This window comes from Ammospiza nelsoni, chromosome 2 (genome assembly GCF_027579445.1).
Source record: "Ammospiza nelsoni isolate bAmmNel1 chromosome 2, bAmmNel1.pri, whole genome shotgun sequence".
Taxonomy (NCBI): Eukaryota; Metazoa; Chordata; class Aves; order Passeriformes; family Passerellidae; genus Ammospiza; species Ammospiza nelsoni.
Genome location: NC_080634.1, coordinates 106,098,130 through 106,335,425, shown reverse-complemented (window position 1 = coordinate 106,335,425; position 237,296 = coordinate 106,098,130). Strand labels below are relative to the sequence as shown.

General features: G+C 42.2%; 8 protein-coding genes and 1 long non-coding RNA gene across 26 annotated transcripts; 4 read left to right on the top strand and 5 right to left on the bottom strand.

Annotated features, from left to right (window-relative positions):
- Positions 1 to 21,878: 21,878 nt before the first annotated feature.
- On the bottom strand, positions 21,879 to 33,312 carry LOC132069615 (organic solute transporter subunit alpha-like). Its single transcript, XM_059465948.1, has 8 exons — positions 33,117 to 33,312; positions 31,551 to 31,702; positions 31,359 to 31,432; positions 29,879 to 30,037; positions 27,212 to 27,323; positions 26,140 to 26,286; positions 24,669 to 24,774; positions 21,879 to 24,191 (listed from the first exon to the last, which is right to left on the bottom strand). Exons 1-8 carry the CDS (start codon positions 33,193 to 33,195, stop codon positions 24,004 to 24,006), a joined length of 1,017 nt encoding a protein of 338 aa, XP_059321931.1. The 5' UTR covers positions 33,196 to 33,312; the 3' UTR covers positions 21,879 to 24,003.
- A 21,526-nt stretch (positions 33,313 to 54,838) lies between these two features.
- Positions 54,839 to 78,734, bottom strand: ZFX (zinc finger protein X-linked). 6 transcript variants are annotated; one of them, XM_059467103.1, is made up of 8 exons: positions 78,625 to 78,733; positions 72,763 to 72,851; positions 71,749 to 72,315; positions 62,853 to 63,002; positions 62,519 to 62,662; positions 62,295 to 62,429; positions 59,969 to 60,109; positions 54,839 to 58,652 (listed from the first exon to the last, which is right to left on the bottom strand). In XM_059467103.1, the coding sequence occupies exons 2-8, from the start codon at positions 72,821 to 72,823 to the stop codon at positions 57,466 to 57,468; spliced, it is 2,385 nt and encodes a 794-aa protein (XP_059323086.1). In that variant the 5' UTR covers positions 72,824 to 72,851; positions 78,625 to 78,733; the 3' UTR covers positions 54,839 to 57,465. The 6 variants fall into 6 exon arrangements, with proteins under 6 accessions (XP_059323086.1, XP_059323088.1, XP_059323087.1 ...); XM_059467105.1 differs by lacking the exon at positions 78,625 to 78,733 and adding an exon at positions 78,416 to 78,439; XM_059467104.1 differs by lacking the exon at positions 78,625 to 78,733 and adding an exon at positions 77,970 to 78,125.
- Positions 78,735 to 87,233: 8,499 nt separating this feature from the next.
- LOC132070112 (uncharacterized) lies at positions 87,234 to 91,969 on the top strand. The gene is made up of 2 exons (XR_009417884.1): positions 87,234 to 89,028; positions 91,357 to 91,969. It is a non-coding gene; the product is annotated as an uncharacterized LOC132070112 (long non-coding RNA).
- Positions 91,970 to 93,779: 1,810 nt separating this feature from the next.
- On the bottom strand, positions 93,780 to 108,378 carry EIF2S3 (eukaryotic translation initiation factor 2 subunit gamma). Its single transcript, XM_059466202.1, has 12 exons — positions 108,237 to 108,378; positions 105,986 to 106,049; positions 105,404 to 105,531; positions 105,165 to 105,286; positions 103,755 to 103,849; positions 101,802 to 101,960; positions 100,475 to 100,609; positions 99,489 to 99,583; positions 98,450 to 98,594; positions 97,846 to 98,015; positions 96,700 to 96,872; positions 93,780 to 94,524 (listed from the first exon to the last, which is right to left on the bottom strand). Exons 1-12 carry the CDS (start codon positions 108,303 to 108,305, stop codon positions 94,461 to 94,463), a joined length of 1,419 nt encoding a protein of 472 aa, XP_059322185.1. The 5' UTR covers positions 108,306 to 108,378; the 3' UTR covers positions 93,780 to 94,460.
- Positions 108,379 to 108,599: 221 nt separating this feature from the next.
- On the top strand, positions 108,600 to 137,076 carry KLHL15 (kelch like family member 15). Of its 6 annotated transcripts, XM_059491484.1 has the most exons (6): positions 108,600 to 108,835; positions 109,226 to 109,315; positions 111,346 to 111,442; positions 121,113 to 121,824; positions 130,288 to 131,044; positions 131,279 to 137,076. In XM_059491484.1, the coding sequence occupies exons 4-6, from the start codon at positions 121,120 to 121,122 to the stop codon at positions 131,395 to 131,397; spliced, it is 1,581 nt and encodes a 526-aa protein (XP_059347467.1). In that variant the 5' UTR covers positions 108,600 to 108,835; positions 109,226 to 109,315; positions 111,346 to 111,442; positions 121,113 to 121,119; the 3' UTR covers positions 131,398 to 137,076. The 6 variants fall into 6 exon arrangements, with proteins under 6 accessions (XP_059347467.1, XP_059347475.1, XP_059347445.1 ...); XM_059491492.1 differs by having other exon boundaries at positions 121,113 to 121,464; positions 130,288 to 137,076; XM_059491462.1 differs by having other exon boundaries at positions 130,288 to 137,076.
- A 9,370-nt stretch (positions 137,077 to 146,446) lies between these two features.
- Positions 146,447 to 175,367, top strand: APOO (apolipoprotein O). Of its 2 annotated transcripts, none has more exons than XM_059491503.1 (9): positions 146,447 to 146,502; positions 150,929 to 151,036; positions 153,291 to 153,410; positions 156,019 to 156,073; positions 157,151 to 157,246; positions 159,191 to 159,282; positions 164,229 to 164,336; positions 172,163 to 172,258; positions 175,052 to 175,367. In XM_059491503.1, the coding sequence occupies exons 1-8, from the start codon at positions 146,494 to 146,496 to the stop codon at positions 172,229 to 172,231; spliced, it is 657 nt and encodes a 218-aa protein (XP_059347486.1). In that variant the 5' UTR covers positions 146,447 to 146,493; the 3' UTR covers positions 172,232 to 172,258; positions 175,052 to 175,367. The 2 variants fall into 2 exon arrangements, with proteins under 2 accessions (XP_059347486.1, XP_059347493.1); XM_059491510.1 differs by lacking the exon at positions 146,447 to 146,502 and adding an exon at positions 148,524 to 148,547.
- Positions 175,368 to 193,679: 18,312 nt separating this feature from the next.
- SAT1 (spermidine/spermine N1-acetyltransferase 1) lies at positions 193,680 to 196,392 on the bottom strand. The gene is made up of 6 exons (XM_059465984.1): positions 196,125 to 196,392; positions 195,958 to 196,009; positions 195,790 to 195,873; positions 194,529 to 194,630; positions 194,400 to 194,440; positions 193,680 to 194,195 (listed from the first exon to the last, which is right to left on the bottom strand). Exons 1-6 carry the CDS (start codon positions 196,188 to 196,190, stop codon positions 194,025 to 194,027), a joined length of 516 nt encoding a protein of 171 aa, XP_059321967.1. The 5' UTR covers positions 196,191 to 196,392; the 3' UTR covers positions 193,680 to 194,024.
- Positions 196,393 to 201,709: 5,317 nt separating this feature from the next.
- ACOT9 (acyl-CoA thioesterase 9) lies at positions 201,710 to 225,176 on the top strand. Of its 6 annotated transcripts, XM_059493294.1 has the most exons (16): positions 201,711 to 202,112; positions 203,670 to 203,761; positions 205,309 to 205,335; positions 208,201 to 208,246; positions 211,822 to 211,992; positions 212,085 to 212,122; positions 214,163 to 214,246; positions 214,822 to 214,925; positions 215,712 to 215,785; positions 217,797 to 217,864; positions 218,817 to 218,928; positions 219,964 to 220,054; positions 220,831 to 220,916; positions 221,691 to 221,778; positions 221,966 to 222,116; positions 222,375 to 225,176. In XM_059493294.1, exons 1-16 carry the CDS (start codon positions 202,099 to 202,101, stop codon positions 222,431 to 222,433), a joined length of 1,305 nt encoding a protein of 434 aa, XP_059349277.1. In that variant the 5' UTR covers positions 201,711 to 202,098; the 3' UTR covers positions 222,434 to 225,176. The 6 variants fall into 6 exon arrangements, with proteins under 6 accessions (XP_059349282.1, XP_059349280.1, XP_059349277.1 ...); XM_059493295.1 differs by lacking the exon at positions 205,309 to 205,335; XM_059493299.1 differs by lacking the exons at positions 205,309 to 205,335; positions 208,201 to 208,246 and having other exon boundaries at positions 201,710 to 202,112.
- A 3,631-nt stretch (positions 225,177 to 228,807) lies between these two features.
- On the bottom strand, positions 228,808 to 236,845 carry PRDX4 (peroxiredoxin 4). 2 transcript variants are annotated; one of them, XM_059465828.1, is made up of 8 exons: positions 236,539 to 236,845; positions 234,696 to 234,813; positions 233,623 to 233,739; positions 232,956 to 233,078; positions 232,213 to 232,343; positions 230,467 to 230,501; positions 229,245 to 229,291; positions 228,808 to 228,931 (listed from the first exon to the last, which is right to left on the bottom strand). In XM_059465828.1, exons 1-8 carry the CDS (start codon positions 236,828 to 236,830, stop codon positions 228,928 to 228,930), a joined length of 867 nt encoding a protein of 288 aa, XP_059321811.1. In that variant the 5' UTR covers positions 236,831 to 236,845; the 3' UTR covers positions 228,808 to 228,927. The 2 variants fall into 2 exon arrangements, with proteins under 2 accessions (XP_059321811.1, XP_059321810.1); XM_059465827.1 differs by lacking the exon at positions 229,245 to 229,291.
- Between the last annotated feature and the right edge of the window lie 451 nt (positions 236,846 to 237,296).

The following is a 237,296-nucleotide window of genomic DNA, read 5'->3' as shown; positions in this document are numbered from 1 at the left end:
TTCAAACCCCAGAGCCACCCAGCAGCTCTTCATGGCCTTGTGCTTAAGAAGACTGCAAGACTTGCTTGAGAGAACATAAAATGCACATGGGAAGGGCTGTGGTTTTACCAATGCAAGACAGCAGCAAGCATACACATAAACCTAGTTCTTAAATTATCTACCTGAATAAAGAGATGTTAGTGACATAAACCATGCAAATACAAAATGTCACTGGGATTGATAGGATTAAATGATAAACTGAGTTTTGCTTTTTGGACCAGCTGAATTTCTCATACCTCATACCTGCCTTCTTTATGTATTTCAGAACATATTTGGTGCAGAAAAGATTCCTGAACTCATTCTCTGAGAGCCCCCCTGTATCTTTGTTTAAATGTTAAAAAGCTTCTACAAGCATGCAGGAAAAAAAATATTTACCCCTTAAGAAAATTTGATTTTAACGTTGATAACACCTAACACTGCTGAACTTCTCTGGTGTTTTTATCATCTCTCTTTTACTGAAGGTATTGTTTGCATATTTTCCAGTTAGATTCAACTCTGGAATAACTAGAATTAACCAAGGGGTCAAAGATAACTCACGCTTACATGGCCATTTAGTAGCCAGAACAACTTAGTCCCTTGTTCAGTTAGAATCTCTGAGCATACAGACAACTGGAAGCCTCAGCACCTGTGAGGGCATGAGGGTCTGGGTATGGACACTGGCCAGAACCCTGCTCTGAGGACAAGTGCCTGTGGTGTCCTGGCTTAGGGAGCACCACCCATCCCCACTGCCCCTGCCTTGCTCCCAGGGAGCCCCAGACACAGCATGGAATCTGGTTTTGTTGGGCCATCACTGTGACAAAGGAGATGGATAATTAAATCTGAGTAAACAATCTTGCCTTAATAATTTTTGATGGTTGTCTGCATTGGAGTTGGTATAAAATCAATGATTCTAACTCACAAACCACAGAAATTCTGAGAGGGAAAAGCAGCAGAGGTTTTGCTGCAGAGTGATTCCCTAAAACAGAGGAACTGATGTAGAGAATATTTGCAAAAGCAAAGCTTTTTGGTGTTTCCTACCCTCAGAAATTTCAAGCACTGACTGTTTACCACTGGATTTAGTAGAAATACTTAAAAATTGGCCTCTCCTGTGTTTGTGTTTTAGCTATGATGGGAGGGAGGGACTGGGTACCCTACTGACAGAGTGTACATGGGAGAGCCTTTGCTCTTCCTTGTATGGGACTCGTCTTTATTTGTTAATTCAGTGGAGCCAGGGAGATAAATAAGAGACCCTTCTATGACTAGTAACCAGAAAATTAAGTTACCAGAAAAAAAAAATTCTCCCTACATTTGAGTTTTCTTAGCCCTTAAAGTGCTAAGAGAGAGAGTGCTAAAAACTTAAAATTAGGAATTCACTCCTACAGAAATTTATAGTCAAACTTGGTATGGAGATTTTAAAAGATGCATTTTTGTTCCATTTTCAGATCTTGTTCTTTATGGAGTTTTATATTACATGCACTTGTTTTCAGGGATCAAAGCTTTTGCATGTAGTATTTCACCCAAGTAACATTTATTGACAGTGAAAATTTCAGACCTTTAAAATACCAGAGCCTTAATCTTCTTAACAAAGCTTGTTTTATTTCACTGCAGAATACACAGTAGGTCTATAAACTAGCTGCAGGGGGATTCAGCATAATGAACTTCTTTGTATGGATGTCAGAGGAGGGGAAAAGTAATGCTAAACTGTAAATCAAGAAAACATGGTTATTAGTGTTTTCTAGACACATTGACTTCATGGAATTCATTGGATTTTTTTCTTTTTTTTTTTTTTTACCAAAAAAATAAACCTATATTGAAGTTAATATAACCCCTATTTCTTAAAGTTCAGAAGCACTGATTGAGAATGGGGATAATACAGTTGAAATATAAACAATAATAATAACCAATAACAGTTATTTGGAAGAAATTTACACAGAAAATTATACTCCCAAAGTATCTCTTACAGGATGACAGAAAAATCAGCACAGAACAGGAAAAACTAGAGGATATTTCATACAAATTCCTGCTCTTCACAGTAGTAATATTTGTCAATAACCCCATTGTATTTTCCTACTTGGCATTATATGCTCTTAAGGTTGGATTCAAGTAGTGGGAACACATGGAGTGAGAAAGGGATAAGGTTCTTTACTGAAGCAGCTTTCCTGAACTTCAAAAAGGATCTGGTTTTATTTTTAATAATTTATCACTTCCTAATATTTGTGCACTCCAATGGGTAACTTTGGAAGGACTGTTACCCACAATGTTCAGAAGACTGAGAGTTCTTGCATTTGGGAATGTGCATGTAGTATAGTCTCTTGTTGCTAGCACGGTCTACATTTTCAGCCATTCTTGTCTATTACCCAAGAAAATAAAGGTTTTTTTACCAAGTTTTTTGCCAGCAAAAGCTGGTAGTCACTGCATTTAGTTTCTCATCCTAGTTAGTTGACCAGCAGAGTTCAGCAGTTTTTCTAAAGGAACCATCTGAAACTATCAAAGACTGTACTCAGCAAATCTAAGAGCTGGCAATTTGAAGAAAATCTTGATTTTCTTTGCAACCAAAAATACCATGGCTTGTCAAATGGTTTATCTGGTTTAGAAGTCTTAGGTTTTTTTAGAGTATGCACTCCACAATTTCTTCAATTGCAGAGTTGTCCTCTGTAATTTGCTTTAAATTAAAGCTGGTGCCCCCATGGAGCTGATGTTGGCTCTTTATCAGATGATACCATCTGTGTGTCCAGCTTTAATGGACAGACTCTCCAATAGACAAAAAAACCTTTTCATGTCTAAAGAAAAACGAATAGATTATTTTCTTTTGAAATTGTTAAGGCATGCAGAAAAGAAAATTCTTGCCACTGAGCTAATTGAGAGTAAACGCAGAGCAAAAGAATTTAGTAGTGTCCTTACTGCCATATTTTGTCCTGCCTCTGCCATAAGGGAACCATTGGAACCAGTGAGGCAGAGCTATGGCTGAGTGGCACAGAACCACCCCTTCCCTATAAGACTGTTTTGGTGCTTCCTTTACTATTCAAAAATACATAAAAACCCCCAGCAAGGTCCTAACTTGCATTTGAAATGTGCAAAACTGCAGTCAGTACACTTGTACCAAGGATTTACATTTAATCTTTTTTTCTAGAAAGAGCTTGAAAGAACACCAGCTGAGGAAGAGTCACTGGTACATAAGAAACACAGCTCTGGGGTTTGTACTAGGTCCTTTAAAATGGGATTGACAATATACTTTGAGGAGAAGGACAGAACTAGTATGGCATTTTTCTCCCGTTTTTTTTTTTTTTTTTCCCCTTTACTTCCCCTGCTAGGGAGTCTTGCAGGGGAAAACTCAAAACGTTTTTTAGATTGAATAACCATAATCACACCCTGACATACCTTTATCTTTGGAGAATATAATCTCATCACCTTTTTGGTTGTAAAATTGAAATTTGCAAGGGGAAGAGCTGAAAAGGGGTTGACCTTGCTACATGAAGTTCACCATGCAGCAGGAGAAGTTCTCATATCCTTGGATAAATGGAAGAAAATCTGCCAGGTAAGGGAGCAGGGTTCAGTCATCTTGGCTCTGAAGATTTTCACATGGAGATAGAGATGCACTTTTTGTTCATTTTGCAAAGATTTGTTTTCTATGCACTCAAATCTTCAACAAGAAACTGCTCTTTTTGTTTGAAAAACATATAATGTCATAAGAAGTTGTTCCCATCTCTGCTGGTACTTGGCACCCTGTCTAGCAGGCTGAAAGATTGGATGAGCAGGTTTCCCAGGACTTTCACAGCTCTGCCATAGAGATCTGAAACTGTTTTTTTGTTTCACTGCAACCCACGAGGTGAGAACTAAAGCTTCCAGGAAATACCACAGTTTTTATAGAAGCATCAAACATTCTCTTTTGAGAATCCACCTATTTCATTGGATCCCTTAAATAAAACAGCATAAAAGTTCAGCTCCTGTGACAATTGGGAAGAAGAGCTATCATACTTGTCATTGTGGAGCTTTCTGAATGTTAAAAATCTTTCAGAGTGTAATTCCTGCCCCTGAGCTGCACTTTCCAGAGGAACCTATGTGCCAAGAGACAAGTTAATAAAGAAAAATCTGAGTCCAAATACACATTTTGTAATGAATCATCAGCCATTTTCCTCTCAAAAACCAGCCAACCAAACAATAATAGGGAAGCACAAGTGCATTTTCTGATTGCCTCTTCTTCCAGATTTTGGCAGTAGAAAATGGGTTGAGAAGAGCCCCTGTTCCAATAGAAACTCTGCCCTTGGAGAACAGTGATGCATCACTTTCTTGTTCTGCATTGATCAATCTACTTTTCACCCATTATATTTCCTTGTATCCCATGCATCAAATGCTAGTTTTAAATTCAGTGTCATATCAAGTGCTTTTCTGAAATCAATAAGCATTACATGCACTAGAATACTTTTATATAACACACAGGCAATTGCAGTGAGTTTGTGTACCACATTTCTCTGACCTGATATGTTTTATTAACCTGCAGTTCTTACTGTTCATTGGGCTTTTTCACTCTATAGATTTGCACAGGAATTGGTGGGTATTTTAATCTTTATTTAAGACCATGTAAAGTTTAAACAAATTATTGTAGTTTCTCCAATTTTTCTGTTAAAAACATTTTCCTGCACTTGTCCAAACAATAACCTTTATTATTGCTATTTTCATATACTCCTTTTATTTGGTACTGATTTCAAAATGCACAGTAAGGAAACTGAACTTGTTTACATGGCTCAAGTTAAACATCATATTTTTGCAACATACTGGACTTCAAACCTCTTGCTGACACTGCTTTTTTTGCTGGATTCTGGGGTTTCTCTTCCCTGTAAACAGCAATACATATTTTGCTTGATTTTCTGTAACGGTGTGCACACTGTAGCTTGTAGGCTGCTCTAGATGAGGGCAAACACAGTGTTATGTCTATGTGCACTGACATAGCAAATGAGCCCTAAGCTAAACAGAAAACCTGTCAGGGTTATAATAGCACTTTAGTTTGGGGTTAGAGAGAAGCTTTTCTGGTAGGCAATGTACAGGAGTTCTTGCATCATGACCCTAATTTCCAGTTCCTCTTAACAAGGTGGAGTCTCATCAGTCTGCAATTGGAGTTGCACAAATCCATGCATATAGTGGAGCTCAGTACTGATGCCAAACAAGAGTCTATTTTAATTTGTCTTTAAATACACAGTCCAAAGGAGAATTAAATGCATCATGTTCACGTGGCATATCCATGCAGCTGATCCTGGTAAATGTGGTAGCCTCCATTCAGGCTTCTTCAAGCAGCCTTGAAGGCCTGCTGCCAACAGCTGGAGACTTCTCCAGGAGCACCATTAGGCAAAATATCCTGTGTCTCTATACACAGCCTTCTCAAAGATAATAACTGGAAAAAACCTGTAATTAACAAGATAAACAAATAAATAGCTTTTTCAACTGTTCTACTTACAAAACATAACATGCATCTTATTATGCAAACTATTATGCAGATTGTTTTGATGATCTGTGGAAAAGCATAGCACAACAGCTTCGTGGGTGGGAAGAAAACTTTTGCTCTGGTGTTTGCTTGCAGATGAGTGCTTTGAGATAACAGGAGTAATAAAATGCTCTTCTTAGGTGAAAAATGGATTCCATGCAGAATCCTGACAACCTGGAAGTTTTACTTTCTCCATGTTGCAACATTACTCAGGCCTACAAGTTTGTTGTAGGATGGATTAGCTTTGAAAGATTAGATAAGGATATGGACGTGGATGTGGATAAGAATGGAACTACTGATGATCCAAAGTCATCTTTTCACTTCATTAAACAACTGATTGCTAAACAAGAGAGTGCCACACTTGAATGAGCAACAACATTACCACATTTGTGTAGTTCAGTGCCTTTCTTCTCAGCTGCAGCTTGGAGTGGCATGTGATGGACACACTGAAAAGCAGAATGAAGAGCACAGATCATTCTTATTTTGAAAGTTACTGAATGCTTGCCTTTAGAAGTCATTTCCAGTAGTGTTCAGCAGATGTTTGCCACTTGAAGCTCTTAGCCACTTGATGAGTACTGACTTCTGGTAGTTTCATCTCACACATGCATACTGAATGGGAATTAAATACAAGATAACTTTTCTAAGTGAGAAGAAAGGAAAAAAGTGCAGAGATTTCCCTTGAGGTGCACTCGTGGCTGAACCTGCATCATAGTCAAAGCCAGATATCTGTACCCTGTACCCCAAAGGGACTCTCCTCAAAGGGACAGCTACAGCTGTTACCCATGGTGGAGCACAGCTGTTGAGCCTCACATCTCCAGATCAGATAAATTGTCAAATTTGGGCTGCACTTCTCTGCAGAAACACCTTCACCCCATACACTCTCCTCTTGTTGCTATCATCTTTATTCCCAAATTCTCTGTCCTCCTCCCCAAGGTGCACAGGGTCAGGGAATGGGGGCTGTGGTCAGTTCATCACACCTTGTCTCTGTCACTCCTTCCTCCTCACACTCTTCACCTTCCCCACTTTGGGGTCACTCCCACAGGAAACAATCCTCCATGAATTTCTCCAATGTGAGTCTTTCCCATGGGCTCCAGTTCCTCACCAGCTGCTCCAGTATCCCTTCCACAGGGTGCAGTCCTTCAGGAACAGGCTGCTCCATGTGGATCCCCCCTGGGGTCACAAAATCCCCACCATGCAAACCCAATATACTGGCCATATATATGATATCACAGAGGCTTCTTTTTCTTTTAGTGAAATACAGACATTCCACTCAATCTTTATGACTTGATGTAGGTTCACATAGAGACAAGACAAATGTGAGACATGTCTGTGTGAGGATGTGTGCTTGCAGTGTGTGGGGGAATGGTGCACTTAAAACTTTCAGCTCAATACAGGTCTGTCTTCTGCCTTGCCACACAGAACAAATCAAAGGTAGCTCCTAAGAAAAGCATTCATGATACATGAAAACAGATTAATACATCTCTTGGGAAACTATTTCAAGGAAGCTAAGAAGCTGAGACAGCTCTGAGGAAGATTCTACATCCTGACCTCAGCCAAAAGTCACTCAGCTGTCTTGCTAATGCTCAGGCTTAAAAATCAAAAGGCACTCAGCAGTTAATGGCTCTGGATAGGCCAGACCTGAGCTGTCCTGTGTGCTGTCTGCAATGGCTGGACTTTGCAATGCCAGCTAATTTTGACTTCAGGTCCAGCAAGTGGAAAGTACAGCTGATGTCTGTATCAGGCTCACACCTTGCCACAAGCACTTCAGCTGCTGCCCAACCTCCCCCATCCCTTTCCCAGGTAAGGTTCCTTGCCCAGCTGAGGGCACAAACCCAGCCTCAGGCTGTGCCACCTTAGGGAGCTGATCTGCAGAAACAGAGAAGTGTTCCGACTTCCTGCTCATTATCAAAGCAGTGGAGAGAAGTTACAGATCCTCTCTAGAGCTGCAAAGGACCCAGAGGGGTTGTAGAGCCACTCCTTTCAGCACCTTGTTCAGCCGTGTTATAGGATTTCACCTACTGTAAGTACAGCAGAAGCTCTCTGATTCTCCATTACAGACATTGAGTTCATTGAAATCAGCAGACAGTAAAGCTGATTAAGCAATGTGACACCAGTTACTATCAAAGGACAGTCAGGATGACTAACTGAAAAATGGCATGGTCTTTTCCACCGGCTACCACCTGAATTGCCTTCTCTTGAGAAGATTACAGGTGTCTTATGATAAATCCTTTTGGGAGACACTACATCTCAATACAAGGCAGCACCAACACCAGCCCTGTATGAATCAAGGTTTTCACTGAACTGCTTAGGAAACCTTTATTGCCCAGTAGAGCAGTAAGACAAGTATACATCCATTTTAAAAACAAACAAAAATAAACAACCTTTGTAAACGTATGACTGTAAACAACTTGTTTTGTTGAGTGACTTACCTTCCCCCTGTGGAGCAAAGCAGCTATTGCATCGAAGGGTAGTGATTTAATCAGAAGGGCAAACACTGGCATTGCCAGCAGAAAGAAGAGTCTTACAGCCTTTAGAGCAGCCTGATATAACTGCACCTCTGCTGCCTTTCCAACTGGCAGTGCAGCACCAGGGGATGTTAGCCACCACTCTCTGATATTGCAGTAGGCACATCCAGTTGCTACAGAGCTCAGACTACTGTTACTTCATAAGACAGCCATTACCCCCAAAAATAAGAGAATTAAACCAAAGCATCTCCATGTTATTGTCAAATACAATGTTATGTTAAAAATAATGTGAATATAATTGCAAATAAAAGCAGGCTGGGAGAGGCAGGGAACATCTTGCCAAGTGATATTTGCAGGACTTGGCTTGAGAGCAGCCCAGAGTGGTCCAGCTCTGGTGTCATTACTTACTGCAAGCTCCCTTCTTTGCTAACAGAGGCACTTAGAACCAGCTGCAAAGGTTTTGCTTTAATCATTAATCAGAGACAAGTAAAATGCAATGAAGGAAGGCAAATGTGCACTCCATCACACAAACACAAGCAGGTATTTGAAAAGCAGGCTGTGTTACAATGGCTAATTTGGGGGAATGGAGGTGGGGAAGAGGAAGGAGGGGATCTTGGAAGGCAAAAATTTGCTTTCATTGGGTAGCTTCAATCACAGCAGAGATTCCTGAGTTTCTACTTCACATGAGCAAAAAATGTTAGAGTCTGCTGAAGGTGGCTTGACTTATTGCAGTTTGGGATTAGGCTGTTTGAGCTGTGAGATTTTAGTAACTCAGGTGCTGGAAACATTCCTGAAATTACCTCCCCAAGTCTCTTCTCTTTAGCAGCACTAATTCTCCTGTGTCACTGCAGCCTAGCTTTGTCAGCAATATATTGCTGCAAGCCCATCTTATTTGCAAGGAGTAAATCAGCACTGAAGGCAAACCTCTCTGGCAAGGCAGACAGTGCAGTCCTCAGGAAAAAAAAAGGATTTGATGAGGAAGGAGAGAGTCCAGGCCAGTTTGCCATTCACATTCTTACTTTGGAAGTGTTTTCATAACCACCAGCCCTGAAAACTGAAAGGGAGATCCAAAAGAAGAATTAGGAAGGGGGAGAGAAAACAGGTTGTTTCATTGATTGCAAGATTTGTAGATTATGGCTATTAGTAAAAATGACAGCACCTCTAGTCTATGGGGTAAGGCTCAAAGCCTACTAATGCACTACAAGTAACATGATTTGGGGCTCTGAGAAGGGAAAAATCACAGTGTGAGATTTAAATCCTACTTTGTACTTTGAAAGCCTCCATTTCAAGAGGGAGAAGTCCAATATGCCCCATTCACATGCTAATTCACTTGTTTCAACAAACTGGTATTCTCTTTCACCTCTTCACATTAGCATAAAATGAGAAGCTTGAATCTGCATTTTTCAAAAGACAACCAGGTTTCAAAATTTCCAAAATGCAACTATTCAATGATGGTTCATACATGCTAAATGCCAGAGTATTGTAAATGCAATACTCATTTGCCTCCTACATCCAGAATGTAATTTCCATTTTTATTTTAATCACTAGTGATCTATTGTTCCAAGTTTCTTTAAATAAATGTCCCCCACTGCTGCCCGTAGCTTCTGCAGAAACAATTTTGAATATTTTGCAGGCAAAAATAGCAGATGTGTTGAAATTTATGCCATTCCTCTCTAAAGTAGATGGCTGATGAAATGCATAAATCCAGGCCTGTGGAAATATGAGTCAGAAATAAATAGTAAATGAGATTATCCTTAAATTGATTTCTCTGCAGTACATTCTGATTAACAAGCAAATCAAAGATTTTTTTTTCCAGTTGCTCCACACAGATCACACTCTTCAATCTCTGCATGTGTACCTTCTGGTATGTCAGTGATTCTCTCAGTTATCAGATATGTGAGGGTTTTTCTGCTCTGCTATCCAAAAAGCTTGGTCTTCTTCCTTTCTGTCTGAACTTTCAAAAGGTAGATTCTAATATTCTCTTTGTTCTCCTCAAAAGACTCCACCACAAAACTTGTTGTTCAGATCTGTTACAGCCTGTTTCAAACCCAGCAGTCCTGCTGAAAGCATTCTGGTGCACTTGGTCCTTCTTAAAGGCATTAACACAACCCCAGGACAATATGTCTGAGCCAGTGGGACATTTTATATCACTAGATTTTTTCAGCAATCAAAACCAGTGTGTATATCTGATAGACCACCTGTGATACAGTGAGTGGTTACTTCAAGGACTCTGCTGCTGGTGTCATGATGAGCTGTCCAGCCTGAACTTCATAATGGTACCAAAATATCCAGAGCCAATGTTCTAATCTGCCCTAATGATAATTTGCCCCTGCCCCTGAATGTTAATGATCAGTATAACATCAGTCTGGGTGCCACAACAAAGAGCAATATTATTTAATAACCAAGCCTTTACCTTGGTTCTGCTGCAGACATGCAGCTAACTTTCAGATGCTAAACACCAGCCCAGATGTTCAGCTGCCTGTGACCCAAGGCTGGCTCTTGCTGTGGCACAGCTGCAGTGCCTTGGCTGAGTCTTGCTTAGAACATTCTTGTTCAGCTGCAAGAAGGAGTGTAGGCTAACACCACATGAAAGTAAGCTCACAGGCAGAAGTGAAATTGTAAAGGCAGTAAAAGTTAGCTGGGAAATACTGAGGAGGAGCAAAAGTTGCCACACTCCAGAAAGAAGAGAGACTCAGCAAACAGCAGCCTGGCCAGATGAGGGATCGTGATCCTCTCCAAAGAGTCATGGAAATGAAAACTCCCCTCCAACCAACAGCTGCCTACGTGCTTGGTAATACTTGTAATAATTAGCTGAAGTTGCCTGTATTTAAGAACTTAAGTCATAGTTGATACTTGAGTACTACTTAGCTGAGTAGCCTCCTAGTTGTACCTGTGTAATGTATGTCTTAGTTGATACAAATACTTGCTGTGTTTCTAAACCTTGCAATCCTTTAGAATAGGAGAAGGTGCCCAAAGGAAAGTGACCCACTGAGGAAGTGTTGCAGGTGTGAGCTCTAGTCCTGGCTCTCTCCCTCCTCCCACTCTGCCCTCTTCCACTTCTTGCCACACAGTCACACTGCAAGGCCTGAAATTACCAGATACCACCAGCTAAAACAGAGCTGGATAACAGGCATCTCTAGCTAGAGTTGCTGTCTAACAGAAGGGATTGCTGTGAAGATCTTTTTTCCACGACTAAGTGGTATCAACAGGCCTTCTCTGACCATATTTAAAGAGAGATTAAACCAGGGCATTAAATTCTGACAGGACTTCTTTAGTCAGAAGGAAGGAATCAGCTCTCACTAGAGGGCACATTGAGCTTGGATTTTATACATCCTGTTTCAAATGAGAATGATAAGGTGAAAGGTGAAAACCAGCAAGGTTGAAAACAGCTGCCCTGTGTGACTGAATTCTCCTAAAGCCAGCTTGCAGCATGCCTTTAAAATGCTTCATCCCCTTGACATCACAGACTATGGGGTAGGGCAGGGGGTTGTGTTACTTCTCTGTAACACAACCTCCTGTATGAAATAGAATTTCATAGAGGGGGTTGTGTTACAGAGAAGTATGAAATAGAATTCTCTGTATGAAATAGAATTTTTCTGGTGCCTGGTACTATGTCTACCAGCACTGCAGAAGAACAGGAGCCTGGGACAGTCCTGACTGGCACCTCATAGGGACCCAAGGAGAAAGAAGGGAGGAAAAGTATCCCACAGCAGGCATGTTCTTACTGATTGATGGGAAAATTCTCCACAAGCTTTAATTTAAAGGAAACAACATACAGTATAGAGGTCACTGACAGAAATTCAAGAACTGCTCCTACATGAAGACTGGGAGAAATTTCTCATTAACCATCAGGAACAGTATCTCCACATGCATTTGACCACTTGAGTTGCACCAGGGCTATGTCTGTACAGTGCAGGGGTTTGTTTTGAGGACAGGTATTTCCAATTGTTCACATTTTGGGCTAGCTCTAGGCTAGTCCCGGCGGCACAGGCAGCCTGCTGGCAGCTGGGGGGAGCTCCAGGTGTTCTCCTGGACCGCATCTCCCCCTGTAGTTTCCCGCAGTCGGCATCCTGCTGGAGTGCTCGGGAGGTCAGCCCCCCCCGGGCAGCTCAAGGCATCATTAGAAACGCGATTAGGAGATTTGCTTCACGCCCAGTAATCCAATTTAAACCGTTACTGTAGACACAATCAGAGCGACAAGCTGTAAAAATGCATCCCTGAGGAGCTGTTTGCTTTGTGCCAGGCGGGGAGTGGACTTCAACACAAGCTGGAGAACCAGCCCAAGGTCCCAGCACGGTGTCTCCGCGTGGAGGGCAGGGCTCAAGATCTGCATGTAAATATAGCCTCACATGCCATTAACTTACTTGTGTTGACAAGGACGAAATTCAAAGCAAAAGGTACAATAGAGTAATTTCACTGAAATTGTGATTTTTGCAACACACACAGGAGCACTGTGTGCTGAGATGGGAGTGTCCACACTAATAGAGTAGGATCTGAGCAAGGACTGAGAATGGCACCCATCACCTGGTTTGATTACGTTTTTTGTCTACAGGGATGGTTTAGAGGCAAACAAGCCTTGATTCTTACTGTTTATAATATTGGTAATAGCAATCTTATATCCTATTGGGGACTGCAAGTGAAAGGATGGAAGTGGCAAAAATATTCTGTAAAAATTGTTCAGTCAAATCAGTACCCAGGAGGGGCTGCACCGTGCATTATTCCCCCCCAGATAAATCACAGATCCCCTGAACCTTCCAGCTGTGTGACTGCTGCTGGAGTCAGCAGGGTCCTATCACCGCTTGCAGATATTCCTTAAGGCAGCTGAAACAATACATCCTCCAAAATCAAAGACGGATATATATATATATATATATATATGTTAATTTATTTATATATTTATGTATATATTTATTTATATTTATGTATTTATACGTTATATTATATATTCATTATATTATATATAATATTTTATATATTATATTATATTATATTATATTATATTATATTATATTATATTATATTATATTATATTATATCATATCATATCATATTATATTATCATAATTTTATATTTCTATCTTTTAATATAATATGTTACTTAAGGCAGAGAAATTTGTGCGCTAATAATAAATCGCAAGCCTGGCAGTGAAGGCAGGAAGCAGCAGTGAAAGCGCCATCCGAGCAGAGCCAGCCGCTGTCGGGAGATTGGCGAGTGCCGCGGGGCTGGCTGGGTGCGGAGCGCAGGGCGCGTTCTCAGTGTGCCACCTAGTGCCCGCGGGCACCGAGCCGAGCCTCTGCCATTGCACATCTGGGCCTGCCAGATGTTGGGCCAGTGCCTCAGCCTGCGGTGCTGGCAATCTGGTCATTGGAGAAGGTAAGGGGGAGTGGGCTCAGCCTGTAGGGACCACTTGTCCTTAGGTGGAGTGCCTGAGCATTGCACAGGGAGAGTCACTCTGTAATCTGTGACATATCTCACCCTGTGGCTGCTGCAGTGAATTCCTCATCTGGGAAGAAATGGGGAAACCAAGGAGAGAGTGTGTGTGTGTGTGTGTGTGTGTGTGTGAGTGTAACAATTATTTTATCGTATCCCTTTTTTTTTCTCTTCTAACAGGGGTAGGGAATTATCTCAAATACAGTGATTTTGACTTCATTAGCAGAACTAAGTTCCTTCTCATGGTATGGTACTGAAACCCCTGGAGAGACCATGGAATAAAAATAAATTAAATGGGGATGAACTGCTTTTTCCATCATGGCACAAACAAAATTCAGCGTCTTTTGCTATCCTGGTGACAGTGTGCTGGAACCTCGGAGGCTGATGATACTAATCATCTCTCACTGCAATTTAATTCATGCAACATGGTTGCAGGGGTTTCTTCATACAGCTTCAAGTGGCAGAAGAGTACAGAAAGAACATAAGAAAACTTCAAAGTAATTAATCACATGGTTTTAAAGAAAAAACAAACAGCCAGCTGACAGAGTCACACTTGTCTCACCGCTCTTTAGGAGAGAGTTTCAACAGGATTGCTTACTCAGGTGGAGGAAGAGCACGGATAGCAAGTCTTATCTCAGCCACAACTGTTTACAGAGAGGATTTGCCGTAGTGCCAGGGAAATCTGTTTAATCTGTTGGTGGAAATCCTGCTTGAGGATGGGATAAGATCAGTAATAGTAGCCAAATTCTATTAAACTAATAAAAGACAGATCACCTCCTCAAAAAGGGGCCATTCAAAGAGAGGGTTTAAGTCTAGAAAATTAAGAATGATAAACCCAAATTAAATCCTTTTAATCTCTCTCCATTTATCAGCATTCTTTTCCTTCAGGGAGAGACAGGCTAAAATTGATGATGCGTTGCTGGCAAAAGACTAGCATTGTCTCTTTTTTAATGTTACAAAAGCAATTCAAAATCCCACTAAAATAATTACAAGAACAATTTTAATTCATTCCTTTGCAAAGGATACATGAATGCAGCTTTGCTGCAGAAGCTGTAGCCCAGGGCTCACCTCAGAGCTGGCTCCTTGTGGCATCTGGCTGCTGCTGGTTGCTACCTTGCAACATGAGGAGCCACTTTGGCCGTTCAGGATCTGAGCAAAACACACACACCTCCCTGTGGCCTTCCAAGGGATGCTGTCTGCTGGGACAGCCCCAAACAACAGGGCAATTTATATTAAAAGCAGAGAGTCGCTTGAGACTGCTACCAGCTTCCAGAAGCCACCTGCTTTTCTGACACAATTACACTGACAGCAAAGACCATCTTAGACTCACAGTTACTTACCTGGGGCTCAGAGCTGTCTTGGGCTCCCTACAGGCAGCCAATCAAGGAAGCATCTCAGAAGGGGACTGGCAGATATCTTCCATTTCAGTAAAGGCCATTTTCCCCAGGTGGTCTGGGGCAGAAGACTGCCATCTTTGGGCCTCCAATAAGAGAATTTCAAAGGGAGGAAGGAGCATGAGAGAAGAGGTGGCCTGGTAGAAAGCATCATGTAACCAAAAGGATAAGAGACAAAGAAAACTATTGGTTAATCTTCATCTCCTTAACATCATTTCCCTGGCTTCATCTGCCAGATGACCTAAAGGCTTTGATCTTTCTTTGCTTACACAGTGTGGGTTCTTCAGCAACTCCCAAGGCAGCTGGCACTGCAGGAAAAAATGATCCCCAAGTGCTGGAACCCCAGATGCTGAGAATTTTAAACTTTCTGTGCACAGACCCACAAGACAACACTGCATTTAACCTGGGGCTGTGGAGAAGGCTTCCAAAAGTTATTGATGGCACTGGAATTATGGGTGTGTAGTTTAAATAGGAGTGTGTAATATCACAGGGTGGAAAACTTAGAGTTTAAGGTTTTAGAATATAGCAGTGTATATAAAGCAAGATGGAGGTTTTAGGGGGGTGGCTGCATGTTTTTCTTTGCCACCTTCTTCATAGGTTTGGGTGGTATTTTGTAATTGGACAGAAAAGTCGGCATTGTGGGACATGAGTGGTTAGTTATTGGGTTAAAAGTGAAAATAATTTAGGTACTATTTCTTAATTGGATAGTTTAGCCCTAAAAGGCTTTGTAGAGAAGCATAACATGCCATTTTGTAGCTTGTTAGTAGAATGCTGTAGAACTCACCACTTGTAAGACTGTAATATAGACAGGAAATAACAAATATTTGAGCCCAAACATGAAATACCATCTCTAGCTCTTCAATCCTGACCTTGGCAGAGGCAGAAAGGAAGCCAAAAGCCACCAGCCAAGTTGCCAGGTGAGTCTTTTGCAACACAGTAGCTGCTCAGTAAGAATCAGAGTGAAATGGGCAGCATTACTTCACCATAACTTGACTGTGATCTTTTTTAAAAGTAGAAGCTAAGGTACATAGGGCAAACAAACAGCTTCAGGAAAATAAGCAATCATCTCCAATCTAAATCATGAGTGTTAATGTATCACCCCCTCTCACTCACTTGACCATGCTCTCTTTACCACATTAAATACAAGCAGTGTGGGGCAATGCTTGACACAAGAGGGGGGAAAGAAGGTGCTCTCACAGCTCTGGGTGTTTGACTTAGGAGATATTGCCCATAACCAAAGCAACCACATCAGAGGTGAACAATTTCTTTTGAAGCACAGAAGCCACAGATACAGAGCAATAGAGAAAGGGATCAGTCTTGCAGCTCAGAATTTCACAAGCAACAGCAGTTCAATAGCAATGAGTTATAAAAAGCAAAACTGACAAAGAAAGGGAGTAATCTGCTTGCCTGAAAATGCAAATCCCAACCACCTCTGTGCAGCAGTTCTGGCAGTGTGAATGGGCATGGACACCCATCACAAATGCTTCCTCTGTGAAAGAAGACAAGCAAACCCTATTTACACTCATCAAAAAGTGCATTGAGAAGAGAAAGCTCTAAACCATTATGGTACTGGAAATGTTCAAAACACATTACCTAAATGCCAGAGATACTGGTCCAGTTATGGAATTCCCGAGAGCTGACTCACAACTACCTGGAACACAATTCCTATCTCAGGGCAAACAGTTCCATAGATATCTGTGGACCAGCAAGAGGACAGAGCTGCCCAGAAAGAACCACATTTCTGTCCCAGGGCTTCCTGAGGCAACCTTCTGGCTAAAGAATGCTGCTTGACAAAGCTTTGGGAGATGAGATGTCTTTTAAATCTTCCCTGCCTTTGATGGCATTCATTTTTGTGGGAGGCTCTGCTTGGAGGGCTTAGGAGTTTAAAGGCAATGCTGTGACAAAAAGCAAAGCAAAGCCCCACGTGCCAGTCATGGACAAGCAGAGCTTCAGCACCACACTCTGTGCCACTGCATCCCTGGCTGGAACTGGACCTCTGCTAGGCTGCCTGCTCACTTGGAGAGGGCTCTTCTCCTTGTCAGGACCTGTCAAGTCACACCCTGCTTGTCAAACACCACAACACACACCAGGACTAACACTTGGGTGGAGTTGGCTACCAGAGATTAAAGTCTCTCCTTTTTGAGCCCTGTGGTGACAGGTCCCTGATGCACTGAGCTGTGCTGGTGCCATGCTCTAGGCTACAAGGGTAGCAATGATTACCAGAAAAACTACCTGGATTATACCAGCTACTGTCATCCATTAATACAGAATCACAGAGTATATTGAGTTGAAAGGGACCCACAAAGATCAAGTCCAACTCTCACATGGATGGCCCATACAGGGATCAAAGCCACAACCCTGGCATTATCAGCACCATGCTCTGACCAGCTGAGCTGTGTCAGGATGTTGGAATTCAGGGCTGCTGAAACTAAGATAGAACATTTGTTTGTGTTTTCCAATTACATTTGTTTCACTCATGTGCACATCTGCTTTCCTAATTAATTGTCCTGCCTGGATATCCTTTCTTTTTAAGTACTATAGGGTATTCACATTTCTAGGAATGGTCTGAAGCATCAGAATATAGCTGTCCTGAGAAGGTGCATTGGAAACTTGCAGAACTCAGGCTAAAGCCCTAATCAGTTTGTTGTCTCCCTTTAGGGAAAATAGAAATTAGTAAATCTAGGAAAGTCCGCTTTAACAGGAGGAAGAAGAAAGAAATACAGCACATTTCAAATAAAAAAAAATATCTGCAATCCTGGAAGACAATAGTTTAGTTTTATAAAATTATCATTCAAAAGTATAGCTCTGTAGAGAAACAGTCTAAATAAATACAAGAACACCTTACACAGCAGATACCAATACTGAAAGAAGAGTAACAGAACTCTGGGGAAACCAGGTACAACACTTTCATGCCAAGGAAATTAGCCCCTCTACCATTAGCCTTTACATAGGTTTTGATGTTATACCATGTGTTAATTATTTCCAAATCACAAGTGCAAACACTCACCCTGATTGGAAAATTAGCAGATATCAAACTCAGGTAATTTCACCCTAATGAGGAACTTGTTGAACTGAATTTAACAATTAGCTCACACCCTTTGCTGGCTGGATATGAAAGGCTACAGGGAGACACTGAAACTCAAAAGTCACGTTTTTCAGCAATTGGCAATGAAGGATTAATATCAATTCAAAAATTGTTGCCATGCTGCTTTTGGTTCCTGCTTTAGCTCTTAAACCAGGGATTTGCTAAGGGTGATAGATGAGGAGGTGCTGCCTATACTGAACAGCTCTCCCTTTTGTTAGGCACCAAGCCTCAGCAAATGGATTTCACAGCTTAAAAGGTTAAACTTCTGATTTATTGGTCAATATGCACAAGCCGTGGGCAGAGCTGACAAGCAAAGGTGCTTGCCACCCTTGATAAGCACTGGATCAGCCAAGAGGGGGAGGTTTGGCTTCTGTGCCTGCTTGGAGAGGGCTGAGCCTTGACACTGCTTGGCTGCTGTTATTGGGCTACTTGGTGTTGCTTCTATGGACTTTTGAATGCTTTTTTTGTGTTGTTTTTTTTTCTCATTGGGAACCCTTGAGCTGCTAATTGTCTCCGAGTCAATACTCTGTCCCTTGGCAGCAACCTTCCCTTTCTCCCTGCAGCTCTGCTCTGCAGAATGTCTGGCAGCACTTTCTCAGAGCTTAGCAGTTCTCCAAAATGTCTGCACCATTTCAGCTTGTGTGGAAACTGTTCCTTAGTTCCCAGATGGCATCTGTGATCTGATGCCTGAATCTCTAGAGGGGAGACTGACACTTTTCAGCTGCTAAATTGCATTAAAGAAACAAAAGTGACTTTATCCTACCACTAGTTCTCTACATATGCTGTGATCCTACCTGCATCAGGGATGTTGGGCAGTTCAGTCCTAGAGAATGGGGCCTAGGTGTGGTTGTGAAGGGAAAAGACACCTGCAAATGGAAATTGCCTTAGAACAATTCTCTCCCCTTAGAACTGACCAAAACTGTCAAAAATATTGCCAAAATTTGTCTGATTTCTCCCACAAAACCATAAAGGCTATTGAATAAAATCTTCCTGTTTTTCAGTGCACTTTCCACACCAGGGATTTCTTTTTCTTGTTTGAAGAACAGTAAAGGCTATTCTGAGACTTCAGCAGAACACCAACTGCTCAATTATTTCTCAGGAAGAAGCATCAGTATAGGTGTAACAAGCTTCTTTTGCATGCAAAGAAATGGCAACAAATAGAGAAATGGGAGGGAAAGAAAGAAAAACATATTCTGCAAAAATAGGTTTTGAGCTCTTTCAATCTACTGTTGTGATTATCTTCATATTGTCAACCAGCACAATGCAGAGACAGATCCCTAGATTTCCCTGCTTTTGCTGAAACAAAGATGCTCATGCTGATTCAGACAAATGTTAGAATCACCTAGCTAACATTTTGAAGGTATCTAAAGCAGTTAGGAGATCAGTATGTTATCTAACCCTCTTCCTCCAAAAAACTATGTCTTAAAAATAGTCTTCCATTTTACCTGGGAGCTAAGGAGGTGCAAGCAGATTCATGAGCTGAGCTGAAGAGACACGTGAATGAATGGCTGTCAGCAAAAGCAGCACTCAGATTGCTTCTGAAAGGGTAAGGAAGCCAAATGTCTCAAATTATTCAAATGATTGAATAGGTGGAGTTGTTGCAACAGACCCATTCTAGCATTTGCATTAGGTGTGTGGCAAATGACTGTTGTGTTCTCTGTTATCCCTGAGTCTTCAGGGCTTCTCTACTGCTTGCACTAAATCCACCTATGCCCTAACTTGTCTAATTTACCACTGAAATTTCCAACAGAATCACAGAATGTGCTGAGCTCAAGGGACCCATCAGGATCATCAAGTCCAGATCCTGGCCCTGGACAGGACATCCCCAGGAATCACACCCTGTGCCTGAGGGCTTTGTCCAAACAATGTCCAGACTTCTTCAAGTCTGTCAGACTTGGAGCTGTGATCACTTCCCCGGGGAGCCTGTTCCAGTGCCCAACCACCTTCTGGATGCAGAACTTCTTTCTGATATCCAACCTAAACCTCCCCTGACTCAGCTTCAGGCCATTCCCTTGGGTCCTGTCACTGGTCACAGCAAAGAAGAAATCAGTGTCTACCCTTCCTCTCCCTCTCACAAGGAATTGTAACTGCAGTGAGGTCTCCCCTCAGTTTCCTCCAGGCTGAACAGACCAAGCGCTTCAGCTGCTCCTCACATGGCTTCCCCTCAGGGCCCTTCACCATCCTCCTGGCCTTCTTTGGTTTAACAATGTTACCCAAATCCTTCCCCTGCTCCAGTTCTGGGAACCATGGGATCACAGTGATTGCTGTGGGTGTTTTCTCTTGGCTTTTCTTTGGAAGCAGACAGTGCAGAGAAGGTAGGCTCAAGCTGTCCTGGGTGTGCAGGCGTGAGCCCACACCCTTGCACATCCTCCCTGATGGGAACCCAAATGATTTTTCTAAAGCAAGGGAGAGCAAGGGAGAGGCAAATATGAGGGTGAAGGAGCAGACAGGACAATTGGAGGGTGGGATGTAGGGATAAGAAGATCTATAGCCAGCAGAGCACCCTGAATCCTGAAACACATCCTTTGGGTATTAAGCCATGAGGCCTTTGGTGAGAGGCCATGAGAAACACAAAGGCTGGGCAAAGCTTGCCTTTCAAGGAGGTCTGCTGAGGGAACCTCTTCAAGGTTCCAGCACCTGGCCATGCTGCAGCCAACAGGAGCCCACACCACAGTGTTCAGAAACAGGAGGGATTCAACTGGTGTGGCTTTAAAATTAATAGCTTGAAGGACAAGTGGAAAAGAGGAGCACAGAGCAGCTCCTGTTTACCACCCCACTCCTGCAGCACCACAAGGTGTTAGAGATTTCCCCCTTGTGTGTGGGAATGCATTCCCCTGCATGACACTCCAGGAGATTTCATGGCCAGTGCTCACCCTCCTGCCTGTATCTTTAGCACATGGACACCCAAAGCACATTACTCATCTTCTCCCATGTTCTAACGAATTCCTTCCACGTGCCTGAGGCCTCTTAAGCCTCAATCACACACCTCTGTGTATGCTTATCTCTGTTTAATGTTGTTAATCACAGAAAACATCGATAATATTACCTTTACCCTTCCTCACACAATAATCCCAGGCAAACACAGCATAAAGGGTGTGCACTTACCCTTACAATCATTACTTTACTACAGCTGTATAAAACCAATTGTGAAATTTATCTTGTAGCTCTTGTCAACTGTTTTCAAATACTTCAATCACAAACACGTAGTGGAAAGTGATGTGAAAGGGATGGTTATCAGAAGTGAGACTGAAGGAATGTCTGGCTCTCTGTTTTGTTTTTCCATCCCCAGACTGATTAAGGTCCACCTTGGAGGTGGTGGCTTGCAATGTTTTCATTTCAGGAATACCTGAATGCAGGCTCTGCAATGGAGTCCAGCTCTTTCCAGGCTCCTCCATTAGGCAGGACACAGCTATTGGGCTGAGCCAGAGGCGGGCAAGAGAGTCTTAGTTAAAAAAAAGGAAAACAAAATTTGTAACAATAAGGCCCCCACATTCTGCTACAGTCACATAAACTGTAACTCAGGAAAGCTCTTGGGCATGTATTTAAGAAAATATATGTCTAATTTTGCTCTGAAAAGGCTTCTGTGTAAGTAAGTGATGTTTGGAATGAGATCTCCATGCCTGTACACAGTAAACAGATTTGCTGCCAAATCCAAAGTCTGCCTGACAGCCACCACAGTACATCTTATTGCTGAAATATGTCAGATGAAGGTCACAAGTGTTAAATACCTATCCAAAAGCATAATAGCTAGCAATACCTGTGGCTAAATCAGGCCCACACTGATATTGACAAGATACATTTAACAGACATGGCAGACAACAGCCCAACAGCAATGGGTGAAGACTTTTGCTGTGCCCCAGCAGCCTCCTCTGGACCTACAGACACACTTCTTACACACCCCATCTGTTTTCAAATGCACTCTCCAGCTACAGCACATGGATCTGCTTTTCCATGCCACAGATCCCACCCATCAAAGCATTCCCTTGAACCACTACAGAAAACACAAAGATGCTTTACCAACTCAAAATATTTTATTTTCCAATTTTGAAGCTGATTGTACTTGCAGCCAATGATCCCCAATGCTGTTATGAAATTCAGTATTGCTCTTCAAGCCTGTGTATGGACCCATGGCCTAGATTGCACTGATATGAAGCAACATTAGGAATATGCTAATAGTCATAATGTTCAAATACATTAAGAAGATTTCTCGTGTTAAGAATAAGTTAGCTGATCCCAGCTAACTTATTCTAATGCACTCACTCTAATGCAGAGTAAAAATTTTCACATTAATTATTTTTCAAGGGAAAAGTGCAGATTCTCTCAAATTAATGCAGCCCCAGAGTCTATATTAATTTCCCAGACTGCCTACTTAGAAAGAAAGATTAAATATAAAAATTGCATCAACCATTTCAAACCAAAAATAATTCAAGTTTTCTACTATAATGGAATCCTTCAGTTGTTAAAGAAAATATTGTTTCTGACCTCAATCAGAAAGAAAAAAACATTTTAAGCCAGCCCCAATTTCTACTTCAGGTGGTTCACTACATGTTTTCAGTATGTTTCATTTCCTACCAATTCCCAAATGGAATGCAATGTTTTAATTCAATGTGAGCCATAAATTAAGCCCTGCTGTGTGCTGGAGTGGGTCCAGAGAAGGGCCACAGAAATGATGGGAGGGCTGGAACACTTCAGCCTATGAGGACAGGCTGAGGGAGATGGGACTGCTCAGCCTGGAGAGCAGAAGGCTCTGGGAAGAGGCCACCTTATTGTGGCCTTCCAGTACCCAAAGGGGACTATAGGAAACATGGGGACACCCTTTTTGTTCTATTGCAGGGCCTGTTGCAATAGGACAAGGGATAAAGGTTAAAACTACAAGAACATAGATTTAGACTAGATATAAGGAAGACTTTTTTACAGTGAGAGGTGTAAAATGATGGAATGGGTGGCCCAGAGAGGTGGCAGGTGCTCTGTCCCTGGAAACATTCAAGGTCAGATTGGATGGGGCTCTGAGCAGCCTGATCCAGGTGAAAATGTCCTGCTCACTGCAGGTGCTTGGACTGGATGTCCTTTACAGGTCTCTTCCAACCCAAAGTGTCCTGTGACTCCAATCTGCCTGGCTTTGTTCTCTTGCCCTTCCCTGGACACACTCCAGCACCTCAATGTCCTCTTCGTCATCAGGGGCTCAAACCTGAACAAAAGATTTGAGCTGTGGCCTCACCAGGGGGACAGCCCTGCCCTGGGCCTGCTGGCCACACTCTTGATCCAGGCCAGGTGCCACTGGCCCTCCTGGCTGCCTGGGGACACGCTGGCTCCTGTCCAGCTGGCTGGTGACCAGCACCCCAACAGCCCTTCCAATGACTCCCATCCTCACTGTTAGTGCAGGGACCCTGAGTGTCATTATCCCCATCCACCAAGCAGAGAACCAAAGCACCACATGGCATCACAGACCAGAGATATCCCAGACTCTCCTACCTTCCTTTTCCAGGCCAGTGACAGAGAACCTGCTGTCCACAGGAAGAACACCTGATATATTCACAAACAGTAACTGTATTACCAATTTAGGAGGTGAATTGACTAGGAATGTAAAAAGTCTTGCCCTAGAGACATCATTGTTTCTGTAGGTGAAGAGCCCACATGTGTTTGGGGATTTCAGAACAAAGATGAGATTGTATTTACTGATCAGAATTGGCTATGGTGAGCTCGTGGTGTAGAGCGAGAGATGATCTGTTGTTATGGAGGAAGCATGGAAAAATGCTGTGTTGGACATATGACAGCAATCCAGGGTGAAATAAGCTTTTTTAAAAGTCAAAAAAGATGAAAAATAATTACTCTGGAATTAATGCTAAATCATAGCCATGCTAATAGCTAAAAAATAAAATTGTATTGTAAGACAGGTTGGCACCATCAAGTGCTCAGTAACAGTATAAAATGGTATAAAATCTTAGTAAATTACATGGTGTGAAAGCCCTCACACCATGCCCACATGGCTGGAGAATCAGCAGGATTATGTTTACTGGTCTTTCAGCACTGCAGCTCACAGGCACTCATGCCATGCTCTGACATGGACAGGGGCTATTTTTGGTGCAAGAAGTTCCTGAAGCTGAGCTTACAGCTCCTGCATAACAGGAGCACTTCTAAACCTTTGGCAATGCATCTTGCACAGCTGCACCATTCAGGATAACCTCAGGACTCTGCTTCTTGTCCCCAGGTTCTTCAGCCACGCACTCCGGAGGCTCCAGGTCGTGGTATTTCCTCCGATAGACCACCCTGGAGATTACAGTTATCAGAAACATTTCCATGATGAGCAGCTGCTGGGCAATGTCTGCCAAAAAAAGAAAAAATGATATAAAGAAAAGCCCCCCAAAAGGGGAAATTACTATCAGACAAAAAAAGAATAATTGGCTTATTAATTTTCACCTGTGCAAAAGGAACAAACTCTCTCATCCTGCCCCTGTGTCTCTCACACTCAGCAATGACATCAGTTACAGAATTCCAGTACTGCCCATCAAGAATGCAATAAATTATGCATCCAAAATATAAGAGATTTAACAGTAATTATGCATGTTGATTTCTTTTCCTCTCATTTCTGATTCCAGCTCTTCTCATTATCAAGTTGTTCTCTACAATCATGACAGCTATGAAACTTTTGTTACTGTTTTTAAACTAAAATTGAGATTCTCCAAAAGCTAGTGACACCATGAAATTTGTATTTTGGGAAAACACTGGAGATTGCCATCAGCAACAATGAACTGGTACTTTTATAAGTCAGTGAAGAACATTCTTCCCCCAGAAAACTTACATGATCCTCTGGCTGTAGAGGAGAGTGGTGGAGCACAGGGAATGATTTTTTGTGTAGCGAATATGTTGATAATAGTGGTCTGCAGGTGGTTCAGAATGACAATAAACTGCACCAGAAACAGAAAACAAATGCCTTAGCTACCAGAAAGGGGTTTACAGTTCACATAACAATTCTGCTTTGATAACAGAACCTCCTTTGCCTCATTCCTCCTTGCTTGTCCTCCCTTTCCTCCCACCTGCCAGCAGGGTGCTGTCATTCTGCAGAATTCATCTTATGGTCAGGATGATATTGCTCTGAATAGGAACATTAAATTAATCCTGGACTTGAAAAGCATTTCTTCTCAGGCCTTCATTTGGGAGGTACATTATACACAGACTTCCCAGCAGGGATTTCAAATAATACTGAGTTCTGAATAATAGGCAACAATGTTTAAAAAATTACAATTAATTTGACCTATGAGCTTATGTTCTTCCTTAGTGGAAAAAAGACTCAAAGAACATTTTTCCTGTTGTCTCCTCTTTTTGCCACAGCAGGGAGATATTGTGGTCCCCAAATTATGAGACTGGCTTTGCCAGAAGGTATGAGGGACTCTTCACAGCTTGAGTTCATGAGCCACCACTTGCTCATGCTATTCCATTGAGCCAGACCTTTGCTGCTGCCATGGAGTTGTCCAAGTGCCTCTGTGGCTGCTGGTGGAACTGCCTGAGTCTAAACCCTCACATCAACACAGTTTGCCATCCCAAACATGAATTCACCCTGACACAGCTTTGCAGTTGTGACCATCCTGTTTGCTGCCTTTATTAGTGCTTAATAATTTACCCAACTCAGTGCACCAGCCTTGATGCATGTCCTGTTCAAGAGGGAGACATTTCCAAGGATTCTGCTGGGCTCTCTTCAGAGTGATGTGGAAGAGGGTGGCCTTGTCACTGTGCTTTTTCAATCTAACCTGTGTCCTTCTGTTCCTTACTGTTTAATGATTTGCAGCCAGTATTTTCAGTATTATCTAAATCTAAAGTGCAGAATGGCCAAGAAAAATACTGTTAAAACAGCATAATGTGGAATGCTGGAACAGTTCAAACAACAGCTGCCTGCACAATGCAACATCTCCTCTCTAAGGTACACACCAGCATTTGAATATTGCATTTCAGGATACCACAGCTACAAAGCTTCCTTCAAGCCCCACAGAAAGTGCTGTTGTGATTTCAGTGGTCTAAGACAGACAGATTTTACATGGCTTTCACATCTCCAGCACTCCTGAGACTAGAGGTGAATTGGCTCAAAGTAAAACTGAGCAGCAGCCAAGGAGAGTGCTAGAAAGGGATGCAGCTTTAATCAGGTAAAAATATGGCTTTGCACAGTGCATTTAATGGGAAAAAATACCATAAATTTTCAGGAAAGGAGCAAGAACAAGAAAGGCAGAGTAGTATCAGCAGTTAAGAGAAGTACTTACCAGAAATATTAAAGTTCTCACCTGATAAAGAGCAAACTTTGGGATAATGTTCTTACACTTAAGGAGAATCCTAACTTTTCGAAACATGATTCCTACTGCCCACAGAGCACAAAGGGTGAGGGCACCAATGAAGCAGCTGATCCACAGTGCAGGTCCTTTGGGAGACACCTGAGAAGCAAATCACACAACCTTATACAACCTTACTTCAGTGTTTCCAGGAAGAAGCTGTGAACTGGATGACGTTAAAATGCATTTTTCTATCTGCATGAAAGCTGGTGGCAGCAGCAATTATTGGGTTTTACATGTGGAAGTGCCCAGTACCATCTGGAGCACTGGCACAGGCTCTGTCCTGCAGGCACCAACACAGGGACGTGTCCAGCCTGGGGAGGTGCCAGTGACACAACCCTCAGTGTTGCAATGGCCAGCCATGGAGTGTTTGCCTTTTCAGAGACCCCAGCAGCACCTGGCAATGCTCAACAGCTCATGAGAGCAGGTTCAGCCTGACATCTCAGGTGGGTCCTTCATTTCATACCACGAAACAACAACAAAAATATTGCTTTTAGTCTGAGTTATCCAAGAGGCGCCAAATTATTATCAGATATAGTTTTCTCCATCAGCTTGCAGGTTGCATGGTACAAAGCAGAAGTACAGTACTATCTTTTCATTTTGCACAGATATGAAAATCACCATGTCTTGCTGAAAAACACAGAATTAGGCTTCCTGTTAACATGCCAGTACATACACTTATTTCTTAAGGCTGTACCTTACAAAACACAGGGCAGATACATCCCACAGAGCAACTTGCAGTCCTGCTATTCTAACCATACCAGCTGGGAAATGTACAATCTGATGCCCAACCCCCTCTGATGCTCAATTTCTTTCCAAGAGAGCCAAGGAAGGCAGAAATCAAGGATGTCAGGAAATTACATGCTTCAGGTGTCAAAAGATTACAGTAAGGAAGTGGTCACACTCACTTGGGACCTCACTTGGAAGTGGTCCCAGATGTCACAGTTTAGTTGTAGGCTAAGATAGTTACATCAGCCCTGAAACCTATGGATTTTGAGGACCTTCTCTGAATAAAATGGTTACTTACATTGTAAAGAACGTAATTGCCATTAGTCCAAAGCACTATTGATAAAAATACGAGCACAGGCCGAAAGACAGCAAACTGAAAGGTGCCCAGCTTCAGCCAAAAGAGGGTTTGCCTGGATAAAAAAAAAAGGCAACACAAAATTAGATAGGCCAAGATGTATTAGCAACCTTAATAACATTTTCTGGATTCTGTCAACTGCAGAACTTTTCCACTCCTGTAGCATGTGGCTAAAATCTGGGCAGGAACAGCTTCAAGATTAGAAAATATTTCCAAGAATTTCCCAGTGTTTATTTAATAAAGTCTCTACAAAAATAGTACTTTTCCTGCTCTGCAGCAAGTACATACTAACCAAGGCTGGGCAAAACATGATGTCTTTCTCTGCCCTGAAGCCAGCCAGGGAGACAGGAGCTGCACAACCGGTTCCTGAACAATGATGCCATTTGCTCTTGCCTTGTTGCCTTATTATTGCAGCCCTCCCATGAAATTGGACAAATCAGCCTGCTCAGCCACTTCCTAGTCCTGTGGTAGATCAAGAAAGGGGATCACACAGCCCTAGGTGAAAGGACTGGTTCCTCAGTGCACCTTGAAGAGCACCATGTAAGATCTGGGCTTGCCCCTCTGTGGGCTAACAGAAGGAAGGGACAGCCCCTAACTTGGCAAATTGCACAAGGCTGGCAGGAGAGCTCAGGATTCCTTCACTTCTGTCACTGTAAAGTGGGTCCAGGGCACACCTGTAACCTGGCCAGCCAGATCTGCAGCCCACCAGGAGAGGGGCAGATGAGCTTTCTAACAGAGGGCATGGAAGCTGACTGACCTGAGCTCTCCTTCAGATTTCACAGGGGAAGCTGCAGCTGCTACAGCTGCCTCATGTTTCAGTCTGTCACTGTGCATTATTTCTCATATTTTCAGTGTTGTTTTCACTGGAGTTCTTTGGGCCCTGCCATCAGAGATGTCTCACAGACAGCAGACTGCCATTTATGTGTTAAAGAATACAGCTATGAACCAGGAATTACAGGAATTGCTCAATGAATATAGCTGGTAACCACAGGATTATCAACAGCACAAACACATGTGGAAAGACCTGCAATGGGCCAGTGTGTGCCTTCTCAAAGATTTATTTTTCCCAGAGAGCTTTAAAGAATCATACATATGACAAAGAGTGCAGTCACTGCCATGCCATGAGCTGCTTCCCTTGTTAACACAGGCCCACCTTTACTGATCACCAGATCTCTCCTGCCACATCTCTCCCTGTGCATGGATTGTCACACTGCCTCACCTGTACCTTGTTGTTTTCCCCAGGACTGCAGATGTATATTGTTTTTTTTAAAGAATGAATCCCTCCCTTGGGATAGCTCCCTGTTTCCCCATAGATGCCTATGGAAGGAATGTGAGACTGACTTTTCTCTCTCATAGCTTGCCAATATCTTTTTTTTTTTTTTTTAAAGGTACCCTGCAAGGGAAAAGACTGGAGGTTAGAAGCAGAGAGCAGATGGGTTTCCAGTGGTACAGACACTGGAGAAGGAGGCCTAAGCCCTCTGCAGAGCAAAAAGCCTGGGTTTTTTTATCCCAACAGAGAGCTGTCCTTCCTGCCAGCAGTAGCAGGCACTGTGTAGCCCCTGAAATGAGTCCATATTAGCTGACATCATCCTGCACAAGCTGCCACTGGGCTGAACAACAGCAAGGCAGAGTAGGGGATCCTCTCCCAAGCTCCCAGCTGCTACAACCTATGCTCTATTAAAATAAAATTATGGAAACTAAAGTTTAAATTCTAATACCCAATGAGGCAGTTTAAGGAAAAAATATTGTCGTAAAAAATTAGAATTTTTGAAAATGCATCAGAAACCACTATGCTGTGTTCTGTTTGCTGCTTTTCTTTAAGCAGATTGTACAATCCCCTGGGACACTCGAGTCCACACCCTCACAAAAAGGTTTCTTTTCAGTCCCTCAGGTTTTGCCTATAATGAGAGAAACAGTCTCGTGCTCTATGCAGTAGGAAAGCTGATGGAAACACAGGAGGCTTCCAGGCTGTGGAGAGGTGTGTGAGTAAGGGGGTGACACTGACCAGAGGAGACAGTGCCAAAGGAGGACAGGTTTATGTTACAGCATATTGGCTCCTGGAGCTCTCCATCCTCACCCCCCTTCTCAAAGATGCTTTAATACTAAGTTTAGAAGAAGAAAACACCTGCTTTTGCCTCACCAGACAATGCCATTTCATTGAGAACAAAGCTTTACAAGAATTACATCTACTTTTTGTTCTAAAAATTATTTTAACTTCAAGTAGTTTTAAAGTCAAAATCAGAATGAAACATTTCCATTTTATCAAAGTGAGAGAAATTTTCTATCAAGAGAGCCTCCATTTGACAATTCTGCTTGTGAAAATACCCAATCTTGAGACATTTGTTCCCTTTTGGAATGAAAAAAACCTGAAATGTCAATTATTTTCTAGAGTAGAAATTTCTCCACCCACACACCTCTGCATTATAGAAACTAAATAAATTAGTGGTGGTGTACAGCCCCAGAGTGAGGATGCTGTTTAAAATAAACAGTTTGAGGCATCTTGAGACTGACTTTTGGGAAGCTTTGCTGTGAGCCTGGCCCTGCCGAGCTGGCTGAATTCCAGCAGCCGTTTCCAAGCTCCTTAAAGGGAATCCTGAAGGGGTGGCTCACCTGGTGATGGGCACACGAGGGAGGCAGAGGCAGCAGCAGCAGCAGGGGCCGGTGGTGATGGTGAAGTGACCATTTTCAAAGCGTCTAAGCAGCACCTTCTGCCCTCCACACTCTTTAATCATCATCATCAGGAACTTGTGGATAACTATGGCAAAAAATCTAGGAGAGGGAGAGAATTCCAGCTCAAACTTGTTTGTGTGTCTCATATGCCTGTGCAGGGCAGGGCCACCTCCTGTACAGGGTTTTTACAGCTTGTGCTTCCCAATCAACAAAAGCTCTATCTTTGAAACACCTTCTGCTTTCCATCACCTTGGAGGAGCAGAACTGCCCTGCCCTCACTGCAGGAGGAATGAACTGAGGCACAGAGCAGGTGTGGCATTTCCCAAAGCTGCTCTGGTGAGCAGAGTCGCTGTTAAAGCACAGGCTTTCCTGGCCCCTTCATTCCCCATAAGTTATCTAATTCTCACTAGTCTGGACCTTTTAGAACAAGTCCTCTTGCTCCTCAAACGTGGCTTTCAACCAGCAGACATGGCTGGGTTCACATAAATAGCTACCACTGAATGTGCTGGCCCAGGCAGGGCGTGGTTCCTCTGCAGACAAAGCTCCGACTGCTGCAACCCCACCTCTCCCTCCCTCCCCAGCTGCACAGTCTCAACCCTACCCAGGAACTGCAGATTGTGCCACCAAACATGGAAACCCAATCAATAAAAGAGGTCCTCTGCTGCACTGCCTGCAGCTTGGGGAAGGGAGGAGAGGGAATTTAAACATGCTTGAAGTGCCACAGGACTGGATTGTTGGAAGCTTCTGGCAATCTGCACTACCTGCACACACTGCCACACGCCAGCAGTATTCCCTACTCCTGTGTTGTCCCTCCTCTGTTACTCTGTTACTCATCTCCAGGTGTGGAGTGCTCAGGGCCATGGCACATCCCCACTCAGTCCTGCCCACCAGGGCTGTGCCATCACCCCAGAAAGCAGGGAGCACACTTCTCCCTTCTTCTCTGCGCATGCCAGAGCTGTCATGCTCACACATAAAGTGCTTTCATCAGGACAGCTGTGGAACATTTTTACCTTGATGTGCTCACTGGGGGCTCACTTGGCACCATTAATAACAGGCCTCCATGGCTCATCATTGGTAAAAGTGCAGGGAAGGAGTCACAGGCCAGACTCTCGTTCCACATGGCATGCAGAGAGAGGAAAGACAGACTGCTGCTCCAAGGAGACTGTCAGTGCAAGGAATCAATTACATGTGAGTCACAGATCCTTCACACCGACGTTCCCACACTGGGGGACTGGAGCACTGGGAACTGTTTCAGCATTTTCCACCTCCCAGGAAAGAGCTGCCAAGAGATTTCAACTCAAAGAAAGAAATTACTGAATTGTTAAATTTACAGAATGACTGTGTTACCAAGAGCAGCAGATGTTGAAAGGGAAGAAATTCAGGATTTGGAGCAACACCTAGACACAAGCAGAACACTCACATTCCTGCTGTGAAATCTGTGAACATTGTTGAGCGAGGAACCCACATGCCAATGCATGAAGTAGTGGAGATCACCTACAAAGAAAAGGGAGGAAGGTTGTATGAAGGGCAGAGAACTCATGTGGCCCCTGTGGATTTTCAGGGAAGCCTAATTTTCAACATTGAATTTTATCTCATTTCCATGTTAGCTTACAGGCGCTGCAGCATTAATCCAAATTATGATTGATCTTTTGGAGGAGGGGATTTTCCTGTAGATGTAGACTGCTTCCTCTATAAACACCAGAATGGCAATGAGCGTCATCAGAGTCAAGGTTGCAAAGAGAAATCTCCCTGGAAGGTCAAGGCCTGCAGAGAGAGAAAAGCAAACAGTTCTGATTTATTTCATGAACTTCTCAAATATTAATGTAACAACACCATCTCTGAGGGGCTTCTTTGCCATATTCGTGCAGATACTTGCACTCATCCCTAGTTACACAGGCAGACACTGACTCCACAGAACCATTCAAATACTGAAGTTCATGACTAAATCTTTCCAGGATCTACAGACAGCAGGCAGGAAGAATACGCCTTCACCTTCTGAAAGCATTATGCAATAGTGCCTTTCAGAAAGGGGGAGTTCCAGGACAAATATCCTTAGATGAATGTAAATATGTAGCAGAAATAAATACATAGTCTGGGAACTTTTCCAGGCAGGCTACAAGCAAACATGTATTCACTCAGTATTAGTTCTCTGCTTCCATCGTATGCTCATAGGCATGTTACAAGTAACTTCCTTAGGCAGGCAAATTTACTAGAAGCTCGGTGGAATTTTGTAGGGCACACCAGCAATGTAAGGAAAAGTCCCTGATATCCCAAGCCCGAGATAAAACTTGGTGTCTTCACCAAAATCTTTATTGCTTCTCCCTTGAACATTTCAACATTTACCCATAGATTGTAGGTTTTATCATTGACAGTGGGTATGGGTATGAACTTTGACCCACAGCTGACAGCTGAAGGGCATTTTCTCCCAAGGGATTTGTTTCCAGAGGCAGAAAAAGGCACCGCATGCTTAATTCAGGAGAAGTTCATGCTTATCATCAGTACTAACTCCTGCCGGACCCGCAGCCTATTGGAAGGCAAAGCAGAGCCTCTGCCGCAGCCTCTTTAACATAAACTGCTTCAAAAAACCCCGGCACTTCCAGACTTGGCTGCAGGCGGGGCAGTTCACGTCTCAGCGACACCTCCACTCCTTGAATCTCACCGGAGGGAGCCCGAGACCCGGCGCGGCTCCCGGGGCCGGTTCAGCGCTCGGTTCCCGCCGCAGCCCCGTTCTGAGCCAGCCCAGCCGAGCCCGGGCTGGGGCCGTGCCGGGCTCCCGCCCTGCCCCGGAGCCTGCTCGGGCCCCAGACAGGCGGAGGATCGGCCGGGACAGGCGGGTGCCGGCCTCGGAAAGGGGATTTCCTCGCCGGGGAAGAACGGCGAAGGGGCACAGGCAGGAACAGGGATAGGAACAGGGTACAGGGGATGGACAGGGACAGGGGCACAGGCAGGGACAGGGGTTGAGGGACGGACAGGGAGAGGGGCAGAGGCAGGGGCAGAGGGACGGACAGGGGCAGAGGCAGCAGCAGGGACAGGGACACAGGCAGGGACAACAGCAGGGACAGGGACAGGGACAGGGACAGGGTCAGGGCCAGCCCCCGCCATCCCGCCGCAGTGGGTGCCGAGGGCGCTGTCCCGGCTGTCCGGCGGGCAGCCCCCACTCCTCCCGCCCCGCACTTACTCCGGAGAAGCTCCTCCGAGTAGGGCGGCTCGCTGGAGCCGCAGGCCGGGTGCAGGGTCCCGTTGGCCTCGCCCTCCATGGCTGCGGGGAGCCCCGGCCGTGCCGGGCTGGGGACGGTGCGTGCCCGGCCGCCGGTCCCGGCCGAGTGCGGGCGAAGCGCGGCGGGTGCCGGCGGCCGGGCCCGGTTAATGATTACCCCGGGCCGGGGCGGGCACGGACCGAGCCCGCGCTGCCTCCTGGCGCCCGGCACGGCGGCACGGGCAGCGCCGAGCCCGGGACAGCGCCGAGCCCGGGGCCGTGCATAGCTCGGGACAGCGCCGAGCCCGGGCAGTGCCGAGCCCGGACAGTGCACAGCCCGGACAGTGCATAGCCCGGGGCAGTGCCGAGCCCGGGACAGCGCCGAGCCCGGGACAGCGCCGAGCCCGGGCAGTGCACAGCCCGGGAGAGTGCATAGCCCGGACAGTGCATAGCCCGGACAGTGCATAGCCCGGGCAGTGCATAACCCGGACAGTGCATAGCCCGGACAGTGCATAACCCGGACAATGCATAGCCCGGACAATGCATAGCCCGGGCAGTGCATAGCCCGGGCAGTGCATAGCCCGGACAATGCATAGCCCGGACAGTGCATAGCCCGGACAGTGCATAACCCGGACAATGCATAGCCCGGACAATGCATAGCCCGGGACAGTGCATAGCCCGGGCAGTGCATAGCCCGGGCAGTGCATAGCCCGGACAGTGCATAGCCCGGACAGTGCATAGCCCGGGACAGTGCATAGCCCGGACAGTGCATAGCCCGGACAGTGCATAGCCCGGGCAGTGCATAGCCCGGGCAGTGCATAGCCCGGGACAGTGCATAGCCCGGACAGTGCATAACCCGGGACAGTGCATAGCCCGGGACAGTGCATAGCCCGGGACAGTGCATAGCCCGGGACAGCGCCGAGCCCTGGCAGCGCGGCCACCCCGCGGCCTCCCCGCCTGGCACGGGCCCGGCTGCTCCCGGTGGTCCCCGTGTCTCTGCCCGGCCCTTGTGCAGCTGCTTGCGGCACCCAGCCGGTCCTGCCCGGGCCCACATTCACATCCCCAGCGTGTCGGGGCACCTGGATCCGGGTCTCGGCAGCCGAGGGCCGCTGGAGCAGCCCGGGGGGACGGCAGGGATGTCCAGGGCTGTGTCCGCCCTCGCTCCAGCCCCAGGGCACGGGCAGAAGATGCTCTGTGAGTGGGACAGGTGTTTGAGGGACTCTTCATGGAGCCTTTCAGCAAAGGCTCCCCGATCCACTTGGCTGCACCGAGGTGAGAAGCTGATGGGAGCGCAGGGAGGGCAGGAATTTACCGAGAGATTCTCCGCTTTCCCTCTGCTGGAAGGATTCTTTCTGCAGCCCGAGCGCTTTCAGGCTGTTTCCAGGAAATGGGAATGAGTACTGCCATGATGGGATTTGGTGACCCACCAGGTTGTTCAGGATACTCGGGCTGAAAGCTGGCCAACCCTAATGGTGACTGCCTGGGTGACAAAACGACAGGGACACGCTGTAACAATGAGCACAGAGGGTGTCCGGGGGAAGGAGGACAGTCCTTATCACCTATGCAGTGATAAACGATTGCCACTCATGAAAAAGATCCTGGGGCCACAGCGGACAGTCTTCAAAAATGACAGCATGAATCAGCATAGGACAAAATGCACAGGACTGAAAGAAATTTGTGGATAGAAAAAGGAAGACACAAATTAGCTAAAATACATATGGAGGCCTCCCTACATCATGGTGGTGTTCTAGAATGTTGAACAAATTGAAGTGGGCAGGTGAGGAATTTAGGGACATTTTTAAGCACCAAGGGCCCTTGTGGTAAGGGCTGTCATCTTACAGTTTTCACAGGATTTCCAAGAGTTTTACAGGAAGGACAGGCCAGACACTGAAACACTGCCAGCAGGAACACGAGGATGCAGGGGAGAACGGGACTGCTTACTGTCTAACACAGGTACCCAACTGAGAGAAGGCAGGCTCCTTCCACAGTGGCAGGATTTGGGAGCAAGACAGATGAGGCTACTGACAGCCTGGTCTGCTACTGTCAGGAGAGCTTGGTTACCGATCAAAGTAATTTATTTTGAGTCTTCTTTGGCATTACTGATGTTGTTTTCACTGCATTGAGAGGTGAGGATGAAAGCCTTTCACCAGAAGGGATGTGATAGTAAGTGGCTGTTGGAATGTGGTGTCTGCCCAATTCTCACATCTGCCCAGAGCATTCTCCACCCAGCTGCAGAAACATACAGGCAAAATCCATGAAACACTGTTCCAGCTTATTTTCTATTTGAAAGTCTGTTTTCTCATCCTGAAGAAACAGTTGCTGGTAGAGAGGGAAATTACCTCAAAAGACCATTCATTTTCTACACTGTTTGCTTGATTTTTTTTTAACCAACTATTTTCAGGTGATCACATATTCCAAAATGTGACCAAAAACTCATTAGGATTGCTGAGATTTAAAGACAGCCCAAGGCCTTTGAATGTTCTTCCTGAGCAGACACAACAGGATTTCCATCTGTTCCTCTTTAGGCTGCCAGCCCCTGAAAGCTAAAAATAGAACCCCCTTACCTGTGAATTCCTTTTTCTGAATGAGGCAGATTTGGCTATGATTGTGTTGAAGACATTCATACACTAAGTGTAAGAGATTCAAGAATTCCTTGCACTCAATAACAGTTTTGGATTTGACAGTATTATTTATGCCATTCAGAAATACCAGTCTGGAACAAATACTGCAGCAGACACTGAACATGGCATTAGAGAGTTTCCTGTCTCAAACCTATAGAAAATTAACATGTTCAAGTTTAAAAGTTAAAGATTAATTCCTACCTGCTGCTGTAGGGGTCCAACTCTCCAGCTCTCTTCTTCTACTGGAGCATCTCATGCAAAATAGAGTCTAAAAAGAGAACCTCAGACCTACTGTGATTCCATTTGCCATTTTTGGGTCAAACATTGGACCCACTTCCTTAAAAGCTAACATAGGTCCTGGGGGGAGTGTGCATCACCTCTTCCTCACATTCTGGGCTGTGTCTTGGCAACAATATTTGCCTGACAGTGTTTAAATGTGATAAAGCAAACTGAAGAATGTGCCATGATCCCTCAGTTACCACACCAGAGGTCTGCTGCTCTGTGCTCACTTTCTTAGACCAGGCTCTTCAGCTCTGCCCTCTCTGCTCTGCCCTCTAAGCACCAACAATGAATCCTTTAAATTCCCATAACCCTGAGTATGTTTTCCTCCCAGCTTCACTATTCCAATTTTTGGTTTAACCTTTTAGTTCAATCTATTGTATTTTCTGTGAAAAACCAACGAACTAACCAAACCCCAAAGCCACCTTCAGCACTGGATGAGTATTTATAAATGGATCACCTATCCATTTGGATGCATCAAGGGATTGTCACAGGTCCTCAGACTAAAAACCACCTCTGAACTCAGTTCCCTTCCTCTGTTGACCAGGGGCTGTCAAGTTGCTTGTGGTTCAGCCTCCTTCCAGACACTGCCCAGCTCAGACTTGTTTCTTCTCAAGAAACCTTTGCTTCTGCTTTGACCCTTTGCTTCTACTTGTGTTCATCTTTTAAAGAGCACTGCAGGTGCTTATCTTTCCTCCATTTTTGTGTTGACTTTCATTTTCACCCACCTCACTGCAGGGATTACTGGGTCCTCTCAGCTCTGTGGAACAGAAACAGGGTGCCTGTTGTGGTCATTGTCCCATGGTGTGTGGTCCAGAGGAGCTGATGCCATTGGTGGAGCAATAGTGGCCTTCAGAAGGTGACACAGCCCCTCTACCCCATGCTGGAGGGCCAAGCCTGCAGATAAAATCCTGATGTCAGCCGTGGCTCAGAAACTGAACAGCAGAACATCCTGCAGGTGATCTCACAGGACAAACTCAAAGCTCCATTGCACAGGATACATAGGATAGGCTATTCCTATAACCAAAATGCCTTTTGGTTGTAGGAAGGGCAGCAGACATCAGCATCATCAGTGCCCATGGGAAAGATGGGAAATGCAGCCCCTTTCACAGAATCCTTCGGTCTGGGAAAGACCTTTAAGATGACTGAGTCCAACCACAAACCTTACACTGCAGTTCTGAGGCAAGGTTAACTCAGCTCCTGGAGGGGTACACAGACTTCAAAACCCTTACATTCCTTTAGTGAGTGAAAATGTACATCACCTGGAGAAGGTTCAGCTGATTCTGAAAGGGCCTCAACAACTATGAACTTCAGGGACAGATACCCATATGTGGAGCAGCTGCCTTTGCTAAGTCAGGTTAAAAAACAAGGCAGACATTTCAGGTTCAGTTGTACAAAGCAAAGGATTTGAGTTGTAGATGAACAAACTCCAGAGGTGCCAGAAGGAAAGGTTACCATGTCTGCCTGATTCTCCTCTGCTGACAGCTCTGGTCATGTGTCGCTATAGGACACAAAATAACATGATGTGGACACACAGTTCTTTCAAGAGTACTTTTAATTTTTGATTCTAACATTTATAGATTTCTAAAAGTGACAGTGGATTGGAGGATGACAGTGCCACTCCTCCAATGACACTGGATAAACCAACAGTTTATAAAATTTCACTTCTTCTATAAAAGAATGCAAAACAGTAAGTTATTTACATAAAGTGTGTGAGAAAGTTTGTTACAATAATGTAAATATCAGAAGGCTTAGAAAAACTTAAAAAAACAGGGTGATAGTCATGGACCTCCAATCACATAGATAAATCAGTGAGTTTGACAGAGACAAATTATTTGAGCTGTTTAACCTCCTCCCACTGCCTTTGCTTAAGACAATTTGGAGGCTAACTGATGCAGGGTGGTAAACTGAATCATCCCAGAAAGAGCCTAACACTCATCAATGGGAGAGGCAATTATCCTTGTAAGTGCTGTTGCTGGATTTGAAATGCTGCATTTGTACATCCATTTCATGGAAAAAGAGGTAGAGCTTCAACAGTCCCTCTGCTAGAGTGTGGGCACAGGAAGCACCATAGAAGTACTTGCAAAACTATGTTTATATGAAAGGATGTGATCTATACTGATGCAAGAAACTCACAATGTCAGTAAAAACTTGTGATAGAAAAAGGAATCTTTAAACTTGGTTTAATGTTTCAATACAATGAAAGCAACTGGTCCTTCATTTTTCATTACGATGGACAGAAAGCAAAAAGAAATAACTATAAAGAAAAGGAACATTCACACAAAGGAAGGAAAAAATTAAATATGAGAGGAAAAATAATATTAACTGATCATTTAAAATAATGCCAAAACCTAGACTTAATTCATTCACTCTCAGGAAGAGAGGTATCTCCAGTTCCCTGTAGAAGAAATTTAGATTTCCTCTGTGTGCTCTGCCTAAACAAAGCTATGCTTCAGTCAAAGATGGAGCACTAGATGAAAATTCAGAGGAACTGGGTGAAATTACAGGGAAGAAAAACCAACTATTTGAGTTTTTGAACTGTTCAGCAGAGTTCAAGCTAACAGGACAAATTTGTGTTAGAAAAATAAGTCATAAATTTTCAGTGCTATAGGCAACTGTACACCACATTTCTCACAAGTTTGGATACTCAGATAAGAACCAGAAGAATCAGCTAAAATTGTTCAGATTTCAAAGGAATGTACATGTTTAATAATGAAATTAAAACCTGTTTTTCAGCTATAGCATAATACACAGTTGGATATACATGCAAGTCAGCCTTTTCCACTATAAATCTGTGGATTTTTCACCAACCACCAGTAATAAATTACTCATTTCAGGAAAGGGGGGTCATTATTGTAAGAAAAGGAACATCTGTATCACTGTAAAAGAAATTAATAAGGGGATTTGATTGTTCTCTGGATTATGACAGCAACTATAAAAAGAAATAAATACAGTCACGACAATGAAATAAAGATAACAAAACTGAATTGTAATTTTAGTGCTTATTCAGGTGGACAAATTTCTACATAAAAAAGAATATCAGGTGTGCCAGAATCTTTCATGCTCTTAAGAGGAAAGCTTAGACAAAGACTCTTATCAGTACAGAAGCAATAAAAGAGAAAAGAGAGAGGTTTTCATTAAATCTGAAGCTAACAAGTGTGATTTTATCTTACCTCCAAAGCACCAGATCAGTTTCTGGCAGCCAATAAAGGGCAGAAATACAGAGACAGAATCAAACTATTAATTTTTTAATGTATTGTTACACTTTCCTCCAGTTACAAGTAATCATTTGCCCTGTCTTACTCTTTGAAAGTAACTTAGGAGCAATTGCCTGTGTCAGTAGAATAACAGAAAGGAAATTCACGGTACTTCATAGTAGAACAAAGAGCTGAAAGAACCTTATAAAATTAAGATCCCAAACTGGTGGAAAGGGGGGTAGCCAACAATCAGCATCCTGAGGGAGAGTGGAGGCAGGGAGTGCATTTTCCCTGCTCTGATAAAGTACACATATTTGATTGCAGAGCTTCTCAGCAATGGGAGAAGTTTTTTCCCCAAAGAAGTGTTGATGAGCAGTGAGACAAATATGCCTCAAGGACCAGGTAAATGCCACTCTGAGAGCATCTCACAGGCATCCAAGGGCACTGACAAACCTCACAGATCTAGGGCATCAAAAGGAATAGATAAGGATTAAGGAGTTCTGTCTCTAGGGTGAATTTCTGTGGATTTTTCCTTTCCAGTCCTGATTTATAACCCCCAACTTCTAGTGCAGGGCTGTCAAGAATTTTGACATTTTGTGTCAAAAATGCCAGTTCAGCTGAAGGGAGGCTTCTGATAAGAGGGGTGATTTTTAAAAGATTTATTGTCAGGAAGCTATTTTTTAACTTCGGTTTATGTAAAAACATTTCAGCTTGACATTTCCTACAGGAATTGTTTTGCATCTGCTGTTCAAATCAAATTTTGAAATATGAAACATTTTGCAAATCATTAAAATAAAAAAGTAATGTAAATAAAAACATAATGCTTCAAAGTGAGGGAAGTACACACAAATTCATTGGGGTTTTTTGTTGTTTTGTTTGGTTTGGTTTGGTTTGGTTTGGTTTTTTGTTTCTGTTTTTGTTTTGTTTTGTTTTTAATAGAAGTTTCTTCTTTTCAGCTTGATTCAGGACACTAGACCTTAGGAAAAGCTGAGGACCTCCTTATAGAACAGGGTTTCCAGAGCCAAAACCATTGTGGAGATTATGGATACAGCAGTGCCCTGGAGGGGAGAGCAGGGGTCCCTTCAGAAGTTGCTGCAGTTCATCTGCCTGGGGCATCTCAGGCACTCTGCCCTCAGTGACTCAGACTGCTCCTTTCACATCAGCCAGTGCTGGGCAGGACTCATCATGCATTTCTCCCAACAGGTCACAACATGACAGAAATGTTTTCTGCTCTCTCTGTACTGCTATTACTGGGAAGGGAAAAAAAAAAACAAACTCAAAACCAGAACATGCACACACAACTGCAAAACTTTAATATAATATTATAATTAAAATATTGTAATGTAATTTAAAACCCAAAACACAACATGCTCCAAGACTAGGGATATGCTGTTTTGTGGAGCAAGCAGAAAAGAGCACACATGTATGAATGCAAAATGTCAGCATGGGCTTTAGGCACTGTGGCACTGAGACTGCCTGTGCCAGCAGCCTGGGCAGGGGTGAAATCCTGCACTGCCCACCTACAAAATCAGGGGCACAGCCTGAAACAGTACTTTTTACCTTTATATAAATACAGCCTGTGAAAAAGCTGAAGCTCCTGTTGGTTTTTTCCCCCTCTAAATAATTAATAGAAATTTTATCTTGAAAGTTACAGTCAGGAAAAAAGATGTTTTCAGTTTCTTGCTGTTTGAAAGCTACCTCAATGCTATAGCTCTTGCTACGTGCATGGGAAATTAGTGGTTCAGAAAACACTGAAAAGCCACAGGCACTGTCTGAGTTTGTAGTGAGCTGTGAAGGTGAAAGAAGAGCACAAACATCCACATTCAATTTCGAATTTTTGTCCTGTAGTCCATGCACAAACAGAGCCAAATGGAGAGGTGAAAAGGTTTGGTACAGAAGCAAGAGCATCTGGAGCAGAGTTTGGCTGTAAAGAAAACACAAAATTATGCTTCAAATAAACATTAGGTACACATTTGTAATAGCTCAAAGATGCACTGTCTGCAGATGAAAACTGGAAGCTGGGCTTCAGCCAAACACCTGAAGTGTGCAGGGATAGCTGCATGGTCTGGAATGTTATGGAATAATGCACAGTCACAGTAAACCAGAAAATTCTGAGATTTGTTAGCAAGAGCAAGGCTGCATGGCCTCTCTGGTGCATCTCCCTGTCTTTGGGCAATGCTGTCTGTGCCTCTGATCCCTGTGCTGAGGAATTGTGTCCCAGACACAAAACTGCAAATCCAGGGACAGCTCTTGTCACGAGGCTGGGGGTGCCCCTGATCAATTGTTTGTGCTTTGAATTACAAACCCTGCTGCATTGTTTGTGGTTCTGCAGAAAAGGAAAAAAACATCCTGAAACAATAACTTGCAAAAGACCCCGTAGCCTTCTTCTGCACACCCCTGGATGTTTTCACAACCTCTGACAACCTGTGGTGACCCATGAGGAGTTTTCCCTTTGGAACTGGTGTGTCTGGGGTACTTGCACTGTCACCCCAGGGGTTCCAGTGACTCTGCCCCAGCTCACAGAGACAGGCAGGGGCAGCTCAGGCTGCCAGAGGCAAACAAGGCATTGAAGAGAACAACTGGGTACTTCCAATGGCCATTTTTTGTGATTTCCAGTATAAAACAGCAAAGCACTCACATTGTGTTGATATTGCCTTGATAATTAATAACCTGCATCCCTCTGGGAGTTTATGATACTGTTCTCTTAAAATGTTTTGTTTCCTTTGCATGCTCATTTGGACAGAAACAGGGGTCTTGTGAATACAGTGAAGCAGATTGACAATAGCTGTGGTATCTGTTTAGTTTTGGCAAGAACTATTTTGGAAGTCAAGCAGCCTGAGTCTGAGCTTTTTCATCTGTGCAATGGCAGAAGTGCACCTGTGTGGAGGAAAAGGTCCCTCCAGAGATGGATGCAGGAGGACAAGAAACATTAATGTTTCTTAATCATCACACAAATAGACAAAAGAATTCTTCTGATGATTGTCCTATTTGAAATTGTATAATTTTTCAATAATACTTTAAGAAGTGGCAACCAAATTCAAATGTTTGTCTTTGCTGGGCAGAACTGTTGTGATTTATTCCAAAGTGTAAGGTTAAAAGCCTTGTGTGCAGAGGGAGTCTGGATAGCTCTATTATCTGACATTTGTGTTAGCCAAAAGACTGGTTCAGATCAGCTTATTCCTTGAGCACTATGAGCCATAAATTACTAAAAATAATCACATCCTATCAGCATTTGTCACATCATCTTAGCAGCCGTCAGGGGGTACAGCTAGAAATTTGTGACTGTCCAAAGAGCAGAAATGGAGTCTGGAGTAATACAAAAAGTCACCACCAAATAATTGTAAGAATAAGTACACATCAGCCTTAAAAAATAAACAAAGGGCATTATACAGTGAACATATATTTATACTTAGAAGTTTCATTTTCTCTGCACTTCTGCCCCCTCAAAACTTTGAATGGAATCTGATAGCCATTCTTCATTTCTTATACTTCAAGCAATTATGCTGAAAAAATGCCACCTTCTCCTAATGCAGCTCTTCCTAAGCCGCACTGACATTCTCCTGACAGCAATAATTCTCATGATCCATTGATATGGAAGATTACAAATTAAGCAAATTTGCAAAGACATGAAAAGCAATTTGAAGTGGAATAGGGTTCTAATGAGTATTGTCGTCTACTGTGTACATACCTTGATTTTATCTGAGTGCAGTTTTCTTCTACTCCTGGCACACATTCATCCTGAGTACTTCAAAGTGTTAATTTGTCATCCTCTTCCACCTGGAGCAAAGAGGTGGGCACACACCACAGCCATCCTGAGTGGGGCACAGGCTCCTGGGTGGCTGTGGATTTGGGATCCAGTTTGCAGAAGTCTGCAGAGCAGGACTTTCAGGGCATCCCACCTGGCATAGCTCAGGAGGGGTTTGTTTGGCAAAGGCTCCGTGCCCATTTCATTAGGTGAAACTCAGAGCCTGTGTTCCCATAAGGAAGCACAAGCAGTCTCTTTCAGTAAACAGGTTGGAAGGTCCTAATTGTGTCTGTTGAGCTGAAATAGAAATTGCAGCTCCAGATGTCAGATTTTTGGCACTCCTGCATTTCCAGAAGGTCCACACCGACCTGATGGAAGACTGGGGCAACAAAGATCCATTGAGGTGACTCACCTTAGGCTTGGGCACACCTTGCACATCCCACTTCTGCTCCCTCTGTAGGGAAGGCTGGGGCTGGGCAAGGAGAGATCTGTGGGATGTTTCTATGAGGACTGGGACCCTGAGTATGCAGGACTTGCTTTGGGCTCTCACCCACAGCCAGCAGCTGACATTCAGTAGGAGACCAGCCCCATCTCTATGGGCTGCTCTGAAGGCAGCAAGCTGATTTCTGGAATTCTGTGGCATTTCTGCAGGAATGAGGACAGCTGCAGCAACAGATCACAGATCCCACCCTGTCTGAGTACCAGCAATGCCTCTTTTCACCCCTGCCTCAGGACACTGCTCTCCCAATGCAATGCACATACTGGATCAAGGTGAATTCCATCAGCATCTGTTTCAGGAAGGAAGGAGCTGATTTAGAGCCACCAGGAACTGCACTCCTGGGCACTTTCTTCTTATTTCTTGAACCATTTTCAAAACAGCTGTTACATATTCCTCTAACATTTCATCATCTCAGGACATGGAATAGATATATTCCAGAGTTCCTGAGGGGACAAAAATCATTATACAGAGATTGTTAAAAAAAAAAAAGGAAAGAGAAAGAGAAACAGATGTTTTGCATGCTAGTGAGGCAAAGTTGTAGCAAGTGATAATTTTATTAGCCTGACTTGAGAAAACTGGGAAAAACCAGGAAAGCTTTCAGATGTAAGAACCATCAGAGGCAGTGGTGTCAGTGACATGGCTCACACTGTAACCTTCGGCAGCAATTAAGCTCAAAAGGCAGGAGCAATTTTAACATACTATGAGCTAGACTATAGGGAGACCTTTTCAACACATCTTTCTCTTGTCTTGACAAATTCATTAAATATTCCCAGATACTTCTTGCATTCCTGATAGACCGTTTCTCTCCTCCTCCCATCATTTTGTTATTTCCTTAGAATATATTTTTGTTTCACAGGATACATTGTTCATGTTAATGTGTAAGTTGCAGGGTGTGTGGTCTGTCTGAGACCCAAGCCAGCTTTTCTGCTCTTGCTTGACACTTCCCTTGGGAGCATCTGTTATCCCTCCCTTAGTCTAACATCTCTCTGATTTATCTCTCCTTGCCTCTTCTATTATCTCCTCTTGCCACCAATTTCCTCTTTTCTAGCATCTGACAGGTTGACTAGCACCTTCATATAGGAACTATCACAGCTCCCCCAGCATCCTCCAGCCCTTGCTGACAGCTGAATAATGTGGTACCTGTCCTGGTTCAGAACTGTCATTCCTACATAATAATTTTCAGAGAAATTTTTCTCTGATGCCCTTTGTTTCTGTTCCCTCTCTCTCTCTCTCAATTCTACCTAGTCAGTTTACACTTTCTCTGATATTTACTCCCCACCAATTCATTCTGACTTTGTAAGTGGAAGCAAGAATTTGGATAAGTTCCACCCAAATGCTGAGCTGTGTATTTGGGGGTAAGGGGGAAGTGTTCGAGTGTCACAACAGAAAATTATTACCTTGTCTGACTGACAGGTAATACTTAGGGGCCAATTTCTGCAGTGCAAACATATGCATGTCCAGAAAGTAATTTGTATAAACATTTGTCAACAATTGCTTGGAGTTTATTATGACTGCAAACATTCATTTACAAGAGTAAATTCAGTGAAAAACAGCTAATTCAGTGAAATGCTTGTAAAAAGCTACACCGTTATCTCTGTAGAAAAAACAGAAGCCTCAAAATACTTGGTATTTAAGTATTAAATTATGTTAATAATTCAAATTTTTCTTCAAGTCTTATTTTCTGCAAAAATCTCAGATTTGACTCAAAAGTCCAATTTTAAAAGATGTTTTTGCCCCAAAAATATTGAAAATGCGATCTATATCCTAAAGAAAAAACAAACATGCACAACCAAAAAAATTAACAGAGTGCTATAGATATACATGCACGTATATGTGTATGTATTTAAATCTCACAGTTGTCTGAAGTAGGCTTTTATCAGCTTAGTCCAATAAATTAGAATAGTGTAGAAAATGTATTAAAACCAAAAGCATATTTTTAATAATTCTTGGCTATTTTTGCAACACTTGACAAACCTGTTTCCTTTTAAAAAGTGAGGTGTAATGCCTCATGTTTACAAACAGACACAGAGCACAGCATGGTCCCATACTCAGCATGGCTCCCAAATGCACACATGTACTCCTGGCCCTTGCCTTCACTCACCTTTCCCTGCAGTTCCCACTGCCATGGTGCCCTTTGTGGAAGCTGTTTCTATCCCACTGGAAGTCTATTGCCGTGTGTAAAACTATGAGGAGCCGAGTGTCCCCTGAGAAAACAGAATCAGCAGCCACTTCAGGAGGTCAGGGCCAAGGCTGTGCCCAGGAAAGTCACAGCTCTCATGTTCTCCTGCCCCTATCACCCTTGTCATGCTGCATTTCACAGAATTACAGACTGGCTGGGGACTTCTGAGCACAGACAGCACCCTCAGAGAGAATCTGCTCTGCTGCCCTGCTCAGGACAGGGGCACTGAGAGCAGCTGCTCCAGGTGTGTCCAGCAAGGCTGAAGACAGAAAAAGCAGAAGATAAATGTTAGAGAAAGGCAGGGCTCAGGCATTGCAAAGAACGTGAGCTCCTCTGAAACTGGAAGATGGGGTTGTTCTCATGAAAAGTTTTCATTTAAACAAATATGTGGGATTTATGATGACAAGATCATTAAGTAAAAAGTTCTAACAGCATGTACTCTCAACAGAATACCAGTATATTTTTCTTCTTGTTCTCCTTTTCTTAAAAAAAAAAAAGAACCAAACAAAACAACAGAATAACATTGATAATTTCATAAAGAAATTTACTTTTGATCCTATTCTCTTGCATATTATTTTTGTTCAGGGCCAACCATAAATCAACCTGCCATTTCATTTTTTCTTTTCAGTGAAGTGGTAAAAAGTGGATTTTCTGTGGCTAGAAATGTAATTGTGTAGACATAAATATTTTTTATTTGTAAAAATTATCCTTAGCCATCCTAGGAATACTCAGCTCAAGATGTGTCTCTGTGTCCTTCAGAGCAATAACTGTAGCAGTGAGAATGGGATGGGAGAGTTTAAATGTGATGAGCAATCACTCATTTATTCCCAGCACATGCAATGCACATCAGAAAAAAACACAGGAGTCATAACACAGGGGACAGTGTTGTGTACTGGAGAGCCTTTAAAGGCATTAAAATGAAAATACAAACCATTAAAGCTGTTCAGGTATATTTTAACTTCCTGTTTGAGGGACAGACACTGAGGATGGCAGTTGTGTTTTTCTGTCTGATGTCCAGCAAAGGGGCTGTGCTTTCAGGCTGCCTCTTCTTAGGGATAAGGAAACATAAGCTGATTTTAGGAAAATCAACACAAGCTGAGCAGGCATCTTTCTGTGATGCTGTGACTTATTCATGGTAAGTAATTTGATCAGGATGTTAAACACCTGCTACACATTAAATAGTCTCAGTCTCCTTCTTGCAGCAAAAGGATTTTTACTTGGTAGTGATGCCTTGTGAAGGCTGACCTAGAACAGAGGCTAGATGGAGCTAAAGAATAAAGCAGGTTTTTATTAAGAGGCCTCAATGGATGCACCTTGGGCAGCACAAGAGCCCAGCCAGGGCTACACCCAAGATGAGCCAAAATGGTCACAAAATGCACGACTGGTCACGAGGTCTCTCACTTTTATGAGTTCTGGTCCATTGGCATATTGGAGTTAATTGTCCAATTATAGCTTCAGCCCATGAAGTCCCATCCTTCTTGTTTTTCTCTCTTCATTCCACCATTGTTTGTGCTCTTGGGCCTGAGATTTGGATCATTTGTCCTTGGTCTCCAGCTAAAGAAGGAATTGTTTTGTCTGCCTGCTCTGTGAAGAGAGCTTACCATCCCCTAATATGAAGCTCAGAAGTACACACCAAAGCAGTACAGAATCTGAAAAATATAAAAGCCAAAACCTGAGGCATCAATACCAAAAAAGGAAGCAGCTTAACATGTGGGGTAGAGTTGAAGATCCAAGGCGCTTGGAAAAGGAGGACCAGGCTGTGCCCTGTGCAGGAGGAAAGGGCCAGACCCAGAGAGGAGGCAGAGCTGAGGCAGAGCAGGAGCAAAGGAGGAGCTGGCTGGCCAGCCTGGCACTGGCACTGCAGCTGCCACACAGAGCTTGCAAATAAAGAACTTTTGTTTTGCAGCCAGTTGAGGAACTGGATGTGATTTTTACAGGTGAGCTTTAAAAATCCTATACACAGGAGTGTGTTTTCCCACAGAACAATGTGGTTCATAAATGACTCCAGGGCCACAGGTAAAAAGAACGTGAGACATGCAAGGTGCACCATACACAGTATGTTTCTGACAGATAAGCACTAAATCTGGAGACAAAGGACCACATGGATGCCCAGTAAAGTGATTTGTTCATACAAACTGTCTGGAGGAAATCAAGATTGTAAATCAGAGGCCTTTTGGATCAATATGTTTTCATGTGTATCTGCTGAGAAATGATGGCTTTTGCTTATGCAGCACTGCCCAAGTTTATCATGAAGACAAGAGTTTACAAATGCTGCTGAACTCCTTTGGCACATCACTTCTTTAAGTCTCACGCTCACAATAAAAACTGTCACACAGCATGGAAAAAACTCCCTGCATCAGGTATTATTCTTCACAAGAAAGCTATACTGTAGTTTAAATTAGCTAGGTGCTTCTGACCCCCTATTTAAAATATGTTTGCACTGACATCCCAAGAAAAGAGTTTTGTTATTTAATTGCACTGTCAGTGCCAATGCTTTCAGCTAAACCCATTTGGAGTTAGACCTTTTAATAGAAAGTGACAATTTAAATTGCCACGATAGCAGCATAAATGGTGCTTAAAGTCATTATTAACCTGATGCTGCAGTTGGCTCCAGACCAGTTTATTAAAGCAAAATCAAGGTGCAGGGAGGAGGGGAAGAGGAAATTAAGCGATGAATCATTAATTCCTTTGCTATTCGCTGTAACAACAGCAGCTGTGGTGAGAGAATTTGCAAGGTGAGGGAGACAATGGATAATCCCGTCCCCGCTTTGCCTGAAGCAGCATCCCTCGGGGAGGAACTCGGGTTTGGGCGAGGAGAGCTGTCCTGCTCTCCTCGCCCACTGCCAGGGTGGGCATTTTGGGGTTTTGTCCGGCCGCGGGGGTTTGGCAGGACACCAGTGACACTGAGTCTGAGCACTGGGTTCGGGGCAGGCCCCGGTGCCCCGGCTGCCAGGGCAGATCTCTGGGTTTAACTCCCTGTTTAGGGCAACTGATGCCGGGAGGGGCCCATTGGCGGCGGGGCTCTCTCTGGGGCTCTCCGAGGTGCCCGCGGCCCCGGCAGCCCTGGCCAGCGGCTTCTGGCCGGGTCCCGCAGCTCCGGGGCTGAGGGGGCCCGGCCCTCCCCGCCTCGGGCCCCCGCGGCCCTCACCGCCCCGGGCCCTCCCTGCTCCAGCCCCCGGCCCCTCCGAGCTGCCCTCGCCCCCGGGGCCTCTCCGGCCCTCCCCGCCCCGGGCCCCCTCAGCCCCCGGGCCCGGCCTTATCCGGCACCGCCACCTGCCGACCGCGGCCCGGGCCCGCCGGGGGCGAGGGGGGTGCCGGGGACAGGAGGGTTCTGCCGTGGAGCAGCTCGGGGCTGCCGCAGAGGGGCTGGCACGGTGGCTCTGGGGGAGCCGCACAGCCCGGCTTCCCTGCTCCGCCGGAGCCCTGCCCTCCTGCCGGCCTTCTGCCTCTTGCTGGCCTCAAAATGACGCCTTCGCCTCTAATCAAATAACTTTGTCCCACACAGAATCAGAGGCCAAGTCAGCTGCCTAGTCACAGCTTAGAGCCAAGCAGCATCCACTTAACTTTACAGCGGGTTGCTGCTATCATAATGGGCAACCAACCTAGTTGCTCAAAGTGTGGACTTCAGCTACTGATTCAACCCCTATGCAAAGGCAACACTTCTCCCTTAGGTACATCCGATTCCCCTGTTTTTGGGACTGTCGGTGCCTTGCAAAAGGAAATGGTACAAGACACATTTCTCAGTACTACCAACCTCTCTATAAGAGAATTCAAGGAAAAGAAGCAAAAGTAACATCTGCTAACTTAAATTTTGGATTTTCAGCATAAACCTATAACTCCCTTTACTCTGTCTTGAATTACCATCTTTCCACAAGCCTCCTGAAACTGGCCACCACAGGTCAGGAGCACCACAGGTCAGGAGCACCGCAAGCTTTCTAAGCAGGCATCAGCTGGGAAAGCTGCCCAGCATTCCTCTTGTTTGGAGACATCCCTCACTGCCTCTCCCCAAAGCTCTCCAAGTGTCGCTTTGGTGCTCAAACCCTCTCTCTGCAGCATCACAGGCTCATGGAGGCTCCTCCATGGTGACAGAGGGGGAACAGCCATGCACTCCTGAACCAGCCATCATTTGGTCTGTCAGCAGACCAAATTAACTTGGTCTTGGCTACACCAACCAAAAACCAAAAGGAAACCCTGTGAATTCTGCCCCTTGGACTTGGCAGCCCCAAGTGGGAACAAGACTCCTAATATTGGTTCCTAATATTGATCCCACTAATAGGATCAGTGATTTAAGACTCACAAGCCTCTTAGTACTAATGAGCTAAGCAGTGGCAGGTCTGATAAGGCTTTGGACACAGGAATTGACTCCCTCGTGCAATGGGGAATAAAAGCCCACCTGCAGGGAAGCAGCAGGGTGTGCTGGCACAGGGCTCAGTGGTTGAGATGGCATCCCCAGCACTGCTGGGGTGATCTTGCACCACAGGAGGACCCTGGGCATCCAAACATACAAAAGCACCACATCCTTCCTTTAGGGCAACTAAAGGATGGATATGGCCCCCTCAGCATTGATTCTCTCCTTTAGAGGTGCTCTTCTGGTGTCCAGCCTCCTGATTACTATAGGCACAGCTGTCAGCACTAGCTATCTGCCATTTGCATAACATCTCATTGCATGCTCTTCCAAAAATTATAAATAAATAAATAAGAAGGGGAACAAATGCTATTTTTAGACACTTGGAGCTCAACTAACTTTAAGAGTCTGCTTTGTAATCTGGAATCACTTTCAAGTCAAGAACATGTTAATTTTGTTTTCTTTTATGTAAGAGCTGTGTCATACTGAAGAGACATCACTTGCCAAATGTTTTTGTCTTTCAAGCACCGGTGCATCTCACCGATGGATGTGTGTTCTGGGGGACATCACTTATTTGAACACAGATGGTAAATCAAGTCCTTCTCCTCCCTGAGGAGCCAGGGATGGTCTTGCATGTACAGGGCTTTCTCTTTGCTTTAATGGTCTTCCACATCAGGAAATGCAAGGCAGCTGGTGCTTAGCTGCTGGCGCACCTTTCCCAGCCTCCTTGTCTCCCTGATGCAAGAGGGAAATCTCTTTTTATGCAGTCCTTTCTGCCACTGACCTCCTGCAAGTGGCCAGGCTGGTACTTTGGTTTTATTTCATTGTCTTCAGCTCATTTCCAAAGCTCTCAATGAAGAAAAGGAATATCTAGTCAGAAAAGGAGTTGCTGCTCAGGCACTCTTGGCAGCCCAGCAGCCATTCCTCCTTCAACCAGAGCCAGGGGAGGAGAGGGGGCTGGTTCCATCTCTCTGTGCAATTGTCAGGAGGCCCCCTTGACCCAGCACACATTGGGACTCCTGGGAAAGTGTCCAAACCAGGATCCTGCCTACCAGCCTTGGGAGAGCAGGCACTGAATATCCAAGTTGTGGGGAAAGTTTTGCTCTGCACTTGCAGGTAAAGCTACCTGGCCTCAGTGGCAAGGATCCATCATCCCCAGCCTCACACAGGAGCCAATCCTGCACTCCTGCTGGCATTCTCTTCAGGGTCACGCAGAAATCCTGGCACAGGACACTTGCAGCACAGGCTGTTTGTCTTTCTGCAGCAGTCAGCTCTTCTGATCCTTCCCAGGCCCTGTGCCTGCACATGTGAAGTATCTGGGTTTGTGGGGAGAGCCCAGAGCCCCAAGCTGCCCTAACAAGAGGAGGGTCAGGGCTCCTGTTGCTCTGCAGTGACTATGAGATGGTATCACTGTCCTGGCTTGCTGGGGTCTCTTTGCAAGGTGTTTGTTGTACTACAGAAGATCTTTTCCATGGTAATATGGGGCTGTGGGGTGTTTTCTCCTGCATCCATGTTAGGTTTATTGTGATACTGGTCAGCTGTCCAGTGTGGTGACAGCTTTGGGTACTATTGCAAAGGAGCTCAGCGAGTCTGGACAAGTGCTGGCATTGCTCTGACTACCCACAGAGAATTCACATTGTGCCAGAAACTTTTCAGCACAACTTCTGCATAAAAAGCCTAAGAAGTAAGGAAATGAAAGTCCTCTCTTAGTAAGGCCATGATAGATAGGTAAAATGGTATTAATGATACCATAATGACATTTAAAAATAGAGTAAATATATAGAGTATATATTAATTCTCCTGGTTTCAAGCACTTATTTATTCTTAGCATTCTCTGCCTCTGCCAGTCATTTGACTGGCTGTAACATCCCAGCTTCTGTACCTGTGAGTGCTTGTTAATTATGATTCATGCTTTCAAATGGATACAATCCTGGCATTTGTTTTTCTGGGCTGTGTCAAACAAAATATGTCCTAGTTTTCTTAGAGCTAACTTTACAGTATCAGATTAACAAAAAAAATTTCTCATGCCAGAGCAAGAGAAAAATCAAGTCTATGTTATGTCCTTCTTTTGTCTGTCATGAAGTGTCTTTTTACCTGTACTTGTTTCTGGGCACACCCTCATGTGTAGATACCCCTCAGGACCTGTGTAGCACCTGGGAGTCCCAAGAAAATCAGTCACAGGTGGCTTTTGTGCCTGGATGGGAGCAACTGTACTGAGACCAAGAAATCTAAATAGGACAAGGCAGGACTTTCAGACCCTGTCTGACACTACTTCTATGTTGTTCTTTGAGCTTCTAGCCAACTTGCTAGATTTTAGTTTAAAAATCTCAAAATGTGGCTTTCTGCTTCCTAGAGCAGGAACATCTCTGTGATTCCTGTTGGAAACACTCTCATCAAGGCTGGTGCTTTGTATTGGGCTTTGATTTTCCATCAAAACCTTGATTTCAAGCCCTTGGCTCCTCAAAAGAGACTGACTCAGCCTCCTCAGCCCCTGAGCAGCACAGGAGCATTGGCCGTCTCTGACAGACATCCCCCAGGAGAACAAGCACCACCCACAATGGGAGTCACTCATCTGGGGCTGTTAACACCGCACCCTTGGCTCCTCTGGAGCTGGTTACAGGGAACCTCCAACACTGGTTAAACCACAGCACACAATCGGGCGAGAGGCAGAGCAGGGGTAAGCAGAGGTGGTAGCTGGGGCTTGGCTCTGCAGAGTTGTGCAGGGACAGCCCAGCACATGACCCTGCACCACCACAGCACCGGAGGGATCTGTTCAAAGCTAGGGCACACGTGCTGTAACTGTAATATGTTTAAATTTTTTTATCTTTCCTTCTTTACTTGGTGCCAGCAGCTGTAATTCTTTATCCTGATCTTGCCTGGGCTTGTGCTGAGATCATTCTCTAATTTTTATCTTCAATGGAACAGTAACTTTTTTCCCCCAGATTTGCAGATTTCCAGTATTACAAAAGTCTGGTACATGGCCTCTGAACCACCTGTGCTTGTACTATTTAAATGCTCTTGGCCTATAACATTGATTGTCACAGGTCTGGAAAAAACCATCCCCAGCCTTATTTGATACTTATGTTACTTCTATGAAATAAAAACTATCAAAACGCTTGCCTTTTCTACATCAGCACTTACAGGAAACGCTTGCCTTTTCTGCATCAGCACTTACAGGAAACCAAATCAACTCGTCCCCTCTTCAAACATCGCAAAAACCAAAGGAAAGGTTTTTATTTGTGTGTATCAACAGCCACTTCTTTTCCCCTGGCCTCTCTACTCCCTTTTTGGTTCACTCCTTGGTCAATTTTCTACCTGTCCTAATTGTTAATGTATTCATTGTATTTCCTATTAACTATATATTATTTAATTTTAATTACTACTTTAACAAGCCAGAGAACAGCAGTGAAAAGCTATCCAGCTTTCCTAACTAGTGACACAGACTTTGGCTTGCAAATAAGGCAGTCAAAGAACTCTCAGGTTGGCATCCAGGTTCTGGGTGCCTTGGCTGTGTTCCAGTGAGGGGGAAATCACCCACATGGGCTGCAGGCACCTGGGCAAGTGGAGCATCCCTCAGCAGAGCAGTGAGGCTCCCACAGCTACAGAAATCCAAGAGGAAGAGGGGGAGATCCTAGAGGATGGGGGGGCTTGCTACTGTGCAGGAGCCTGGAGCTGGTAACTGCTCCTGGCCCTTCCTCACAGATGAATGATGCAGCCAGAATTGGGGGCATTTCTGCTCCAGGGCCCTGAATGTCTCTGGTACTCAATGTACAATTTCCTGATGAGTGGTTGAGGAACATCAGGTAGATGGAGAAAACAAAAACCAAACCAAATCAAAGGGAGATTGCTGGCTCTGCAGTGTGGCAGATGATTGCTGTGAAGAGTTGCCCAATGCCCCAGTTCAGTGGGGCTGAATCACTGAGATGAGGAGCAAGTAAGTATTTCCTAAAGGCACCAGTGAGAGTGAACTAACAGGTATAGATGTCCTGAAGGTACCTGGGCCTCCTCCCAGGGCAGGCAGGTGCAGAGAGAGGGCACTGACATCCAGCAGCACCTCTGCCAGCCGTGGCACCACTGGGCTGGCACTGGGTGACGTGCTGTCAGCACAGGATGTGCCAGACAGACCATTGCCAGAGGAGCTCCCAGTGCCCAGACAGACCATTGCCAGAGGAGCTCCCAGTGCCCAGACAGACCATTGCCAGAGGAGCTCCCAGTGCCCAGCTGGATTTAGCGGGGCTGAAGCATTCCGAGAGCAGTGGGAAAGCAGCCCCACGCCCTCTGCACCCCCAGCCGGCCACTGCCGGCCCTGCACGGGGAGCGGCGGCTGGAGAAGCCGGGCAGGGCAGTGAGCTCAGGCACCTCCCCGCAGAGCTCACCCGGCTCAGCCATCCCAGCGGGAAGGGGCAGCTGGGCCCTGCTGAGGCTCACATGGCTAAAGAGGCACCAGCAAACATTTATTCAGTCCCAACAGCAGCAGGGCCCCCATTTGTTTCAAGGTCTGGTGGGGCGTTTTGGGACATGTAGTAGCACTTAGCAGGTAACCACCTTGCAGAAAAACACGAAGGCATTATCAGAAGTTGATCAGATGTGAATTCTTTAATATAAAACCAGGCATTAAAATGGATTTCGAAGACCTGCCATCCCTTTCACTTCTGCAGACTTCCAGGTAAAGGAACATTTCGTCCACAGCTGGACTGAATCACTCCTGCCCCAGTACTGCACAAAATGAGCCGAGGACAGGGAGCAGAAGGAAGGTAAAGTGCAGGAGAGCTGCAGGTGACCGCGTCCCTCAGAGCAAGGCTCCAGCTCAGAACTGGCATCAAACAGACTAAACGTGCATTAAAAGGAAAATATTTTGAATTTTATTTTTTCACGTTATTATCAAGTACACAATTACAATAATGTCACACATCCCTATATGGTTCTATGTATTTTGTTTTTTTCTTTTGTCTTTTTTACAAAGTGTACAGAGGGAAGGACATATACAATATTTAACAGGGTATTTTCTACAGAACAATAATTTATATTATGTCCTTGTAAAAATCTGTACCTTTTTTAAACATTAAACTGAAACATCCATTTTATAGCATTTGCTAAGCAAATTATTTAAGAATTAAAACTAACCTGTAACTAATGTCAGTACATTAACAATAACTATAATTTCATTTTCTCTTTATACAGACAAATACATTTTACAAAATCCACTTGACCAAACCCTTTAATTATTAAAAAAAATGTTTCAACATTGTGCTTTAAAAAAAAAAAAAAAGTGGGTATGATTCCAGGCTACGTAAGAGAAAGAAAATGCGTAAAATTGTGTTCTTTGTCTTTCAGCTTATTTAAAAAAATAAAGTTCAAAATGGCTAAAATCCTCAGCACTACTATGGGATTTTCTGCAGATTTTGTACACTTTCCAGGTTTCCAGTTAGAAAATGCTTGAACATAAGAGAGGAAAAAAAAGTAGTCACAGGCAAGTATTTTGCAAGAAGCAAGTGGGAATCTCTGCTGGGTTTTACTGCATCTGGTTTGGCATCAGCAGGCAATGGACACTACGGCCATGAGGAAATCCACTGGCTTCAGCGGGGATTTCAGGGAAGGCACAATGCAGCACAGCCAGGAATTACACACTTCAGGGTCATGGAGTAGCAATATTACACAAGAGCACCCAGCAAGTCTGGGGGCACTGCAAGCAGGCAAAGAAAGAAAAACCATCCTACAGCACAGGCAGTGACATGGCATTGGACTCTCCTGAACTGCACACTATGGACAAGAATTTCAGCTTACAGTGAGACAGGAGGGAGGAGCAGTAGGGGCAGGGCTTGGTAACAAGACAAATTACAAAAGGCCTAGAAGATGCACATCCAGAAAGGAAACCTTTGTCCCTCTATCACCCCAGACTTGAAACTATCACTAAAATTCCTGTTTGAGTTCAATTGCAAGTTCACCTGCCTAGAAAGAGGAATTAACACTGGCTCAGCCTCTGAAGCCTTTCCATTAGGGAATTGTTGGTTACAAATCTAACCTAATCTGGCAGGCAGCTGGGACTGAATTCTGCAATCCATCATCAGTGGCTGGGATGAGAATTTGAGCAAGGGGAGCAGGGCCATGTCCTAAAATCTGGCCTGTAATTAAAATGGTTTGGGGTTTTTGCTCCAAGGTTGTTGTTAAAGACTTTGTGCTTGGTACATTTACACTGCAATTAGCAAATGATATGGAGCTGCTTTATAATAGCCTTCAGGTGGCAAAATTGCATCTAATAATTGTAATATTCTCCCAGCTGTTTATAAACAGATTGAAAGAACTGGGTTAATTCTGGATACAGTACTAATTATTAAACAGCCACTGAACACAGCTACTAATGGCTCAGGAAAAACATTTAATTTAGTAACAGAACTGCATCTATCATAAGTTACTTTTCTTATTAAGGATATCTACGTTACGTCTCTACTCCTTATGAACTCATCTGCTCCACTCCATTCCCTTCTTAAGCTTTCATTGTAAATATCTGGTTTCCAAAATTGAGGCACCTCTTGGTCGTAAATTCTATTCTAAAACAACTAACAATAAAAATGTGACTTGAACCACAAACTGCTCTTTCAAAGAAATACTAACATACATAAAAGCATAAAGTTTGAGGTACGTTTACCAGCACATACAGACAGTTGTGATCTATTGTTAACTCTGCAAATGGAACAAGAGTATTTTACGTTTCCAACATTTAAGACAGGAATAAAGTGGAAAAAACCCAACTCTTGTAACACACAAAATCTTTCAAAGACAAAGAAGCACAGAACAATAAATGTAGTATTTGCGCATATTTTGAATTTGCCCAGGAAAGATAAAAACCGCCCCAAACCATTTTTTAAAGTATTTTTCTCTCTGAAACCAGAATGAAAACACAAAGTGAGACTTGTAACTCCTCAACCGGAAAATAGTTAACCTGCCACGAAGTCTGTATAGTTAAAACAGAACAATCAGGTGGGCCCTAGTGACTTTACTGTCAACATGACAATTCCCCATTCCATACACACCTCTGACAATTTTATCTAGAGAATTTTCCTATTTTTAAAATTCACGACAAAACTGCATTAACATGGACACTGTGAGTATCAACGAGATCAGTAAGATAAATATACTTAAATAAACTATTACGGTTGAAAAATTCAGTAAGAGACAGGGTTTACTTTATTAAATGCAACTTTATTGTTGCCATCTTTCTTCATTTATTAAACAAACTGAATAGAATTCAGAACACGCTATTGAACAAAAGGTATAAAAGTCAACTACAAGCAATAATCCTATTTTTATACAGCAACAAATCAAATGCACAGTATTTTTTTGTTTTTGTTTTTTTGTGGGTTTTTTTTTGTGTGTGTGTGATCGCAGGTGATTGGCTTTAAAATAAGCTAACTGCCTGAAAGGCAAATTTCCTTTATAATTCCAGCCATAAGTCTGTGAAAGAGACTTTAAGGCAGCCCAACATCTTTATGATGTCGCATAATGTGCTGGTTCTTCTCTGAAGGCCTTCGGAAACCTTTCTTGCAATACTCACACCGGTGAGGGTAGTCTTTTGTGTGAATGGAAATCACGTGCCGTTTGAAGCCTGAGGCGTCTGTAGTGCTATACTCACAGTACTCACACTGATAAACTTTCCTGCCACTGTGTGTTTTCATGTGTTTTTTCAGCTCGTTTTGTTGCCTAAAGCCCTTTCTACATCTCTTGCACCTGAATGGAAGATCCTTTGTGTGAACTGAGAGTATGTGGCGACTCAAAATGAACGGATCTGCAATTTTAAAGTCACAATGTCTGCATTGGTGCAATTTTTTACCTTTGTGAGCCGCCACGTGTTTTTTCAGTTCCGAAGGCCTGTGAAAGCCTTTATCACACATATCACACTTATGAGGATAGTCTTTTGTGTGGACTGAAATAATGTGTCGTTTCAGATCACTCGAGTTTGAGCTCTTATGGTCACAATGCAAACACTGATGCGTTTTACTTTCTTGATGCATAAGCGTATGCTGCTGCAGCTCTTTGGTATCTGAAAAAGTCTGGAAACAAATGTCGCACTTGAGCGGCGTTTCCTTACTGTGTTTAGTCTTTACGTGGGTTTTCAAGTTGGAAGAGTCGGCCGATCGGTACTCGCAGTATTGGCACTGGTAGGGCTTCTCGCCAGTGTGGATCCGCATGTGCTTCTTCAGCTCCGATGGGTGGCGGAACCCTTTGCCGCACTCCACGCAAATGTGAGGAAAGTTCTTGCTGTGGACAGCCAAAAGGTGGTGACTCAGTAACCCCTGCTCTGCTGTCTCATAATCGCAGAATTTGCACTTGTGCATTTTATTAACTCCTTTGTCCCTGTGCACCATCTTGTGAGTGAATAGAGTTCCTGCGTGAGAGAAGGTTTTCCCACACTCATCACACTCAGTAAGCTTCTCTGTTTTGTTGGTCAGCTTATGACTCTCCAAGTGGTTATGTAAACTTATTTTTTTATTCGTAGTGTAATCACAGTCTGTGCATCTGTATTTCTTCTTGGTAAGAAGGTGCTCCGGGTGGTTTTTCATGTGCCGTTTCAAGAAACCTCTGGATTTAAATTTCTTTCCACAAATCATGCAGGGATAGACTGTCAATGGATGACCATCGGGGCCAATGATAATTGCTGAAAAAAAACAAAAAAGCCCTTTATCAATCAATATTATACAATAATACTACACTTCCATAAATGTCATATGTTAACAGTAAGATGAACTGTGGAGAAAGATGGGATATGTACATTTTACAATACAGATGTTCCTCACCTCAAATAATTCTATTTTGAAGAATTCTGACTGAGTTCACACATTAAATACATGCAGAAACCAGTGGCTGGTGCAAAGAACAGCAGCCAACTTGTTAAACTGAGTATCATCTAGTAAGCAAAGTACACAATCTTCTCTTTACTCTCCACAAATCGGTAGAAAAAGTTTAATGTTGAAGTTTAATCACCTACCACTGAGTACAATTCAGATGCCCTGAAACTAACACCTCCTTCTTACGCCATCTGTCACAGCTACAATCTGAAGAGGTACCAAGCAAGAATCAATAAGAACATGTTTCACATACAGAAACCTCAAAGCTTTGGAAATTATTTGCACTCATCTATTACCCTGATTTGTTTACCCTGAATTTGCCTAGACAAGTTAAAAAAGCGGTCTTGTCCAAAAATGTCTCCATCTCAGGAGAACTGACTAGCTGGAAATAGAAAAGGCTAACTTCAATTTGCACAGTTTACTAACTTAAGCTAAACAAAACAGAACTCCTGCAGTTAAGTCACAATTTGGAAAGAAACTTTTAGAATTATTTAAGGCAAGGCTACTGAAAAAAAGTTGTGTTTTTTTCAACTTTATCAAACCAAATAAATATTCTGACTGTAACACAATAACAGCAGAGAACAAATTATGCCATAAAACACTTCTGTTCTCACAGATGAAAAGAAAAAAATAGGCACAAACATCAAGGCAATTTTATTTCACCATTAAAACAGGAAAGGGTATAGAAGTTACACTACTGAAAATTAATATACAATGTTCAGACTTTCCAGTTACCTACCGAGCTGATATAATGAAATGCATTGTTCTACATATTTTCAATAAAGACAAAAAAAAGAGGTTTTAAAAGGCATGATTACAGAATACCATTTATCTAACATTGCCCTTTAAAGTTACATTAAACATTAAAATGGGTGTGGCAAGTTAAGTATATAGCTTTTTAACCTTTTGCAATAGTACTTTTTCCTATGTCAGAGGTGGCTTCCTTTGCCATAATCCAAATCACCCATGTATTTAAAATTCGTAAAATAAAATATGCACTCATTTATAAAGCAGAAGTGTTGTCAACCAAGTAACTCTCCAAACCCCTCCTTTTACAAGACACTCTGCATGGATCTGTCTATGGGCAAGTGCCTGAATGAATGAGAGCCAGGCACCACATACTCACCTGTCTGATACTGTCTGGACTCAGGTCTCCTCTTCTTCTTTGGTTTTTGCTTGGCCAGCCTCCCAAGTCCAGATGACTCATCTATGTGCAAAAGAGCACTTGCAGTGCCATTCCGACTTTCGATGCCATCGTTGTTATTACCTACCAAGGTAAGGTCAGAAGTTACCTACCAACACTGCAGGTAATCCAAACACAAATTCTACAATGGTAGTAACAGAAACAATAAACTATTATCTGGACATTTAATCAAACTGTAATCATTGACAGCCTAAGCTGCAAAATGTCTCACCATGTAACTTAGGAATTATGTTTGGTATCATGAGCATTTGTTAACCTAATTTTGCAGGAGTACATAATGTACAGGAATTAATGGCTTTTCATTACACAGAGAATTCTCCTTCAAACGCAGCATTTTTTGAATCTCTTTGGTTGCTAATTATGCCCAAAATGTTTAACATTAGTAAATAATAGCATGTCACAGTATCTGCTGTGCCCAGTTTTCTTCTCAGTCCTGAAATACATTTGTGTGTGAGCTCTCATTCACTTCTGTCTGTCTGAATTCACCTGACTGAAGTTTGTCACACATCAAGTTTCTGAACAGGAGCTGTGATCAAAGAATCTTTCTGAACAGCCCATAAAGTGGCAAACAAAGTACACTACCTACTATTTAGACACCTGATGCTTTAGCACTTACAAATTCTTTCTACTGGGAACAAAGAGCATGCTCAGTATTGTGTAACAGAAAGAAGTAAAGAGTCTCTGCCTCACAGAGCTTTGTGCTTAATACACAAATGGCATCACTGTATGTAAAACAAACATGAAAATCACAAATACATTAATACATTCAAGAAGGTAGTTACTGGCAATCAGTTTAACATTGGTGATTTAAGAGTAAAAGTGAACCTTCAACAATAAATGTTGTGGTCAAGTATTTACTTGAATCAATAAAAGCCAACATTTCCTAGTGAAAGCAAAGAACACAAGACAGGAAGACTCAAGAAAGTGGAATATGCTCAACAGCTGTTCCTTTCAGAGGGTGCTGAGCATTGATATTCATGATTAATGTAAGGAGACTCAGAGCCAGGCACATGTGCAGAGCCTGAAGATTCTCACCTGGATGCTAGCTCCAGTGTTCCTCTGCCATTTTCAGGCCTTCATGTTTAACTCCTCCCTGTCCCCACCATCTCTCACCCTGCATGCTAGGCTGCTTACTGCTGACAATGCAACCACTCCACTGTTTCCCACATTCTTCAATTCTCCTTTCAATTCCATCTCACTCTTTTTAACACATTCTGCTCAATTTTCTCTCCCTCCTCCAAAACCACTGAATGTTTAGTACCCAACTTGTTTCAAGTTCACTTAATTTCATTTTTAATGCCCACTCAGAGTGGCTTATGTAATTTCCTTCTCACTCAAGCTGGGCTCACCAGTATATGGCCTAAGATAAGGCTCTGGGTGCACGACCATCCATTCCCCAAGTAACTTTTAAACATACACTGCTCCCTGAAATATTGCCCTTCCTGACTTATGTCCAAGATTCCACCCCCACTATATTCCCAGCACAATTCTCTGCTGGCACCATCACCACAATCTACATCATGCAGACAATGTACGTTTTGTCCTCTACTCCACTATTTCTTTTGTTTTGTTTAGAAGGAGAAAGGGGCAAAGATGAAATTCTGGTCTTAAGCTTACAAAAGTTTGGGAAACCAGTCTGTGCACCAGCTGGTGTTCACATATCAATAAAAATAGTTCTGCGTGCTGGAAATACTCTCAAGGTTCTGCTACAACTTTATTATCTCCCTCCAACTTCTTTTTATTAATCAATTAATTATTTGCATTAGTGAAATCATGTGTTTATATGATCCTTCTAGAAAGGACTTAAATCAAGCTAGACCTCAGTGTTGAGTGTTGCTTTTCACTGCTACACTGAATCTTACATATTACCATTTGCTTTCTTCTTTTTGCCCCCCACCCCAAAATAAAAATATTCACTTCTAGTCCCAAGCCAGCTCTCACTGTGTCCTAAAACTCTGAGGAACAGAGGTACTTGAGATTCAATTTTTAGCTGGAAGCTCATGTATTTCCCCTTTCACACCATGAAAATATGAAGGAAAATGTCAGTTAAATAGGAGCAAGAAGAAGCCTGCCTTACAACTTCCCTCTTCCTTTCTTTTTAAGGCTCATTATACTAAGAAACCATTCTTAAACTAAAACTCTAGAAACAAACACAAAAGCACAAATACTCTAGACTACTCTCCAAAAACCAATCCCTGGTACTTTGCTGCAGTGTCACTCAAGGACAATTCTTTCAAGCATTACTTACCATAAGCTGCTGCCCAAGCTATGGGCATGAAAGTTTTAATCTCGGTGTCATCGATTTGCTGTTCGTGGGCGGCTGCAGCATCCTCCTCCCCTACAATCACCTCCATATAAACCTCATCAGCTATTTCTGCAACATCTAAGATAAAAAGAAGTTTAAAAAAAAATAGGAATGCTGCACTGCTGAAAGTGAAAATCCCTGCTCCCAAAGGAAAGCCACCTACTTACTTAAGTCTTCGTCTTCATGCTGAGAATCATTGACAGTCATGTAAACCATTTTCTCCCTTGGGATACGAATACTGCTGTTCTGATCGAGCAATCCCACTGCGTGCTCATTCTCTGGCTCGCTCTCCACAATGTCTACTGTGCCCCCTAATCAGGAAGACCAGAGCAAAATATTTTAAATACACTTCACCAAAATCTATGCTAAACCACAAAAATTCAAAGTTTGTCAAATCTTTACTATCAGACTCACAGGTTTTTACATACCACTTGAGAAACAACAGTCTCATGCAAAATTTCAAGTGTCAGGTTGGAGTATTCTCAAACATGTGTATTTTACCTAAATCGTCTTCTCCAGGATCTGCTTTGAATATATAGACCTTGATGACTTCTGGACAAATGCCATCCACTTTACAAGAGCCACTTTCTGACTCTGCTTCCATGGTAATTTCAGCAGAACCTTCGTGTTCTATCTTACCAGCATCATCCACTACAAAAACAAGTTATTACAATTACCCAGTCATATGCAGACAGACATATATGAAAGACATATTTATTAATTTATGACTCAAATTTGGAAGCAGTTTAAAATTAAAAAGTTGTGACAAAGAACCTACCCATTATTATTTTTTCATATCCTTGAAAATAGTGACAATAAACACAAAAATAAATTCAAGCTGTTATCCTGTAGTTAAGGTGGAAGTGCAAGAATGCTGCAATGACAGAACTAGAGGCACGAACACCGCACCAGGCAATGCTAATAAGGAAACTGTGATCTGCATCAAGATGATGGTAGGAAGAAAGTACACATGAATACTTCACTCTGTGGCATAATTTCACTAATAAGCTATTAACTGTTCTTTGCAAAAGCATTATCTGTTGCTCAACCCTGTCTCTGAGGCAAGTGGTGGCTGTCAGACCTGGTTCCCTGCAAAGCGCTGGTACTGAAGCTTTTCCCGCTGCCAGGAGAGGAAACCTGAGCTCCGGGAAGAAACTCCTCCCCTTTCCTCATGCCCTCCACAGCTGGGAAGGAGCACAGCGGTGAGCACTGCCCTCCCACTGCAGGACTCCTTCCTGCAGGAGCCTGCCCTGCATCCCTGAGCACTGGTGTCCTTCCTGCAGGAGCCTGCCCTGCATCCCTGCTGCAGCCCTGAGCACTGGTGTCATTCCTGCAGGAGCCTGCATTGCTGCTGCAGCCCTGAGCACTCGTGTCCTTCCTGCAGGAGCCTGCATTGCTGCTGCAGCCCTGAGCACTCCCAAACTTGGCTCTCCTGCCTCCAGAAGGGCACCCACACCACACTCCAGCCTGAGCTGCTGAAACTTGCCCAGAATCCCACATTATCCATGGCTGACAGCCAGCTTTACAAGAACACACTTGGATTTTTGAGGTATACTGTTCATGGGCACCTCCCCCCATCTTACTTTACCACGAACAGGTTTTCAAGAAAAAAATAGTAAGTATGCATTCACAAAAATCAAATCCAGCTCTCAAGACCTTTTAAGAATCCTCCAATTTTCACAAGCCCCAGATGTTTCTTCAGTACTGAAATTATTTAAGAATTCTTAACATGACAAAATACTTTGGTAATTTGTGACTTTACTGTCACTCCCTCAGAGTCTTGCATGACTTCATTTCAGAAAGACATGGAATTTATACTAATAGAAGTCTAAGAACTGTCCTATAAATGGTGAATAATTTTTAACTACCATGCCTAGGACATACCAAATACTTCACAAAGTATGCTTACTTTACTAGCACTCATTGAACTACCCTCATAAATAAATCATAGCTTTACTACTCAGTAACTGTATTGTTAAATTTATTTTAATACATACTTTAAAAAAAGCTCAGAATGTTATTACTATTATTTTCCTGCCATGAAGCCAATAAATTAGCCTTTGAATTAGATAAACTATCACATGTTCTGTCTCATGTATCAAACATAACTGTATTTAAGTACAATTTCTCAATCAGGCATCATTACTCACAAAAAAAGAAAAAAGAATAACATTAAATTATAAAGCACTAACATAAATTAGTCTGTTTCTCTCCTCACCAAAAGAACAGCATAAAAAACTCAATACTCAATGCCAAGATCCTGTTCAGTGGCCATGGTACAGACTGTTTCAAGCAGTAGGATGTTTAAAAAATTACTTTGTGTCACAGGACAGCATAACATCTTGTAGCTGTACCCCAAAGGATTTAAAAGTAGAACCCTTAAGATGTTCTTTTGAATCACATTAACAATGTAGCTCCACAGTGTGTATATTCAGTTACTTCCACGACTTCTTTGTCATATCCGTGATACACCAAATGTCACTGGAACCCTGACAAAAAAGAGAACTTGCTTTTGTTCCTGCACTACATTTATGTAGCTGTTCTCCCTTAACTTGGCTGTTTCCAGTGTCAGGCACACTTCCTTGGAAGGCTTTCAATCAGTGCAGACTGACTTTACACCTCTGAAGCCAAAAGGGAAGTCTGCCACCAAGATCAACTGATGCTGGAACATACCCACGAGGAAGGAAAACCATGGCTGAGTCAACCAGAGAGAACACAAACCTATGTGCATGGTGTGAAACAGGCCCATTGCTTTTAACCAATCCAGAGTTTTTTACCTCCATTTATACACAGAAATATCCATTAGTAACTTTCACACAACAGAAGAATTCTAGGTCTTAAAAACATGCTCTATTCATGCTTTGAAATAACTTCTCCAAGATTCTAAGTATATTAGAATATAGTATATTCTAAGTATATTAGTGTTATCCAACATAATAAAAAATTGTTATACAATTTAGAGATTGTTTATCCCTGAATTCCCTTTATATTCAGCATTGTTTTAAAAATATAACAACTAGTTTAAATATTTTTTAACAAGAGACATTAAAATGTAAGGAAATTGATGTGTAGGAGGTACGAGGCCAACTTTTCTCATCCAAAAGGAAAAAAATTTACTCTTGACAGGTGGTAATACTTTAAAAACTGAAGTCCCTGATGGGCTTGAAAAGCAGTAATATTTGCAGTATAGTAACATGTAACAGAATGAAAAATAGTGTGGAAAAAAGAAGGTAAAAATCAAAGGAAGCGACAAACAAAGTGAAAGAAAATGGGTGTTATTACAGAAAGTACCATTTCCATGGTATTTTATCCTATGGCTACACAAGCATTTATTTATACTCATTCACTGGCAGTGTTTTATGAAATTTGCTTTCTATTTAACACTTGTCCAAAGCTTCTGCATTCTCTGTGTATCTCAGTCTCACAATGAGAAAATTATATTCAGAAATACTAGACTGATCAATGCTTCATGTTGGAACTCTGATGATATTAAGCTTTCATTTGAATTCACAGCCCATCAAGGGGTCCCACAAATTACCATCCATGGCTGATCTTCTTTCATATTGCTCCTCTTGGACATTAATAAAAAACCAAAAACAAACAAACAAACAAACATCCTGTAAAACCCTAATAACTGCAACAACCCCCCCCCAAAAAAACCCAACCAAACAAAAGAAAGTACTTAAAAGAATTAGTTAAACTTCTAAGAGACCACTTCCTTTTAAGTGGAGCCACTGAGCATTACTGAACTAATCACAAGTCACATGCTAGAAGAAAGTTCAGGCTAGCACTACTCCAGTGCTGTCATACCTTGTGCCTCCATTTTATCAGAGATGAACTGGACACTAAAAACTTTAAATGTCTGATTTTTTTCCTCCCTATGGCTGGTAGCTTTCATTCAGTAAACAAGTGCATACAGACTAAATATCAAGAGTTAAAAAAACCCCCAAACCAAACAAAACCCAGAAAAATTACCAGACACAGTATGAATCTACATGAATTGCAAGAATGCAGTCTATGGTTAGTTTGCCAAAATTCTTCACAGACTTCAGTGATTAGAGCAGCCTGCTCTTTGCATACTATGAACTGCAAGAAACAAATAAGTATGTGCTTCTCCAATGTTGCCATAATTGCTTCCATATAAAGATAATGCTAGAATTGTGATTAAGAGCACAAACAGATGAGAAAGGGGTCACATAACATGAAAGTCACAGCATATTTAAAACCTGTCTAGTTAGCACTTACAAGGAAATCAACAATAAGAGACCAACAGGTAAAAAAAGGAGTAAGGAATAAAGAATAAAGTGAAGAAATAAAATGGCAATGGCAACAACAACAGATTCTGTGTGATCTATCACAATGACAGCATTGGTTTCCTAGAAAGTACTACACTGAATTTTAAAAATCATACAATAAACTAGTAACAGCCAAAGAACAATTTTCTCCAGTATCTCTGCCCCTCTATTAAAACATGCTCAATGGCATTTTTGGGACAGAAACAAGCTCCTAAGCATTGATAATAAACTCCATGCTTAAAGCCCTTTGAGGCCAGTTTACCCACACAGAAGCATAAATATCAGGCCAAGATCCTGGTTTGCTTCAATAGAACACCTTTTGTTTTACCATGATACATATACTTTCCCCTAGAAGTTGCTTTTAGGGTTTTCTTCTATCAGATATTTGAGGGACAGGCAGATAAAGACTTTGTACCCTTACAGTGGTTTATTTCTAATTAAGAAATGCAAATATAACTGCATTTATTTTTAATAGATTCCATAAATTTCTAAACTTTTTCTTTCCTACCATTTATCCTCTGTGTGGGATTAATGAGGAAAATAAAAGGATTGTAAAAACTAAAATTCACCTAAGCACAGACACCTTCCAGCTTTTTCAAATACCCACTGTTTACTGCTAAAAAGCACACCAAAACAAACAACCAAAGGAAAAATCTATCTACACCACATAAACAGGTCTTCAAATGTGTCAATGGAGTAACTAAACAAAAATCATCTATTTTATCAGCCTTTGCTCCCAAATGGTTCTCTAAGCTGCTAAAAAAATGTGTATCATGGGACACTTGTCTGCTTATAAAATAAACAACCCTATTTAAGCATCCTTAATGAAAAAAGCCATTTTCTCTAAAACAGATTAAAAGCATTGTTTTCCCCTGACTTTGTTCAGTTATTTGTGGCAGTAACATCTACTTCACAACAGCAGACAATTCCTAGTCACTGAAGAAGCTATTTTTACCATACATTATTTCTTGAATGGCAAAGCAGGTTTCCTAACCTTTGAGAAAAGAGCAATCTGCTCTATTTTCATTTTAATTCACTGCTTTTACATGTGAGGACATCCTGTGCACCTAAAGGTCCCTCCAGGGTAGTAATCCAGCAGAGGTGTAATCCCTGAGCTCCCAGCTGGGATCCAACACTTGTCCTTCTTGGGCTCTGCCCCAGCACACAGACCAGCCTGAGCTCTGACATCCCTCAGCCCAAGGTAACTCAATTTCCATCACCTCTCAGGGCAACCTCCTGAGCAGCCTGAGCTGCTGATGCCACTCCAGTGGTCAGACAGAGGCATGGCAAGTTCTAGTTCTGAGAAAAAAATGTGATTTCCTCCATCTTTAGCAACCTCCAGGGGAAAAGAAGGAGATATTTATGCTAAAAAAGCAATTTAAAACATTTGCTTTCTTGACTTGAAGGCTACTGGATAGCCCTAAGGAAAAACATGAACCCTATGGCTTGGTACATGAGATCCATTGCTTTCAACCTAAACATCCAACAAGGATGAAAAAAGATTGATTTTCAGAGGCCTGGCTTCAGACAAAACAAACAAGAGACATGTCTAAGTCAGAGAAAAGCAAAGGGATGGATGGATGGATGGATGGATGGATGGATGGATGGATGGATGGATGGATATAACACAGCTCCCATTTCTGCAAATATTTATATTCTTAAAGCTGCAGTTTAAGCCTTGTGAGGCTGCCCTTCACTCTTTCCAGACTCCTCTTGTCAAAATTTTGTCCCTCACTATTTTTACTGCAGTAAGAGTATATCAGGATATAATTTTTCATCTTACAGAAGCAGTTAATGCCAGATGATGTGTCTACCATTGCCAAACAGAATTAAATCAGACCAAAAAAATTAATTTCCATTTCCATCCTATTGCCAGGCACAGGGCACTGCTTTCCTGGGTTAGTAAATGTAGGATGTTTGTTTTGTTTTGACAAACACCAGTTCATCTCACCACTACTGTTTCACTCAGGGAGAAATGGTTTTCCAATCTAACAAATAATTAGTACCATGTGAGTCACAGCACAATTTCTACTTTCCTGACCCAACTCATGAACTGGCTTCTTATGGAACATGCAAAAAAAAAAATTATCAAACCTCCTTTCATCTTCTTCAAGCCACTAACTGGTAGGTTTGCATTGTCAGTTGAATGAATATCTGATTCTGCTCTGCTCTAAGTGCCCCCAGTCTACCATGGAATAAAAATGAATCTTGAGGGCAAAGACAAAGTATCCAAGAAATAAAATAACTACATCAAAAAGTAACTGGTGCCAAGCAGTGCCAAGAAGCATTGCCTTGAAAATGAAGACAGCAAAGTCATATTAATGCCAAAGCTAAATTAAATCTAACTGGGAAAAGAAGTATTAAAATACTGAGCTCATTGAAGCAAAGTCACAGAATGAAACCCATGGGAACTGCACCCTTTGAAAATACAAATCAGTCTGAAACTAACAAAGAAGGTATAAAGACAACTTAAAAAAATGTACACAGATTAGTCAGTCCAGATCACATGTATTCAGGATAAAGCTAAGAAAATGACCTTAAGAAAATATATCTATACTCAGCTCATTAGGAACAAAAATGGAAGTGCTTATAGAGAGCCACAAAACAGGAAAAAGCAAAAAGATTGTGCCAATAGCTTCCACTGAAGAAAACACATGGAGAAACCTACAACAGGAAGAACAGGAAGTGTCATCCCCTGCTTTCCAAGCGCCTATCTAAAAGAAGACAGGCAAAGGCATTCTGGAGAACAGTCTAGCTCACAGATCTGGGAAGCAGAAACATTTGACTACTGCAATGGCAGACAAGATTACATTCCAACATCTGCCCCTGCAGTTCAGGGAGTTTTGCCAGAATTAAACACAAATTTACAAGTTAGGATGAAAAACCCAAAATGGGATTGGCTGATGTTACTATCTTTCGAAAACTCAGTTTAACTGAAGAACTGAGACAGGCATCAGATCAATGAACACACACAATGCTGATGCAAACAAAAAATAATAAAAAATTAATTCAAATCATATTTTTCATACAACAAAGAGACTGTTTGGCAAGACAGCCTTTACTTGATGGAAAAGCACTAGACTGCCTTCACAACCAGAAGAACTTGTTAAGCAGGCTTTAAACACAGTAGGTGGTAGTAGGGACTTCCCTTTAAAATGAACTGTACAACATTAAACACAAGTAGAATGCATATTTTGTAGCATAACCATTATTTTAAATGCTGGCTTATTTAAGGTTCTGAATCTCAACAAAGTACATTGCAAGAGACATTTAATAATAAATAAAGTGTGAAACTGCAGAAATACGTGACTGAAGATGGAGAATACCCCAGCACAAGTGAACAACTGAATTTCTGTGCCTCCTGCCAGTCACCCCCAGTTGATAACTGGTACATCTAAGAAGCTTTCCCAGCTAGGCAGGGACGACCCAAAGTGGCCTCTAGCAGGACATTCTGTGCTTGTTCAGCCACTGCCAGCCCTGAACAGGACACACATGCACCCATCCCTCTGTGCACCTACACAGGCACGGTTTGCCACGGGCTCCATGGCAGCAGCCCCACAGGCCCTGCTCCGCTGCAGGAGCAAAACCTGCACAGGAGGGGGGAGCAGAGACCCCCTCAAGAGCTGCAGCCAAGGACATGGAAGAGGGAAGGATCACCACCAGAATCAGGCCTCAATTATCCATTGGCAGATTATCCAGTCTGCTGTCTACTGTGCAGCAGGTTCAGAAGCATTTGAGCTGTTTTCATCAGATTTAACTTGGGTCCAGAATCAGAAAGTTTTATCTGTACCACACCGGACAAGAGTGCATTTATCAGTCTGGATCAATACAATTTCAGAACAGATCCCCTGACCTGTTTCACCTCAGTACAATCCTGCAGTTTAATTTACAATATTTTGTTTGATCCATATTTTGCATTATCCCATTTCATTGTTTTCCCAGATAATAGAGAATTAACTGTACCTCATATAAACTCAAAACATGGCTGCAACAAGGTTACTCAAGGAACTCAAGAGATGATAAATTAAGAAATGCAGTGATCCTAGGTAAGGAGAAGCAACATTAAAATTTGTAAGTACAGAATATAAAATTAAAACAAGTTATTATACATTTCAGAAATATGTCCAAAAGTAAAGAAGGGGAAAAAAAAAAAAAGAAAAAAGGTAACTGAAGCAAAGCACGAAGTACACCTCAAAAACGAAATCATTTAACACCACACAAAACTGAAGTGCCTGAAAGGGCAATTAAACAAACCAACCTAACAAGGCTTTTCTATTTCTACAATAAATAAATAAATGTTCAGCATGACACTGTGATGTTCCCAGGTGCTGCACTGAGTAATCACTATAATAAGTAACATACTTAGAGTAAACTCTAGTTGACACAAATGGATATCCTCAGTAGAAAAAGGATTGATGATATGCTCTATTTTTCTCCACCCTCTATTTAGGGCTTTTGAAATACAATTCAAAGGGATTGTGCCACTGCTCCTAAGAGAGATTAAGATATTCACTTGCCAGCTATGAGCAGCAATAGCTACTCTTTTTGTTACCTGCACACCTCTGTCCTTTGTTTAATCAAGAGAAGAAATCACATCCTAACAGCAAAGAAAACCATATTGCTGTCTGTATCCACAATAAATGGAATGCAAGAGGTGAGGGCTCAGCAAAAAAACAAGACAAGTATTGGATTTTCAGAAACCACGGCTTTTTACTCTTTCTTTTCCATGAAATATTTTTGTTTCCTAATGTCTTGATAGTTATCATAGTAACCTGCACATATAAGCATTTTTAAGCATGGTCACATTAATTTTCTTTCAGTTCTTATTATGTACATGGCATTTAGTTTACTAGAATTCTTTCTATTTTGTTCATATGCTATAAATTGCTACAGAAAAAACTTGTATTTGCCAGTATTTCTCTCCATTAGCTTCACCAGAACTTTCAGCTGGTACATGCTCCTAAAAATCCCTCCATGTGAGTACACTTGTGAGATCTACATAAAAAATATTGAAACTCTGCTTTGGGTATTGTCTTAAGCCCTCCCTCAGATATTTCAAGCCCATATCATAAGAACTTTGATGGCTTTCCCCAAACACTTACAGGAAATCATAAGGTAATCATCACAGTTGCCCTTCTCATCTTGATGTTCCACAGGGATTCCATTGGCATCAATCACTGCCTCTGATGCACAGTCTGCCACCAAGACTTCCTCAGAAACAACATCTGTTCCCAGAGTATCAGTGACAATATCTGCTTCTTCAACATTATCATGAACCACATGTTCCACGTGTCCAACCTCAGGCACATGCATTGACTCAGTTGTCAGCACGTGCTCTGGTATAGACATTGTCTCTGCTGTTATGTCAGAAGCTAAAACGTCATCTGGGACAGTGCAGTGAGCCAAAGAAACCTCTTCAGCCACGTCTGTGTCCAGCACCTGCTCAGGAATGATGACTGTTTCAGACACATCTGGCTCGTCCATGATGTCTGGGCACTGAACATCCTCGATAACAACATCCTCAATGACATCCTGGATCACCACAGAGTCTGGGTCATCAGGAACAAAGTTATGCACAGTTATATCTGAGTCCACCACATCTGAAACAAACACTGTTTCCTGGACTTCCACAACAATCTGATCTCCATCCATATGTGCTGCATCAGCTCCTGAAAAACACAATTAAAATAGCACTTAAATTGTAACACTGTCTCAAATGAGGTGGTAAATAATTGAAATTACTTCTGTTTCACTTCAACTCTCACACTATGCTGCACTTTAGTAAAACAAGCATAACAGCATATGAACTATTAAGACAGATAGATAAAGCAAGTCCTCAGTAGATGTTAACATAATTAAGATGAACAAGATTTTCTCTCCTGAAAAAGATTTGCAATTTTTAGACTCTCCCCCAACACCCAAACAACTATTACTTGGCTGAAAGAACAGTAGCTCATTCATATTGCTGTGAGTGATAAAAACAACCCAAACTCAAAAGCAACTACTCCATACAAAAGCATTGATGCAGCACAGCACTTCTAAGCAAAGGCAGAATAAACAATAGTCAATTGCATCAAATGTGAACACTCTTATCTATGTATTATCTCCTTACAGACCTGTTGGATCAAAAAATGCATTTGGCTCATGTGGCTGCAATTCAAGCCCATCTTCATCCATGGCCTTTAACTCTCATCAGTCACAGTGTCTGTAGAAGATAAAGAAGAAAGGTTATTTCACTGTATATGGTGAAGAAGGTTGCCTCTGTCTATGCATGGAAAAGTTGATGTTTTGGATGCATGGAAGTTAACACACAGCACCTCATGACTTTAAGATGAATTGGACTTTACTCAGGGTCCCTCAGTGTGGGATTCCAGCAATAATACCCTGGGATGACCAAACACCCACGGTTTGAACTACAGAGTGAGGTCCAACACTTTGGGTCCATTTTTCTCAAAACCCTATGACTTCACAAACACAGAAGTAGCTCATAAAGGAATGTGAAAATATTATTTTCTTATAATCTTTAAAAAAAAATTAAGACAAAGCCTAGAGATATTCCTGTGAGAACCTTAATCCAACATATTCCCACTCAAGGAACTCGAGTCCCTATTGGATGGGGAGGAATATAGAGCTTTGAAATCATTAAGGCTCAATATGATAAGTTAAACACAGAGAGCTCATTATCTGAAATGCACACCAGTTCTGATGTCCTCATGTTCATTCTTGGACAGTCAGGAAGACTTCACTCTTATGACACTTCAGGAACTGAAATCATCAATGTAAACTGCTTCCAGAGCATAACATCAAATGTTTTAAAACCTAGATCTGCAAATATTTTCAAAACTTTTGTCATAAGACAAAGTACCGTAAATATCACAAGTTAGTTCTCAAAAATCACCAAATGTCACGTTCTACCAAAACTTTTAAACAGCATGTCAACATTTCAATGCATATTGACTCAGGATTTCAGTCTTCTTAATGAAAGAATGAAACAAGACCACAAAGTTAAAATACTTGCAAAAATGTCAAACTGCAATCTAATTCTGCTGCTTAGATATGTGCATTACAGGACCAGGCAAACCTAGTTAGGTAAAATGCAATCTAACAGAAACTTGTGCTACTCCCTTGCACTGCAGTCCAACTACTTTCCTACATGCAGATCGAGCAAAAGGCAACAGAATGTTGCTCCATGCTTCTGCTTGTGTTTCTGTAGAAGTGGAAATGTTATTTTTCTTCCTCCAAACATTTCTCATAGTCACAAGCAGAAAGCTCCCCATTTCTGTGATACTTTCACAAAAGACAGACAAAACATCAAGATTCTACCCAAGGTTTCCATAAGAACCATAACCTTTCCAAATTACATCAACTAACATTTACATTCATTAAGGCTTTATCAGGGAAACTGCTATACAAAAGAAAAAATTAACTAGTCCAAAACACAAATCTAAACCCATAATCTAGAATAAATATTTTCTAAACTTGCTCCACTTTTTAGCTCAAATTTTCTCAACTCTTCACCTCTGGAACTCTCTTTTGGGGTATTATCCAGCCTCCAGTGCAGTCACTTGGGCCTTCTCTTTTACAGAAGCTGAGGGAGAAATATAGCCAGACATGGAACTGGAAGAAAAATAGTGGAACACTAATAATTTTCCAAGGTCTTCAGTATTTGTGTGATGCTCAGCTGGAAGGGCTCTGCATTCAAAAGACAGCTGTGCTAACAAGTCACTGTGGTATCCAACTGGACATAAATTGTCTCCCAGTTATTCTGTCAAGCACTTCCAACAGAAGTGCCCACCATGAAGAGGAACAGCCCTTCACCCAGTGCTTCTTTTCAGAGCCAAGAGCAGAAGAAAAGTGTTTCAGCCTCAGATGCAAGAAATAGCTTGACTGATGGCAATCAACTTCTGCCATGCCACAGAAACAAGAAGAGTAACAAAATCCCATACAGTAATTCCAGCCAGAATTATTCATACCCAAACTGCTTTCCTCCCATCTATTTGGTATGCACCCATCCAGTCTACTACCAATGTCCTTCCTATTCATCTTGTCATATTTTCTGTGCTGCCTTCACTGTTCACTTTCTTCTCTTCTGTTGCTTCTTTCCCAACTTTTGGGGTGCCTGCACCAATATCGTGTTCATTACCTCACCTGCTCATTTCATCCCTCCATCTTCTAACTGCAGTACCCTCCCATCACTCACACAAACCTCTGCTACTCATCAGCTTGCAGCAAAGATTGTATGGCAAATTAGGAGGGTTTGGGTTTTTTTGGTAGGAGGCAAAGGGGTACTAAGGGTTGGCAGGAATAAAACTGCCTCTCTCCTGAGACTACAGACACATAGGAACATGGAGCTGTCTGTCCTGATCTCTGGGAAAAGTTCAGATGCCCTTTGTGCCTGTGCTTTTGAGGGCTGTATTACCATGCACACCAGCCTGCCATCTGCTGCGACCTGAGCAGCCTGAAGTGTCAGTTCAGCACCTGAAGAACTGGCATTCATTTCCTCTGCTTCCTGCTTTCACCACCTACCTGACCACTGCACCACAAATTCCTACTCCTTATGACTCATGCCTGTGCTTTCTCTATCCTCTCTGCTCCCTAAATTCCTCACATCACTAAGTGAGGCAGTCCTTCACTGTCCTTCTGTCTGTCCTCTTCACCCATGAGATGCAGAGGTCTCCATCACTACTTCCCAGCTTCCTCTAAGTGCCCACTGACACCATCTCTTCCCTGTTTTTCTTGTTTCCTGGATTCCAGGCAACAGATTCTAAACCCAGAATATCCCTGTGGTGTTCAGGAGCTGCAGTTTCACAGCAATGACAGCCTAGCACACCACAAAATTCTGGCCTCTTCTGCACTGGTCAGGTCTTCTTACCTACACAAGCAAAATGTGCTCACAACAAAGGCTCAGGCTCCAACAAACCAAAGACACTTCCTGGCACATGGGCTTTGAAGTCTGAGTCTTAAAAAGGCAACCAACATTTGCTTTGGTGCTTGTTCCAGAGTAGAAAGAAATTTCAATGCTTTCTCCTTTTTTTCTCTTTTTTTTTCCCTCTTACTAAATAATGTTTCTCAAAATGCACTTCAGCATACAGACCCAGCCAACTCCTACCCCTGTGCAGGACCATAAAGAGTTTGGAATAGCTCCACAAGGGCACAGGCCCCACATCCACAGAAATCTGCTGCAAAAAGATGACCAAAAGAGGATGCAGGCACTTAAAACAGGAATTAACAGAACTATCTGAAATAGTAAGTGTCCAAATCAGAATCTGCAATCCAAAAAGGCATTAAGTAACTTGTCTATGGCTGAGGCAAAAATATACAAAAAGATTCCTTGAAACACTTCAGAGTTTGAGCATTCTAACCAGGAGATGAGAAACCACTGTTTCTTCCTGCTTGCTATTCTGAGCAGAGGGTGAGCACAAGATGCAGCCACACAAAGGCAGGAACACCACAGGGCTCTGAACCTGTAGCAGCAGCTCTGTGACACCAGAAATACCAGAGCTGCTTCTTGCAAGCACCACAGAGAACACCTTCAATGCCCTGGCAAGAACCCCAAGCTTTGTGGTACCATAAAGGCTAGGAAACAATTCCAGCTGTTCACTGCTCTGCAAGATTTCAAGAAGGACAGAAACTCCTCTCAGTCCTTCCAAAACATTCTAGATACATTTACCTCAGGACATGGTTCTGGCATCAAAGCCAACAGAATCAATTTTTCCAGTTCCATCTTGGGAACCCAAATTCTCAAAGAAAATCTGGTGCCCAGCCATGTCCCTACACTTGCTCCTTCTCAACTGTGTGACTGTGTGTCTCTTTGTTCAAATCTCAGAAATTCTCATAACACTCTTCTACCACTGGGACAAAAAAATATCAGAGGCATCCAAAATCAGGTTTTATAACCTCTGAAAAGAACTAAACACCTACACCTTTTACTTGGCTTGGGTCCATGCCAGCTTCACATGGATCAAGAACTAATACAACTCTGTAATACACTTAATTCTGTCCATACAGTTAGTTTTTACAAACTGATTTTTACCTATTTACTCAGAGATTTGGCTGGTTTGGGCTTTATGGAAGTCAAGGTAACATTTTCAAGTGGAAGGACAGATGGAAAACTACAGATTAATGGAAGAAATAGTATTACTATATTAGCAATAATCATCCAAAAAAATTAATCATGAGAACAATCAAGTCAAGAAAAGCAATGCAGACAGTGCACTGCCATGTTACAGATCCTTGACTCAACAGACCTACCAAGGTAATCAAGATGAAATAAAACGAAATAGACGAGCTGCCATGTTCTAAAGAAGGAGCAACTTTAAAAATAGAGTAGAGTTCTTTAAAAGAGGTTTAAATATTCTGCAGAAGCCGTTTCTCTGCTCTCACCAAAAAAAAAGAATAAAAAAGAAAGAAAGGGAAAAAAGAAAAAAAGGGAAAAAAGGAAAATAGGGAAAAAGGAAAAGGAGAAAAAAGGAAAACTTCAGAAAAGGCATCCTTGTGAAAAAGAAATACATAGCGTATGTATTTGCCTACTCCTAATTTTCAGTAGGGCCACACACCAAATACCCAAGCAGCAAAACTCTTACAAACCAAGCCATAAAGCAGCAAAATTCCCCACGTGCGAGTGCTGGCCCCTACCCACGCGGGGATGAGTGAGTGCACAGGCACAGCCACGCTCCCGTCGTGCCTCGCTCCATGCCATTAAAAGCTGCGGCACGCCGGGCATGTCCCATTTGGGTCAGAGTCCCGAGCAGCGAGGCTCGGCCGAGCTCCTGAGGCGGCTCCGGGCTCAGTCCCCGCCGCCGCTGCAGTGTCACAGCTCGCCTGACGTGACCCACTTGTGGCAAACGCAGGGCACGCACACACACACACGCGCTGTCCTCAGGAATGGCAAAAAAACCCCCTACACTCCCTACAGGATTTCATTCCTGCCTTGAAAATAACCCCCGTTATCACTAGGTGGAGAAACAGAAGAATAAAAACGACGTTGTAACAATGTGATCATTCAGCTGCTAATTTCTTGACGCATCTCCCTCAGTTTTGGCAGGGGAATCAGTGCTGATGTTCTCACTGCGGTTCCGTAAAAAAAACAAAACACCTCAAGTCATTCCCCTCTTTGTTGTAGTTCAGTTGTGGGGTATCTGCAGAAACCGGTTAAAGAAAAGGGTTTTCTCCAGATTTCACTGGAATGTTGTGCGCCAGACGACAATAATTCCAAAGGAAATAAGCTAATTCTTAACGAAACCTAAATTAGGGAAATAACCGATCCCAGGCGCACCTTTGAACCAACACCAAGGGGGCCCCAAGGGATTAGGGGGCTGCTTACAGGGCGAGTGGGCGAAGGCGGCTGACGGGAGAGCTCCCGGCGCTGCCGAGCCCGCGCCGCCCGAATCCCCGGCAGGAGGAGAGGAAGGAGATGGCGGGGCAGGAGAGGACCCGGTCGGCAGCCCCGGCGCGGCCGCGCAGGGAGCCGCGGCGAGCCGGAACGCGCCTCGCTCCGCTGCGCCTGGCAGTGTGGCAGCGGGAGGCGGGGAGGGTGTGGAGGCTGCGGGCGGTCCCTGCCGGAGCCCCGAGGCTCTCCCGCCCCGCCCGGCCCGCGCGGGGCCCCGGCTGTGCGAGCGATTAATTCAAGATGGCGCCGGCGCCCTCCGCCCCCCCCCCCCGCGCGCCGCCATTTTGTCTCCTCCTCCAGACACCTCCGAGCCCCCCCCGGCCGGGCCCGCGGCCCCTCACCGGCCACACTCGCCTCCCCCGGGGCCCGCAGCCACCCACCTCCGCTCCGCGTTCCTCACGCCACCTCTCCCGCCGCCCTGGGCCGCGCCGGGCGTGCGGGAGCCGCCGGCGCAGAGCCCGCGGCCCGCTCCTGTGGCGGAGCCCTGGCGCGGCCTAGCTGCGGCCTCCTCGCGGCCTGCGCCGCGGCCTGTGCGGGCAGGGGGAGGCCCGGGCCGGGCGGGCGGCAGGGCCCGGCCCGCGGCTCTTACCGTGCGGGTGGCGGGCGGCGGCGCTCGCTCGGCGCGGCCTCTCTCAGCGCGACTGGGCCGAGCGCGGCGGCGGCGGCGGCGGCTGCGGCGGGGCGGGCGGGCGGGCGGGAGGGGAGGGAGGGGCCGAGCTCGGAGCTGAGTGGAAGCGGCCAAGCTCCCCGGGCCGGGCCCGCCGTCAGCACGTCACGTCACTGCCCGAGAGAGCCCAGGAGCAGGCGGAAGGGAGCGCGCCGCCACCGCCGCCTCGGGCCGCCCGCCCGCGGGGGCCGGTGCGGCCGAGCGGGCCGGGGGCCTGTGCGGGGCGGTCGGGGCGGCGGGGCGGGGGCGGCGCGGCGGCGCTCGGTCCCGCGGCTCCTCCTGCCGCCGCCTCCGCCGCGGCTCGGCCGCGCCGCGTCGCCCGGGGCTCGGCGTGCGCCCGCGGAGCGCAGCGGTGCCCCGGGACCCCCTCCCCGCCCGACCCCTCCATACCGAGCGAGTGCCCCCCGCGCGCCGCCAGGCCCGCGGCCCGGCCCGGCCCCGGAGTGCGGGCCGGAGGCTCCGCGGCCCCGCCGCGGGCTTGGACTCGGGGGTGCGCGGCGGGGAGCGGATTTTAGGGTGTGGGGACTCCGCGCTGGGGTGGACGCGGAGCGAGGGCCGCGGGTGGAGCGGCCTCGGGTCACCCCGGCGCGGGGCGCGGCTGCCGGCGGGAATCGTCGGGAACAACAAGGACCGCGGAAAGCAGCGGGGTGCGGTGCCGGGCCCCCGGTCCCCACGGAGAACACGGACGGCGCTCCGCGGGGGCCACTGGCACTCACGTAACAGTAGAATCGGGGCGGTGGGAGGTGGTGGTTCGCATTTTGGGAACTATGGAAAATTGGACGTAATTTGGCCTTGAAACCTAAGGCCTGTCTAGAGTTGTTTTCTCATCTTTGTCGTAATAGTTAATAAGATTTTTTTTTTTTTTAAGGAAACAGTTGCTCCTGGTCCATGAAAGATGCACCCTAAAGTTTTCGAGGCATTAGAAATTAGGTGGGTAACCTCATGGATATGAGGAGATGCCTTCAAATCGTTGCATAATTGTGGGGCCAGGCCTCAAGGAGGTTTCTTCAAGAGGCGTTTTTAACGTTTAAGGAAACTGGAAGGAAATTGGCTGTTGCACTTATCAAATGATGCAAATGTGACTTATCTGGCTGAGAACAGCGAATGTGTTGTGTTTATATTGCCAATCAGCCTCTGGTTCAGCTTTGACTCCACTTTAATTTTATGCCCTAGTCTTTTCTATCTTAACACACAGGCATAAAATATAAATTGGGCGGTGCTTGGAGTTTATTTCAGTACAGTGTTTGATAAACATGCATCCTGCAGACTTTAACAGTGTGGTGTGGGCTGACCCTGGCTGGATGCCAGGCACCCACCAAAGCTGATCTGTCATCTGCCTTCGCAGCTGGACAGGGAAGAGAAAATGTAACAAAGTTAATGAGTTGAGATAAGGACCCAGGGAGGTCACTCAAGAAATACTGAAGGGCAAACAGACTTGAATTGGGGATATTCATTTATTACCAACAAAATCAGAGCCAGGATAATAAGAAGTAAAATAAATCTTAAAACTACATTCCCCCCACCTCTTTCTTCTTCCCAAGCTCTACCTCCTTTTCCCCCAGCAGGGAACGGAAATGGGAATGGGGGTTATGATCAATTCATCACAGAGTTTTCCTCCCACTGCTCAGGATGAGGAATCCTTCCTGCAGGAGACAGTTCTCGATTAACATCTCCTGCATGAGTACATCCCACAGGCAACAGTTCTGCACAAAATGCTGCAAGGTGGGTCACACCAGAGATGGGGTGCAGTCCTTCAGGCACAGCCTGCTTCAGTGTGGGTCCCCCAAAGGGTCACATGTCCTACAGAGCCTGTTCTAGCATGGACTCCTCATGCCATGGGTCTGCAGGTCCCTGCCAGGAGTCTGTTCCAGCAGGGGCCTCCCATGGACTCACAGCCTCCTCTGAGGCATCCACCTGCTCCACCTTGGGTGTCCTCCATGGGCTGCAGGGGAACCTTGGCTTTGGTGCCTGGAGCACCTCCTGCCCCTCCTTCTCCACTGCCCTTGGTGTCAGAGTTGTTCCTCTCACGTGTTCTCACCCTGCTTTTCTCTGCCTGCAGTTACACCTGCACAAAAAACCTTTTTTTTTTCCTTCTCAAATAAGTTCTCACAGAGATGTTCCCATCATTCCTGATGGGCTCAGCCTTGGCCAGCTGTGGGTCCATCCTGGAGCTGGCTTTGGCTCTGCTGGATGTGGAGGAAGCTTCCAGCAGCTTCTCACAGAAGCCACTCCTGTAGCCGCCCTGCTACCATGACCTACCTGCATAAACCCAACACACCGTGATACTGAGAACAGCAGGGGAGCAATAATACCTTGAAACTTTATTTTATTTAATTCCATTAAGGTAATAGTAAAACTTTTGTAGACTCAGCCCAGACCTGGGTTTCAGGAAGGCATCCTAAAATACTGACCTTCACAAGGTTTTCTGAGCTTGACCATACATGTGATGTTAATGTAAAATAGCCTTAAGTAAATATTTTTGCCAGGATGGAAGAGGCTAAGGGAAAAACAGAGAAGGATGATGGTTAGTTCATAATCAATAGCAAGGTAACTCTAGTATAAATAAGTAAAAATGGGAAAATTTGTTTCTTTGCCCTTATGTTTGAATTTAAGACTGAATTGCTTTGAAACAGTGGAACATGTTTCCCAAAGAGATAGTGAAGCCTCTGGATTTGGAGATACTCAAACCCCAACTGGACACAGCCTTAAGCAACGTGTTGTAGGTGGCCCTGCTCTGAGCAGGAGGGTTGGGGAAGACAGTCTGCAGAAATACCTTCCAGCTTGAACAATTCTATGATTTCTAAGCCAGTTTTCCAACAAACATAAAGTGCTTAGCAAATTCCAGTGAACAGCACAATATGCTCCAAGGTCTTTGGTTCCAAGGACGTTTTATTGAATTTTTTGTTCACCTAGGCAATGGAAATCCAGAATTCAGGGCATGTTGCACTCAAAGATTCAGCATAGCCAGTTGTCATGTTATTACAGGGGAAGAGCTTCAGAAAACTAGAATGCCATTAGAGGGCAAATGGCTGGATGTTTTGCAGTCTTCTTTGCAAACTTACTTGCTAACTTCTTGACTGGCTGGCCATTCATCCTGTCTGTATGTAACTGTTTCACATTTACCCCCTTGTTCTTCACCACTCAGGAGCAAGATACCAGCATATTTTGAATGTTTTGTGTAATTTTTGTCTTGATGGAGCCATTACCTCAGTGTTTTCTCAACCACTCTGGTTTCCAATAGGCCACAGGCACCCTGGTGTGATCAGAAACAGGGTAACTCCCATGGGTGCAGCTGCCAGGAAGGAAGCCGTGTTTGCAGCTGATATTCACAGCCCTTTCTGCTCCCACAGCCAGCTGAGGTACCCAAGGGCAGAGCACACTTGGGAACTGCAGGTACCATGGCTGTGCTGGCAGCACTTTGGAACAACATAGGTTAACTTACCTGCAGAAATGTTTTTGTAACATTTTCTGGAATTCAGTAGGCAAAGGCTAAAACTACATTGTAAGTAATAGGATTTCTGACCTTCACTGGTGGTTAGGTTGTGTCACATTTGGTACAGCAGAGAGAGAATACAGCTTGTATATAAAAGTTTATAGCTCAGTTGTTCTCAGTGAACAGAGCTCTTGTAGTCCAACTCTAATTTTACTTGTGATCTACTGTTCCTTTGTATTTTTCCCTAGAGTTTATTTTGGTGTCACTCAGAAGTAGGTACTGTGCTGTATCTTTTTCCTCACAAAGGCAAATGCAGTCAGTGGCTCTTGCTCAGTGTCCTCTTAAAGTCATACTTGAATGTAGCAGTTATGGAGTTAGTTCTGGAGATACCTGCTGCTAATTTCATAATTGGACATTTATTTATCACAATGGCTCTTACAATGTTGTGATCAGGTTCCAGCTTGGTAATCTTAAAGGGAGTTGCTTTCTATGTTGAGTCACGAAAAATGAGTTACAGCTCCAAGTAAGTATGGCTGATGTTTTTATCCATCTGGCTGATAATTTTCTTGTCAATAAATGATAAAAATTCATAATGAGCCATTTTCAGTCACAGTTCCTTCCTTTTTATCTTGTATGTTAATTAGATCCTTTTCTAGGCACTGGCAACATGCATAGCAAACACCATTGTGCTGAGTAACTCTTCCAGATTTCTCAAACTGTAACTCCTCTATTGCCAAGCTCCAGGTTATAAGAGAGTAACTTGAGTTTTGTCAGCTTTCTGGTGACTGATTTGAAGGTCTTAAGTAGACATGTGTTTGCTTCTTCATCTGTGAAATAGATGAAATAGAGTTATTTCACCATCCGGTTACCTGATCAAGTTTCAGTAACCATTTTTTGACCTTGACAAACCCCTCAGTTGGTGATGAGGGCTCATTGAGCTGGCTACGTCACTGTACAGTAAACATGAGCCTGCTGAAGTTATCTTTTCATGTTTTTCCTATGCAACCACAGTGATGGAGGTTGGGTAGGAAAGAAAGTGAAGGGGGATTGTTCTAATTTCTCCCAGAACAGTCCTGTGTTAATATATTCTCATGGAAATTGTGGAATAATTTTTCTGTCCTGTAGCTTCTATTTGAAACTTGTCTATAAAAAGAAAATACTGCAATTTTACCCAAAGATATAATGTTCCATAATATTCTCTTTTGATTGTTAGTAATATTGCAAGTGCACCAATATTTACCTGCAGTCATTGGACTAAAAAGGAAGGAGTAAGGAGGATTGACAAGATTGCTCCTAGCAGTGGTATAAAGGTCTGCTTCATGACTGTACTGCTGACTTTCACACACAGTGTATTCAGGAGAGTTACATTGAAAAGGAATCCTTGTAAAAATATGTCCCAAAATGAAGGAAATATGAGGGATAAGCAGTCTTTCTATTGATAGTCTAATCTGTAGGTCCAGATAACCCTGGAGACTTAAAATTGAGTGCAACAAAGGAGAAGCTGTCAGTGCAAAAGTCTGTAAGACCTCATAAAGTGTTTCTGGTCACTTATCAGTAGGAAATGCCTAGTGAGAAGTAAAAGTTTAGGGAAATGTGGAGTTGTGTGCTTTAAAATGCACTCCTGCCTACCTTTGTCAGCAGAGGAGGTAGCTGGTTCATTTATAACAATAAATCTCAAAAGGCTTGAGCCACTTCAGGAAGGGTGATACCAGCAGTGCCCATTTGTCTGAGTTGGGTAGTAAGCTGGCTGTCATGTTCAAGTCAGTTCTTCTAAAATAATTGAAAAGAAACAGGGGATTTCTTTAATAAGGAACAAAAGGGTAGAAATGTAACTAGTGCCAGTAAGTGTGGCTTAGGGAAAAATGATCTTGACAGACACACCAAACTTCATTACTTGAGTAGGTGAGAAGCTCCAGCACAATATAATTGTGCAGTTGGAGCAGACTTGGGCAAGGTGCTTCAAACTACACACACCTAACGTCTCCCTTACTTTCAGTATCATACATTATGTGGCTTAAAAGCTGATGGACTGAGAGTGGTGAAGAAATACATAACATGGCAGAAATCACCTAACAATTGGATTATTCAGAGGTGGAACCTTAGGTATGGCCCAACACTTCTATCATGGTCTAGAAGTCATCATAGAGTAATTCCTGTTTTTATTTGTGACTGTGACAAAGTTGCTGGAATAAGTACATGGAGATGATGAGGAAAAGACAATGCAGAAACATCACACACTGAATTACTGAATTACTTTGTAAATTGAACCACTTAAGTTATGTCCTAATCTGTCCAAGTGCAAAATTAAGTGTCTAGGTGTCGGTTTCTCGGCTATTTTATGGCCTGGGAAGGCTCGGGGATGGCCTTGGGCAGCCCGCGCTTCAAAGGACGAGAAGAGGCTTCAGGTTTTTTCTCGGTCTTCAGTGTTTATTAGTTATTTATCTAAAAGATTTTCTCTCGGCCCGACAGGTCTGCACAGCAGCCAGCCATGAGCGCACTGCGAGCCCCCGGGGCGGTCACTTATCTTTATACTCAAAACTACCTATACAATATTTACCTATTTCCCCCAATACCTTTTACCCTTATTGACCAGTACACCTTTAGTAATAACCAATCCCAAAGTGCCAACATCACCACAGAAGATGGAGGCCAAGAAGAAGAAGAAGAAGGACAGGACACGCCCCAATTCCTCCATCTTACTTCTTTAGACCCCCCCTGTACAGAAATCTTAAACCCTGTGTCTCACACTCTAATTAACTTATGCCTTCACCATTCACCCAGTGAAATCCTCCCATCCTCATACAGGTGTCGTCTCCTGTGTAGGATCAAAGTCCAGCCACCAGACACTTCTGGCAACATTCCAGGACCTCCGAGCCCCCCAAGGGTGGTCTCGGTCACTCTGCACGTCAGTCCTGAGGTGCTGAGATCCCACATCTAGGATTAATGAATGCAAATCATGTACCTAGAAGATATTTCTGAATCCTGGAAAGTGGAAACTTTAGAAAAGTTTAAAAGAATGCAGTCACAAGTCACCTCAAAAACAGCCTCATCTACATGTGGGACAAAAAGGGCTGGTGCTGTTTGGGGATGCTCAGAGTGGAGTAGTAGTAGAAATAAGGTGAATTTGTATCTGCTGGGTCATGTTTTTTTAAATAGACCAAAAACTGGAGAGGCCACAAAGAATTATAGAAGAATTTGGATGTTTAAAAGTCTTTAGCTGTTTAATACCAAAAAGAACACAAAAAAAAAAGTAGTCATGTATCATATAGTACTTTCCCAGTTATAGGAATTCAGTCTAAAGAGAGACATGGATAGCTGGAGTTTAAACAAGATAGATTTGAGAAAAAAAAAAAAAAATAGACTTGGCTTCCTAAGTGATAAAGGTTGGTGATCAACCACAAGCAAAGCAGTGGACGGGATGGATCTTCCTCCCCTTGATGCCAGATTGGATGGCACTTCCTGGAATTTCTGCCCAAGTCCTTTGGTTCACAAAGGAGTGAGTGAAATTTAATGGCTTATGCCATAAAGAAACTGATGTTAGGCCATCTTTTACAATCCTCCCCTGCCCTTTCACAGGCGGAAGCAGGTAGAAGCATCTAGAAGAATATAGTTTCTTGGAGTCCTGGTTTTTAGTAAATTGATGTTTTCTATCTAAGAATAATTTCAAATAATTTTTTTGCTCTGTCAAGACATGCCCAGGGCTAGTTACTCTTAGGAGACAGTAGATTTTCTTGTCCATTCTGTAGTTTTTGTAGCGCTGTTTAGAATTTCTCAAGAATTGTCCAGACATTAATTTGTGTTTGTAAGTCAAATTACTGTAATTACACAATACAAACCTCTGAGGACAGTGAGTTCTGTAGAGTCCTCTAGTGTACATGCTGAGGTGCCCGCTCTCAGACAGCAATGCGTGTTTGTCCCTCTCTTTTTCATTCTCAGACATTACAGAATTGATATTGCAGATATTGCCAAGCCTTTAATGGCTGACTGACACCCCATTCCTGGTTGGTTTTGCTGCTGGCTTAGGAAAGGGACTTTCTATGGCCACCACAAGCACATATTGCCATCACTGGTCCTTCATTATCTCTTAGCAACCGTTTGGTCTTTCACAAAAATGTCCCAGGCTAGATGGTCTCAAGAGTTTCCATGCAAGACCATTGAAGAATGGGCTGTGACCCACTGAAGGAAATGCAGCAGGAATTATTGAATCACAGCCTCTGTGCCTAAAATGGCTCTGAAAAGAAGGTTCCGTAACTCCTCTCACCTGGGGCAAAATTCACAGTAAGAAAAGAGTTTCTGGAACCTCCCAAAGCAGCTCTGGTTGTTGCTGTCTGCTGTGACAGAGGCATGTGGCCATGCACAAAATCTCAGTGGATGAACCCCTTGAAATTCCCTACAGAAAAAATGAAGACAGGCCAAGTTATCTCCATGGTGTGAAGTGTTGCACCATGTTATGACTAAGGAACCAAAATCATGGAATGAAGCAAAGTCACAGCATAGGAGAGGCACTGTCAGACCAAAAGGATGAGGTGCTCCAAGCTGCAAAGCAATGTTATGAGGAGTCAGGTCTTGGCATTCATGCTGGACAAGGGAATGAGAGGCCCATGTGATTGATCTGTCTGGTGGGAGGGAGATCCCAAGTCTATAAAACTGCCCAGGTCTCAATCAGTGGATGTGATCCATAGGCACCGAGTGGCAAGTGCTTAATAACCTTACATTCCTCTCCCAAGGCACGGTTCACAGAGTCACAGAATGGTTTGGGTTGGAAGAGCTGTTAAAGATCATCTAGATGCAACCACCTGCACCAGGTTGTTTGTCATTATTGGTGGCGAGCTGCTCACAAGTAGAGGCTTCCCTGTTCCCCAGCCTTCTCTGTTATCTGCCTCATTGAAGACACAGAACTCCAGGACAGTCACCTGCCATGTCCCCTGCTGCTGCAGCTGCCAGTCCTGGGTTTGCTGCAGGAACTGCTCCCAGCAGGCAGTGTCCTCACCATGGAGCCAGCCCTGGGTTTGCTGCCAGCAGGCAGTGTCCTCACCATGGAGCCAGCCCGGGGTTTGCTGCCAGCAGGCAGTGTCCTCACCATGGAGCCAGCCCTGGGTTTGCTGCCAGCAGTGTCCTCACCATGGAGCTCGAGCATGAGCCTGCTGCAGCTTGCTGTGCTGCCCATCACCATCCCCTGGAGCCTGTGAAGGGGCTCTGACCCATCCATCTGCACTTCTCCAGTTAGTGCTGGTGCTCAGGGTGCTCCCTGAGACAGCTGAAGACAGAACTGGCTTGGTGTTGGCAGGAAGCTTTGTACAGTTTGTGGGAAGCAAGGCTTGGAGAGGGGCCTGGGCTGTCACAGTGCCTGTGTTTGGGGTAGCATCTGGCCTGATGTCTGCCAGAACAAATGGCTGGCCACTGAGACAGGCACGTTACAGCCAACGCTGCACATGCAGACAAAGCCACCAACTCGCTTCAGCCCAGGGTGCTTGGGGATAAAAGCGCCACATGCACTCGTCTCCAGTTCCAGGGTGAATTTACACAACCAGAGCTGGGATGTGCACTGAACTGCCCGTGCACACAGGCAGCCACAATGCCTGGGAGCCAAAGGCTTGAGGGCAAAGAAAGATGAATGCAGCTGTAAGAAATACTTCCTTTGATGACAAAACTGGTTGCAACGAATGAAGTAATGAAACAAAGATTGACCTTTACAATTGTGTGTCAGTACACAAAATTCTTTTGAAGAAATTTGCATTAAAAATGCTCATATAATAAAGCAAAATATCTTTCAAAGAAGGTTTTTATGGCATTATAAGAATTTTACCACATAGACATTGCTGGGATCTGTGTAACCCTGAAAAATAAGGTATTGGAGGAATATCTGTGAAACAAGTATGGCAATATTCTTTTGGAGAAATTTCTTCATGATAAGGCTGAAATATTGGATAGCAAAGGAGTAGGAAATTCACAAACTGAACAGTGAAATGTGATCAGAGAATCTCATTTGTTGCTTGGGGTCTGAAAACTGTATCTGAACTTAAACTTTCTAATGGTTCCTACTTATAAAAAAAGAGTATTTAAAAAATGTGTTCAGACACACCAGGCTGATGACTGACTGACATGCTTTTTATTCCAATATTAACATGTATCTTAGAGAATCATGTCCAGTGTAAAAAATTCCATGGTGTTGGGACCAGAAGAGGAATGCACAGTTCTTGTGTTTGGTCTGTCTGTGCAGTACTACACAGTTTAGAGAAAGATCAGAAGAGGGTCCAGATACTCAGTCTATGTCTTTTCTTTTTCAGTTGTACAAGGTCAGTAGGTTGGAACTGACCTAATATGTTTAAATCAGTGAAAATGTAAGGCCAGTATCTCTACAGCTGCCTAAATCTCAGATAACCTCTCTACTTAAAAACACCAGCCAAGTGCAGTGTAATGTCACTTACTTTGAAGCTGACATTTTGCATTGTACAGGTTTTCAGTTGCTCGTAAAACTTTGCCAGCTTTCACAAGTCTGAAATTTTCCCTATGGGGTGTTGGCCTCAAACTGAATTTTTTTGTGGAGACTCCAGACACGGTTTTTTCAGCTGCCTCAGATCAAAATGCAGATTATTTGCCCTTGTAGAGAAAAAACAAAGAAGAAGAGAAAAAGAAAAGAAGGAAAGAAAAAGAAGAAAGAGAAAAAAAAGGAAGGATAAGAAAAAAGGAAAGAAAAAGAAAAGAAAAGAGAAAAGAGAAAAGAAAAGGAGAAAAATAAATGAAAGAAAAGATAAAAAGAAAGAAAAGGAAAAAAGAGAAGAGTTTTTTAAATTGAAAAACTATATAAAAAAAACTTGAAAACAGATCTTACATTTAAACAGCAGGGTGGTCCTTGTGTTGGGCAGGAGTCCCTTGCAGCCTGTGGAGAACTGGTAAGTTATTTGTTTACATTAAAATCTCTGACATGCCTTGGTTTACAAATATTCAGTAGGCTTCTTAATCCTTAGTTGTACTTAGTTGTTAAAGGAAAGCTTTGACAGGCAATTTTGTTTCTGGTGCATCCAGATTAAGTGCTGTGTAATCTTAAAGGTATTTTTAATTAGGTAGGACGGTTAATTATTTATTCTGCAATTTCAAATAACAGCTCTTAGTTTGGACTCTCATTGGTTGTGGGGGCAGGGAGTGGGGGCAAACATTAAAAAATCCATTACTTCCTCCATAATTCTGTAAACTCACATTTCATTTACCTTATTTGCCCGTGAATCAAAGATACAGCCTGGAGTTGTTGGTGAGTACATGTAACAAAGGTAAAAGGACTGGTAAATGTTCAACTGACACAGTGTTGATGGATCTTGAAAAAGAAAAGGTAGAAAAGATTTGCAGTGTTAAGAGTTCCTTTCCTCAGCTGGTGGAGCTGTAGATGGCCCTGAGGTTTATCTGCTTTGGTAACTATATGAGCATTGTGTTTTGAAACAGAAACAGCCCCTCCCTGTTTCTCTAGTAAATCCTTTAACAAGAGAGCAGGACATTGCAAACCAAACCATTACACTGAGGGACCAGCCTTCTTTTTGGGGAGAGTTCAGTGAGACAACAGTGAGTTTTAGTGTTTGTCAGTTCAAAGCTGACAAAGTTCAATTAACTGTACTCCCCTTGAGTGGATGGGAGCAGCTTTCACCAGCCCATAGAACAGCCAGGTTGCTCTGGAGTGTACCAAGAGTCGTTTCCTGGGATGTTATGTGTCTAAACAGACACTTTCCCATAAGGCTCAAAATGCTTTCAATGACAAAATGTCTGGTTTTAACTGCAAAAATAAATTCCCAGCATGAACACAGGTTGGTAGAACAGCAACAGTGTGAAGTAGCAATGAATTTAAAGGAGGAATTAAGCTTTTAGAAAAATGGAAGTAATTTAAGATCCCAGTTTCCAAACACTTAAAGCACAAGCTCACCTTCAAGTGCACAAGTGTCCCAGCAGTGTTGACAGGACAATTTGTGTGCCTGAAGCACACAAGTGGATGGTTCACAGGGCTGTACCAATGTTTTTAATACATGCTAACAGAAAACAAGACAGGAGGCAAAGAGCCAAAACCATATGGAGAATATGTGAATGCTTGTGATTGCTGTGGAAGGACTAATTATACCGCCATACCTCTTTCTGGTGTGAAGTATGACTCCATGTTAGATTTTTAAAGGATTAAGTTGTATACAATTACTGCCAACACAATAAATGGGAGACAATTTAAAGAAAAAAAAAAAGAATTGTTGCTAAACTTTGTTATCAACAGCATTTTGGCTGTAGCCAAGAAAAAGTACAAAAGATTATTCTATTTCTGTATGCCCAGTGCTAGTCACCAAGGTTAAAAAAAGCTGCTTTAATGAAAACTTGCAAAAGCTGAGACTTAACTCTGTTGTGTGGTAGTTAGGATGATGTTGCAAATGAAGTATTTTGAGATACATAATAGATTACCTAATCAAATGGATGATTAAGCAAAACCGGGAAGAGAAATTATTTCAGAGAACCCTAAGGTGCTTTTGCAGGAGAAAACACTTTTCAGGTCTTCATTGAACAACAAATAAATATAGAAAAGTTTAATGTTTGGCAGGAGAAGGGGTTTTCTAAATAACATAATGAATCCAGTCTAGTATGTTGGATTTTTTTACAAATGCCCACCCAGAGGCAAAAAGGGAGAGCTGCTGCCCTGATTCATTTGAATCCTTAGGATTGTGTAACATGAGACTTAATTAAGTGAATCTTGATTTTTTTTCCCCCCAACTCTACTGAAATAGTAAAAAAAACTATACTAGGCTTTAGAAAGAAAATGTTTGAACAGAGAAGCTTGTGTTTTATAAATGTATAGCATGCAATTTCTTGATGAAGCCTTCCTCAACACAAGTAAATAACATATATTAACATTATTCAACTAAAATATTTCAACAGTTTTCATCTGTGTTTGAGCACAGTGTTCTAGTGCCTTGTTTTATAAAAGACATTGAAGAATATGTATTTATTTAAATATTTGAGGTAATTCCTTGAACAAGATGTCTGTTCCTTGGTAACAAAATTCTCTTGCTAATTTTGTTCTTTCTTCATTGCATATATAGTGCCCATGTTAGGCATTTTTGTTTGTTTGGTTTTTAATCCTTTCAGGATAAGAAAGGAGAATTTATTTACATACTTGTATCATTTACAAAGTTTTTGACTATTACAGCTTCTATGTTATTCACCATAAACCAAAATTTCTGTAAAATTGGTTATTCTAGCTGGGTTTTTAGTCTGGAAAATATGAAACATGCACTTTTACTACACCATGGGGTGGACTGGAGATGGATGGAACATTGGACGAGCACGTACAGATGGAGCTTTACAGAAACAGAAGCAGCAACACAAAGCCAGAGCACATTAGTAATTTTAGCACCGTGGTAAGGGAACATCAGCCACTAAGGCAGCTGTGCCAGAAGAACGGTGGCAGTGGAAGAGCTGGTGAAGAAGGAGCGGCGCTCTCAGGGCCTGGTGATGTCAGGAAAGGGCAGCCGGACCTCGTGGCTGCCCAGGGCCGTGCCCGGCCAGGAGGGGCGGGAGCTGGGACCGGCACTCGGGGCTTTGCCGTGCTGGGTCAGGGAGGGCGTTTGAAGCTTTATAAATGTTTAGCCCCAGCCTGGCAGCAAGAGGTGACCCAGAACGGCACGGGCGGCGCAGCTGGGACTTTACCCTGGCAGAAACACTGATGGGAAAAGGGGCGGGGACAAGTTTAAACCTTTCCTGCAGGCAGGCTGGAGGCTCATCCACATGACAGCATGGAAAAACAGCAGGAACCCTTTCTGTAGCACTTTTCAAAGTGCTCGAAAACGAATGCAATAAAAATATAATTTAAAATTCTTTCTGTATTTCGTGTATACTAGGACCGAATCAGCAAAGGTGTTAACTGAAAGTTTTTTCTTCACCCTTTCAGAATAAAATCTAGTATTTGGCTGGAAATGGCATTTCCCAAATACAGAGTGAAGTCTCAGAAATAACTGCTGCCACACTTCAACTTTGTACCACTGCACAAGCTATCTATATTTGTGTCCCCAACCCATTATAAGTGCAAATGCACACCTCTGTTCAGGTAGCTGAACAGGGTAAAAGAGGGTAAAAACATAAAATCACATTGAAACAAATCCTTGGTAAAGTGAGAAAGCTCACAAGGCATCTGTCACTATTTTCATCCTGGCCAAGAAAATTAAAATAATTTTCAACTTGCTTAGCTGCACATGATATTGCTTTTTCTTGTCATTCAACATCTCAGCATCCCAGCTCAGTGATGAGGAGGGCGTGGTGCACCCATCAGCACACAATGTATTTGCACTTACACTGTTCACACTTGTTCTCCAATGCTGCAGAGACATGTTCCATGTATTCAGCAGTCTCAAAATCCCATTACTTATCACTCATGTCAGCAGTGAGAGCTAGCATTAAAGGAAATCTAACATTTTGATGGCAGAAGAAGAACTCTATATCCTGGTCTGACAGGATATACAGCAGGGTAGAAAGAGGTGATCCTTGTGATACCCTCACCCCCTCCTGGAAAAGCCACAGGTCAATGCACAACTTCTGCAACATTATGGCACTGGTGTTCTTTAAATTGCAGATCAAGAGAGACACAATCTCCAATATATCTGAATTTCAAAGAATCTCTATGGGTGCTTAAGCAGTTTCTCAGAAGCTTTCTGCATGTGTTTCATTAGAGCCAGAGGTGCAGTGCACTGAGAAAGGACTCTGCACTGAATTTCTCCCTGGAGCTGGTGCCATCCAAGCACTCTGCTGTACCTTACATTCTCTTTCATGCTCACCCTCCTGCCACCAGACTAGGCAAGGCTCAGGTTTATCCAAGTTATAGAATTCAGTTACAGAAAGGAGTTGCCAAAGCATGGAAGATGCAATCCTTGAAACAGACACATTTAAGATTGTAGATTGGTCAAGTACCTGCAGAGTCAGAGAGAACTACAGCTGACTCCTGCTTTTAAAATGGAAAAGCACTACTCAAAAATTAATGTATTTACTCTCAACACCATGTAAGGTAGTACTTTAGAAATGGAAAAACTGAGTACAGGAATGTAGACAGAGTAAGGGAACACAATATAGTGCAAAATCAATAATAAAATGCAAGCTGTTTCATCAAATTCCAGCCTGATGAGTGAAATAATATTTACCTTTAGAAAGCCCTTGAAGATACTGAATAAAACCAAAACCAAGCTTTGAAAACATGCAGTACTTTGTACCAAAATATGTTAAGTAGCATAACTTGCTAAATAGTACATAAAACAGCTAGAACTATGTATATTAGTACAAATAAAGAAGTGAAATCTAAATGGATCAAAGTATTAGCACCCTACAGTAAGTTTATTATGTTATGTTTTATCCTGAGGCATGTGATTCAGAGTAGCTAAACAAAAGTGGGTTTATACCTTTTTTCCTCATCCTATTCACAATTCCACCACCATTACTCTGCCCCCACCCCAAATCATCCCTTTCTACAGCCTCTTCCCAATATTTTGTATTTGCTCAACAAAATTTTAAAGTTGTTTACCCCTACTGTATAAATAACTCCCAGGTCACTCCCACAGAATTTCATGATGACAAAGTTATGTTCCAATTAATCACATTCTTTTCATAAATCCATACTAAAATAGGCCAAAACCAGTACTGCCAGTTCAGATCCAGTTTACTTGTGGTTTTTTTGGGGGGATTTAAGAAAACATGTAGTAATATCAGAAATGACAAATTCAAGTCAGTCAATACTGCCATCCTAATTACAAAGTGTAATACTTTGGAATCCTAAAATCAAGAACCATAAAAACAAAGAAATACAGTTTTTTGTTGGTAACAGTTGTCTAAACAAAACAAACTGTGCAGAAAAGGTACTAAGTCTTCCAAGAAGAGTTTGCTTGCTTTTAATTCTTGTACTTGAACAATCATTGCAGTCTTTTGTTACTCAGAAAAACTGTATGAATTAATGAAAATAAGCAATATTTTATTTCAATACCAGATTTATGGTTTGTGTGTTACACTGGGGCTGGTTTGACTGATATTAAACAGATATGTCTGAAACACAAAGTAACATAAATTAGACATGCCATGAGACATGTAAAATTAATTTCTACTAAAAAGTGGATAATGAAACCCACTTCTATGCCAATTCTTTTACACTTTTAATGGTGATAGTGACTAGTATTTTAGTAAGAGGGTAAAATTCAATAAAAGGTACAAGGACAGCCATACAACTCCAGATAGTGTTTGCACAGCTTCCAATTCCACTGTGAAAATACACCCCCTCCAAAATGGAAATAGGCACTTCATCTTTAAAAATGAAGCACTCTTTTGTTCTTCAGTCATCATCAACAGTTGGCTTGATTGTCACTCCTCTTCTGATCTGACCCCAACCAATTAAACTGAAATAAAAAAAGAAAAGGTTTGTATTGTTTTTACCAGTAGTCAGAAATATCCTGTATAAGTCAACATCCTTCTGTCCTTCTTATGCCTTCAGTTCTTACAGTTTGAATTTTCTACACTTGTCTCCCACCCAAAACATTCTACAAGAACAAACCTGCTTAGTGGAAACACAGAATAGAAAAGGGTGAAGGACAGAGGACATTTGTGACCAGCCAAGTGTGCACTCCTGAACAGAAGCTGAAAATCTGAAAATATTGTAACTTATGTTGTACTGTTGGATGGTAAATCTATGCACAGCTTGATCTCTTTCACCTGTGTCTGAGGTGTTGCATTACTTTCAAAGAGAAATAACAATTCAGTAAGATTACAAACAGCTGTAACTCTCAATGATAGCCTGTGATGGTAACTCAGCTCTCAGATGAGTGCTGCTATTTATATTCAGCAAAATGAAGGCCTTTTTAATAGGCCACTATTGCCTCAGGAAAATATATTTGCAAAAAAAAAATTCAGAATACATCCATTTCCACAGTCAGCAGGCATTTCATATTATTAGTAAAACTGTGTTCAAAACCTTTCCAGTTCCTGGTGAGAAACCACACACGCATCTCAATTTACCTTGCAGTAGAGCCTGTCTTGGACACCAGAAAAGAAACTGAAGTTTTTCAGAGCAGCACTTCCCACTTTTTAGTACCATAACCATAGGTCATAACTTGACCATCTTTGAATTCAGTGATCCTTGGAATCACTGCTGTATCCCATTTGCTGTTTAACCTCTCTCTATTCCTCTGTATATTTCCTTTTTACTTTACATCTCTTTTTAGTCTTGCTTTATGATCTTCCTTCTGTATTTTCAGTACTCCATTGTCTCAGGCTGCAAGTTCCTTTTCACAGTACCAACTGTACATAATCTTTACTGTAATTAGGTTTTACTATGCAGGTTTTCCCAGTTTGCCTTCTTTCCCTTTTCTCAACTTTCAGTTTCCTTATATTGTCTTTATCTTTTTAATACAGCATAGGAATCAGCTTTCAATAACTATCTTTACAGGAGGCTGCCACTCTGTGCCCACCTCATAATCCAGAGACAGGTGGGCTTTTGGGCAAAATTTAGTCAAGTTTTTTTAACTGGGAAAGAATCTACAGAAGCAACAAAAGATACATTATTATTTGCACAGGCTATCAGTCTACAGCTTAAAAAAAGGGAAAAAACCCCATAATTTCTGACATAGTTTCTCCTCTTCCTTCTGCTTTACCTGACTTAATTTGGGTCCTGCCTTTTTTTTTTCCTCCTGTTCAAGACATGTTATCTTTTGCCTTGGGTTTTTTTCAGAGAATAGTCTCTTCCCTAATTTGTCATTTTGCTCTGAGACAGCAAGCACTAAATTCCTGCCTACATTTTCTTGTCATCTGAAAAAGAAACATGCATCCATGGATATTTAAAACTTGGTTCCTTTCCATACAGTACAGACTTCTTGTAAAAATGGCTGTGCTTTCATACTACAAGAGCTGTGCAAAGCCAACAAATCAAAAAAACTCTTATATTCTTATCAATCCAGACATATGAGACCTGTGACAGGTACAGTATGTGTAATCACCTAAACAGAGTCTGGCACTGCAATAAAGCAATTCTGTTCATCATTTTCAGCCTCCAGATGCTTCTGCTTCTTTATATTTGTAATTTGAATAAGTCAATCCAGTTGCTACTTTATTCTTTCCTCTGTGCTTGTAGAATATAAAACATTCAAACATCCCTCCTCTGTTCCCCTGTTGTTATTTCCAGGCTGCACTAGAAATCACATGCAGCTCCATAGCTAGAAACCCACTGAGGTGTGCATAAAGATGGCTATTTGGCTTAACATGGTGAGAATTTCCCAACCCCTCTGCCAAGATTCCCTACTGAGTTCAATTTACAGCTTGGCAGTTTGGGCAACAAGCACAAACCTCAGGTGTTTCCTTGGCTGTTAACTAATAGATGCCCTCCCAATTGTGGTGTTTGTTTAAAAAAGGGCTAGCAATGAAATGAGGCACTCCACAACCATGATGCCAATCTGTCAGGAGAATCCAGAAGAATTTTTAAAACAGACACACACTTACCTATTCTAGTACAAAGCCAGATCCATGTATTTTTTGTTAACAATGTAGCAAGCAGGTACCCTACCAACCTCACACCAACTTACCGCCAATGCTTCTCAACTCTTCGACTCAGAGCAATTTTTTCTCCCACTTCTGTGCACACAGGGTTAGTTAGCACAATCTTCCCCAAATCAGCCTTTACAGCACTGACTCTCCCTCCAGTAGATAAGGATCCAATGTTTACCATTAGAACTTCATTCTTCGATAATTTTTGCACCTGAAGACAGACATACAACACTCTGAAACCTAAGCTTTAGTACTAAAAACAAACAGCACAGACAGTACCAAGTTATCTTCTGTTACCTTCTTGCCACAAAAAAAGATACAGCTGAGAAATACTATAAATACACACACACAAATTAGGGGCAGCAGTGTCAGCAGACAAAAGTTCTCTATGCAAAAGGACAAATACATAAAGATGTTGTACGTGTAGTTCTGAGGTTCTTGGTATGATGTACTTTCTTGGGATCGATCTATATTTTCTATAAACTATGCTGATGATTTCATATAATATATTAAAACCACAAACAGTAAGATATATTGTTACAACCTGTGATGTTATACAGATTATTTACTAGGATAGTGTATTTTCATTTCCATTATGCCTACATAAAAAAACATAAAGAACCCCACAAAATAATTAATTTCACAGGAAAAGAGAGTGCTGAAGCACTTTACTCACTGTTGCATGAAGCAGTTTATAATTTTAAATGCTAACAGGGGAAATTATGATCTTTTAGTTGATTTGTGTAAAACAGATCATGTTACACAAGTTTGTCCTGTGCCTCAAGTTCAGTTTTTTCCAACCAGAGTATTTCAAAAATATTTAAACTTAAAAAAATTCTTCAGTGAAAAAAAATCTAAAAAAAGCATGTCAGTAGGAAGTCGATCAGTACCACTATAAAACTAATTATTGCACAATGAATAGGATGATAGAAAAAGAAAACAACTACCAGCATGCTTAGAAAAACACATAACATGACACAAATACTTTATGCTGCTTTAAACTAGTGAGATGAATTTGTACTCCTCTGAAAACCACTCTATAGTATTAAACAAGCAGATAAGTTTTGTGACAAGTTTATATCAACACTGAGACAAAACACCTCCATATGATCACAGCAATATATTCACTAATGAAAATTAGCACAGGAAGCAAAATCAGTGCAAACAAAGGCAGGGGCACAGACCTTGGCAGCTTTCTTGTCTCCCTCAGTGCGCACGCCCAGGAGCCGCCTCAGCAGGAAGTAGGAGATCTCCAGCTCTGTAAATATTTCTGGCAGGGCCCCAACTGCACCAAGAACCTGGCCCACCATGCGGTCAGCCCGGCACAACGTGGGGTCAATCTTTGTGCCAACACCTACAGACAACAGGAGAGGCAGAAGGAGTAACTGAATTCATCATTTCTAATCATTTCTATGTGCTAAAACATTTGAAGATGCTCTTAAAAAACCCCAGAGAATGTACTGGGAATTCCCTACTGCCTGGGTACACTTTCAGAATGTCAGCAAGACTGTGAGCTCTGTCTAAACAGATGGAGAAATATTCTGCTGTTAAAGCTGGTACAGTTTACAGTGCAAGCTGGTCTGCACTGGCCAGTGACATTCAGGAAAATTATTTCATTCTTAAATACCCATTTTTCACACCAACCCTGTCTCTCTCTACATATATGAATTATCTAAAAATGCTAAAAGTGGTATTGTTGTTAATTACACTGAAATTCATTGCTGAATGAAACCAAGTGTTTTCAATAAGCATGAAGAAATGAATCTTTTCATAAGACAATATTCTTACCTATAAGGCCTCCTGGAGCAGCATACTGTAGATCATTGTGTTCAGCAAAGAGTGACACAATTTTGGAAAAGATTGGCTTGCACATGAGCTTGCCTTCACTGTCCTTGGACACAATACCAGGCCTCACCTCAATTTCCTGGCCCACCTAATGACAAAAGTGAAAAAGGGTTTAACTGGTTATTTCACAGGAACACAAAGCTGACTAGTCACAGATAAGACTTACATATCCCAAGATCTATTTTTTATAAGTCCTTGGTTCTGGGCTACTGCAGAACTTGTAGGATTTCTGTTGTACTGTTTCATGCAAATTGAACAAGACTTACAGCAAATGTAACATCTGATTTTCTTTTCAATACAATTTGTAAAACTGCTTTAGCAACAGATCTTTATCAGCAATAATTCCAACAATTAAATTTCAGTTTAATTTTTAAACACTGTATTTCATTTAGAAATATTTCAGCTTTGAGAAAAATTGAGTTAATTGACTCAATCAGTGTAACTGATTGACATCAGTACACTGCAAACCAGAGAAAGTACAAGCTGTATAAATGTTCAAAGATATAGTTTGCTCGCCAGCCTAACAAAGCAATTGTTTTAAAGTTTCTGTCTATTACTAGCAAGCAAGCAAAATAAAAAAATCAAAATATACAGAACACTTAAATGGGGAAGTGGGACGTGTGAGAGCCCATACACACTTCTAAAGTGCTTTTAAAGTTCTTTTGCTCTCCTCTTCCTGACTATAATTCAGCAAGTGGTAGGACACAAATAGCTCCTTCCATTTTTGTGAGGGACTAAATCTGTTAGCATTATTAGCAAACGTTAAGACTACAAAAATATATTTAAAAAATTAAAACCAGTGCTTCTTGTTCTGGTATTTTAAAGCTGTGAAGTAAAAATGAAGTACACACAGAAAGAATAAGTGCAATGTGACTGAATTAAAGTTTAAAAAAATCAATTACATAGACACATTCTGTAGCAAGTGTGGAAAAACTCTACTCATTGTCATTACAAATTTCAGTCAAGAAAGAGAAAAGTTTACCTTTAAAACACCCTTTAGAATACTGCCACCAGCAACACCTCCCTTAAGGTCATCAACTTCACAGCCAGGCTTGTTGACATCAAAAGATCTAATTACTGAAAAGAAGAGATCATAACCAGGTTTATATTTACTATCAGATTTTTAAACAATGTCTTTCTTCAGCAACTTTGACTGCATTTGTTCTTATGAAAGGATACACATATTTATAAATATTACAAAACCAGATCAATATTTTATTCCCAATTTTTAGACAGACAGTTAATTTTGTTCTCAAAACCATTTTAACTACTCATATATATGTTTCAAAAGACTTTTTCTGCATAGCAGAAAGTAACTTAAAGATCTGAAAAAGAAGGCAATGATCAACCATTTTACAAAACCCCTTTAATATTCACAATGTTAATTGTGAATACCAGAACTTTGTTTTAATGTACTCATAGCTGAACACTGTAACCTTGATGTAATTTTTATGGTCAATTTTTATGCATTTATGCAATGTAGGACTCCCTTGGATTATTGGAAAAAAAAAGGCAAGCAAATGAATTCCTTGTAGGAACTGCATTTCATGCTGGACAAGAACTGAAACTTTGACAATTACAATCAGGAAACAGGAGACTAATACAAAAGATTTAACCAAGCTACCCAAAAATTTTCCATGGAAATAAGTGAATTATCAAATTCATCAGCTTGCCAATATTTTGTTCAATCAAAACTAAATTCATAACAACTAAAGGGATGTTTTTAAGATAGACATATTTCTCACTTTTATTGCATTTTAGTGCTGTCATATGCACAGAATATACACAAAACCAACTAACACTGAACAAACAATACAGCTCTCAGAAGACATGCAAGTTTTAAAAAAGAGCATCCTAAATACTCCTTTTAAACCCACCTGTGTTTGGGCACTCAGCATGTGCTATTCTAAGTGCAGACACATTCAGAAAATGTTTGGCCACCAACACCCAGGCCTGACTCTTACGTACCAATGAGCCTCGGCTCAGATGTGAAGTCTCGCAAAGGGACCGGGATTTTCTTCACTATGTACTCACAAACCACCTCTATGTTGTACTTCAGCTGTGCTGAGATTGGAATTATTGGAGCTCCTTCTGCAACTGTGCCTAAAACAAAGTGAAGTTCAACATTTAACTTTAATATGACCAAGTGTTCTGTCCTTGTTAAAAATACGAATTGATTTCATGGCATGGTCTATGTGTATTTCCCAAAGCAACATCAGAGCATCTATCCCTCCCTTCAACATTTTAGCTCACACAGCCACAGCTACTTTTTGAGGCATTCTGAAAGTGTGGAAGATAATCTTCCATTCTAAGGGAGAATTCACTTCCTACACTGTGATCAGCAATATTTCAAAGATTTCCTAAGAGAGGTCAATATCTCAGTATTGGATACAGCAGCGTTAATTTTAGTCAGGTTTCATTATGACAAACTAAATTTCCTGTTAATTTAATGATTTATGTTTTTCAAATTTTGCAATACAAATACATATTTTAGAAAAATGCTTATTTTACAAAAGAATGCATTTAGTAATCCAGGTTTGTTAGACAATCATTAGTTTTAATTATGTCTATGTTCCTTGTGATAACTCCAGTTTTCAAACTCCAAATTTATATGTCAAGCCACTCTGACAGAGTTATGTACAGCTTCTGAAAGGCAACAATTATGAATTACAGGGAAAAAAAAATAACAAAACAGGAAAAAAGGAAAAGAAAGACCCACTGGCAACCCACTGGCAATCTAGCTCTGCAGCTTGTCACATACCCCACCTACTGCAGATAAACACGGAAAACAATGGAAGCTCCAGGGAAAGATAAAACTCAAATCACTCTAAAGGTGAGCAGACCTTTAGAGAGTAAGATAACACTGCCCAAACTGGATTTGCACAGACAGATGAAAGAGCAATCTTTTGTCATTAGTTAAAAAAATTAATATATTTAAACCTACAATGTGCCCCTAACAAGTACAGCCTCCTTCTCTCCTGCACAGCAGTAAAACCACAGTGAAATCCCTACCAAAGAAGCACTCCAGGAAGAAATCACAAATCCACTGAAAGCTACTATGTAAGAGTGACTGATGTTAGTTTTACATCTCCAGCTCTGACCCAGAGCCATAACACTGCTGTATGCAAGCAGGCTGAAAGAACCACAACCCCCATGGTCTAATTTCCACATTAGCAGACCATGTACACCTGCATTGCCCAAGATAAGCTTTTCTATCAAATACAGAAAACCACTATGTCCATGTCTCAACACTGAATTTCCACCACTCATTGGATTTCTGCTCATGAAAACTTACCTTGTACAAATGCAAGAATCTGTTCATACTGTTCTTTAGCCTGGCTCTCTTTCACCAAGTCAATCTTATTCTGTAGAATCAAAATGTGCTTCAGTTTCATGATTTCTATAGCAGCTAGATGTTCTGAGGTCTGAGGTTGAGGGCATGACTCATTACCAGCTGAAAGAAGAAAAGTGAGTGGAATACGGAAACTATAAAGATAGATAAAACTGCTACAGTTAGGATATCTACTTCCATCTACTATCAATATGTAAAAAAATGTAAAAAAAGAAAAGACAGTTGTCTCTCAGTAATCTACATGTGAATCACCAAGTCAGTAAGCACCTCTTCTCCCCTGTAGCTGCTGGCTGTAGCCTCCACACAATGCAGGATGAGAGGCTGCCACAGAGGTTCCCCCATTCTGCCTGCTCCCACTAGGAACACCCACCCAAAATATCCAAAGATACCCACACCTAACTTGGCTTACTCCATCCTTTAGCTCTTCAGATATCTCAGAGCTGACTGTAGCTTAAAACACAAATTACCTTTCAAGAAGTATCTTAATATTTTCTTATCAGTAAAGTCATAAAAATACCAAGATCCCCAAACTCTGCTATAATTCAATCAAGTATGTGAATAGGGCTGCTATCAGCATGGTTTAGACTTCAGCTAAGAAGCCATCATTGGCTGATGTGTTATTATGGTGGTTAATCTGCCTGAAGTTTGGTCTATCACACTTTCTGGAGATAAACAGGCAGAAGCAATGATAGCTCATCATCTATCTCAGACTTTAAATTACAATATCTGAAGCAGCTGACATATCCTATCAAGGTAAGGTAATTGGTATGTGTTGTGGTGTGCTGTAATGTCCCATTTTGGCCTTCCAGGTCACTTCCCCAGGTGTGCCTATACCTCTCTCCCTTCCCCCTTGCCCCCATGCTGGTGAGTCCTGTCAATCAGGCTTAACATTCCAGCAAGGCCTCGTGTGGTTGGTCAAGTTCAAAGGATGCCCCTCAGGCCTGGGGGTCATTGGCCTGACTGGGTGTCATCTTCCCCCGAGACCCTGCCCCTCTCACCTGGTTGGTGGCTCACCTGTACCTCCCCTCCCCCTGTCCCTGAGCTTAAAAGGTGATCAGACCACGCGGCCGGGATTCTGTTGGAGCAGTTGCTCACATTCAGACCTCTGTAACCATGGAATAAACCTCTGGATTTAAACCCTCCAGCAGAATCCATCTCTTTTTCTCTTCACCACCGCCAGAAGCCGTTCCTCCTGAGGTAAACGGAGTTCCTAACAAGCCTGGACTTGTTCAGTGCCCAGCTGCAATCTCCAGCAAGCCAAGGTATCTCTGGGGTGATACACCGCAGTTGCTGCCTTTGGCCCAGCAGCGAGGGTCAGACTGGCCCAGGCACAATCTAACTGGTAATATTGGGATTCATATTCCAATAGGTATGTATCACTACAGAACACTAGAATGTTCTACAGACAGAAAAATCCATTCTACTCACTTTCTGTTGCTTGCAAATCAGAACAAAAGTTGTCTGGATTATATTAAATCTCCTGTTCTTAAATGTTGCCTATATTTATCTGGGCTACTGTTGGTACTGTTGTTTGTGAACTCTACTGCATGGCAAAGACTACATGCATATTTAAAGGAAACTGAACCTTCAGAGAAACTCAAAATGCAGCTGATCTGTTTCCACAAAGTGATAAAATTTTACAGTACTGTATGACAAGAGGGTTTTACATTACCTATCTCCTATCAATGGGGCCAGCTAACAGACTAGTGGGTATGGATAGCTGTGTTTAAAACAAACCAGCTTGTTACAGTACAGTACCATTGTAGCACCACTTTAACACATCTCAAAAGCATTCACTTGTTTACACTGTTCACCACATCCCAGATTTTAAAGCCCACATAAAGCTGCCTCATGCTACTACAAAACAGAGCTCTGCATTTGGGGAGCAATCATTACCTATCAAGAGCAAAGCTGCATCCATTACTGCTGCACCGTTCAGCATGGTAGCCATCAAAATATCGTGGCCAGGGCAATCCACAAAAGAGACATGCCTGTTGCAGGAGAAGGTGAAAGAGAGATCCTAAAGCCCATTATCAGCAATTCCTCTGACTGATTTATGTCAGTGATTAGCCAGACACAGAAGTTAAAAGTATCCTTAAAATAGTACTTTCAAAAAAGTTCTGAAAGAACACAAATGCTACTGAACAGCTACTGAATACTTTTTCTGAGTTTTCAGATTTAATTCCACATGTCCACATTAAGTACCTCTTTAATATTTCACCAATTTACTCTAAACTAGATTAAATGCACCAGGATAAAAGCCCAAAATCAAACCAACCCACCACCAGTAACCCAAACCTCAACACACCACATGGGATTTCTCTCAACTCTTTTAACAGGCACCTCCCATTCCTCATTTTTAGGAAACTATGCATCTTTAATAATATGGTTATAAGTGCACTTCAAAGATTTGTCTACAGACATGATGTTACATTTCCAACCTTATGGTTTTATTGTGCAGACCAAGACAGTTGATTCACTACATTCTTGTGAACCTATCTAGTGAAGAATCCTTGTTCTTAGTGGCAGGCCACCAAAAAGCAAGGGACTAATTTGGTGTTTTGCTGATGATGTTAGGAATCTCCTACAAGCAAGTAACCAGTAGGATAAAAAATGCAAAGCTTTTAACCAGTTTTTTCACAATGACTGCCTGCCTGTCGCACTCCAACAGAAATTAATCTCAGTACAAGTGCTCTGCTGGGAATCTGAGAAAGGGACACATGGTTACACCACATGTATTGTGTCATAAACACAAACCAAGGATCTGGTACAAGTCTTCATGACTACTCTCATTTGAGCAATTGTTGTGCAGACCCACATCACCACTGCATAAAGACAGTGCTATGCTTTATCAGAAATCAAGTAAATAAAGAACACCTGGCCTCCAGTGAGAGGCCTGATCTCACAATTAAGCATCAGGCTTTCATATATTCATTTAAAAAGCTTTGGAAACTCTGCCCTTAGGAAGGAAAAGTTCAACAAAGATCACCCTTCCAAAAGAGATTTTAAAGATGTGTTTGTGAGGTCCACATTGGTTCTCAATCTGCCTGGTTTAAAATGTACCTCTATTAATAGCAGAAATATTTAACTTCAAAGTCCTGCAAGTAGCTGAGGGCAGCAGACACAGCTGTGCTGCACCATGGAGTGCTCACCACCACCAATGAATTGAGATTAGACAATGCCTTAGCCCAGGGTGCCCCATCTAAGAATGTGCAGTGTGCCAGAACCCGTTCAGCTCACAGCTCAATCCTGTTCTCATACAAAGGCAAGTAAACAGCATTTATTGCAGTAATTTAAAGCAGTTACCTGACTAGTTTAAAGTTCCCTTTGGTGCCAGGAATATCTGTAGGGAACTCATCTGGGGTGCTACTTCCACAGGACCGGTAGCACTCTGGTCGAGAGCAGCTTGGGTCATCCAGCTTGTAAATCTGGGATTTTTTTAAATTGAAAAAAGGTTTAATTCCTCAAGGGTTAGTTACCTGTAATCTTACATCCCCATGAAATATATTAGTAACAGAGATGCTACAATTACAGTGATGACTCACCTTTGCATTAGCATAACCCAGCTTGATTGTGATATTTCTTTCCAGTTCATTTTTAAATCTGACAGTGTGAACTCCAGATATAGCTTTGACTACTGTTGACTTTCCATGGGCTACATGACCAATTGTGCCTGTGTTGTAAAAAGAAATGTTTGTTAATAAACTAGTTTAATTTTGTGGAATGCTCCACTGCAACCAATACACAATTACCCCAAATTCTTCACAGCCAGTAAGTCCATATGGTATACATATGGAATTTGTAATATTTTTTGTTTAAACAAACAAGACCTGAAATTATGCTCCCAATGGACTGATTTTTGCATTTTAATGAAGCCCATTTCAATCCTTTATTTCAAAGGTAAAATAAATTCTGCTTTAGCAACTATTCCCCATGCCATTCAACTGTGCTGAAGTAAAATTGGTGCTTTTCAAGTCAAAAGGGCTGGACAAGTCCCTAAAACTACTATGTAACTGTTTCTGCACAAATTTCTTGAAAGTGTTACCACATAGGCACCATCTGCTACTGCATGAGCATCAATAAGAGTCACCTTAATGCACCCCTCTTTTTTATAAGGTTTTTTTTACCTATATTAATTGTTGCTTGTCTGCTGATGACTTCTGGTGAGAGAGGCGTCAGCTTGGTAACATCCTGTATGAGGGAGATTTTAGAATTTATTCAACTTGTATAGAAATGTTTGCAATATTAAAAATTTAGAAACTTGAAAATTAACTGATAGTTCTATTTAGTAAAATCCAGTTATATTATGTGCATTCCAGTCTTTTAAGTGTGTGAAATATGTGGGTAAAAGTGAACCAAGTCCTGCTTGTGAATCAGTACAGGCTTCAATTCAAAACCCATCAGTCTTGGCTACAAAGTGTTAAAGATGGGAGTAAACAAAACGAGAAATCTCAAAAGAAGCTTTTAACAAAACACCCCAAGCCCCTACCTATCCCTGAACCTAAGTTACACATAACAGACAAATCCATTTTCAACAGTCTACATGACAAACTGCACTAATATTTTATAAACAAAGCTTTGTCAATAAACAGTTGTTTAATTGGTGTAAGGTTCCATTACAGCCAATACTTAATTACAACTAACCTTTGGAGTCACTGGGTCCAGAGATTTCATTAGCACCATGGCTTTTAATTCTTTTTAATGACTGGTTTTTTCCTCAGATACTGTTATTGCTGCTTTAGGCACCAGATAAAAATTCTGCTGTCCTAAACAGTCTGTTGTGGGAACTTATTGGTAGCCACTGGCAACACAAAAACCTCACAAATACATTCTGTATAGATAAAGAAACAACTCTGAAAGAGTTGTTTAGGTTTTTTAAAGCTGTTTGACCAAATAATGGACAAGTGTTGAAATGCACTGAAATGTTCCTCTGTAAAGCTAATATCCATCCCACATTGAATTCATATGGATGAGCCACTCAGTTCAAGCAAAGATTCATGATGCCAGAAGAGTCCTCGGTGCAGGACAAAATTTAAGATACAAATAAAACATTGAATCACATATTGTTTACACTGTCACATGAAGCTCTGTGCAAAATGATCAAACACATCTGTGTAAAAACGTAAGCTCAGTCATTCTGTTCTCAAGTAAAACATGAATAAAATGTCCATCTCCAATACAAAGCAAGTTTTGAACACCTAAGACACACAGATAAATTTATATTTCTCATATATCTAACTTAAAATTACTTCCCAGGGATGGGAATGTGACCTGCAGATGGCACCATGTGGCCGGGTGACCAGAATTTCAGCGTGATGCAATTCCTGCCACCAGGAGAACTCTTCCTGGTGCACAAATCATGCACGCATGGAGGTTTTGCCTCAAGCCTGGTACAACGCTAGTGCTCAGCAAGAAGCTTCACTCAGCCACAAGCACTCAAGGGCCGGCAGAACAGGCCTTAAAGAGAATTCCTGCTGATGTTCCAGCCAGTCTCTATCTGCACCTTTTCCAACTGGGAAATGCCATGGTCAACAATGACAGGAAGAAAAGAAACTATCTGAAATAACTAACATGCTCACAGTAGGGAATTCCTGTGCTCAAGCCCGAAAACCATTGAATATTATTATTGTAAAGACAAATTAGCTGCTCCAGTTTAAACACCGGGCACACAGCAGGATTTTTGACTATGTACATTATAACACACTTGCATGTGAAATATTATAGATACACTTAGAGTAGCGTGTAAGTGTAATAAGTGAGGAAGCCCAGGTGAGATATTTCATAGGCAAGGAGACCACTGCAACTGGCTGCAGTGGTAGCTAGAACTGGTATTTCTCGGTAGTTGTTAATAGTAGAGAAAATTTTCTTGGCAAACCAAGACAGGGCTGGTAGCAAACTCCTCGAGCTTGCTGTAATGAAACACCTCAAGGTTCCGCTTCGGAAAAACAGAAGTCTTCAATACCACAGAACAGGCCAAACTTTACATGAGGAAAACTGCAGCCACCAGTGAGCCACGAAGGCTTCAGCCGCGCCGGCGGGACACGGCGCCGCTGAGCCTCGCACCCACGGGCGGGAGAAGCGCCTCGCCCGGCGCCCCACACCCACCAGGGCCGGCAGGACCTGCTCCCCGTTCCCTGCCCTCGGTCCCCGCTCCCTGCCCGCGTTCCCTGCCCTCGGCCCCGTCCCCCGCCGCCCCGCGTGCTGACCGCGGCTTCCCGAGGCGCCGCCGCCTCCCGCGCCCCTCGGAGCGCATCGGCCACGGTGGGGCCCGGCAAAAGGCTCGGAGCCCCTCGGGCCGCAGCCCGAGCCCACCCGGCCGCCCCCGCCGAGCCCCGGGAGCCCGATGTGGCTCCGGGTCGCCCCGCGGGCGGCGCTCACCAAGGTGCCGAGATCCTGCCGGCTGAGGTGCGGCTGCCCCAGAGTCACTCCCGCCTCGTCCCCCGCCATCTTGGCCCGAGTAGGAAGTGAGGAGTCCCGCGCGGCCGCCTGACCGCCGGCTCCTCTCTGCACCGCCGCTGCCGGCCCGCAGCCTCCGGCCCACAGCGCGGCACCGGCCGGCCCGGGAGCGGACACCGAGCTCAAAGACAAACAGCGATCAGCGCCGGCGAGCCTCCACTGGCTCCGTGGCGGAGCGGCACGAGTCAGGCGAGTCACCGGGCAGCCCTGTAAAGGACCCCCGGGCGCCCTCACGCCGGGTGATGCAACCGGGGCCTGCGGCGGGGCCGCGCGGCGCGCGCGTGCACGGGGCGGGAGCGCGGCCGGCGGGAGCGCGGGCACGGCGCGGGCACGGCGCGGGCACGGCGCGCCTGCGGGAGCGCGCAGCTCGGCCCAGCCGGAGCCCGCCGGGACGGACGGCCCGAACACCCCGCCAGGAGCCGGCACAGGCCGCGCCGGTGAACAGCGCCGTGGCTGCGGGAACGGGACGGGCCCGGTGAAAGGCACACCGACCGCAGGAGGCTCAGGGGGCCGGGCTCAGGGTTTGTGGCTGTGCGGGTTTATTTGGGGTCTCCCGGGGGTGCGGTGCAGAAAGGCACTCGGGGGGAGGACTGAAGCACGGTGCCCGTGTATGTACCGAAAGGAGCGCATCGACCGCGGAGTCTGCTTGAACAGTAACGTGGTATAACCTGTGGTATAGCATGTGTTATACCTGTGTTATAACCTGTGGTATTTCCTGTGGTATAGCATGTGTTTTAACCTGTATTACAGCATGTGTTATACCTGTGTTATAACTTGTATTATAACCTGTGGTATAGCATGTGTTATACCTGTATTATAACCTGTGTTATAACCTGTTATAACCTCTGCTGGCTAGCGGCATGAGGAGATCTTTCTAATTTCGGCCCTTTTTCTTGTTGCTGTCTTTGTAGACTGGGCGACAGATATTATTGTTAGGGAAAGCATGTGGATGTGAGAGCTGCCCCAGCATAAGAACAACCTGAATGTTTTGTATGAAACAGGTAAAAATCCCACCAAACACTTGCTGTTTCCAGACTTGGATATGACAGAAATGCTTTTTAAATTGAATAAAATCCCTAATTCAGTGATGAGAGCCAGTTTAGAGGTTCACCAGGGAGTAAAGGCCAAATTCCCAACCCTTCCCTGTGGGAAATCAAGCTTCTTCATGGGAGCCTCTTACAAGCACAGAAATGTTGTTGATAGTATTTCCTCCGTGGTCAGGGATGCAGGTTTCAATGCAGGTAACCAGTTATCTCAAATTCCTGTGTGTTGTGCCAGCAGCAGCGGCTTTGTCTGTTGGAAAACACGTTTGTTCTCAGACTTAGCCTGGTTTGCAGGTCAAAAAAGCAGGTTTGGGGCAGACAACCACGTGACTGCAATGTGATGATGGAAATCTGTGTGAAACTAGTGTGCCTGGTTTAACAATGTTTGTGACCTCCCACTTTCACCAATGCTACTATTTCCATGCTTTCCTGATCAAAAGCTAGAAGTGAGTTTTGCTTGATATACCTAGAGCAAACACACTGCCACTGTTCTTGATCTGAGGAAATTAACAGAAACACATTGTAAGAAACCTTCCAATATCTATGAAGGTGTTGCCAATGACAAAATGTATTTTGTCTTGCAACCCTATCATGTCATACATTGATTTGGAAAATAAATGTTCATATCCAATCTTCTATCAGGCCACATGTTGTTTTCAATTTTGTATTAAATATCTCACTGCTGGGAAAAACAACTGAGATGCACGAGGTGCAGTGGGAACATGATGCAATACTTGGTTGTAGTTGCCTCCATGTTCACACATGTATAATCCCTCTTTTATGAAAATGAACTGAAAATACTGGACTTAGTTAATTATTGCATAATTTAAACAGCTAAGTAGTTACTTAGCTGTTTAAATTATGCAATAAATGCAGTGCAGTGTGTGTAAAATCATGGAAATAGTTTTTGTCACATTTGAAATAGTCTTTAAAAAGGACTTAATCCTTGCCAAACACCCTGTCAGAAATATGAAAAAATACACAAACTGTTGCTTCTATTTTAATAATGAGTTTGTACATTTTACATATTCTGAAGTACTCTTGCTATTTAGATTCACTTATCTGGAAATGTTTGTAGTATAAAGAAAACCCAGAAAAGTCTAAAGTCTGCAAATGTCCAATTATTGTAGGATCATAGGTTTAAGTTCTAAGGGACATCAAAGACCATTGAGTTCAAATCTTCCTGCCATGGGCAGAAACACCTTTCACTATCCCAGGTTGCTCAGAGCCCCTTCCAGCCTGGCTTTGAACACTTCCAGGGATGTGGCATCCACAGCTTCTCTGGAAACCCGTGCCAGTGCTTCACCACTCTCACAGGAAAGAATTTCTTCCTAGCGCTAATCTAAACCTGCCCTCTTTCAATTTAAAGTTATTCTCCCTTGTTCTGTTACTACATACCCTTATAAAAAGTCCATTTTCAGGCCTTATTTTGAGCCCCCTTTAAGCACCAAAAGCATCTATAAGGTTTCCTCAGAGCCTTCTCTTGTCCAGGCTGAACAACACCAACTAAAATAGGTAAGAACATTTCTAGGAGTTGACATTATGTCATATGTCAATATATATGTATTGGACATTTATATATGAATTAAATCAAGTTTAAACTAGTATAACTAGTGTATTAATATAGCTCAAAAAATATATCCATAATTTTATTCATTGCAATAGTCTCATTTAAGCCAGTGGTAACAGCTTAGCCACTGACTTTGTAGAGATGCCTAAATCAGAGGGGTCAACCCAAATCTCAATTTAAATTCATATTCAGTAAGGTAATCTTGATACCAGTGGTTATTGTCAGAGGCCTAAATGTAATTATTTAATTTTATTCAGGAGACTAGAACTGAGACACTATTAACATATTTTGATTTTTTGATAGAAGCAAATTGTTCCCCTTCTATGTGAAGGGGAAGGGAACGGGAGGGGTTTGTTGTGCTTTGAAATGTTGAGCTGTTTTAAATGTCAAAGCTGTTGTGGTTTTGCTTTGTGGCTAGGTTTGAGGTCCTCTTCTGTGACAGTGTGTAGGAGAGACCTGAAGATCATCTCACACCTCAGCTTGACACAAACTGCAGACAGCAAAATGACAGTCAGGTAAAACATGAAAGTCTTGCTTAGCTTTTTCCACCCTGGCTGACCTGTGAAGGTCAAAAGCCTGAGGGGTGCAGAAGGATGCATGAAGTTTTGCTTGTATCATTTCTGTATCTGATAAACTTGGTTTCTACTCATTTTTCTTTGTTGAAGCATTTGATATGGGTGGGTACATGCTTGCTGCAGCAGGAGATGTCCCTTATGGAAAAGGGAGGGAATGCCTCTCCTTTGAGGCATAGGTGGCAGGAACACCTGGTGCCTTGGAAGGGTCAGTCCATAAAGGCTGGTTTTTTCACCAGAAGTGCACAAATAACAGGTTTTAAAACAGTAGCTGGGGAGATGAGGCAGATTTACTGCACGAGTGAATGAGATGGAACAGTAAGGAGTGGCAAAGGCCTGGCCATTGGGATGAAGGAGAGAATGGGAAGCTGATTGTAGCAGAGGGAGCAGTAGGTGGGCAGGTGAGCAGAGTGGGAATAGCATTGGGAAGTCCTTGTGAGGCACTACATGGAATAGCTGGAATAGCTGGTTCATTGTGTGAAGCCCTGAAAGGTGGGAAAGACATTCAGCTTGGGGGTGGCAGGTATAGAGAAGGTACACTTGTTTTGTAAATCAAGAATGGGAAGGGGGTGGTAACGAGAGTCTGAAAATAGGCTGTGAAAGGGATGTGAACAGCAGTAAATTGGGAGAGGACGGCAGCCTGTGGCCTACTGTTTATAGCAGTGAGTGACATGGAAGGGTAGCAAATGGTTTGCGGGTGGTAGTGGCAAACCAAAGGTCCACGTAGGTTAGTTCATCTCTTACAATAAAATCTGAGCTTGCCAGGCAAAGGCAAAATAGCGAAAGCTAAGGGGTGATGTTTGTGCTAAGGCAGAGCCCTGCTCACCCCGTTCAGGGCAGTGCTCCCTGTGTGCAGTGTGTTCGCTGCTCAGGGGCGGCTCGGATGCCCCGGTGCCCACGCGGGCTGGGATCAGCTGGGATCAGCCCGCAGCACCTGGGCTGCCCGGTGTCCGGGGAGGAGCCCAGCTGGCACCGAGCGGGGATTGCTGCAGCCCGGGGCGGGATGCAGCGCTACACCGGGCAGCTGCCGTGGCAAACCGGGAGCTGCCGTAGCCTCGGAGGAATTGGCCGCAGCCCGGAGGCAGCGAGTGGGAGAGAGCAGCGCAACTCGGACCCTCTGCAAGCGGACCCGTGTGGATGCGCGTCCTCGCGGGCCGGACCCAGATGATGCTTCTCGGTGTCGCTGTCTCCAGCCGCGCTCCTCGGGGCGTGCCCGGGCTCCGGCCTCTGGCTGAGCCCGCACGGGGCGGTGCCGGTGCCGGGATGCCTGTACTGGGTGCCGGTGCCGCTGCTCGGCCCGGGCCCGCCCGCGCGGCTCAGGTGCGGCGGAAGTGACGGCCGGCGCGGTGCTGCCGGGGGAACATGGCGCCCGCGGCCGCGCGGGGCAGCGCGGAAGGTAAACAAGCGTGAGGGCGGCGGGGACCCCGGGGCGAGGCCGGGCCGGGAGCGCCGGTGCCCGGGCGCCGCGGCGGGGGCGGCTCCCGCCTCCCCCCCGAGCGCGGACGGCGGGGAGGAGGGAGCCCAGGATCCCCCCTTCTTCCTCCGCCTCCTTCTCCTCCTCCTCCCGGCTTCGCCTCAGCCATTGCCCCTCTCCGCAGCCCCCCGGCGCCTCCCTCCGCCGCCCCCGGCTGCATGGTACACGGAGCCAGGGCCCCTCTCCGCCGCTCCAGCGGGAGGAGCCGCGTCCTCAGCGCCGCCGCTGCCGAGAGGTGGGTGAAGGATCCCCCGGGCCCTCCCGCCGCCGTCGCCCGCCCCATGGAGGGCGGCCCGGGCGCTCTCCTGGCCCTCAGGGACCCTCCTCCCCGGGCTGGGGCCGGCGGGCCGGCGGCCGGCAGGCGGGGAGCGGGCGGGCTGCGGCGGGGATCGGGCGGGCACAGTGAATGCCTGGCGGCTCCGGGACGGCCGCAGCCCCGCCGGGCCCCTCGGGTTCCTGCGGACGCTCGTGGCGGACCCCGGGCCTGGCAGCCCCGCTTGGGGGGAGCTCGGCCTGCGAGCTCTGCTCCCAGCGGAGCGGGGCTCAGCGTGCCAGCACACAGCTGAACGAAGTAGGTCATCCGAGTTCCTGCCCCGAAAATGGCCATTTTACCTGGCCCCCCTCCCCCCCTCGATCGTAGCTGATCGTGAAAAAAGTATCCGTGATCTGTACGAGTAGAGCTAGGCAGGGTTGGTACTGGAGCTTGGATCCGTTTGGTAAATGCTGGAACATCACTTAAAAATTTAAAGTTCTTGCCTTTTTATTGTTTGGGGTTTGGGGTTTTTTCTTCTCCTTTAGAAGAGGAATTACTGGATAAAAGGACAGAACTACTGCAGTCTGGCGTCCTGTGGACTTGTTATGTAAACTTACCTGTAGAATAACCCAGCTCTTCCACCACCATTGCCCCAGATCACATTCAGACCCCCTGAGCCTACCACCATGCACCAACATACTTCCTGTGTTTTCTATTCAATCACCTAGAAAACCTGTTTAATTTCTACCACATGTCCTATAAACTTTCCCACTGACACTCATCTCCTTTCACTTTCCATAATTATACCCTGTGGCTGCTTTGGATCTGCACATGTGTTGATTTACCTTTCAGCAGGCAGAGCACAGCAGATAACCATTGGGCTCACACTGGAGACATCAGACCTTTTTCATTCATCTAGCTGCCAGCTTGGGGGATATGTGTAGAAATGAAATATGTTTGAGATTTCTGTGTTTCTGACAAGTGAGTTTGACGCTTGCCAGTGAGGTTAAAACCTTGTGTGTCTCGAACAAAGGGCACAATTCATGTCATTTCTCAGAAGATGCTCACAGTACTTACTAAGTTAGCAATAAGACACAGATAAAAAGACAAATGGAGGGGGTAATTTAGCAATTCTCATTTAAATTTAAAATATTTTTACTAATGTAGTTTGAATATTACTTCTTGTTGTTTTCAATCTTATTATACTAAAATATTATAAGTCAGAAAAGATAGGATTTTTTTGTAAGTAACAAATACTTAGCTTGCTACTTTTCTGTATAAACTACACTATAATTTTCTTCATAAAAATCTTTACAGTGAGAGAATCAGGCTTTATTCATACCTTTTTCTTGCATTTGAAAAGATTAATCTTTCTATAAGACACAAATATATATATATATATATATATATATAAAAGAAGCACTGATATCATTCAGGATAGAGCAGTCCTGTCCACTTTGAGAGCAATGGCAAATCTGTAGTTTTCAACACTACTAATTATTTAACTTTTAGATATTAGTAATGTAAGTATTTCCAGTTAAAGATAATTCTCATTTTGGTGGAGATATCAACTGTTTTATACAGGGCACCTGTTCTGGTATCAGTGCAGTCGGAAGAGCATTGAGCTGAGCTTGCTCTGTGTTTGGGAGCAGGTTTTCTGTGCAGGTGTTGTGATGCAGTGACCCTTCAGACAGATGGTTCAAGCTACCTTAGTGTCTGTGAAGTGCAGTTGCAGGTTCTGGCACACAGAGTGAGGAATAACCATGCTGAGCCCAGGCACAATCCAGGCTGAGTTTTAGCAGCTTTGCTTGTAACTGCTTCTGATGCTTCTGCCACAGCAGTGGTGACCACAGTGACACCAAGTGCCGCTGTTGCTGTGTGCTGGTTCAGGTTGCTCCCAGCCAGCAGCACAGGCAGAGATGGCCAGGGGAGCTGTCCTGGCCAGCTCTGTGTCCCTAAGGAATGCAGTGTGGGCAGCTTGCAGTTCTGGCAGTCTGCTTCCTCTGCCTGGCAGGGGTTGGTGAGCTCCTAACTTCTCCATTCTCAGGTAATCCACTGCTTTTGCAATTCTCAAGATGGATTGGATGAAGTGTTAAACATGAGCATACCCAACGTGTTGAAGATAAATTGTTTCCCAGATTTAGTGTACTAATGACGAAGGATTTCAGATAAAACACATGGAAACTGAATGTTTTGCTTTGTTCCCTACATTTGCAATTGTTGTAGCAATGGAAAACTTTGATAGCCACTGGTTATTGATCTATCCCACATGACATCACTCCTTCTGTTGCTGTTAGTGGGGGATTGTGATGAAAAATGGTGGACAAAATTTAATGGTTTTAGTTTTAAACCATGTAAACAAAGGTTTAATTTGGGGGATGAATTACTTATACTGTGTATGTTATAGTTGCATTCCTACTCAACACAGTACTCTGCAGTTGTGAATGTTTGCTAGTGTGTTCAAATACTTGTTGTGTTGTATTTTCATCTGTGTGTATAACATTTGACTATGGAGAAATGTCCTCTTCCTGCAGAAAAGCATGTTAACAAAAATAGGGTCAAAGAATTCTGCTCTAGGCAGCCTTTGCTGTGCACTCCACCAAATAAAGCATGCATAACGGCTTTAAAATTTACATTTAAGTGCTTGCATTTGGTGGATGGAAGAGATTATTATGCATTTTAAGCTCTATTTTAGTACTTTGTGTAACCAAAGCATGGTTCTGTGTGTCTGGTGAAATATCTTTATGGAGTAACTCAAAGATAATAGTGTTTTAGTATGTGAAAATTTGTGATTCAGCCTGTCCACAAAGATGATTTCTTAGAATATCTTCTATGGGATAGGTAAAATGAACAAGTACTCCATAATTAGTAAACAAAACAAATCTTGCTTGTTCTGTCTCAGCATCCCAAATGAGTTACTAAGGAACAGCAGTAAAGGAAAGCTGAAATTTCTCTTTGAGCTGGTGTGCTAGACTTGGTAAAGGACAATAAATTTCTGTCTCTAGAAAATGCATATAAGCTTACATATCATATAAAGTGCGTATTCAAAGGGCCCTTTTTCAGGTAGCCCTGCTTTTGGAGAGGTTTTAAATCCAGGAGGGCATGAGTCAAAAGCAGATATTGTATAGCTTGCTTCTCAATAGCCAGTGCATTTAGAGTCTGTTTCTTCTGCTTGTGACTAAGAGCCTCAGACCCCGAGGTCTGAGGAGGAAAGAAGGTTCTCCTTGTTTAGCAAGAAAAAGCAGTCTAGAGGAGGGCTGTCAGACTTTTATTACAGCTGCAGAATAAAGATGAGGAATCAGTGTTCCAAGTAAGTGCTTTTGCAGTTAGAGCACTGCAGAATCTAATGCATTATGTGCTTAAAGAGGAAAAAATGTAAGGAACAGCTAATAAGGTTAAATGTATTTCTCTTTTGGCTTTTCAGCAGAGTTTTACTTCCTGTGCTGCATTATCCTGATCAGCTCTAATAGGTGCAGAACAATAACAAATGTCAATGTACATTGCCCCCCACCTCCCCTTCATTGTTTATACATTGGAATTTTTTTGTTCCAGTTTTCCTATAGACCACTGCAGGCTCCATGTCTTCCATTGGATTACGTGTGCAGCTGTGATTTGCATGCATGAAGAAAATCTAACTGAATTTTCCATTTTTATTGAAAATATGAAAAAAAAAATGTTATGTATTGTCCTCTGGGAAATAAGTGCAGCATTTGAATAGTGCTCAGAATTACATCAAAGATTGCAAGTGTGTGTGTGGGAGGAATGGCATAGCTATGCTTTAGAAAAATTACTTGGTTTGAGAGTATTTTGTGTTGCTTTTTTAAATGTTTGAACTACCACATTGCTATTTGCTTTTGATGGAGCATGTTTGCTTTAGAAATGAAGATTTTTACCAATTAAGCATAATATGCATTTAATTATCTACTTTCCCAGTTTTTGTACTGTTTTAACCCCTTTGTGTATTTGCACTGGCAATGCATTTTTTTGATTTAAAGAAGAATTTATCTGCTGATAATGTGTATGGCTTTATGCCAAGAAAAGGATATTTACTCCTTTTATTTAATGCAGGGAGACAAGTAGTCCTTTTGCTTTTCACTCCTAGAATTCTGAAGCTTCTTTAGATGGTGTAAGGAGAAGTCTTAATGCTTTTGTGGCTTCCTAAGTAATCCATTAAATGCTCACTGCTGTTTAGGAGGAAAAATATGTTAATGTTGAAATCTGTAGATTTACTAAAAGTAATATCAGCAGGAATGAGAAAAGAAGGATTAAATTATTTAAACACCCACATTTTTAAAACATTCAGAAATAATTGTTTCCAAGTGTTGACCCCTTTGTTACTGTTATGGAGATTTGTGGCTGACTCAGTGTTTTAAATATTTTTAATAGAATATCCACTTGTAGTGAGATGTAAAAATTGCAGCCCTAAAGGGTGTTCCCTAAATACAGGTGGATTTTATTTCTCAGTATTTCAGTGATTGCTGCCTTGTTAGATTTAAAATTCATAGGACAGTAACATATACATGATTTTTTTTGTGTATGTATATTTGTCTTATTTTTATTCAATCAGAATTAAAAAGAAGGTGGCAGAAAAATCCCCACATCGTTGCAGTGTCTGTGCAAAAGCAACAGGATCACAGATTCACAGACTGGCTGAGGTCCTGAGGGACCTCTGGAGGTCATCTGTGCCACCTGCAGGGCCACCTAGAGCCAGTTGTCCAGGACACTCTGGTGCTGGTTTGGTTGGGGGTTTTTTGTTTTCTTTGTTTGTTTGGGGGTTGTTTGTTTTGGAATTGGAGTTTTTCTTTGATTCTGTTGAGTATTATTTCCTTGTTTTGCTCCTTAAAGGCAACACTGGAGGTGCATCTACCATGTCTCTCTGCTTAACTTCACTTCCAACGTTTTTCCTTTTGTTTCTTGAGGGTGCTGAAAGAGGCCTTTCTTTTAGGGCCATCTTGTGTACAAGTTAATTTGTCTCCTTTTTTTTGAGGAGTACCCATAATGTAATTACCTTTGTCAAGGTAAGGGCAAAGATCCTCCTGTGTTTGGAGCTTGCTGCTGTGGGTTTTCAGTGCTGTTCAGGTACACAGATGTGCACATACTCTTTTGAAGAGATCCCTTCAGTGGGATTACCTGTGGGATGGGAGATCCCATCATTTCCAGATGAATATACAGTTGCTTCTGTCACTTGGGGAATGTTGCTTCATTTTTTACTTTTCTCCCCTGATACATTGTTGTGTCATTTTGTTCTCATTGTCACATTTGCAGATTCCAACTGTCCTTTCCCATTTTTAATCCTGATCGTGGAACTGATGCTGAGCCAAGTCTTAGCTGGTCTCCTGAAGCTCTGTAACTTCCACAGTTGTACTGTCTGAGAGTCCTTGTGACCACTGAAGCTCTTGGCTCATTTCAGACAGCAGTGAGAGTTGCTTTAGGTCACTGTATGTTTTATGAAAATAAGTGGCCCATTTAAAGGCAAGTGATCATTAAATCTCTGAACAGGAAGGATGAGCTCAGCTATTATTTAACATCAGAGAGCTGGGCATGGGTGGAGAGGAGTTACAAGTACTCCAATGAAAGAAGGAAGTAAGCTGATACTGGTTCTTACTTTTTTATTTGATATCAGAAATCCAGTTAGAAAGCAAAATCCTGTAGCAAAGTCAGGCTTTATGCCTCCTCTTCAGTTGGGTGCTTCTTTCTGAGGTGGTAAAAATTCATGAAGTGGTTCTTTCCTCATCTGCTTTTGTGTAAGAGTTGGCAACAACAAAGAAATATATCTGATGGTATTTTTTCTTTCTGGTAGGCATTTGATGTTGAGGAATGAGAGACTCACAGTGTGAGGTTGCAGAGCAGTTTGCATGTTTCTCTTTGTCTTCAGTGACACTGAAGGGAAGGTGCTGTCTTGGATACTGGTGAGAAAGTGATTGGGTTGCCATCTTTGTTCTTTGCTCCTGCTCTTACTTCCAGGAATTTGAGTTCTGTGAGAACGCCTTAATTGTAAAGAGCACTCCCAGCATTGGCTTTATCGTGCCCAGAACCCATCATCAGCCTTCAGCAGTGTGGGAGTGCTGCTGAGGTGTGGCTGCAAACACCCATTCACCAGATCAGTTTTGCACAAAGGGTATCTCCAGTTTGGTTTTCCAGGATGTGTGCTGAGGAGTGAAGGAGAGGAGATGATTAACCATTGATGAGTCTAATAAAATGCATTCCTGTTACAATGGCAGCAGCCAGAATGTGGTGCTTGAGGAAGTGGGGGTGAGTGGAAACTGCTCTCTGGGGCTGTGAAACACAGGCCAGCCTGGAGTCACTTCTGGCTCCATAGACTTGTGTGAAGTTTGAGAATCTGCAGGTTTTTCTAATGTATGGTATTATTTAGATTTTCATGTGGGTTACCAGTACCAAAACATTATCAGCTTCATTTGTTATAGAAAATTCAGAATTAAATGCAACAAATATCTGAGGGAAAGTTGAAGTGTAATTTAAGATGGGATGAAGTGGAACAAAAGTAGCTGAACCAATTCTAATAGGAAATGAATGCCAAGTAGGGAAGTTGTTTCTCTTTCTCTCTCTTCCTGCACAAGTATGTGTCCTCCCCTCTGCATCAGGTTGGTTCTTGTGCCAAACCCCACAGTGTCAGGTCAGAAGTCAGCTCACTGGGAAGCAGAAAGATTTCTAGTCTTGAGGGTTTGTGTGTGCTGGGGAGTGGGGTGGTCATGTTTGTGTCATGTGTCTTTTTCACATCTGTCTCTCCCTGCTCTTAGTTTAATTTTTAGCCATGTTTATGAGTTGAATAGACTTTCTGGAGTAGCCCAATGAACCCCAGAAATGGCTCAAAGTAGGCAGCAGTAGCTCAGGTCCTGCAGTGTGACAGAGAAGGAGAATGCAGCTGCTGTTGTCCTTTGGTGAATTGTTAATTGGTTCAAGCTGCATTGGGCAACTTCACTCTACCTAAACCCAAAGAAGTTGAGCAACATTTTGAGAAGTTTCTGAATTTTGAACAGGTTTTTATTTTGATTATGTAATAGACTTTAGCAGGGTAGGATCCTGCACCTCTTAGATTTTTTTGGTTTATTTGCAGTTTAATTTTAGCTTGCATATAAGTAACATTATATCTGCAAATGCTTAATGAGCAATCAAGCTTCACTAAGCCCACTGTACAGAATATTATTTTTTGTGACCTGTTCTTGTCAGTGTTTCTTGTTGCCTTAGTATTTTGCACTTCATAAATTTCATAACTTAGTATCAATCACTATAGTAAGAAATGGGGGGGAACATGATGGGACTGTGTTGTTACAGGAGAAGTGAATCACACAGTCTCAAATAGTATCTGTGAAAATGTTCATTTACCTACAAATAACTTTGGAGTAAATTGTCATAGATTTTAAAGCATAATAAATGTTGGGGTTTTTTTATGATCATACCATGTACAGATCTACTGGAGCTTTTCTGAAGTTAAGGAAGTTTGGCTTCCTTTTTTTGAGACCTTTGATATCCAAGAGTGGGTGTTTTATTGCTCCCCTGAGATAAATTCTTTAGAAAGATTGACGGGGGAGAGGAAAAAAACCATGACAACCTTCTTAGTTCATTATATGACCATGAATTAACTTGGAGTAAGGAATCATTTTGGCAGTATTGCACAGTTATTTTTGTTCATTACCCTGTCTTTAAAATGAGAATATTTGGTTTGGGGAGGAATATTTAAAGTTTGTGTTTTAAGTTATTTCCTAAGTTGATTTTTCAGCTGGAGATAGAACAGAAAGAATGGTGAAAACTTTTAAGTCCTTCAAAGCAATCTCAGTTAGGATTTATCTGGTCAGGAAGAGCTTGTAATATGTTATTAGAAATTATGATTTATTTTTATTTTTATTTATTTTCTTTCTTCCCCCCAGGTGATTCATGGCAGGGGACGTGGAAGGGTTTAGCTCCTCCATCCATGACACCAGTGTCTCTGCAGGATTCAGAGCACTGTATGAGGAGGGATTGCTTCTTGATGTCACACTTGTCATTGAAGACCACCAATTTCAGGCCCATAAAGCACTGCTTGCCACCCAGAGTGATTACTTCAGGATTATGTTCACAGCAGACATGCGAGAACGAGATCAGGACAAAATCCATTTGAAAGGTCTGACAGCTACAGGCTTCAGTCATGTCCTCCAATTCATGTACTATGGAACTATTGAACTGAGTATGAACACTGTTCATGAAATCCTTCAGGCTGCCATGTATGTCCAGCTTATAGAGGTGGTAAAGTTTTGCTGCTCTTTTCTCTTAGCTAAAATCTGCTTAGAAAACTGTGCAGAAATTATGAGACTTCTGGATGATTTTGGTGTAAACATCGAAGGAGTCAGGGAAAAACTGGATTCCTTTCTGCTAGAGAATTTTGTGCCACTCATGTCCAGACCTGACTTTCTTTCATACCTGAGCTTTGAGAAGCTCATGTCTTACTTGGACAATGACCATCTGAGCAGGTTTCCAGAGATAGAGCTGTATGAAGCTGTGCAGGCCTGGCTGCGCCATGATAGAAGACGCTGGAGACATACGGACACCATCATTCAGAACATCAGGTTTTGTTTGATGACACCATCCAGTGTTTTTGAGAAGGTTGGTGCATTTGAAAAGCAGTAGGCAGGATTCTCCATTTAGCTAGGGCAGCATGCCATTAAATAGGTAAGATTCCAGAAGCTATGCAAAGGAACAAAATGATAGCATTTATTTTTCTAATAAAGAAAAGCAGAGAAGGCAAACATCTAGAAGTGTTGCCTTTGGTTATTAGACAATAATACTACAGTGGCTGGAGAACAGGTATGTTTGCAGTTCATGTTTATATGTGACTTAATATGGAAAAGATCTTTTGAAATAAGGTCACTTGTATCTAGTTTGATTTTTAAATGTTCTTAACTGTTTTCCACAAGTTGTTTCTTGCTTTCCAGAGGCTCTAGACCTGCACATAATCTGTAGGGTATATGTTATGATGGTTGTTACCAATACAATCAAAAATAGTGACTGCAGATCTTATGTGGCTTAAGTACAGAGGAGAGTTATTTACAAATGAAAAGTAGCATCTGCTCTTAAATCTGCAGTTTTCTTGTTATATCTTCAGTGCTTGTGCTATTACACAGCAGTTGGAAGTAAGCCTTGATCCTGCAAAATTACTCATACACTTGGTTGTACACAAGACATAATAACAGTCAAAAATTATTGATGGTGTCAAATGTAATGATTTACTTTAAATAAAGGAGGACTCAGAGGACTCTTTGTAACAGGTGATTTATAGTTAACTTCCATTGTATGTAGTAAGAGTTAAATGAGAACTTGCCTTTTCTACTATTGAAGAACAGACAAAAAAAAATTGTTTTTTAGTTTTTCAGATTCTCTGAATATTTATTAATAGTACAGAGATTACAATGCTTTGTAAGCAGTTCTCTTACAGGCCAGTAACAGTGTTCAGGTTAGGAATTACTTGATTTGTGCTGTTTTAACAATGTTAATTTTGTGCTATAAGATACAACTTCAAGTTCTGTATTTTTCACCTCTCAGCAAATTAATAGGAATTCAGAACCCATGTTTTTGTTGTGCTTTTTACAAATTAATCTTCCATATATTTTTACTTTAGTATCTGGTGAATCTACAGACAAGGTTGTATTGGTTTTAAGAGCCACTGGATCATCTAAGCAGTAATTCTTATTTGTATTTCATATTATAAGAGCTATTAATTACTTCAGACTAGTGACTTTTTATATTTTGGATTTCTTTCTCTGTGTGTGAACTGAGTATAGGAAGTAATAATACATAAAATATATTTATTATGCTATATTGGATTATAGACATAAATAAAATAAATACCTAAACATATTTTAGAACACTAATGTAATGTTTCTATTGGGTTAAAATATTTTTAACTAGTAGGAGCTGAACTCTGCAAGATACTGTGTAGTGTCTTGTTTTAAATGGGTACTTCAACCATATTATTACATCATTTAAGCCCTTCAGTAATAAAACTACAGAATTCACAACATATTTTTTGAAGTTAATCTGATAAGGCAGGATTTATGTGAGTCTGCTTCAGCATTATGAATTTTGGGGATGCAAGCTCAAGCATCAGGCTGTCTTCAGTTAAATTTCTGTAAGTGCATGTGAAAGTGTATGTTCAGCATTATATTTGGGTATAACTTCTGGAGTTGGTTTTGGGATCATTGGCATAAATCCTGCATACAGTGCTCCTCATGTTTTATCTTGACAGTGGCCCAATAGGTGCAACTTCAGGAGAGCACTTGGTTTGAGCATGCCAGGTTATGTACCTACATGTAAAAGCTTTATCTGCTAATACCCTCTCTGTTAATTGTGTGTGGGAGCAGAGAAAAGCCAGTGCAGGTTATGGAGTGAGACAGCCCAGCAGAGAGAAGCAGAGCTAATTATGCCACTTGTTACTGCAGCTAGGAATGCATTTATGTTCTACCCTGGCTGCAGAGTATTGAGTTATCCAGCAGGACAACTGCAGTTGGAGCCAACATCAGAATACAGAACACTTCATTTTTTTAATAAAAGAGCATATCTGTTCACTGTTCTGGCAGTAACTCAGGGAAAGCCTCTTTCTTCTCTGTGTGGAATGGGGAAATAGTGGTAAAACTCCCTTTTTTGGAGATCTACAAACAGAATCCTCCCTTTTCCTGAAGCCAGGACATAGTAAATGCATGAATGTACCAAATACAGTCTGAGGTTGAGTCTTCCAGTTCACCAAACTCTGTATTTACTGTACACTGGCTGACTTGTTATGTACTTTTGTGTAACCTTTCTAATACCTATTTCTCAGATGCCTGTCACTGTAGGATATAAATAACTTATATAACTTAACTTTGCAAGTTGTGGTAAGGTTACTTTTGTCCTCTTAAGCCATTCTGTTCCATACATCATTTTTTTTTGAGAGATGTACAATTTAAAAATTAAATCAGTGAGTCTAGATTAATACCTGGAGGCTGAAGTGCATTTAGAGTGCACAAGTGGAGGTACAGCATGTTTGCTTACTACAGAATGTCCTGGAAGAATGACTTCTGAGCTATGAGTAGGTACTCCTTTTGTTCCTCAGCCCTTAAGGTACATGCAGATGTATGGGAAAAAATGGGAATATAAATCAGATAAGGATTTAGGGAATAGTTAGAAAGTAAAGGCAAAGTATTTGGGGAAAAGCACAAGCTTCACTATCCATGTGATATTATCCATGTGCTTTCCTGTTTTTACTAAACCTATCCATGGCTCTGTAAGTCTTGAGGAAGTTTGCAGATAGGAGTTGAAGTGCCTTTCACCTGGATCACTGAGTTAATCTCCATGTTACTGGAGGCAACTATGTCATGATTTCCCTGAAATATATATACTGTTTAAGCTCCATTTAGGTTCTGTGCACTACTCAGATTGAAATGTTGTTTCAAAATCTCTGTCCTTAAAACCCAGAGATTTTTTTTTATGTCCAGTCTGTAAGGTTTATTATGACTAGCTCTTTCTTATTAATTGCTAGTTTAAATCAAAAATTTACTAATCACTAGGTTCATCAGCTTCTGTTGTAGAGGTAGGATAAATAGCACATTATATTTGAATATCTGCTGTCCTGTTCCTAGAAAATAGTAATTTTTTCCTAGAAAATAGTAATTTTTGAGAAGATGTCGTTGTAGTTTTGTTACTGTGACTTTGCCTTTTCATAAATGTGTTGATTTTTTTTTCTCCCATTTACCTCCATTTCTAGTAATACATATGTATCTGCTTACACAACTTTGTTTGCTGAGGTGTAGAATAAGAAGTGTGGATGAATTTAGGGGCCCCTTTTATTGTAAATAGGTGCTGGGCTCAATATTTTTGGGTGTTGGGATCACTGTTGATGTGAATAGATTTGCTAGCAGCATTTATTACATGCAGAGCTTCTTAATTGTGACATATAGATTTTTGATTCCACTCTCATTTCAGAGGTTAGACTGAGTTAGACTCCAGCTTGATTTTGACAATTTCTCTTTCCTTCTAAAAAACTTCTAAAAAGGAACAGCTGAGCAATCAATTTAAGGGCATTGTCCTTGCTGCACAGAGGCTGTGCCTTTCTTTGGTTAGGCTGAAACACTTAAGGGATTTCTGTTCTTGCAGAATAGCCCTTCAAAGCCCTTCACTGGTACTGAGCAGTTCTCATACCAGCTTGTAATTGTGGCTAGAATGTGGCCAGAGATAAACAGATGTGAAAATAATAAGGATCCTTGTTAGTGGAATTGGTGGATCTTTGGTTTTGATTCAGGTTAATCTCTAGTAAAATAAGTTCAGGGTTTTGTTTTGAGTAAGAATTTGGTTATTAGAAATGTGATACAGATGCCATCATTGTTCATTGGAAAGGTGGAGCATTGCTTCTGTACTCCTGATAGCTGAGTTTGAGCTGCATCACACATTCAGAATTGGCAGGCTTAGAAAACATAAGCACAATAAGTTGGAATCTTTAAAACAATTCTCTGTTTAATGATTAGAGATGATAAAGTGACATTATGAGCCATTGGGATTTTTCTGTGCTTTTGTTTATGTTTGCCTTTGTGGTTTTTTTACGAGTTCTACATAAGGAAGCAAGTTAATAGCTACCCCATATAATCACATACTAAAATTTAGTTACCAGGTGCACAAATAATAGCTGTTTAGTTTGAGCACTTCAAAAGAAGCCAGTTTTCTGATTTTTAAAACTTTTTCTTATAAACCTAAGTAACAAGAATACAAACAGAGCAGTAGCTGTAAGTGGTTGTATGAGGAATTTTTTTTTTAAGTCTGTATACTGAAGTCAGATGTGTTAGAGAACACTTACCTGGCATTTCATTGCTCTTCCTGCAGCTTATTAATTAGCATAATTGGTTTTGGGGAGGGGGAAAGCTGATGAACATAATGTGGGACACAGCTGATCTTTTGTGGAGATAAGTTTTCAAATTAGAAAGTAATGGCTTAATTTTTTGTTTTACTTCTTCATATAATATAAATGGAAGATTCTGAGACTTCCATAGCTGCTACAACTAGAAAAGCATGCATTCAGAAAAATAGGCAGTGATTAATCACTGCATTAACTTGGAAAGCCAGCACTTTTTATGGAGTGTTTCACTGGTTTAAAATGAAGAGAGGAAATGCATTAAAGCTCAAATGCATTGGAGGGATGCCCCAGGGGGCAAGTAGAGGGATGGATGTTTCTAATTATTTTTACATCTTTTATTATGGAATAACACATTTGATTTTGTTTATGCTGTTCTGTCTGTGTAGCAGAAAAACTGTGAACCGCTGGTAGTTCATACACTGAGATAGTTCCCATCCTCCATCTCTGGAGATCTTGTGGAAACTCTTACATTAGGTTTTGTCCCAGCATAACCTCTTTAAGGGGATTTTCTCCAGAAAATTAAAGAAAGATTTGGAAAGAATGTAAAGTATGTAAAGAAAATCACATGAGCAAAGCTTTAGACTTGGATTAAATTCCTTTTTTAACAGGTATGACTGGGGTTGATAAGCAAGTCCGACTTAAAATGCCTCTGAGACCTTTCAGCAAGATAACAGAACACTTTAAAGAAAAACTTTAAAATGCTTTGAAGCATTAATATTTTTTCAAAAATTCGGAGTTGATGATGTACTCTTTAGGAATGCACATTTGTTTTACTTCAGGGTTCCTGACAATTGCTGTGCATTTCCACCTGTTCTGCTGAAATCCGTGTGTTCTGTTTGAGTGTTGTTTATTGTGGACACATTCCTTCCAGAGCTTCTCCATTTGAGCCTAACAGGAAAATTGGTCTGTTGATAAGGACTTTGATATTTGCTGATCAGCTCCTTGTTGCTCCTTGCAGGTAGTGGCAGAGCCTGCTTTTGAAGGCTGAGGGCTTTCCTTCTGCATGTTTTGGGTGTCAGATAGAAGTTCCTGCAAAAGGCCATGGGCATTCATCTGCTGACATTCACAACTTAGAGATGTTTTAAATACCAAACCACCTAAATTTTAATGCTTCTCTTTTTTGATAATATACACAAGTAATGAAAATTACTGTAAAATTACTTGAAAGTGTAGGCAGAGGGTTTTTCTTACTAGGGACTGAACAGGGCTTTCAAATATTTCTAGGACATTGCAAATATTTCTAGAACATCCTAGAATATATGACTGAAAATGGGTCAAATGACCTACATTTGCTTTGTTTTCATTTGCATTAAGCAAGTGTGAGCAGTCTGTACTTTCCTATAGGCATATCCTAACATTCATCATTTGAGCCTCAGGAGAGGTGCTGCCCCTGTATGGCAGAGGTTATGCTGGTGAAAGGTGGATGGTTGAAGGTGAGTGGTTAAAAACAGGGATATTTTTCCTTGACAGCCAAGTCTAAGACTGCTCCAGTTAGCTTTTCTTACCAGAAGTGAGCAGTCAATCACTCTTGTTTTGTGGGATTTTTTTTCCTGCATATTGTAAGAATGGCTAGTGCTTGTGTATTTTCATGTTCAGCTCTTCCAAGCTGTGCTTGTCAAAGCTTCCCCGTGAGCTGCAGTCACAGAGGGTGTAAATAACTGGAGTTGCATTTGCTCCATCATGTCTTTGTCATTTAAGGTAAGAGCTTGAGGCTTGGCTTTGACATGAGTGCCTTTGTCAAGATAAGCAATAGTAAACTAAGAGATTGATTTCCTGGTCTTGAGGGTCCCTCTCTGGAATTAGAGATACTCCTTGTTTCCTTTGGCATGGTCTCATGGGGTGAGATTTAGGCTATGTGGAGGTTGAGGTTGTAGGCTTATTTTAATTCCAGTTTCTGGCTGGCATTCCAGTTTCTAGATCTAATAACAGAGTTGTAAATGCTGAGGGAGAAAGAAAAAAAATTCCATTTCTGCCAGGTTCTACTGATATGCTTCACATTGTAAGCATGTTGATCCTGTTGTCTTCCATAATTGTCCAAGAAAACCTGCATATAGGTGGAAAAAAAGAGAATTTATATTTTTATTGAACTCCAAAGAGGATAGCTCTAGTTTGGGAATACATGAAGTAGTCCTGCTGGTTTAGAATTTGAAAGTTCCTTTTAAGGATAAAGTAGCCCAGCCACGATTCTTTGTTATTTTAACTTCTTTATTCATTTTTTTTCACCTGTATATGTCACCATTTTTGTGTGCTGTGGTTCTCCCTGCTAGCATATTTTCTGTAATTTATGTTCAGTCTTTTCAGTCAGGCAAGGTAAATGGTTTATTCTAACAAATATCATATGAGCAAATCTGTTTTTGTATGATATATTATTTATTTGCAACAAGAAAACAGAGCTGTTGTTCCCAGAAGAGTTGGGCTTGCTGTGGGTTTTCTGTGAGTACCATACCTGAGTAGACTTTTTTGCTCCAAAATCACTTCTGGTAAAAACAGTAGAAAGAGGCTGGACATTGCTTCAAGAATAATATATATGATCTGCATGTGACCATCCTCCTTTTTTTCAAATAAAGATAAGTTAAACTTGTCAAGATTTAAGTGGAGGAAAGAAAAAGTTTAAATAAAAACATTAAGTCACTGTAACTCTTGAGCAATACATCACTTTACAATAGTAGGTTAATATTAGGCTTTCTTTTTGAAATTGGGTGTTTCAAACTGTCTCAAAAACTGTGCAAGTTGTGTTCAATAATAGCAGTTCAAAACATTTTTTTTTAAACAATCATTCTTTGACAGCAGAATGCCCTAATTACTACACAAGGAAGATATGATTACCAGATGGCTAACAAAATTTTAATGGTATGTGTTTATGGAACAAGCAGCTACTTTATTCACAAGATATAAAGAACATTAATTTCCAAATTGCTTTCCATATATGTCAAAATTCATACCACCATGCCTGAGGCATTTATTCTTTGGGACAGAGGGTAGGAGGAGGTGGGGTAAAAGATACTTAAAAACAGTAGCTCCTGGTGTTACCTTGTGATCACTTGAAATTTCAGAGTGGCCTCTGATTTTTTTTCAGAGCATTGCTTATTTGGAGCTGGTGGATACAAAAGGCTTTTAGACTGTTTGAAAGCAATCCAATTTTATGTGAAAGAAACTGGCATTTAGGATCAAATCTGATTGAGGGTTTCTGGATTTGGCAACATCTAGCAGGTTTTGATTTGTTTTAGAAGTGTGATTCAGAATGCTGTGTTACACCACACTGTACAGGAAGAGTGAGGCCTCTGAAGAAATTCCCACGGTGAGCTAGATTAATTAAAATGTTCAAGACAGGAATATGTTTTGGAATAGTCTCAGGACCAGCCTCAGGCACTTGAATAGGCTCAGATAGTAGGAAGGGTCCCAGAACGAATTCCTATTTTCCCCTGTGTCTGCAATTCCAAAAAAACTGAACAAAGATGGCTTTTAGGTTGTAACTCTCAACCTGGGAAGTGGAAGTTCAAACCTACCTCTGCAATTTGCCAAAGAAATGCACAACCAAAGGATTATAGGTGGAGATGTTTCCTTCTTGGTTCAAGGCATGTGTTAACCTGGAGACTCACACAGGGGAAACACTAAGGTCGTCATCATGATGAGTAGTTGGCAGTTCTGAACTGCCTTCTGAAGGAAGGCAGTTGGGTACCTTCCCTTCCCACCCCATGGCAATTCATAGCTGTGTGAGCAGAGCCTAGCATTTGGGAGCTCAGGCTTTGTTTGTGAGAATGCAGAAAAAAACCAGACTAGAGTACACCTTGGTAACCACAGAATGGGTGTGTAGAGTGTCTTTGAAACCCAGGAAAATATGGAATTTTTAATTTGGGTACTTTATGGATTAAGCAGAAGATGAACTGAAGTTGTTTTCAGGAGAAGGAATGATTCTTAGACTTGGGGATTTCAGCTGTGCCTAATTCCAGCATAAATTCTGCATGTGATTATTCTGCTGAAAATGTTAGTCACTGCTCTTAATCACTAAATTGCCTTCTGGATTTTGGATAACAATACATCAGTTTAAACCTTCATGCATAAATGCAATTGCTCTCAAGATTGCCTGAATGAAACAAAGTAAAATAATCTTCTAATCACATATAGTGATTTAGGTTTTCTGGATTGTTTCTCGTGGTCAGAATTTTAATATCTTTTAAATGTATTCATAGGTAAAAACATCAGAGTTTTACCGATACTCCCGGCAGCTGCGACATGAGGTTGACCAAGCCATGAATTACTTTCATAGCGTTCACCAGCAGCCTTTGATGGAAATGAAATCGAACAAAATTCGTTCTGCCAAACCCCAGACTGCAGTATTTAGAGGAATGATAGGACACAGTATGGTAAACAGTAAAATCCTTCTCTTGCACAAACCGAGGGTCTGGTGGGAACTAGAGGGTCCTCAAGTACCTTTGCGACCAGACTGCCTTGCCATTGTGAATAACTTCGTGTTCTTATTAGGTGGGGAAGAACTGGGGCCAGATGGCGAGTTCCATGCTTCATCCAAAGTGTTCAGGTACGACCCAAGGCAGAACACTTGGTTACGGATGGCAGACATGTCTGTGCCACGCTCCGAGTTCGCTGTCGGGGTGATTGGCAGGTACGTGTATGCAGTGGCTGGCAGAACCAGGGATGAAACCTTTTACTCCACTGAACGCTATGACATTACTGAAGATAAGTGGGAGTTTGTGGATCCCTACCCAGTCAATAAGTACGGACATGAAGGGACTGTGCTCGGTAACAAGTTGTATATCACTGGTGGAATTACATCCTCTTCAACTTCTAAGCAAGTGTGTGTGTTTGATCCCAGTAAAGAAGGGACGGTAGAGCAGCGAACACGGAGAACTCAAGTGGTCACTAACTGTTGGGAAAACAAATGCAAAATGAATTATGCCAGATGCTTTCACAAAATGATTTCTTATAATGGTAAGCTCTATGTCTTTGGTGGTGTTTGTGTGATCCTGAGAGCTTCCTTTGAATCTCAGGGATGTCCATCTACAGAGGTTTATGACCCCGATACCGATCAGTGGACTATACTGGCTTCTATGCCAATAGGCAGGAGCGGTCATGGTGTGGCTGTTCTGGACAAGCAGATAATGGTTCTTGGAGGCCTTTGTTACAATGGTCATTACAGTGATTCAATTCTCACTTTTGATCCAGAGGAAAACAAGTGGAAAGAAGATGAATATCCAAGGATGCCGTGCAAGCTGGATGGCTTACAGGTCTGCAGCCTGCACTTCCCTGAGTATGTTTTGGAGCATGTCAGACGTTGCAGCTAAAACAGAATGAACAACCCAGTCAAATACAAAAGAGCTATACTAATTTGTTGAAAAAAATTACAAACAGTTGAATTCCTGCAGAGACATTTCCTTGTGTATAAGAACAATGGCCAAATGCTCAAGAGAAACAGGATGTACAGGCAGTGTACTTACCAAGTTTATTAGAAAAGGTGGTAGTTGGTCTGACCTTGTGAAAGCTTTGTTGTTTTTTTTTAAATAAATGTAATTGTAAGTATGAGAAAAAAATATATTTTTGAGTCTGCTTTTTTTTGGTAACATTTTATGTCCACAATGTGTTCTGTTTTTTTTAATGGCCATTATACCACTATGCTTTTGAAGTAAGTTGAGTTTGACAAAAATATTTGTGAAAGGAAGAGAAGGAGGATGTTACTTTCATTTTTTATTGAGCATCAAAATACAGTTCATCACCTGTACTTGGGTACAACCAGGTATAAAGTAACAAGCCAACCATTTCTGTATTTTATGTTGTCTTTTAGATGCTTTTCCTATTAACTGCAAAGTACTCTCAAATCTACTAGGTGTTTTTGTTTTTCCTTATTTACTTTGGAAAAGAATTTTGACCCTTTTGCATGACCCTTTTCCTGGTTTTGTATAGCTGTACCAGTTAGTCTGCCAAAATGCAAATTACACATTTTCTACTAAATTTAAAACAAAGCATTTTTATATTCAAAACTCTATTTCTATGCTGCCTTCTATTGTCTGTGTTGTTTGTTGGTGAGTAAAAAAATGTATACACACATGTGCATACACTGTAAAAACTGTATATAAATGCATCTTTTTATGTGCAGTTACAATATTATATTTTAACTAGTGCACAGATTCAGCCATATCTGTTGCATTTAGGGTATTCTTTCATGAGCTAAATAGTTCAAAGTTCCTAAGTGAAACTGGAAGCCTCATTTGGTATCAAAGTATCTTTAGTATATACTGATTGATCCAGTAACCTTAAACTCTTTATATTGTTGCTACGTAATGAACTGTTGGTTATTTGTTATTTTATAAATTATTTTTTAAAAGTAAAATCATTTTACCTGAGTTTCTTTTTGGTTTCAATGTGCTGCCCAGTTTTCTTTTTTTGTTGAAATTGAAAACATCAATAAGCAAATGCTCAGCACTGCTGTAACCCACAGTTATTTCTGGAACTGGATACTGGATATGCTACAGTTTATTGTCAATACTTTATTATACTCACACTTCAATATGAGTGCTCATATTGAAGTGATAAAATCTTTTATTATTATTTAACTATTAACTGTTAAGAACTACTGTGTTTGGAAAATGTGGAGTTAGGTGATTGGTTTGTTAGTGTAATTTCTGCTTCTTTTATAAAATCCTCCACAACTATGGCTACTGACCTTGGAGTGCCTGAGTAGAGATGGCTGGTCCAAGAGGGCTTTGACTATTCCATTGTGCTAACTTGCAGGTATAAATGACAGTAGATTGACAAGAATTATCTGCCACGACATAAATAATAACAGTATAGTCCAAATAACATTTGGACTATCTTTGTGGATGTAAATTAGCCACTTTTAGAACCCACAGGAGAGATCTGGTGAAGCTGAAGGCTCACATGTAGTTCAGATGCTGAAACATGAGCTGCATATTTTGTAAAATCTTATGCTGCTGTGTTTCATTTTAAACAGTAGACTTTACTTTATATGCAGCAATGCAAAACCACTTTATTCAGCATCTTCCAGTCAGAATTCACTGTAGAAAAGGAATGTACAGTACTCAGGGAGTTCAAAAGAATGCACTTACAAAGGGACCAAAATCACCCTAAATTTTCTATATAAAAATAACATCTGCTTGTGTAAATGAAATTTCAAATAATAGAAGTTAAAACAATGTGTAAAACTTCTCCTGTTGTGTTTCTGTATCTTTGTAGGAATTATGTTTTGGGTTGAAATGTGAGTATTTGGAGCTATATGGCAAGTCAGCAGATTTTTTTAGGGTTTGTTTATTGTTAGAAATTATTTATTAATCGAGTATATTCATATATTTTGAAAGAAGGAGGTAATGTTTGCCATCGTAGCTGTAGTGATAAGTTATTTACAACAGAAGGGACTGGACCAAATATTGATATTCAGCCTTCTGATGCAGACTAGTTTGCAGCTAAATTTGTCCTTTTTAATAAGAATTCAGTTTACTGAATTAGAAATCTAATTTACTTTCTTGATAGACTAACTTAAAAAAAATGTGGCTTACACTAAAACCTCAGTTTCACTGTGAGACGTGTACATCACCCTACATGGGGAGAGATAAACTGACTCTGGTAGGTGCTGCCTGTGTGCTGACTGTACATAGTTCATGGAATATTGGGGCACAAGAGAAAAAAACACAGGTTGAGAGATTTTTGTTTGTTGGGGTTAGGGTTTTACAGTTGGTTTGTTTTAGTGGTTTTGTTTTTTTTTTTTTTTGTCACCAGCTCATTTCTTAATGGGGCAGCAAGCTAATCCTGTGTGAGGCAGCTTCAAGGGCACGTTACATAGAGTAGAGCACTTCACTTTGTGTGGGGCCAGTGCCAGTGTGGGAGCAGCCCTGGCTCTGGATATCTGGTGTTCAGGAGTCAGATGTCCTAGAGACATGGCCAAGACTTTTTTAAAAGTAGTGGTAAGGATAGGGGTGTCTCAAGTTACATTTTTGAGTCTGCATTTAAGCACCTTCTGAAGCTCTGTGTACTCAGCAGCTGCCACTAAAGTCATTGGTGAGTGCTGACACTTGAAAAATGAAGAACCAGATGGGTTTTGGTGCTCTGCTTTTAAGCTCATGTTTATCTTCAGGTGCCCAGTTCTGAAAGCTCTTGTTCAGGATTGTAGTAGTAATTGTTCTGTGAAATTATAATTGAACTGTTGGTTTCAGCTTCCCTGAAGCTGTGTCCCCATTGAGAGGCTGGCTGTAAGCTTTCCAGCATTAGGGATGCTTGGGATTAGAGTGGTGGGGATATGGGAGCATGTTTTGTCAGTTTACATATCTACTGTGCTTTCATTGTTTTGGACCTGAAATATAAAAATTAGCTTCTCCTTTATACTATAATGGAACTTTTGAGACAGTTACTTTGGTTACTTGGAGGGATTTTTTTAATTGAAATTTTTTTTTAACGTTTGCTCTTAGTATTTAGCTCCAGATAACTTAGTACCTTACTAGGAACAAACCTAAGATGGCTGATAAGAATTGCCTGTTACTATCAAATTTTGAGCGTTATGGTCAGATTAAGATGGGGTTTAAAATACATTTAAATGCCTCTCATTTGTGAAGGAATAGCTAAGTTATGATCTTTGGTTATTAGATTTGGGAAGGTTCTCCTATTCCCATCCCATAACGGAATACCAGCAAATCTAATGTCACCCACATATTTAAAATGCAACATATGACTTGCTTTTAAAAGCAAATGTACTTGCCTTTTTTTAGAAAGGTGGACATAATGAGTTACAATCTAGGGTGTTTTTTTTTCACATCTATAGAAAAAATATATCAGCTTCATTTCTTAATTTAGCAACCAACTTCAGGAATAAATTTTCTTTTCAAACAAGACAATGGACAAAAAGCACAGTGTTCCTGTAAAGGGGCTGGATACTGCCAGTTCCAATTTCACATGCTCCTAGGTCTGGTTTTAGGGGACAGATTTTTTTTTTAAGTACTGCATAAGGAAAAAATAGCTCACTTTCTGCCACAAAATGTTTGTTGGTAGTTTCATTGTGGGGAGGCATCAGCTGGCAAAAAGAAACTTTGGGTATTTTTTTCCCATGAACTTAGCTGGAAGAAGGCAGACCTTGGTTTTACAGAGGTCCTGCTGTTTCAGAAAGCACTGCTAGCAAGTGGCAGCATATGAGCTACCTGGCAACCTGCTTTTATGTTACTTTTGAAAAATGTGGATGCCCTACTTCCTGCAGTATGATAGCAGTCCTGTTAGAACTAGCTCTGAGGGTTTGACTGCAACACTTCCCTGGTTCCTGGGCTTTGAAGCTATTGATTCTTGAGGCCCTCCTGCCTCAAGAATTCCAAGTGCTGCATTTCCTCATGCTGAGAATATGGTACCTACTTGTGTCAGGGATGAAGCTTCACTTGACACTCAGGAAACAGATAAAGTTCAGCAGGTGCAAATTCAAACTGATGTAAAAAACCCCATTGCTTAACTCATGATGTCCATTCTTTAGCAAAGGGAGAGTAAGCATTTTGGGAGACACTAACAGTTCTTTAAAATAAACTTGTAGTTTGTGTCAGCCTGCATTTGTCAAAGTCTATTTAGAAGTAGTTGCATTTGTAGAGGTATTTTGCCTTTTTAATATACTTTTTCTTAAAAAAATAAATAGTGAATTGGGCCCCAGATTCTTCAGATGTAGACTTCACATATGTGAATAGTCCAATACAAAGAAACAGAAAACTCTAAGGTACTTAAAGGAAAACATGTAAGCACATGTGTTACTCTGCCTGTGCTTAAGAGTTTATAGGGTTGGGGCCATCAAAGAGAACATCCCTCCTGCTCTCCTGCTAATAAAAATATATATCTAGGTGGTGAAGCTACTTGAATAAGCATCTGTCACACATGGCAGGGTTTGCCGAAGGAGAGTAGGAAAGAACATAACTAGAAGACATCTTAAATCATCTGTTTAAACAGAGCTTGCTGGTGTCCTGTAGCTAACATTCTGAGATTTTCATGTTTGTTAAACACTTAAAAGCTGCTTAAAAGAAATGCTAATGACTACTTTTGCATTTGTATTCTATTTTTGAAAGTTGGTGAGTAACTTGAAAATTTCCATTTTGTGTGGGTAAACGTCATAAAACAGTTGTGTGTGGCATGTGGCAGAAAAACTAATTTGTTTTGAGCACAGCTTTCCTGTGTGTCCCTCTACTAATTTTTTTACACTTCTCTAAGTTCAATTTATGTAATCTTTTAGAAACAGCTTTCAAAAATCAATTTTAAATACTTATTGGATTAATATTATGTTGGTAGCTAGGGGAAAATAATTTCTATGTGCAGATAGTTTTTATTTATGGCTCTGGTAGAAAAATCTTACTGTAAGTCTAGGAAATGAAGTGCTCTATAGGACTGTAAAGCTAGCTATATTTAGGGGGGCTTTTATTACCTCAGAGGGACCCACCTAACTTTTATGTCAGTGTTGGAGCAGGTGAAGGGAAGAGTGAATTATGTTTTTATGTTAAATATTTTTCCCTACATATTGTTATTTTTGTAGATCTTTCTAAAATAAATTATTATATGCTGGAGATTGCAATTCCACTATAATATCCCACAATTCCAGTGTACAATATCAGATTGTTTGTATTGAAAAGAATGTATTTGATAAGTTAACAGGAAAAGTTATTTTCAAACTGTACTGTGCTTGTGTCTAGCCATTGGAAATACTTTTCCTATAGAAAATCAAAATTATTTGTATATGTCCTCATATATACATTTGGATTACCTGTCTAATGATTACCCTAGGACTGCTATAAACTTGTCTAAATAATTTAAGAATTGCCTCTTTTTAACTGTTTTAAGGCATTTTTTCTTGTCTTTTTTTTGGCAGAAAGTAATTTTCCCTTGTCATGGATACAAGTATGCTCAGACTTGCATATGTGCTCTGTTTGGGTTTCAAGCTGAAAAAAATGTATAAAATGTGTATAAAGAAAAGTGTAAATAAAATATTTTTAATCTTTAAACACTCTTGTGTAAACTTTGTAGTACTCAAAAATGTAGTGGACCTGGATTATCTTCTCCAGGACTTCAGAGATGACTCAGTTAAACACTCTTCAAAACTGTCTTGCTGCAATGTCTGTGTAAGATTTTGTTAGAGCTGTCCCATCAAGTTGGATGTGCTTATATGAGCAACTTCAGGCTTTTCTCTTTAGCTGCATTTCACTGTGTCCCCAGTCTAATTGCTGTGGTGTGTTTATCTGTTCACTCTGCATTTCAGGCTTGAATCAATGTTTGGAGTTGACTTGGTTGTCACATTTGTCCCCTGGTGTGGAGCTCTGAATTCAGACTGCCGAGGCTGAACAGGCAGGGCAGCCTTTGGGGCTGGTCAGCAGCCAGGACAGAGGTTCCCTGCTCTGGGCTCCCAGACCAGGTGTGCATCCCCCCTGGAGCTCAGAGTGCCACGGGACCAGGTTGTGCTTCTCAACATTGCCTGTAACAGGAGGGGGAAGCTTCATTTCAGCATTAAAGTGTCAGATCAGCATTCAGTGCCAGGGAGGAGGAGCAGGCTGGGAGGGCAGGTAAAACAGGTTATAATCCTATTTTCTCAAGCAGTCTGATGAAAGCCTTCCTTGTCAGTCCACTGCCACACTTTTACTTTCTCTGTCACTATTTTGTCAAGTCTCTCTCAGATCAAAGCCCCTGGTTTAAAAGTCTGAATATTTGAAGGTTGTCAAGAATATTTGAAAATAACTGTGATGTCTTTATTTTTTTCAATATTGAGTTCTAAAATAGCATTTTAATTTTATTTTAATAATTCAAATTACTTCAAACTTCATTTGCATAAAGTAACTTTTCCCACCCCCTCCTCCTTCCCCTCCTTTTTTAGCAACTTTTCTTCATCCTACACAGTGCACTGTTTAATGAGAGAATGCTGTGGATGAATTAAAGGGAGGAAGGGCCACTTTTAATTGTAATGTGTCCCCATTTTGAGTTCAAGAGGAGACTAAATGCATTAGACTGATACAGTGGAAGAGAAGATTACAATCTTGTCACATTGTAAATATTACTTACATTTCTTTTCATTTGCCTTTTTAATTTCCCTTCTCAGTGAGCCAGGTGGAATTTTTGGCAATACCTTTTTTCCAAGATGTCACAATGCCTGACATTACTTGTTAGCACCTCTGTAGTTCATCAGGCATCTCCAACAAAGTTCCCATTATTTCACTAAGAGCTCTCACATTTTGACTGGTTCGTACCAAATTCTTCATTTTGTTTTGTTTAATATGTGGCCTTAATTTTGACAGTAGTTAGTAATCTGTGTTCATTTGTTCTGTATGGTATGAAATTAATGTTATTTTGGCAAAAAGCTTATTTGGTGAATGCTTTCTGTATTCTTTGCTATAAATTATTCTTGTTGACATGAAATTCCTAATTTCAACAGCTGTTCCCCCTTTGTTATAGGTTAGGGTTTTGGGGTTCTGCTTTTTGTGTTTGGGGTTTTTTGTTTATTTGTTTCTTTTTTTGAATCCATTATATGGATTCATATAATGAGTTCATTCATTGATATAATAATATGGAAAGGCAGAGTGTTGCTTTGGCCATTGCACAGATTCTGTATCAGTTCTGTACCTTTTGAGTCCACAATACTCTTGTAGATACATGATACCCTACTCACCTCTAGCCTGTCAAATCTTGCTGATGGTTCAGTGTCATCCTTTAACTGAGACACCACCTGGACCGAGGCAACTTCCTTGGCATGTGCAAAACCTTCATTCAAGGAAAAGGGCAGAGAATATGTGTAAAGGCAGCTTCAGTTTCTTGTTTTCATGAACACTTTCCACTGCTACATTCAGTTCTATAGTTGTGCTGACAGGTGCTGTGGGCAATGTTTACAGGTAAAAATGAACCTCATCATGATGTCTGGTGAAGCCTGCAGTGACTGGTCAGTCATCTATCCACTGGAATGAATGCATTAACACCATATGCTGAGCACCAAACATTCGAGATTGATGGTATGTGGTCTGTAAAGGAACTCAAAAATACTTTTTGCTTTGTGTCTGATGCCTTCAGATGTCTCCTGGTGGTGTCACCCTTGTTAGCATTTCTCCTGTACATTACAAATAAATGTTGTTCAGTAAGTGGTGCTGAATAAAATATCTGTTTTCTAATGAGGAAGAAGGCTTTTAATGGTTAACCCTTATATTGCACTATTTAATTTTACCAGACAGTTATGTCTGTCTTTGGCTTGAACTGGCAGCCTCCTTTCCCACAGCCTTTTCCATATGTCCTCAGGCATGTTCTAAACATTGTTTGGACTTTGTTTGGATTTTGTCATGTGCTTCACCTCACAAGTTTGAGTTACACCATGCAATTTTTTTCTGTGTGAGAATCTTTTCTTTCCTGTGGTGAATTTTTCATGGTATGGGTCTGTTTATGGGTCTGATTATTTACATCAATAGTACTTTGAGTGCTATTGATGAGACTTTCTGACTTTACCATCCTTTCTTTGTCAAAGGAATTACATCATGCCAACAGAAACCAAGTATTTACTCTGTGTTCAAGTTCTGTCACGTCAGGGTAAGAATTCTAATGTGGCCAGTGGGTTCCTCTTGTGTTTACCTTCCCAGATTGCCCAAGTCATACAAAATGCATGGGATTGTGCTTCTGGTGTCAATGGAAGGCAGGCCTTTAGTGCTTCCCCTATGTTGATGTAGAGATGACCTTTATTTTCACTCCTTCAAGCAAGGAGTTGCTCTGCTATCATTCTCCACCCCTCAGAAAGCCCTCCTGGCAAATTTATGCCCAGGAAGAGTCCAAGTTCCTCAGGTGTCCTTGGTCAGCTGAGGATGTTCCATAGGATTTGCCTTGTGCCACACATGCCCTCACTTCATCCTCTGGCTCTTACAGGCAGTTCTGCAAGGATTTTTTCATCTAACACAGGGGGCAACTTGATACCAAGAACTGAATTTTAACTTACTATAATGAAATCCAAAATACCAGTTTCAGAAGAAGATGTTTTAGAGGGCAAAAACTTTTTTTAAAATCTATATATTTCTTCTCCTGTGGATTTGGAGTTCATTTAATTGCAATCAGGAAGTTACTGTCAAGTAATAACTTTCCTAATCATTCTCCTGACAGATTATCCAAAGCACTGCAAAGCATTATGTAGTCAGAAGAAAAAAAAAGGTGATGATAACTCAACTGTAGCTTTTAGTTGAATGACTTTTCATGGTCTTAAAGTTGGGAACTGATCCAATTAACAACGTTCTTGGAAGTGTTTTAGCTGTTTTCTGAAGGAGGTGGATTTTGGATTAGTGCTGTTCTCTGAAAACAAGGGGAATGAGATTAACCTCTATGTAAATTAAATAAACTAAATACCTTAGCCAAGGAAATCTCAGTACAAAATTGTTAACACACAAATAATAACCAACTGTACTCTGCAGAACATATGCTCCTTAAAAAGTGATCAGAGTTTCTCAATTTTAGTTTTGTCCCAGCTTTGCTGTGCAGAGATTTTTATTTTTCCCATGGTAAAAATCAATTACAAGAATGTATGCTAAACTTGTTAAACCGGAGTAGAAAGCCACAGAGAGATCTGCTCTCAGATCTGCAGCCTTGTTCAAAGCAGGGCAGGACACATTAAAGTGGCTGGATGGGTTAGCAATTTTCCAGTACTTTAACTTTTGATGATTTATGCATCTGCTGTGGATGGAAATAATCCAATATCCTCCAGAGATAATGCCTGGAACCAGACATACAATTTACCTGTTTCATATTCCCTTTTTCTGTAGCAATGGATTGATCCCTCAGGCTTTTCAGTTCATGAAATTGCCACTCTTGATGTTCAGCAAAGCTGCTCCTATTTGTAACACCCAGTTTCTGGGCCTGTGTGGTACCCTGCACTGCTACATGCACAAAGAAGGGAGAACCTATTTGATCACACTTGAGAAATGTGACATTTTTCTCATCTATACCAGAGCCAAAGCAAGCTAAGGCACCATATTGTACTAATTTATGAGTCTGAGGTAGTTTCAAATGCTGTACTGGATAGGAGCAGTTAAAGTAAAGACTGTCAGGCTGTGCCCCACTAGGAGCTGCAGTCATGCAACCATGGCCCTTCTCCAGAGGGAGTGGGGGTAGGCATCAATGGTGTCACATGAGGAGAAGCAGGGGATAAAGTGTGTTAAACAGAAAAGGGATCATTAGGGGAAACCACTGAAATGAGGGCTTTCATTAGTGATTGTGAGAGACCTGTCCTAGAGTTTCCCAAATGCACTTCAGGAATAAGCTTGGGTAAGGTTGGTGTTGCTCCCTTGTGGCAAATGCTGCTAGAAAGGAAGCAATAGTGGCAGCCACGAGATATGATGGGGTTTGATGAATGAGGCAAAGGAATGCAGAGGTGCAAACCCAGCCTGAACAAAGGCCTTGGTACCACAGAGCAAGGAACTGCAGAAGGATTCCCAGACTAAGGAGTGCTCTGAACAGAAATAGATTATGTCCTAAAAAGGGCATTTTGCTTCCAGAAGGAATGTGTACCTTTAATTGAGAATTATTTGGTAGACCTAGAAACTCATTTAGGTAAATAATCGACTGCATTTAATAGGCATGCATATTTATGAATATATGTAAATCAAGACATTTACAGGCAAATGAGGTAAAGCTATTCACATCACCTTGCTAAGAAATTAGGGATTGCTGTGAAAATAATTTTTTAAGGTAAAAAAAATTCATGCACAAAATATATACAGACTGGCAAAAGATGCAGGACCTTTCATCTTCTAGCCTCAGCTGATTTCCAGAATGTATCCTGTTCAACTGAAATCTGAGGTGCATTTGAATTTTGAAAATAGTTGGATTTTGTTGTGATGAGTATTTAAGGGCATCAAAAAGCTGTTTGTATTTTCACTGCTACTGGTAGCCTATTACCTGTGCTTGACTAGGCAATCCACACATCTCTGCTGGTGGTATGAACAACCTGTTGATAGAATGGCAGAAGAATTATTCATTGTGGCTGGAAGGAGTAGCTGGAAAATGAGGAACCAGAGCTCCTGGTGTCTGCAGCAAGAAGCCAAGGATTTGAATCAGGGAAGGAATGTTTGGGTTTTTAACCATGGTATACCAGAAGTGAAAGAGATGCATTTGGGTTATACTGGGGTTTTTGCATTATGTATGTCTCTCTTCTACCTGCCTGTTGTCTTATTTTATAGAATTTTTATTTGGAAAGCACAGAGTGTATTTTGGATGCTGTCAGAATGTGACAAAGCTGGTGAGAAAACAGGTGCTGAAATTCGTCCTGGTTTACCTCAGATGTGAATGCATAAAGCCTTTGCTGCAATTAAAGGTAGGTCAGTGGGAACTCACAAATAGCTCTGCAATGGCATCTGTTCTCAACAGCCAATTTGCTTTCTGAATGTGTGAATTCAGACCTGTAGCTGCCAATAAAGTGCCTTTGACAAACGTCGAAGAACGACTCACCTTAGCTGTGAAAAGAAAAAGCACAGGGTAAGTTTCACTCTAAATAAGATGGTCTCATTAAATACAAAAGCCTGTTCAATTTCTGTTTGTTTTTATTTCGTAAGCAAATGAAGTAGAAAGGATGAAGGGGTATTCCTATGGACATGCAAACTACTAAAGGCATTGTGAAAAGTGTCATCACGCACCCAATAAAAGGCAGTTCAGTCAGCTGCCTGACAAATACGTGCTAAAGTGACAGGAACCTGAGGAATTGATCATGGCTCTGCAGACTGCGTGGCTGTGCCTGCCGTGGCCCTCCGCCTGGGCCTTGTGTGGGCATTTCGAGCCTCACGGCATTGGGTGAAGCTGCTTAACAGCTGGAACTGAATTTACTGAAGCTCTTGTGGTTGTGTATTTCCTATTAACTACATGTTCTCAATGACCTTGAAGAGAGTGCTGCCAAACAGCATACTTTCCACTTATAACACAAAAAGCTCTATGAGGGGGAATAGCAGTTTATTTCATAAAGACATCAAAACCCAGTTCTGAACAGGCTGGCAAAACTGTAGTGACAAGTCATGGTATTTTTAAAAATAATTTGTTTTAATGAGAAAAGGTGCATGGAGAAAAATGGGGGGTGTTGGGGTTGTTTGTTTGGTTTTTTTAATATACAAGAACATTATCTTGAAGGAGAACATCAAAATAAACCATCCATCCAGAATTATAATGTTTTCCAGTAATCAGTGTGAGTAGGTAACTTCATTGGTATTTGATGGACAGATGTTACACACTCATATTTTAACATTAATGTGCAACAAATCAATTTTTCCCCTACAATTGTACATCTATGGCAAAGAACTGTAAGTGTAGTAGTAGTAAAAGACTGATCTTATTTTCCTGACCAAAAAGTAAACTGTAAACAAGCAATCTAATACAACATTATGAAAGCTCAGACCATAATGCCTAAGGCATTGGCTTAGAGATCAAGTTCCTTAAATTGTATTTCTGCCTGTGATTACATAGTTTATGAACTGTGGTGACATTTTCAAGCATCTCTGAGTTTTCTGAGGGAAAATGTGTCTTTCACAAGTGTTTAGAAAAACCAATTTTCTAAAATTACTGGCATGCAAAATCAAACTGAAATTTGCTAGAGGTCCTTACATTAGAAACAGCCAGGAGTCAATCATGCCAAACCTCTTTATTCTGTGGCCTCAGCAGCAGAAACTTGAGCTCCTTTTTAAGCCTGTCTGACAGTGTTTTGGACTGTGCATAATCCATTATGGCATATATTATCCTTGTCCCAGGGGAATTTGGCAGGGACAACCTCCTCCAGTATAAGAGAAGAATACTCCTACATGAAAGCAAATATATTTGTATTGTTCTCTACAAAGGTTTTCCCATTTATTTTAATCAGTCTATCAGTAGTTTTAAAGATTAATATCCGCAATGAAAAAAGTGCACTGAGGATATCTGAGCTAATAAAATTATTTGGATTAAATTTATTTTGAAACAACCATCTGTTCTTCAGATATTTATATATGTTACATAATTGTGTTAATAATTGCTGTATAGCCACTACATATAAATTGATAACAAAAATACATATTTGTAACATTTACACCATTTTATGTCCAGAAAGAATTGGAATTTTCTTTACTATTCATGTACCAAACTTAAAAAGACAGTGTATTTGAAATATTCTTACGTCTGCCCCCTACAAAAATTGAGGAGCAGTTGATCCTACCCATGGCATGGGATTTAGCTTTGGTTGAGAACTAACCAGGTTGGGTGCCATTATTCACCTTGAGTGATTCACATCACTCCTCACCTGTAACTTTGAGCTTTGAACATTTTCTCTAAACTCCTTGAGAATTATTATTAAAAATGCATCAAGAAATGTAAGTGCTTTGCAAACTACACCATCATTCCACATCCTGACAAAACCTTCACAAAATGCTGCAAAATCAGTTTCCATATACATTTGCCTCACTGTGGCTTATATTCTGTAAATGTAACTGATTGTGCAAAGCATGGTGCAATGGAGAAAGAGGGCAATTAGTGTTCCTCACTGACTGGTCATTTAGGTACCCTTTAGGTTTAACTTCTCCATGCTAAAATCTCTATAACCAAGTCCATAATAAAATACCAGTATTGTCTGTGGGTACTGGAGCTCATCTTGTACCATTTGTTAGAGGTATTTCTGCTGTCCCATTAATTTGCCAGTTAAGGAGCATTGCCCAGTTCTGCAATGCAGTGGTTAAATTTCTTCCTGCTATAGCTGCTTCTGTTAGGTCTATAAAGAATCTGCAGTAAAGAAATGTAGGAATTTTAAGAGGGAACAACAAAAATTATCACGACAAAGAAAATCGTGCAAGGGTGTCTACCTTGTCTGTCTTTCCACAGTACTGTTCCTGATGAAGTGTTTGTTACCGTATTCTTCAGGTGATTCACCTTTTGCATTAAAATTCTAACAACGTTTTCTAGGACTAACACAGTGCTATTCATATTCTAAAATCAGTATTAACTTTTTTCAAGAAACTATGTTTCTTGAACATCTCCAGGGATGGTGACTCCACCACCTCCCTGGGCAGCCTGTTCCAAGTAATTTTCTGACAGAAATTCAGCACTCCTCATTTCTGATATTCATCTCCCACTGAGTTACAAGTCAGTCACTGTGGAATGTACAAAAGACCCTCCCTTGCTGCAGATGTGAGCAGAAAAAACTTTCACCTGTCCAACTCACTGAAGTGAGCTGGGAGATGCCCCAAGGGATGCAGAGATGAAAAGTGTAAAAATACTGAGAAAAGAGTGGTGGGTAATTGTTTTTGCTTTTTTTTGTTTTGTTTTATTTGGGGTTTTTTTTTGTTTGTTTTTTAATATGAGATAGGCACAGAACGCTATCCATACACTAGTCCCATTGTGCTGCTTTTGGCTGGGGTACAGTTAATTTTCTTCACAGTGGCTGGTATGGGCCTATGTATTGGATTAGTGCTGAACACAGGGTTGATAATACAGAGATGTTTTTGTTATTGCTGAGCAGGGCTTGCATGGAGCCAAGGCTTTTTCTGCTTTTTATAAGGCCACGCTGGAGAGGGGCCGGGAGTGCATGGGAGGAGACACACCTGGGACAGGTAACCCCAAATGACGAAAGGGATATTCTGTCTTCAACACACGAGTAACAACAACATCTCTGTATTATCAACCCTGTGTTCAGCACTAATCCAGTACATAGGTGCTGTGAAGAGAACGAACTCTACCCCAAGCAGAACCAGCACTGCCATCCACGTTATTCCGGCAGAGGCAGAGGAGCGGTGGAGCTGGCGGAGGGCCTGGGGCAGGGGTGCTGTGAGGGGGAGCCGGGGGTGTCCAGCCGGGTAAAGGGGCTCGGGTGCCTCCATCGCCCTCTCCGGCTCCCGGGCAGGAGGGCGCGGCCGGCTGGGGCTCGGTCTCTCCTGCCAGGCAGCCTGCGACAGGAGGAGAGGACACAGCTGTGCCAGGGAAGGGCTGGGTGGGACATCAGGAAGAATTTCTTCACACAAAGGGTGAGTAGGCATTGGAATGGACTGCAGGTGGAGTCACCGTCCCTGGGGGGGTTAAGGAAAGGCTGGACGTGGCACTCAGTGCTATGGTCTGGCTGACAGGGTGGTGTTCGGTAACAGGTTGGATTCGACACCCTCAGAGGTCTTTTCCAACCTAAATGATTCCGTGATCCTGTGATTGATTCTGTGATCTCTGAACGGCCGAACCATCTTTATAAAGGCCGCAGAGTAACACATGGAGCCATGCCGCGGGGCTGAGGACTAGTGTATAAGCGCTTTCAGCACTCCGGCACCACGTTTGTCCCACACGAGCCCTCAGGCGCCATTCCCCAGGGAGCCCTCGGTCCCCTCCGCTTCCCGGGCGGCGCCTGCAGCGGGGCGGGGCCGTTCGCGTGACGTCACGCCGCGGTGACGCCATCGCCCCGTCGCCGCGCGCCCGGCGCCGCCATGTTCAAGGTGAGGAAGGGTCCCCGCGCGGGCCGGGCCCGCAGCGCTCGTGGCTGCCGCGCCGCTCCGTGCGCTCCGCACCGCTCCGCACCGCTCCGCACCGCTCCGCACGCTGCTGGGACCGCGCTCCTTGCAGCTGCTTCACCGCTCCTCTTAGCGCTTCGGCACCGCGTGCCCTCCATGCTGCATGAACAGAGGCACAGTCCCGACTTAGAGTCGTTTCTGGGTGCAGCGGTGCTGCCGCAGAGTGCGGAGCGGTGCGTGCAGATCGCATTCCCTCTTTGCAGTGTGCTGCCGCAGAGTTTGGGTTCGGGGAGTTGTCGCTTCAAAGTGTCAGCTCGATCTTGAAAAGTCTCCGTTTTAGCGCCTGAAGGTTGTCTGTGGGACCTGCGGAAAGCACGGTCCGGCTCTCGCTGTCTCTGAGGTCTTTGCCTCTGATTAGAGGAGCTCCAGATGCCCAGATCAGGCTAAAAGCGAGCTCTGTGCCAGTCAGATCGCTGTTACGGCTGCTTGCTTAAAAAAAAAAAAAAAATCAAAACCTGGTGATGCTTGGTTCTTGGTGTTCATTTTCTTTGGTACCATTTTCCGTGTGATATGCTGATAATATCTCTAGATACCGATATACTGAGTATATGAAATACTAACATATAATTGAAACTCATAATCTCAACATTAAGAACTTCTTTACGTTGAGGGTGGCAGAGCCCTGGAACAGCTGCCCAGGAGGCATCCAAAGCTCACTCACCTGGACATGTTCCTGTGTCACTGCTCCTTCAGGTGACCCTGCCCTGGCACGGGGCTGCACTGGATGAGCTCCAGAGGTCCCTTCCAGCCCTGACAATTCTGTGAGTCTGTGGTGCTGATGTGCTGAGCCCTTGCTTGCTCTGCTCTTGTCACAAATTCCTTGTTCTTTTTGTGCTTTGATGTTGGAATTCTGTGCTCGGAATCATTGAGAATTCCATAATTGTCATTAGAAGGTTTATCTGTGAACCTGTGCATTTGGGCACTAAGTATGTTAGTACCTTTATGCTGCTAATGAGGGTTTAGGTGCTTCAGGCCAACCTGATGTTGTGCCTCCAAGAGCCAAAGGGAAGGTGGCTTTTTGTCCAGGATATTTGTGCTTCAGGGACAGGAGTGTTCAAGAGTTTGGATTTTGGTTTTATGTTTTTATAGTTTGGGTCGAGAAATAGGAGGGAGAATTGAAAAAGATGAGAGAAATGAAGTGTTTTCATACTTCAGGACCATATCAGCCTTCTCAAAAGTATCCTCCAGCTTTTCCTGTCTGGTGTCTAAAGATAAAGTTGAATTCTTAGCTAGAGAGGAGTAAATGTATCTTTTTTGCTTAAAATAACTGCAGAGCATTGCCAATGGAAAAGAATGTTGGCTCTGGTTTTCTGATACTGAGTGGCTGTAAGACTGGCAGGCTGAAGGCACAGCTCAATCAGTCAAAATATTTTACTAAAGCAATTGGTTTAGTAATATGTGGTTAGTATGGAATTCAAAAATGAGATCCTGAAGGGAGTTTTGGAAACAAAAAGTACAGCAGTTGATCTTTCATACTCCCAAACACTTCTGTGTATGCAAACAGGCAGTATTTCAGCAGCAGTTCTGTCTGTCCCATAAGGCAGTTCATGTAGGAGACCATTGCAGTATGACTTGAACAGCACATTTAAGAAGAGATTTAACTTGCACTTTCAGAGATTAGTTTCATTTTGTTAAAAATTAAAATCAATGGAAAATGTCTGCGCTTCATTATCTTGATAACATAAACAGTTAACATTTCAGTCTGAGTAGTTCTGTGATCACTGATATTGTTTTGTGAAACCCAGGTGCTTCCAGCCTTGTGCTCTGCTGTTTGTGTCTTTATATAAAAATCTGAAATATCTAAAACATTTGGTTTTACAGTTTCTACTGGTGACACTTAGCACCATTTACACTGTTTGAAAACATATTTCTGAAAGAAAATGCATTTAGATTTTTGCCTTTTCAGTGACAGAACAGTTTTGCAATGAAAAAAGGAAAGATTGAGGAAATAAACTCTACAGCTATTAATGGTTAGTAGCATTTGTTTTTGTCCTGGCTAATGGAAGTATGTGAAAAGTGTTTAAGCAAACACTATTAGAGATTATCCTTGTCTTTCCTTGGCTGTGAAACAGCTGATCCAGTCATTGTGGTGTTTCATTTATAGTGATTTAGTAACGAGTCCATAAATTCAGACAAGGAAAAACTTCCATTTTAAGCAAGTTTTTCCACTCCTTTTGACCCATCAGATCCCTTATGTCTTCCAGAAGAGCAATCCTGTAACCTAGTTGTTGTGTGCTGTTTCTCTACACCTAAACCAGCATTTTCAGGAAGTTTGGCAACTGTATAGCCCAATTTTTAGTTTGAGAAGTCTATTGGTTACATTTAATAAACATTCCACCTGCAGGGCAGTGGAAGAAATTTAAGCTGCAAATGCTTGACTGCCTACAGTAAGCTGCTGTGGTGTGGATAATTTTAAGGCTGTTTTCTAACAGTTCTGCAGCAGCCAGACAGAGCAATTGTGCCGTGGCTGGGCCAGTTGCCACCATCACAGCATGGAGGAGGGGTGGTGTGACCACGGCTCCAGTGCCACAAGCAGCTGGGTCAGTGCCACAGACCCTGCTAGTTGTGAAAAGTGTGAAAAACGCCAGTCACTTGATTTTAAAATTTTTAAAGTTTAATAGTAATAAAGTGGTTATAAAAATAGTAACACAATTAGAGTAATAACAGTTTGGACAAATTGAATTAAAACAATATGAGACAATAAAGACAAAGAGTTACGGACGTCCGGGTACCTTTTCTGGGCAGCAGGAGCCTGAAAAAGGACACCCGTTAAGAAAGGATTAACCCTCAAAAGCAATAGCCTGTTGCATATTCATACACCTCATACATTATGTATAAATTCCATTCAAACACAGGATTCTGTCTGGTCAGTGTCAACTTCTTCCTTCTAATCCTAATAGCGCCTCCAAGGCGGGAAGAAGTTCGTTTCTTCTGATAAGAGGGCGATAAATTCCCTTTCTCTGAAAGATTTTGGTGTCCTGTGGCTGCTATCTCGCTGCAAGCCCTTTCTGTTAAACAAAGCATCTTACATAGCATAGTTTCTATTTTAACAATTTTTATAACCTAAAACTATATTTAACACAGTACTTAAGAAAATTAATACAGCATTATTTTCTGACACAACACGTACAATATTCATTTTAATATTTGCGAGAAGCCAATTATAAAATACATGCATTTTTCACAAAAGGAAGAGGCCTTGCTGCCTTCTCCTTTCCCAGCCCTGTCCCACAGCTCCTGTGGTGCTTGCCGGGCTGTTCCATGGAAGGAAGGACTCCATTTGCTGAGCCACACAAAGCTCTCCCTTCTCCTGCAGGATTAATCTTTTTGGCCAGGTGAATTCCCTCACGGTGGGAGCCTCCAGCCACCACAGCTGGGCAGCAGTGCTGGAGAGGAGCCAGGCACCCCCAGTTTGGTGTTAGACCCACTGGGGCTGTAACCTGATCCAGCAAAACACCGGCTGCTGTAACTCTGCACTACAGGAGTATGAGACACTGAAAGCTTTCCCATTTCAACTGATATTTCTGGAGTTATACTTTGCTGCTAACAAAGATGTGCATTTGCTGGAAAAAATGCTCTCTGGGCATCTTGATTTACTTTGGAGCTAAGATTTTTTTTTTCTTCTGTTTTTTTGTTTGTTTGTTTGTTTTTTTTTTTAAGTTGAAGCAGACTTTCCCATTAAGAAATTCAGTTTAGCATAGGTCCTGAATATTGGAAGAACTATATCCATCCACCTTAGTCATGGTGGTTGTGTGGTGTGATTGGATTGAATTTAAAGTGTTCAAAAACAGTCAAGTAATTCATGTTTCTTACAGAAAGTAGGAGACACTCCTAAAATTCTTAGAAAGTATTGATTTTGTTCTGGTATTTATAGCTGCAGGTCTCCTTGTTTTCCTAAGTCTATGTGCAGATATTAAGTAGAAGTAAAACACTGAACTTCTTGGTACTAACTATGGAAAAATGGAGGTATTATGGGCATACACAAAGTTGTTTAAAATGTGAATATAATCTTGCTATTTAAGCTGAGAAAGTTAGTACAAAAATTACTTTAAACTAGAAAAAACAAGATCTTTTTTGTGAGATGAAAACTGATGAGATTAGCATTTATTTCTACTGCCCCCTTTAGCCTTAGGTTTTTCCAATTACCACCTGAGTGATTTAGATGTTACCATGTCAGTGCCTGAGAGCATTAGACTGTACTGCTGACCCTCCTTTCTCCTAATTTCCAGGCATCTGTTGAGATCCCTCTTTACCATCTAGGGGGACACACACCTGTCTGCCTGGCGGTGTTCAGGCACGTTGCAGTTTTGTTTGCACACAATGATGTTCTTGTCCTTGGTGATGTTTCCAGGTAATCCGGCTGGGGGCCACCCCTGTCAGCCTGGGCTTGCTCTCTGTCCAGGTTTATGCTGCTTCCTCAGAGAAGGCTTCCAAGAAGGAGTTGCTGAAAATTGAGGAGGTGAGTGTGGTTAGAGTCTTAGTGCTCTCCTATCTAAAGAATTCTGGAAACATTGTGTTTTGATGTATGAAAGCATTTCGGTACATCCTGTCACCTTTTGTATTCTTGCCTTTAAATTTGCTGCTCGGGTTTCCTCACCAGGGATGTCTGTACAGTTTTGCTTTTACCTGAGCATGGCATTTGATGTTCTTCACTTGATAGGGCCAGGCTTGCTTGTGTATAAAATATTTTTCCTACATTAAAACCTGTTATTATTCATTCAGAAATTACATTTTCATGTTTGTAGATTTACTTATGGTTGTATTTCAAGTCCTCAGGAATATTTTATTTGCTTTTTACCCAGATAATAGCACTTACTTTTTACTGTAAATAGTGTTGGTAAATTCTAATAAAAATTCATTTATGTTCTCCACTAAAACATAAATGTGAATCAGAATGTTTTATTTCTAAAAATATTCTCTTTTTTAAATATCTAAGTTCTTGTCTGGCAACCCTTTGAATCCACCATAGTAGCCTGCAGAATTTTTTCAGTTTTCCTTTCTTCACAGTATTCAGACCTAAGCAACAACAAATACAATACATAGTGGCAATAAATACCTGTTATGCTTTCATTTCTTTAAGATGTAACAAATGTCTTGGTTATAAGTAGAGCCTTAAAATACCCTGTCAAACTGTAGATTCAGCAGCACTGTTACACAGGCTTTTAAAGGTTTCCAGCACTAAAAAATCAAAATAAGTACTTCATAACTAAATCCAGCTTTACAGGCATGAGAGCATGCAGTTGTTTAAAAGTTTTGAGTACTTGAACCCAGCCCAAAGCATTGTGCCATAAGCACTGGAACTGAACCAGGCTGTGTTGTGCACACCCAGGTGCTGGGGCTGGCAGTTCCCTTGAGCAGTGAGAGGAGCTGCAGTTGCAGGGGGTCCTGGGAGCCTCAGCTGGGCCCAGCCTCTGCTGGCCTGAGTCAGCCCTGAGGCAGCAGCGTGGAGCTCATGTCAGTGAGTAATGGGCTTGCCATCAGCTCCAGCTCAGCAGAATGTGCAAGCCTGGACTTCTGGCTGCCTTTCTTGCCATTCACAGGCTCTTAGTTTGGATCTCTATGTGTCAGCTGTCTAGTTTCATAAAATATATGGGAATTTCCTTATTTCTGTCCTCGTGCCAGGCATTGCTGTTAGGTTGTCCAACAGGATCAAAGTTCAGCTTGTGACTGTGATTGCCAGGGATGACCTGGTTTCCTAGGGAAGTGAGGCTGAAAATCCTCATCTTTCAAAGTATTATGGGAAATCCAGCTGCACAAGTTACCAAATTATTGGATAAATTTGTTATAATTTTGTATTATGTTGTGGTTAGCAGCTTTTTAAATTACAACATAGCTGATCTTGAAAAGAGAGCTGGCTACATTTTAATGCAGCAATACTTGTAATCATCAGATTATAATAAACTACTAAATGGAGTATAAATATGGTGTAAAATATAAGCTCTTTATACTGAACATCTGTCTAGTATATAAGCTGCTAGAAATTTTAATAGGTTTTGTTTTGAGCTTTGCTGTTCAACAGTACGAACTTGGATTTTTTAAATGGAATACAGTTTCAAATATGCTTAGATAATTATAGTACATGTTGTGGTGATTGTAAACCCTAAATAGGGTGGTTTGGCCTTTATTATGTGAAGGTGCCCATTGCTCATTACAGTTCCTCTTTGCACAGTGCCCGGGTACATTAATGCTGTCAGTTGCTGATGTGGTTATGACCAAAGGTTGGGATGTTGGACCCTTTTCCTGCTCAGTCACAAACAGACACATGTGTGTTGGATGTTACCTTTGTTAGAAGCTGCTTAGGCTCTTTAATGATGCCTTGTGCATATATAGAAAATGATTGATTGTCATTTCTAGTGCATTCAGTATGTTAACTGGGAACCAGAAGTGCTGATTAAGGTGGGAAACATTTTTCACAATTATGTTGTGTTTTCTTATTAAACTAGTTTAATATTAATTTATAACTTGTGACTTGGATCATATAGCAGCTATGAATGAATTGTATAGCAGTTAGAAGTCATCTTCATCATAATTATGTGCTGTATAATTAAACTTTGCTCATAATGGTTGTCTCAGAGCTGTGTGAATTTTTATTATGCATTGTTTATGTAGTAAGCACAGTGTTAGTTGTTCTCTGCTTAGACTGTTCATGCCCTGAAGACCTACTTACACAATTCCACCTTTGTTTTTAACATCTTGTTTGCTAATATTCACAGCTGTCACTGTACTCCTCCCCAGCTCGTGAGACGAAATATGTGGAGAATCCCAAAACAGAATTGGAGGAGGGGGTTTCCCGTTTGCGACAGGTTTTGGAGCCATACACAGCCTGGTGTCAGGTACAATGGTTTGTATTGCACCCCTGATGCTTCAGGGGTAAAGTTCCAGCTGGGATTGTGGTTTGTTTTTTCTGACTTGGAATTAACAGGTAGCTGCAAAGTAAGAGCTGATAGCTGTTAACAGCATTTTTCAAAAATGTGCCATCACTGAAAGTTTTCTGCATTGCTTAAAATTTTCCACAGTTCAGGTCATAATGTTCACCCCCTTCTCACACAGAACCAGCTGTGTCTTATATACTAATTTGCTGAACTAAACCCTGGGTTTAGGGATTCTCCTTCCAAAAGAATTAAAATTAACTAAAGCATGGAATTGTTTTCTGAAGTGAACTTAAGGCTTAAATATACCTAGACACATCTGGATTTGGCACTGTCAGGAAGATAGGAGAGTGGTATTTGCAGTTTTCATGCTCAAGGAGGCCTTAAATTATCAAGCAATGTGTTTTGGAGCAGCAAAACCAAGTTACCCTTACTGCAACCGTGACAAAACACAACTTAGCAAAAAATAAATCAGTATTAGCTGAACTGGAATGTTGAGGGAAGGAATGCAGCTCTCTGGAAGAGAGAAAATCCCAGGCCACTAAGCACTGGTAAACCTAATCCCCAGCCCTTGCCTAAAAACTTTCTCATATATATATATTTTATTAGGTAGTATGTTTAGAGTAAATAGTCATTAAATACAAAAATAGGCTCTGTAGCAGAGAGGAAAGCCAATATTTTTGTGATCAAGGCCTAAATTGTTGGTGTTAGATTGCAAAGCCCCAGGAGAGCTTTCTTGCTCTTCCCTGCCCAGGAAATGTTGAGGCTTCTTTTGAAGTGGGGGAACCCTTGCCCTGTGGCTGTCTCCTGGCAGCTGTGGGTGATTCTGTGCTTTGCCCTCTGCCTGTTGTGAATCCCCTTGAGCTGCCAGCTCTGTGCCCAGCTCTCCACTGAAAGCTTCTTCAAGCTGTTGAGATGGAGATTGGGGTGTCCTTTCTGCCTGGAAGTTCTGTGTGGTGCTGCCTTTCACAGGACTGAAACAGTTTTTCAGGGTTCCTCAGTCTGGTGTTTCAAGTGTCCCCAGCAGAGCCCTGGCTGCAGCTTGGCAGGGGAAGGAGTTTTCTCAGGATAGTCAGAGCTCTGGCTCCTGAGCACATGGGTTTGCTTGGTTGCCTGTGGTAGCCCTGACTGGCAGTGAAATTGCAGAGGAAGTTGGCCTCTAACCTTGCTTGGTGTCTCGCTGACCTGTTGGCATCCTGTTGGTTTTATTATTTTTGTCTGTCTGGTGATCATTGACATAGGATGTGCTCTTCTGCTCACACACAAGAAGCCATTTCCTGGCAGTGGTTTACTGACTCATTTTATGAAGTGGGCATGTAAACTTTATGGGTTTGGGCAATATTGCTTAACTGTAGTCAGAGGTAGCTTTGGTTTTACACCCCCTGCCCATCCCTGCTATGTTGAAGAAAATAGTAATTAGGTGTGTTTCAGTTGTCTTTAAAATCAAACAGATAACCCAGGATAATCAGAATGAAATTGGTTATGTTTGTATACCCATTTTACTTTTCCAAAATTACTTAACTGTAGTGGAAATGCAGCTCAAACCTCAGATGTAGAAATGAGCCAGTTATATTTCAGTTATGACAGAAGATCAGACTTTGTCTTTGGGATCTTTAGAGCAAGTTCTTCTTACATTGTCTTTTAATAAGACCAGCATCCATTTAAAGTTATGTTGTGTGTCACGTGCTAACACTTTTTCATTTTTATGCTGGGTGGTTTTTTTACATCACTCTTGCTAGTGAGGAGATGAAAGTTCTAAGGATATCCCCATACAATATCCTAAACAAATGCTTTCACTTCTGCACAGGTGCAGCTCAGGTGGAATTGTAAGACTACTCTCTGCTTTAGCTTTGGGCATATATGTTTAAGAATTTGTTCCCTAATTTGTATACAGCCTTACACTGTTCCTCTGAAGCATTATTAGTGTAAATAACAATTAGCAGGGTTATTTTTGAGATTTTTTTTCTATTTGGATAAAAGGCAATGTGCTTTCTTTTATTTCCTGAGTAATCTCAGTCTGAAAAAAAATGTAGAACTGGTCTGTGGGGTTGATGCAGTGTCTTTGATTTGCTTTGGACATCTATGAACATCTAATTTTCCAAGTCACTTCCAAATGCAGTCTTGTTAGTGTAAGACTGTCTCCTGAAAAGTGGAATTTATCACTTTGCAGAATGAGTCACATACCCCTTTGATTGCAGTGTTGTACTTCTTTTCTTTGCATCACCTCAAGTGTTTTTGCAATACCTGAACACACTGAGAAACCCAAGATAATTCTGAGTTTCAGTTGCCTGATCTCAGACTGAGATTGATGTCTGTGTTTTGAAGTACTGTATTTTATCTCTCTCTGAAGAGTCCTTTGAGAAGAATCTGTAAGTTATGCTAAATGTAACATTGAGCAAGCATAGCCCTATAAGTGATGGGTGGAAGTGGGAATAAAAGGTATATTAGGGACCCATCACTTTTTTCTTTCTTGTTGTTTTTATTTCTCCTTTCTTTGTCAGCTCAGTCTATAGTTAATATTTTATTTACTTGGTATCTATTTACCCTTGTTCTCTTTTTTTTTTTTTTTTAGGATCTTTATGCCAAAGCTGTGCCCAAGTTAGAAAAAGCTGTTGAGCATGGTAGAGGTAAATCAGCTTAGTTTTCTTAAGTAGCAATTTAAAATGCAGGACTACTGTATCTTCAGTTTACAGGGAATTCCATTAAGCATCATTGTATGTATAATTTCTAATGCATTTAAGACTAATTTATTTCCACTGTGTACCTGTTTGAATTTTCTTTTGTGGGTCACTTATGACACTACATTTCTAAGCAATTAAAATCTGAGAGCAGCACTTATGTTTATCAATGTCACTAAAAATTAGTTATGCAGGAGAAGAAGGGGAAAACCCCTCACAATTTATTCCCAGCCAGCAGTATTTGTTTGACCCAGCCTCCAGCAGTATTTGCTTGACCCAGCTTAGTAGCTGAAACCTCCTGGAGAGTTTATTATTTGTTGCAAGCATTAGGTCTTTTGTTTGTAGTGTTTAGCCTTTTCATTTTGGTTTGTTTCCATGGATCTCCTAAGAATTTTGAATTAATCCAAAATTAATTTGTTTTTATTTTTGGAATCATCCTTTCACACTTGGGCTTACCAGGACTGAGGATGGATTCTATGTAGAGCTCATTTCAGATACTGCACCTCTTTTCTTTAAACTTAGCAGTTTCAGTCTTCTGAACTCGTTGACATGGAAGATTTTCCATAGTTTTCCATTCCCCCACCAGACTCCCATCTTAGAGTGCACTTTGCTTTTGCTGTGTCTTTGCATTGTTCTCTGGTTTGGTTTTTGTACAGTGTTTTACTGAAACTAGTTATTGTTAAAGTGTAACTGTGAAATTCCATTTTGCAAAGGTTTTTATCACTAATTTGAAAAAGATACGATTGAGATGCAAAGAGCAGAACAAAACAGATGGCCCAGGAGCAAAGGCAAAGCTCCTGTGAAAATTGGTGAATACAATACAATACTCAGTTTCATTCATGTGTCACTAGAGAAAAACTCAAAGGCTTTGAATTTTTTGCCAGCATATCTAAAATGAGCATGATAGTTAAATGTGTTTTGATAACTCTTTGTGTTTTGTAACAATTGCCAGCGTGTATTGATGATTCCTTTTCACAAAAACACTTTCACATTACATTAAAGCACTTTGTTCTGGCTTCTTTTCAGAGGGCTATGAATTTCTCCAGAAGCCTCCTGCTGGATTTTATCCAAGGCTTGGTGTGATAAGTTTTGCTGGAATTATTGGACTGTTTCTTGCTAGAGGTAAGTGGAAACCATTTGGACTGTTCAAGTTACAATTTTGGGTAAGTAATTTTTTGTGGGTTTTAGGGTACTAATTTTTAGTTGTGACAAGGAGATCTGAATTAACTGTTACAAGGATGTTTCTACACTGTTCCTTATAAAGAAACTGCATGGAAAAGGTGTTTAATAACTAACAATTATTGTTTTATCATTGCTGTATTTGTTACTAAAATCTAGTCTTCCATTTTCCCCAGCAGTATTTTAGTATAACAAAAATGGCAAAGGACTGGTTTAGTATCTTTTAGCCTAAAAATATTTTTAATTATTGAAGTTCTTAATCAGTTTCTTCATGTTACTGTAGAAAACAACTGTGGAATAAGTTATGGTAAAATACAGATGTTCCTGAACTATGGTATGTGTCCAATCAGGGGTATATTCGATTTTTTTCAAAGTATTCTGTGTTGACATGCAGGGATGCTGCAGATGGTGATTCAGCAAATAGATTGGTGAACTAATTCTGGGTGCACTGTAAATACCTGCACATTTTGCACTACAGAAAAATGATGCAGTTAATTTCATCACACTTACTGAAAAAATGTTCATGCTTTCATAAATAGAAGCGTTAGTGTAAGAAACGTTAAGTGTGAAGAAGTATTTTGTGCTTACATTAAGATATTCTTAATGCAGTGAAATGTAGGTAACAGAACTTTAAAGCTGTAGAATTTAAATACCAGTGAGGACATGGTTTGAACAAAAATAAACCTTTGTGGGGCCTGAATGTGTTGCACTGGAAGTGTGTGCTTGGCTGTGTAGAAATTAGAAGTGCATCTCCAACTATTTAATTTTCTAGTGAAGCTGGTGGAAACAGTACTTCACTTTTTTTCCTTGTGTATTTTTTCTAATGAAATCAAGATAACTTCCCTGTTTGAAGTTCTTTTTCTTTGTATTCCTGCTTCTCAAGCAGCATGATGAAGAATGAGATCAGCTTCCATCATTTATAACACTTTGTAGCAAAGTGAGGGGAGAGGGGGGAGTGCAGTCTTGGGACTGGAATTGAAAGATTAGAGGATCCTAAGTTTAATGAAAATACCTCATACTAAAAATGTTACATTTGTGAATCTTTTAGGATGGGAGCCATAATTTAAACACTTTTTTTTTTTCTGATAATAGTTTAAAATATGAATTTTATTTCCAGAAAGTATTCAAACCATAAATGGAAGTGCCCCTTTATTTTGATGTTACTGAAAGTCCTCTTTATTTTATTCTTCCTTTCCTTGGTCTTTGTGGAGAAATTGCCCTCTTGGAAGGTACAGATAAAATCCTCCAGGTCGAATCATAACACTTGAATATGCACAGCTGCTCACTAAGTAGAAAATATGGTATTCAAAGTTTAATCATGTGAATATTGTGCAGTCATCCAGCTTGGTTTAAAATGCCATTAGAGATAATTAGTTTTAACTCGTGTTGCAGATGGAGTGATGCACTTCACTTGCAAGAGAGCAGCAGCAATGTGATTATTGATGTAAAGCAGTGGTTTGAAAGGATTTGGTGGTAACTTGATCAGTTTCTGCATAGAGGACAGGGTCAGACAGACCTGTCTGGGGAGGATCCTCCTCTTGAGTCACAGCATTCAGAGACTTTCCTTATAGACTCCTACTCAGAGGAGACTAGATATGTCCAGTCCTAGTCCCAGACTTGGTCAGCAGTTCATGTCCAAAGGAATTTATGTGCACAACCAATCTAAGATATGATCTTAGTGAGGCTTAAAAAGTTTAGCAAACTATTAGGGGAGCCCTTACTGATCAGAGTGATTATGTTTCTTAAGGAACTGGTAGGATGGAAGAGAAAATACACTAAAATGTATTTAAGAAAATTGTTTATAAATAAAATAGGGGCATTCAGCTGACTTGGCTAACATATACTCTATCAATGGTTTGTGGTTTTTGATTTTTTGTTACAAAACAGGTTCAAAAATAAAGAAGTTGGTGTATCCTGCAGCTCTCATGGGTATGGGTACCTCCATGTATTACCCTCAGGAAGCAGTTGCTATTGCAAAGGTCAGTGATGATTCCTTTCTTTGCAGAAGTGTTTATTTGTTGCCTCCTAGCTTCAGATTAACTGGTCATCCATGTTTAAAAGCCATGTCAGTGGCAATTAACAATATTACTGTTAATTTGTCAAAACAGATGCATTCTGGGCTGAAAGATATTCAGACTTGTTCCTTTTAGTGACATTTTTTTTTCTAACCTCTGCAGTAGTGTCTTCAGTTAGAGGAATGTAATTTCCTTTCAAAACCTCTAACCTCATGTAACACTAAATTAACATAAATATGCTGAGTACAGTTTGTGTGCTTACTTACAATACTAAGGAAACATAAAATATCTTGTGAGCAAATGAAAACAGTGCTTGAAAGAACAAAAAGGAGTTTCTATAGACAAGTCGTCATAACATTTTGAGATAAATGTTATTGACATTTTCTGCCTTTTTTTTGTTGGGACTTTAAGAAAGATAGCGTGCACATTCTGGAACAGGGTAAGAATTCTGCTGCAAACTTGCTGGATGCCTTCCCTATTTATGGATTTGTTCTTTCAGGCACACAAGAAACATGTTAACTTGCAGTTGCTGAAATGAGTTCCTGTTAGAGAAAGAACTGAAGAGACCGCAGAATTGCTTACAGCCCTTACTGATGTTAGATCATGTGCCTTGCTGTCCACACTTAGTGCTGGCACATTCCTCAGTTCCCCACCACACTGTGTTTCATATCCAGCCCTTAACCACTCACAGTGCACATACTTGCATCTTTCACAAATTCTATTTCAGCCTTTCGTAAATTTGCCATCTAGTTACTGGCCACTTGTGAATAACCCTGAGATGTCAGAATGGTGTATGATATTCTCAAGAACACATAATATTCTTTAAAAACTGAAAGGTCATTGACTTAGGGAGAGTCAAAACTGCTGAGTTTGAGCTCTGCCAGCATGGTGGTACTCTGATCTTTGGTGGAATCTTTTTTTACTGCTTCCAGGATTCAGACGCTCTAAATACAGATAATTCTCTTGGCTTATTCTCAGACCGTGAAAATTATACAAGTGGCAAGAAAAAGACCCATCAAAATTTAAGAAGCTTAGACATTTCTGTTGGAAACTGTATTAAAATTGTGCTTGCCTTCTGAACAGTGAAGTGGGAAGTGATTGAACCCTGTTCAAACTGATGTTACTGTTTTTAAAGAAGCTCAGTTCGGGCTTAACTGTGGATTTGGTGCTAACAGCTTCACAATACCTAGTTTATTTTATGAGAACTTTGAAGTGCATGGTTGCTCTTTGATTAATTTACAGTTCTTAGTTTGGCTGTAATGAAAAATCTGATAGGAGATTGGAATGGGTTTAGCTTTGTTGACTTGGTCAGGACAGTAGTCCTGAATTTGGAAACTTCTGTGGGGACAGTAATATCCTAGATACTGTTTTGGTTCCTCTAATCTATCTTGTGCTTTCTTTTCTTAAAAAAGCGAAGTTTTAAGCATATCATATCTTACCATCCAGAATTTTTAATCTTTAATCTGAAATTGGAAACACTTTCCTGTCAATTAATTATTTTTAAATGCTTCATAAGCCTTTCAAAAAATGTCTGTAAAGCTAGAAAGGAATGCCTGCAGTACAAAGCTCACTTGCTAAGTTCATGAAACAATGTAGAAAATATTCTGTAACATAAATGTAAATTATTTTTTATATTATATTATTTTTATTTTTCTTCCACACTTAAGTACTTTATCATTGCTTTTTCTTTTACACTTGTATAATTCCCTTCACTGGGTATTGTGTTGTTTTTGTTTTTTTAAGTTGTGGGGGTTTTGTTTCTGTCCCACTTTTATTTCAGACTTTCTAGTGGAGAGTTGGAAATAAACACAGCAAAGGGAATTTGTAATTGAGGCCCAACCCTTAATTCATCTTAGGTAAAAATTTTTCTTTAATTAAGATGTATGACTTCCTTAAGTGAAGTTGTAGCAACAGAGCTCATCATTGGTAACAGGGAGTTTTCAGACACTAATCATCTAATTGAAGATGGAACAAATTCATAGACTATTATTTTTTCCCTGCTTTAGGAAATAATCTAATAAATAATAGATCACATTTTAATAAATCACAAATTTGTAAGGGATTTATTTCCTCACTGCCAGTATTACTATATTTTTAATAACTTTGAACAAAAGGTCAGACTGTATATGTGGTAGGAAACTGAATTTAATACTAAAGCTTATTTTATTCTGGTGGAACCCTACTTAGTATTTTGAAATGTTATTGCTTTCCAGCTAATCATAATATACTCAAAATACGTCGTATTTACTGTGGCTTATATTCCACCTGGAAAGAACTTTCCATTATGCAGTTATTTAAATAACTCTATAATTGGAATTAAATTTTGTCCTTTGTTATTAGAACCTTTCAATTTTACTTAAGTACTGTGTGTTATGCTTTCATTCTTCTAGAAAGAAAGAAAAGCTTCCCAATAGAGCTTTGTTTCTTTGACAGCAAACCACATTATTTCTGTGTCTTTTGAACCTGCACCTTGTCCCTTGCTGGGTTCAGTCTGTGAGGCATAAACAGCTGTGCTGAGAGCAGGACAGGGCTCCAGGAGCTGTGAGCTGGAAAGCAGGACCTGGGGTCCCTTCATCCATGGCGGCTGCTGGAGGCTCCTGAAATGGCATTTTGTAAGTGCAGGAAAACCAGTGCACTCTCAGTTTGTAGTTTCAGTGTACAGATAAAGAATTGCTGATCAAGGCTCTGAATGTGTGATTGTGTGTGACATCCAGTGTGGTCAGTAATGCGTGCTCAGGGTGCTGTGTGCCACCTTAGGCCTTGGAGAGCACTGGTGCCCCCCCAGGAGTGCCCAGAGTGGGTGTTGGTGGCCCATGGCCACCTCAAACTTTCAGAATCCCTGTTGAGAGCCACTCAATCTGACTTTTGAACTTGTTTGTTCAAACTTCAGCATACAGACCCACTCACAGTGCTGCATTCAGCAGCAATGGTATTTTGGCATGTTGGCTTTGCAGCTTGCACTTCCAGTCTGCCTAGAACTGCATTTTCCAGCTGTGGAAGTGTCTGTGGGTCCTGGCTCTTGGGGGTTTGTGCCTTGGTGAAACATTGGTTGGTTTTGGCAGACTGAACTGTCTGGGTTGCTGTACCTTGTGATGGAGCTACTTAATCCAGCAACCTGAATGACCAGTTTCTCATCTAATGCAATTCATAAATCACTTGGTCATGTGACTCCTTATATGACTATAAGAATATTTTTAAGTTTGTACTGTTGGGCATTTAGTGTGGTTTTCAATATTTTAATGGAGTATTTTTAAGCAGAAACAAAAATACAGCTTAAGGACAGTTGTTTTTTCTCATTTTATGTTGGGAGCTGTGTCTTCAGTGATATTGCAGACAAAACCAGCCCTTTGTTTATTGTCAATATTTTTCAAACTTTTTCAGTGGTAGGTTTGTACTATTTGCACAAGAGACCACCATTTTTTCAGATGAGCCAGCTGGTTTGTTGAAGTGCTAGATGCTACAGAATGAACACTTATGATACTGAAAACCAAAATAACTGTCTATACCTAAAATATTTAAATTGGGCAGTTTTGGAAATTTAACAGGATCACTTGATGTGCTTTTTTCTGATGACTCATCACTTTCAGCTATAGAGAAAACTGAGTGCATCCAATGGACTTATTTAAACCAAAATAATTGGTTAGATATGGTGACAAAAAGGACATTTTGTATTTAAGACAGCCTACATTTTGGATGTAGTTGTGACTTGGAAGTGTAGTTGCTGATTTGGGTTTGTTTTCTTTTAATTCTGGTTATTCAATAGGCTCCTTTGTAAGGTAGCCAGCACATGGTGTCTGCCCAGAAGCACATCCTTGTGCCATTGTGCAGGAACTGCTGTAATCAGCCTTGCTGATTGCACATCAGACAAACGAGGGGAAGTGGCTCCTCACACCAGTGTACCCAGCAGCAGAACCACTTGGCACAGGGATGCTGAAAATCTGCACTTCCCCTTGAACTGCAAAAAACGTTCATAGAAGGGAAACTCCTTGGGCCTCTTTACACACATAAAAATCACTTCTGGCTCAGGAAGTCTTTGAACTGTCTCTGAATTGATGGAGACTGGAAGAAACTGAAAAATGTAGTTCAGAAACATCAGAAGATTGTTTCAGAAACATTTACACTTGCGCTGTTCTCAGAGTTTACATTTTATGGCTTTGCCTGCTGTAGGAGATAGGGAAATACCTTCTTAGTTCTTGATTTCATAAGCTTTTTAGTTTAATAGCTGTTTAGTTGGACAAATTGGCCTTTTTGCTGTTCCTCTTACAGAAACAGATAGTGATATGAAAGTCAGTATAGACCTGAGCCTGGCTATAAAAACCTAACACTCTTTAGTTTTGAAGGGTGCTATAAATACTACAATTCCATGTACATAAGGGACAAGGGATACTGTTTTATTAGACTTTGGGCCTTTCCCTGTCATAAAATACTTGCTGGTGTAATGTAGCAAACACAGTCTTTCCTAGCTGTGTACTGTTTTGGGACTTGACAGCTGGTTATTCATAACATTCATCTATCAGCAAATTCTAAAAAAATGAGAATAAAATCTAAAATTGCAAAACAATGACAACCCTTAGAAGAGTCTTTGAAAATGAGTCTGGTCAAATTAAGAAATACTTTGCCTATGTTAATTATGTTGAATGTCAAATACTAAGAAAACAGGGATTGTTTCCACACAGAAGCATTCCACTCCTGTTTGTACAGATATATATTCTTAGGTTTTTAGCACATTATTTTTTCTTATTCCTCATGGGACATTATTTTCCAAGATGTTTATTAATTCTGTACATTGTGAGCTTGAACAGGAAGAGTTAAACGTCTTGTGTTATGAGACTTTTTCTACTTAAATAAGAAGCAAGGCAATATTCCCCAGGTTATTAAGTTCACGCTTTCTAAAAACTTTTGTTTCAAAGGTTGCTGGCACACGGCTGTATGACTGGAGTCTTCAAGGATATATTGCTGTAGAAGCTCTTTGGAAGGATACTCCTAAGAAGAAGAAATCAGGGGAAAAAGGTGATAAGGTAAGAAGTCTGAGGAACTTGATTTCTGAATTTACCACTGTCTTTTCAGAAAAAAAAAATTATGAACAACAGTGGTTTTGTTCCACTGTGACTTGGCCTTTATTTCTGAAGAGAAATTTTTCATTCTCTCTTTCTAAGCTGTGGAAAAACATTAGGCTTACTTCAAGCTAAACTTTCAGAAATCCTGTTTGGAAGCTTCCTTTAGTATAATCAGATACAGATAAGCAAACAGAATTCTAAGAAATGTATTTACCTGGCTTAGTGAAGCATAGTGTGAGAGACTGCTGAACTGAGCAAGTTTATGAAATGTGTGCCAAAGAAAGCCTGTAAGGTTTTAAGGTGGTTTTTTTTAGCTGCTGCTTAAAGAAAGAAAAGTTCATGTGTGTTATGTAAAGCTTCTGTTGTTTTAAATTCACTTCTAAACTCAGATTAGAACTCAGACTGGGAGAGAGGTGTGTTGGAGACAAAATTGCACTTGGATGGACCTTGGGGATGGGACCAAGTTCCCTTGCTGAGGCTGGGTGTAGGACTAGTTCCAGACAAGCTGGGCTGGGGAAGTGTTCGCATGTGCTGGCAGCTGCTGAGTCTCCTGAGAGGGAGGACTTTCATCAGTGGATACTCACCCTGTCCTGGCCCAAGGCACTTCAGTAAATGAACTTGGATAAACAAAGGTTGGTTAATTGTCCTGTAGCTTTCCTGAAAGCTAGGCTGTCAAAAAGAAACTCAAAAAAGAGAGAATATTAAAATATTTCAGAAAGACAAACTGACAGCATTAGTAAAAAATAGCTGAAGTTTTTCTTTTATTGTGTCCCAGGCTTTCAAAAGGGAACACATGGTTGTTATTGAAAGGCAAAAACTTTTGACACTTTCATTTTGCTATAAGGCTTATTCAAGCACTTGCTACCTCAGCAGAAAAACAAACAGCCTGCAGAATTTCAGACCACTAAGTAAACACACTTCCTTCTCTTCCTCCTTGCAGAACCTTTAAATCACACCCCTTAGTTGCCAAAGCACGTTACTTGCACAAAGGAGCAAAATGCTCATGGATGGGTGTTCTGCAAAAGTTCATCTCATTGTTCAGGTGCTGTCAGTGTGAGCTGCTGCTGCTGTGATGGATTAGACAAGGCCCAAACCCCTGTGACTCAAATGAAGAAGCAGTACTTGGTCACTTGATGGAACTGCTTGCATTTCCCATTACCACTGAGGCAAGCAGCCCTGCTGGGGCTGTGTCCTCAGAGTTCCTCAGGAGAGGCTCCTGTCTCCCTGCTGTGCACAGAGGCTGAGCAGCAGCTGTCAGGAGTCACATGCTTTTGTCTAGAAGGGGGAATGAGAAGTGATTCTGATGGAAGAAGTTTGTCCTGAAGCTTCCTTTGGCCAGGGTTGGTGAAACCATACAAAACATGCAGTTGGGAATCTGGGTGGGTAGAGATGGGTTTGGTTTAGGTTTGTTTCATGTGGAAATAATCCTACAGATTATCAGCACCACCAAATCACTATCAATTTTTCAAGCAGAAGAATTTCTGTTTAAGTTCCATTTTTTTTATTGAAGGCTTTTACTCATACAGAAGTGTCATGGAAGAAAATGCTTTTAACTATCATAAACTAAAATTGGCAAAGCATTGTAGGATAGATTCTGTCACTTCTGTCTTAATTTAACAACCTTGTGGAAGAATTTGGTTGCTTTTGTACATGTATTTCTTATTGTCATTCTAGGCAGCTGGATTCCTGAACTAGTGAAGACAGGTCTAAATGTGACTCTTGAGTTGTTGTTGCAGCAGATGTAACCCATTTCATGAAACTATGCCAGAGCAAAAGACATTATTTTTGTTTTTGTGACATTTACTCCAGCATTTTCCTGTTGCTACACAAAGGATTCTTGCAAATAGTCAAGCAGTATTTGGGTGGCTCTTCTTGGCTTCTGTTAATTTGTTACGTTGCTCATAATTTGTTTGATAGTCATAGGTACCACAGCTGTGCATAACTTCATGTTTGTGTAGCAATATGTCATTAAAATAAATGTGGTATGTTAATTTGCTGAAGGTTTTATGAAACAAAATCCTGTGCCAGATTGAGGTCATATCAACTGAATTCTGAGTTCTGCCAAGAAAGATGAATTCTGGGACCTTCTGTGCCTCCATTTCAAAACACTGTGGCTGCAGCCCCTCCACAGAGCAAGTCAGGCAGATAAATGTTTTTAATGTGCTGTTGAAGGATGGAGCTCTTCAGGATGTCAGGATAAAATCTCTCTGCTAGAACTGAAGCACAGAGAAAAATAATTTTCTTCTATTAGTTCTCACTTCATCTTGTCTCCATACCATTCAAAGACTTTTGCTGTATTTTTAACAATTTTGGATTCTCTCTCTTCCAGCAGCACTGAATTGGGCACCCCTTGTTTTTAGTGAAGAGGCCAAATTGTGTAAAAGCAGAACAACACTACAGCTCTAAGTACACCCTTCTTTCAGCCCTTGTTCCTTTCTTCTTGTGTTTGCTCTTTCCCACTTTGGCCCATCTGTTAATGAGATCTCACAGAAAACTAATTTCCCTCTCAGCTTCAGAGACTGAGAAACCTTTATGACATATTATTTGGTTTTCCTTCCTGACTGGTGTGCTGATGGACACCACCAGTGACTTAGCAATACATGATACATACAGTTTTTCAACCCATATGTTTTTATTACACATGTAAACTATATAAATATATTTTATATTTATATATACATATATTTAAAGTGTATCTCTATGGCAATCTCTGGGTATTTTATTAAGTGCTGGCTGGTTACAAAATGTCTCCAGGTGCAAAGAGGGCTCAGCTTTGGCTGATTTCCTGTACTTGCTTAAAACAAGTGTCAAGGAAATTGTGGACCAGAACCTTCCTCACCTGAAAGCTCTGTTGAAAATTGTGGTGTCAGTATTTTGACTGGGGAGCCTCACTGTCAGCATCACAGATTGTGACCATAACAAACCTTAAATTGTCTTTTAAGAGAGTTTTGAAGTCCCATGTATTTTGGTCATCTTTTAAAACACAACATAAGCAGCTGACGAAGCTTATTCTACAGAAAATGCTTGTTAGGCTTGGCTTTGGTGGGTTCTGAATAGGCAGGCAAAAGTTTGGTCATCTCAACTAAAAGATAAACATCTACTTCTGGCAAAAATGCTGTTTCTTGTCACATGCCCTCCTTTTATTGTTTGGTAGTAGGAATAAAAACAATATGAAACTTGTAAGAAATACAAACAGACTTCTTATGGAGTGGATCCTTAGTCTGGGCAGTGGGGAATTTAGATGTGCTAGAAGTGGATGGACAGAAAGAATGTACTCTGCAAAAAGTTGATCTCTCTAAGGGCCGCTTAAAGCAACATTTTTGAAAGTACTTCATATTTTTGTGAAAATTTAAGTTCAAGGTCAAGTTAAGTAAAAGAAGAAGAAGTTACTGATTGACTAGGGGGGGATGAATAAGGTAAGACAGTGATGTTTTCTTTATTCCAAGCAATACATTGCAAACCAAAGAGGAAAGAAGGTAAATTATTAATCTGTGAGCCCAGGTGAGCCTTTGTTTTTGTTTTGCAGCTTGCAGCTGTGTTGGTTTTTGGTTTTTTTTTTCCTAGTGGCCAGACTTTCCCTTTCAAGAGTTTCCATAAACACAAAAGATACACACCTATCTTACATACTTTTGAAGTTGTAATTTCTAAGATTAGTGTAAAAGGGTATGGCCATCTGCAAGACTTCTGAGGTAGCAACAGAAACTTGTGCACGTGGTTCAACTGTAATGCAAGGGAAGGAGGCACCTCACATTTGGGGGTTTGACATTAGCTGGTTTGCTTTGGGGGCTTTTTCTTTGTATGGAAGGAAAATTTTCAGAGTAATCATGGTGGGTTTTTTGTGAAGTTTGTTGTTTAAAGTTTAGGTCTCAGTGTATCTCTGTTAGATGCTGTGTGAGCTAAGTTGGGGTGGTTTTGAATCACTCATGTGCTGAAACTGTACAGTCCCCTTAGTACCAGTGTTATTTTTAGTTTCAAATAATGATTTTTTTTAATTCCAAGGAATCCCTATATATTGAACATTTGATAATAAATGTATTATGGGGATGTCTTATCAGTCACCTTTCACTTGAAACAGTCAGAAACACAAGAATGCAAAATATTTCCTTTTCTGCTGTGAAGTAGAGCTCCAATGTGTGACCTCGTCTGGCTACCCAGATTTGTTATGGAGTGGTTGTGTGGAGCCAGAAAGCAGAAAGACTGTCTTGAATATGTGCCTGCTTCTGATTATGAGAGGGTACCCTGGCACAGAGGAAGTCTGTCTTCTGAGTCATTGATCTAAACACATTTTGTGCTTCTGACCTGGTTTTGAGTGTGCTAGAGGACTTTGGCACTTTTTTCTAAATGATGTGCCTGTGCCACAGAAAGTCCTTTTCTGGCTAACTCACATTACTGCTCGAGCTCACTATTTACACTGTGGGCATATACTTGGTTGGAGTTAAAAACTTCTTAATTGCTAATTCAGCAAATGACTGTGTGAGGAATGACAGTCTATCGGTGGATTGGCTTGAATTAAATAACTCAGGTTAACAGTTATACTGAAGGCAAGCCCTGTGATGAGATCTTCTCAGCTCATACAAACAAAGGAATTTAGCAAGACAACTCTTCCCTTGTGCATGTGTGTGTTGCTTTAGATTGTTTTCCTCTTTCAGGACATTAAAAAAAAAAAAAAAAAACAACCTTACCTAGACAATAATTACTTTTTACAAGTTAAAACAAGAAACTGGAAAAACACAGCCTTCTCTGTGAGGAGCTTATTTTTACTTCATTTGTTCAGGATTGAGTAAACTCTGAGATGAGGCATCGTTAGTCAGATTATTCATTGTAAATTTTAGTAAAATGTCATAGCTTAAAAGTTCCTGTACAGGCAAATTACAGAGTAGATTATTATTTTGAAATGGGTGTGGTTTGTGGATGCGATTTCCCCTACTATGAAATACCTAGAGTAGAAATGGATTTTTCAAAGAAGTAATTACATTTTAAATGTCTTGCTAGGCATTTTTTGAATAAGACATTTAAGAAATATCTTCATAATTGAATCTTGATATATTGAGTCCATGTCTCCAGCACAGCATATGCAGGATTGCACAGACTTGGTGCCTTATCATGTTGAACTGGTAATATATAAATTTGACCCATTCTTTGAAATATTTTCCAGTCTCTTCTAGCTTCCTTTGCTACATTTTCCGTCACATTTAGTATTGCAGAATCACAGAATAGTTTGGGATTGAAGGAATCTTAAAGATAATCTAGTTCCAGCCCCCTGCAGGAGCAGCTTCCACTAGATCAGGTTTCTCAGAGCCCCATCCATCGTGGTCTTCAACACTTCCAGGGATGGGGCATCAGCAGCTTCTCTGGACAACCTGTTCCAAGGCCTCACCACCCTCACAGCAAAGAATTTCTTCCTGATATGGAATCTAAACCTGCCTTCTTCCAGTTTGAAGCCATTCCCCCTTGTCTGTCACTACAGGCCCTTCTGAAAAGTCCCTCTCCAGCTCTCTTGTGGCCCCCTTAAGGCACTGGAGAGCTGCTAGAAGTTTTCCCAAAGCCTGCTCTGTTCCAGGGTGAACAATCCCAACTCTCTCAGCCTGTCTCTGTAGAAGAGGTGCTCCAGCCCTCTGATGATCCCCTGGCCTCCACTGGATTTGCTCCAGCAAATCCCCATCCTTGTGATGTCCCAGGCCCCAGAGCTGGACACAGCACTCCTGGTGTGCTTCCAGGAGCAAAGCAGACCTGCTGCCCACGCTACTTTTGAAGCAGCCCAGGGTGTGGCTGGTTTCTGGGCTGCAAGGGCACATTGCTGGGTCATGTTGAGGTTTTCATCAACCAGCATCCCCAAATCCTTCTCCCCAGGGCTGTTCTCAATCCATTCTCTACCCATTCTCTACCCAATCCATACTCTACTCAATCCATTCTCTTCTGTTTGTGCTTGGGATTGTCCTGACCCAGGTGCAGGACCCTGCACTTGGCCTTGCTGAACTTCATGAGGTTCCCACGGGCCCATGTTTGAAGCCTGTAAATCCCTGTGGATGATGACATCCCTTCCCTGCAGCATCTTGAGCAGCACACAGCTGGGGATTGTTGGCAGACTGCTGAGGGTCCCAGGTCCCTGCTGCTGTCAGAGGTGTCAGTGCCAGTCCCAGCACTGACCCCTGAGGAGCACCACTTGTAGTGGGATAGAATACAGGAAAATAAAGATGGTGTAGAAAGTAATCTTACCCCTAAGGAGCTGCAGCTGGGCCAATTAGCAAAGATTAGGAGCAGGCCTGACCTTACCAGGCCACAGCTGTAACCAAGGAGAAGATGCTATAAAAGAGTGGGGTGGCTGGGCGAGAAGGGAACTGGAGTTAGCTGGCTGCTTTGTGGAGAAGAAAGTCAGTGCTCTGAGGAGCTGCCCATGAGACAGTATCAAGAAGATATGGAACTTTTGCAATAAGGAGACAACAGTATGGAACCTCTGCAATAAGAGGACGCCAGCACTTGTCCCTGGTGTCTCTCAGACATCAGAGTGATGTCTGCAGCTCTGTGTGACCATCCAGCCAATTCCTTATCTGCCAAGTGCTCCATCCATCAAATCAATGTCTCTGCAGTTCAGAGACAAGGCTGTCCTGCAGGACAGTGTCAAGCACTTGGCACAAGTCACAGATGACATCAGTCACTCTTCCTTGTCCACCACTGCTGGAACCCTGTTACAAAAGGCCACCACATTTGTCAGGCACACTTTGCCATTAGTGAAGCTGTTTTGGCTGTCACCAATCATCTTTTTAATTAAGTCATGTTGGTAAAAATAGCCTTCTAGAACAAAGAGGAAATGCCATTTAATTTCCATGTGTAGAATTTAATAACAATTGAGGGTGGGTGCCACCTCTGATTATTTCACCCAAACTCCTGTTCAGAGCAGAGGCAGTTTCAAAATTAGATTTGGTGCTTCAGGCCTTATGTAATCACGTGCTGAATATTTCCTGGGATGGAGATTTAGAAAGTTGGCAGGAAAACCTGCTTCAATGATCAGTGCTGTGATACATTTATAATTTTTTGCCCTTTGAAGTAAGAGAAATCTGCCATGCTCCTCTGTCCTTTTCTCCCTGTCCTTTAGATGTGAACCTCTGAGAAGGACGTGGCTCTTCCAAACATGTAAATGCCCATTAGGAAATTGTGGATTGGAATTAGGTTCCCCCTCTGTGTGGTCCTCACCAGTCTGAACAGATCCTCATCTCAGCTGGTCCTGCTATGTGCTTCAGTCCCCAAGCCATGTGTGTGGCCCTTTAAGTATTTTTAAATGGATATCTATTTAAAGCTGTAATCAAATGCATGTTTGTTATAGCATCTTGGCAGATAGATAGACCAGACCCTGTAACAAGCTTCTCTTCATTCCTTGATTTCTGTCATTAATGTTGGGGAAAGTGTGAGAACACCCTCTAAAAGGGTATGTGCTGAAAGGGATCTATTGTATAAATCCACACAGAATTCAGAGAATGCAAAATAGCAACTACTCTATGGGTATTCATCCTCTGTTATTAATACAGGCAAAATGATTCAATTAAAGCACTTCTGTTGAAAATACTTGTTCTTTTAAACCCTTTAATTGCTTGGCTAGCTACAGGAAGACTAAAGTCTAGAAGGTGTTTGGTAGAAGATCATATTTGAGTGTATTATACTGAATTAGTCTCATGAAGCACTTGATTTTGTGAGATATTTTTGTTTTAGCTTTTGAAGGGGGTTTCTGTTCTGGTAAAAACATTAATCATGCCTCATTTGAAATGCTGTGCATATTTTTTTTCTTCCTCAAGGGTGATGCAGTGGGTGACAAGCCCCTGGAAGTCCATGCTGCTTCAAATAAAGAGCAGATCCAGAAGTAGAATGCTACATCACCTGGCATCAGACAGGTAAAGGATAAAGACTGGTAAGAGTTTGTGGCTAAACAGCAGAGTAACTGGGAAAAGCTGAACACTTTCAAGTTTGACTTGTAGTTTTCTTCATAATGATTAGGAGAGTGCAGACAGATAATTTTATTTGTCCTAAAATTCGTCAAGAATATATGCACTCCCTAACACTGTTCAAGTTAAGAATTCTAAATTTTCATCTTTAGAGCATAACAAGTAAATGCATGTGTGTTTGAAGGGTTCTGAATTAATTGAGGAAAGCCTTGTCTTTGTGGTGTTGGTTGGTTTTGGCCTTTTATTTTCTTTTTTGTCTTCCCATTTCTGCCTTCCCTACCAGAAACCTCTCTGCCTTTTTTGTCATGCTTGCACAAGTATTAGGGTGGGGAAAGAAACCTCTTCCCTGCTGATAAGTTTTCCCTAAAGATTTGTGAGTGCCAGGGTGCAGCACTGCCTTACAGCCTGTAAAAGTCCATGATGTGCCTGACCTTTCACGTTAATGCAGCTCCCAAATGAGTCCTGTTGGGAGCAGAAGATGGAGGAAATGAAGGCAGCATTTTGCAGGCTCTCCAAGGCAGAAACTTGAGTTGAGATACCAGTTCTGACTTGGCCTCAGGGCTGTGTTCTAAACTCAAGCAAGTCCTATGGTTACAGTTTCTAAAAGAGCAAAACAGAAACATCCTCTTGACATTTTGTGGTGGTTTGGTTTCATAGGATAAAAATTGCTCTGTATTTGAGGCTTATTACAAATAATTATAACATAATTGGACATAATTTAGCACAAAATGTCAGATGTCTGCTCTGTTATCAGTTGATAAAGAATGTCTCTTCTGAACATGTTTTCTACTTGCTTCTCTTTGCCCTCTATTATTGTTGCATCATGTTAAGAACTTATTTTTCATCAGAAAGTGATCCTGGCATTGTTGGTACTCCTCATCATTTTTGTGTGCAGTATTGCATTTACCAGAATAATCTTATTTTTTTTCCTTGCTGCCAACCTGTGTAAATAAAGTCCAGATCTGGCAAACTGCATCAGTTTTTTGTCATGCCCCAGCATCAGTCACACATGTTTGCAGATGTGGTGGAATCACCCATCTGCTGAGCAGCAGTGTTCCACTGCCTCATGGGCAGCTTCAAAAGAAAACCTGGTTTTTAATGTTAAAGTGTTTTAATTGTTATTGCTAATTCTCACAACAGCAATGTGAGCTTGTTGACTGGCTGATGTACTGAGTACCTTAGCTTTCCCTTTAGAGCTATGAATACAAAGTCTTTAAAAATACATGTTTTCCAAGTAGTTTGTAAGATAGTAATTTAAAATAAAAACTAAAAAAATAATGGAAGTATTTTTGAATATTTTTTTCTGTAAAGAATCCCAAGAGAACTGAGAGGAAGAAAAGCCTCTCTAAAATTCACTGAAATATTGTTGTGCTTCTTGTCAGCTAGGACAGAGCTACTAAATGATAAAAACCCAAGAAAACTGAACTTCTATTTGTGACACTGCACAAATATCAAGGTTCAAACAGAAATCCATAAATAGGTTTTATTTTCTTTTAGAATTTCTTGCTATGAATAGAATTTTTTTATTCACTTTTTGAAATGTCAGCCTTTTGCTTCAGGCACATTTTCCTTGTTTGAGGAAGGTTTTAAGAGAGTGAAGATAAATTGCCCAGGTGCTTGAAGAACCTGAGTGCTCCTGGTTTTGAAACCTACATGCTTGACCTCCTGTTGTTTCTGGAGGAGGCACATGAAGGGAACTGCTGGGTTTGTGACCTAGGGCAAGCAGATGGTGAAAGTTCAATTCAGTATCGAGTTCAGCTGCACTGCGGGGGTGGCAGTTTGTTACTTGTGCTTGAAATCAAATCCTGTCATTTAACTCCATACCCAAGTCCAGATGTTTTGTTGGATTTGGGTGATCCCAAAGGTTGGAGAACATTGCTGTGATCTTTGAAAAGACACATTTTTTATTTTGGATGAGATCAGTCCTAAAAATCTCACTGCATTTTCAACTGTTGGGAATATTCCTAGTTGAATGTGGTTACTAAAATAAAGACAATGTCATTTCCTCCATGATTTGCCACAGCATGGGTCTCTGAACTGTGAATGGTCAGCCAAGGACAAAATCATATTGGGTTGAAGACAACATATTTCTCTGTTCCAAAAACCAGCAGCACTGCACCTCCTTTATTATAGTTTGTCATCAAAAATTATATGCAAACTTCAGCTCAAACCACATCCCACTGTAGAAGAAAAAAAATTTTAATTTTATCCAGCTGTTGTATTTGGGAGTTGCACAGAAGTGACAGGTTTTTGTGTTTTTCCATGAAGATGGCATATCTCATTTGCACTCTGTTCCAGATCTATATTTATGTAATTCCAGTTCTTTGAGTTAAATTGCCGTAGTCTTGCTCCAGAGTAAAGAAGATTAGGAAAACATGCATTTGGTGGGAATTTAAAAGAATTATTTTTGAGAAAGTTGGTTTATTATACAAGATTCCAGTTGGTGTTTGTTTTGAAGTGTTCTCTTTTGTCTTTCCATTTAGTTCAACTATGGGAATTGAGTCCTCTAGAACAGACATGATGATTAGTGCTCTAATGTCAGTAATATGAAGAGTTAAATATCTCTACTGCAAGCAAATTGGTTTTGAGAATATTCCTCAAACAGATTTTGATCAACTTGCCACATCAAAGAAAAAAGTTTTGATTACACTGTAAAAATGAAAGGGCCTGTGATTAATTTCATTCTGCTTTCTCCCTCCATTCCTCTCCCCCTTAACCTCTGTCCCCTTTCTTTGGTTATAGGTGAATAAAAATATAGATATGAGCAACACTTTCCCAAGAAAAAGATGAAAACCACCTGAATCCATTTTGAATGTGACTAATCTGCCTTCTGCCCCAGGGCAGTCTGGTGATCTGCTGCTCGGGCTGCTGCCATGGCTGCTGTGAAAGGACACCCCTTGTGTTGGGTCAGTCCTGAGACTCTGTCCCCTGTTCTGCACAGGGACTCAAGGCTGCCCATGCTTGTCCCATTGCAGGATCAACATTGCAAGTAGCAAGTCTCAAAATCCCTCAGTCTCTTTATTATTTATATATAAAATAAAATTCCAGTTACAGAAAATGTCTGTTTTTTCCCCTCCTCCTGTCTTCTTTAAACTCATGGATGTGATGTTTGCACAATCTGAGAGGTTCTCTGGGTGCTGTTGACAGTGCCTGTGTTTGTTACCATCGAGGAAAGCTTGACAGTAGTAGGATGTTTTGGCTACCAGGAGCTCACAGAATTGGGAATGGGAACAATTACAATGCCTCTTGTGTTTTGTCTGAGTCCCCCCCCTCCTTTCTCTACACGTCCTCTGCCTCATCAGTGCCAGCAGGAGGTGTGTAATGAAGCATCTGTGAGTTCCTGTCTGCTGGATGGATGGGAATGGAGCTGTTAATGCTTGTTCTTGTTTTTGCTTGAATGAGCAGCACAATGGGAACCAGAACGTTACCGTGGTGGGAACCAGCTATAGAATAACTTGGCTGTTTCCTTATTCCCACCCAGGGGAGGGGAGGAAAAAGTGATGTGGAGGGAAATGCAAAAGGATTTCCAGCATTTTGAAATCTTTGCACAATAAAACTCTTTCATCATTTGCTGTCATTTCCATGAGTCTCTCTTTTGGGGCTTGATGCATTACAAGTTACTGTAATCCAAGTGGCTCACAGCATTTAAAGCTGTGTTGGTGAACCTTAAATGCTCCTTAATTAATCAGTGAATATGAGGAATGGGGCAAGGATAACATGAAATACGTGTTTGTGTGATACATTAACTTTCTAAAAAGAGCAGGGAAGAAAATGCAAAGTAAATCAGATTCAAAATGCTTCTAAACATCTTTGTTATTCCATGGTTAGGTATTCCAGCTGACTGTATTCCACAGACTTCTAGAGAAAAACAAACAGACCTTGTCAGTGTGAATGCCAGTCTGTGTGGGCATTGTAAAACAGGCCAGCTCTTTTTTAGTACAGGCAATAAGGCATGTGGTTGCCTTAGGCAGAAAAACAGTATCTCCCAACATGTTCAGTGCATGTTTTTATGATTGTTTTAGGCTGCTAATGATGTGTGTTGATATAGGGAGCAGAGTTCTTGCATGGGGTTTGGGAGGTGTGTGTGTGTGGTTTTGTTTTTACATGACACTTGCCAAGATAGTTTAAGCAGGCTTGGGAGGATCAAAGTAGTGTTTTTGTCAGTAGTGGGAAGGAAACTTGGGAAATAGAGCAGTAAATGCTCTGTTACACCACTCCTGTGGTACAAGCATAGATTTGTTTCTGCCCTTAAGATAGTTCTTCACTTATGCATTCTCATATCACATAGAGAATATCTACCATAGAATTGGGAATACAGCTTTGGATGCCTGGGTTTTTTTCAGTATAATATTATTTCAATATTTGGCATATGCCACATTAGCATTTAAGGACGTGATTACTTGGTAATTCAGTTCTTTGTTTACATATACACATGTGCATGTTTAATAGCTTGGGTTAAATAAATATCACTTAAATGCTTTTCACTTGATCAGGTCTTAATTCAGCATATTTACACTGCTGCTTAAAAATGTCCCAAGTGATTGACATCAAACAGGAATGCTTTTATCTAGCAGGAAATGACTGCCTTCAGGCACCTGCATACACACATGATAGGGAGATGGTTCCAAAATGTGAGCAAGACAGCCTTAGCTGGAATCCTTTCCTTATGTCTTCTGGGTTTTATAACTACAGGAAATAAAAAAAAAAGTGTCATGCTGGTAAGAGCCCAAGAGTTTGTAAACATTCAACTCTCTTGGCCCAGACGTTCCTAATGAGGAGCAGGAGAGGAGCTGACCACTGCTGGTGTCTATAGACATCTATATGTGTGTGTGTGTGTGCACATGGAACTAAACTGTGCATGCATGTGTTATCTTCTGCCAGACTTTGCCTGTGGGTATTACAGTGTAGGCTAAAAATGGTATATTCCCCACCCAAGTGTCATGTTGGGTCATCCTTCCACTTGAAGCTTTTTGGCTTGGTAACTGGACTGTGCGCAGCTGAATCAGTGTTCTGATCTCAGCATCCTTGGCTGCACTGGCTGCAGCAGAGGTTGGGGCAGTGCTCTCTTAAAACACCGTCTTTAATTGCAGCATGTGAAAGTTGTAGAACTGGAGGTCATCAGGGTCAGAGGATGGCCCTGCATTGGGATGAGGATTCCTGTAGGCAGCATGTCTCGTGTCAAAAGTGACAGTGAAGCCTCTCTGCTAGAAGGAGCATCTCCAGCCTGGAATATTCCAGTTAGCCCAGGTAAATGTGCACAGTCTTGCAGCCTTCAGTAAACACACAGGATTTTGCCACAAATATTCATTGCAAAAGTCTGGTTCAAACTCAGTCCTCTGACTGCAGAAGGCCCCAGACAGACTTCACATCAGTCATAATTAAAATGTTTTGGAGTATTTGTCATTGCATCTGTCACCTTCAAGGAGAGCAGTGAAGACCAAGATTGATGTGGAGGGCATTGCATTTTACCCTGTGAGAAGACAGTGCCCTGGGAGTTGAAGGGACTTGTTACTGCTGTTTATTGGCAGAAAAACCTCAGGGTGAGCACATTTGCTTCTGGACAAATATAAACTGCTGCATTTGGTTCTTTTCCCCTTTTTTGTTTTGTTATGATTATTTCTGTACCTTCCTTTGAATTCTGAGCTACTTCTAAAGCCAGTTTTATCACAATAAACTGCTATTGACAGAGAGCATTTTGGCTTCCCACTGGACCTTCCTGGATGCAGCCTCTCACAGCGGTGTTGATGTTGCACCTGGGTGGCCTGGCAGCTGCCTAGGTTAACCCCCTTCCAGAGGGGTTTTGACAGGTACAAAAGCTTCTTGTTTACAAGGAAGACATTTGATAACAATATCTAAACTACAAAGCAGAAGTTGTTTTAGTAGAAAAAAAAAATGTTCCTAATTGTGCAACAGCCCTCTGTCCTCTTAAGTCTGTACCATTAGCTGATTCTGCTATGTTTTGACCGGATATGGTTCTGAAGTTGACTGGAGCTGGCAGCTTCCTTAGGGTCCCTCTGGAGAAAATGTTGGTGTATTGATGCAATTGGAGTATTATCTCCTATTTCATGACATTGAATACATCACTGGATATCTCTGCCTAAAGATGAATCTCTAAGGTGGACTTGAAGTTCATGGATTCCTCCAGTGCTGCTCTCACAGCCACGTTTTCAAGCTGGTATTCTGGTAGCCATTGCACTGATGTTGAAAGCTGGCAAAATCAAAGGTGGGCTGAGGATGTCTCACAGCTGGTTCCAAGTCTGCTCCCTCTAAAGGATTCCTCCCTCCCTTTGCTCCATTGCAAATGGACCTGCAGTGCCTGCAGTAGACTAAGCTCCTTGACTCCTTACCCTTTTTCTTTGTGTGTTTGTGTTTGTGTGTGTGTGTTTGTGTGTGTGTGTGTGTGTGTGTGTGTGTGTGTGTGTGTGTGTGTGTGTGCGCGTTTAAAGGTCTAAATCTACCAAGCAACCCACAAAGCCAGTCAGTCTCATGTGCTGTGTCCTGCTGTGGCAGGTGAACTGGATGCAGTGCTCCATCCTCAGCCTCGGTTTCTAGGGCATGATCCTGTAGTGGATGAGCTTTGCTGGATCTTCTGCAGGGAGGAGGATCCCAGCTGACTTTGCTTGCAGTGTGTCTGGGACACAGTCATGGCACAGCCTGAGCTGTGCTTGTGATCCCAGAGCCTTTGTGGCCACTGTGAAAGGAGCAGTGGGGATAACTAGACAGCCTGGTCAGGGAACTTCTCTTTTTGTTTATAGTGCAATTGTAAACATTCACAAGACTCAAGAATTTGATCGAGAGTGAAGCTAAAGGGTGCACTTTAGTGAGTGTCCAGCTCTTCCTCAGCAAAGCTAACCTGGAGTTGGTAAGAGAGCCCGTGAAGTGACAGGATGGGTCATTTGCTCCACGCTTTTTGGCTGAGGGGACAGAGGCAGTGGCAGGAAGGCTGTTGGTGCAGTCCTTTACCCAAGGGGGCTGTATAGACAAGTACTGGAGGGCTGTCAGAGAGCACCTCATCTTTTCCCAGGGGCTTGTGCAATGTGCATTGTAAGGCAATAGTGAGTTCAGCCCCTGCGTGCCCGGATAAAAGAATAACCTCACAAGGAGAACTTAATTCTCTCTGCTTCGGCCGCTACAGTGTGAAACCACAGGACCCACCACGTGCCCTACCAAAACCTTCCAAAATCCGCTATTCTGTGTCCCACTGAACCTTGCATGTCTTTATCTGGAGTACCTTCGTTCAACTCCAGGGCGCAGCACCCGCGCCTTTGGGGAAGTTCAGTCGGTTTCTCTGAGCTGAAAGTGAGCCACAGGCTTGGCTGGGAGCGCTGAGGAGCCCCGGAGGAGCCCCGGAGGAGCCCCGGAGCCTGCCCTGCCCCCGCTCCGCGGGCAGAGGAGGGAAGGAGCCCCGAGCAGGGCGATGCTCCCTCCCTGCCAGCTCACATCTTCACCCCAGAGATGGAGGAGAGCTCTCACTGCCCCAGGGAAGGGGGGAATGCTGAAACACGAAGCCAGAAATGTCTCCGTGGCTGTATGCACGTACCAGCCAGCGATCCCAGGCAGCCAGCTGGAGACGGCTCTCACCACCACAGTTTTGGGCCCTTTAATTTTTTTTTTGTTATTGTTAAAAACGGTATACAGAAACATGGGGAGTTTGTGTATCAATCCTCAGTGAAAAGAGATTCTTCCCTTCCCCCCACCCCCTGCCCCAGATTAAGTTCACCAACGTCCTCTTTGTAAATTTAGCAAGCTTCAGACTCACTTCCTTTTGTCAGGAGACCTGAAAGAGCCATTTCCTGATTCGTACAGGGCTCTTGTATGCGCACACTAAGTGCTCATTCATGCCGTGAATCATAAAGGTAACCTCAGTTCAAAGCACTGCTCTGATACTTCGGCGTGGGACCAAAAGAAAAAAAAAAAAGAGAGAGAGGAAAAAAAAGAGTTTTGTAATTCAGCGCAGCGCGCGTTGAAGTCATCTTTGCATTTACTGAGGAGCGGCGCCAGGGGGGTTTTGCTCTTCTGTCTAAAAGGCATCGTTTACAAACTGGCCACACTGAAACGGGCTGGTGAAAGCACCAAAGGCAGCCCAAAGGATTATGTTTACTGTCGTGTGCCAGGCTTGACACATTTTTCATATCCTGCCAGAGACGAGGAATGGCATCAGGAGGTGCCGCTGAGTCAGGCGGGCCCCGGCCGGGCTCAGCGCGGCGCCTCTCCCCGAGCCCGGGGATGGGGATGGGGCAGCTCGGCTCTGCCACGGGCGACTCGCTCTCCTGCCTGAGGTTCATCGGCAGGTCAGCGAGGCACGGTCTGTTGTGTTTATCTCTCCTGTACTCGCCTCCGGGTTCATCTGACAATGGAAGGGATGAGCTGTTACTGGCTCAAAGAAGAAAGAAATGCGCGCTACTCGCCTCTCTCTATCCCTGCCAAGAGGGAGCGCCAGCCAATTCATACATAATATTGGAGTCTTCTGCCATTTAGCAGCTTTTGCACAGCATCCAACTGTACAAGGACACGTCCCTGGGGTCAAACAAACTTTGGCTGTACTTCTGCCTTGATGAAGTAAGATCAGTATGATCTCTCCCTGTTCAAGAGAGCAAAACACACAGATGCTAAAATCAGCAACTGTGTTTTGACCAAGAAGAAAACAGTAAAGGGGAAGGAGGCTTAGCTTGTGGAAAAAAAGAGGTAACATAAATGTGAGTGCATCCTCATTTACTACCACAACCCTTCTTGAACTCTTAAAAAGGCCAGAAATTCACCAGTAGTTTTTTACCATTATTTCTTTTGCAGTATTGTCCCATTTGCAGATGAGGTTAGCCTGCTGAGGAGAGTCCCTTGTTTGAGGAATGTTAGAGGAGCAGTGATGTAAAAGCTCTCTCTGCCCTGGGCTAGCCAGCCCGGGGTGACTCACACCAAAAGTAACAGAACTATGGGAGCAAAAAACCCAAATGATTTTAGGCTCCCAGTGGGTGAGCTAAAGTGACACAGAGATGTGCAGGTAGAACTCTTCATACCATAGGCCACAAGTCTCTGAACTAAGATTGTGATGTGCTGTGATCAAAGCCTGATTTCTGTCCTGGAAGGCTACTACCATGATAAACCCATAGCCACCACTTGTAAGCAAACTGCAATAAATAAAATCACAACCACAAAGGAGGTGTGAGGCGCTAATTTTAATTGGTAGTCCTGTGGTGCTTTCTGTATGTTTGTATTTTCCTTGTGGAGTGAAACGCACAAGAGGAGCAGTTTTATTTGCACAAGAGTTCTCCACTCTGCCTGCAGGAAGGCTGAGGAGCTTTGTGAGACCCACCTGACTGCTCCAGAGGGATGCTCCTGGAGAACAGGAGAGTTCTGCAACATCCTTCCTGACTGGAAAAGTGGGACTCTTTCTGATCCATGCAGGTTCTCAGTGCCAGGGTTCCTGGGCAGAAGATTCTGTAATGTTTTCATACTTGATTGTTGCCTTAATTCTCTGCAATAACTTGTTTTCTCTTGTTTTCTCTCAGCTTTTTTGTCTTGCTGTGTTTGTGATCCCTCTCTCTGGTAGACTTTCCTGGCTTTTCCCAAAGCACCTCCCTGGCCTGGGGATCCTGCTGAGGTCTTCCTTACATTTCGTCTCTCACTTCAGTAATTTTCTTGAGGAATTCTGGCACCTCATCATCCCTGCTTTCAAGGTATACACATACTAAAGTTCCTCATATATGATTATCACTTTCAGCTTTTATCACTTTGAAATTTTGGAACAGTGTTTCCTTAAAACTTGGTCAAGTAATATTTTGAGAGCTGGAAAACAATAGGCTCACTTTTTAAAAACATAATTTATTTTAAACATCAAGGTTGTGAGCCAGGTTAATTTTTAGTGATGATGGCTGTGCTGACTCCATGGCTGCATGTGACCCAGTGCAGGGGACCACAGCTCAGGAGCAGCATGTCTGGAGCACTCCTGGAGCCCTTATTCCTACACATATGGTGTGTGGGGCCATGGGTGATGCCCACATCAGCCAGGGCTGGCACAGGTGCCTGCAGGTTGTCTCCCCACTCTGGCACAGCAGCAGATCTGGGTGGCTGTCCCTAAAATCCTGGAAACAGCAGCTTTGCAGCACTGCTGGTGCCCTGCACCCTGGAAGGGTGTTGTTGTGCCTTGCATAACAGGGACCTAATCAAGGTTAGGAGTGTTTATTTATGAAGAGGTTGGCATGGTGTTTGTTTTTCTAACATTCAGTTTCCTTCTCACGTGAAGGCAGCTACAGGAGACAGCTGTGCTGACTGGGGAACACTGTGGTACCCTTGGCCAGGTGAGCTCCTCAAACCTGACCTTCCCTCCACAGTGACTGCAGCCATGGGGACAAGAAACAAAAGAAAAGAAACATCAAAACAAGAATGAGCAAACATGTTCATTGTGGTTTAAAAAGAGCACAGTGAAAACCTACAGTGGATTTTTTTATACTTGCTCTCCATTGTTGATTTTCTCCCCACACTAGTAAGGATTGGTTTCTTACCAATCCCTTTCTCCTTTTTCCCCTTTCCTACTCCCAGCTCAGCAGTCCAGTTGGAGGGGACCACTCACTTCTCCCCAGGTTAAAGCTTAAGGGACATTTCTGTGGGGAACTTGCAGCTGTGGAAGAGGAAAACCTGTTTCTCCAGGATGCACAAAGCTGGAGGTGGGAAGGCACCCAGGGCACAGCCCTCCAAGCCCTGATTTCACTCAAGGTGCTACAGTAACACCAAAGTCTTGTTATGAGTTTTATTTTGACTGCTATAGGTGATATATTCTTTAAACATTTTATTTTTTAAACATTTAAACTTCAGGAAAAGGAAAATACTTTGAGATTTTAAATAAATTTCATAGAGAACAACTTACTTGTAGCAAGGCAATCAAAAGGGGTCCTTGCTTCTGGGATGGAGATTAAGGCAGTGATTTATTCACTTATCTACTTCATTTGTCCTAAAAAAAGGAAGGAAAGAGACAAGCAAAACTGTGTTTATAAGAAAAAAGTTATCTGGGCCTTTTCAAGCATGCCTGTGCCATTACAGTGCCCTAATTCTCCTTAAGATTAACAAGCCTGAGCCATTGTTATCTTACTGAAAACATAACTAGACACAACAAATATGTCATATGATAATCCCAGTGCAGTGATGGTTTTGGATTGATAAATGTTATTAAACACTTTGCTGGAGAAGTGCACCAAGTGTTTCTCCTGGGGCATTCCCAAAGGATTCCTTTGATCAGGCTCAGCAGAGGTGAGGGTTTCCTGCCAAGTGCCAAGGTCCCTGGGCACTTTTTACCTTCAGATGAGACACTGGGATCAGGGGTTGTCACAGGGCAGGGAAGGACAGACAAAACCCAGTGTTGCAGAGCCTGTGACTAAAAACAAACTGGCAGGTGTTGGGTGCCCGACTGGAATTTTCAGGGCTGGTTTGCAGGAGGTGTTGGCAGCAGTGCTGGTGTGAGCTCACAGGGTCAGGCTGCACCGAGCCTTGGAAATGGATGGCCCAAGGAAGGGCCTCAAGATGATGCTGAGCCCCCCACCCACACATCAAGTGACATGGGCAGCCCAGAGCACCACAGGACCTCCTGCCTTGTTCACAAAATAAAAGGCACAGGAAAAAAAAAGCCCAAATGGCACCCAGCACTGCCCTCCAGGAAAAGAGAGGAGATGGGCTCATTGCACTGGAGCTGTGGCTCAGCCATTAGCCAGCCCCACCACAGGACTCTGTGGGATGTGGGCTCTCCTGCCATGCCAAACCCCCTGTAACACCTCCAGGGAGGCAGGTACCAGCCAGTCCTTGCTGTGGGGACCAGGTCCTCACCCTGCTGGGACACAGTCAGGGACACATTGGGGTTCCTGGTGAGGCATGTCTTTTTTGGCTGGACAAAGGACACAAAACATGGCACTTGACTGCAATGGGCAGCAATTTCCAAAACAGAGGGTGTAATACATACTTCTTATTGGTGATTGTAACTGTCTCCTATTTAATTCTATAGTCATACAGTTGTCTCAAGAATAAGACGTTTACAATAAATTATTTTATATAAAAATGCAGTGTTTAGTGTCTTCAACACACTTTGTGTTGAAACTGTGAAACTGTTCTATTCTGCTCTGTTCCTTGTGATACAACAACACATCCTTGTGATCTAGTCCAACAGCCTGACCACTTCAGGGTGATCAAAAGTCAAAGCAGATTGTAAAGGGCATTGTCCAAACGCCTCTTAACACTGATGGTCTTGGGCCATTGACCACCTCTCCAGGAAGCCACTTCCAGTGTTTGATCACACTCCTGCCAAAGAGGTTCCTAATGTCCAGTCTAAACCGTCCCTGATGATGCAGCTTTGAACCATTCCCACACATCCCATCACTGGATCCCAGGGAGAAGGGATCATCACCCCCCTCTCCAGGAAGCTATAGAGAGCAATGAGATTGCCCCTCAGCCTTCTTTTACCCAGATATTGAACAGAACTGACCCTAGAACTGAGCCCTGAGGAGCACCACTGGTGACCAAACACATGTAGTCCCATTCACTACAACTCTGAGCCCTGCCCTTCAGCCAGATTTCACCCAGCCCACTGTAATCCCACTCATCCCACAGCTGGACACGAGCATTATAAATTCACTGCTACACCTTTAATGGATACTACTCAAAAAATTTACCATGATCAGGTGCAACTCATGTACTGTTTCTGCACATTATCCCCTGGGTACTAACTGTACGTGCTGTGAATGAAGTCAAACTCCACTATGTCTGTGGGAAAATTCTTTTAACTATGGCATTAATGGGGCAGAATAAGGGGAACTCACTCACATGGATGTGAGTCACACATAACTCTGAGACTATGTGATTAAATAATCTATGAAAAAAAGGGGATTTAGTTAATGGTGTCAGCTCTGCTGGATGCCCATGGAGGCTGTTCTCAGGTGTCACAAGGAAGACTGCTTTGAAGTCAGCCCTGGACATCCTGGCTGTACTTGTCTGGCCTGGGGTGGTGGCTGAGTTTGCAGTGTTTTGGTAAAAGAGACTCTCTGGAAAAAATATTGATGTTTCATCCAGCTGCATGGCAGAAAGCTGGTTTTGGGAAGACTTGCTGCTTCCCTGCAGGGTGCTGTATTTCTTCACTTACAAACCCAGTGTATGTTTTAGCCATGTGAGACAGGCAGCCAAGTGTGCTGCTGTCCACAGCACTGTAACACATCCTTGGCCTTCATGCTCCAGTCTGAAAGTCTCTTCAGACAAGACACTTCCCTGTCTGAAGGAGAAGTTTGAGCTTCCTTTCCCTCTGATGCAGAGTATCTGCTGAGGGGACCCAGCAGGGAGCAGAGCCATTGCCAGCCCTGCTCTTCCCTTGGCATGCCCGAAAGCCTGGGGAAGAATAAACCCACCCTTGCCCCCATGTCTGCCTGTGGAGGTTTCTCCTCCATCGTGCTCCCACCATGTGGCCACTGAGGCCACAGCTGTGGCTCTGGCTGTGGTGTCCCAGCAGGCACTGAATCCTGACTGCCCAGCTCAGCCTCACCGCAGAGAAGCAGCCTCAGACAGGGCCAGGCTCTCCTCAAACACTGTTTGCCATGTCATGAGACTGCTGGGGCTCAGCCTTCCTGGAAAAGGGCGCAGTCTCGGCATTGGCTGGCGTGGTGTGTGCCCGTGTGTGTGTGTGTTGGCAGGTGCTGAGCCTGCAGGTGTCCCCCACGCTGCAGCCAGGCAGGTTTTGCTGGCTGCAGTCTCACCAGAAACAACACTAGCAGGATGTGACACTTGGAGCTGTCTGTGGTTGTTTTCCCAGGCATCTCCTGTGGAGTACTCAGTGTGACCTTCAGTGCAGAGCAAGTGCTTGGGCACCAAGGGTTTGGGAACAGCTCAGAGACTCCTCCATGCCCCTCTGTTCTGTGCCAGCTCCCACAGAAACTCCTCTGGAACATCCTGCAGCACCTGTGATGAGCTTGGTGCTACTTAGAGCTGTGTAAGGCCACCAGCTTGGAAAAGATAATGAAAGAGGAGGACCAGCTGCAAGTGCCCCTGTCTCCATGGTGCTGGGGCTTTGCACGTGCAGGGCAGCCCAGCCAGCTGAGGGGCTGTGTCTGCACTCTGGAAAGGGGTGAAGGCTGACTCAGCACAGCCCACAGCATGCTGGTGCTTCTAAACCTTTTATTGCAAGCTGCAAGAGCCTGAGGTGCATTTATATTTGATTTATATTCTTTACTTCTGTAAACAGGAGTACCTGCTGCTTTATAACTTCAAGGAAAAGACCATCACTGCTTGGATCCAAAAGACTCAACAGTTTCCTTAAGAACAAACAGGAGATAATGTCACATCCTCCTCTACACCTCTGCTTGCTTTTAGACCTGTGTGAAAGGACCTTTCAACTTTGCAGTCTTGTGCTTATTGCAGAAAATACCCCAGCTAAGAAGCCAGATGGAAGCCTGTGTAAAGGGAGCCCCAGCTGCCCAAACTGCTGGAGAGGCACATGGCTCTGGGTGCCTAGAAGCAATCCTGGCCCTGCCTGGGAGTGAAGCAGGGATGTCTGAGTATGTTGAGCTGTGGGGGTGAAAAGTAATTTGGCTTTTAACAGCAAAAAATAGTTTGTTGACACCAAGCCCAAATGGCAAGTAAAGGAGCTCTGGGGTTCTGAGTCCCTGCAGGACTCCTGTAATCAAATTTCAAATTGTGATGATGGCAAACCCAGCATGCAAATACAGAATAATTTTATTACTTTGTGCTGAGAAGGTCATCAACTCATGCCTATAAATCCTGAGTATTTGCTTACGTAATTTATTTTTGTTTTCCTTTGGGATTCTTTAGCCTTGTCCTGACTTCACTGTCATTTGGACCAGCTGTACTTTGTAAAGCAGTGGACTTTGGTTTATCACCCTGTTTTACAGTCTGGCAGCTTTACAGCTTTCAGAGAAATGTAGTTACATAAAATGGGTGTGCTTTCTTGCCTAGCTAAAGCATAGCCACCATTCCTCAAAATTTCAGCTAGTTTTGGTTTTGTTTAAAAGTGGATCAATAAGGTGTTATTTCTTTGCTCCTAGCCCTTGTTGCTGCCTCCATCTGCCAGTTCTGCCTGTTGCTCTTCAGCAATAAATAATTCCTGCTTCTACACCACCAAATCCAAAATTAGTACTTGCTAATCCATTAAGTTATGCCTAATGGCATCAATGGGAGGTAAAAGTAATCCAGAAATTATTAATGTATGCCAAGAATATGCCTCTCAGGCTTCTGATTTTCTGAAATAAGTCTTACAGTTTGTTCTGATTACATTATCTGGAAAGAAAAAAGCCTAAACTGTCTCCCTTGATGCTGCTTCCTCTGCTGGGTGTGTGACTTCCTGTGGCAGGCTGTGGTCAGCCCCTGCACCTGGCCTCCTTCTATGTTGCAGGTCTCTTCTCCTGCCTCCTTTTTAATTTACATTTTCTGCCCCAGTGGCAAAGCTACATCTCTGTATGGAGGTTATGACCTCTGCTGAGGGCAGAGTTTGACCCATCTCTCTATGTTAAATCTGAAAAAGGCCCGTGTACCTACAACTGTAGCTGAACACACTGAGGCAGGGGTTGGAAATGTTCTGGTACATTGTGCTAGGCCGTGGCAGGAAGCTGGCTGGGGGAGAAACCCAAATGCTGTCATGTGAACTGATTGCAAAAGGCACGAGACTACAGACCAAAACTACGTGTCTTGTTTCCTCCTGCTCAAGGTGTGTGGTGCTGTTTGTGTGTCGGTGACTCAAGTGGGCCAAATCTGGAAGTTCAGCGAGATCACAGAGAGCCCAGACTGGAGTTTGCTCATCATGAGAGCAATAAAGAAATTCTACTCAAAGGTACCTCCACAGGGGTATCTGGGTGTCCAGTTATAGTAACCAGCTTTCCAAAGTCTCACCCTGAAGTTTTATCAGTGTGTTTAGAAAATAACACTGCAATATCCAGTTACTTGGAAATACTGAGGAACTGGATAAAGCTACCGTGTCTCTCACGTTTTTTTCTGTGTGGAAGAAAGTTTCTAGTATGAATTCCAGGGATTCATGTCTCATCCCTGCACAGTGGGTTCCTGGGAGGTGATTGTGAAGATGTAAACCCACCTCATCATACTGTACAGCAAACCTTCAGGAGAGGATGCGTGCCTGGTTTTGTCTTACCAAAGCATGTTATCTTTAGTCTGTTTTAGTGGCAAAGGGAAATAGTTCAAGAAAACGGAGCTTCCCTTTTCCTTTGAGTAGATGTGACCATCTGACACCTGCTATATCAACAATCAAAATATGCAAAGTTTGGAACAAAATAAACAGAACTATTTACATGAGAGCAGTTTCTGAACAGAGTGTTTGTTTTCCATCCTCACAAGCAAATTATCCCCTGGGGCTTTTTGTTTCTTTCTTTGGCCTGAAGCAAATCTGTGAAATGAAACCGAAACTGCTTTGAAGATGGAATTTCTTCCCCCACACTCACTCTTTTCAATTGAGGTGTGTACCTGTGCTTTATTCTGTTAGCAAACACAGAATGTTTCTGATCACAGAAGTCAGAGCTCAGCAGGCAAGGCCTGAGGGTGGGGAAGAGATGCATTTCCCAGTGCTGCACTGGTGCTGGGCTGTGCTCCTGCCCCAGAGCCACATCCATGTCCTCAGCCTCATGCTCTCTCCTCACAAGCTCCCTGTGGGAAAAGTCTGAGCTCCCGATGGGTTCTGAAGTCCTCCATCAAGGTTGTATTTCCCAAAAAACGTCTGAACAGATAAAAGTTAGCCAGGTCTTGGTGAAAGAAAGATGGCGAAGTTAGAGCCTGCTCTGAGTTTGCAGCAAGATTAAACACTAGCAGCGGGCTCGGTGCTGCTTTGCTGCTTGGTTTCAGACAGCAGCTGAGGCCTTTCTTTAAATTGCAGCCACTTCTCTGACACCTGAGGTTAAAAAAAAAAAAAAAAAAAAAGCAATCAAGCAATCCTGCCCAGGCAAGCAAAACGACCGGGCACAGCCGAGTCTGTTGCGTGGGTGAGTTATTTAAACACGCAGGTTTGGTCCTTTGGCGCTGCCGCCCGCCCATCCGTGTGAGGGCCCGAGCTCAGCTCAGCTTCCGCTCCCCGAGGGCCGCGGAGGGAGAGCCCGGGGAGCGAGCGCTGTGGGGAGGGAGCTTGAGCAAACCGAAGGAAATAAAGCTCCTGGTCAACTCAAAGAAAGGAGGCACCACACACACCCTTGGGCTGGCCTCCAGCCCGAGGCAGCGCTGCCTGGCGGGGAATCAGGCCGAGCTTTCCCGAGTCCCGCTCCGTACGGAGCTGGTGTCTGCCCTGAGCTGACACCTCGGCTCCCCCGGGCCGGGCTCCAGGACGGCGACTCTCCCAAGGCAAAGCACCGAGCAGGAATGCACTAAAGTCGCCATACGCTTTTTCACAGGAAAAGTTTGCATTGGCTTTTTGAATTACATCGACATCGAAGGCTCTTTACAAGAAGAGGAGAGTGGGAAGGGTTGTTTTTCTCACGTATATTTTAACTTGTGTCGATAAAAAAAGCCTCCTTCCACTATGTCGTCGCTATGGCTACGGCTCGGATCATTGTGCGGGAGCCTGTGAACAGGAAAAGGCCAAGCGGAGAGGGGGCGGCGAGCCCGGCGCTCCCCTGCACGGTCCTGACGCATCCTCCGGCCGCCAGTCTGTCCCCAAGGCCACCCTTCTGTCCCCACCCCATGGGAATGAGGAAACTCTGCCATTGCGAAACGTCCCGCTGGCTGGCTCAGCCCGAGGAGAACTTCCCGGGGCACGGGTTAGAGAGGGAGAGCGAGGAGGAGCTTTGAGCCTGGAGATGTTATCGGCGCTGTGACACTCGCTCCCTCACTCTCGCCCGGAGGCAGGCTCGCTGCGGCCGGGCACAGCGCGGCGCCGGCTCACCTGCAGGGCCCCTGTGCCTCTGCTGCCATGGGCTCCCGCTGCGGGACAGCGGCTGGTGTGGCTCAGTCCCCACACCAGGCTGGCTCTCAGCTTGGCCGTGTGATTGTGGTTCTGGAACCGAGGAAAGTCACAGCAGGTGAGGTTTCTCCAGCACCTAAAGCCACAGAAAGCACTCTGATGTACGTCTCAGTCGTAGTTCCAGAGGCACTTTGGTCCTCCCGTAGCTTGAGGAAAAGTTACTGAGGAAATTTAAAATTGGTCTGTTCTTGACCCGTGGCATTACCACATGGCTGTTGGAGACTCTTACCAAAAGTGTGAGAATATTTCTGCTGGTTTTAAAAACCCTGCCTCTGAGTAGGATCTCAGCAAAAGTCATATCTGAAAGGCTGGTCCTTGCATTTCCTTTCACGTGTGAATGTTTAAAATTATCCCCACTGGCTAGAAAAGGTCTCCTCATTTAACACTGCCTCACTTGTTTTCTGTGACTGCCTGAGACTCCATTCCATCAGAATTCATTTAGAAAATGCAATGGTAAGCCACATAGAGAGAAGACGAACAAGATATGATAAACAAATTTAAATTGATTGAAAATTTGACTAAGCTGCTTACTTTTCTAATTATGATGCCTAATTAGTTAGCTTGTTCCATTCAGTCATGAAGCTTTGATAGCTTTATTGTGCTCCAGAAGTCTGGAGCCTGAGATTTAAGCAGGCCTGCCCTAGATATCTAATGAACTGTTAATTTCAAAATAAAACCACTCTTAAACTACTCTACTAGCAATCACCTTCTGGTCTGATAAATGGAGCCAGAAGCACAAGCTTAAAATAACTTCAAAACAGATTGCACTAGGACTGAGATGCAGGAGATGAGATGAGGTTAATGTAGCTCATGGAGTAACTAGTGAAGTTACTACATCTTCACCAAGGAGAAGACACAACATCCTGATGCTCAGTGAGAACTGCTAGAGACCATCTCCTCTTTCCCATTCTGCCTCCATCACCAGCTCTTGGGCTGGTTCCTTGGCTATGCTTGTTCTCACTTCTTTTGGCCTACTGAATTCCAGTAGAGAACAGGGTAGCAGCAAGGGTAGGGAGGTCTGTAGCCTGTCATTTAATCTTCATTCAAGTGAGAAACAGATTTCCACTCCCTTTGGGTAGGAGAAGGATTGAGCGTTAGGCTGCTGTGTGTGGTGTGAAGGCTGCCATAGCTGCTGAGGTGCTGCACAGACTGGGGCAGTCCTGGAATCGTCTTATATATTACAGCAGTTCTATTATCATTATATGTTGCCTTATATATCAAAAATTCTTTTATCATTATGGTGCAAGGGTTCCATGTCCTCAGAGTTTTATACGGCCTCAATGTTTCTCATAGGCAACTCCTCTGAGCACTGACTGTTCTTGGTCCTTGCAGCAGCCATCTGACTCCTCTCACTCCTCTGACTTCTCTGACTCCTCTTTTGTACCACTAGTTCTTATCGGTTACAGGTGTGGCCTGTTATCATCCAGCCTGCTCCTAATCTTTAGTAATAGGGTCCAGATGCAACTCATTGGGGGATAAGATTGCATTCTACATTACCTCCTACACTGAAAAGGGATGTTTCTTATGCAGAACCTGACCTGCTCAGTCAAGGTAATTTTCGTGACAGATTCCATTCTCAGTCCAGCTGGAGTTAGTCCAGATAAGCACTGGAACCATATCACAGAACCATGGAATGGTTTGGGTTGGAAGGGACCTCACAGGCAATCTCCTTCCAAGCTCCTCCATGGTCAGGATGTCACCCACTAGACCACGTTGCTCAAATCCAGCTTGGCCTTGAATGCTTCCAGGGATGAGACATCCACAACTCTGGGCAGCCCATTCCAGTACCTCACCACCCTCACAGTAAAATTCTTCCCACTAGCTAGTCTAAACCTGCCCTCCTACAGCTTAAAGCCCTCTTGCCCTCTCTAGATTTCCCCTTTAGGTACTGCAAAGCTGCTGGGTCTCCCTGGAGCCTTCTCTTCTTCAGACTGAGCAGCTCCAGCTCTTTCAGTCTGTGTTCATGGGAGAGGTGCTCCAGCCCTCTGATCACCTTCATGGCCTCCTCTGGATTCACTCCAGCAGGTCCACATCCTTCTGATGTTGGGGACCCCAGGGCTGGGTGCTGCACTCTGGGTGGGTCTCACCAGAGTGGAGCAGAGGAGCAGAGCTCTCTCCCCTGACCAGCTGCCCACAGGGCTTTGGATGCAGCCCAGGACATGGGCTTTCATTGGTTTTCTGGGCCACAAGTGCACATTGCCAAGACAATGCTGAGCTTCTTGTCCACCAATGCCCCCAAGGAAGAGCTACCTTCTGCTCTCCTCCAAGAGCTCCTGTATTTTTTATTAGTGTTTTCACTCTTGAAGCAACAGCTGACAGCCAAACCTCACACCTGGGCAGAGTTGGCACACTGCTGACTGTGCATCAGCTAAAAACAAAAACAAAACAGAAAATCAGAACAGTTTCATGCACAGCTCTCTGTTGGCCCTGGGCAGAGTGATACCTTTTTCTTAAAATTAGTTCAGCATTTCCCATGGCTGAAGCAGTCAGTGCCCACTGCTCTCTAGGATGAGGAAACATCTTCCATGTGACACATGATTTATGCAGTGATCAACAGGTTTAAAACCTTGTTTTATTTAAACCAATTTATGTTACAAGACAGCTAAGTCTCTTCCCTTCTTTGAAGTGAAAGCAATGCTGGCCAAAAAAGCCTTTTATTGCAGGGTTACCAGAGAGCAAGAGGAGAGCAGCACAAAGTTTGCAAGCATCCACTTTCATCATCAGCTTATGAGATGTGCAAACACAGTACTGCAAAGTTGTTAATAACAATTTGTTTCAAAGACAACAAAAAACTTGCTGAGCAGCATTGCTTTCACTTTCTACTGTACAAAGGCTAAAAAGCAGAGGGCTGGTTTCCTACTGCTTAATACAGCACTTACAGCTCAGCACAGCACTGAGGCTCAGCAGAAATGCTGAACCTGATGTGAAATCATGATCAGAAACACATTCCACCTGAAGCATTTGAGTTTGATGGTTTAGGAATCACATAACTGAGCTGTAAATATACTTTCATTTCACCTGACCAGACAGAACCAATTTTTGGTTACTCAGGTCTTGAAACCACACAAGGATGGATCTTTCCCTTCAAGGCTACGCCCTTCCAGCTGAGGGGCTCTGCAGGTAAGTCCCAAGGAAGGTAGTCCCAAGCTCTGGACTTTCTGAGTCAGATGCCCAGAGAGCAGCAACCCCATTTAGGGACTCTAACTGTACCTAAAAATACAGGTCACAAGGCAGGATGCCCTGCACCACCAGGGGTTGATCTCAAACCCTTTCAAACAGTCAGGTGCTACAGGCACACAGGTGCCCTTTTATCCCACTGGGACCATGGTAAACCATTTAACTTGTGAGAAGGCTGACACCAATCCAGTCTTTTGTTAACCTGCGTGTTTTTTGATGGAAAACTTTATATGAGAATTGAAGTCAAAACTACTGCCATGAAGTGAAAACACTATTTTATTTTTATAAAAGGCAATAATTAAAACAAACCCTACCAGTGTGTACATTGTACACATTTGAATGACACTTACAAGAATGAAGTCTCCATATACAGGGATTACAAGGCCACACTGGTAAAGGATGCACACAAGCAGATACTGAACTTCACAGATGCCTCAGCTCCAGATCACAGTCCCATTGCTCTATAACCACACCTGCACTGTCATTATTAGCATCCACACTACTTTATTCCACTACAAACTGTACATACACAGAAAGCAAGAAGTTTATTTAGAGAGCACATATATTCGCAGAAAACATTTATTTGCTGGAATGAATAATCTCTCACTCTTCTGCTGCCATCTTCAAGAGATACTTCTTGTCAATCTTGAAGAGCCTCCAGCCCTCCTCGGTGGACAGATCCGAGGCGCCCCTTCTCTTGTAGAACCTGATGGAGGGCTCATTCCACTCGGCCACCAGGAAGTGCATGCTGCTGCAGCGGCACTTCACAGCCACCTGCAAACCAATGCCACACTGTCACAGTGCCCAGGGACAACCCGCCACGTTACTCAGCAACTCCACACCACCACAAGTCACTGAGTTCATGCCAGCAACCACTGAAGCATTCCTCACAGTTTACCAGACTCTAGGCAATGTTTTAAGCTGTCTAGAGTCCTGCCACCTCCTTTAATTCTGTTTAGACTTAGCTTTTAGACATACCTGACTCAAGTTCTTCAGAATTTCTGACCCAATACCAAGTCCTAAAAAAAAAACAAAAAACAAGAAGCTTAAGTTTTAAATCTACAGAAGCTCTATGGGTAGTAACTCATCTAATTCTGCAGTAGGTACCTCTGTACTCAGCCATCACATAAAAATCTTCAAGGTACAGCAGTTTTCCAATCCATGGATCATAAGTGAAGTAATACATGGCAAAGCCCACAACGCATGTTTCTGAAACAAAGGGTGTAACTTCAGCCAGACAGAATTTACAAAGTAAAAATACTAAGTTTTACATGCATGTTTAAACATACAGATTCTGAGACATGCAGACATTTGTTACTAGGTTACAATTAAAAATGAAGTTTGCAAAGAAGCACACAATTGTGAACACAAGTTCTGACAAACTGTTATCAGCCTAATAAAAAGATTGCTCTGTTCATACCCTGAAATCCTCAAAAGCACTGTCACAGTAAGTACAAACATGGCCTTTTTGTACAAAATAATGCACACCCTACTGATTCACTTCCAGTCTGGAAGTACTTTACACAGCAGCTCACAATCTAGATGATTGCCCCAGCTCTGCTCCCTTAGGAATAATCTGTCAAACCCTGATCCTTCCATGTATATTCCTCAGTAACTACTGTACCAGAAGGCCTATTTACAGGCCACCTTCACAGCAGAATTCCAAGCACTTCCACTTATGCTTCCACTGAGCATCACGCTGTTTTCTTTGCCTTCAGCACCAGGAAGTCAAGATAAGTAAAGTTGCAGCTTCAATTGTAACCCTGTGGGGCTCAAGAGAGAAGAGAAACCAACTCTTCCAACAAGAGCTCACTTGAACATAAACCCTGAGTATTATAACTAGATTGCCAAAACACTCTGCACATACTCTAAGAGAAGCGTGCAAACAGGTTTCTGCCATCTACTGTGTCTTTGGTAAAGGTTTGGGAGTAGCACTTGTCCCTGTAGGCCTTACCTCATATTATGATCATCTACTTTATTGTGTAACGGATCTTTTAGTTACCTCCCCGCCCATCCATGTACACAGAAGGGCCATGTACATGGCGAAGCTAGAGACTGTAACCTGAAGATTGGGGACAAATTAAAGAAAAAAATGTGATTTAACAGAATTACATAAAGGTAAGTCAGGGTCAAACAAGAAAAGCCATTTAATAATTGGAGTCAAGCACATTATGTTATACCTGATCTCCCATGCTTCCAGGATTAGCAACCACTTCAGCAGAGTATCACTATACATTATTGAATTTTATCAGTTAACCTAGTCCTCCTACCCCAGTCCACTGGTGGAACCTCATCTACAATCATTAATATTAAGCAAATGATGCTTCTGTGTATTTAGCGTCCAAAAATAAGTATCAGGAAGCCTCACCTTCAGACGACCACTGGTCTTTAGGCACTTCTGCAACCAGACAGTGGTAGAAAGGGTGCTCGCCAAAACCATCCTCAAGCAGCTCTAGAAAAGCAGAATACACGCGCACCTGAGCCATAGGCACTGTCACTCGGCCGCCAGCCGGGTGAGCTCCTGCACGCTCCCTACCTTTCTCAGTTAGCACCACCTGGTCCTCCATGTCCTCATATTTCGCCAGTTCCTGGAAGAGAAGGAGGATGTTGAGCGGCTTCTCCCCACCCCCGTCCCTTGCGCAACAGCTTGTTTTGTTTTGCTGTGGCCCCGGGCAGCGCTGCCCCCCCGCATCCCGCCCGCACCTTGATCAGTCGCAGCAGCTCGGGACAGTCCTCGGGACGCGCGGCGCGGATGCTGAACGAGGCCATTTTCGGCGACGCTTCCCCCTGCGGCCCCCTCGGCTGACGAGTCCCCGGTGTGTGAACAGGAGGAGCAGCTGTTTCTTCATTCGTGTCCCGGGCGCGGCGGCCACCTGCGGTCAGTCAGGCTGCGAGCATGTCCCGGCGGCGTTCGGCTGCTGGCGGTCCCGGTTCGCTACCGCTGCTTCCCCGGCTCGGAGAGTGAGAGCCTGAGCTTCAGCCGCCGCATTTAAAGACGTCCTCGCCCCTCCTTCCCCTCCACCGCCAATAGGAGCGCCCGCGGTGCTCGCCCTCAGCCAATGGCCGCGCCCCTCCCCGGAATGCTGCCCGGGAGTGCCAGCAACAGCTGCGGCCGTCTCGTGACTCGCCCTCCCTCCTCCGTCCTCCGCGCGCGGCGCCCCCTGGCGGGGCTGGGCGGCGCTGCAGGGCGAGAGCCCGGCGGCTCTCCCTGGGCGGCGGGACCGGCCCTCGGGGACCCCCGGCACCGCCGGCCCTCAGGGACCCCCGGCACCGCCGACCCTCAGGGACCCCCGGCACCGGCTGCCGCGGGACCCCGAGAACCGAGCCCGACAGTGCCCTCAGCGCGGGGCTCGCCCTGCGCGGGCGCCGTGCAAGGGCCGTGGCGCCGCCCTGGCCGCAGAGCGCGGGGCGGGTTGGGGTCAGTTCGTGCAGCGCTGAGGGCAGAGAGGGAAAAGGGCCTCGGTGCTGGCGGGAGACGCGGAGCAGCGATCCGCATCCAGCCGGGGCGCGGGGGAGCGTGTCTAGCGCCCAGGTACGCCCCCAGGCAGGAGCGGCCTTACGGAGAAAGGTTCAAAGCACTGAAGTTTAACCTTGGGACTGGGACCAAGGCTGGCACCGTGACCCGCCTGACGGGAGGGGAAGGGTTGTGCTGGGAAAAGCACAAAGGAGTGGGTTTAAAGCAGGGGATCTGCCAGGAGTCTGCCGTAAGTGAGGCTCCTACGCCATCCCAATGGAGGTATGGATGTCACTGAGGAGAGAGGTGGGCGTGATGAGGAAAATTCCATCTGATAACATGACTTTGGAGTATGAAAGGATGGAGGAATTCTCCTCAGCCTTGTGCTACCTCTGGATATTACCTAGAGATACTGCTGGATGCTGAGGAATGAGCTGGATCATGATCTCAATGACCGTGGGGTCCACGGACCTCCAGCTGCGCCACCCAGAGAAGTGCAGCTCTTTGCCATATGTGTGGTTTTGTTTTCACCCTCTTCTATTAGCCGTGCCACTGTCATGTACATTCTTAGATATTGTAAAGGAGCTCTTTATCTTTAATTTAGCTTAATTTGACTGGTTTTAAGAGTGGTTTGGGATATGGGAAGACACTGCTGGCTCTCACAACACAGCCCCATTTTTTCATATATCCAACAAGCTACAAGGTTGGCCCTCACTTAGACAGAGGGACCAGCATGGAACATGATACTGCAAGAGGGTTGTATAAAGAAGTGTGTATAAATTGTGTGTTTGGGTGGCTGCTGTTAGCAGAGAGTGGAAAGTGCCTGAAGGCCTGGGAGAGTAATTTAGCATTTATGCAAACACCCTAACTGGCTCACTTTACCCTCTACTGGAGCAAGAACAGAGATGCCCAAAGAACAGAAGTGTTTCCATATCACTAAGCAATCACCAGTGGCTAGTTAAAATTTATTTCATGGGTTAAAAGTTAAAATTTATTTCATGGTTTGTGAGTCTGGAAATCCCTCAAGACAGGGTGTTTAGTAGAGAGACTGAATCTGAATAAACTACCAAAGAACAGACTCAGCCTAACAACATACCTTTAATGAATACAGATATTTTCATTCCCTAGAAATGATTAAACTGGGATCAAAAATGGAAAATTTTTGATCTCTTTGTGAGAGACAACAGCCTTTGTGTTGTCTCAACTCTCTTTGTTTTGCATTTCACAATGAGGAAGTCACACTATCAGGAAACCTACTGCTGTGTAAGAAAACAAAGTGCCTGGTTTCTTTCTTCTCAAGTCAGAAAAGTCACATGATTTAGAAGTTAAAGTCTCAGCAAAAAAAGACCCAAACATTTTCTCTCTTGGCTGTTTTTGAAAGTCCTGCTTTAATTTGCTCAGAAATATGCTGATATTGTGTTGCTCAAGATAATACAGTTAATTTGATTTAGCTTTCAAATCCACAAGGCAGAAGGAAAAAATATTTAAAAAAATTCATGATGTGTCAAAAAGTTTCATTAAACAATAGGAAATGCATAGAATTTAGTGAAAAAAAAAATAAAAATAGCTAATTAAGATATCTAGATCTCAGAGACTATGGTACAATTATTTAGTTATGTATTATTAGGGGAATTTTCCCAGAATAAGTAAGTTTAATAAGAATGGTAAGAATATTTCACAAAAAGGTTCCAAAAATAATAAGTTTGTGAATTAATCAGACTGATTGGGCATGTGTTTTACAGCTTCTTCCTTTTGTCTCTGGTCTGTTTATCTTTGAGCAGGTTTCATGTCATCTTGACATAGCTGAGGCCAATGATGAAATCTTTAATGACCTGCACAGGGCTTGGATTTTATCCTTCAGGGATCACAGCCTGCTATCTGCCCTTCTCTCCAAGGAATAAGTAGTGGCAAGTCTCCTGAAAAGGATCAACATTTTTTAAAAATTGTGCAAATATGTGTGCTGGCAGGTGGCTAGCAAATGTGTTTAAGGTAAACCAATGTTGAAATAATCTGTTAAAATGAAATATGGTCTGAAATCTGGATTAGCTCTTCTGTACCAGGCAGCTGCTTCTTCCATGCAGAACCTGCTGACTGTGAATCCATCTGCATTTCCAAGAGGGTTGGACTTTGGTGTTTGAGATGATAAAATAGTTAGAACTATCTGAAATGTGCATAATTCCTACTATTCTTACTGTATCTTTTCCCTAAATATTACTCATAAGAGAAACAGAAAAACTTGTGCAAAATAGCAAGCAGCACTTTCTTTTTTAGCATGCAACAGGAACTGTTATAAACAGCTGTTTATAATAGTTATAATAATATAACTGTTATAATAAAAGCACATGGAGCATTGTGTGGTGACTGAGGCAAGTTCTCCCACATCCTGCCCAGAGATGGAGGGCTTCTCTAGTCTGAAGATACAGGAAACAGCCAAGCCAGTTCCCCCAGATCCTTTCACAGCAATGCAACTGAACAATTTATTCAGAGAGTTATGGCAGTCCATCTGTATCAAAAGCATCAAAAGCATGTTTTTATTTGCATCTAAATTTTCTAATGTTCTCTTTCCTTGGAGGATGGACAGAAAGGCTCAAAGTGGCACCAGCTTTCTTTCTTTACTGCTCAACTACTCAAACTCTCTTCCCCTGTTTTAATTTTTGATTTCCTCCTTTGCTAGGAAGATTCCTTGCATTCCTGTATGGATGCCTCTCTCATGCCTCAGAGGTTCTCTGTTTGTAATAAATAAGAGGAGAAGGAGAAAAACTCCTTGTTCCACATTAAAATGTAGTGAGTTAATGATTTTTGATTGTGCTAATAAATATTTCCAAGTATTTCAATCCAAGTTGTATGTCCTGTCAAATCTCTGGAGCAACATACAGAAAATGCAATTAATATTCAGTGTTGACCTGTAATTTTTCACAATTTTGGACATTTGGGATTCTCTTATAATTTTCCACTGGTTGTTTTTTTCCTAATCCTTAGACCTTGTGTTGATATTTATGAGTTCACAATTACTTCTGATGTTTTATTCAAGCCAATTGAAGTTTATCAGCACTAAGCTGTACATGGAAAAAATCTGTCAGAATAGTACAAATACTAAATAAATACTGCATGAGCAATGCTCAGAATTCAGGGCAAATGCAAAATTAAAAGTTTCATGTGATAAAGCTACATGAATTTTCATATGCTGGCAATAAAAGAGCCATAATTTTTCTTCATTATCTTTGAAAACATATTTTAGATCATTAGAACCCTATTCCTGTAGGCTAATACATTTTATCTGCCATTTGTAATTATGGAGTTGAATGAATTTGGGATTTAGACATAACTAATTATCTGCCTGAATCCAAAAATCATCTATGTTGTGTACAAATGATTTGGGGTATAAAAAGTTATAGAAATAAATGTTGGGAAAGAATCCAGCCAGGCCTCAGTTTTGGATAGAGTAGAAGTATTGTATCTGGATACAGCAGAAGTCCATTTGGCTCTGATCCTGCAGTGTACTTAAATCAGGGGGTCTCAGGCCTTAAAAAGAAACCTATGAAATCTATTTTTTCTCTAATAACTAAGAGGGGTTTGCACGATGAGGAGGTGTTTTTATTATGTATCACAGTCACAGTTTTATCTTTGGCACAGTATTCTGCACTGCCTAGAGGTGATTCTTCCATGGCACCTTGATTTTTGACCTTTCAGCATGCATACATACCAGGCTTCCACATTTTTTTTTCCCACGACCAGATGAGTGAGAAGCTTTGCAACAGCGCCCTCAGCTTTTTCACGGAATCACAGAATGGTTTCAGTCGGAAGGGACTTTAAAGACCATCTAGTTTTCAGGTGTTACCCTTACATGTAATGAATTAAAGTACTTTGTTAATGTACATTTTTGTACATGTGTTTGCCAGAGCATGTTTTCTCATATCCTCCTCCAATCTTGCTGGTCATTTGCTAAGTCTTCAGCAAGGTGTGCTTAGCAATTTCATTGCTAACTTGCACCTGCTGTAAACACTGTTCTGCTGGCAAGCTGAAATGGCCAGTGAGAGCCACAAATATTGTGGTTGGTGTGGAAGCCACAGGGCTGCAGGGACACGTGTATAGATCCCAGTCCTGGGGAGGTGCAGCCAGGATTGTGGAACTGCTCTGGTCCTTATGGGCTCTGGGGTGTCATGGGCTGCCCCTCTCACACACTCCAGTGCAGGCCCTGTGTCATCACTGCTCTGAGTTTCTCCAGCTCCTAGAAATAAAAAAAAAAAAAAAAAAAAAAAAAAAAAAAAAAAAATCTGATTAATTGAACTTGTTCATTATTTGCCTATGCAAAGCACACAGCTTATTTAACACAGCTCTATTTTCACAAAATCAATTAGGTTGGAAAGGACCTGAGATTATCAAGTGTAACCTGTGACCGCACACGAACCTGTCAACCAGATCAGGGCACTGAGTGCCACACCCAGTTTTTTTCTTAGATATTTCTAGGGACGGTTACTCCAGCAACCTCCCTGGCCAGTCCATTCCAAAGTCTAAACACCCTTTCCGTGAAGAAATTGCTCTGCCTAATGTCCAACCTAAATTTCCCCTGGCGCAGCTGGGAGACTGTAAGTCATAGTCATAGTAAGACTGTGTCCTCTCGTCCTGTCGCTGGTTGCCTGGGAAAAGAGGCTGACCCCCACCTGGCTACTCCCTCCTTTCAGGAATTGTACAGGGTGATAACGTCACTCTTCAAGATTTTAAACCTCTCCCCGTTAGGAAATTCCGAGGTTCTCAGTTACCCTCCCTAGCAGTGCCACCAAGTGACGGGCCGGGGCAGGAGGCCGTGTTCCCCACGGCTGTGTGACGGCTCGGGGCGCGCCTCAGGCTCCGGGCACAGCGCCCAGCTGAGCGCCGCCAGCCCGCCTTCCTCACGGCACAGTGGAAAAACGGAGCATTAAAAAGAAAAAATAACGATGTTTATTAAGAGCGAGTCCCGGCAGGGCCCGCCCGCTCTGCCGGGCCCGCCCGACGACTAACGGCGTCCTGCCCCAACCTCCGCCCCGGGGAGCGGCCGCGCTGCCACGGGGACACGGGGCAGGCCGGGGCCGGGCGGTGCCACCCGGGGATCCCGGCGGAGCGAGGGCTTCCAGCTGCGGGCGGCCCTCAGCCCGTTCCGTGCGCGGCGAGCCGCGAGCGGCCGGTGCGGCAGGACCGTGTGGCTGCGGAAGGCGCGGCCCCGCGGTGACAGCCCCGTGGAGCACCATGCTGCCCACCCGGTAAGGCGCGTCCTGCGGCGCGGGTGGGGAATGGCGGCCGGGAGAGATGGTGCTCCCGGAGGGCCCGGGCCGGGGCCGGGGCCTGGGCAGGGAGGCCGTGCCCGACCCTCGCTCCGCGGCCGGGCCACGCTCCGCCATGAGGGGCTCGGGGCGCGGCCAGGGCGGGGCACCCCGAAACTTGAACAGCGCCGCGGGCAGCGCGGGCTCGGGTACGGCGCCTGGGGCAGCTGGGGCAGCGGCCGTGAGGGGCCCTGCGGGCTGCGGCTGTGCCGGGAGGCGTTTGCTGGCCCTGCCGTGACACACCGAGCCCAAGGGCTGCCGCTGTGCCGGGAGGCGTTTGCTGGCCCTGCCGTGACACACCGAGCCCAAGGGCTGCCGCTGTGCCGGGAGGCGTTTGCTGGCCCTGCCGTGACACACCGAGCCCAGGGGCTGCCGCTGTGCCGGGAGGCGTTTGCTGGCCCGCGTTTGCCGTGACACACCGAGCCCAGGGGCTGCACCACCACAGAGGCGTTTCACATCGCCATCCACGTCATTCCTGTGCATACGGGACTCCGCTGCCTTCAGAGTTTTTTTGTTTTCTTTTCTTTTTTTGGTGTGTGTGTATTTGTGTTCCTGTTTACTCTTTTAAGTCCTCCATGAGTATCTGCAGACAGTGAAGGTTGTGTGTACATGATGCACATGTGTAGATAGTGTAGATATGCATGAAGGGGAGAGAGAGAGAGAGAGAGGTGTGTGTAAATGGCCTTGCTTTTCTGTTGCTGCCTGAGGACCTGTTACTTTTCCTTTTTTGAGGTGGAACCTCAGTCCCAAAGGAAGAAAGTTAAAGGACCAGCAATCCATATTCCTTGTTAGGACGCTGCTGTGAACTATCACAATGGGGTTTGCACACACCCTCTGTGTGTTTTTGTTAGCACAGTTATGCTTGCCTAGAGGAGTAGTGCTGGCTAGTTAGCTTGTAGAACACTTGGTGAATTGTGGGTGGATTACATTCTCTGAAGGGTTTCACGGTTGTTTCTTCTTCCTTAATGGCTAAGAGGTTTATATCCAGCGCTTTAGGCTTTTTTGAGTTGCTGCAGCACTAAGCCATGGAGGAGAAAACCAGGCTTGGCTGAATGGGACGGCTTGTGAGACCTTGTGAAATCCTTTTTGGTATGTTCCTCCTTCCACTGCTATGCACACCAGCCAAGTGCAGGAGAAGTGTATGCTTGGATTGTGGATGATTTCCTAGAGGCACATGGACCTCATCTGCATTAAGATGCTACAGGGTAGAAGCTGGTGTTGAGTCTAAGCTGGTTGTCTTGGGCATCTGAATAGTCAGTGAAGAGAACAATTACTGCCAGGGAAGCATTCTTCTTTCTTGTTTTTAGATAACAAAATATGTCAGTTGGAATTTCAACTGTCTTGGAACTGTTGCACCAATAGTATCTAGTTTTGAAAATCAAGCTGAAAATAAGGACTGCTGCTTCTGAAGTCACCAGAATAATTCCAAAATTAAATCCCAAATTATTTTCATGGGATTATTTTTAATGACACTAAATTCTTCTGCTCTGCCTATAGGCTGTGCATCATGAGGAAGCTTCCTTCTGTTCTGGCTAGGATGCTCACTTCTGGGACCAGTGCCTCCCCAGGGCTTCCTGACATGTCTGAAGGTAAGGCAGATGGCTGTGCTCTGGAAGATTTAATGATGTTACTGAGGAGTTTATTTTTCCAGGTGGTGTTCCTGCATGTGTTAGTATGGTTTGGTTAATGAATGTGCCCTTGTCTGTTAGCTCATGGTAGAGGTGTTCAGGAAGCAGCAGACAGTCACTGGGTGTTTGGAGGTGGATGGCACAAATATCCATAATCATTGAAACTTCAGATTTACAGGCTCCTCTGGTTCTTCAGCCTTGGTAGAGCTTGGTTCTTTTCTGGCAGCATAACTGCAGCTCAGCTTGGGTCTTGTAGAGAGCCTGATAGTGCAGATAGGTACAATAACACTGGAGAGAATGGCCAAAAAATGGGGAATTGAGTGGAAATAATGCCTTACAGAACTTTTAATCTGTCAATGCTGTCAATTTCACAAACTTGTAGAAATCTTTTAATCGGATCAGCAGCATTGCCTCGTGAAATTGCTCTTGTCAATAGAGCTTTGTGTTGAAAGGTTGTTTCAGAGCTCTAATAGTGATAAACCATAATGCTCCCATTTCAGAAGCTTTTAAAAAGGTTTTCTTGCATTCCAATCCCTTGTGCTTTGAAAAGGGCTGGAGGAAAAAGGCTGGAGCCACTTACAAGTAATTCCTTCATGGAGTTCTGCTTCTTTCTGAGATCTTTTTTCCTTTGTTTTCTAAACAGAAGACACCAACAGTTACTGGTTATCCAATAAAAGAGAAAATGAGGGTTATTTGTTGTTAGAGAACTTATTTTCATTGTTGGTAATAAATGGCAATTTAGGGGGTTAAAGGAGTGAAGCAAGGGTACATGATGTTGCATACTTGCAGCTTGTCCTGAGTCTTTATTTGAAGATTTGGAAATGATGCCATCTAGAAGGCCAGTAAAAACAGTGAAACAGTGGTTTTTATCTGGTACTCCAAGGGGTGCTAATATTCTGTGGACTACAATAACTAAACATTTGAGATTCTGTTACAAAATTGTTCAGATTCAAAGTTTTGCTGATCTGTAAGCTATTCTACTGTTATGTAAACTATACCTTCAATTTGGTATCCATGCTTTCACAAAACACCAAATACTTTTTCTTACTAGTTTTTCACATGCTTCCTTTTCATAATTTTGGGTTCCCATTGTGAATGCCCTCACTTCTTCCATGGCTCTCCCAAAGGCTACACAAAGCAAGACTTTGGAATTTTCCTCTGAAAAAAGTCTCATCCCATGTCCTGAAAAATGCTACAGATAGTCTTTCCAAAGTTAACACTGTTTGTCAGCAGTACATGGTAGCCCTGAGTTTGAAGAACTCTTTGGGGTTACACTGCAAGCAGATGTCACACAGAGTCAGTGGACAGGGAACTGCAAGGCTGGCTTGAGAGGAAAGGACAAACTGACTGTAAATCAGGCAAGGATAGATTGCCTGCAGTTACTAAAGTTAAGGAACATCTGCCTAAACAGAACAGAAGCAGGTAGAATAATCAGGTAACTCCTTAGTAGATGTAAATTGCATTGTTTATTTTCATTGATAACCTAACCTGTGTTTTGTGCTCCACAGGACAGTCACCCATTCATGTGAATAATGGTGTGTTGTGGTAATTTGTACAAATTAAACTATTTACTATAACACTAAACTTACTCAGCTACTGTCTTTCCTTACTTTAGCATTGATGAAAAATGAGGTGCTGTTATTTTTCTCTGTTGCCTTGCTTAAAGCCCCTTTGCCTTTGGTGAATGGTCCTGGTCTTAATTGTGGCAGTGTTACACTAAATCTCTGTCAGCACACTCTGTCTGCAGTGCTGGATAAAACATTTCTAAGAGGCTTGTGGGATACAAAATCTCTCACGGCAGCAGCTCCTGCAGTACTTGGCTTCATTTCAGACATTGGAATCTACATCCAGATTGAACCTCAGTGCAGAGCAAGCTCTGTACCAAAGCTGGTGTCCTTCCTGAACCTGGATGCAGCTGGGGAGGCATCAGCACGAGGGGCATGGATCTCACTGCTAGAGATGAATGCAGTGTCTTGTCCAGCTGCCCTCCTCATGTCCTTTTCCACAGCACAGTGCAAATAAACCCAGGCCCTGCTGCTGTGGCATTGGTGATCCAGTGATGCCAGTTTAGGAGGTACTGTGCAATATGCTATGTGAGCATGATGGAGAGGTCCCATGTGCTGTGACTGTTTTACACACTTGAGACATTTGCCAGATAAAAAAAGAAATAGCTTATACATTTTTGTACTTAATTTTTTTACTTAAATTTCTAATATCTGGAAGAGCAGGATAGTCTTCCCAGGAGGGAAAAAAGGAAAAAGTTGAAACCCGTGTACTTATGAACCATAAAATGGACTACATTTGGCTTGACAACATTTAGAAATGCTTTACATTTTATGCTAAGATAAAAATTTTAATGTGTTCTCAGCTTGGAAAATATTTATTTTTATACCTAAACCTGAAATCAGATGTATTAAATGGGACTAACAGCTTATATTAATTTTTGCAGGTTTGGACCCAAAATTTTTTTTCAGAGGTTTTTACCTCTTTAGAGATGAAAAAGAAGATGAATCTAGTTTAAACAAAGAGAAAGTGCTGTTTATTCCCTGTCCATCCCGGCACACTGTTGAAAAATTGAGGTTTTGTGTTCTAGAAGCTGTAGCAGTGTTTCTGCTAACACGGTATTGATCAAATGCATGCTATGGCAGCTTCACAGGTGGAGTATGAGTAACAAGAAAGTAATACCTATTCTGTAAGCAAGCCTGCTGCTGCTTAAGGAAAAAGGAATCAGACCTTCCCTGTTTCCAAAAGAAATCAACTCTCAAGATTTTCAATCAGGTTCTTTCCTTGAAATTTTCTTTTGTTCTTAGAATTAGTAGTAGAAGTCTTCTGATTTCAAAATATGTTTTTAGCCTAATTTTCTAACGAAATGAGGTCTAAGCTATCTATTTTTTTGTCTTTGTCTGCCTATCTTCTTGTCTTCCTCATCTTCCAGAACCTTTTGTTGATGTCAGCCAAAATAGATGAGCCAGCAGTCTCAAAGAGAAACATATTTCCACAAATTTTGTGAAAATTAGCTTTCAAATGAGAGATTTGTTAGGGTGTCAGAGCTGGTGCTGGGGTCAGGCATGGATGCTGGTGTTTGCTGGCTGTTGGTGAGTCACTGCATCCATGTGCTGGCTGCAGGCATTGCCTTGCCTGCCTCTGGCTCAGGCTGGTGCTTCTGTGGCAGGCTGGCAGAGCAGAAACAGGCTGGGAGTGCAGGGCCTGGGGCTGAGGGTGCTGCAGGGAAGGGAGCTTGGGGGTACAGCAGTAGTGGTGGTGTGGGGGGACTTGGGCAGAAGCTGAAGTGACTGAGCAGGAGGGGAGCAGAGCTGAGTGGATCTGGCTGAGAGAGTGGAATGTGATTTAAATTCTAGGAATTCAGCTGGGCTCCTCCAGGGTTTGTAGGCCAGCTGGCTGATCACTGTGAATACTCTGATCAGGCATTTAGTTTGAAAAATGCCAAGCCTGATAAAGAATCAGCTTGTGACTCACCAGCAGCCTCTTTCAATTTCACCATGAAATTCTGGATATTTTTTGGTTGCTCTTCCTTGGTGTGTCCCTAATATTTGAACCTCCTGGTATAAAAGATCTTTGCATATAAGCAAGGGATCTCTTCTATACAATTCTCATCTTCTCTTCTGAGCTTGGGAATTGTTGCTGCTTGTTTCCAGATGTTTTCAAATAGCCAACATTCACCAGCCATGGAGTAGTTTGGTAAATTTGATGGGACCTTAGCACACTTAATCTCATCTGAGAAAGAGTAGAGAAGATGTTTATGTACATTATTCTTGACGTTTAGGAAAAACTTGTGCAGAAGTACTGTTAACTCTGAGAGTGCAAACAGGGCCAGATAAGTTGTACAGGCCTGTCTTCAGTGTTTTAACACTGTGTTCTTTCAGACTGCTAAAAATTTGGGCTATGAAACCTTGCTGGCAAGAACCAGTCTGCTGCTACTGCCTGCCTTCGTGGGTGGGATTATTTAATTGGTATTCTCCTTATTCCATTTCCCAGCTGCACTGTTCCCTTTTATGTTCTTTTATGACTTTCTGATTTGTGTTATCTCCACAGTTTGTGTTTAGGCTTAATATTTTCACATCAAAATTCCCCAATCTAATCTTGATCCATGCTGTCTTTCAGCTGTTAATTAGCACTGGAGGTGACTGATTGCACTAACAAACACTCTTTGTTGCCTATATGCAATAAGCTATGGCATCATGTTACTCAGCCCACTCCTGTGATACGCCTACTAACAGCAGCAGTGAATTTGGCCAAACTTTCATTTCTGGGCTGCTATTTGCATGAATTTGCTTAATTTTCCTCTTCTGGGATGAGGATTGTGCCTTTAACACCAGGCAACCTCATGTTTATCACTTGCAGCACTAAGCTTGATTTGCTTTGATTTCTTTTTTTTCCAGTGCGGAGCAAATTGAGGGATATAGTGGGAGCATCTACCAACTGGAGGTACAGTGTCCATTCCATGTATTTTACTTCATTTGTGGTACCAAGGTGGAGCTCAGGGTTGTAGTAGTGGAAGTTAGCCATAGTTAGCTTGTTGTCAGGGGAAGTAAAATGTAATTGAAACAAAGCTTCTGAATTGATACTTTGTGGATCACAAATTTCTAAGATTTCTCTGGTAGAAACAAAATATCTGATCTTGGTGCTTACAAGATTGTCCTACTAGCTTTGAGTCCAGTGGGAGTTAAGAGCTGTAGAGTCTGGCTGTCAATGCTGTGTTGCTGGTACCTCCTGAGTTATCTCTAGGTGGATTGCCTGCCTGGTGAATTTCTCCTGCACTGGATTCAGAGGTAGCTGAGCTTGTTCACTGTGTACAAGGCTGCATTCTGAATGGCACCTGTGTCTCTTTGGAAAATTGTCAGCTTGGGATCTGGGTCTCTTTAATCAGGAGCATCTTGAGCATTTCCTTTGTCTGCTCTAATTTAATTTTTGATTAATTTTCATATACTTTAAATAATTGCTGGTTTGGCTATATTCAAGTTACTTTTCTCCTCCTCCATTACATTGAAAAAGCCAGAATTGACTGAAACCCTCTGCTGTTACAGTCTGGAAAGGTCAGTTTAGCAGTCTGGAGGAATTACACATTGCAGTTTGGTTGGTCTCATGTGTTATGTTAATTTTGGCTGTGTTTGCTGAGCTCTTTTTTCCCACTTTGTGCAGTGATAGGGAAATGAAGAAAGGTGTGCCTGGGTGAAGTGTCTGATGTGTCCAGGCCTTCTGACTCAGTTTATCTAAACACAGCTTCAGTCATTCTAATAAAAATGCCCGAATCTGGGAACCTGATTTTTGCTTAGTAAAAGTAGTATCTAAGCATGAGGGGGCTTGAACTTTTCATCAAGTCAGCTAGAAAGGACCCTAGAAATTGTTTATGAAAAAGCCTTTCCCACATCCCTGAATGGCTGAGGAGGAATGATGCTATATGGAAATGCCATTTGAAAATCAAGATTTTAGAGGGTTCTGGTCAAGTCTGATCTTCCCTCTGTTTTTTTCCCCCACTGCTCCCATCCTGGAGGGAGAGCAGACTGAGGCCAGGATCACCACAGCAGTGTTTTTTTTAGACAGGTACTTCTCTCATACTGTACAAAATACAGCAGAAATGGTTTGCAGATTAATGAATCCTTTAGCTGCCATGAAGAAGTAAAGCCAGGGAGAGCACAGATGGGAGTGCTTGAGAGTGACATGTTAAATACAGAGAGGTTTGGTGGACATGGATTGTGTAGCCTGAGAGAGCCCACTTTAAAAATAGAGTGACAAAGAGTTGATACATGTGGGGACTGAACAGCTGAGAATTTAACTGAGTTAGGCCACAGAATGACTAAAGGGGACAAGTCTGAGGAACAGCCTGAGAGGGGTTCTGAAAAGGGAGCTGGGGAAGGACTGATGTACACATATCTGGAATGCTGGGAGAGAGGATGTTGAAGGAACATATTTAACCATCGATTTTGCTAAAAGGAGACTTTGGTTTGTGATTTTTCTTGTAAACGCCAGTGGCATTATTAGTTATTATGAAAAAGAAGCATCTTGCTTATGTGTTTATTCTGTTTTTGTACTTGTAGTTAAAACTATTAGTCTGTTCATTGTTAAATGTAGTCTAGATGGAATTGTGGCTATTTCAGAAATATATAAACATTCCTCAGAATGTTTAGGGGAGGTGCTAGTTAATATTTAGATGAATTATTGTTACTGTACGAGTAGTACTGCAGTGTGTAACAGTATTTGTTGAAAAATGTTACTGCTTTGAGCCTAATACTTCTGCATATTGAAGAACACATTCTCAGGTGGAAATCAAGAATTCTGCTGCTGACCTCAGAGGACCCAGGATGGAGCTGGTGAAAACAGAATATAGTTAAATTTTAATTGTTAGGTTTCTTTATGTTTGTAGACAAATTTCTGATTTACTTTCTGATTAATTTTTTAAGCCTTTCACTGAAAGAACTTGGAAAAAGCTTTCTGAAAAAGCATTAAGATGCATCATCTTGGACCTTGCATCTTTCTTTAGTCACCCACTAATATTCCATTTCTGTTTAGTGGCATGACTTTAAACATTAACCCTCTGCAGGAGGCTGTTATCTTTCTGTTTCCTGTAAACTACATGGTAATCATGTTTCCCAGATGAAGTAAACCACATCTCATGTTTAAAACAAACAAACAAATGAAACTAACTGAAGTTTTCTGCTTGACTTTTACTCTCTTTGATCATGGATTATTTGCATTTCCCTGAAGCTTATTAATCAGAAAAGAGGTAATATGAATATGTTGAAGCTTGACTTTCTGAAGTAATACTCAGTCAAGTAAGCCTTCACATTAAGTGGCTAATACCCAGAATTCATCCAAAGTCAAAACATAAGACAAAATTTCTTTTTGGTGAAAAGGTTTTCTGTTGTTTTCTTTATTTCTTCTTCTTGTTTTTTTTTTTTTTTAATTGGTTTTATTAAACACAGTGTCACTGAAATCTCAGCAATGCAGCAAGCACAACTTGAAGGAATGGCACGCATCCAGAAATTTACTATTAAGTTTGGTTGCTTAGTATTTTATGCATTCTCTTGCTCTATGAAATGGATCCATATTTTTGCTTACTGCTTGGCTTTATGCAACCAGAACTGTTGCATGTTTAACCCTTAGGTTTTTAATAGATGGGTATTGATTCTAGGGATGTTGTGAAATACTTGCTTTATTCAATCAGGTTGCACTTTTAAGGGAAGGGAGCTTTGGAACAGGTAAGAGAGCATGTTGGGCAAGACTCTTACATCTTGTGGATACCTGTGCAAGGAATCAGTGTGGTGGAAAGAAGTGACAGTAAGCTGGCCCCTTCTCCACTGGGAGAGTTGCAGCCCCTCTGACTTGGTGGTGCTGGAAAAGCAACTCTGAAGGAATTGTTCACCTTTTCTGTGTTGTTTCTTTCTGTAACTTTCTGTAATTTTAAATATTTGTGTAGCAAGAGAGAAAGAAAAGTACGTTAGTTTTCTTTGTCTTGTAGCTTGCTCTTAGAACTGATGCTGCAAAGGATCAGTTTTTAGAACTGAATTCACCTATGAATGATGGCAAGTCTTAGCCGATTAGTTCACTTGTCATTAGTGCTAGCCAGCACTGTGCATCTACCTTACTTCTTGGGAGAGATTGTAAATTGATGATCAGTCCTTTAAAATTGGCAGTGTGGAAGATGTGGGGTACTGTAGCTCTGGAACACATGAATATTCACAAAACCTCATAGTTTAAATAATATGTGATCTGTTCTTTTCAAGGGGAATGATTTTGGTAGCATTCAGAATTAGATGCATTTTGTTCATCTCATTAGTGTGAAGTGTGCACTTGCCACTTGTACACAAACTATTTAAAAGATTTCTGAGGTAGTCTTGCTTAACATCTCTCATTTTGTGCATTTCACTTTCTTTTCAAGGCACGCTCACTGTGTCTTGCTATATCTACTATTGGGGTTTAACTTTGATCATCATTGTGACATCTTTTAGTTAAGGTTTCAGTTCTCTTGTTGTAATTCAGAGTAAAGGTTTTTTTCTTACCAGGGATCATGTGCAAGCCATGCAAGAAAGAAAAGCTCTCCATACTTTACTGGCAAAACGGCAGGAAGATCTCCCTCCTAGGAGAATGAAGGATAGCTACCTGGAAGTTATTCTGCCTCTAGGAAGTCAGCCTGAAATAAGAGAAAAATACCTGAATGTATACAACAGTGTAAGGTAACAAAGCAACCATGTTACACCTACAGGAAACTGTTAACTTCTGTTTGCCATGTGTGTAATTATTTAATTGTCAACCTCCTGTATTGCAGATTTGGAAGGATACTTGAAGATCTTGACAGTTTAGGAGGTATGTACCTATGCCCTGGAAAAGGCTGCACAAAGTGAGTTTGATTACTGCTGAGCACGTTGGTGTGACACAGTAGGGCCTTGGAGGGAAACCCATAGTTCTACCATCTCAGAAGGAAGGAAAAAAAGAAGACACTGGTACTGAAAGAGAAGGAAGGATGATAAAAAATAGATGGATCCAAAATTGTTTGGCTTCCTGCCTCTGTCAGATTTTTAAAGGACCAGCTACAAAAATAATTTACTGAAAAGTGGTCCTAAATGATGAATTTGCATTTTCAGTGTGAACTCAGAGAAAATCTGCAGAGTGCATATTGAAAATGAAAACTTATGATTTTTTTTTAATTGTAAAAAAATCTCCACCAAAATTGCCACAAACACCAACAATTAATGAGATGCAAATATCTTTATATTCCTTTTTAGAAGAAGAGAGTATAATCTGGAAAGCATGTAATGTATCCATTGAGAACAAATTAAAAAACAATTGGTGTGTGTTCTGGGGTTCTGCAAATTGTTGTTAAGGGCAAAACCAACTCAGTTATTTAATGAGTTAGGAGAAAAAAAAAGAATGCTTTTTATTTATTTGTGGTCTTGAAAAGTTCACCATCTTTTTCTTTTGTGTAGTAAGTGTGGGGTTGTTAATAGAACTGGGAGATACTTTTTCTTAAAACATCACCATGTGACTTCCTCCTTCATCCTAGTTCCATAGCTGTTTGGGAGCTTTTTGATGGAGGTTTTTGACAAATAATTAAGTACTTATTAAGGGGAAGTTTTGAATAGAACATCTTTTTTTCTGTTCCTTCTGAGAGTCCAGATGGACAAAATTGAGGAAGGCAGAGAAAGAAATGAATGAATAAATGCATGTATATTGAAGACAGACAAAATAGATGCATGACTGATATTTCTTTCTGGGAGGAGGTGGAAGATACTGTTTTAATATCTGTCCTGAGTTAGAAAAGGAGAGTTCAAACTGTTGGTTACCTTGCATTGTTAGATGAGATGAGCCTGTTTTTCATTCTGTGCCTTGTTTAATTTCCCCAGAAATCTGTGAAGATCTAATTTTTTCCCTGGGACAGCACAGAGTGTCTTTACTTTGTTTACAGTAATACTGGGCTTCAGTCAGTTCCACTGGGGATGTATTGTTTTGGGTTCATCAAGATTCTGTCCCAATTAAACAGTATTCAGGGTGGTCATATTGATACAATAAGTTGATAGGCTTAATGGGTTTTAGAATTGTGACTTCAGTAAACACAGGGAAAAAAATCTTAGATTACTGGGAAGGATGGAGACCTTCCAGATCACAGATCACAGAATATTCTGGTTGGAAGGGCCCCACAGGGATCATTAAGTCCAACCCTGAAGTGTATGGTCCATATGGGGATTCCTTCTCTCTTATCTCACTAAGTACACAACAGATACTTTTGATAATGAAGATCTGTATTGAGTGAAAATGACATAAACACTAGGAAAAAACCATATTTGCAGCCTTGAATTACTCCAAGGAGTCTGTTTACTTGGATGTGCTCTTATGAGCAAAGCTAATTAGTTTAAATAGTGGTTTGGCTAGTAGTAATTGCAGTGTGATAAATACCTCTGACTATGGTTTTGTGCCTGTAAGGCACAGTTTATTTAATCTCCACCTCTTTGAAGGAATCAGTATTTACAAAGTCCTCAGATAGCATGTATCCTTGGACAGCCTTCATGAAATCAAAATAGAAGCTAAGGGAGTCTGAGACAGGGAGCTGCAGAGGTAGAACAAAGAGATTGTGTGGGATTGGAAGTCAAGTGATGAGCTGGTTTAAAATGCTTAGTTAAATTTATCTTTGTAGTAAGTAAATATGCATAAAACTGAGATAGCTGCTGCTGTTTTCTTTATAGCAATCCCATCTGTTACATATATGAAGATGTGGAAGCTCTGCTCGCCTATAGTAGGATACTTTAGTTTGTGTTTTCCAGGTACCTCTTCTGCTTTGCAAAGATGACTTTGGTCTGCTCCACTTAAGTTTTTGCTAAAGAGCTGGCTCCATTTTTGATCTCTTCACAGTTCTTATCTGCTACACTCACACCAAGCAGGAAATGCAGCAAAGGTCTCCTTTGTCCATAGTTACAGCTCTGGTGGATAAAATCAGTAAGTGGCAATTTAGTAAATACAATAGTTTCATCTGCGTGTCTTACTCTTTCATCAGCTACTGCCTTCTCATGGTTGCTATTGAGAATACCTTTTTCACTCCTGTTTAGTTTACTTCATCTTGTTTTAGCTTTGAAGTTTTCTGGCTTTTGTTGACAAGAGGTGAGAAGAGGCTTCTGTAGATGCTTTTCAGCATTTCATGTCGTTTCCCTTCAAAATGCAACTTACATGGTTCCTGAGGTTTTGTCTTTAGTTTTATTTTGGTGTGCAGATTCTTAGCTTCATTATTGAACGGTGTTTGTTCTGGTGAGCTGGACCTTGCTTGTGTTGCCTGTTCTGCTGAACACTCCCTTGGGTCTGCTGTCCACCTCTGCCTACTCCTATTCTGGCTTCTAAAGTCTGCAGAGCCAGAAACTGCAGACAAGCAGTGTGGACCCTTGCAACAACTGTCTTTTCTGGGCTGTCTTTGTGTGTGTTGCCACTTTCAGATCACATAAAGGTCCTAGGAAATCTGGCCTGTCTAGTATTAATTGTGAGTGATCTGTCTCCAGTAACCCCTAATGTTTGTCTTGTAGATTTGTGCCAGAAGATTATACGTCCAGACTGTGACATCAAATTCACAGGCAATGTTTCTTGGGTTGGGAAGACCTCCATGGAAGTGAGGATGCACATGCTGCAGGTTGGTTCCTGTCACTTCTCTCCATCTTACAATGGGCATGAGGTGCTCCAGGGGGAATTTACAGGAGCATAAAGTGACGGGACAAGGGGGGATGGCTTCAGGCTGAGAGAGTGGGTTTAGATGAGATAGTGGGAAGAAATTATTTACTGTGAGGACAGTGAGGTACTGGAACAGGTTGCCCAGAGAAGTAGAGATGCCCCACACTGGAAGTGTTCAAGGCTGGGTTGCATGGGACTTTGAGCCACCTGATCTTGGAAGGTGTCCCTGCCCATGGCAGGGGGATTGGAACAGGATGTCTTTAAGGTTCCTTCAAACCCAAATAATTCTGTGATTCTATGATAATTCTGGTAAACAGGTACATTTTTAAAATTCAGTTGTTGTCCTTAAGTCTCTGATGTAGAAGCTAATGTTACACCTTTTTGTTCTGAGCTCCTTACAGTGCTGGCATTAGTGGCAATTAGTGGTATATATAAAAAAAAGCTATGGCATTTCTCAGAGTAAAGGTTAAATGGGTCCTTTTACAATGGCTGAGTTGATTTCCTCCCCTCCCTGCTCAAAGTTTTTAATAAGCATTCCCTGGTAAATGTTTACATTGCAGAATTCTTGAAATTCAAGTTTTAATTTTTCCTTTTCTTTGAGCTATTGTGAGAGGTGTTGGAAGGAATGACAGAATGTGAAAGCAAGCAGAATTAACAGTATGATTGAATAGTTTATGTCAACTAAATTGCTTGCTAAGCACATTTCCAATTGTACAGTTCAGTAATGTATTTTCCCTGTCTCTTTTAGCAACATGATGGGGATTACAGCCCTGTGTTAGATGCAACCTTTGTCATGGTGGCCCGGGACCCAGAGAACAAACGGTAACTTGTAGGATGGGAAAACTTTCCTGACTTGTGCTGAAAATGGCAAACATGGCTGCTTGCTCTGTATGTGTAGAAGCCTTATAATGTAGGTGGTAAATAAACCACACAGTTGATGCTTTCTGCTGGCAGGTGTTAACTTTCCTGTGACAAACTTCAGACTTTAGCAGTCATGATACCTGGAATTGCTGGTAGTCTTGGGATCTGACCCTTTTTTTTAAACCAGATTTTTCTGTGTTTAAGTGACTGGTCTGAATGAACACAGGGGTGAATGCTAGAAACCCACCTGCATTCTAGTAGTTGTTTGAATTAATGATTGAGTTTCAGTGGTTAAATAGTCTTTGAGTGATTAATACCATTAATTCCCCAATAGATACTTAATAGGTGACATCAGAACAATTCAGTTTAAAACTTGCTTGTGTAACTAAAATGAAACTGGTAAGTATTCCAACAGAACATTAAAAAACCCCAGACATTTATTTTGGTTTTTTTTTCTGGTTTTACTTTATAATTCCTTAGCTATTAGAATAAAAGGCTTCTCAGTTGCCCTTTAGGTTTATGACTCCAGTATCAGAAAAATTGGCTGTAATTCTTACCTCTTTCTTATATAGCATACCCAAGTAATAAACATTTCTCTTTTTCTAATTAGCTTAAATAATTGCTTGTATTTAACAAAGATGTGTTTAATGAAGGGGTTTTACTTGATATAATTGTGTGGTCCTGATAACATTAGAAGTAGTTTCTAGGGGTTTTTTCTTCAGATTTGAAGAAAAAATATATATAGTGAATATACTATACATTAAGAAAACAAATGATATTGTGGTTCCCATTTTAAAGGCTAATTTTTCAAAATAATGACATCAAACCTGATGTAATTACACAGTAGCAGATTGACTGAGGACAAGCCTACATGGACTTGTGCAGATAGATGCAAAGTTCCTTGGCAGTTGTACAAGCTGGCTGGCCACAGGCCAGCTGTGTTGTGGAAGCATTCTGTCCATATAAGGAGGGTGTTTATGTGAGGTCAAAACCCTTCAGAGAGGTACAGGATATGTCAGTTTGGCTGTAGCCCCAGAGAAACTGTGTTGTGTGGCTTTGGGAAACTTTATCTCAGCAGCTTGGGGCTTGGCCAGGAGAGCTGATGTAGATGTGTGCTGAGCTGAGGGGAAATGAGCTCTGTGATGGAGAAGGAGCTGGTGGATGTCCAAAATCCAGAGGTTTAGCAAACCAGGAAGGATCAGTTTGTTTTAAGAAAAAAGCACCTCTCTGCCTCTTGTTGCCAGCCCAAGTAAAGGCTGGGGGTAGAGGTGAATTGTTCAGCAGGTCTCTGTGTGTGTGTGCATTTGTATAAATGTTGAATGTTAAAATATAACAATTAGAAACTGTGGGGAAGAACAGTTCTTGAAAATAAGTGTTTGTCTCTACTTGTACAAAAAATTAAATGTTATATAATTAGGTTAAAGTGAACTTATTTTTGCAGTAGAATGAACATAGAAATGTTGTGCTCAAGGTATGCCATAACCTTTGATAAGTGGTCCACGTGGTAAACAGCTTTTGGCTGTTGATAAGGCTGTCAAGGGAGCATGTAGATTATAAAAACATTTGCTGGCTACAGCACTGTGCTTCTTCTATTCCGGGAGGAATGGTACCAGTCATTGGTTTAGACTATGCTAAATCATCAGGTTTCATTTGCTGAGTTTCTGAACAGCTTTATTCTTGAACAATTTTCATTATAATTTATGAGTACAATGTTAGCTTCTTAAGAAGCATAGATGTGTCACTTTCTCTTTCCTGATTGCACTAGGTAGTGGTTGGATCATTTAACTGCCTCTTCAGAGTTAAAGCTAATGGCATATTGTGTTGGCAGCCATATTTATTTTTGTCATATAACCTGAAGTATGTAATTACATCTTGTACTGTGTATGTAAGCAGAAATGGAAGACTGTTACAATGTATTTATGGGACAAATTCTTGTAAAATTTGTAACTTAAAAAAAACTTCCTGTCCATAGGCCAGCATTTGTTAATCCACTCATTCCTGAGAGCCCTGAGGAGGAAGAAATCTTCAAGCAAGGGGAATGTATGTCATATTTCCTGGTAGTATGCACATCTGCCTCAGTTTCAACTTAATAGCTGGGAGGAAGCAAAGTTCAGGAGTTCTGCTACTTAGAAATATTCCCAATTTGTTTAAAATCAGATTTTGGTTCTGTCTCATTTTGTCAGTAGAGTAAGAGAGTTGAAAAGCCTGCTACCACATGCTTGGAAACTCTTTGGCTAAACTGACAGACACTCCTGATGTGCTCTGCACACCCTCTTGTACTTCTCCCTTGGCAAGATGCTCCCCCTGCTTTGGATCTGAGTGCAGCACAGGGGCTCCTAATACTCTGGCCAGCTGATTATCCCATGGTGGGACTGCAGGACATCACAGCTCCTCACCTGTCTGAGTCCTCATGTTCCTTTTGGAAAGAAACTCAAGGAAAAAAAAAAGGGAGAGCAGGGGAAGGAGCATGTAGCTCCATCCTCATTTGTTTCAAGGTGGGGTTTTAAGTGGAGAATTAGAAAAACACTGAAGACTGAATAAACTGGACAGAAAATCTTTTAAGCTGAAATTTCAATCACTGCAGCCTATGGTAATGAGTTCTGTCATAAACTTTCATTTTGTACCATTGGCAAAACCTGAAGCTGATTGTTCTGTAGGGTTTCTTGAGAAATATGTTCTGTACTTTGAGGGCAGTACTCAAGTTATCTGTTGGAACAGTGTGTGGGTGTCATAAAATATGTGTAGAAGTTCTTCATCACATTGGTGGGTACTAGTGAACTTCTGCTTTATTTTTATTTCACTGCAGTCAAAATTCTCTTTGGAGCCAAATTTCTCTTTGGATCTATGGCACCATGAAGTTACAGCTTTTAACTTATGGGGGAAAAGGAAAAATAAATGGAAAGATGGTTGATTTCAGGTTAAAATCTTCAGAGCCATTATTTGTTTTTCTCTTTGACCTTTAATACTATGGTTTTTGTTTTTAAATATTCAGTGAACAAGTTGAAGAGGATTGAATTCAGCACTGCTTCCTTACTGAAAATGGCTCCCACTGCAGAAGAAAGAAACATTGTGCATGACATATTCCTTAACACACTGGACACAAGGCAAGAAGGGGAGGGTGAAAGAGAACTGACATCTTGTGAAAGACAAAATTGCCTTTTGAGTGGGCATTCATAACAGAGTAGAGTGGGATAAATGCACATTTAAATTCTGTGGCAGTTTATTTGAAATGCAGGTACAAACTTTAATATGACATCTACAGCTCTAAGACCAGTCTTCTGTTGTTCTAAACAAGCTGTTAGGAATAATTTTGAGGAAAAATGTTAATAATGTTTAAGCAGATAAGAGAATTGAATGGTTTTGCACTCATGATTTGCACAATCTGCCATGATATCTAATTAAAAAAACTGTGAGGGCAGGAACTGGTCACCTTTTAACCAAATAACCTTGTAATGTGTTTTAACAGTGCCTGACAACATTATTTGAGGGAGCTGTTAGCATGCTTTTCTTATACTTGAGATTGGTATGAAGTCATCTCATGCCAACAGTGAGAGAACAATGTTTATTACATTAGTGCAGTGTTGTATTTACAATAATTTATCATTTCTTTAACTTACTAGTCTATAGAATGGTTATTTTAGAGCTGTTTACCAAAGGCAGACCTGCTTTCTCTTAAAATTAGTGGTTGTACTTCTGTCTGGGTTTGAAAACTTCAAAAACTGTGTGTTTGATGTTGAATTATTCCATTAGCTCACTGTGTGCTTTTATTTCCTATTATGACTTAAAAAACAGAGCAAGGCTTTTCTGACAAATAGTGCACTTTGTGGTTGTGATTCATCTTTTCTTTCATGTACCTTTCTCAAGCCTCTTCATTCACATAAACTTGCACAGTAGCAGAAGTTTTTGAAAGATCAGGAGCATAAGTTTGCTGCAGTAACAAATCAAAGGACAGCTTTAGATAAGGCTTCAAGGTCGGCTGGAGCAGTGTTTAGTGATACCATTTCCGTTTTGGGTTTATTTAGGTGTTCTATATTTTTGTGGCTTTTTTTAGTATGTGTCTGCATTTGCTGTTTCTGCTTTTTTGGCATGCTGAATTCTGCTAATTCTGTGGACTGTAAAGTTTATTGTCTCTTCCAAAGGACAGTGAGTTTCCGGAGTCGTAAACTACCACCCAGTTCAGTGTGGATGGAAGATGCAAAGCTAAAAGGCCTGGAGATTTGCCATCCTGAGGTATTTTGGAAAGTATTAATGCATTACAGAAAGTTACTTAAGAAGTAACTTTGAGAGAGAATTTGTACAGGGACACAGTGAAAGAACAAGGAGTAATGGCTTTAAACTGAAAGAGGAGAGGTTCAGAACAGGTATTAGGAAGAAATTTTTACTGTGATTGTGGTAAGGCTCTGGAACAGGTTGCCTGGAGAATTTGTGGATGCCCCACCTCTGGAAACGTTCAGAGCCAGACTGGGTGAGGCTCTGAGCAACCTGGTCTAGTGCAAGGTGTCCCTGCTTATGGCAAGGAGGTTGGAACTAGATGTCTTTAAGGTCCCTTCCAACCCAAACCATTCTACGACTATGAATTTTTGCCTAAAATTAATCAAACCATTATTTTGTTTGGTTTCTGTGGTCCTTGGAATTTAGAGCCTAGTTTCTTTTGCCAGTTTTTTGTTGTTTGTTTGGATTACCACTGCAAAATGGACGATTTTTTAATGACATTGTTTTCTTACCAGACTGTTCATTCTGTGTCAAGAAGTTCCTTTGCAAAGTGTTTGCAAAAAGTTTGGCCTTTGGTTGCTGATACAATTTTGAATTGTTATCCTATGCTGCCACATTAGTCAGATGAGCTCCTAATAAGTAAAGTTTCCTTGGGCATTTTGAATTTTACATACATATTTCAGCAGTGCTTTTTATATATTCAGGTGTTGGGACTTCTGTTAAATACTGTGAACTGAAGTGCAGACCTCAACACAAGGCTTTGAAAAGCATTTGGTCTTTGTTTCTTTGTGCAGGAACGGAACATCTTCAATAGGATCTTTGGGGGTTTTCTCATGAGAAAGGCATTTGAACTGGGATGGGCAACTGCTTGCAGCTATGGGTGAGTTGTGGACCTGCAGTATTTATATAATCCAGAGCATTTTGCTCATACACAGGGGTTGGGAACCCAAGCTAACCAACCTAATGACAGTCTGAGCTGGAAAAACTTAGGTGTCTGGTGGAATTGTGCACTATTAGTGTGCAGTGCTGCTTTACTTGGAGCATCTATCATATTTACAAAGAGATTGGCATCTTTCTTCTTGGAGCTTGGGTTTTAAGCCTTACTTATCAAGATAAAAAATACATCAATTTTCTGTTTTCTTTTATCTTACCAAGCTATTGAGATAGACTTTATAACCATATAACATATTTATTCTATTAAATAAATATTACATCTTTGCATTCAGTAGACAACAGGAGTGGGTTCTAAACTTCTTCTGTTAACTGCTTGAGCTTAGGAAGTGTGACTGAAGTCATCACCCAGCAAAGGTCTATATAAGTTTAATGGGGTATGCAAAGCCTGATATCAATTTAAGTGGTTTGTGTCAGTGCTTGAAAAACTTACGCCTGAGCAATGATGGCTTGAAGATTATCCAGCAAGTGTAAGTCATAAGATACAATAATGGTGCAATAATGTATCTTTAGAAAGTGCGGACTTCATTGGTGTGAGAGATTTCCTCCAGTGATGACATAACTCCTTACACTTCCTGTAACCTCTCCTAAGAAGAGATTTATTCTCCAGTAACCTTCATTAAAATGTTGACAAGTAGATACTTTAAATTTTTGCAAACATGCCTTTTATTTTAGAGAAGAAATCTCTCTTTTGTTTCCTCAGGGGTTCCAGACCCTTTATTGTATCTGTTGATGATATCATGTTTCAGAAGCCAGTAGAAGTTGGATCCTTATTACTGCTTTCTGGACAGGTAGGAGTTTATTTCTTTTTGAAAAGGAGCAGACCTTGTCTTTGCTGTCACCAGTGTTATTCACTGATAATACACAATGTGTTATGAGAGTGTGTGACTTTTCTTGTTAAATGATGTAATGAAATCTGTTACAGTTTTCAGCACTGGTGATAAATTACAATCTCTAACCCTTGTTTTAACTGTGTAGGTCTGTTACACAGAAAAAAACTACATCCAAATTCGAGTACACAGTGAAGTTTACAATGCAAATACCAAGGAGCACCATACTACCAATATTTTCCATTTTACATTTATATCAGAAAATGAGGTCCCACAAGTTGTACCTAAGACATATGGAGGCAAGTATCCCATTAATATATTGTCATCATAATGTTGTGGAAAAGATGACTTTGTTTCTCTTGGAACACTGGTTATTTTAATAGATGAACTAGTGGCATTTAAATAATTCAACAGGATTTCATGGCAAACCACATAGGTTTTATGCTTTGATGACAGTGTGGATTACTTCTTCCTTTTGCCAGTCTGTTTAGTTGTAGTTGCCCAGTATTGATACTAATGTACTAATGTGCTTCTCTCTGTTCTCCCCTTTATTTCAGAGTCCATGTTGTATTTAGATGGGAAGCGCCATTTTACTGCAGTCATGAAAGACATCTGACAGGCACTGGGTGCTGCAGCAGCAGCCTGCTGCCTTGGCAAGAGCTGACACTAGAGGTGCCTAATGGACAGGTGCTTGTAATACTCAAAGAAAAAACCAACAACCACCCAAAACCAAACCAACCAAACCCCAACTCCACACCAAAACCTGCCTTTTCAGTAGTCTTCATGTATTTGCATATATTTGGATTTTTTTATTCTTTACTACTAGAATTTGTTGAAATATGTTACATGCAAATGCTAGGAAAAGAGGCTGAAAAGATGCAGTCTTAGGCTTTGGATAGGCTCTCTTTGTCTACTTTGAGAGATCTCATTGCAATCTTGGCTGTCTTGTCACCATCTGCTACCTTTCCCTTAGTAGCTCTCCTTTGTGTTTCCCTGATTAAGAATAGGAGTTCTGTCAGAAAAAGGTGTGCAATAAGTAGATACATACAGGTGAAGCAATTTGACCTCCATTCTTGTGTAAATTAGGTTAAGGGTCATAATTCCTTTTTGAGCAAGGACACATGCATCTAAGCAGCAACAGAGGGGCAGAAATCAGTAGTGTGTGCACAATGGAAGGCAGGTGTTTCCCATCACTGGGGATTTTACAAGTTATTGCAGCTTCTGTTTGGATGGTTTTCGTGTTCCCTTGGGAGGAAACTGATTTTTGCAATGAAATGAGGTGGCTAGATGGTATTTTTGGCACTCTGTGTTCTTGCCAGCCTCTTCTAATTTTTTGTTTGTTTGTTTGTTCTAATGTCACAGTTAGGCATTATAATGTCTATTATAGACATTATAATGTCTATAATGTCTGGTAAGTTTCTAAGGAACTGTGACTTCCTTAGTGAATTATTTCTCATGGCTTGGAGACTAGAGGTCTGACTGGTGGGACTGGGAAATGGCATTGTAGAACAGAACATTTTTGTTTGTTAAGGACTGGGAACAAAAAGGATAAAATGCTGCCCAAATGGTAATGGTGATGTTTGGTGCTGCAGTTAGGGCTCCTGAGAGCCTGTGTTGAGCAGCTCCCAGGTCAGCTGCTGAATGATGAGATCTTTATCCCACTGAAGGGTGGTACAGCTAGAGGACAGTCTCCTCCTCAGATGGATTATTTATCTGTTCCCTTGGACTGAAGTGCAGTATGAATATTGCACAGCTCTAAAAGTTTTCCAGTTTACCTGTGAAGGACAGAGAACTTCCCCAATACAGAGGGGACACCATGGTGGTCATAACTATGGCAAATACATAACAGGAACAGAGCACTTGGTACTGAAGTGTTTCTGATGTAATGGAGAAAGTTTTAATAACATTTAATAATTTCTGGCAAATAAAGCCCAAGTTCTTGAAATAAGGAAGCTGAGTGGATGGGAGATGTCAGCTTTTAGCAATGAGTATGTCACAAGCATGAAACTGGTTTTCTGTACTTTCTCATCAAGATTGATATCCTAACTGATCAGGACACCCAAAGAGGAGTTGGGCTCAGGGGTTAAACAGAAATGTGATGTCTTACAGTACACAAGAATGGATTCTGGCTTCCCTGTGAGGTTTAAAATCTTTTGAAGAGGATGCAGCAAATAGTAATTATGTCAATCAGCCCACATGCATGAACCACATTGATAAAATTAACTATCATGTTGAGCTTTTCTTTCTGAGTAAGAAAGCCTGAGACAGTCACAATTAGGAGCATTTCCTTTGGTGCTAGGATGGCATGAAGTTCATGACCCCTAGCAGCTCTTTGCTATTCCTGTGAGGAATTGTAATTGAACATTGTAATAATCAGCATGCTACACATCAGCCTTTCCTTCTTAAGATTCATCTGCTGCATTGGGTGAGTTAGATTGTTTTCCAGAGCAGGTACAGGGGTGTGGCCTGATCCAAAACAGATTCCTGCATTGCTCTGATGGTAAACTCTTGCTTCCTTCCATAGAGTTTCTCTCTTCAGCCACACTCCAGTGCTGACTCAGCTCTATGACATTAAAATCTTTCATGGTTATGATGCTGTCAGATAAATTGTATTTGCTGGGTTTTTCCTTTTTAAAACTGACTCTGTTAGACTGACCACATAAATAAAGAACTGAAATTGTATCTCACCTTCTTCCCCCTTGTTGCAGGGATCAATGTCTACTGTTAAAAAATAGATCCTTTCATTTCCTGCCTTCCTATTTATTTCAGAACTATGTTCTACTCCTGAGTACCTGCAGGTTTTTATCACTGACCCAGTGATCCTACCTGGATCACTTTTTTATAACACACATAAGTTAAGGGGATACCAAATTCATCCTCAACTGACTTTTCAGCTGCATTTAAAGATAAATTTATCATAATTTCTAAATTCAGCCTTTGGGAAGGGGTTGGAGAGAAGGAGAGGTAATAGAGTATGGAGGAAGGTGTGACATCAGAACCTCTGGATGCAGTGAAGAAAATGAATGCCACAAATGAAGATCTGTAGAAGAGTTGATGTGTTCTCAAATTTCATGATAACTTAATCACATACCACAATGACAGTAGTTTCAGAATGTATATGAAGCCATGCAGAAAATGTGTGTGTGTGTGTATATGCACATATGTAAAAGATAAATGCTTTCTGTTTATTGCTATATATATGTACTCATGTATTTTTTACCTTGAGATGGTGACTCCAAGCTGTCACCCTCTCTGGTATCTTTGTTCAAGGGTATGCTTGCTGCTTTGTGCCTTCGTGTGTATGGGAGAAATATGTTCTCTGATCTCACGTTTGGAATTAAAATATTTCAACATAGTAATTCATGTTGGGTTTATGTTGCAACTTTTATCCAGCCTGTAGGTGACTAACCATTACCACAGAATCCTAAAGGAATTGCTAGAAAATATTTTTATTTATAGTAAGCTTAACTATATAATTAATTGACTATGGCTCTGTAGCAGGAAGCAAATGTCTGTGCCCATTGTTTCTTGGAATACAGTGAGGAGGAGCAGGATTGCCTCCCCTTACCCTTTCACTTAGTAGTGATATAAAAGGAGATTTCTGTGGGATTGGCTGAACTCAGGGCCCAAAGGAATGCCTTGTTTCAAATGTTTTTATTTTTCTGTGGTTAAAAAAGTACTAAAATCACTCAAACTTCATGTAACAGCTGCTGGTAGCCCTTTTTCAAATAGGGACCATTCCTGTCAGATTTTGTAGCCATTGTACAGCACTCTGGAAAAAGTTTGCAGGAGCTGGTGCAATGTGGGCCACAGAGCAACAGTTTTAGTTCAGAAACCTGCTCTAAACTCACTGCATGCTCAATTAGTTTTACTTCATGTCCAGTCCAGCCTTTGGTGACAGTGGTTTGGTTGCTGATCCTGCTCTGAATACATTCCTAACTAGGCATGGGAGAGATCATTTCCGCACGGGCTAGGCACAAGCCAACAGGAAAGTAAAAGGGCAAATACTCAGCTTTCATGAAGGAGAAACTGGGGATTCCTTTTGTGGAAGATGTAGTTGGATGACCAGAGCTGCTCAGAAAATACACTGGAGCACTTCTCTGCCAGCAGAGATCCTCAGCCCTGCAGGGCTCCTGTCCAGGAGGCTGGAGGCACTGCTGGGCATTGACAGGTTGGAAAATACCTGTAAGATAAACATTGAGTCCCACTGTAACCTAATACCAGTACAGGCTCCCAGCAATGTGGTGGTTATTTTTTGGATATACTTGAGTTTGCAGAGGGAGAGGTTTCTGTGGGCAAGGGATGGGCATAACCCAGGAAAGTTGCAGAGTGCTACATCAGCAAATAACATCAAAAATCTGTAGCATTATTATTATCTGAATTGATGCTTCTTCAATACTTCTGGAATACTTCCAGGTCTCAGCTAGATCCACCCTGCTTGGAGAGGTGGCTTTCATCTGCAGACCTCACCACCATACATAGCTTAACAGCTGAGGGGGCAGTAGAAAGGTGTGGGATGTTTGCCCAAAATAGGCAGAAGAAGTTGAAGACTGTCTCTCATTATTAGTCATTACTTGCCTTGCAGGAGCATTTTTGCTTTTTCTGTAGAAGACAAGCTCACAATGGCATCTGCATTTTATGCACTTCCAAGAGAGGCCCCTGAATATATCCTGGGGTTTGGGAAAGCAGAGATGTATGAAATTTAAGTTTTGCACTATTTGAAACATCACTTGGAGTACTGGAAGTACAAATGACAGAGTGCTCTGTCATTTGTTAATTTCAAATATGTACAGTCATATGGCAACTCAAATCTTTGCTTAAGGACTACTTCCCTAGTTCCCTAATACTTTTTATCCCCAATGAACTGCATTAAAAAAACCAAAAAACAACCCTATGCCATCCCTTACCACATGTTTAAACTGTAAATGTGCATTTATAAAAACCTTGAAAGTTTACTCAGCTACACTGCTGTGACCTAAACTTGCAATGGTCAAAGCATTGCAGATGGCCCCAGTTTTCTTCAGTCACTAAGTGTTCTCAGCACAATTTTCTGTTCTTGACTCAGGCTATGTACAGCTTTTGACATGTGCTGGTGGTGACTGCTACAGAGATACACCCTGTGGCTGTGTTGCTGTAACTCTGCTCACTGGGCTCTGCAAGGAGCCATGAGCTGGGTGGAGCATGTTCAACACGTGGCTGATAACTCATCTCTGTCTTTATCAGTGTCACTGGCTGGCTCAGTGCCAGAGGTTCCTGCAGCTGGGACAGCATTAGGTGTGACTGAGCCACCTGGCTGGAGAGGGGCAAGGCCTCTCAGCACCAGGGCACCAGCTCTAAAGGGGGCACAAGCACTGTGTTCATTTTGTGCCTTGGGCTGCTGCTGAATATTCATGGGATAGCTAGGCCTGCATTCCTCATGCTGCAGTGGCTTGGAGTTATTTGAACATTCTGTATGGTGTTCTTGGTGCTTCAGGGTTGATGTAAACAGAATCCAGAGTAAAATTCAATGTGATTTACATCCTAGTCATGTGAGAAAGCACCTCTCTCTACATGCTGCCCTCTGGTCTTTGCTATCACAGGCTGGAGCAGCACAGCAGGAGCCTTTGGGGTTTGGTATTGATCCTGTTCTGCCTCTGTTACCCTCTGGATGGGATGAGGGACTCCCTTCCCCAGACCTCACAGGAACAGGGAGGCTGAGGCTCAGGAAAGCTCTGCTTGCCCTGCTGTGGTTCCCTCTGCCCATGGCATTGCATGGGTGTTATTTGTATCAGAACTGAAGTGATGGAAGCAGCTGTTCCTGCTCTGTGTCTGCAGTGACCAACTGGGAGAGCTGCTCAGTACTCACCCAAGTCCACAAAATCCTGTAACTTCACAGGGCAAATGCAAACCTGGCCTGGTTCTGCAGAACTGCAGTGAAGAGTCTGTGTATAGGGCAGGGAATTGTATGGTCTGGTGAGGGAAGGGAAGTGAGTTCTCAGGCAGGTGGGATCCAACCAAGAGTAATAAAGTAGTGGTGCAGATTGGAGATGGAAGGTGCCTGTTGACTTTTCAAGGATGACCCTGGTGCAAAGGGTCACACATTTCTGTTGCTGTTTTTCCAGTTGCACAGAATTTAGCATAATGTGTCAAAAACAGGAAGAGGTTTTTGAGGGAGGAGCAAGAGGGAAGGAGCTAGATGACATTCTCAGGAAAGGGTTCTCAAGTGCACACAAGTATGTCTTACATGGATATGTTCTTTTCACTTGAAAGAAGAAATTCTTGTTCATCAGCCACAAGAGTTTCTGATGATCACACATCAGTACTTATCTCAGGGAAGACTACAACTACTCCCTTAAAACTAGGAGCCACAGTTAAGGAGTAGATTGGCACAGGACACTGTCCCCCACATCCTGTTAAAAGTACAGGGACAGGGCCAAAACTCAGAAAATGTGAAACAGAATCAATCTCATCAGCAAATACACTACAAAATTTAAGCATAGAAAAATTTACTGGTTCAGCCCTTGAATCACATGAACTGGTAGAGGTGTGTTTTTTTCAGTGCAGATGTACTGATTTATATAGTGTAGGGTATGTTCTTAGTAGCTGAAAAATGTTTTCAAGCTTTACACAGACTGGAAATTTAATTCAGCAACTGTAACTTATTCCTGGCTTTTAAGTTAGGAGCTATTGCCACTGGACTACAGACTAATGTACCATAACCAAGTGGCTCTTTTCTAGCTGTAGTTTCTAGAATGTGACCAAACACACAAGATTTTTACAGATATTAAATAATCCATTAATAGCAAAAGTAATAAATCTAAGCCCAAGATGCAAAGTGGATTTGGGCAAGACCGAGAATTTAAATAAAACCTAAAGAGAAAACATGTATTTCATAAGAATATTCTCTGATAACTAATGAGATACCTGTGCTTCACACAGGTTAGACTTCTGTTTAAACAATGAGCCCTTTAATGTTTTACTGCTGTTACATATTCATCAAACTCACAAAAGTACCAAAATTAATGAAATTTTATTGGCAAAAATCAAGTTGAATATGACCTATTGAATTCAACAGAAGTGAGCCTCAGTTTAGTTTATCAAAATACTTCAGTTTTCCAGCTGGATCTGGAATTATCTGTGCAAGAAAGAAAATGAAAATGTTAGTCAAAAACCAAAGCCATGAAAACATAGCAAACTGTAAAGCCAGAAAAGCACAGTATTTCACAGTAAGATGCTACTGCCAACTCACTTGCAACACTGAAGAGTAATTTATCAGTTGATTTGGTGCTAGATTACTGTTCATGTCTAACAGCAGTAGCAGAGAGATTCAACCAACTGAGGCATGAGAGAGTGCAGCCTACTAAAGGAAGAATTTTGACAGCTTGCCCCAAAAGCAAGATATTTTGGTAAATTAGTATCTGTAATCTAGAGGCTCAGAATTTACTTACAGTTCTTCCCTTGGCCACCACACTCTCATGGCTTCCTCTGGTTTGATCTAATTAAATCAAACACATTTAGAAGGCATGACTACATCTTTGAGAAAGGCTTTTTCAACTACTCTGCTATTGTCTGCATCTTTTGCATACAGGAGATGGAGAATGCTTCAGCACTGTTTTACATTAATAAATTGGCAGTGTTGGAGCTGTTAGCATCAGCATTGTCAGACTGTTAGAAAATATATCCATGTCATGTTATGTGGGTGATCCTAGTTATAGAGGGTAGAACTTTTCAGTGCCAAAATACAAATGTTGGGCCAGCCCACCCTCTTTCATTTTACAGTCTTAAATATCCAGCTTCCCCCATTATGATACTCCTCTGCTAGCTTGAAAAAATTGACACCCAGCCTCAAGTCATCCTAGGAAACTTTCCTATCCAGCAAAGAAACATGGTTTAACATCAAGTAATCAAGTACAACGCTCACTAACTCTGCTTAGAGGCTGCTGGGATCTGGTTTTTGTTGAGCCAGCTCTTTAACAACAGTGCTCTGTCATCACCAGATGGTTCAGAAGGAAGCCACATGCTCAAGTAAGTGCCAGTGATCTCATCTGAGTGAGGCAGCTCAGACCTCTGATGAAAGTTTCATTATTCTGCTGAGGCTTGCTCTGGGCCAGGGAACACAAACAAGTTCAGTGAGTGTTTATGTGAACTCTGGCTCCTCTGCCTCCAGTCCCATGGAGCCCAGGAGTAGCAAAGAAGGGAGGGGAATTGCACAGCAAAGCACTGCTCCCTGCTGGAGTGCTGACAGTGGCACTGGCTCTGGCACACACCACAGCAGCCTGGGAACTTCTTTTTTTAGGTAGTGTCCAGGATGTGCAGTAAGAACCACCAAGAATTTATATGGACAAATAACTAAGAAGATACAACAAACTCAAGAGTTTTGAACTTTCCCTCATCAGGTGTTAAGAGGAAAAGTTCTTGATCTCAAACTCACTGCTGGTCCAGTGAATTTTGCTCACACACCAGGAGTTTGAAACAACTGGGAGATGTCTAGTGTGAGGGAAACAATCCCCTAATGAAATCAATAGTAATCCAGATGGTGTAAGTTTAATAATGTGACATTACTCATACCTTCTCACTGGAAGTTGCTGAGATTTTGGATTTGGCTCTAGTAGAAATGGTAACTGAGTGCTTGTTAGTACTACATGCATGTTAATATAAACAGTGACTTACTGTTTCACTGCCAGGTTTCCAACCAGCAGGGCAAACTGAAAAAAAAAAGACAAAGTTAGCTCAAGAATTTTTACACACACAGACTTTTGTGTCCTTAATATTCTCTTTCTGACCTTCAAGTAAAACACCATGAAGTGTCACATGTCAATATCTGAAACTATTAAATGTGCAGTTTTCTTTACACATGGGATGGTGACTGAGCAGTTTACACCTGACACCACCCACCACTCAGTTACCTGAAAACTGCAGATCTCTGGATGGATGCCTGTGCCTTAGTTTAATTTTTGTGTCCTTCTACACAAGTACAGGCAATGCAGTATCTGAGAATGAACACCTATTCTAGTAAAACAGAAGTTTTGCAACAAAATTCAGGTGACTACATAGAGACCTACATTTCTTTCTTTAAAATCAAAACTAGGAGCATTTTTTAGCAAAGAGATGAGTTCAAAGATTTCACAAGACACAATTTTATTTGTAACCTTGCTTAGGAACAAAGGGATTGCAGCATGTGCTTACCAGTGTGGCTGGGAGCCCTGGGATCACCTGAACAGCTGCATATTCTGGAGTAAAGCTCTCATCTATTCAGAGCTCTCCCTCTGAGGCTTCAGCCCAAGCAGTTATGTCATATTACACTGCTTTAAGACAGGCTGGCAGACAAAATGCCCCACATGCTAGTAGGAATTGTGGAGAACTGTTATGCTGTGCAAAGAAATCAATGAGGTGTCTACAGAGGCTGTCCTCAACTCCTCAATACATGTAAAAGCTGGGAAAAAAAGTGGTATTTTGGAAACACTGCAAATCAACATTCTGTAAGCTGGCTTTGCACTAAATGTGGGGGAATTTCCTTAGTCAGATCTGCATAGCCTAAGTATCAACATCTATTTTTTCAAGTCTGTACAGCACAGCAGAATAATGACTTGTACTTTCATAAAAAAGTACTTTCAAATGCTTGGAGACATTGAGTTGAACTGGAAGTTAAGTTGCTAAATGTGTATTCATATCTAAACAAATCTTCAAATAAGTTATGTCAAGAAATGTCAAAAAGTTCACCCTGTGCTTGAACTGGAGGAATAAGAATTCTTGATACAAAGTAATCACAGAATCACAGAATTTCTAGGTTGGAAGAGACCTTTAAGATCATCGAGTCCAACCCATGTTCTAACACCTCAACTAGATCATGGCACCAAGTGCCTCATGATGATCTGGAGATAGTAAAATTTCTTTGTTGGGGAAAGATGATCACACAGCACTTACACACAAAGTAATGGTGCTATAATTTCCACAGTATCACCATGTATCTTGACATGAAACACTCTCAATTAGTTATCACATTCTCAATTACTTGTCAATTAGTTATTGGTATCCTCACTGAACGTCACAGGAAAAGGATGGCCTGCATCTCCATTATTTTAGTATGCAAAAATGTACTGAAATATTTGGCCTCATTCTTCACAGCCTCATATTTTGTACAAATTTATGCTTGTGACACATGGTGCATCATGCCAAAATTCAGACTAGAAGAATGCTTTATGCTCTCATTCTCATGGATGTGAAGCAAAATGTAAATTACTATTCTAGAAACAACCTAAGGACTTGGGACCACAGAATCCAGCAGAGCAATCAAACCACTTCAGTGCCTGTATGAGGCCAGTCCTTAATGCTACTGAGCCTCTTTCCTCCAAAAAGCTAATACAGCTTCCAGGCTAAGTAAAGCAATCTTCAATATGGCAGTAGTTAAAAGAGCACCTTCTCCATGTTTGTCTGTGTACTGGAATGCTTGCACTAAACGAAGTGTTTCATCCACTGATCTCCCAACAGGAAGGTCATTCATTGTGATCTGTCGAAGGATTCTCTTATTGTCAATAATGAAAAGGCCTCTGTGGGTAAAAAATTGTGTTAGGAAACAGAATTAATAATAGTGGTGTTTTCATGCATTATTTTATGTCTGCTGGATGGGAAGAATTTGATCTTTGCAAACACCATGTAACACTCACCACCAGTAACTTAATATTCTTTACCTGGGTAAAGAAGGACTTGAGCTGAGCTCCAGTTAAAACAAAAAAACCCCCAAACTTCTTTGCAGAACTGACATAGAACTAAGCTCTGACAGGCCCTGCCAGGGCATGCTGCAGACGCTAGGGCATCTCAAAAAAACTATTCAGTTTTAGGCAAATGTATCTCTTCAGGTAACCTTAGTCTTGACTCCACCTGCACTTGGGAGGTCCCTGAGCAACTGCAGTTCTGAGGAATCCTGCACATTTGCCCTGCCCCAGGTATCTACTGATGCCTGCTTTTAAACAGGATATTAACCTTGATCCCTCTTCTGACTCATTATGACTACATTTTTTGTGTTCTTCAATATTTGCTACTCTCCACGAATCCCCAAGTAAAAGCTGCTCTTAACGAAAAATTTCAAATGCTTCTTTAAATATAAAGCAGGAAGTATTACCCCAGTAAAAACCCAACCAAACTGCAACCCAGTGAAATACCTGAGTGTATGTCCTTGATCTTCCAGATACACTCCATAATCCTTTGAAATCTGGTGTGTCAGGTCAGAAAGAAGGGGAATCTTCATTGGTCCAAGTCCTCCTTGTTTACGAGGAGTATTAATCCTTTGAAGGAAAGGAAATAGAGATGTATTTCTCATATTTATATTCCCTACACAAGTCAGAAATCACAAACTACATCAGTATGGACAGAAGGATTTAGTGCAAGTGACATTTTTTCTGTTCTGCACACAAAGGGGAAGAACAGTATTTGTGGCCTGAACAAAATGCTCAGTAGATCTTTTGCAGTTTTGGCCACATCTGTTAATGATGACCTTTTTCTTATTAGTTGCATTTGCTTTCTGCCAACCTGCTCATGAACTGGGACAAGTGAAGCCTTTACTGACAGTTTCCTTAATACTTTTTTTTGTATTAATAGTATTTTTTTGACTGAGACACAACATATTGCAATACACATTAAACAAGCTTAAAAAATAAAGGTACTTTCACACACTAGGATTAAAATTTACTTTAAATATTTGTGTCAACAGCATCTCACTTTCACACATTATGATTTACCTCCACAGGCTAAAAATCTGAGGAGTACTGTTCTTTTGCTAAGTTGGAACTATGAATAATGTTTAGTGAAAGACAAGAGAAAGATACATACCAGGCTAAGTGAGTGAATTTTGAGTCCACAGAACATGCTACTACTTCAGTATTTATTGCTCTGAATTCTTCAATTCGGTCACTGAAGGCAATTATCTCAGTTGGACAGACAAATGTACTAGAAGATTGAAGACAAGATAAAGTTAGAATTTTATGAGAAAGCCAGTAAATTCTCTGCCTAACTTAAAATTGTGTATTTATCATAAATTATTTCAGCTTTTGCTTACGTTTATTGCTCTTTCAAGTATTTAACCAAATTGCTGCCTGACAAATCCTCTACCCTCAGACTCCAGCTTTGTTACAAATGGATTATTTCTGAAGACTATAAATCTATGGTTGTTTTACAATCTGGATTCAGAGCTTGTACAGTTACTTTCTTTTAGACTTTTATAAATGTGGCTGAATTTAAGCACTATAAGCCAATTTTTTTCAGAGGATCATACTGTAATTTGTTGTTACTGTGCAAATCTACAACTTTTAACCAATTTGTCTTCAATTTTTTCTATTACAGAAGAACTAAAGTAGTAAAGCTAATGATGATATACTATTAAAAGTAGTCATGCATCTCTGTCCTTTTATCTTCATTTTGTGGAAAAGAATGGGATTGTCCTTTAAAAAGCAGAGATGTTTTCACTCAATCAGTGAAGTTACTGCATTCTAAATAAAGGAGGTTAACGCCAAGTGTTCATAGGATGTTATGGGATGAGCTTAAAGGGAAAATGCCACCTCTTGGATATATCATATACACTCTAGAAAGGATGCTCTCTTCTACTTGCAGCACTGATTTACAGCATGAAACAGAACACATAACTGGGTAACTGGGTAACTACAAAGTTGTTTGTTTTATGTGGAGACACAAATTAGTGGACACAATTACTAGGACAAAGACTGTTGCATTTTTACCAATGAAATGAGAAAACAAATGCAAAGACATATCTTCTTCTGTCACTCGTTTCTTCTCTCCTAAATTCTTACCAAACAAAAAATACAAGACCTCAAAAAAAGAGAAGAATGAATGAATTATGAATCTAGTGTAGCTGCACTCAGTGGTATGCTTGCAGTGCTCTTACTTACAAGTCAAGAGGATAGAAGAAGAAGACAAGATATTTTCCTTCATAATCTGTTAGCTTCAGCTCTTTAAACTCTCCATTAATGACTGCTGTTCCCTCCCAGTAAGGTGCTGGCTTGGAGACTGAAATGCAAAGAATGTTGAATTAGAAGTCAGAATATAACACCTGTGTTCAAACCAAGCTGCCCAAGGACAGCTGTTCTTCCTTTTGCTTAAAAAACAACCTGCAGCACAGTTCCAAGATGAAACTGCTTTCTAAACAGGGGGGTACAGAATGATGAAGAAATGAAGGCTTTAGTACACAAAGTAAATAATTTGACTAACTTGTGCTCACACATGAGCCCTGTTGATCACTGATAATCAAGGCCACACAAACCTTATCTGGGCTGACTGAACAAACCCTGTGTGCACTGCCAGCTCAGGGCACCTGCTAGACTGAAGGAGAAAGCTCTTTAATACTGCAGGTACTCTCACTGTTCTGTTAAAAATAGCTGTTGGGAACCACAAGCACAAGATAGTTCAAACTCACCACTTTGCTACTTTTTAACCATGGAAACCTGTCTGGAATTCTGGCCCACAAAAAATACATGCTATAACATGGTTAAAGACAAATGCCTAAAAATGTAGCATATGTTTCTTAAATTACAACTCCTAAGCAAATTTTAACTTGAAGATAGCTGTGTTTTAAAAAAAATCCAGCTGAAAAGCATGAAATAGATTTACTATTCCTATCAGACAGGATTAACCTTGAATTTAAAATATTAAAAATTAATCTGCCAGGTTCTATTTTCATACCACTGTAAATTCTGAGGCAAAGGATAGGGTATGCTGGATTTCAAGGTGGTCTGAATACACTTGCCATGTCAAGGACACTGACATACAGCTCCAGCAAATTAGGGAAAAGCTTCAGAGAAAAATATATGGAATCCTAAATATTATCTAGATGGTGCCTGAATTGTTTGGTGGTTCTCCTTTCTTAGGCTGACCCCCCGCTGCAGAATATGGTTAGCAAGGATGTATAACAACGACCTTCAGCTTAGGAGGGAGAAGGAAAAGATATTAAACAAAATACTGCATATCTTGACCCCTTTCTAAATTAAGGTAGCTGTTTTTGCAGTTATAAACATCAGTCTGTAATAACTTACATTGCAAAGGGAGAACAACCCAAACATTATCGGTTACAAATATCTTGGCTGCTTTTCCCTTTTTTTTGGGAGCATCTGCTTGCAAATGTTTAAAACAGAACATATGCCCTAGTTCAGTAATGGGAAAGGATTTCAAATTGCAGATAATATCTGTGTGGTCTCTCTGTACTCTGTGTCCTGCAGGACGGGACTTTGAGCAGTGTCCCTGAACATCTCCCAGCGATGTCATTTGCGGTGTTTGTCCCCACGCCTGTCACCTAAAGCACGGAAAACGCATCAGAGCACAGGCACAAAGGCAGTGCCGAAGGCAGCGCGTTACGAGGGGCGCTCGTTCATTGTTTCAGATCGCAGTGTGAGCACAGAACATTCCTGTGGATCCCCCGAAGCGCTCCCCTCAACTCGTTCGCCATTTCTGGAACCGCGGACTTCGCTGGACGCCCCTGAGACGGCGGCGGTGACCACGATGGGGATGCAGCTCTGGAAGGAGCCGCTCCGCGCTCCCCGTTCTCCATTCTCCCCTCTCCCCTGCCCTCCGAGGCCGCCCGGAGGCCGCAGCCAGAGCGGGCTGGGGACGGGAAGGGCCCGGGAGCCCCCGCGCTCCGCCTGACGTGGCGCTGCCGCCGCCGCCGCCCCGAGCGCACTGCGGGCACATCCCCGCCCCAGCCCCGGCGCTCCCCGCAGCCCCGCCGCGCCCGGCACCTACTCTTGGCCTGGCTGAGGTGCAGCGAGTGGTCGGAGACGGGCAGCCGGGCCGCCTCCCCCGGGTACACCTGCCCGCCCGCGTAGTAATGGCACTGCTCGTCCCCGCGCTGCCGCGCCGGCCGCGGCTCCTCCGCCTCCGCCTCGCCTCCCAGCGCCGCCGCCAGCAGGAGCAGCAGCAGCGCGGGGCACCGGGCCCCGGCCCCGCCGCCCGCCTCCATGGCCCGCCGAGCCACTGCACGTCCCCGCGGCGCGGCGAGGGGCGGCGGCGGCGGGGAGGAGCTTGGCCCGCACATGGCCACACTCCCGCCGCATGGCCGGGCCGGGCCGGGGCTCAGGGAGGGGGCCCGCGGGGCTGGGGCTGTGCCGGCCCGGAGCTCTGCACAGCTACCCGGGGCACAGCACGGCCACCCCGGGTTCGGCACGGGAACTCCATCCCGGCACAGGAACCCCATCCTGCCACGGGAGCCCCATCCCAGCAGAGCCGCCCCGGGCCCTGCCCAGCCCTAGGGCGGGCGCTGAGCGCGGACAGATCCGGCGGGGCTGCGGGCTCATCCTCCCGCCTCGGGGTAAACGGGGAACGATGTACGTGTGTAGAGAAACGGGAAAGAACGCGTGTGTGTGCTGAGAGAACGGGCACGTATCCGAGTGATTGCAGAAGGAAACTGATTGTGAGAGGTTCCCCATCTCCTATCATCGCTTATCTGTGGCAGCGCGGGTTCTGTGGGCAAGGCACCACTCGCGGTCATAGCCAGCTGTGCC

Coding starts and splice junctions, on each gene's coding strand:
- LOC132069615 (XM_059465948.1), bottom strand. CDS start 33,195: ATGGAGGGCGAGGCCAACGGGACCCTGCACCCGGCCTGCGGCTCCAGC. Junction 31,433..31,550: donor GGATTAATGCTGCAGCGCCT/GTAAGCTAACAT, acceptor TTTTCTTTGTAG/GTGATCTCCACTACTTCATG. Junction 24,775..26,139: donor CAAAGTTTGCTCTTTATCAG/GTGAGAACTTTA, acceptor TTTCTGGTGCAG/TTTATTGTCATTCTGAACCA.
- ZFX (XM_059467103.1), bottom strand. CDS start 72,823: ATGGATGAAGATGGGCTTGAATTGCAGCCACATGAGCCAAATGCATTT. Junction 63,003..71,748: donor TGATTACCTTATGATTTCCT/GTAAGTGTTTGG, acceptor TTGTTTTTGTAG/TGGATGATGCTGGTAAGATA. Junction 62,663..62,852: donor TCCTGGAGAAGACGATTTAG/GTAAAATACACA, acceptor CTTCCTGATTAG/GGGGCACAGTAGACATTGTG.
- EIF2S3 (XM_059466202.1), bottom strand. CDS start 108,305: ATGGCGGGGGACGAGGCGGGAGTGACTCTGGGGCAGCCGCACCTCAGC. Junction 105,287..105,403: donor TGGGTTATGCTAATGCAAAG/GTGAGTCATCAC, acceptor AAAAAATCCCAG/ATTTACAAGCTGGATGACCC. Junction 101,961..103,754: donor TGCAGCTTTGCTCTTGATAG/GTAATGATTGCT, acceptor TTCTTCTTTCAG/CTGGTAATGAGTCATGCCCT.
- KLHL15 (XM_059491462.1), top strand. CDS start 121,120: ATGGCAGGGGACGTGGAAGGGTTTAGCTCCTCCATCCATGACACCAGT. Junction 121,825..130,287: donor CATCCAGTGTTTTTGAGAAG/GTTGGTGCATTT, acceptor ATGTATTCATAG/GTAAAAACATCAGAGTTTTA.
- APOO (XM_059491503.1), top strand. Junction 153,411..156,018: donor CATACACAGCCTGGTGTCAG/GTACAATGGTTT, acceptor TTTTTTTTTTAG/GATCTTTATGCCAAAGCTGT. Junction 164,337..172,162: donor CAGGGGAAAAAGGTGATAAG/GTAAGAAGTCTG, acceptor TTCTTCCTCAAG/GGTGATGCAGTGGGTGACAA.
- SAT1 (XM_059465984.1), bottom strand. CDS start 196,190: ATGGCCTCGTTCAGCATCCGCGCCGCGCGTCCCGAGGACTGTCCCGAG. Junction 195,874..195,957: donor GGTGGTGCTAACTGAGAAAG/GTAGGGAGCGTG, acceptor CTGCTTTTCTAG/AGCTGCTTGAGGATGGTTTT. Junction 194,631..195,789: donor AGACCAGTGGTCGTCTGAAG/GTGAGGCTTCCT, acceptor CCTTTGTTTCAG/AAACATGCGTTGTGGGCTTT.
- ACOT9 (XM_059493294.1), top strand. Junction 215,786..217,796: donor CGGGACCCAGAGAACAAACG/GTAACTTGTAGG, acceptor TCCTGTCCATAG/GCCAGCATTTGTTAATCCAC. Junction 221,779..221,965: donor TATTACTGCTTTCTGGACAG/GTAGGAGTTTAT, acceptor TTAACTGTGTAG/GTCTGTTACACAGAAAAAAA.
- PRDX4 (XM_059465828.1), bottom strand. CDS start 236,830: ATGTGCGGGCCAAGCTCCTCCCCGCCGCCGCCGCCCCTCGCCGCGCCG. Junction 234,814..236,538: donor GCACCTCAGCCAGGCCAAGA/GTAGGTGCCGGG, acceptor TTTGCATTTCAG/TCTCCAAGCCAGCACCTTAC. Junction 232,344..232,955: donor GATCAAGGACATACACTCAG/GTATTTCACTGG, acceptor TTTTACCCACAG/AGGCCTTTTCATTATTGACA.